This window comes from Dendrobates tinctorius, unplaced genomic scaffold (genome assembly GCF_039654945.1).
Source record: "Dendrobates tinctorius isolate UK_male_01 unplaced genomic scaffold, ASM3965494v1 ptg000086l, whole genome shotgun sequence".
Classification (NCBI taxonomy): Eukaryota; Metazoa; Chordata; class Amphibia; order Anura; family Dendrobatidae; genus Dendrobates; species Dendrobates tinctorius.
Window position 1 is genome coordinate 8,590,761 of NW_027361754.1, and position 276,495 is coordinate 8,867,255.

A 276,495-nucleotide genomic window follows, 5' to 3' on the forward strand; every position below is an offset into this window, starting at 1 on the left:
CGGCCCCCATCCGGGAGCGATATCGGCAAATACCACCGCAGCTATACCAGGAAGTGAAAACTCTGTTAGCCCAAATGCTCCGGAAGGGGGTCATACGAGAAAGTCAAAGCACTTGGGCAGCCCCTATTGTCCTGGTTCGGAAAAATGATGGCACTCTGCGTTTTTGCGTGGATATCGGAAGTTGAACGCCTGCACCATCAAGGATTCGTATCCAATGCCCCGCATAGAAGAGTCTCTGTCCACCCTGGGGAACGCGACGTACTTTTCAACCCTTGACCTGGCCAGTGGGTACTGGCAAGTGCCAATGTCAGAGGAAGACAGGGCCAAGACGGCATTCATCCTTCCCATGGGACTGTTCAAGTTCAATCGGATGCCGTTTGAGCTGGCCAACGCCCCAGGAACTTTCCAGCGGTTGATGGAGCGGTGCCTAGGAGACCTCAACTTTGAAGTCACGTTGATATACCTGGACGATATTATCATCTATTCTGCCACGTTCGAGGACCACCTGAAGCGGTTGGTGCAGGTGCTCGGCCGGCTGCAGAAGTACGGGTTAAAGGTAAAGCCCCAGGAATGCCACCTGTTCAGAACCCAAATCGAGTACCTGGGGCATACCATCTAGGCAGAGAGCGTCCGACCATCCCTGGAAAAGGTCGCTGCATCCAGGGGTTGCCTACCCCCGAGACGGTGAAGGACGTGCGGGCCTTCTTGGGGTTGGCCGGCTATTACCGTCGGTTCGTGAAGAATTTTGCACGCCGCGCTCGAGCCCTGCAAGACCTGCTGAAGGGGGCTCCCGCCAGGGCGAATGGACGGGAGATCCAGTGGCAGCAACCGCAAGAGGATGCGTTTCAAGATCTCAAGGCTACTCTTTCGGACGCCCTAGTATTTGCATATGCGGATTTCTCGCAACCGTTCATCCTGCATACCGACGGGAGCCTCCAGGGACTAGGAGCTGTGTTGTCACAGGTGCAGGACGGCCGGGCGAAAGTGATCGCCTTTGGTAGCCGGTCGCTGCACGACTCAGAACGCAACCCGAACAATTACAGCTCCTTTAAGCTCAAGCTCCTCGCGGTAGTGTGGGCAATGACGGAGCGGTTCGCAGAGTACCTGGCGGGCTCTGAGGTAGTATTGTGGACCGATAACAACACGTTAGCCCATTTGGAGAATGCCAAACTGGGGGCCCTCGAGCAGCGGTGGGTGGCTCGGATGGCCAAATTCAATTATAAGATCATCTACAAACGAGGAGCTGAAAACGTGCACGCTGACGCGCTCTCCAGAATCCGACACACCACCTCAGGGAGAAGACGAGACGACGAATTAGAGGCAGACGAGACGCCATTCGCCCTATTCACCGCCGCGCTTACATTCCACAAGCAAGAATCGCCTCATCCGGGACTCCTAGGAGGGATGCTGGAACAGCCCCGCGACAACTGGATCCAGCAGCAACAAGAAGATACAGAAATTGGACTCCTGCGCCGATAGGTGGCCACCGGTAAATTGCCCACGGGCTCACAAAGACAGACTTTGACCCAAGATATGTTGCTAATGTTGCGCCAGTGGGAAAAACTAGCCATCAAAAAGGGACTTTTATATCGAAAAGCCATGTCACGAACCACGTCAGCTACGATACGGCAGGTGATCGTGCCCGGAGCCCATCTCGACCAACTGGCCCGGGAAGCCCATGAAAGAGGGGCTCATTTTGGGGCTCAAAAGACTTTACAATGGTTGCAGCAGATAGTGTACCTCCCACGCTTGCACGCTGCTGTAGACGAAGTTTGTCGAACCTGCCGCCCGTGCGAGCTCGCTAAACCCCCCGTGCAACGAGCCCCGATGCAAACTATTGTAACATCAGCCCTTCTGGAGCTTCTTATGGTGGACTATCTGACCATAGGTCCTGCCTACCAGGGATATGAACTTTGTCTCGTTATGGTGGACCATTTCACTAAGTTCGCCGTGGTCACCCCCACCCGAGACCAAACAGCGGAGTCGGCCGCCTATGCGATTTGTAAGAACTTTATTCAAGTGTACGGCTGTCCACAATGAATACATTCGGACCAAGGGGTGGGCTTCCTAGGAAAAGTCATGGAAGAGCTACACCATCTTTACGGTATCGATAAATCGCGGATTACGCCATACCACCCGCAGGGAAACGGAGCCTGCGAATGATTCAATCATACGCTAATCCAAATGCTGCGCACCCTGGAGAGCGACCGCAAGGCCCGCTGGCCTGAATATGTCCCCGAGCTGGTGTGGGTATATAACAATCGGGTGCATCAAGTGACTGATTACACCCCTACTCATTGCTGTTCGGACGGGAAGGCAAAGGAATTACGGAGGTGGAATTGAACCCGGAAGAACCCCAACCCTGGACCGGGGTATCCTCGTGGGTCCGAAACCACCGGCATCGGCTGCAGACCCTCCAATGTGTCGTCCATACAAAGCTCCAGGATCTAGAACACCAGGGGGAGCACTGCCCCCACCCATTGACTTTCAGACTGGGGATCGTGTACTCGTTCTTGATCAACGCCCCCAAAACAAGTTAGAACCACGGTGAGAGGTGAACCCGTAACGAGTGTTGCGCCGAATAAGCCCCGACAGGCCTGTGTACAAAATACAATCTGAAGGAAACAACGCGCCTCTCACTCGGGTTGTGCACTGTAACATGTTACGACCTTGTACGTCTACCGATCCCCCGTGGCTCGAACCGATCCTCCAGGTCCCCGACCCCCTGCCCCCGGTCTGGGACCTGGATGACGAAGAGGACTTCCCCGTCATATCTGCGGGTCGCCCTAGTAGTGGCACTACAGTAGATCCGGGCATCCCACCAGAACCAACTATTCGACCACCCTCCACCACCCCAGAAGACTCCACTACACCCGAGCTTCGACGCTCCGAGCGGTCAATAGCTGGCAAACCCCCTGAACGTTACGAACAGGACCAGTTCGTATGGCGACAAGGACTGTCGTCCCAAAAAACTAACCTGAATCTACAAAAACCCTCGCCCGAGGACTGGCGAGCATACAGGGCGGGGGAGTGTGGGAGGAACGGCCCCCGTCGAGTGTCCGGCTGGAACCAAGGGAGCCGTCACCCCCCGGGGGGCAGAATTCGGGGACGGACTATTGTGACAGACAGATGGGCTGGGGGAGGGACCAGTATAAAGGAGGCGGGGAATTCCCGGGACGATGAGTCAGCAGACCGGGGACAGAGATAGCAGGAGACCGTGGGAGCGGCTGAAAGCGAGAACGACTCACCAGTGTCAGGGAGGATGCTCACCGAGGACCCCAGAAGGACATTACCGAGGCGATCATCCGAGACTTGCTGTCCCGCTCCAGCCTGCGGCTACTGCGGCCCCAGTTCAGCCCGCGGCTGCGGCCTACCCGCGGTCACCCGCGGCCGCTGCCATCTCGCTCCAACCCGCGGTTGCGACCTGTTCCCCGCCACCCGCAGCCACCCTGTTCCCACTAGTGGCCGTGGCCAGTACAGTGCCGTCGGCGGCCACCACTGTCCCACTCCGGTCCGCAGCAGGGGTCGGGCCTCCGCTGACCACGGACTCCCCGTCGCAGCCGTTAGCTGCGCAGGTGACCTGTCATTCGCCACCACACATCGCTGCCGCTTGCCCCAGGCCAGGGGCTGCGGCCCAACCGTCCAAGGACTCCGCCGGAGCCTGTGGGGCTCCAGTGTCATCAGCACGCCGGAGTGCGCAAAGACTTCGTCATTGCCTCAGCAACTGGGCCCAGCAACTACTACGCCGAAAGACCACCAACCTGAACGGCGAGGGACGTCTGGACGGCTAAATTGACTTTATAATTAAGGACCCGTAGTCGGCCAGACCGCGGCCCTATAGTGACCGGCTGTTGCCGGAAGTAGTCGTGTTCTACCCGTTTGTGTGTGCTTGTATAGAACCCCTGCGAGGGCAACCCGTGTTACCCCTTTTGTTGATCAGGCCGGGAATGAGGAAAGTTCCCTCTAGTCTTATAAACGTTATTATAGAAAGCACCAAATTGTCTCGCGACTCGTCACTGCATTCTGCGTACCTGCAAACACCACATTGGCAAGAAAAGCAGCAGAATGGGATGTACCACCGACAGATAATGGAAGTGGCTGACATGGAGAAATCCTACCAATGGCAGGAGAAAGCTGGACTCCGAGATAGCACAGAGGCACTAATCATAGCGGCACAAGAACAAGCACTAAATACAAGACCCACAGAAGCAGGAATCTACCACACAAGACAAGACCCAAGGTGCAGACTATACAAAGAAACCTCAGATACAGTCCAACACATAGTGGCAGGATGCAAAATACAAGCAGGAACAGCATATACCGAACGTCACAACCAAGTAGCGGGAATTGTATACTGGAACATCTGTGCAGCATATGGGCTAAGTCGCCCTAAGTCCAGGTAGGAGACCCCAGAGAAAGTGGTGGAAAATGAAATGGCTAAAATCCTGTGGGACTTCAAGATCCAGACAGATAAGCAGGTGTTGGCTAACCAACCAGACATTGTGATAGTAGATGAGGATCAGAAGACAGCAATGATAATATAAGTGGCAGAGCCAAGTGACAGCAACGTCAGAAAAAATATATATATATAAATTTTCATTACAGGGGATGAGCACTTATTGATACAATTTAATGTTTACAGCTCCATTTTCCTATGTGTTTCCATGGCTACAGACAATAAATTCTGTGGTTGGTCTCATCCTCATCTACAGATGAGACTTACACATAACTGCAGCCTCAGACTGTAACTGTTTTTTTTTGTAGTTTGTAACTGTGGTAACACATAGATCTGTGCAGGAGCTGTGTACACATAATTATAGGTTTTTCATCAAGCTGGCTTCCTTTTTATAAATTTACATGCAGTGGAGCAAAAATATACACACCCCTTCTAACAGTGTGCAGATACTGACATCTTGGTAGTAATAGCAGCTGCTGGTGTGGAAACGTTACTGGTGGAATTACCAGTACGTGGGGGTCCGCTGCGTTGGTGGGGGCAGGAGCGTGCGGTTGCACTGGGGGGATTTCTTGGTAATAGACTGAGTGTGATTGGAAAGCGAGTGTATGGCGTGGAGTCATTTCTAAGCCTCAGACTTCCTGTTTTTCTTGTACAACAGTCTCCCCGATGCCGGAGATGCACTGTAGGTGGATGTGTAAGAACTCCGCCAACAGCAACAGAATGGAGTCCACGTTCACAAACGTCAAAATATAATCTGAACACCCCCTGTTCAAGGTGTAGTCACAGGCGTCAATGAGTCAAAAACGTTTTTTACTTTTAAGAAAAGTTTAATTTCTAATTTTTGGGATTTGTTACATAAATATTACAAAAAGTTACAAAACTTTTAGTTTTATTTATTATAGTTTCAAATAATTGACACATGATACCAATCAGAGACGATGGCAGGAACTGGATGTAAAGGAGCCGGGAAAAGGTCTTGGGGTAAGGGCTGTTTGTCCACTACCCTCCACTATCCACTGCTGATTTAAAGGGATGCAGCACAAAAAAAGGACTGGAGATTTGTTAGCCAATCAGGTGTCAGCAGGTGGGGACCTCTATAGAATTGGGAATCCGCTATTTCAAAGCTCCTTCTGCCTTAACGGAATACTCCGGCAAAACTCATACATTGTATAATAGGGAAGAGTATGACCTGGGGATTCAATACCACTAATGAGAGATTGCATCACGCTCGGCCCCTCAGACCCTGCAGGGGGCAGGACACAGTGTACCGATGCTGCCCGCAGTGATCCCACAGGATGTGCATGTACGTTGCAGATAAAGGAACAGTCAGAGGTGCCGGCCTGGTGCACGAGATAGTATTATTGGAACTCTAGGATGATGCAGAGAGGGCGACTATCAGGACTGCTCTTCCTGGAACTTAATATGTTCAGCAATAGCCTTAAAGGGGTTGTCAAGAATCAGCAAAAATGGGCCAATGAGCGGAAAGGCCAAACAATAAAAAAAAGAAGCAATGCTTGCCCCGCCGTTCCAGCGCTGAGTCAGTGCTATGATGACATAAAGCGACATGTAAGGCTGTAGGTATTAAATGTAATCATTGGTCATCACAAGCCAGAGCCGGCTGTGTCCAGTGAATCGGTGGTCGTCACAAGCCAGCGCCGGCTGTGTCCAGTGAATCGGTGGTCGTCACAAGCCACCGCCGGCTGTGTCCCAGTGAATCGGTGGTTGTCACAAGCCAGGGCCGGCTGTGTCCAGTGAATCGGTGGTTGTCACAAGCCAGCGCCGGCTGTGTCCAGTGAATCGGTGGTCGTCACAAGCCAGCGCCGGCTGTGTCCAGTGAATCGGTGGTCGTCACAAGCCACCGCCGGCTGTGTCCCAGTGAATCGGTGGTTGTCACAAGCCAGGGCCGGCTGTGTCCAGTGAATCGGTGGTTGTCACAAGCCAGCGCCGGCTGTGTCCAGTGAATCGGTGGTCGTCACAAGCCAGCGCCGGCTGTGTCCAGTGAATCGGTGGTCGTCACAAGCCACCGCCGGCTGTGTCCCAGTGAATCGGTGGTCGTCACAAGCCAGGGCCGGCTGTGTCCAGTGAATCGGTGGTTGTCACAAGCCAGCGCCGGCTGTGTCCAGTGAATCGGTGGTCGTCACAAGCCAGCGCCGGCTGTGTCCAGTGAATCGGTGGTCGTCACAAGCCAGGGCCGGCTGTGTCCAGTGAATCGGTGGTTGTCACAAGCCAGGGCCGGCTGTGTCCAGTAAATCGGTGGTCGGCACAAGCCAGCGCCGGCTGTGTCCAGTGAATAGGTGGTCGGCACAAGCCAGCGCCGGCTGTGTCCAGAGCATGTGCAGTGCACGAATGCAGCAGGAACTAGTGCACCGCGCTTCTCTGCACATGTGCTGGATGCCTTGCTGTTACATCCCATCAGCGTGCAAACAGAGGCAAGGAACAAAACTCACTGGTTTTGCTTGCAACAGACGGGAAGGGGGTGCTGCCTTTTTTGGATATCTGCAACATTATTATTTAGCTTCTCTTGAGTGAAATTAAACTTTCTTTTTCAGGCCGGGGTCAGACTTGCGAGAAACTCGCAGGAGTCTCACACGTCAATACCCGGCACTCGGATCGGAGCTGCATAGAAAGGCAGGCAGCTGAACGCTCCGATCCGCGTGCCAGTGGCAGTGCCGGGTATTGACGTGCGAGACTCGTCCGAGTTTCTCGCAAGTCTGACCCCGGCCTTAGACAGAGTACCGCCGTATTGTACCTCCATTAAATGGGGTTATCCTTTATTCTGTATGATCGCTGGGATGTCAGACATTCAGGACCCACACTAATCCTGAGACTAGTGAAGCCCCCATGTGAATGTTGCGCCAGTGAACATGCTGCTATGATAATGCTATACACTGACTGTTCCCATACATTTATCGCTGCTCCCTGGTTCTGTAACACAAGAAGCAAAAAAATCAACCTCCAATTTGGCCGAAATATGACATCCGTGGCTTGGGGTGGTGCAGAGTGGGCTGTAGTAGTCCGAGGGTCTTTTATGTGTGCAAGCCGTATGCATCAGTCTTAAGGGGTCCTATCATTTGCTGATGGAGCACAGCCTTACTTCCTATGGAAGGGGGCGCGTTGTGTGTACAGCGCCCTATTACAGTCAGATAAGTGTATAGGAGAACTGCTGACTACAAACCTCTCACGTCATTCCCTGGAAATCTATTAGAGGGGTCGGGTCTCAACGTCGCTGATGGTTAAAAGTGCAAAGTACTTGTAAAAATAGGAAAGTTTGTAACTTACCTCTTATTAGAAATCCTCTCCTTTCTAATGTACAAAGGGATTTTTAATTTTATTGTTTAACGGTGTTGTCAACATTACCAGCCACCTCTAGCAGCAGTGGCCGAGCACGCACAGTGCTTACAAGCTCTTTTTAATAGGCGCTAATTTAAAACTGGAGGATGCACGCCATCTGCCAGCTTCATTGTTCTTGTACTTCTCTATTGCTATTGCGGCATAGGAAAGCGCAAGGTTCGGTCCAGCATTGCAATTTTCGAATCTTCAGGCGTGCACCGCTGCTGGCAAACAGGAAGCTGAGAGGCATGGGAGCGGTGCGCTCCTGAAGATGAAGCGAGAGAACATCCCTTTAAATTAACGTTCCATAGAATACATTGTAGCTGTCATGTAACAGGCTGAAGCTCACTGAGCATTGTCAGGACACCGTATCCACATCCTTGTTCTATTCAATGACAGCACGCAGACATCTTAAAAAAAGATTTTATCACAAGACAGTTACAGGACACAGGAAACTTCCCTGCCTATCGGATTTGCTGATAAAACTGCCAGGTGCAGAGATTACTGAAGGTGGCATTATTACAAATGCTTTTCGCACTTCTGTCACGTGGCGTCACCTGTGTGTGAAAGAGGTCTCAAACATCTACACATAATGTGAGCAATGAGTAACTTGCTGACACTGCCGGTAAAAGAGGCGAATCTCAGAGAAAATTCCTCCCTGTCGCTATGTGCAACAACAAAACCACAAGAAAGAACTACAAAGCAGAAGTCATCTACACGAGCTACGTGGAAGTGAACCGCCATGTAGTGTGTGCTGCAGCTCCGCACTCACCCTCAAGAATCATGCCAGCCTGGACCGGGGGAGGGGGGCATTAATAGATTAGTTTATTTTACTCAAGGTGTTCCAGAGCATTTATGAGATGGAGATGATTGCACTGAAGCTTGCAGAATAGCGAGTGCAGCTCTGGAGTATAATACAGGATGTAACTCAGGATCAGTAATGTAATGTATGTACACAGTGACTGCACCAGCAGAATAGTGAGTGCAGCTCTGGGGTATAATACAGGCTGTAACTCAGGATCCGTAATGTAATGTATGTACACAGTGACTGCACCAGCAGAATAGTGAGTGCAGCTCTGGGGTATAATACAGGATGTAACTCAGGACCAGTAATGTAATGTATGTACACGGTGACTGCACCAGCAGAATAGTGAGTGCAGCTCTGGAGTATAATACAGGATGCAACTCAGGATCAGTAATGTAATGTGTACATAGTGAGTGCAGCTCTGGAGTATAATACTGGATCAGTAATGTACATTATGTATATGTTGTTTCCCTCTATGTAGGATAATTGTATATGACATATCCTGCACTGTCACATTCTCTCCTGGCCGTGGGCCGCTCTGTCATACACACATTACACATTATACGTGTTTCATGTTTCCCATTGTGACCAATCTCAGGTTTCTCCAGATCTGGAACAATCTGGGCAGCAGTGTTAACGATATCAGAGGCCATGATGGCATGATGATACACAGTGCGTCCAGACAACTCTAGTAAGAAACAGAAGGAAGGACCCAATCATCTGGCAACGACTATGGCCATGAAATAGGATTTGTCCTCCCGCCATGGTGGGACCTTCACAGAGCAGCTCTATCAGTAATAGGACGGCTGATGCTGATCAGCTGGAATGAGTTTTGTTGTTCACTTCACAGTAATAATTACACTTAGGAGTAACCATTAATCCTGAAAGTGAAAGTCTCTCAGACACAAGTAATCAAGTGGTGAGATGATGACGGCCAGGAAATAGCCAGAACCGATAAAAACAATCTACAGAAAAATATACAACTTCTCATACATGGCAGGATCCCGAGATGATCACGTGTCTATCACCACTTGTCCTTCCTAGGTCTATTCCTGGTAGATATTTACCACTATATGCCAGAAATCAATTTAGGAACAAATCAAGTCAGACATGTCTCTCCAACCAAGTATCACCAAGCTACGATTTGCCTACTGTGGACACATCATACAAAGAAAGCGATCACTGGAGAAGGACATCATGGACAGAAGAATAGACGGGACAAGACGAAGAGGAAGGCCAGCAATCTGATGGCTTGATACAATCACAATAACAGCGGAGAAGACCCTGGTGACCGATCTAGGCTGCACAAGATCAATCTTCCTACAGAGCGTTCATCCATCAAGTTGCTATACCTCAAGAACAAGCCGAAGGACATTAAAAAATAAATCACTAAAATACATAGAACACCCTACAAGACTGACTGTTTACTGGGAAAACCGTACAAGAACTGCCATATACGCGGTACACCCTACAAAACCCTCCATATACCCAGAACACCCTACAAGACCTGCCGTATACCCGGAACAGCCTACAAAACCCCCCATATACCCGGAACACCCTATAAGACCTGCTGTATACTCGGAACACCCTAAAAGACCTTCTGTATACTAATAACACCCCTCAAGATCTGCCGTATACCCGGAACACCACACAAGACCTGCTGTATACTGGGAAAATCTTACAAAACCTACCATATATCTGGAACACCCCCAAAACCCTGCTGTATAACAAGATCATGCCACAAGACCTGCTGTATACTGGGGACACCCCACAAGACCCACTGTATATCGGGAGCACCCCATAAGACCCGCTGTATGCTGGGAACACCCCCCAAACCTGCTGTATACTGGAAACACCCTACAAAACCTACCACATACCTGGAACACACCAAAAACCCTGCTGTATACCAAGATCACGCTGTCATGCCGCTCTCACCGCACTCCCCCGGAGCCGGGACACAGCGCCCAACGTCATCACTTCCGGTTTCGCGGCCGGTTTGGGGGTCCCATCAGGTGCACCTCTCGTGCTTGATTCTATGGCTGCACACTCGGCTCCAGGGCTCACCCCACTGTCCTGACTGCGGTTGCACCATCTCTGACGTCTCTATGGTCCTGGAGGATCTGACCCGGAAGTCCCAGCACACATGCCCTATATCAGGCTGCCTCTTCCTCTAGGCAGCGCCTGATTATTGTTCTGTTTTCCTTGCTAGACCTGCTTGGCCGCTCTCTGTACTCAGGTCCCCTTCCCTGTGCTCTGGCGTGCTACTTAGCACATGCTCTGCTTTTGCCTTGTGCTCTGGCGTGCTTCCATGCACGCGTTCTGCTTTGCCTTGTACCCAGGCGTGCTTCCCCGCTCTGCTTTGCCATGTACCCAGGCATGTTTCCCAGCACGCGCTCTGCTTTGCCTTGTACCCAGGCGTGCTTCCCTGCACACCCTCTGTTTTGCCTCATACCTGGCCATGCTTCTCAGTGCACACTATACGCACTCCTGTACCCAGCGTGCCCCCATGTACATGCCCTGCACTACCCAGTACCCTGCGGGCCCCGTGTCCATGCTTTACACACTCCTGTATTCTGCGTGTTCCCGTTTTCTCCTTGCTGACATGGTCTCGCGCGTCTTCTGTGAGCCGGCCACCTGGTTACAGCAGTCGTGGTAATTTACACCCCTGGGTCTGCCCCTGACGCTCCCTGTATAGGGGGTGGTCCTCACTAGGTCAGCTCGCCCAGGGTGGGTTGGTATCACGACCCAGAGGGTCCACTCCAGGAGTCGTCACAGTATAATCAGGCCATGGACCCCGCTGGTACCACGGCCACTGCCCAAAAGTAACTGGGGTTTCTACGAGAGAATCAGACTAGGATTATGTCCTTTTTTAAATCTATGGAGTCCCGCTTGTCGGCCTTACAGTCATCTGATGCTAGGAATGCCTCCCAGTTGGCCAGTCTCCAACAAGAGCTCACTCAGCAACTTGACACCCAGGCCGACATTCTCAATTATATGGCGTCAGTAGATAACCGACTCCCTTCCCTACAATCTGTTGCCTCCGTTTCTGCCCAAGCCTCAGTCTCGCACCCGCCGCCCCTCTTAGGCAAACCACCGCAGTATAGTGGTGACCCTAAGTTGTGTCGGGGGGTTTTGAATCAATGCCGACTGCATTTTGAGCTCCTGCCGCAGCAATATCCCACCGATCGTGCTAAGGTGGCCTTTATTGTTTCCCACTTAGAGTGGAAGGGGTTAGCGTGGGTGAAGCCTCTCTGGCAGCGTGATGATCCACTCGTCTCTCAGCTATACACCTTTTTGGACACCTTCCGCAAGGTGTTCGACGAGCCGGGTCATCTGGCTTCTACCACCGAGTCCCTCTTCAACCTCCATCAGGGTACTCTATCATTTGGTGAGGCCTGTCAAGGCGGAATAAAGACGAACTGGCGGGTCGGGATACCCTTACCTCTTTGGAGGACTTAATCTCTCTTGCGACACGCATTGATTTTCGCTTCCATGAGCGTATCGGTGAGGCACCCAGAGAGAGAGGACCTCCTCGTCTACTTGCAGTCCTCCCCACTTGCGATCTGTGTTTCTTCTGCGGGCCCTATATCTGAGCCTATGCAGGTGGACCAATTCAAGATGGCTGAATGGCGTTGTAAGGAGAGGCTTGCACAAGGACTCTGCTTTTACTGTGGGAGTGCTTCTCATCTCCTTCGCTCCTGTCCCCAGAGGCCTGGAAACTCCTCCGCCTAGGACTGGTAGAAGTGGCCTCCCTAGGTGTATGTGGTTCCTCTCCCCGTTGACCGTGTCTGTCTTGCTGAATTTTGGTTCCAAACGTTATTCTGAGGAGGCTTATGTGGATTCAGGCGCGGCAGGGAACTTTATCAGGCTCGAGGCAGTTAAAAAATATCGGATTCCTGTCAGGTCCCTGGAGACTCCTCGGCTGATAGCTTCGGTCGACAGTAAGCCCTCGCAGGAGACCGTTACCCAGGTCACCAAAGAAGTGGGGCTGCAGATTGGAGCCCTTCATCGAGAGAAGATCTCCTTCCACGTCCTGTCGACTTTGTCTCACACGCTTCTTCTTGGTCTACTGGCGATCTGGTGATGTACTCCGTTGGGGACCAACTTGTCAGAAGAAGTGCCTGCTGCATATTCATCCGATGGGTTCTGCCTGTCAGTCCTCGGCACCTACAGGTCTGTCGTCGGCTTACCGGTCTTTCGCAGATGTCTTCGACAAGAAGGAGGCCGAGAGTCTGCCTCCACGTCGACCATACGACTGTCCGATTGACCTTGTTCCTGGTTCTACCCCATCCAGGAGCAGAATATACCAGCTATCTCCTGCCGAAACCCAAGCTATGTCGGAATATATCCAGGAGAATCTAGCTAGAGGTTTCATCCATAAGTCTTTCTCGCCCGCAGGAGCAGGGTTTTTCTTTGTCAAAAAGAAGGATGGCTCCCTCCGTCCCTGCATAGACTATAGAGGTCTGAACAACATCACAGTCAAAAACAAGTATCCGCTGCCACTGATCCCGGAGCTCTTTGACCGGCTAAGAGGAGCAAGAATTTCCACCAAGCTGGAACTTCCTGGGGCCTACAACTTGATCCGTATTTGTTCAGGTGACAAGTGGAAGACCACCTTTAAAACCCGAGACGGTCACTACAAATACTTGGTCATGCCCTTCGGCCTCTGCAACGCTCCAGCGGTATTGCAGGAGTTCTTGAACAACGTTTTCCGGGATATGCTGTACTCCTGCATGGTGGTCTACCTGGATGATATCCTCGTGTTTTCTCCAGATCTGTCTGCCCACAGAAAGAACGTGCGCCAAGTACTCCTGCGTTTGAGGGAGAACCGCCTTTACTCCAAGTTTGAAAAATGTGTCTTCGAACAAACGTCCTTACCGTTCTTAGGGAGCATTATCTTGGACACTGGTCTACGCACGGATCCGGCAAAAGTATCTGCCGTTCTCGATTGGCCACGGCCCCATGGGGTGAAGGCAATCCATCGCTTCCTTGGCTTTGCAAATTACTATCGGCAGTTCGTCCCACATTTCTCCTCATTGGTTTGGCCTATCTCATCTCTTATCCGCAAAGGAGCTAACCCTAATGCTTGGTCTGCTGAGGCAGATGACGCTTTTCTATCCCTGAAGCAAGCTTTCATCCAGCTCCTGTGCTTCATCGTCCAGAGGTTAGTAAACCTTTCGCTCTCGAGGTAGATGCATCCTCTACCGGGGTTGGCGCAGTCCTTTTGCAGAAGTCTTTTTCAGGACGTCTAGTCACCTGCGGCTTCTTTTCTAAAGTATTCTCTCCATCTGAGCGAAATTACTCCATTGGTGACAAAGAGTTATTGGCCATTAAGTTGGCCTTGGAGGAAAGGAGATACTTACTAGAAGGTACCATACATCCGATCAAGATCTTCACGGACTATAAGAACCTGGCGTACATTCAGTCTGCACAAAGGCTCAATCCCTGGCAAGCCAGGTAGTCATTGTTCTTTGCCCGTTTTGACTTTGAACTTAATTTCCGGCCAGGCGATAAAAACATTAAAGCTGATGCTTTATCTAGGTCTTTCCAGTCAACCGATACTGAAGAAGTACCTTCACATATCATCAATCCCACCAAGATAATTACCGTGGCTCCTGTCAACTTGACTTCCTTACCCCCCGGGGAAGAACCTTTGTGGCAGAGAGCAATCGAAAACGAGTCTTATGTTGGGGACATTCATCCAAAATTGCCGGCCACTTTGGAGTCAAGAAGACTCTCTCCCTGTTATCCCGCTACTACTGGTGACCATCTCTTTCCCAGGACGTCAAAGACTTTGTGGTCTCTTGTCCATCCTGCGCCAAGAACAAGGTATCCAGACAACCACCCTCCGGCCTCCTGCTTCCTCTTCCAGTACCTTCGGCTCCATGGCAGCACATAGCCATGGATTTTATTACCGATCTGCCTCGTTCCTCTGGTTGTACTGTGATCCTGGTGGTTATGGATCAATTCTCGAAAATGGCCCATTTTGTTCCTCTCCCTGGACTACCCTCTACTCCCGAATTGGTGAAGATTTTCATCTCTCACATTTTTAGAATTCATGGCTTCCCTCTGAACATCGTGTCAGACAGAAGAGTTCAATTCACCTCCCGGTTCTGGAGAGCTCTTTGTGGGCTTATGAAAGTGACACAGGACTTTTCCTCTGCCTACCATCCCCAAACCAACAGGCAGGTGGAATGAACGAATCAGATCCTTACATCTTACCTCCGTCACTTTTCGAATGCTCATAAGAACGACTGGGTCAGTTTACTTCCATGGGCAGAGTTTGCATATAATAACCACACCAGCAAATCTTCCTCCAAGTCTCCCTTCTTCATCGTTTTTGGACAACATCCCAGTGTGCCTTTACCGGTACCTTTTGTCTCGGGAGTGCCTGCGGTTGACTCTCTGTCCGTGGAGTTCTCCAGGGTCTGGCAGGAGACGAAATCCGCCCTTGTAAAAGCATGAGACAGGATGAAACAACATGCAGATAAAAGGCGCCTGGACTCTCTTCCTTACCTCCCTGGTGACAAGGTGGGGCTTTCCTCCAAATATATTCACCTTAAGATACCATCATACAAACTAGGTTCCCGATACATTGGTCCTTTTGTGGTCCTCAGGCGTATTAATGACATTGCATAAAAGTTGAAGTTACCCGCCTCGCTCCGCATTCCCAATTCCTTCCATGTGTCCCTTCTCAAACCCTTGGTGCTCAACCGGTTTCATCCTTCTCCGGGCCACACACCCCAGCCTGTTGGCGTAGGGGATGAATTTGAGGTGAATGATATCCTGGCCATGAAGAAGGTAAGAGGGAAAACACTCTTCTTAATTGATTGGAAGGTCTTTGGCCCTGAAGAAAGGTCTTGGGAACCCCGTGAAAGTATCCAAGCACCCCAGATTTTGTCTAAGTTTCTTTCCAGCCTTAGAAAGAGGGGGCGTAAAGAGGGGGGTACTGTCGTGCCGCTCTCACTGCACTCTCCCAGAGCCGGGACACAGCGCCCGACGTCATCACTTCCGGTGTCGCGGCTGGTCCACAAGACCTGCTGTATATCGGGGACACCCCACAAGACCCGCTGTATACCGGGAGCACCCCACAAGCCCAGCTATATATCGGAAGCACCCCACAAGACCTGTTGTATACTGGGAACACCCTGCAAGACCCTACAAGCTGTGGATGGTTGAGATTGTGAATTTTTAGCTTCACTTTAATCCACAGAGGTATCTAGCAGTAAGGTTATTCACCATCCCCTTCACATCTGCGCACAAGCCAGTGCATAAAAAAACAGAATATACATGTGAGTTTGTGGTTCAGTTACTTAGAAATGAGGCTCCGGGAAAATGGTGCAGGACGTGGCATTAGGAGACCCTCCTGGTCTAGACCCATCTATTCCAAGGACGGTGCAACGGAGGAGCCCTCTACCTCCAGCCCCCTCTGCTTGGGTTTCCTGTGGTTAGAGTATTTTTGCTCTGCCGACAGCCTCTACAAGAAGCTAAAAAGTTTCTCTGAAAACACTTCTACAAAACAAAACTCATTTCCTCTTTCCGAAATAGCAAACCAAAAAGTGAACCACTTGTAGATAAAGAGTGAAGGCACGATCCTGTGATGTTGCTGACACGCATCATCTGCTCCACCAGCAGAGTAAGGATGTACCTTTACTAGGACTTGGAAGCTATGGATTTTGAGTGTCGGGATCCAAAAATAAAATAAAGAAACTGATCATCAGGATTAGCCATGATGCCTGGAGCATCGCAATTCTCCTTGTAGCTAAGAAGAGTCTTCCGAAGGCAGCTCTTTCTCCCCTCTCACAGCATGAATCTAAGCGTACAGCTACACAGTTGTGTTCATACATAATCTAAAAGACCATGGCCACATGTATGAAAACGCTACATTTTTTTTTGCAGGTATCAGTGCCAAACTGTATAAAAGCAATCTGTTTTGATTATTGTATTTTTTGTTGCTTTTTCCACTTTATTTTACGCTCTTTTGTTGCAACTTTTTTTAATAGAATTTTTTGTGCTGAAACGCTGGGATTCTAGACTTCAAAATGAAATTTATTTTACATACATTTTTTTTTCAGGATCCTCATAGAAGCTTAGAGAGACAAAAAACGAAGCAGCAGCTACAGGGAGAAAATGAACTTATTTCCTCCCTGCGGCCGCTCACTTCCAGCTATACCAGGCTCAGATGCCGGTTTAGAGAAGCCACTGTGCCTGTGTAATCCATGAATGCGGTCTATGAAAGCCAAGGAAAATCCCTTTAAGTCAAATATTAAAATTCTTGTGTCTCAGATAAGAAACAAGGATGTAATCTTATTGCACAAACGGCGCCACCCTTGTCTACAGTCCGGGTATGTAATTGCAGCTTGGCTCCATTTGGTGATTCCAGATGCAGCCTCCGGACACATGTGGAGTCGCTTTTGTAGCCTTAGGGGGTGAAGAGTCCATATTTGTTGTCTTTAACTCTTTGTTCATATTTTTCTCCAGCTACAGCCGTAAGACTCTCAAGCCTCACATTGAATTTCAGTTTTCATGTCGTGAGACTTGTGGATAAACTTTTCGGTCTGGAATGTGAAAATTGCACAATAAGTTTTGTTGCAGAAATCAACATTTTCCAGACACTCATTGACTAGTCGAGAGTTTTACTTGATGGATTGATGGGTAAAGGTCAGTCTGGACGGAATATATAATGCAATGCTGGCCAAGCGCCATAAATCCCGAGAAATCTAGGAAGTAAAAGGGAAAGTCTGACATCTGCTCTCCCATGTCACAACGAACGGCCGCTGATAAGAGACATGTCATATAACATTAGATGGCACGAAACTATGGATCTCGGAAAGACAAAGCCGAATGTCCCACTGAGGTATATGGACAGCAGAAAGGGGCATGCCAACCCAGGACCCCAATAATTACCAGACATTACAAGGACCACTGCATGGCCCCCATGTAATACTGTAATATTGCTGGGAGAAGAGAAACTACATTTATAAAGGTCTTTTCTACGAGAGACAAACCCTTTACATAAAGTATATGTTATGTTTGTGCCCCCATGAACAGTGCCATACACAGAGCCAGAGTGCTCCCATAGAAAGAATCAGAAAGCCCCTTAAAGGGATCTTCCAATTTCTGGCATTCAAAACTGAGATGGAAAGATTGGAAACTTCCAAAAAGTGAATGGGGCAGGTGGAAACAGCCAAAATGGGGACAGTGATGATGATAATGACAGTGCCAGTTCCACGCATAAACAGTGCACAACAATGTATCCTCAAAGTAGCTTTATAGACCATAATCTGTAAAGTGCCTACTGTGCCTCCACCAAACAGGGAGCGAAAGGACCATTTCTAGGCTGAGTTTACACATTGCAGCACAGTGTGCCCATGATGTGTGGGTTTTTTTGTTGCAGTTTCCAGAATTGCAGCAAATTTTTGGAAAGATGCAGCAAACAAGGGCACCATGGCTGCAGTGCTTTACCACAGCCACAATAACAAAGATGACAGATATACATTGATCAGCCATAACATTAATGCCACCTGAAGGAGTCGCTCAGGTTCTTACATTTGTCCATTCTTCCTGCTACCAACAAATCAACTTCTAGAACTGCCCGGTCCATTGCTTATAATCATAGGCGGATTATAATGAGGGCAATCTGGGCGACCGCCCATAATCTCTCCTGGAGCTCCGCTGCCGATGATACAGAATACAGCTGTAGAGGAGCGCCGGCCGCCTCTGCTATGACGTGCATCAGCCGGAGCGCACCATGCATGTACACACTCAGTGTCGGACTGGGGAGCCAAGGGCCCACCAGTAACATTGACTTTGGGGGCCCACTTTTCACCTGCATAAAAATATTATACTACCCCTGTTTAGAAATTTAACTATATCTCTATATAATAATAAACTGGGTAGTTTGGTTAATGAATGATGAGATGCTGTTTTTTTTCTGTACAGAGTGAATCAAGTGAATTATGTCAAGTACTATCCATATAGTGGGGTTGGGGGCCCAGATCTGCGCAGGGGCCCACCGGGGGATTGGCCTGTTACGCTATGGACCATTCGGAGCCTGTACACACTGGCAACAAGCAGAAGAGGAGCCTCAGGGACCGGAGCAGAGTGCCAGGGGTATGGGAGCAAGGTGAGTCTGTGTTGTTTTATTTTATTTATTAATATGTAATATGAGATGTGTGCCTATATATCTGGGCTATGTGAAGACTCGTAGTGCATATAGGAGGCTATGTGGAGGGTTCATACTGAGAGCTATATGGGGGCTGATACTACAGCTCTGGCAAAAATTAAGAGAAAACTTCCAAATGTTCAGTTTGCCTGATTTTTCTCTTTATAGGTATATTTTTGAGTAAAATGTAAATTGTTCTTTTAGTCTACAAACTTCTGACAACTTGTCTCCGAATTTCCAAGCAATAAATTTTGTTTGTTTTTCTGAAAAGGAGAAATGGTCAGAATAAAAAAAAATAAAAAAGCAGTGCTTTTAGACCTCAAATAATGCAAAGAAAACGTTGATAATCATTTATAAACAACAACACTAATGTTTTAACTCAGGAAAAGTTCTGAAATCAATATTTTGTGAAATAACCATGATTTTTAAAAACAGCTTTCATGCGTCTTGGCATGCTTTCCACCAGTCTTTCACACTGCTCCTGGTGCAAAAATTTAAGCATTTCTTCTTTTTTTGATGGCTTGTGACTATCCATGATCCTCGTGATTACATTCCAGAGGATTTCAATGGGGTTCAGGTCTGGAGAATGGGCTGCCCATGACAGGGTTTTGATGTGGTAGTCTCTTAATTTTTGCCAGAGCTGTATATATAGGAGGCTATATGGGGTGCATACTGGACAGTATACAGGGGGCTGTGTGGGCTTATACTATATATAGGAGGCTACATGGGAGATCGTACTTTATATATGGAGCGATGTGCGGGCTTATATTTTATATAGGGAGCCATGTGAAGGCTCATACTGTATATAGGAGGCTATATGGGGGGGCTCATACTTTACATAGGGAACTATGTGAAGGCTCATATTGTATATAGGAGGCTATATGGTGGTTTATACTGTATTCAGGGAGCTATGTGCAGGCTTATACTGTACATAGGGGGCTACATGGAGGCTCATACGTTATATAAGGAGCTATATGAAGACTCATACTGTATATATGTATATAGGAGGCTATATGAGGTGCAAACTGTGTATAGAAGGCTATATGGTGGTTCATACTGTATCTAGGGAGCTATGTGCGGGCTCATACTGTATATAGGAGGATATATGGGGCGCATACTTTATATAGGGAGCTATGTGCAGGCTCATACTACAGTATATATAGGGAGCTATGTGCAGGCTCATACTGTATATAGGAGGCTATGTGGGGGTTCATACTGTATATGGGGACTGTGTGGGGGCTCATACTGTATACAGGGGCTGTGTGGGGGCTCATACTGTATACAGGGGCTGTGTGGGGGCTTATATGGTATGAAGGGGCTATGTGGGGGCATATTGCCTGGGTCTGTGAGCTGTTGTCCATATTGCAGTACAGTTTATCAGTTTATGGTCTCCTTTTCTTGTCATGATTGTCCTGTGTTTATTTTTCTGGTCAGATTGTTGAAACATATTGATTTTATATATATACACAGTACATATGCCACTCAGCCCACTAGTATCTATATTGTATTTATATTTGTCCATTACATATTATCTGGTCAGCTATAGAGGAGGATGCCTGGTCAGTCAGAGTAGTGGTCGGGCTTATAGGGGCAGTCGCTGAGGAGCGCCGGCGCCATACCGATACAACTTAGGGCACCAACCTCCGCTGTCAGGAAGGGAATTGAAATGTGAAGGCCAAAACTAGTCCCTGTCTCCCCTCATTTCTGCTCTTTTTATATTTGAATCACTGTTTTTCTGTGCAATGCGTGAATTTATGTCTTTATATATTGGCTTTTTAAACTAACTAAAACAGAGAAATTTTTAAGGTTTTTTTTGTTATAGTTTACATGTAGAGTGGGTACGGAAAGTATTCAGACCCTTTTCAATTTTTCACTCTTTGTTTCATTTGCAACCATTTGGTAAATTCAAAAAAGTTCATTTTTTTCTCATTAATGTACACTCTGCACCCCAGCTTGTCTGAAAAAAAAATAACAGAAATGTAGAAATTTTAGCAAATTATTAAAAAAGAAAAACTGAAATATTACACGGTCATAAGTATTCAGACTCTTTGCTCTTTATTGAGTAGAAGCACCCTTTTGAGTTAGTACAGCCATGAGTCTTCTTGGGAATGATGCAACAAGTTTTTCACAACTGGATTTGGGGATCCTCTGCCATTCTTCCTTACAGATCCTCTCCAGTTCTGTCAGGTTGGATGGTGAACGTTGATGGACAACGATTTTCAGGTCTCTCCAGAGATGCTCAATTGGGTTTTGGGCAGGGCTCTGGCTGGGCCAGTCAAGAATGGTCACAGAGTCACAGAGTTGTTCTGAAGCCACTCCTTTGTTATTTTAGCTGTGTGCTTAGGGTCATTGTTTTGTTGGAAGGTGAACCTTCGGCCAACTCTGAGGTCCAGAGCATTCTGGAAGAGGTTTTCATCCAGGATATCTCTGTACTTGGCCTCATTCATGTTTCCTTCAATTGCAACCAGTTGTCCTGTCCCTGCAGCTGAAAAACACCCCCATAGCATGATGCTGCCGCCACGTTTCACTGTTGGGATTGTATTGGGCAGGTGTGGCGCCCCTGAGGCTCAGTCGCCACAGAGGTACTGCACCTTCTCCTAAGGTGTGGTGCCCCACCATCCAGGTAAGTTGGAGGCTCCTGACCACGCTGCAACACTAGCACCCCACACAATAGAGTAGTTCAGCAAAACCACATTGCGGCTCCTTGCTTAGAGAGAGGCAGAGCACCTTTGGTGGTTCCCTGCTTAAAACACTAGACGTGCTGGGAGGTGGGTGGAGTTCAGTATATATATATAAGAGCGGGACAGTTCCAGGATTGAGGTTCAGTTGAGTTCAGAGGTGGAGTAGGAGAGAGGAAGCCACTCGGGAGGAGTGGGGATCCCTGGAAGAGGGATGGAGGAAGGAGTGCTGCAGCTGCCTCAGTGATCTGAGCCAGCTGGCACGGGAAAGGAAAGAAGGAGAAGGACATTGAACTGAAGCCTGAGCTTCCATAGAAGGGAAAAGACAATTACGGAACGTAGGAGTAAAAGGGAACACAGAGGGCGTGGGTTAGAGGAAGAACCCTGCCTAGAAGTTCTAAGCGCAAGGCCCGGGCCCGGTCCCCGAGGTTGTATGGACACTAATGGTTCTGCAGCAGACACCGGTGGAGTAGTGGGCTGTAAATGCACTACTCCCATCTAAGACTTGAGGGCACAACAGCAACACGGATAGAGAGCCGGGACTAGGAGTAGAGAGTCCCCGAAGCAGGCTACAGCTGTCTGCCGTGCAAGTAGAGTTCTTGGGAACATCTGTCAGGAGGAACTCCAGTGTAACACAGTACTAGGAGATCTTCACACTTAAAGGCGCTATAGAGGAGACGTTCAGAAAAGGCACATAAGTTGGCGGAGTGTGGAAGGGAGCATTCCATCTTGCCTGGAGGTTGACTGAGTCCCTGACCCGGAGGACACGGCACAGAAGCGGGCACTACAGACTGTGAGTAAAGCTTTGGAACTACATGCCCTGGTGTCCTCCATTCCTTCCTGCGTCCGTCCGCCTGGCACTGCTACATCCCCTGCGCCAAACACTACAACATCTAGGTGTCTCCATATCTACACTGCCCTGGGACAACAGCCCTGCCTGTGCAGGGCTATAACATCATTGCTGCACTACCCCATCAGTCCCAGTGGATCTGCATGCAGCGTCGGCTTAACACCTCCCTTGCCGAGCACCACAGGTGGCGTCACAAACTAATCATTTAACTACATTTCACCATTCACTTCCTTCTTTTACTTGGGCGTCCAGGGCCACTGTGACACATCCCACTGATACCGGCCCGGTACCGAGTACCCCGCAGTCCTGGGAGGGCAACCCACAGGTGATGAGCAGTGCCTGGTTTTCTACACACATATCGCTTAGAACTATCACCAAAAAGTTCTATCTTCATCTCAGACCAGAGAAACTTATTTCTCATAGTCTGGGAGTCCTTCATGTGTTTTTTAGAAAACTCTATGCGGGCTTTCATATGTTTTGTATTGAGGAGAGGCTTCCGTCGGGCCACTCTGCCATAAAGGCCCAACTGGTGGATGGCTGCAATGATAGTTGACTTTGTGGAACTTTCTCCCAACTTCCTACCGCATCTCTGGAGCTCAGCCACAGTAATTTGGGGTTGGTCTTTACCTCTCTTGTAAGAGTAAGAGCAGGAACGTGGGATGCAGTGATGGGATGCAGTCAGAGCAAGGGTTAACAGGTTTATTTAAAGGGGAATATACTCCACGCAGGGAATGAGGGATTGTAGGATGATAAGGAATGGGGCAGAACTTGGAGAGTGGCAGGGTAGGTCATGGACGAACAAAATTTCAGTAATAAAGAGGTGAAACATCAATCTGTAGTCTTTTTGGGTGCAGCGCCTCAGGGTTCCAACGGTGGCACAAACAGCGGCATGTGACGTCTCGGTGAGGTCTGTAACAGCTGGGGATCCAATGTTGACATGGACCACAGCGGCGCGGGACGTTTTCTGGGAGGCAGGAAGATTTCCTATGCTCAAACATATCTAGCACGGTACTGAGTCTAGTGTGGGGAACCGCAGGAACGGGACTTCGCTCCGCGGTGTACACAAGTCCTTGGTAGCAAAGCTCTGTCCTAGCCGTCTGTCTCTCTCTCTCTGTGCATCACACTCACAGTGCAGTCTCTGCCTTCCCTAAGGTCACCTCCTATCGTGGAGGGTAGCAGGGAGCTGACAGTCGGTCGTCCACAAAAGGTGGACCTGTATGCAGGGGTCTGTCAAGTATGCGGTCGCTCTTGTGCAGAGTGTGTGCGGTACTCACTATCACGCCAGGTACGGCATTCGGCTTAGCTCTGCTCTGCTGGCACGGCTTCACTCTGCTGGCATGGCTCCACTTTGCAGGTGACGGCGTCTCCTTCTACTGCCCATGGCCACACCGCTACTTTCTGGTGAGGGAAGCAGAGCGCACTGTTCTCTGCTCTGCACGCTGCTCTCTGAGCTGTCCCCCGCACTGCTCTGCGCCGGGCCAGACTGACCTTTTTGGCGCGCTTTATCCCCCTGCTGCTGCGCGCACTTTCCTGGCTCTCCTCGGTCAGCAGGAAGCCCCGTCTCACTTCTCCTTCCCTCCTGCAGCTGGGGAAGGTTCGCCTCTCTCAGGCTTCCCCCCAGAAACAAAGGATGCAACCCTTCTAGCTCCGGTCCCGGCAAGCAGGTACCCGCGGTCCGGTCTATCTCCTTACACTCTCACCAAGGCTCTTCTCCCACGATTGCTCAGTCTGGCTGGATGGCCAGGTCTAGTAAGACTTTTGGTGGTCCCAAACTTCTTCCATTTAAGGCATGGAGGCCACTGTGCTCTTAGGAAGCTTGAGTACTGCAGAAATTATTTTGTAACCTTGGCCAGATGTGTGCCTTACCACAATTCTGTCTCTGAGCTCCTTGGCCAGTTCCTTTGACCTTAGGATTCTCATTTGGTCTGACATGCACTGTGAGCTATGAGGTCTTATATAGACAGGTGTGTGCCTTTACAAAACAAGTCCTATCAGTTTAATTAAACACAGCTGGACTCCAATGAAGGAGTAGAACCATCTCAAGGAGGATCACAAGGAAATGGAAAGCATGTGACTTAAATATGAGTGTCTGAGCAAAGGGTCTGAATACTTATGACCATGTGATATTTCAGTTTTTCTTTTTTAATAAATTTGCAAAAATTTCCACATTTCTGGCTTTTTTCAGTCAAGATGGGGTGCAGAGTGTACATTAATGAGAAAAAAAGAACTTTTTTCAATTTATCAAATGGATGCAATGAAACAAGAGTGAAAAATGTAAAGGGGTCTGAATACTTTCCGTACCCACTGTACAGCTCTGGCAAAAATTAAAGAGACCACCACATCAAATCCCTGTCATGGGCAGCCCATTCTCTAGACCTGAACACCATTTAAAACCTCTGGAATGTAATCAAGAGGATGATGGATAGTAACAAGACATCAAACAAAGAAGAACTGCTTACATTTTTGCACCAGAAGCAGTGAGAAAGACTGGTAGCAAGCATGACAAGACACATGAAAGCTGTTTTTAAAAATCATGGTTATTCCACAAAATATTGATTTCTGAACTCTTCCTGAGCTAAAACATTAGTATTGTTGTTTCTAAATGATTATGAACTTGTTTTCTTTGCATTATTTGAGTTTTTTTTTATTTTGACCATTTCTCCTTTTCAGAAAAAAAAACAACAAAAATGTTTGGAAATTCGGAGACAAGTTGTCAGAAGTTTATAGACTAAAAGAACAATTTACATTTTACTCAAAAATATACCTATAAAGAGAAAAATCAGACAAACTAAACATTTGGAAGTGGTCTATTAATTTTTGCCAGAGCTCTATAGGGGATGTCGGCATACTTAATTTTGCTCAATATTAAGTCATACAATTACGGTAATATAAAAACATATACAGTATATTATTAATATTTTAATATTAATATTGAGTGGAATTAATTTCAGCCTTTTGGTTCGGCCTCTACAACAGTCATGGTCTGTCGTGTGGCCCCTCGGGAAAATTATTCTCCCACCCCTGCTCTCTTTTGTATAGCGCTATGTTATGTATAGTGCCGTACATAAGGAAAAAAATTGTGATGTGCACTTAGCACCACTATCTCTGTCGTTGTGCACCAGAGCACCTGTGTGTCACTCACATGACCGATCACGTGATATATCGTCTTCTAAAGTGCCCGAGGTCCCGGTTATTCTTACCATCCCTGCTTCTAATACTCCCCTGACAGGCACCATTGTCACCAGACAATCAATGTTATGACTTAACCTGTCAGTGGTGGTCGGTGGATATAGCCAGCGTTTTCCTCTCCTCCCCGTGGTCAGGCCTACTTCTTTCCTCCATGTTTGACTGCCAACGCTTCTATAGATAATAGTTTTTACATCTACTTAAAATAGACTCAGTGAAGAGGGCAGAAATCTGAAAACGTATAAACTTATGTTCCAAGTCCGCGCCTCCTGACAAGTAGTGCTGGGTACTAAGAAAAATATGGCATAAAGTTGTTATATTCAGTGGTGTCATAATGGTCAATAGGAAGAAAACCCCAGGAGCCCAATAACAATAGTAATAAAACCAGAGATAAGTGTGGACATTAAGCGACTACGGAGCAGGTGACAAAACAAGGACAGGTGTTCCGCCAAATCTTCCGGAAATAGGACAGGTAATAAAGGGCAGTGGACAGGTGCGCCGAGCCACCACAGCCTGATCCATGCAAGGTCATTGACGGCTACCCTCCTGTATATCCTGTGCCCGGCTCTGTCACTGATTAACACGTCCTATCTTCCACCAACTCCGCTCTGCAGGATTTTATTATTAATATTACCTACTGATAAGGAGCTGGTGTGAAGATTAATAAGATCGAGCTTTATTCATCGCCATTGGCTCCACTGGAGCTTCACATCTAATTTCCCTGCCAGAAACATTCATAGGAGGATGACTGTAAATTGCGATACAAAAGATCATCAGATTCTTCCATCTAATAAATATGGCACAATTCATGGGCGGACATACCGCCGGTTCAACCGGTGCAGCTGCATCGGGGCCCAGAGGCTCCAGGGGGCCCGTGCAGGGATGCCAATGCATACCTCCCAACCATCACGGGCGGGAGCTTATTTTTCCCGCACTGCACTGAGCCGCATGCCCCCCCATGCACCAACCCCATCCTCTCCCTCCCAGAGAGACCCACTGGCCACCGCAGCCCCTCACTGATAAATCCCAGCAATGACGTCGCTGGGCTGTTCTGTGCGCACAGGACCTGTGATGAGGTTACAGGAGGGGAGGAGTCAGGGTTCACATGACTAGGGGCCTCGGTGTATGCAGGACACTGTTGTGCTGGTTGTCCTGCTGGATGGGGTAAGTTTATGTGTGGGTCAGGAGGGGTTTACAGGGTGGATGTAGCAGTGCTGCATTTGTACAGGGTGTACGGAGCGGAGCTGTGTGTGTCCAAGGTGGACGGAGCAGAGCCGTGTGTGTACAAGGTGTACGGAGTGGAGCCGCACATGTACGAGGTGTACAGAGTGGAGCCGTGTGTGTTTGGGGTGGGCGGAGCGGAGCCGTGTGTGTACGAGGTGTACGGAGCGGAGCCGCGTGTGTATGGAGTGTGCGGAGCAGAGCCATGTGTACAGGGTGTACGGAGCGGAGCTGCGTGTGTACGAGGTGAGCGGAGCCACGTGTGTACGAGGTGTTCGGAGCGAAGCCACGTGTGTATGAGGTGTACGGAGAGGAGCCACGTGTGTATGAGGTGTACAGAGCGGAGCCGTATGTGTACGAGGTGTACAGAGCAGAGCCGCGTGTGTACGAGGTGTACAGAGCGGAGCCGTGTGTGTACGAGGTGTACAGAGCGGAGCCGTGTGTGTACGGAGTGGAGCCACGTGTGTATGAGGTGTACGGAGCGGAGCCATGTGTGTACAGAGCAGAGAGGTGTACGGAGCGGAGCCGTGGGTGTACGAGGTGTGTATGAGGCATTCAAAGTGGAACTGTGTGTGTATGAGGTGTGCGGAGCCATGCGTGTACAAGGTGTATGGTGGGGAGCATTCATACCTCCCAACCATCCTGGATCTCCACCCGGGGTTTACAGGGTGGATGTAGCAGAGCCGCGTATGTACAGGGTGGACGGAGCAGAGCCGTATGTGTACAAGGTGTACGGAGCGGAGCCGCAAGTGTATGAGGTGTACAAAGCGGAGCCGCGTGTGTATGGGGTGTGCGGAGCAGAGCCGTGTGTACGAGGTGTATGGAGCGGAGCTGCGTGTGTATGGGGTGTGCGGAGCAGAGCCATGTGTGCAAGGTGTACAGAGCGGAGCCGCGTGTGTACGAGGTATACGGAGCGGAGCCACATGTGTATGAGGTGTACGGAGCGGAGCCGCATGTGTATGAGGTGTACAAAGCGGAGCCGCATGTGTATGAGGTGTACAAAGCGGAGCCACATGTGTATAAGGTGTACGGAGCGGAGCCGTGTGTACAGAGCGGAGAGATGTACGAATCAGAGAGGTGTACGGAGCGGAGCTGCGTGTGTACGAGGTGTATGGAGTGGAGCCATGTGTGTACTGAGTGGAGCCGTGTGTGTGCGAGGTGTACGGAGCAGAGCCACATGTGTATGAGGTGCACGGAGCAGAGCCACATGTGTATAAGGTGTACGGAGCGGAGCCGTGTGTACAGAGCGGAGAGATGTGCGAAGCAGAGAGGTGTACGGAGCGGAGCCGCGTGTGTACGAGGTGTATGGAGTGAAGCCATGTGTGTACTGAGTAGAGCCGTGTGTGTGCGAGGTGTACGGAGCGGAGCCATGTGTGCTAGGCATGCAAAGCGGAACCGTGTGTATATGAGGTGTGCGGAGCCATGTGTGACGGAACCATGGAGAAACTTCAGGGAATGCTTCAGATCCATCATCATGTCCTCCTCCGACAGCGTGGACAGTGGGATCACCTTGGACTCGGGGATGTCGGCCATGTGAGTGGATGATGATATGTCCTGCACCGAGAGGCTCAGGTGGGCACTACAATGGGAGCCGGGCTGCTATAGTATCTTTATAGACTCTTTCTTTCTCTCTCTGTTTTCTTTCTTTCTCTCTGTTCTTTCTCTGTTCTTTCTTTCTCTCTATAATCTTTCTTTTTTTCTTTCTCTCTCTCTGTTCTTTCTTTCCTCTCTTTCTATCTCTCTTCTTTCTTTCTGTGTTCTTTATTTCCCCTCTTCCTTTCTCTCTCTCTCTGTTCTTTCTTTTGCTCTCTTTCTTTCTTTTTCCCCCTCTTTCTTTCTCTCTCCCTCTGTTCTTTCCTTCCCTTCTTTCTTTTTTTCTCTCTCTGTTCTTTTTTTCTGTCCCCTCTTTCTTTCTCTCTCTGTTTCTTTCTATCTCTCTTCTTTCTTTCCCCTTTCTTTCTTTATCTGTTATTTCTTTCCCCTCTTTCTCTTTCTTTCTTTCTTTCTTTCTCTCTCTGTTCTTTCTTTCTCTTTCTTTCTTTCTCTCTGTTCTTTCTTTCCCCTCTTTCTTTTTTTCTTTCTGTTCTTTTTTTTCTGTCTCCTCTTTCTTTCTCTCTCTGTTCTTTCTTTCTCACTCTCTCTCTGTTTCTTTCTTTCTCTCATATATCTGTTCTTTCTTTCCCCTTTCTTTCTTTCTCTGTTCTTTCTTTCCGCTCTTTCTTTCTCTATCGCTCTTCTTTCTTTCTTTCCCCTTTCTTTCCCCTCTTTCTTTCTCTCTCCATCTCTGTTCTTTTTTCTATCCCCTCTTTCTTTCTCTCTCTGTTCTTTCTTTCTTTCTCTGTTTCTTTTTCTCTCGCTCTCTGTTCTTTCCTTCTTTCTCTCTCCTTTCTTTCTCTCTGTTCTTTTTTTCTTTTCCTCAGTACCAGTCAGTGTGCCCACAATACCAGCCACTTTGCCCATAATGCCAGCCACTGTGCCCTCAGTACCAGTCAGTGTGATCAGCAGTGCTAAATGGGTGTGGTTGGGGCATGGACATAGGTGTGACTAGTTGTGAAATGGGTGTGGTTGGGGGCGTGGCTGCACCAGTGCTTCCTGTCTCTGACACAGAGAGTAACGCCGCTGGATGACGTCATCATTCAGCGGCCAGCTAGCCGCTATGCCAGAGCGAGAAAGCGCGGGCACCGGTGATGCTGCGGACAGGTGAGAGGTGCTGTGTGTGTATATATGTATGTGTATGTGTGTGTATGTATGTGTGTATGTGTGTGTGTAGGTGGAGGAGAAGGCAATGATGGGGTGATGGGGAGAAGGCCATGATGGGGTGATGGGGGGAAGGCCATGATGGGGTGGTAAGGAAGAAGGCAATGATGGAGGTGGTGGAAAGGGCAATAATGGGGTGGTGGGGGAAAAAGAAATGATGATGTGGGTGGTGGGGAAGAATGCAAAGATGGTGGTGATGGAAAGGGCAATAATGGGGGTGGTGGAGGAGGAGGAAATGATGAAGGTGGTGGAATGGGCAATGATGGAAGTGGTGGAGGAGAAAGCAAAGATAGTGGTGGGGAGAAGAAAATGATGGAGGTGGTGAAGAGGGCAATGATGGGGTGGGGGAGAGGACAATTATGGGATGCGGGGAGGAGGACAATGAGGGGTGTGGGGGATTGGGATGGGAGGAAGGGGAACTTATAATGGCCTTAGGACCAGGGGGAGGTGGAGGAAGACATTATCGCTTATTATGTCTAACACAGTCCCTTAGTATATAGTGTACTCACTATGTCTAACAGTCCCTTAGTATATAGTGTACTCACTTACTATGTCTAACACAGTCCCTTAGTAGATAGTGTACGTACTTATTATGTATAACACAGTCCCTTAGCATATAGTGTACGTACTTATTATGTATAACACAGTCCCTTAGCATATAGTATACGTACTTATTATGTATAACACAGTCCCTTAGCATATAGTGTACTCACTAATTCTGTATAACACCATCCTTAGTTATAGTTTCCTCTTTTATTATGTATAACACCATCTCTTATTACGTACCATCCTCTCTAGTTATATATGGTGCCGTCCCTTATTATATAGCTTCCTCTGCTGTTATGTATAGTGCTGTCTCTTACATAGTGTATTCTTGTTAAATTGTTATTCACAGCGCCCTCTTTTATTACATGGTCCCCTCTCTTTTTAGATATAAAAAGACTGCTGAACGAGGAGCCGGTGACCAGACTACCAGTCCATCAGCTCCTCCATTAGCTTGCTCCATCAGCCATCATTGCATTATACAGCTAAGGCCTCTTTCACACTTCAGTTTTTTACAATCAGTCACAATCCGCCAGGTTTTGAAAAAAACGGATCCTGAATTTTCTTTTCTTCTATATATATGTAGCTTTGTCGCCATAAAAGGAAGGGGGCCCAGACACATTTCTTGCACAGGGGCCCCAAGCTATCAGTGTCCGCCCCTGGCACAATTAGATTCTTCTTCCCATTCACTCCCATATACAGGGTCTAAATATGGTCCAGTTTGTCTAGTCCTTCCCGGGCCCATATACCAGCTTAGTGCCCAGCAGTTGGAGAGGGCAGCAAACACCAGGGATGGCACTCAAAATGTTATCAACTGGTTTGCAGGGTAGCCTCCACTATAAGCCACAGTGCCACCCCCAGTATGGGCGGCAGAGCTCCCTAAGTGTCATCAATTGTGCCCCTTCATTGTAAGCTACCATGCCCATACCATAGCAGCCATAGTGCCCACTCTAGTATCAGTTACAGTGCCCTCATGGGTGTCAGACGCAGGGTAGCCTCCACTATAAGCCAGAGTGCCACCCCCAGTATCAGCAGCAGAGCCCCGCTGTGTCATCCATCATAACCCTTTATTGAAAGCTGCCATGCCCATACAATAGCAGTCACAGTGCGCCCTCTAGCATCAATTACAGTGCCCTCATGGGTGTCAGACACAGGGTTGCCTGCACTATAAGTCACGGTGCCACCCCCAGTGTAAGCGGCAGAGCCCCCTAAGTGTCATATATAGTGCCTCTTCATTGTAAGCTACCATGCCCATACCATACCAGTCATACTGCCCCCTCTAGTTCTGTACTACCACCAGGTAAATGAGGTGGAAAAAGACTCGGTAGAAGGGAAATTCTGCCAGTCCTGGCCTCTATTGCTCTGTACCAGGCTCCTGGTGGGCACTACTAAACATTCGCAGGTTGCAGCTGGTGCGTTCCTGATAACCCTAATAACCCACTGGTGATGAACACGTTTATGTCAAGGGAACCTGTCACCTGAAAAACGCTATTAACCCACAGGCTAATATCGTTATGAACCTGTCCAGCTCCCGCACTTAGAGCCCCGCTGCTAGGAGGAAATCACCTTTATTAACACTGGCAGTGTTCGGGTGGGTTCCAGTCATAGGGACGGCACCAACGCGGGTTTAGTATAGAGGGCAGCTGCTGTAACTGCTCCTCCGGCACTGACTGACAGCCGACTCTATTGCTGAACTCTAATGCTGACCCGCTGTCAGTCAGTGCCGGGGGGTGTCAGCCGCACTCTCCTTGCAGGGAGCAGTGATTGCCCCAGCGCCACCTCTGCCCCCGCGACTGGAACCCGAATACTGCCAGGGGGAATAAAGTTTATTTCCTCCCAGTTCACGCCATTAACCTGACTGGTATCATGGAATGCGGCCCTTTACTCTGATACCCGTCTATTAGTTGAAACAAATGTAATACATGTATGTATTATATATAAATAGTGGAGCGATCACTTCTTTTAGCCAATTCATGGCTTTTCAAGCCTTAAGTCGCAGCAAAATATACAGGTTGTTTTCACATTGCTGTACATTATGTTGTCTCTTTTTGAAGTTTTTAGAGCTTTTTCAGGCAGAGTCCACCTGAAAAATATGTAGTCTGCACAGACCCTTAGAGTGTTCGACTGCGGGATCAGACTACACATGGGTCATTTGTAGTCTGTTACTATGGAGACACATAGATCTGCATTGGAGTAGTACAAAACTGGGTGAATATTGAAGGTGAAGGTGAATATTGCCAGGGGTTGTCCACTTGTGGGAACAATTTGCTTTTTAATCTAAATCCATGTAATTGCGGCTAAAATTATTGCAACTGGGCTTTTAAGAAGTTTGCTCCGTTTGCCTTGTATGACCTCAGCTTGCAGCAGAATGAGGGAATTGAGAGTCCATCGGTGAGCTGTTCTGACAGTCTTCCTGGAGAGTTTGTAACTTTTATCTGTATTTTTCTGATCTCCTCTCAGCAGATCACATTAAATATTAATATGCCAGAAAACAAAGAGGCTGGAAGAGCCAAACGGTGCAAAATCTTTAATGCATCCCAATTACAAAAATTATTTTTAGCACTAGGAATCGTCATATAAGTAAAAAATATCCCCAAAGTTGGACGACACCTTTAAACATAACTGGATGGAGCAGTTCTTTGTTGTCTGCAAAGAATAGTGGGACCCCGGATCAGCGGCCCTGGCAGAAGGGCTTTTATTAGGTGACTAATTGAGCTTTCATTTTTGTCAACTTTCTTCTTCTCTTATGAAACCTCTTTAAGATCCCTGTTTGTTGTCAGCGCATGGAAAGTGGCAGAAAACTGCGCAGACCTTGTCCTGTTCAAACAGCTGCGTTTAGTTATACTGTATGAGTGCAAGTAAAAGATATCAGTGGGGTCAGGCCAGGACAGGAGGGCGACTGGTGCTGCAGCTGCAGGGTTTATGGAGGTGCCCGGCCTGGCACGATGGGGCGCATTAGTAAAGCGGCAGCACAGGGCGATGGGATAAGACACGCTGCATCTTTTAGCAACATTTATGCAACTCCTAAGAGCAAAAATTACACTTTTTATGCATTGTGTTAAATCATAGTAAACTGTAACCAACTCTACATGGGTATGTTTGCCATTCACTGACGGCAAGCAGAGATATTGACAATATTAATAAATGTAAAAACGAATATTACAAAGTGGCTGGAGTTTTCATATATAAATGCTGTCGCTTCATTTAGTGGCCGTCCCTGTAGAGAGGAGATCAGGATCCTGAGTGGAGGAACCATTGTGGTCAGTCATTATGCAGAAACCAGAAGTGTCGGAGTGCCACCACAATCTATTACTGGACGTGACCAGGAACTGAGGACCCCTCTACGAAGAGCCGCTGAATTTGAAGGTTTCACTGGGAGATGCCGCAGCTAAAATCGGAAGCAATTTCTCATGTCCACTGCTCTGCTTCCCTGATTCTCACTGCTGATCATCTCTAACTGCTGATGTCTTGTATTCCCCATGTGACCGCTGCAGCCAATCACTGGCCAATACTGGAGCCAATGCAGATTTTATTTAGAGGGATGCTCTGGCGCAACTTACTTCTGTATCGGGACTCAGGAGATGAGCGCCGCTGATTGTGTCCCTTCTAAAGATGCCTCCCAGGCCGGCGGGTACCATGCTTGCCTCCGGGCTGCCAACTGTCACCTATAGGTAAAAGTCAACGGGTAGACAGTCGCACTCAAAATTGAATGTCACTTGCATCAGAGTCATTAAAGGAATTATTATGATTTTTATTAATTTTTTTTTTTTAAATAAATCAAGAAAAGTGAAAAAACACCGCAAACAGAGATCAGATTCCAAACATCCCTGCCGCTCTCTTGCCACAGCCCTTACTTTGGGACTCTGAAAAATTGTCCTCTTTCCATATACCTTGACACTCCTATTGAGTATGGTTTGAGAAAGACCTAGGTATAGGTCGAAACGTAACCGTGTAATACTCATGTTTGGAATCTGATCTCTGTTTGCGGTGTTTTTTCACTTTTCTTGATTTATTGAAAGAAAAAAAACATTAAATAATAAAAATCATAATAATTCCTTTAATGACTCTGATGCAAGTGACATTCATTTTTGAGTCCGACTGTCTACCCGTTGACTTCTACCTGTGGTATATCCACGTTCAGTCAGCACCTCCTCCTACAGCACGAGTGCGCGTCTTTATTTTTTCTAACTGTCACCTATATTCAGAAGTGAATGGGAAATCCCTTTAAGCCTGTCCCAATGTAGCACATACCGGTACATAGAATCATAGAATCATAGAATCATAGAATCGTAGAGTTGGAAGGGACCTCCTGGGCCATCTGGTCCAACCCCCTGCTCAAAGCAGGATTCGCTAAATCATCCCAGTCAGATGTCTGTCCAGCCTCTGTTTGAAGACTTCCATTGAAGGAGAACTCACCACTTCTCGTGGCAGCCTGTTCCACTCATTGATCACTCTAACTGTCAAAAAGTTTTTTCTAATATCTAATCTGTGTCTCTTCCCATTCAGTTTCATCCCATTGCTTCTAGTCTTTCCTTGTGCAAATGAGAATAAAGTTGATCCTTCTACAATGTGACAGCCCTTTAGATATTTGTAGACAGCTATTAAGTCTCCTCTCAGTCTTCTCTTTTGCAAACTAAACATTCCCAAATCCTGCAACCTTTCCTCATAAGACAGGGTTTGCAGACCGGTCACCATTCTGGTCGCTCTTTTCTGAACTTGCTCCAGTTTGTTGATGTCTTTTTTAAAATGTGGTGCCCAAAACTGGACACAATATTCCAGATGAGGTCTGACCAAAGAGGAGTAGAGGGAAATAATGACTTCACGTGATCTAGACTGTATGCTTCTGTTAATACATCCTAGAATTGCATTTGCCTTTTTTGCTGCTGCATCACACTGTTGACTCATATTCAGTCTGTGATCTATTAGTATACCCAAGTCTTTTTCACATGTGCTGTCACTTAGCCCTATTCCTCCCATTCTATATATGCTTTTTTCATTTTTATTGCCCAGATGTAGTACTTTGCATTTCTCCCTGTTAAAAACCATTCTGTTAGTTGCTGCCCACTTCTCCAGTTTATTTAAATCTTTTTGAATCCTCTCTCTCTCTTCTCTAGTATTAGCTATCCCTCCTAGCTTTGTGTCATCAGCAAATTTAATCAGTTTACCCTCAATTCCTTCATCTAAATCGTTGATAAAGATGTTGAACAATACAGGGCCCAGGACAGAGCCCTGTGGTACCCCACTTGAGACATTCTTCCAACTGGATGTGCAGCCATTTACGACCACTCTTTGGGTCCGATCACTAAGCCAGTTATGAATCCACCTAACAGTTGCCTTGTCCATTCCATACTTAGTCATTTTTTCAATAAGGATTGTATGAGAGACTTTGTCAAATGCTTTGCTGAAGTCAAGATATACTATATCTACAGCATTTCCTTGATCCACCCAATCAGTGATACCGTCATAGAAGGAAATTAAGTTAGTCTGACATGACTTATTAGTTAGAAACCCATGCTGACTCTGTTTAATCACTTCATTCTTATCCAGGTATTGACATACATGTTGTTTAATAATTTGTTCAAAGATCTTTCCTGGTATAGAAGTCAGACTCACCGGCCTATAGTTGCCTGGGTCCACCTTCTTCCCCTTTTTGAAGATAGGAACAACATTTGCTCTTCTCCAGTCTTCTGGCACTTCTCCTGTTCTCCAAGAATTTTCAAAGATTATGGAGAGGGGTTCAAAAATTTCTTCTGCTATCTCCTTCAGTACTCTGGGGTGTAATTCATCTGGACCTGGAGACTTGAATTCATTTAGGTTAGCTAAGTGTTTCCTCACTATCTTTCTGTTTATAGATATCCTGGATTCTTCTATTCCCTTAATAGGACAGTGAATAACAGTTGATGTTGCATTTCCTTTCTGAGAGAAAACAGATGCAAAATAGGAATTTAAAAGTTCAGCCTTCTCAACATCCTGTCTTACCATTTCATCATTTTCATCCTGTAAAAATCCTATAGCATCTTTGACTTTTCTTTTACTTTTGACATATCCCCAAAATCCTTTATTATTGCTTTTGACATCTCTTGCAAGCCTCAGTTCATTTTCAGCTTTAGCTAATCTGATTTGTGCCCTGCAGGTTCTGCAGACAGCATTATATTCTTCTTTAGATATGCCTCCCTCTTTCCATTTTATAAACATTTTTTTCTTCCTTTTTAGCATGTGCTTAAGTTCTGTGTTCATCCATCCTGGTTTCCTTAAATGCTTCCTATTCTTCCCTCTTTTCGGAATTGTTAACAACTGTGCTTTGAGAATTTCATTTTTCAAGATTTCCCATCCTTCCTGGACATTTTTGTCTTTAAGGATATCCAGCCATTGGATCCCTCCAATTCTCTTTCTGAATCCCTTAAAATCTGCCTTTCTGAAATCTAACCTTGACGTCTGAGTCTTCACAGGTCTTCCACCTCTAGTAATCCAAAATTCTAAAATATCCTAGGTCCAGTGCAGGTGTATGGAGGCGGCAGGTGCTAGCTGTGCTATACAGCCCTCGCCTGCCTCTGCCAGCCGTGACCAGATGGACGCTGCTGTTTACCCTTGCTAATTCTGTAGCACAATCATATCTGCAGCCATTGCGCCCCCTATGTGATGTGATTGGGGGCAATTTGTTGTACTATTGGAATACTGTGGTATATAGAACAAGTGTTCAAACAATCATAGATTCGAGTCAAAAAGAGAAAAAAAAGGTAATACAAATATTATAAACAATATAAGGGACAATTATAAAGATTTTCCAGTTCAAAAATATTTGAAATTTGAAAAAACCCCATAAATATTTGGTTTCGTTACTATCTGCTCTAGGATTACTAGAAAATATACATTTAACCCTTACAGTAAACACCAAGAAGAGAAAAAGAAGCACCGGCATTCCAGCTGTATGGTACAGAGTGTCAGCTACAGTCATGCCGTGTAATGACGCCACAGATCCTGCAGTCACACAGCTGAGAGTTCGGCACAATACAGGATATTCCATCACAGCACACGGCAGACATGGAGGCTTTAGGACACAGCAGAGAAAAGTGAGCACACAGACACGCCCAGTACGTCACTAATCCCCGCCTCTTCCTATGATCAGTGTATCTGATAGGTTGGGAAAGGATAGCCCCGCCCCTGGTGAGGCTCTGTCACCTCTGATGGGAAATGCTCGGCAGTTGGAGCCCGGCCTGTACCGGGAAAACAGCGGGATTATCGGCGGCTCTGGGAGCGTGGAGGGCGGCACAGCGTGGTGTACACGCCCGGCCCGGTGACATCATCATCATCATCTCCAGGAACAGCCGGAGATAACGGGTTAATGCCGGGGGGATACGGGGAGAAGATCGGAGGGGAGCGCGGCACCGGAGCCTGGGAAGAGGCAGGTGAGACCGCGCCGCGCATCCTCCGCCGCCACCGCCAGTCACACGGTGCCCCCCGCCGCCGTCCGCACTGCCCCAGTCACCACCCAGTCTGCACCCGCGCTCCTGTCTGCGGGCATCACCCGTCACTCCTCACCCTGCCCACCCTGTGCCAGGCATCACCCGTCACTCCTCACCCTGCCCACCCTGTGCCTGGCATCACCCGTCACACTGCCCACCCTGTGCCTGGCATCACCCGTCACACTGCCCACCCTGTGCCTGGCATCACCCGTCACACTGCCCACCCTGTGCCTGGCATCACCCGTCACACTGCCCACCCTGTGCCTGGCATCACCCGTCACACTGCCCACCCTGTGCCTGGCATCACCCGTCACACTGCCCACCCTGTGCCTGGCATCACCCGTCACACTGCCCACCCTGTGCCTGGCATCACCCGTCACACTGCCCACCCTGTGCCTGGCATCACCCGTCACACTGCCCACCCTGTGCCTGGCATCACCCGTCACACTGCCCACCCTGTGCCTGGCATCACCCGTCACACTGCCCACCCTGTGCCTGGCATCACCCGTCACACTGCCCACCCTGTGCCTGGCATCACCCGTCACACTGCCCACCCTGTGCCTGGCATCACCCGTCACACTGCCCACCCTGTGCCTGGCATCACCCGTCACACTGCCCACCCTGTGCCTGGCATCACCCGTCACACTGCCCACCCTGTGCCTGGCATCACCCGTCACACTGCCCACCCTGTGCCTGGCATCACCCGTCACACTGCCCACCCTGTGCCTGGCATCACCCGTCACACTGCCCACCCTGTGCCTGGCATCACCCGTCACACTGCCCACCCTGTGCCTGGCATCACCCGTCACACTGCCCACCCTGTGCCTGGCATCACCCGTCACTCCTCACCCTGCCCACCCTGTGCCTGGCATCACCCGTCACCCTGCCCACCCTGTGCCTGGCATCACCCGTCACCCTGCCCACCCTGTGCCTGGCATCACCCGTCACCCTGCCCACCCTGTGCCTGGCATCACCCGTCACCCTGCCCACCCTGTGCCTGGCATCACCCGTCACACTGCCCACCCTGTGCCTGGCATCACCCGTCACACTGCCCACCCTGTGCCTGGCATCACCCGTCACACTGCCCACCCTGTGCCTGGCATCACCCGTCACACTGCCCACCCTGTGCCTGGCATCACCCGTCACACTGCCCACCCTGTGCCTGGCATCACCCGTCACACTGCCCACCCTGTGCCTGGCATCACCCGTCACACTGCCCACCCTGTGCCTGGCATCACCCGTCACACTGCCCACCCTGTGCCTGGCATCACCCGTCACACTGCCCACCCTGTGCCTGGCATCACCCGTCACACTGCCCACCCTGTGCCTGGCATCACCCGTCACACTGCCCACCCTGTGCCTGGCATCACCCGTCACACTGCCCACCCTGTGCCTGGCATCACCCGTCACACTGCCCACCCTGTGCCTGGCATCACCCGTCACACTGCCCACCCTGTGCCTGGCATCACCCGTCACTCCTCACCCTGCCCACCCTGTGCCTGGCATCACCCGTCACCCTGCCCACCCTGTGCCTGGCATCACCCGTCACCCTGCCCACCCTGTGCCTGGCATCACCCGTCACCCTGGCCACCCTGTGCCTGGCATCACCCGTCACACTGGCCACCCTGTGCCTGGCATCACCCGTCACACTGGCCACCCTGTGCCTGGCATCACCCGTCACACTGGCCACCCTGTGCCTGGCATCACCCGTCACACTGGCCACCCTGTGCCTGGCATCACCCGTCACACTGGCCACCCTGTGCCTGGCATCACCCGTCACACTGGCCACCCTGTGCCTGGCATCACCCGTCACACTGGCCACCCTGTGCCTGGCATCACCCGTCACACTGGCCACCCTGTGCCTGGCATCACCCGTCACACTGCCCACCCTGTGCCAGGCATCACCCGTCACTCCTCACCCTGCCCACCCTGTGCCAGGCATCACCCGTCACTCCTCACCCTGCCCACCCTGTGCCTGGCATCACCCGTCACTCCTCACCCTGTGCCTGGCATCACGCGTCACCCTGCCCACCCTGTGCCTGGCATCACGCGTCACCCTGCCCACCCTGTGCCTGGCATCACGCGTCACCCTGCCCACCCTGTGCCTGGCATCACGCGTCACCCTGCCCACCCTGTGCCTGGCATCACGCGTCACCCTGCCCACCCTGTGCCTGGCATCACGCGTCACCCTGCCCACCCTGTGCCTGGCATCACGCGTCACCCTGCCCACCCTGTGCCTGGCATCACGCGTCACCCTGCCCACCCTGTGCCTGGCATCACGCGTCACCCTGTGCCTGGCATCACGCGTCACCCTGTGCCTGGCATCACGCGTCACCCTGTGCCTGGCATCACGCGTCACCCTGCCCACCCTGTGCCTGGCATCACGCGTCACCCTGCCCACCCTGTGCCTGGCATCACGCGTCACCCTGCCCACCCTGTGCCTGGCATCACGCGTCACCCTGCCCACCCTGTGCCTGGCATCACGCGTCACCCCTCACCCTGCCCACCCTGTGCCAGGCATCACCCGTCACCCCTCACCCTGCCCACCCTGTGCCAGGCATCACCCGTCACTCCTCACCCTGCCCACCCTGTGCCTGGCATCACGCGTCACCCTGCCCACCCTGTGCCTGGCATCACGCGTCACCCTGCCCACCCTGTGCCTGGCATCACGCGTCACCCTGCCCACCCTGTGCCTGGCATCACGCGTCACCCTGCCCACCCTGTGCCTGGCATCACGCGTCACCCTGCCCACCCTGTGCCTGGCATCACGCGTCACCCTGCCCACCCTGTGCCTGGCATCACCCGTCACTCCTCACCCTGCCCACCCTGTGCCTGGCATCACCCGTCGTACTGCCCACCCACCCTGTGCCTAGCATCACCCGTCACTCATTACCCTGCCCACCCTGTGCCTGGCATCACCCATCATAATAACTAGTGCTTCACATCACTTGCCGTCACCCTGTGCCTGGCATCACACATCATACTGCCCACCCTGTGCCTGGCATCATACTGCTCACCCACCCTGTGCCTGGCATCACCCGTCACTCATTACCCTGCCCACCCTGTGCCTGGCATCACCTGTCGTACTGCCCACCCTGTGCCTGGCATCACCCATCATAATAACCAGTGCTTCGCATCACTTGCCGTCACCCTGTGCCTGGCATCACCCGTCATACTGCCCACCCTGTGCCTGGCATCAATTGCACTGGACAGTTTCAGCCTGGCATCACCCATCACATTGCTCCCCTTCTGCCCGGCGTCACCCTCTGCCTGTCATTGCGCACCATGCTGATCACTCTTTGGCTGTGATCACCCTACACTGTTCCACATACTTCCTGGCATCACCCCTAACTCTAGGCACTGGCAACTCTGTGCCACCCATTGCACTGCTCCCCTTCTGCTTGACGTCTCCCATCACGATGTGCACTCTTGGCCTGGCATTACCCACCTTGCTTACCACTCTTAGACCAGATTCACCCCCACACTGCTCACCCCTTTCCTTATCCCTGTCACCCTACATGTTGCCTGCTTTCAAGACTGTTATGCCACCCACTAGCCTCTCGCCCTTCTGCCAGGCATCAGTCACCACTCACTAATGGGAACTACCTGCTGGCAATAGCCTGGTGCCTGGCATCCTTGGTAATCGCCTCCTATTCTCCTCTTGGCATGTTACAGCCTCACTGACTGGAAATCACCATGCATCTTGTCTGTCACTGTAAACATTGGTCAGCTGGGTGTAATCCTGCCAGTGGTGGTAAATGGCTGGTGGAGCTGTAGTACCCTGCTGGCACAGCCTGGCGCCTGATCTGCCACTTAAACATACTGTTCTCACATTAGCACCCCACGGACTGGCATCGATTTCAGCTTAGTCTATTATCCTGCTTTCCCAGTAACTGGCATTAACCTGACTGCCTGCTCGGCCTCTAATCACCACATCTGTCTGCCTAATCAGTGGCGCAGGCTGGCATGAATCACCCTTCATTGACTGGCGTCTTGATCTTCTGTGCTGCCTGACCATTTAGTCCCTCCTAAATTACAGAGCAATTATGTTCTCTGCCTGGCACTGATTAATGGTCTCCATTCTCTCCTAGTATACACATCACCCCCAGCTCTGCCTGGCATCCTGGTACCTGCATGTCTATCTGATATGGTGCCCTGCCAACCATGTAAAGATTTACCTCCTTGCATGCGATCTTTGCCGTATGCTTTATTTTTCAGGCACTTCTTAAAGGGGACCCTGATTGTTAAGGGTCTACTATCTGTTCGGCTTTGTCCCAGTGGCACTGGGTCGCTACTTGGCATTTAGTTGTCTGTGAGAAACGTGGTCACTTTGATCAGATATGACCGTTTCATCGCTGCGGGCACAGATTGTCGTCACTGGATTGCTGTCAGTGAATGGTGACTTTCTTGTTCACAGCTGAAGGTTTGTTACATTGTATCCATTCTGTATAATTTCCTGCTTCAGCATCACAGATCTGTTCAGTCTGGACAGTTTGCTACAATGTATCAGTGCAGGATAATGGGTCCAGACCTCACTAAGGATGCATGCTGGATGCAATTGTAACACACTGATCTTTAAGGGCAGGATATGTGGTTTATTTCTTTTTTATTTTGTTGGCTGTAAACAGAAATGTTTCCGTTCATTGAGAGCAAGCAGAGAACTGAAGCGCACTCTTCATTACAATTCTTCTATGCTGGTGACGCTTTCTTTGCATAGACTTGAGGGGCCCTTTGCCCATCTACCTTTTTTGTCTTGTTTCTTATCTGCTTGCATGACTGTCACCTTGGCACAGATCATGATTGGCATTTACTGAAAATGTATAGAAGTCACAAATCTGAAGCCATTTGTTTCTATGTAGGTAGGCTGTGCTGCCCATCGTCACCCGGAGACGTGTTGATCTCTAGCTGCACTGATATGTTGGGTTCAGGGCACTGGTATCAGTAGTTGCCAGTGGTGCCCATGTATACACTGGTTTAGATTGTCAGCATTTCAGGACAGTCTCCGTCTGTGTCCAGTATTAACCATAAGGCCGGGGTCACACTAGAGAGAAATACGGACGAGTAAGAGGCGCTAAAACCACGCATTACACACGGACCAATGATTCTCTATGGGGCAGCTCCCATCAGCCGTATATTTCTCAGCAGTATTTTACAGGCCGAGACAATCGCAGAATGCTGCGATTGTCAGCGTATTACGGCCAAAATATGCCAATGCAAGTCTATGGGGGCAAGAAAAATACGGATTACACTGACCACACGTGTGACTTGCGAGAAATACGCACCTGTGTCCTTTAACAGAAGCCGGCAATTCAGTGCGCGATACAGTAAAATCATCACACACGATGGTGGCCCGATTCTAACGCATCGGGTATTCCAGAATATGGCCAGCGGGAGACCGACGTTCCAAAGATGGTCCGGGACGATCCACCACGATCGGCGATCTCACAGCGGGGGCCTGGTCGCTGCTGCGTGTCACACTGAGGCTAAGTACCCACGTTAGGTACCAAAAAATCCCCTGTTGATGGGAAACGAGTGATAGCACAACTCAGAAAACAGTATATATCAACAAAATGCCCTATCTCAACTATTAAGTGAAAAATGGGGACCAAGAGAGTTTTAGCAAAAAAAGTTAAATTTTATTACATGATAATTAAAAACAGCAACAGAGCATCAATGCTAAAGCAGGCAGTGGTAGACATAGATACTCAATGATATGTAGAGTAAAAAAATCAAAGTAGATAAAATAATAATAGAGAGCCTTGCTCCCTCAAAATATTCAATGATAAGTCACATCCATTTAATACAAATATGCTCTAGAGTGCTACATTGATCAACCTGCCGTATTCATGTAGTAAAGATAATAGAAAATATTTCTCTTGCCAAAAGATTTCTTTTATTATATTCACTGAAATACTAGTTCTCAGTTAAGGCAAAACGCAGAACCAATACTGCATAATGTACATTGCACCGTAAACAGTTTTCACCGCACGGAGAATCGATTTCAAAATGCTGCGCCAATCACATAGGCTTGCATAAGGTGGCAAGAGTTAAAAATAAATACAGGTGATTGCCACAGCATATGCTGGCGAGAATTATCCCACTGTAATATCCAAAAAGCAAGAGCAAAACTAATAGTTGCTAAGCAGAGTAAAATGCATATTAATGCAAGTTAAACTGAAAGCAATTTAAGAGTAAAGTACAAGTAATGGCCTCAGCATATACTGATGGGAATTAGCCCGTTAGGATGACCAAACTGAAGCAAGAGCAAACTATTATCTACTAGGCAGAGTAAGAAGCATATTGATGCAAGTTAGACCAAATAATGATTGTAGAGTAAAGTAACGTAACACTTACATTAAAGTGACTATATGCTGCCGCTGCCTGCCGCCTCTACGTGCGTTACGCCTTGGCTTCCTCAGGAGGCGTAATTCACAAAAGCCCCGGAATTAGTATATATAGGGTCACTAAGCAATAAACCACGTCCCGCATCAGGTGTAATCCTGATTTAACACATGCGCAATGCCAGACCACAAGACTCCCCATTCAAAAGTCTGAAGGTGAGTGACGCATGCGCTGATGTCTCCCGACTCAGTAAATCAGAGATTCTCCTTCCACGCGCGTAGAGGCGGCAGGCAGCATATAGTCACTTTAATGTAAGTGTTACGTTACTTTACTCTACAATCATTATTTGGTCTAACTTGCATCAATATGCTTCTTACTCTGCCTAGTAGATAATAGTTTGCTCTTGCTTCAGTTTGGTCATCCTAACTGGCTAATTCCCGCCAGTATATGCTGAGGCCATTACTTGTACTTTACTCTTAAATTGCTTTCAGTTTAACTTGCATTAATATGCATTTTACTCTGCTTAGCAACTATTAGTTTTGCTCTTGCTTTTTTGGATATTACAGTGGGATAATTCTCGCCAGCATATGCTGTGGCAATCACCTGTATTTATTTTTAACTCTTGCCACCTTATGCAAGCCTATGTGATTGGCGCAGCATTTTGAAATCGATTCTCCGTGCGGTGAAAACTGTTTACGGTGCAATGTACATTATGCGGTATTGGTTCTGCGTTTTGCCTTAACTGAGAACTAGTATTTCAGTGAATATAATAAAAGAAATCTTTTGGCAAGAGAAATATTTTCTATTATCTTTACTACATGAATACGGCAGGTTGATCAATGTAGCACTCTAGAGCATATTTGTATTAAATGGATGTGACTTATCATTTAATATTTTGAGGGAGCAAGGCTCTCTATTATTTTATCTACTTTGATTTTTTTACTCTAGATGTCATTGAGTATCTATGTCTACCACTGCCTGCTTTAGCATTGATGCTCTGTTGCTGTTTTTAATTATCATGTAATAAAATTTAACTTTTTTTGCTAAAACTCTCTTGGTCCCTATTTTTCACTTAATAGTTGAGATGGCATTTTGTTGATAAGTACCCACGTTGCAGAAATGCTGCGGAAATTTCCCCAGCATTTCCGCAACTCCCGCCGCGGGAAAAACACATGCGAATTCATATGCAGTTTCCTGCGGAAAACATGCGGAATTCAAGCGCATTCCAAGCGATTTGAAGCATCGCTTGGAATGTGATTGACAGGTTGGTCACACTTGTCAAGCATAGTGTTTGACAATTGTGATCAACTTTTTACTATTGATGCTACCTATGCAGCATCAATAGTAAAAGAATGTAAAAAATTTAAAAAAAAAAAGGTTATTCTCACCTTCCGACGGCCCCCGATCTCCTCTCCACACTCCCGGCATCTTACGGTCCCAGTAATGCTTAGCGCAAAGGACCGGAGATGACGTCACTCTCGCGAGAGCGCGGCGTCATCAACGGTTCCTTCGCGCAAAACATTACTGGGACCGGAAGATGCCGGGCGCTTGGTGAGAGGAGGGAAGAGTCCAGGGGCCATCGGAAGGTGAGTATATCGCTATTTTTTACAGGATTATGGTACCCAGGGCCTGGAGGAGAGTCCTCTCCTCCGGACCCTGGGTACCCATCCGCACATTGAGCGCTGTGCCAGTCATCTCCCGGCTGCGTCGCCGCTGACCTCCGTGCGACAGGAGATGACCCGCAGCAACCGTCGGGAGATGAGCGACTGACAGTAGCGGTGGCGTGCGTCGTTCAAATGCCGCGCCAATTCGCACCCATACTGCGCCTGTCGCTGATTGGTCACGCCTGTCCGGCCACGACCAATCAGCGACGCGGGATTTCCGTTACAGACAGACATAATTAGACAATTATATAGTAGGGGTTTTTTTTCCCCATAGAGTTGTACATAGCAGAATAGCCGCTAAATCATTGCCGGGGTTAATTCATTGCAAACAAATGCATGGGCTCCCATGGCAAATTCTCAACCAAAGAGGGAAAGCCAGTGAGTGAGGGCAGATATTAATAGCCTCGAGAGGGACCATTGTTTTTACCCTGTATTAACCCTAGACTAGTAAACGGTTCAAAGCACACAGACATTAATTAAAAATTCTTTTAATGAAATAAAGACACCAAGTTTTTGACCAAATGCACTCCTCTGCTAATCCATAAACCATGGTCCTGTAAAAAAAAAAAATATATATATATATATACTTTGCCCCAAATTTTACGCACAAACCCTAATCTAATTATTAGTGAGGGACATACAGTAAAAAATTTCATTTATTTTTTTTATATGTAAACCATGTGTCATTTCATGTCGGGTTGGGGAATGATTTTACAGAAGCCGTCAATTGATTTAGCGGCTATTCTGCAATGTAGAACTCTATGAAATATAAATATGTATTCTGTGTGTCTATATCTAGTCTTTCGTTTGGGTTTTAACCTGTCATAGGGCTCCATTATATGTCCATTTTGCAAGCCGGCGAGAAAATCTCGCCATACGGATGTTTACATGCGCAAAAAACGGAGCCATACCTTGACAACGGATGATATACGGATCACTGTTCAGGGAATATTTCTGCGTGTTACGACCGTAAAATACGGTCTGTATTTTTATACGTTGTGTCTGACTCCAGCCTAAGGGCTATGTTCACACATATTTTTGCTATGGTTTTTTATGTCAAGTTTAAGCTGCATACAAAAAGCAGGTTTTGCAGTTTTTTTTTACTTTTTTCACTGCATTTTTGTCAGAATCCATTTGTCTCTTGTGCATGCTGCATATAAAACAAAAATCTGATTCAACGTCATCAGGTTTTGGCACCAAAAACGCTGAAAGAAGTAACATGCTGCATTTTGCAAAAACGTAGATCTTTGACAAGTCAGACAAAAAAGTGCCTGAGATTAATAAAATTCCATTGTCCAGGTGTCCACGATCTGGAAGTAACAACGCTTTGGACGCAACACATGTTCGTTGCTACAGGTGAATCAGCATGTGTTCACCAAGTTAGATGCATTCTAATGGTGAAATTGACATGCTGAGGTCTGGAAAGATGCGCCGCGTGTTTGTCTCCGCGGGCGTCTCTGGACGTGGGATTTCTTGAAATCCCATCCACTATGCTGTAACATCTGGCATATGTATGCAGCGCCAAACCCGCAGCAACTCTGGATCGTGGGCACATTCCCATAGAATTTCACATTTTTTTTCACAAGATGGGTATTTACTGGGGTTTTCCACCTTTTTAACCTAAAAGTACCGTATGTTACGGAGTTTACACTGTTTTGTTTCTTACAGATTTTATTTCCTCCCTTTCAACTCTGATGTGGTCTGAGGTCATCAATCATCTGAAAGGAGCTCAGGAAAAGATCTGAGAGTTACCAACTCTCCAGTTAGAGTAAGCTTTCTGACTATTCTCAGTTAACTCCTTCAGCAGCCAGCAGTAGACGGAGGTGGACACTCCTTTACATAACAGTCCATTGGTCCTTCTGGGCCATTCAGGTTTGAATGCGGTCCTGAACAGTCGGTCGGGCGACCTTGTGATTTTTGGTTGGAATTTCATGAATCTGGTTTTCTGTCTGCTCGGATCACTGGTGGGGGGGGGGGCTTCCTCCATACTTCGGGTCAGGTCTGTGGCTGGGCTCACCCTGCAGTCCCTCATACCCGCCACCTAATCCCAATACTTGCGAATGTTATACGGACTAAAGGATCCAGTCTGTTATTTTACTCTGCCGATTTTTCATTTTGTGACACTGCAGGAAGATATCCCCCAAATATATGGTAATATTAAAGGGATTGGCTGCGCTGAAATGGCCTAATCTGGTGTCATGGTAGACCCTAACCCCCTCAATTCTCAACCCAGCACATGTGCGATGACACAGCCATCGCATCCATGGGCTGCAGGGTTTGTTACAGTGTGTCGGGGCTCCCTGTGCACCTGTGTGAGCCGCTCGAGGGTAGGAACAGGTTTGTGCGTCTCACCTGTTTAGTGCACAGTACACATTTTTAGTAAAACCTTATCTTACAGGTATCTTTCTTTTACTTCCCAACCAAGATCAATTTCTCGATGGCAGTGAATGGAAACGTTGTTTACCTCCAAAGGCTGAAATTTTGTAAAGACCCAGTTCTGCTCACAGCTGATGCTTTGTTGCACTGTATCCAGCAGCACAAATCTGTTACAATGTGTCCATGCAGGTAAGATGTAGTGTAGGTCCAGGCTGCTCATTGAGGGTTGTTTACACTGGACACAATGTAACAAACTCGGCTGTATAAAAATGAAGCTTAGATTTGTACAGTGCATGCTCTGGGTATTTTGGAGCAAACCAAAATGTTTCCGTACACTGATAGACAGCAGAGATGTTGAAACTGATTTGATTGAAACAGAAAGCGGCAGAAATTATTACTTTTTTTTATATTAATTGGGCACTAAATAAGCTTCTCAACAGATGAAATAATAAATGATGGTTTAATCTCTCTCATCATCATGAACTGTTGTGACTTCCAGTTCAGGCCACTCTGGTATACTGGTTTGTTCTTGGGTCACCCGACCAATGAAATCAATGATTGACTGCAGCGGTCAGGTGACGAATGCACAGTCAATGATGTCCCATTCCAATTTATAGTCAATGAACAAGGGTCAGGACATCATCCCCTTACAGTCCCCTTTAAGGTCTCGCGTTTTTAAACTTTCAGACTTGTCTGGAATTTTCTACAATGTAGCCTGCCTTCTTCCCCTGATGCGTATAATGGCGCCATGTTCATAAAATGTGTTGGCTAGTTTTTTTAACTTTGGGAAGATGCGGCATGAATTCTCTCCTTGCATCAATGAAGCGTTTTCACCAGTTTTGCACCATGACAGGTGTGCACTATTGTATGGTATTAATCTTATTTTCATTCTATTAATTTCATCTTGTATTAGAATTTTTTTAATTGTAAAATTTTATTTTGGTAGCTATGAGGGAATACGTCCAGTTTCATGTACCTGGTAGTGATATACTCTGCTCTTTACGTGGATGTTAACCACTGAGTTCTCTGATAGTAGAAATACTTCCCTCTTTACTGACCGTAGAATCGGGAAGAAAATGTATGCAGCGTGTGGATGAGCGGTGAACACGTTCAGAGTCGGCAAGCGAAAATTCCTGCCCATTTCAACAAAAGCCGCTTAACAACCCTGGAGGGCTCAGGAATGGCTGCCATTTTTATATGATTGAATACAATACTATGCGGGGGTCGCTACTTTCCGAAAACCATCCTGCACATGTCCATGGAGTGTGTTTGTTACTGCAACAGTGGTACATTGAAATCCATGAGGCTGAGCTGCCATACCATGCACATCCTGCAGACAGGGGTGGCGCTATTCTTGAAATCTAGAAACCATTTTGGACAACTTCATGTAATTTGCAGTATTTTTGGCTATTTGCATACAGTGGCAGACGCAGTCATGATAAAGGTAGATTTCCTTAGCTGCTGCCGTGAGTGGGGAGACGGGATACAACGATAATATAGGTGTAAGTACCGCTCCATTTATTTCACGTTCACAGGCTGAAGTGTACGCAAAATCCATATATCATGTATCTGCTTATAAAGAGGCCGGTGGGACGTGTAGAACCCACAATGGCTGCTGATAACGTTACAACTTTGGTTTCTGTTCAGATTGTTCCGCATCTGGAGAAACCAGAGATTGGTCACAATGGGAAACATGAAACACGACAATGGGAAACCCCCCCCCCCGGGTGTAATGTGTGTATGACAGAGCGGCCCACGGCTAGGAGAGAACCTGACACTGCAGAAAGGGGCTAGGTAAAAAATACATTATATTATTGACCCACAATTACATCCTGTATTATACCCCAGAGCTGCACTCACTATTCTGCTGGTGCAGTCACTGTGTACATACATTACTGATCCTGAGTTATATCCTGTATTATACTCCAGAGCTGCACTCACTATTCTGCTGGTGGAGTCACTGTGTACATACCCGTATATATTCGTGTATAATCTGAGATTTTCAGCCCATTCTTTTGGGCTGAAAGTCCCCCTCTCAGCTTATACGCGAGTCGTATAGCCAGGGGGTCGGCAGGGGGAGCGGGGGTGTCACATCATACTGACACCCCCCCCCCCCCCCCCCTTCCCGGCGTGGTCTCTGCAGCCCTCCTGCTTGTTCCACGGTCTCCCTTCCTTCCTACAGCGGTCACATAGTACCACTCATTAAAGTCATGCATATGCACATATTTATGACTTTAATGAGCGATACCTATTGACTGCTGAAGGAAGGAAGGGAGACCGTGGGAGAACGGGGCTGCAGAGACGCGCCAGGGGAACGTAAGTATATGCTATATTCACCTGTCCCGGTTCCAACGCTGCTCGCCGCTGTCTGCCCGCCGGGTCCCTCTGTCAGTGACGATCAGACAGCAGAGGGCGCGATGATGTAGTTAGTGCGCGTCCTCTGTCTGAACAGTCACTGACGGAGGGACCCGGCGAGCAGCGGTAGAACCGAGACAGGTGAATATCTCAGGTCCCGAGCCAGCGGCGACACTGTCCTCCAGAGTGTGCCGGGGTCTCCGCCTGCTCAGCACACCATCACCTGGCCCCCAGGGACAGGAGGTGAGTGTGTCTTAATAAATATATAATTTTTTTTTTTTTTTTTTTTTAATACCTGCAGTAGCTGCAGCAGCAATATATGGGGGCATAATCTATGGGGCATCTTATGGGGGTATATTCAATGAAGCATCTTATGGGGGCAGCATATAGGGGCATATTCAATGGAGCATCTTATGGGGGCATATTCAATGGAGCATCTTATGGAGGCAGCATATGGAAGCATATTCAATGGAGCATCTTATGGGGGCAGCATATAGGGGCATATTGAATGGAGCATCTTATGGGGGCAGCATATAGGGGCATATTCAATGGAGCATCTTATGGAGGCAGCATATGGAAGCATATTCAATGGAGCATCTTATGGGGGCAGCATATAGGGGCATATTCAATGGAGCATCTTATGGGGCAGCATATGGGGCATATTCAATGGAGCATCTTGTGGGGGCATATTCAATGGAGCATTTTATGGGGGCAGCATATGGGGGCATATTGTGTGGAGCATCATATGGTGCATAATCTATGGAACGTCTTATGGGGCCATAACCGTTATAGAGCGGCATATTATTCTATGGAGCATCTTATGGGGGCATTATTGACCTTTGTGCAGCATTATATGGGGTGTATTTTGTATTGAGCATCTTATAGGGCTATCATGAACTGTATGGAGCATTATATGGGGCTCCTGATTCAATATGTATATTCAAAAACATTTACCCTATTGACGTCTCAATTAATTTTACTTTTATTGGTATCTATTTTTATTTTTGAAATTTACCAGTAGCTACTGCATTTTCCACCCTAGGCTTATACGCGAGTCAATAATTTTTCTCAATTTTTTGTGGCAAAATTAAGCGGGTCGGCTTATACACGAGTATATACGGTACATTACTGATCCTGAGGTACATCCTGTATTATACTCCAGAGCTGCACTCACTATTCTGCTGGTGCAGTGACTGTGTACATATATTACATTACTGATCCTGAGGTACATCCTGTATTATACTCCAGAACTGCACTCACTATTCTGCTGGTGCAGTCCCTGTGTACATACATTACTGATCCTGAGTTACATCCTGTATTATACTCCAGAACTGCACTCACTATTCTGCTGGTGCAGTGACTGTGTACATTCATTACATTACAGATCCTGAGTTACATCCTGTATTATCCTCCAGAGCTGCAGTCACTATTCTGCTGGTGCAGTCACTGTGTACATACATTACTGATCCTGAGTTACCTCCTGTATTATACTCCAGAGCTGCACTCACTATTCTGCTGGTGCAGTCACTGTGTACATACATTACTGATCCTGAGTTACCTCCTGTATTATACTCCGGAGCTGCACTCACTATTCCGCTGGTGCAGTCACCGTGTACATATGTTACATTACTGATCCAGAGTTACATCCTGTATTATACTCCAGAGCTGCATTCGCTGTGTATATACATTGCATTACTGATCCTGAGTTACCTCCTGTATTATACTCCGGAGCTGCACTCACTATTCTGCTGGTGCAGTCACTGTGTACATACATTACATTACTGATCCTGAGTTATATCCTGTATTATCCTCCAGAGCTGCACTCACTTCTCCTGTAGTCTTCAGGTTTTTTTCTCTTATATTAAAAAAAAAAAAAAAAAAAATGTCCCTAGCATTTTAATCCCAAGGGACGAAGGTATTTGTGATTAAAGGGGGAGCTTTCCCTTGCAATCCAAGGTTGGAGTTTCTGTCAGGGATTCCGTCACATTTATTTGACAGGAAAATAGCACTACACATAAGGTTTTGTGGGGTGACCCATCAGTTGGTGATTGAGGTACCCTGCATCCGGTGATGTCCATATTCCATGGACCTGGTACAGCGCTGGGCCTTTCACACAATAACCTTTGGCGCCATACTGTCTGGTTGCTACGGGACGTATCTTTCGATACTCGTAGATTATCTGAAAATGGCTGCCTCGTCTACTCCTCCCTCATTAACCCCTCATAGCTGTGTCCCACGGTACTGATCTCACAGGGGCGGGGCTCGAGCGCTGACGCGGACTCCATCACTGTTGTGTGACGTCAGATTTTGTTTCCTTCCTCCCCAGTTCCCATATACTTGTATTCCGTTTCTGAGAAGTGAATTTCTTCCTCCTTTCGCTGTAGGATGAGATTTATTTTGCTTTTACATTTTTACTTCTCCTTTTATGCTTTCTTTTGTCACAGTTACGGCCTTGTGCAGCGTAATTCAACTTTTAACAATATTTCACGGGTGAAATATAATCATGAACATTGGAGCGATTTTTAAAAATCCTTTGATTCGCCATTTTCCTATCGGCTTTGAGTTATTTCAGGCCTCGCGCCCTCCAATTCACTTACATCACTGCTGACAGAATTCTGCTGGTTGCCCTTGGAAGCTGACAGATTTAACCCCGCCCAGCTGTCGGGCATGTGATCGATGCGCTAAACTGTCGTTTCTGCTCCCACAATGCACTGCTCTGACAATCTGCAGCGCTGGAAATTGAGCTTCAGTTATTATTGGAGATGAAAATATCTTTTTCTGAGAATCCGTATAAGAACAGAAAAATAGAAACCGAGGAGCTGCAGAGTTACATGGAGACGCAGCCTCGTAATGACTACGGGGAAGAAGGTGGCCATATTGGTTGTCACACTGCTTTCCCAGAAATGGGTAAAACTAAAATGGTCAGCCATATTGGTTGCTTATGGTTTTGCTGTTTGTTTAGTGTCCCTTTAAGAGCGATGCTCTGCAGCTTCCCAGTTAGGTAACTGATCTCGCATTCCTCTTCGTGTTCATAAACCGCCTGACAATAAGCTGAGGAAGACAATGGCTGAACAGCCCCGCGCCTGTGCGCACACTCGCATCCCCCGGTAGCTCTCTCTCTGCCTCCCGCCATTAGTAAAAATACTGTCTGTAGCGGATGCCGCTGACTCTCGGGGAGCGTCCAATGCTTCTTAAAAGCGCGGTGCGTCACCACGTGCTCAGTGCGGTGCAACAGCGTCATCTCGGGAACCTAATGGAGCCATCGCTGATACTGAGGCACAAAGTACCTCTTACCTCACCGTCGTATTTAGGTTTTTTTAAAAAAATATTTGTGAAATTTAAGGTTCTTGTCACCGCTCCATGTTCAGGGACCACCAGAATAAATAATCAGGCGTGAGGGTGGGGGTGAGAGAAATTTGGTGTTTATGGTTATTAGTATAAATTCATGTGTTGGTGAGCGTCGTCGTATTATGGCGCCATATTGAACCATCACTAGGCCTCAACTCTGAGAAACCAGTCCCATAGCAACCAATCACAGCTCAGTTTTCATTGTCCCTGAGCATGTTAAGAAATGAAAGCTGAGCTCTGATTGGTTGCTAATCTGCTGTTTACCTGCAAACTCTTGCAGTTTTTATGATGTCCTCACACCCCCACGGTTTTCGGCTGCCGCGTCGTAGCTGCGATGTCTAGCCTTACGCTGAACCATTATTTGGCGTTCGGGACGTGTGCTGACTTGTCCGCCATTAAGAGTCCATTTCTAATAGAATTGCTGCGGTTTTGATGGCGGAGTAGGCTGTAGGTCACATCGTGGTCGCCCTGTGACTCCTACATGAGACCCGACGACCCCACCCTTCGATTGGTTCAGTTGTAACGAAGCTTCAGCTGTAATAAGTATAGGGTCAGGAAAGCGTTTTCTGCTTCTGGATGGAAACAAGAAGGTTTTTACTCACTGACAGCAAGCAGGATATCGATACGCTTATATAAGCACATTGGTAGGAATCAGACATGGTGTCCGGCGTGTTTGATAGAATGTCCTTCTGGGGAATGAGACAATTTGGCGTCCTTGTAGTCATTCCACTTTTCAGACTGTGCCACAAACCCCCAGTTAAAGGGATGGTAAATGGGCATATGCGTTCAGAGGCCGGAAGTGAAATGCTGGCACAGAGGGGGCAGTTATTACCTGCCGAATATTCCCAAAAAATGATACTCTGAATAATACCAATATCTATAATGGGGATAATGTGTAAAGCCGCTCTCGATACGAACGTATCCAGCGTCAGATGTTGCATCAGTCTTGACCTGAGTGCTTCTTTATCGGATATAATTATAACTGTATACACATATTTGAGGGAGAAATAACCCAAACTGCTTCTTGTGACGTTTGGGGGGGAATTTATAGATTTTCTAGCCCTTCTGCTTTGGACAGATTAAAGGCGGCGTCACCCAGCTGTGAAAGCCAAAATCCACTTACTCACACGGGATAGTGTCCTGGTATCTCTATTACGCTCATGGACCAGGTGGCTCAGGATGAACACGGTTATCTGCCCCATGTAAATAGTCAGTCTCAGCAACAACTCCACTAATGGAAAGCCGTTCAGCCTTCTACATCCTATTTACATTTCTTCTTCTTTTTTTTTTTTCTCTCTCCAAGATCTCTGCCTGCTGTCAGTGAATATTCCATCGCTACTGTCAGCGGCCGCACTCTGCACAGAATTGATGAATCTCACCGTTCCATTGACTTTGCAAGGAATTAAAAACAGAACCAGAAGGCTATGGATCAGCAACAAGTATCACCTGAATTTTTTTGAAGGGATGCTTAGTGGATTGTTACTTGTGGCTGTCTGCACATGCTGGGAGTTGTAGTTCCACAGCTTTTGGACTAGAAATGGTTAGTGGATGTGTGATCTGATGCTTTAGTCACCCTGGGGTGATTGCACATGGGCACTAGCTCACAGGAGAGCCCTGCGTAGAGCGTCCGCAGCGCCTTTGTGTTTTACTGAGGTGGAATCCGCTTTCATTTTAGATATTTTTATACGTTTTGGTGATATAAAACCATGTATGATCCCGTCGGGGGGCCTGTGTAAGGGGATCTTCTGTCTGTACGCTGCTCGCTGTCAGCGTCTTCATGGCGTGAATCTGGATTCTTACGTAATTGCAGATAAAGGGATGCAGTGCGCACGCGGCTTCTCCCCCGAGTTGGAGGAAAATTCTGCAGATTTCAGGCATACATCTGATTTGTGAGTCAGAGGAGCAGCGAGGAAGTGGCCGGCACTGACGTCAGCGGCCGGCTATTGGGAATTATCTAGTCCTAGACACACTGTAGTAAGTCAGCTGTAATGTGGCGTCTGATAATCCGGAACTTCTGCTAATCTGGCACCTCACTGTGGTACTTGTGATTACATTGGATTTTTCCTTTCTCTTTTTATAAACTGAGTGTTTAGAATTGGAAGCAGAAGTGATTGTCAATCCACATCACCAACTGTGGTGCATATGAAAGTGACGACAGCGAGACACCCCAAAAAAGGGAAAGGGTGACGGACCATGCCTCTCTCCTTCTCATTCCTGACTTATTCCTCTCTAGTTGTGTTTGTGTCCTTGTCACTACTGGTATCAGTGACCCATTCATCCAGTCCAGACGTGGAGTGGCTTTACGGTGCCGCACACATTACTGAGTGGTAAATGTCACACAAAGTGGATTCGCCTGTATGTATTCTTTATCCTTTTTGATTTTTGGGGGATCCAGGATTCAGCCCTCATTGGTTGAGGACTTTGGTTTCCATTGACAACGAAATTTACAATTTAATTTTAGCACACATTTTCAACTTGAGTCTTTCATCCATCTAGATCTGACACATGAGCCCTTCATTGTTTTGAGCAGTATGTTTTCCTTTGATTGTCTGACATCCTTCACTAAATTTCTTAAGCTGCTGTGGCGGTCATATTAAATGTAATTTCTCCTGATTATTCGGTCATTCTCTTCATGCTTATCTTCTACTGGTAGCAGTCATACTATATGCTCAATATGGCGGTGTAATAATTTTCTCATTCTTCCCATTCATTGTTTTTAAGACCTGAAATATCACATACCTGGATGATGGTGGTTATGGGGGACCAGACTTTCTCGGGTAGCTCCGGCCTCCTCAGACAGGTCTGACCGCTCGGATTATCAGCTTGAGATGGTTTGTGGTATCCGGCGATGGTCTGCGTCATCATTGGGATGTTTGTGCAGCTTCTTAAAGTAAAAAATGGCAGTGTCTGCCACAATAACATAACACTACCCAGCTTTCCCAGGCTCTGGAACGGCACCTCTGCCCGTATACATGCTCATGGCTATAGGTGGCCTTGGGTGGGCCGCACAGGCGAGGTGTTATTGGGCCGGTTCTGTATGTGATGTGCCCACTGTAGAATCACTGGTGATTTCTCTCTCCGCAGGGCCGGTGGGGCGGTAGCCACAGGGTAGGATGCCGCCTGGAGTTTACTGCCCGGTGGACTTCTGGGCCAAAGAGGAGAAGCAGAGCATTTTGGTGGATTTCCTCCTACCGTCTGGCATTTACCTCAACTTTCCTGTGCCATGCAGTGCCAGCCTTGGAAATATCAAGAAGGTGAGGACTACTACTCCCATCTGCACACATTTTTGCTTTTTAATTGCAAATGAATCAGGCGTGGTGTGTGAGCCATTTCTAGTGAGAGATAAGCGGCTACAGGATGGATTTGACCCCACTTATCTCTGGTGTCCAGTCTCATGTTTGAAATGATACAAAAAGGCATCATAATGGTGCAATCTGACCTCTATTGTGGTCCTTTTTTGTATTAGTTTTTTTTTTTTTTACCCTTTTTGCTCATTTGTGGCAGTTACTATGGCAACGGGCGCAGCAGGAACCCCTGTTTCACACCCTTGGTTCGCCTTCGTCTTATGTCTTCACCTGCATCAATCAGACAGCCGAGCAACAGGAGCTGGAGGATGAGCAGCGGCGCCTGTGTGACATCCAGCCCTTCCTGCCAGTCCTGAGGCTCGTGGCCCGGGAGGGCGATCGGGCCGAGAAGTTACTGAATTCCCAAATAAGCCTGCTGATTGGCAAAGGTAAGAGGGCGAGGTGGGATTGTGGACAGGACGCTACAATATTTAAGGCTCTTCTCGTACAGCTGTGTATGTTCACTGTAATCCACCCTCCAGGTCTTCATGAATTCGACTCTCTAAATGATCCAGAAGTCAATGATTTCCGCAGCAAAATGCGCCTGCTCTGTGAGGAAACCGCTGTGCGGCGGCAGCACATGAACTGGGACATCTGGATGGAGTCCAACTTTCCTCTTCAGCTGGAGCATTCCTCCAAAGTGTTTGCGAAGACTCAGAGCAGCAAGACCCTGATGATCAACGTCAAGTTCGAGGGTAGCGAGGTAAGAAGCACGGGATGAGCCACAACTGTGACGGGACGCCCGGGGTCTGGTTCAGACGCCCTGTCCTATTCATGTGCAGTACCTAGAGCGGGCACTATCATACAAGGGCAATAGGTAAACTGTGAAGAAGTGGCCTCTAAATTGCGCTGTTGAGTCGGAAGCTCTGGAGTCTGACCCATCTGATCAAAAACTAATGGCCAGTTCTGAATGTTTAACCCCTTCCCAGAATGCAATCGTACATCCTAGCAAGGCTGTGTCTGTACAGCTGGTACGTACTTCTAATGACTTCATTGCTGTTTAACCATTGAAATGCTGCTGTCAATCTCTGGTGACAACTGGCACTATCCCGGTAGGGCATCTATTGGTATCCAACAGCACAATCACGAGCTACTGACGAGTAGCAATGGCAGTCGGAGAACTGCTAAAGTCCCCCTGTTACTGCCCTCCTAGTACTCTGATAAAGCCACAGGACGGACTGGAAAGGAAGTAATAATTTTTACTGCTTTTCATTGCAATATTGAAGTGCCGTAATATACAGGACAAGCAAATGATCGCAGGGGCAAGACCTCTAAGTGGACTACAAAATATAATAAAAAGTATTAAAAACACATACGCTCACGCTTCGTTTTTATGTTTTGTTTTTAAGCCACTAAGATAATGAGGAAACAATCCAAGTATAGTATCGTCATAATCACCCGGAAATTGAGAATTATTTTACCGCACAATGACCTCAGCTGAAAAAACAAAACCCACAAAAAACAATGGCAGAAAGCGCAAAAGTGAAAATGGCTGCATCATTATTGGTTAAATAATGGAAAGGCAACTTGTCAGCAGATCCCTGTTCCTCTCTACGCAAATAGGGTTGGTGGTGGCTGTAGGGGGCTGCACACGAGAGTCTGTCCCCTCAATCCCTGCACCTTTTACAATGTCTTTTTCTGAAACGCCACTGCCCCAGCTAATTGCAGTTGGAGTCTGGCGATATTTCATTCTGCTCTTATTTGGGGCATCATGAACGAATAAGCGGATCAAGATACAGAGATATGATATGATGTGCTGTGTGTCAGTGTCCTGTAATATGTTTTCAGGGACCCCTTTAATTGTAGCCATTGTATTTTTCAGGAAAGCTTCACAATACAAGTGTCTCCTCGGGACTTTCCTCTCTCCATTATCCGTGTGGCTCTAAGGAAAAAGTCCAACGTGTCCGGTCAGCAGTGCCCGGGGCGCCCGGAGGATTACATCCTGCAGGTCAATGGCATTCTGGACTACATCTATGGAAACTACCCGCTGTGCCAGTTCAAAGTAAGACCACGAGTCTGCCTGAAGCGTCACCATTTTGCAACATTGTATCATGAAAAGTTCTGCAATTTTCTAATAGTTTTTCAAGATCTCTGCTTGTTGTGAGTGATCGGAAACCCTCCTATATACATCCAGACAGGAAATGTTGTCCTTTTGCGCACACAAGAAGATGGTTGCTTCCCTTGATATAAGACCACAGTCTTGTCACTGAGTTATCATGCTCCAAATGTAAACTGGAAAGTTTCTGTTCACTGTTGGCAAGCAGAGATACGGGAAAGTGTATTAAAAATTTAGAACAATATTTTCTGTGCCCATTTGAGAGTTGATTCAATCTTGTTACCACCACCAATGGTTTCCCGTGTTCCAGCACATCAGTTACTGCCTGCAGTCCATCTCCACCGCTCACCTCACCCTTGTCCCCATCTCCTCCACGTTACCGGACCAGCAGGGATGCACTATCATGGGCTCCAAACTACGGCACAAACCGCCGCCGCTACCAACAAAAAAGGTGGGACGTCAGCGACGAGGAGTGAGGAGAATAAATAACAAGAGTTCAAACTTTTTGCCTTCATCTTCCTTCCCAGCCGCATCAGTGCTCACTATGGAAACTGGAGAGGCCATTCGTTTTCGAGCTCCTACATGGATGTAACGTCAACGCCGACGACGGGTTAAAAGTGAGAAGACAAAAATAATAATGTGCATATCTTGTTTAATGAGCTGCTTATTCACATATCTGCACCACTGCAAACTTGGACATGGGAAATGACAATAATACCACCATGTTACAATTTACAGAAAGAATCACTCTACACTTAATTTGCTGATCCTGAGTTACATCCTGTATTATACCCGAGAGCTGCACTCACTATTCTGCTGGTGCAGTCCCTGTGTACATACATTACTGATCCTGAGTTACATCCTGTATTATACTCCAGAGCTGCACTCACTATTCTGCTGGTGCAGTCACTGTGTACATACATTACATTACTGATCCTGAGTTACATCCTGTATTATACTCCAGAGCTGCACTCACCATTCTGCTGGTGGAGTCACTGTGTACATACATTACATTACTGATCCTGAGTTACATCCTGTATTATACTCCAGAGCTGCGCTCACTATTCTGCTGGTGCAGTCACCATGTACATACATTACATTACTGATCCTGAGTTACATCCTGTATTATACCCGAGAGCTGCACTCACTATTCTGCTGGTGGAGTCACTGTGTACATATATTACTGATCCTGAGTTACATCCTGTATTATACTCCAGAGCTGCACTCACTATTCTGCTGGTGCAGTTGCTGTGTACATTACATTACTGATCCTGAGTTACATCCTGTATTATACCCCAGAGCTGCACTCACTATTCTGCTGGTGCAGTTGCTGTGTACATACATTACTAATCCTGTACTAATACTAAGTTATATCCTGTGTTATACTCCAGAGCTGCACTCTTTCCTTTCGCCGTGTCTTGTTATATGGTGGCCACTCCAGGTTCTGAGCTCCCGTGTTTTCTCGCAGCTGCTGGTCCAGTGCGGCCTCTATCACGGCAATGAGCTCCTGTGTAAGACTGTGGCCAGTAGTGAAGTCAACGCCTCCTCAGATCCTCAATGGTTTCAGCCTCTAGAGTTTGACATCAACATTTGTGACCTTCCCCGCATGACCCGTCTGAGTCTCGCCCTATATGCTGTTGACAAGTCCAAAAAGGCCAAGTCCACCAAAAAGAAGTCTAAGAAAACGGTGAGAGTCGTAGTACTCTGCCGGTTGTTCCGTTCTTGTGCTCCTTATACCTGCAATGCCCACGTGTCTTTGTTGCCCGCAGGACTACCCCATTGCGTGGGTGAACACCATGCTGTTCGACTACAAGGACATGCTGAAAAATGGTGACTACTCTCTCTGCATGTGGTCATCCTTTCCAGGTAATCCCGCTCACTCATCGCAGTAGATACCTGATCGCTCATCATCTGTGGATGATGAATGTGTAGTTTTTCATCATGTCTGTGTATCGCTGATTATAGATTATAAGATGGATTGGCTGTGATATCATAGCCACCAAAGAAACCAATGTCTGGATCTGCCGTCTTTTTAGAAGACATTCTTAAAGGGGTTGTCCATCTTGGATGGTCCCGTAGAAAGGTTCCCTGGGGATAAGTTGATCTCTGAGCGTTTTTGTCTATTCAGACCCCTACGATCAGCCTTGATCTATGGAGGAATTCTGTTGTGTATCTCCTGCTTCTCCGCAGGAGAAACTGGGAATTAGTGTGTTTTTACCCCTTAATGAGTCCACCACTGCTATAAAATGTAATGACATAACTCCAGATTTCCTACTAATATTTGTGTCCGGATCTCGTCTCTCCCGGTGTTTTCTGCTTTGTGCCATAGATGAAAAGGGAGAACTGCTAAACCCAATGGGAACTGTTCAGTGTAACCCGAATACAGAAAGTGCTGCTACCCTAAAGATCAGCTTTATTAATATGTCCGATTATCCCATGTACTACCCCTCTATTGAGAAAGTAAGTGGTGCAGTCAATGAGATAATTTTCTTGCTCGTTATCCATCCTAACACTTCTGTCTTTTCCATTTTGCCTTTAGGTACTTGAGCTGGGCAGACTAGGAGAAGTGTGTAACGCCACAGCCGATGAGGTAATGGGCATGTGTGCCACGGGCCGTCACTGAAGGGCGTTGGGGGATAAGTAGTCTCAGTAACCAACACTATTCTAGGGCACCCTGTATTTTCATAGTGGGTTACATAGAATATTAAACTGTGAAAATTCACTGTATAAAACCAATTATGTATTTTATTGTATTACACACTCAGAGTAAAATTACATTTTCATTGTTTGCAGCAATCACTAGGGGGAGCACACTTCCTTTGGTATTTATTTCTGTTGTAAATGTGTGTAAATCTTTATGTAGTGAGCTCCCCCTAGTGGTGGCTGTATAAATCTGTATATAGTGAGCTCCCTCTAGTGGTGACTGTATAAATCTGTATGTAGTGAGCTCCCTCTAGTGATGGCTGTATAAATCTGTGTGTAGAGAGCTCCCTCTAGTGGTGGCTGTATAAACCTGTATGTAGTGAGCTCCCTCAAGTGGTGGCTGTATAAACCTGTATGTAGTGAGCTCCCTCTAGGCGTAGCTGTATGAATCTGTATGTAGTGAGCTCCCTCTCGTGGTGGCTACTGGCAGTCACATTATCGTTGTTTAGCACCGGGATTATAATTGGCAGCTTGGCCTTGTATCAATGCAGCAGGGCAATATCCACTATATGGATCTATTCATTAATCTCCCCATTTTTTGTGTATGCACTGAGGATAAATCTCTATGGGGGAGGGGAGCTTTCAACTTTGCCTGATCTCAAAACAGGGAAATTTGGTAAAAACTCAGCAGTGAAAGCAATAGCGATAACTACAAGACTCTACATCGTACCAAACTGCATTTTCTATTGAACTACTTTATTACTCCTGAGGGGTGTCTAGTTTTGGTCTTGTGCTGTGTTTTTCCAATGGGGCTGTATTCATCCCCTGTGATTGCTGACTGCTGGCAGAGCCCATTATAGCGGTTGCAGCCACCGAGTGCTCGCACCGTGTGTTGTGGTTTTGTGTCCTTGCAGTCCATGTGACTGGACCCCCCACATGGGCGCCGTCTCAGCGCCGAAGATCTGGGACGCTGTTAAGAGATGATAAACAGCAGGTGTCTCATCTTGTCCTTTACAGCGTCAGCAGCTCCTGGAGATAGTGGACCGGAAAGGCCAAGCCGAGCTGTATGAGCACGAAAAGGAGCTCGTGTGGAAACTGCGTCATGAGATTAAAGCGCGCTACCCGGAGGCCCTCACCAAACTGCTGCTCACCACCAAGTGGAGCAAACACGAGGATGTAGCACAGGTGCAGACAGCAGCATCTGGTCCTGTAATGTGCCCCTTTATAATCCTATGGGATATATCCCGTGTAATAATGTCTCCTCGTGTCTTTACTAGATGGTGTATCTGCTGCAGACTTGGTCGGATCTGCCAGTCCTCACTGCCCTGGAGTTATTAGATTTCAACTTCCCTGATAGACACGTGGGATCGTTCACTATCAGCTGCCTAAAAAAGTTAACGTGAGTACTGATCCTATGTGGTGCGACAGACCCTACAGGGTACTGACGGAGTCTGTGCACTGGGAATGGAGTTGTCAGACATCGCCCATGTAATAGCCAGTGGGCTCCAAAGTGGCAGTCTGATAAACTCCCTTCCTCATTAGTTTTGCTGGTAAGAGCATTTCCCCCAGTGTTCCTCTGTATGCAGGGGTCCCAGTGACACTTTGTAGAATGTCGTTGATCTTGGAAATAAACCAGGACAAGATGAGGTGGGGTCCATGCCACCTACAATAGTAACGCTGCGCTCTCCCTTCTTTTGCGCAGGAATGAGGAGCTTTGTCAGTATCTCCTTCAGCTGGTGCAAGTCCTTAAATATGAATCCTACCTGGACTGTGAGCTGACGACGTTCCTCCTGGAGAGGGCGCTGATCAACCGCAAGATTGGACACTTCTTATTCTGGCACCTTAGGTAAGTGATGTAGACACAATGTCTGCGGACCCCTGGGGTTATTCTGACCATGACTCGCTGGCAATGAACCGTCCGTATTTTTTTTTGCAGATCAGAGATGCATGTCCCAGCAGTGGCCTTGAGGTTTGGCCTCATCCTTGAAGCTTACTGCAGGGGCAGCAACTATCACATGAAGGTCCTGATGAAGCAGGTACGGTTCTGGATTTGTATCTATATTTTGCAGAGACCCAGTGATCTGCCATCAGTGTTCCTGAATGTAAAATAGCATTTATATGACCCAAAACCGACGAGTGCAGAGAATAATCCTCCTCGGAAGTTGTAGTCACAGGAAAGAAAACTGTGGCTAGGGTAATGTCTGGGAAGGAGGACATGGAGATATTGCTCCAGACACCAAGATGGCCGCCATTACCCCAGTGCAGTAACTCGTGTAGCCATTGAGCGTCAATAGTATCCAAGATTCAGATAAAAGTTTTATCTTTGTAGTCAGGGTATGTCCACACACTTATTTGCTTTTATGCAGTTTTTAGAGCAGATTCCATGCCAAAATCCACAGCAAAGACTGCTTGCAACAAGCTTTCCATGAGACCATACGTCTATAGCGCACGTCGTCCTTTTCTGTACAATCAACGAGTCAGTAAAACCGTAATGTCAATTCTTTGGTGCATTTTCTGCACATCAACCAGTTTTTTAAGTGGAAACAAGACCAAAGCCCCCACCCTGTTGCTCCACTTTTTTGCCTCAGTTTTTGATGAGTTTTTCAATTTTATAAAATGGCGATACAAGTAAAGCTGCATCAAAAAAGCACATGGGGAGAAAATATTATAAAATTAGATGATGATACACCTTCGTTTTCAAAAAACTGATGTAAAAAACCCTGTTTGTGAACATGGCCTTAGTTGAATCTGGTCTCTGATGCTTGGTCTTCCTCTTGCTGCAGGGAGAGGCTCTGTCCAAGCTGAAAGGTCTCAATGACTTTGTGAGGTCCAGCGTCCAGAAGACCAACAAGGCCCAGGCCAAAGAAGCCATGCACATGTGTATGAGGCAGGACACCTACCTGGAGCCACTGTCCCATCTCTATTCACCGCTGGACCCAAACCTCATCCTCACAGATGTGTGGTGAGTCCACTGCAGGCAGGATGTGTAGGGGGAGGCTATAGGTGGAGGGGACACCCCTGACCCCCCGTGTCCCACTCTTTACCAGTGTGGAGCTCTGCACTTTCATGGAATCCAAGATGAAACCTCTTTGGATTGTGTACAACAACGACATGCGGGGCGGGAGCCGCGTTGGCATCATCTTTAAGAATGGAGATGGTAAGATCTGGTGTCACAAGTGATGTCGTTCTACAGAGGATTTATTGTGGGTAGAAAATTCTCCAGAACAAATGTCGCTTTCTGCAGATCTGCGGCAGGATATGCTGACCCTACAGATGATCAAACTAATGGATATTCTGTGGAAGAAGGAAGGACTGGACCTGCGGTGAGTTCAAGGAGCCGTACTGGTCACCGGAGGCCATGCATAAGAACTTCTATGTAGCCACACAACTTGGTAATGGTGGTTTTAGTGGGGAGCCACCATCATGTCTGACAGTCACGTGTCACAATCTAACGCTATGGCCAATCATTAGGCTGTGGCGTGTTGTGTTGCAATGTGACATCACATGTAACAATGACCTGTGACTGATTTGCAAATGTTTCCAAATGGGTTGGCTTTACCCATGCGACTGCTACTTGCATGCGTCTTTTTTTTTTTTCAAATTTTTTTTTTTGTAAATTGCAATGCAGCACCGCTGTCTGACTGTGGTTATACATGTAGACCCCTACCATGAGCTGTATGCAGATTACCGTCATTGACTCTTGTATATGGAGTTATATCGCTTGGTAGATGAACAAGGGTGCCACCTTGTGGACAGTATTAGAGGTTACAGCTCTGCATACCATTACTAATCCTTGGCTCTGCACAGGGTCACCCCTTACGGCTGCTTATCGACAGGAGACAAGACTGGTCTTATTGAAGTGGTCATGCAGTCGGACACCATTGCCAACATTCAACGGAATAAAAGTAACATGGCAGCCACTGCGGCTTTCAATAAGGATGCCCTGCTAAACTGGTTAAAGAGCAAGAATCCTGGGTGAGTGTCAGACACATGGTAGTCACCAGTCATGCTGCTATGCGCGAGTGACCTAGCAGAATCCCTGACCTATCATTCCCCGCTCTCTCGTCTGATAGTGACGCTCTGGACCGAGCCATTGAGGAGTTCACTCTGTCCTGTGCTGGCTACTGTGTAGCAACGTATGTTCTGGGCATTGGGGACCGTCACAGCGACAACATCATGATACGAGAAACTGGGCAGGTAATGACGATCCACACTGCACCCGTCCACTGATGCTGTGCATCGATTACTGAGTGACAGCCTGAAATTCATTTTTAATATTCCAGCTATTCCACATTGACTTTGGTCACTTCCTTGGTAACTTTAAAACCAAATTTGGCTTTAACCGTGAACGCGTTCCCTTTATCCTGACGTACGATTTCGTGCATGTTATCCAACAAGGGAAAACTAACAACAGTGAAAAGTTTGAGAGGTGAGAATATCCCGTGTCGTCATTGTGGCGGCATATACATGTCCGCTGCTCAGAAATGAGACTGCAAGCAAGAAGACGCTGGGCTCTGCTACATCCGGCGACTCTTGGGGAGGGAGGGGCAGAAATCCAATGGTAGCTTATAACTCTCCATCATCTGGTCATGCAGGTTCCGGGATTACTGTGAAAAAGCGTACACCATCCTCCGATGCCATGGCGCTCTCTTCCTGAACTTGTTTGCACTGATGAAAGCGGCGGGCTTGCCTGAACTTACCTGCTCTAAGGACATCCAGTATCTTAAGGTACATATACAAAAAGCTGTGGGCACAAGAATGACAAAAAAAACCCCTCCATTCTTTACACTGCAGGCTACATGATATTCCTTTTTATTACATTATCACAGCCGGCATTTCTTATTCTCTACAGGGCTCTTTAGCGCTTGGGAAGAGCGACGACGAAGCACTGAAGCAGTTTCGGGTGAAGTTTAACGAGGCGCTGCGAGAAAGCTGGAAGACCAAAGTGAACTGGTTCGCTCACACAGTGTCCAAAGACAACAGACAGTGATGGAAAGGGACACAATTTCTTGGATTTTGATACAATATTTGGATCCTAAAGGCACAAGAGAGCGTTCCTCCATAGCGGACTCCACAATCTCGTCATACGTTCCTCTCCGAATCTACAAACTTTTGGGATTAATCACTGCAACATCTGTTATGTTCCTTATTGGACGTCATCAGGTTCTTGGCGTCGGCTGTGCCAATGCTGAATTCTCCGGGGAAGATTGCACCCTCCGCAGGATCGAGCTGCCTTGGCATGTGTTATAATCCATCTCTACGGCACACTGCTTCCGTCAGCATGAGGCTACTGTAAGACTCTCATTGTCTTGTGTCCGGTCAGTGACGAACGAAGGTTCATTACATCTTTCGCCGTACAGATCCCGGAGCTTTGAGAACTGGTTTGTGTAAGTCTCTTTTCATACAAAGCTGATTGCACTGAGATTGCGCTAAAGCAGGATCTGCATCCTGTGGCTCTACAGCTCCCAGTGTGTGCAAATCATGCTGGGAGTTGTAGTTAAGCAGCTGGAGAGCTCTAGGTTCAATAGCGCTGGTCTATGGAGACTTCCGGCCATACGTGGTAGACCTTGCACTGATGTCATGTTGTCATATAGACTACCTGTAGTTCTCAGCTTTTTAAATGGCCCTGACCAGAAGCGGCTCGTATTGAAGCATTGGTTGCAATAAACAACTTCCCTTGTAATTATGTTAATAAATGTGTACGTTGTACGTGTTTGGAAAGAGACAGGCGTCCTGAGTGGTAAGGCTCGGTTGTCTTATTTTTACTTTATAGAGGTGACCACCAATGTTGCACAAATTCAGATTTTCTGAAAATCTGCTGCCTCTAAAAATCTTTTTGCATAGAGTCTTCAGAAGTCATATGGTGCACAAATCTGCAGGAAATCCAGAATGTGGCCTAATAACCGTAGCTGTCACTGCAGACTTTTGCACCATTTTCACACAGATTTCCATAGAGGTATTTATGGCTAAAGTTTCTGCTGACTGATCCAATGTGGAAAGTCCCTGTTGTAAAAAAAAAAAAAAGAAAAAAACAGAAGCTGCTGGGTTCCCACGTTGCACAATTGCAGCAGTAAAATCTGCATTTTATATTCCTGGTGTGGTGTGAGGTTTTTTTTTTTTTTTTCCCCCCCACATAGTGTTCCATTAGATACTTAAAAACAAAACCAAGAGCATCAAGATTTAGAACCAGAAATTTATTGTAGCTTATAGACTGTTCAAACTGACCTATCACCAATATACAAATCTGAAAAGTTATATTCATTGCGCCTACATACTGCATCGGCACGCTTAGGACACTGTAGCGGTTGCGTTACATGTCGCAGTTTTGTTTTTTTTTTGTTTTTTCATTTTTAAAGTCTAAATACAGCAGCTATGGTGATATTAAATGTATGGACAGAGCTACACGACATAAACACAAGACAAAGGCGGGGGGGAGAAGGGTCCCCGGGTTATTCCAGAGCTTGCAGTTATGTTTGTCACGTTATCACAGAAGTCATTAAACAATCCCCCATATCTTACGTAAAAATCTAAGAATTTACATTTATGGTAACCAGAAAAAAAAAGACTAAACCGGCTCGGTGGTCTGCAGCTGTCTGTCCTGTAAGATGAGACCCCGGGCCCTGCTGAGCACCTGTAGTGTAAATTTGAGGGAGCACTAACTTACCATAATCCATAGGCCATCCCCTAACCTTACATATCTCGGACCTAATAACAGCTTACGTGTAACACCAATCCAATAAGAGACTTTTTCCACTTACCTGGCACAAAAGACACCTTACTGAATCCAATCCTAGGGAACAGAACGAGTTGCTGCTGTCCCCAACCCTCCATTTGAACTTTATCCATTGTCAGAGGGGGCCACAAACTTAAAGTGACTGTAATAAAGCCGAATCTGCCATCGTGCACAGACCCTGAAGGTGAGAAGGAGCTGGACGGTCCCACTTTATACCTTGCTGCAAGGAATTTTAGGTCCCAATGTCCCCACCACCAAAAAGCTTAAATGGCTGTGAAAAATGTCCCCAATTTCTTCAAAGGGGATACCTCTTATGAGTCACTTTAAATGTAGTGTCCCTTTAAGTAAAACTTTAAAGAACCAGTTTAATCTAAGACGTACCATATATAATCATCCCTAGAGCTGAGCTCTTTGATAGAGGCTCAGCCCTCCAACCTGTTGTTTTAGCCTCCTATCCCCAAATGGGTCGTACATAGTAATTCCTTATAAACCATCTTGCCTACTTCATAAAAGCAGCACTTTTTTTCCCTCTCTTCTCACATAAAAACGTACAGAACTTTGCTTTTCCTCCAGAAACTAAAGTCACATGTAAACAATATCCTTGTGTCCCACTAACAACCTGTGGGTCTCGCTAATGACAGAAGAATAAATCTCCACCATTGGGAAGTTACAATTATACATAAGTGGATTGTTGAGCCTGACCTGCAGAAAAGAGAACCTGGTATTTAAAGCATGGGAATGAACGAGCTGAGATCTGGTGTGCTACAAGCAGTTGTGGCCGTGCCCCCGAGAGTGGCACCTTATTTACGACTGGTTACAGCCCTGTGCTTCTATTTTGGGGAGTTGTAGAGACCAAGCCAGAAAGACACAGCACTCGGGAGGGAGCGTTACTCAAGCTGACCTCCACCATCCGGCTGCAGACCTCTGAAAGCCACGGAAAGAAAAAAAGTTCACCTCACTGAGGTTGCGCAAGACTGGCACAGGTGCCACCCTGCATTCCAGAAATCCAAACCCCTTTACACTAGCAACATGGACATAATTACATTGATTCCAACATATTTACAAAGAAAATATTAAAAAGTTAGTCTTGGGTTCACCCCCTTTTACTGCCTGCTGGAGCCATTTTGCATTACCACCCAGATGCAAAAGCTGCTGGCTCCTCAGTCAGGAAAAGGGATCCCAGTGCCGCTATGTGACATGCAGTAAATTCAGGATGGGGAAAAAAAAACAGATAAAATCACCAGTTCCTGTGTCTCACAACAGAAATCTGGAATGGAGGATGAAGTCCAGTGATGCCTTGTCCCTCCTGTCAGTGAGCGACGAAGAGAAGGAGAGTGCAGGATGGACCAACACTGAACATGACCCCAGCCACTGGGAGGGTAGAAGAGGGCACCAGCTATCTGCATGTGCCATGGCCTTGTGCCAGTTGGGTTCAGTGCCTGGAAAGACTTTTTACACCATGTGCCTGCAGAATGATGAGTGAGAGCTGTGGTGGTGGGTGGTGATGGCAGCTCAGATCAATAGGTCAGAGTGGAGTCATCCCACTCCAGCTGCTGCTGCCGGTTGACATTCTGCTGGTCCTCCTCATGCTCGCCCTCCTCTTCCTCACTGCTCTCAGATTCAGCACTGGTTATGTCGTCATCCTCCCCATCTTCGCTGTCCTCCTCTTCCTCCTCCTCTTCTTCCTCCTCGCTGCTGTGCTGGTCCTCATAGGTCTGGATCAGGAACAATGAAATACAAAATTCAGTCCATATACAGCGTGCTATACACACACATCAATAGGAAGAGCAAATGGGTTGTTCACCGCTGACTGGGAAAGAATGACTGATGGTGGTTCTACTGATGAAGTTGTATTCTGTGAAATGTGTTGACTAATAACCCACATACTACTGTATTGGAGTCTTCCATTCTTTCACAGCAGCACAGGACTACCAATTGCTTTTCCTTTTTAGGAATTTCTCTCGCTGGGGTCTGCTGCAGCCTAAAGCGCCATCAGTGGTTGTGTGCACACAACCCGACCAGGCGAGCACAATTTGTGTATTTCTGTTAAAGCGCAGAATAGGGTGTTATCTGGGTAGCGGTATGGTCTCCTTCCAGTTTTTTCCTTCGAGCGGGTGGGTGTGTGTATATGTACAGTACAGACCAAAAGTTTGGACACACCTTCTCATTCAAAGAGTTTTCTTTATTTTCATGATTATGAAAATTGTAGATTCATTCTGAAGGCATCAAAACTATGAATTAACACACGTGGAATTATATAATTAAGAAAAAAGTGTGAACCAACTGAAAATGTCATATTTTAGGTTCTTCAAAGTAGCTACTTTTTGCTTTGATTACTGCTTTGCACTTTTGGCATTCTCTTGAAGAGCTTCAAGAGGTAGTCACCGGAAATGGTTTTCACTTCACAGGTGTGCCCTGTCAGGTTTAATAAGTGGGATTTCTTGCCTTATAAATGGGGTTGGGACCATCAGTTGTGTTGTGCAGAAGTCTTGTGGATACACAGCTGATAGTCCTACCGAATAGACTGTTAGCTGCTGTTTTCTTGCCATAATACAAATTCTAAGTAAAGAAAAACGAGTGGCCATCATTACTTTAAGAAATGAAGGTCAGTCAGTCCGAAAAATTGGGAAAACTTTGAAAGTGTCCCCAAGTGCAGTAGCAAAAACCATCAAGTGCTACAAAGAAACTGGCTCACATGAAGACCGCCCCAGGAAAGGAGTCACCTCTGCTGCGGAGGAGAAGTTCATCCGAGTCACCAGCCTCAGAAATCGCAGGTTAACAGCAGCTCAGATTAGAGACCAGGTCAATGCCACACAGAGTTCTAGCAGCAGACACATCTCTACAACTGTTAAGAGGAGAATTTGTGCAGCAGGCCTTCATGGTAAAATAGCTGGTAAAAAAAACACTGCTAAGGACAGGCAACAAGCAGAAGAGACTTGTTTGGGCTAAAGAAAACAAGGAATGGACATTAGACCAGTGGAAATCTGTGCTTTGGTCTGATGAGTCCAAATTTGAGATCTTTGGTTCCAACCACCGTGTCTTTGTGCGACGCAGAAAAGGTGAACGGATGGACTCTACATGCCTGGTTCCCACCGTGAAGCATGGAGGAGGAGGCGAGATGGTGTGGGGGTGCTTTGCTGGTGGCACTGTCGGGGATTTATTCAAAATTGTAGGCATACTGAACCAGCATGGCTATCACAGCATCTTGCAGCGGCATGCTATTCCATCCGGTTTGCGTTTATTTTTCAACAGGACAATGACGCCAAACACACCTCCAGGCTGTGTAAGGGCTATTTGACCAAGAAGGAGAGTGATGGGGTGCTACGCCAGATGACCTGGCCTCCACAGTCACCAGACCTGAATCCAATCGAGATGTTTTGGGGTGAGCTGGACCGCAGAGTGAAGGCAAAAGGGCCAACAAGTGCTAAGCATCTCTGGGAACTCCTTCAAGACTGTTGGAAGACCATTTACGGTGACTACCTCTTGAAGCTCATCAAGAGTGTGCAAAGCAGTAATCAAAGCAAAAGGTGGCTACTTTGAAGAACCTAGAATATAAGACTTATTTTTAGTTGTTTCACACTTTTTTGTTAATTATATAATTCCACATGTGTTAATTCATAGTTTTGATGCCTTCAGAGTGAATCTACAATTTTCATAGTCATGAAAATAAAGAAAATTCTTTGAATGAGAAGGTGTGTCCAGAACTTTGTCTGTACTGTGTGTGTGTGTGTGTGTATATATATATATATATATATATATATAATTATATTTTATAGAGAGATCTCTATCACACACACATTGTTTGAAATTAAAGTCTTTGCAACTCTGTTAAAAACTTGGCATTGTATCATGTTAAAAAAAAAATCGTACCAAAAAGCACTTTTTCCATCTTTAATGTCACCCATAATCTGTACAAATCCATTAAAGGGTCCCTGTCGCCACTTTTTTGGCCCACCAGCTAAAAATATCAGTTAATTGTGTCAGCTATGCCTTCCACAACTAGTTCTGAAACCCCCTGACTCCCCATGTAAAACCCCCTGACTCGTAAAAACCATTATTTGTCCCACGCTGTATGGTAATCTGTTAGGTCCGGTATGATGGGTGTTGCCTCTGTTCCCTCACTCCTCCTCGGCTTGCTGTACGCATTCATCGCCGTGAATATCGGAGATCGCGTAGAGATTTTGTGAGTGCGCATTGAAATGGTATCTCGCTCGTGCGCAGCATGCTTTGTCCAACTAAGAGCAAAGCCAAAAATCAGTAGTAGTAGAGAAAAAAATAAAGGTTTTTATGGGTGATACATGAGTCAGGGGGTTACATCACTATTTAGGGAATGCATGGCTGACACTGAATAAAATATTTTTAGCTGGTAGGACAGAAAAGTGCTGACAGGTTCCCTTTAACCCCTTTGTGACCCAGACAATTTTTACAATTCTGACCACTGTCACTTTGAGGTAATAACTCTGGAACGCTTCAACGGATCCCGCTGATTCTGAGAATGTTTTCTCGAGACATACTGTGCTTTATGATAGCAGTAAAATTTCTTCAATATGACTTGAGTTTAAAAACAAAAAACGGAAATTTGAAAATATATCAGTCTTTTTGATCTCGTGTTCCACTTTTTGTTCAGCAGTATGATGATAAAGCATTGTTTTTTTGCCTTTTTTTAATGGTGTTTACTAAAGGGGGTAACTAGTGGGATAGTTTTATAGGGCGGGTCATTACGGACGTGACAATACCAAATATGTGTACTTTTTAAGGTTTTTTTTATTTACATAAATATTTTACTAATAAATAAATTTAATTTTTTTTCTTTATTTGGGGATTTTTAAAAAATTTTTTTTACACTTTCTTTAACTTTATTACATTGTCCCAGTATGGGACATTGCTGATCTGACACTGTGCTGTTATATAGTAATCTGACAGGCAGTGTAGGAGGCTTGGAGGCTCCTCACTGCCACCTCACTGAAGGACCCGGAAGGACCCCTCAGCCATCTTGGAGCCAGGGGCCTCCATGGAGACCACTGAAACAACCCAATCGCATTGCGTTGTTCAGGTGGGAGTGCGCACGGAGCCCCCTCCCTGCGCGATTGTGGGCGTTGCTGCGGGGTGTCAGCTGTCTCATACAGCTGACACGCACACCCGATCACCGCGGCGCTCAGCGTTCCGCCATACTAGTACTGCTCTGGACGGAAATGCAGTTCCCGCAGAGCAGTACTAGTACGGCTTAAGTCGGGAAGGGGTTAAATATCCTGAATGTGCACCCATGTATTGCTTGAAAAAGGTTCTCACTCTTGAATGGAAACATCGCTATGATGGGCTATTAACCCCTTAACGTCCAATGACTGACACAGTCCGTCATGGCTGGGTGTCAGTTCCCACACCAGGACGGGCTGTGTCCATCTTGCATTTAAACTATCACTCTGTGTAAACATGCAGTGACAGTTCAGTGCCGACAGCTGTCTGTGACATGCCGGCAGTCCCTGCACCCAGATCGCTGTGATCGGTCAGTCAATCTGACTGACCGATATCAGCATGATGGCACAGGAGATGCTGAAATATCAGCACTTCCTGCCCGGTTAGTGCAGGAGCTTAGCTAGTGGCTGAGCATCTGCACAAACAGTCAGAAGCGACGTCCGTGCTGCCCCTAGCTGTTAACCCCCTGATTGCTGTAATCAAGCTCAATCGCAGTGTTCAGAAGGGAGGCAGAGGGACGGGAGCTCCCTCTGCTTTCAGATTGGCGGCGTCGCGGGGCCCAATTGACCCCCAGGTCATCAAGCTATGGAAAGCCTCTGAGACCATGCTCACAGCATGGTGTCAGAAGCTTTCACCATAGGTATAATGCACTGCCATGCTAGTGCACTGCAATGCATTATACATGCAAGTAAAGTGAAAGTCTCAAAGGGACTAGGTAAAAAAAAAAAAAAGAAAACTTTAAACAAAAAGTAAAAAAATCCACAAATTCATTTTTTTTTTACATAAAAATGTGTAACAAAAAACACGTTTGGTATCGCCGCGTCCATAAAAATCCGATCTATAAAAGTGTCACCCTAGTTAACCCCTTCAGTGAACACCGTAAAAAAACAAACAAAAAAAAAGTAGCAAATTATGCTTTATCATCATACCATTTGGAAAAAGTGGAATAAAACGCCATCAAAAACACGAATGTGAATAAAAATAGTATCACTGAAAGTGACATCTTGTCCCGCAAAAAAACAAGCCGCCATACAACTCCATCAGCGGAAAAATAAAAAAGTTATAGCTCTCAGAATAAAGCAATGCTAAAATAATTATTTTTTCTATAAAAGTTTTGGTGTAAAAATGCCAAAACATAAAAAGATATAAATGAGGTATCGCTGTAATCATAGTAACCTGATGAATAAAACTGCCTTATCAATTTTATCTGATGCGGAATGGAGGGGGGGAAAAAATCCTGAATTGCTGATTTTTGTTCATTGTGTCTCCCAACAATTGGAATAGAAAGCGATCAAAAAATGGCATGTGCCCAAAAATGGAACCAATAAAAACATCAACTTGTCCCACAAAAAACAAGCCCTGACATTATTCTGTTGGCCGAAATATGGAAAAATTATAGCTCTCAAAATATGGTGATGAAAAAACTTCTTCTTGCAAAAAAAAAAAAAAAGTCTTAGTGTGTGACAGCTGCCAAACATAAAAAAAATATAAATCTGGTATCGCGGTAATCGCACCAACCTGAAGGATAAAGTCACCTAATCACTTATACTGCACGAGGAACGGCTTAAAAAAATAAAACCAATTCTTCACCTGCTGTGGATTTGTTCATTCTGCCTCCCAAAGATCACAGTAAAGCTGGAGTCACACATAGCGACTTACCAGCGATCACGACAACGATATCAACGCGTCAGGATCGCTAGTATGTCGCTATGTGATCGCTGGTGAGCTGTCAAACAGACAGCTTCACCAGCGATGCCGAGCGCCCGGCATCGCTGTGTTTCTTAGCGCTGATGCCATATCCCTGTAAAAAAATAGAATTAAAATAAAAAATATTGTTATTCTCACCTTCCGACGTCCCGCGCAGCCATCCTGCCTCTCTCCATGCTCCGGTCCCAGTAATCCTTTGCGAGAATGACCGCGAGAATGTCACGGTCTCGCGGCAGCGCGACGTCTCCCGGTCATTCGTGCAAAGGATCACTGGGACCGGGAGCATGGAGAGAGGTGGGATGGCTGCGCGGGACGTCGGAAGGTGAGAATAACAATATTTTTTTTTTTTTTTACAGCTGATCACTGGTCTCCCGCCTGTCACACACAGCGATGCGTGCTGGCCAGCTTGAGACCAGCGACGAAAAATATGTCCAGAGGTTTCTTGCAGCGATCAGCGATACCGGCAGGGGGGGGCGGTCGCTGATCGCTGTCACACACAGCGATCTCGCTGGTGAGATCGCTGTTGTGTCACAAAAGTTGTGACTAAGCAGCGATTTCGCTAGCGAGATTGCTATGTGTGACTCCCGCTTAAGGCTAGGCACTTATTTATCCTGCGCTCTACGCTGAGCGCTTGCATCAGGGTTGCCATGTAAATCTCAAATACGTGATTCAGAGAACCGCCGATGGAAGATTCCCTATAATGAGGCAGATGGATGTACTGTGAACGCCATAGGACCCGTGATCCGGAAATACAAGGCTGGAGGGCACCACTGCACGGGATCACCAGTTACATGCTATAAATTGTGAAACTGAACAAAGGAGAAAAGGCGCATGTACATATCAGGGATCACCAGATAGTAATATCAAAAATACTTTATTGAAACACCAACACACTAAGAGAATATTAAAAACATCTAAGGCTAGTTTCACACTAGCGTTTATGAGCGCAGCGACGGCCTGCGCACGGCCGCCGCTAAGCCCCGCCCCCTGCCACACCCCGCCGGTAGCTCCGCCCACCGGCGCACGACGCTGCATGCGCCCTGCGTCCCCTATCTTTATCACAGGGGGCGCAGGCCGTGCGCAGTATGCGTTTGGCGGCGCATGCGCCTTTTTGACGGTGCGCCAACGCAACCAAACTGCAGCAGGTTGCGTTTGGCGCAGGTCAGCGCACCGTCAAAAGGACGCATGCGCCGCCAAACGCATACTGCGCACGGCCTGCGCCCCCTGTGATAAAGATAGGGGACGCAGGGCGCATGCAGCGTCATGCGCCGGTGGGCGGAGCTACCGGCAGGGGGCAGGGCTTAGCGGCGGCCGTGCGCAGGCCGTCGCTGCGCTCATAAACGCTAGTGTGAAACTAGCCTAAAACTGCAAAAATGCAATCAGGACAATTCATAAACCCATAATAGGATTAAACCCCTGCCAAAACCCACATAGACAGTGTATTAAACAAATGGACATATATAAAGATAACGCTATGCAAACAATCAAGCTGAAAATTCAAAAACACACTGCCTGCAAAAAATCATGAACTGCAGAGACTGTATTACAAAAGAACCAGGGTAAGCTTTTCTGCTTGGAGAGTAATATAATACAACCCCAAAATGAGGGGGAGCAGAGAATAGCATACAACCTGAACCGGGTATACAGAGAGGCCTGCGTAGGGCTAGGTCCACATGAAATGCCAATGCAGTATAAGATAGAAGTTGTGTGCGTGTTTTTCGGTGTGCATAAAAAGGAGATTTTTGTGTACTCACCGTAAAATCTCTTTCTCTTAGCCTTTAATTGGGGGACACAGAACCGTGGGTGTTATGCTGCTGTCCACTAGGAGGCGACACTATGCATAATCTGAAAAAGATTAACTTTGTCTCCTCCTCTGCAGTATACACCCCTGGACGGCGTCAGCCTTCTCCAGTTTTGTGCAAAAGCATTAGGAGGAAAATACCAGAAACATAACCATGCCTGTAAGAAGGCTACTATAAACGAGCTCAAACAACAATATGAGAACCCAACCGTAACAACGGCCCGCAAGGGCAACAGGGTGGGAGCTGTGTCCCCCAATTAAAGGCTAAGAGAAAGAGATTTTACGGTGAGTACACAAAAATCTCCTTTACTCTGTCGCCTTATTGGGGGACACAGAACCGTGGGACGTCCCAAAGCAGTCCCTGGGCGGGAAGCAGTGGACGAATATTGTGCTGACAGTCCCCTAGACTTGGGGTACTGCCGCCTGCAGGACCCGTCTACCCAGGCTCGCATCCGCTGATGACTGGGTATGCACTCGGTAGTGTTTTGTAACTGTGTGCAGGCTAGTCCAAGTGGCCGCCTTACACACTTGATGTGCCGAGGCCTGATGCCGAATGGCCCAAGAGGCCCCTTCCGCCCGCATAGAGTGTGCCGTGATACCGGCCGGAAGAGGAGAATTGTTGAGGCGGTAAGCCTCTTGAATGGTGGACTTGATCCACCTAGCAAGGGTGGCTTTGGAAGCCGGTAGGCCCTTGCGAACGCCTTCTGGAAGAAGGAAAAGTGAATCAGACTTCCGGAAAGGAGCAGTCCTAGACACGTAAACACGCAATGCCCTGACAAGGTCAAGCGTATGCAGAGCCTTCTCCACCCTATGAACGGGAGCCGGGCAAAGGGACGGTAGTGAGATTTCCTCATTGAGGTGGAAGCTGGACACAACCTTCGGAAGGAAGGATGGGACTGTACGTAGAACCACCTTGTCCTGATGAAAAACCAGGAAGGGTAGTCTGCAGGAAAGAGCTGAAAGGTCAGACACCCTGCGTAGCGAGGTGATCGCCACCAGGAAAACCACTTTCTGTGATAGAAAGCGGAGTGAGACCTCCTTAAGGGGTTCAAAAGGAGGTGACTGTAGTGCTGTCAAGACCAGGTTGAGGTCCCACGTCTCCAACTGACGTTTGTAGGGGGGAACCAATCGGGAAACCCCTTGGAGAAAAGTCTTCACTTGCGGCTTGTTAGCAATACGCCTCTGAAAGAGCACTGAAAGCGCTGACACCTGGCTCTTCAGCGAGCCCAGGGATAGCCCGGCGTCCAGGCCTGACTGAAGGAAACCGAGGACCCTTGGAAGAGAATAGGGGAGTGGGATCTGCCCACAAGATTCGCACCATGTGAAGAAAACCTTCCAGGTACGATAGTAAATCCTGGCTGAAGTTGGCTTTCGAGCCCTGATCATGGTTTTAACGACTTCCGGTGAAAAACCTGCTTGGGTCAAAACCCAGGTCTCAATGGCCACGCCGTCAAATTGAGAGCTCCTGAGTTCTGGTGGAAGAACGGGCCTTGTGACAGAAGGTCGGGACGTGTGGGGAGACGCCAGGCAGCGTCTGCTGTGAGTTGCACGACGTCGGCGTACCATGTACGCCTGGGCCAGTCTGGAGCGATCAGGATGGTGGGAACTCCCTCTTGCTTGATCTTCCTCAGGACTCTGGAGATCAGGGGAAGAGGTGGCAAAATGTACAGAAGCTGGAACTGGGTCCAGTCCTGAACCAGGGCATCTGCTCCGAGCGACCGCGGATCGCGCGTCCTGACCATGAAATTGGGAACCTTGGCATTGAGATGGGATGCCATTAGATCCACGTCCGGGGTGCCCCAACGATGACAGATCTGACAGAAAACTTCGGGATGGAGAGACCACTCCCCCGAGTCCATTCCTTGTCGGCTGAGATAGTCGGCTTCCCAGTTGTCCACACCCAGAATGTGGACCGCAGAGAGTACCGACCTCGCATTCTCCGCCCATTGTAGGATACGTGTTACTTCGGTCATCGCCTGGATGCTGCGGGTGCCGCCTTGATGGTTCACATATGCCACTGCCGTGGCATTGTCCGACTGTACTCTGATATGAGAGTCTGCTAGCAAGTGATGGAAGGCTTTCAACGCCAGGAAGATGGCCCGGATTTCCAGGATGTTGATGGGCATGGTCGCTTCCATTGGTGACCACCTGCCTTGCGCTCTGTGATGCAGGTGCACCGCGCCCCAACCTATAAGGCTTGCGTCGGTGGTCAAAACCTTCCATTGACCGGAGAGAAAGGATTTTCCCCTTGCAAGCGAGGTTGGCTCGAGCCACCAGTGCAGGGACCTCCTGGTTTTTGCTGATAACCGGAATTCCCTGTCGAGGGAGAACGGATTCCTGTCCCAGGACTTGAGGATGGCCAGTTGAAGGGGTCTGAGGTGAAACTGGGCAAACGGTACCACCTCCATTGCTGCTGCCATCCTGCCAAGTACTCTCATGGCATACCGGAGAGATCTGGGGGACTTGCGGAGGAGTGTGTGAACTCCCAGACGGAGAGCCAGTGCCTTGTCTCTGGGGAGAATCACCAGACCCTTGGAGGTGTCGAATAACATCCCAAGGAAGGTCAGAGACTGACTCGGGGTAGTCGAGGACTTCTGTAAATTGACTATCCACCCCAGGCGCCTCAGAGTGTCGATCGTGATCGAGACGTTGACCTCGCAGTCCTTGAGGGTGGGGGCCTTGATGAGAAGGTCGTCCAGGTATGGAACGACTACTATGCCTCTGGAGTGCAGAACGTCCATGGTAGCTGCCATGACCTTTGTAAATGTTCTGGGAGCCGTGGCGAGACCGAACGGGAGGGCCACAAACTGGTAATGGTCTTGGTCGATTGCGAATCTGAGGAACCTCTGATGGGCGGTAGCAATCGGTATATGCAGGTATGCGTCCTGTATGTCTATGGAGGCGAGATATTCTCCTTTTTCCTTGGACGCAACGATTGACCGGAGGGATTCCATGCGAAAGTGACGAACTTGAACATACTTGTTGAGTTGCTTGAGGTCTAGTATGGGTCGGACGCTGCCTCCTTTCTTGGGCACCACGAACAGGTTGGAGTAGAACCCTCGGAAGCGCTCTTCTGCTGGGACCGGCACTATGACTCCTGCTTGCCGGAGGGAAGAAACCGCTTGAAGGAAGGCCTGAGCTTTGAGCGGGGATTTTGGAGGGACAGAGGGAAAAAACCTGTGCGGTGGGCTGGTAGTAAACTCGATTTTGTATCCTGAAGACACTATTTCCTTGACCCACTTGCCGTCTGTAATAGGCAGCCAGACCTGCTGAAGGAGTAGCAGTCGTCCGCCTACAAGTGGGGTGTCTTCCGGAGGGCATGAGTCAAGATGAGGGAAAAGTCTGAGGTTTTCCTCCTTTAGATTTCGCTTGGCTTGCCTTTGACTGCCAGTTCCTGTCCGGCCTCTGTGCCGCACGTGTGTTGTCCCTGCGGGGGGAACGACTACGGTTTTGTACTGGGCGTGAGACGGACCAGCCTGAAGAATTCCGAAAGGATCGGAAACAAGATTGATTACGTCTTTTAAACGTGCGTTTTGGTCTTAATTGAGGGAGGGAAGTACTTTTGCCCCCGGTAGCATTGGATATCATTGTATCCGGCTTTTCACCGAAAAGACGGCCACTGAAGTACGGGAGATTTGTTAGGGACTTTTTTGAGGCCGCATCCGCTTTCCATTCTCTTAGCCAGAGAATACGCCGGATTGTGATGGTGTTTGATGCTATTGCCGCTACCCCTCTTGCAGAGTCCAACGCTGCATGGACCATGTAATCTGCCACCACTGCAATTTGCACCGCCTGGTCCGCCAGCTGAGGATTTGAGGCTTAAAGGCCCTTTTGCAAGAGATCAGCCCAGGCCATGATGGCCTTGGCTGCCCAAACTGAAGCAAATGCGGGAGCCAGAGAGGCACCTGCCGCTTCAAAGATTGAACGAGCCATGCGTTCAACCTGCCTGTCTGCTGTGTCCTTGAGGGTTGAACTGTCCGGCAGCGAGAGAAGCGTTTGTGCTGCTAGTCTAGAGACTGGAGGGTCCACTTCAGGCGGATCTGTCCAATCCTTGGTGTCTTTCTGTGGGAAGGGGTACTTTGCTTCCAAATACTTGCGATTGGCAATTTTTTTCTCAGGCTGCGAAAAATGCTTAGAAAGGATTTTTTGAAATTCCGGGTGATTAGGGAAGACCTTCGATGGTTTCTGAACACTTTCAAAGGAAATCTTGTGTTCTGGTGCATCCGGGGTTGGATCTGAAATGTCCAGCACCCGAAGGATGGAAGAGACGATATCTTCAACTATCGCAGTATTGCTAGGGGGACAAGGGAGCAGAGCGGTCTCTGTTTCGTTATCTGAGTTGGAGTCACATATGCCCTCTGAGTCTTGCGCATCGCTAAGGAGCTCCCTAGCGGGTGAACTAGAGCGGAGGTTTTCCCTGGTCTGGGATTGTGGAGATCCGCATTGTCTTTCCCTATCAGGGGACGGCCTCGGTGACCTGGAGCCACTGTGTCTCTCCCTGGAGGGGGAAGGCCTATTGCTATGTGAGGACGCAGATGAACGCGACCTGTGGGTCCGCTTACGCCTCGAACTGTCGGAAGCGACCTGCACGTGAGACCGGACGTCCCTTTGCTGGGTAACGTTCATCCGAGACATGACCCTGCAGAGCCTGCAGTAATGTGGAGGTCAGGTTATCTATAGACTGTGTCATAGACTGCGACATCTGAGTTGCCCATTCCGGCGCAGTAGCGGTCGCCGAAGCGTTGGTAGGGACTTCTTGGGGTTCTGCTCCGGTTTTTTGGGTACAGTCCCAGCAGTGCGGATACGTGCTGCCGCTGGGGAGAGTGACCTTGCAGGCTGTGCAGACTGCATAAAAGCAGTCTTGCCTGGTTCTTTTCTTTGAGCCCGACATAGTACCTAGGCTGATTAATAGAGGCCCTACAGGGGTATCTACGCAGAGGAAAAAGGAGTAGGAGAGCGCTATATGGTATAGGAATTCACAGATGAGTACCATGGACCCAGCTGTGATCTTACCCCACCGGTGCTCCCCTTAGAGTCTCCGGGGGGGCATAGGACGTGGGGCTTATCAGCGCTGGACCTATGCTGCCTTCCTCCAGGTGCAGCAAGATGACCACCGGATTCTGAGGTGGAGAGGGAAGGGGGCGGAGAGCTGGAAAAGGGCGCGCTGGGCCATGTAAAAGCGCGCCCTTCCTGCCTCGATCCGCCCCTTCTATGACACTGCAGTGTCATTTTCGTCATCCGGGGGGCGGGCCGGGGAAAAGGCGGCGGCTTCGGCTAGGCTGAAGCCGCGGTCTAAATTAGAGGCCTGATGCCCAGGAGGGCACCAGAGCGGCGCGGTAGTCCGGGAGGGGGTCGGATTTGCACCGGACCCCCCCCCCCCCCGGAATGGGCGACTGGCTAGCGGTGGGGGCAGCAGGGCTAGCGGTTCCCGTGTGGGGGGTCCCTGGAGCGCCATGGAGCCACTGCTGCTGCAGAGGCAGGGGCGCAGAAAGCCCTGTCTCTGCTGTGCCACGTCTGCCTGCACCCTACCCCCGGCCCCAGCAGGATCCCACAGCTGGTCTGGGGTCCCTGGTGCAGAATGCTGTCTGTACTCCGACCCTACCTGCGGCGTCTCAACCTAATGCCCCCTGCGGGGGATTAGGGAGGGTGCGTCTGTCACCGTCAGGGGGTCTTCATCCTTGCCTCAACCTCAACCCAGACCCTGAAGGGGGTTGGGGAAGGAGGGGGGTCTCAACTTCGGACCAGTACCCGAGGGACTGGGGAAGGAGCGACATGGGGGAACCGCCATCTCCACTTCAACTGGGCACCCCTAAAAAGGGGGCCAAGGAAGGAGCCATGCCGGGAGTCTCGCTGGAGACCCACTTTTCTTCATCTGTTCCGACGAAAGGAAAAAAAAAAAAAAGAAAAAAGGTGTGCCTCCTTGCGACACTAAGCAAAAACTGGAGAAGGCTGACGCCGTCCAGGGGTGTATACTGCAGAGGAGGAGACAAAGTTAATCTTTTTCAGATTATGCATAGTGTCGCCTCCTAGTGGACAGCAGCATAACACCCACGGTTCTGTGTCCCCCAATAAGGCGACAGAGTAAACGCAGTCCAGCATAGTTTTGTGCACCTCTGAAAGGAAGGACGACGCTGAACAGAGGCCAGATGGAGTCCAGAGTAACTGCTGCCTCATTATAGTGAATGGATCCCTCAAGGGTTTCATCTGTCACGTAGCTTGGAGATTTTGATGGAAACCCCAAAGTATGTGCTTCAGCTCAATCCACAAAAAAAGTCTACACTCAGGTCTGTCATCTGTCAACAGAAATATAGAAGGCTTCCACATTACTGGTAGCACAAAGGCTCTGGAAAAACTGAAAAAAATTCAGCAAATTCTGCGCTCCCAAATGCCCCCCTCTCTTCTGAGCACCAGTGTGCATAAATCACCTTTAGCATGCATATTTGGCAGGGGTATAATTTCCAAAATGGGGTCACTTGGGGGGATTCTGCTTTCTAGCACATAGTTTGCGGACTCCATATAGAGAGCCCCTATTTGAAAATCTGCGCTCCACGAGGCAAATAGGGCTCCATCCCTACTGAGACTCTCCCTATAGCTAATCAGTACTGTACACCCACATATGGTGTATTTCTATATTCAGCAGAAATTGTGGGACACATTTTGGTGCCAATTTTACCCATTTCTTGTGTGAAAATATTAAATCTGGGGCTACAACAAAATTTTTGTGGTAAAAATGTAATTATTTTTTCTTTACTGCCTAATGGTATAAAATTCTGTGACACACCCTTGGTATCAATATGATCATTGCACCCCTAAATTAATTAATTGAGAGGTGTAGTTTGTAAAATGGGGTCACTTATGGGGCATTCTACTTTTCTGGCACTTCATCAGGGGCTCTCCCAGTGGGTCATGGCACCCTCAAACCATAATAGTAAAATCTGCACTATAATATGGTGCTCCTTCCCTTTTGAGCTTTGCACTGTGCCTCAAAAGTAGTTTTCACCCACACATCTAGATAAGTTCCTTGAGGGGTCTAGTTTCCAAAAGAGTATCACTTGTGGGGGGTTTCCACTGTTTAGGCACATCAGGGGCCCTCCAAAAGTGACATGGAGTACGCTCTTGATTCCAGCCAATTTTGTGTTCAAAAAGTCAAACCTTTCTCCTTCCCTTCCGGGTCCTGCTGTGCGCTCAAACAGTGGGCTTCCTTCACACATGGGGTACTAGCGAACTCACATGGGGTATTGGCACACTCAGGAGAAATTGCACAACAATTTATGGGGTCCATTTTCTCCTGCTACCTTTGTTAAAATAAAAAATTTGGTACTAAAAGATGATTTTTGAGGAAACAATTGGATTTTCAATTTTCATGGCTCTGTTATAAACTTCTGTGAAGCACCTGGGGCTTCAAGGTGCTCACCATGCATCTAAATACATTCCGTGAGGGGTCTAGTTTCTAAAATGTTGTCACTTGTGGGTTTTTTTCACTGTTTAGGCACATCAGGGGATCTCCAAACGCAACATTGGCGTCCGATCTCAATTCCAGCCAATTTTGCGTTGAAAAAGTCAGACGGCGCTCCTTCCCTTCCGAGCTCTGCCATGCGCTCAAATAGTGGTTTACCCCCACATATGGTGTTTTGGCGTACTCAGGACAAAGTGCACAACAACTCTCGATTAAAGCCAATTTTACGTTCAAAACCTCAAATGGTGCTCCTTCCCTTACGAGCCCTGCAGTGTGCCTAAAGAGTGGCCTTCCTCCACACTTGGGGTATCGATGTACTCAGGAGAAATTGTTCAACAAATATTGTGGTTCGTTTTCTCCTGATATCATTGACAAAAAAAACTTGTAACCGAATGAAAATTTTTGTGAAAAAAAAGTTAAATGTTCATTTTTTCCTTCCACATTGCTTCAATACTTGTGAAGCACCTGAAGGGTTAATAAACTTTTTGAATGTGGTTTTGAACAACTTGAGGGGTGCAATTTTTAGAATGGTGTCACTTTTGGGTATTTTCTGTCATCTAGGCCCCAAAAGTGACTTCAAATGTGAGGTGGTCCCTAAAAAAAAAAAGGTTTGGTAAATGTTGTTGAAAAAAATGAGAAATCGCTGGTCAACGTTCAACCCTTATAATTTCCTAACAAAAAAAAATTGTTTCAAAAATTGTGATGATGTAAAGTAGACATGTGGGAAATGTTATTTATTAACTACTTTGTGTGACATGTCTCTGATTTAGGGGCATAAAAATTAAAAGTTTGAAAATTGTGACATTTTCAAAATTTTTACCAAATGTACAGTTTTTTTTCACAAATAAGCACAAGAAATTTTGAAGAAATGTTACCACTGTCATAACATACAATATGGTACGAAAAAACAGTCTCAGAATCAGCGGGATCCGTTAAAGCGTTCCAGAGTTATAACCTCATAAAGTGACAGTGGTCAGATTTCAAAATTAAGGCCTGGTCATTAAAATACAAAGTGGCTTGGTCCTTGAGGGGTTAAACAGAAGCTCCCTTTTTTCACTTTTAATGGTGCGCTGCCTCCAAATTTTGTAATCTCTACAAATACACACACATACCTCTGTATGCACATGCAAAAATGAGCATAAATATAAAAAACAATCACACAGACGTATATCTATATGTACACTCACATTGGAAGGCTTACTTTGCAGAATTTTTTCACTACCTGTGTAACACTTTTGCACTGGTCTATAGTATATACACATACTCACTATATATACAGAGGGCACCCCCACATGTAGCATCAGGACTTACCTCCATGGGGTTCACCGTGATAGTAAGAGCAGAGTCATCCCAGTCCATTTCGTTTTCTTTGCCCCCCTCTTGGTCACGTATGGTGCGCTGATGAGCAGCACGAATGCGAAACACTCCGAGAATGATCATGAAGACCAAGAAACTGACACAGACAACTATAACGATGGTAGCCGCACTGGGAACCACTGAGGAGGAAGCAACACGTCACATTAACACCATCATAACACCGCTGTGTATCAGTGAGCAGTAGGGGGCGCCATCATTACAGCGCTGTGTGTAATGTATCAGTGAGACATATAGGGCGCCATCATTACACCTCTGTGTGTAATGTATCAGGGAGCAGAAGAGGGTGCCATCATTACACTGCTGTGTACAGTGTATCAGTGAGCAGCAGAGGGTGCCGTCATTACACCTTTGTATGTAATGTATCAGTGAGCAGTAGAGGGCACCATCATTACACTGCTGTGTGTAATGTATCAGTGAGCAGTAGAGGGTGCCATTATTACACTGCTGTATACAATGTATCACTAGGGGGTAGTATAAGGCTGTGATTTTACCAGTTCTCTAACAGAGGAGGCTAGGCATTTGTCAGCTGATGTTATTGACCATAGACATCCAGCGTATGACAGATACTCTGATACTACATACCTGATGCGGCGTGTGTGCTGGCTGGATTGTGTCCCAACAGATCGGGAGACTGATGCCGGGACGGGACAAACAGAGCCTCAGATATAATATGATTTGGGGCCTCTGGGGGGCTCGCAGTATGGATTACATTCACCTATAACAAGAAACAATGCAGGACAGGAGAGACTTAGGCTAAGTGCACACGTACCGGAACTCTCGCGGAAATTACTGCGAGAATTCCGGAATTCCAGTCCGCGGGAAAATCGCATTTTAAATTTCCGCGATTTTCCCGCGGAAAAACTAGCATTTTGCAAGCGTATTTAGCTTCCAAAATGCTAGCGTTTTCCAAGCGATCTGTAGCATCGCTTGGAGAACTGATTGACAGGTTGGTCACACTCGTCAAACATAGTGTTTGACGAGTGTGACCAACTTTTTACTACTGAGGCCGCCTATGCAGCATCAGTATTTAAAAGATAGAATGTAAAAAAAAATAGTGTTATTCTCACCCTCCGACGTCCCGCGCATCCGTTCCCAGTAATCCTTTGCGAAAATGCCCGCGATGACGTCAGTTCTCGCGGGATCGCGACGTCTCGCGGTAATTCGCAATGACGTCGCGCGAATGACCGCGAGACTTCACGATCCCGCGAGAAGGGACGTCATCGCGAGCATTTTCGCAAAGGACTACTGGGAACGAGAGCGTGAAGAGAAGCGGGAAGGCTGCGCGGGACGCCGGAGGGTGAGAATAACATTTTTTATTTTTAAATTCTATTTTTTACAGGGATATGGTACCCAAAGCCCGGAGGACAGTCTCCTCTCCTCCGGACCGTGGGTACCATCCGCAAATGTTCTGCTTACTTTCCGCATGGTGTGCACAGCCACATGCGGGAAATAAGCGGAACAATGCATTCCTATGGGTGCGGGATCGCCGCGATTCCGCAAATTAATGAGCATGCTGCGGTTTTTACCGCGAAGCGATTCCGCCGCGGTAAAAACCGCAGCATTAGCACAGCATTGCGGAATCCCATAGGAATGCATGGGATGCTTATTTTTTGCGTTTTCGCGGCAAAATCGCGCGGTTAAAACCGCCGCGGAAACGCGAAAAAAACGCCACGTGTGAACTCAGCCTTAATCAGAATCCGAAGCTGCTGGCCGCCCAGACCTACTGCAGTCATTGCTTCCTCTCTTCCTCACCTCCACCTGGAATTCGTTGCTGCTGTAGCGTCCGTTCAGCTCAGAACAGATCACCTTGAACTTTCGGTCAAACACGGAGACTGTGTTCCAGTTCCTGTAGCGGATCAGATGCAGAACCTCCTCATAATTTGCCATCGTATCCACACCTGCAATACATGAGAATTCTTTTCTTCCTGAGTTTGGCCATACTTGGATTTCCTGCCTCTTAGTGTTTTTGCTCTCTGGCAGTTACCGTGTAGCGCGCACTGACATCATTACATAACATGGCACGTTTCCCAGCCATGACTGACCCCCGGGAGCAGAGCGGCGTCTATTCCTGCATCCTCCCAGATACAGTCCACACTCCGCTGGAAACTACAAGACCCATGCACCAGACCTTACAGCCATGATCTCGTGCTGAGTCATCTTGCTCCGATTTTTGCTATTTTTTTTTCATACCTTTTCCATTTTTATAATGTATTTTTCAGTACAGAAATGCCGGATTCTGCACTGTCAAATGCAATTACATTTTTTATAGATCCTCATAGAATCCTATAGAGAAAATATGCTATAAAAAAATAAAAACAAAAAACAAACACAGCAGGCAGGACTTTTCCTGACATCACATACACTTTGATTGGACTGTTCAGTGAAGATTTTCTGCACAAAAATTAAAAAAAAAAAAAAAAAATGCAGCGCTTATGCTACGTGGGAACACGGCCTACAAAGAGCCCTAGACAACGAACATCCCGGCTAATAAGTAGCAGCTGAGAGACAAGCACAGCAGTGCAGAGGATGGGCCGACCTGTGATAACGATGCCTTGGTTGGAGGAGCTCATCTCCAGGCCCTTCTGCTGCAGGTGGGTAAGGTCCAGCTGGAGACTTTCCTGCTCGGGGTTCAGGGCCTCCCCCACCACGCTGATTTCACAGGTGTCCAAGTTGTGCATGATTTCCTCTGACACCAGAGATTCCTGGACTGTTGGGGAGAAAATGACAAATAGGACATTCTTAACAACTCAATGCATAGCTTAAAGAAAACTTTAGGTGCAAAGGATGTTCCCAGGCTTTAGTTTCACTGTTGCCTCTTGCTCAGATTTAGCATCGAGCTCATGGACAACTGTTCTGGAGCTCTCTCAGTCTTCCAGTCCATGATCTGAATCTGAGCACCACAGATGGTCCCCACATACCACCTATCATACAGTCACAAACCTGTGGGGTCCTCGTCTCCTTCCCCCTCGGCCTCTACCTCGCGTGTGATGGTGCTGATGATACGCAGCTCAGGGAACAGGGTCACCCCTTCTGTGCCCTCAAACTCAGAGGCAGAACGGGCAAAGTGGTCGATGCCGCTGACACTGATTTTGGGCTCCTCGGGCTGTAGTACCATGACGTAGCCGTCCACGTCTGGAATTCTGATACAGGTCTCTTCGTTAAAGCATCTGCGGCACAAGTGCAAAGCGGTGGTGAGAGAAGGCGACATTAATCTACATATTGTAAATCCTACACATCCCCGGGGCCCGACCCCATATGTATAATGACAGAATATAGGAAATCCTGTGTCATCTCACATCCTAGTGAAGAACGAAGTAGGAGACCCCCATGATGGGAAACAAGGAAAAAAATAATGTGGCAGCTGCAGCAATGTGACCCCACACTTCAAGATCTGGATGTGGCAGTGCACCCCCCAGGGGCTGTAGGACCACGTACTTCACTGTAGTTGTGATCTTAAGACGTCTGATACCGGGGGTGGGGAACTGGCGGGTATTCAGGTAGGAGATGCGCTGCATTGCTTGGTCAAAGCGATCAATGTCATCTCCTTCGACGGTTAAAGTGGAGACCTGCAAAAGTCAATTCAGAAGATTACAACGTGGTGATGCACACAGTGACTGCACCAGCAGAATAGTGAGCGCAGCTCTGGAGTATAATACAGGTGAGGTAGATTTTTAATTATTAGTACAGAATTTGAATGCTATCACTTTTAGTCTTTGCCCGTCTGGACTCACCTTAATCCCTTTATCAACTCCATCAGCGGGTGGGGACTCCAGTCCCTCCTTGCAGGTATACAAGCAGTCAATGACCTTCTTGCTTTCTAGCTTTCCAGAACGAATCATCAACCCTGCGAGGTTTCCACGGAAGAACTGGGTCATGTGCTGCTCCCCACCTTGACATAAAAAAGTAGAGAGCAGTTCAGTATCTCTGCTATTTGGGTTTACTGTTCTCCTTCAAAAGATGTTACAGCGCCACATGCAGGTTAGTACCGTCCAGTCGTGGTGCAAACCTGGCTGCATCCAGGGACCACGAGTGGGAGAGGACATGCAGATGACCCTGGAGGTGACCGGTGGAAGTGGAGATAGAAAAAGCATGGTATAAGTTGGCGCCTAAATTGAGGGAGTCAAGAACTATTCTCCTGTACTAAAAGTGGCATCAGGAGTGCAGAAGAGCCCGATGCTGCGATCACACTGTGAAGACAAGGGCACTATGACTTCTTGTTGCTCCCCGACACTTCCGCCTCAGAGCATCAGTAATGCTTGTATTGGATTTAGCCTTTACATGTACACGATGGTGCACCGTCTGACGATGCATCTGAAGTGTAGCTAAAATTACATATAAGGGAATGTTGGCCCTTGGTACCACAAGTCCCAGGCAGCCTTACAGCTGGATGACCATTGGTTGCTTTGCCTTTGTACTATGCTCCTCATTGTGTCCCTGCATTGGGCATATTTCATGTATGTGGGACTGATTATGTCTCTACAGACTAGCATTCCTCTCATTTCTCCCTCCGGCATTACACATACAGAATGGACTATGTTAGGCTGAGTTCACACGTGGCGGTTTTTTCGCGTTTCCGCGGCGGTTTTAACCGCGAAAAATAAGAATCCCATGCATTCCTATGGGATTCCGCAATGCTGTGCTTATGCTGCGGTTTTTACCTCGGCGGAATCGCTTTGCGGTAAAAAACGCAGCATGCTCATTAATTCTGCACCAATAGGAATTCATTGTTCTGCATGTGGCTGTGCACACCATGCGAAAAGTAAGCAGAACATTTGCGGATTGTAACCACGGTCCGGAGGAGAGGAGACTGTCCTCTGGGCTTTGGGTACCATATCCCTGTAAAAAATAGAATTTAAAATAAAAAATATTGTTATTCTCACCTTACCACGTCCCGCGCAGCCTTCCCGCCTCTCTCCACGCTCCCGGTCCCAGTAAGCCTTTGCAAGCGATGACGTCCGTTCTCACGGGATCGCGAAGTCTCGCGGTCATTCGCGCGACGTCGTCGCGAATGACCGCGAGACGTCGCGATCCAGCGAGAACAGACGTCATCGCGGTAATTGTCGCAAAGGATTACTGGGACCGGGAGCGTGGAAGGAGGCGAGAAGGCTGCACGGGACGTCGGAAGGTGACAATAACTATATTTTTTTATTATTATTATTCTTTACATTCTATCTTTTACTATTGATGCCGAATAGGCGGCCTCAATAGTAAAAAGTTGGTCACACTCGTGAAACACTATGTTTGACGAGCTTGACCAACCTGTCAATCAGTTCTCCAAGCGATGCTCCAGATCGCTTGGAAAACGCTAGCAATTCTGCAAGCTAATTACGCTTGTAAAATGCTAGTTTTTCCGCGGGAAATCGCGGGAATTTAAAATGCGATTTTCCTGCGGAATGGAATTCCGGAATTATTGCGGTAATTTCCGCGAGAGTTCCGCTACGTGTGAACCCAGCCTTAGAATTGCTCCCGAGTTACACAAAGGGAAAGATTAAAAAAACTAAATAAATAAAAGCCTGAAAACAGAATCCGGACAGAAGTAAACCCCGAAAATAAAGCGAGAAATGAGTTTTGCTTTTCATGCGGGGTGTGAATGAGGTGAAATGTCTGTGCGGTGGAGGAGGATGGGGATGAACTGCAGCCACCTGCATCGCTCTCTGGCATTGGCTCACTGACATTTCCACTTTCTGAATACTCTGCAGAGAAGAGGGGACAAACAAGGGAAGTGACCACAGGGTTAAGGACATTGTAACACCGACATCAGGTTATGATAATAAATGCACTGTGATAAGAGAGGACGCGCAGCTGAGGGAGCGCCGGCTGCGGCCCGTGCTCAGGTCTAGATAAATGGTGACCTCTGCAACACAATCCAGCAGAATACACACACGCAGAAGCCACGACAGACACATGGCCTGATGTGCATGGTAATGACGCTATGAATAGCTCAACTACTGGCATCCAAGTGTCCAGCAACACACTAAAGAGGTCTGTCTGCCACACATACCAGATCCGTCTCTGTGCCCCCCCCCAGTTAGATTACAGGGGGCACAGCACCTCATCGCCATCACTTCAATCCACTCATCAGTGAAGGTGCTGAATATCGGAACCGCACAAATTAATGGCTGATCCTAATAATAGTCTGTGTCTTCTCTTCCTGAGATCCCCTTTAAGTGACCCCTGACTTTTAACTACTGCAATTTTCTTATGTACTTTGTCTTTCAGTTCATCAACATTTACTCTGCTTGCTGTCATTGAATGGGAACATACTTGACTTTTCAGATGCTGAAAACCCATCCTGATGTCCTGCTCATACAGCTGCAAGGCTGATTGAATAAGCTCAGGCACACATGCCGGGCAGCGAGGGCAGGACGATTTCGGGGCAGGATTGCAGCAGTCGAATGTAAACTATCATTTCTCCACTCAAAGAAAGAAAGAATACAAATCAGAGTATATCGCAGCGTAGCATGTAGTGAATGTCAGTGGATATCGACATGAGAGATCTGTAACGCATAGTTACGTAGGACTGACCCTAACACCCTGTATAAGGTCAGTAGTCTCCAGCCAGTCCTTCTCCAGCACGATGCTGGAAGTTGTAGTTTCACAGCAGTTGGTAGTCACTGCTGGTCTACAGTTGTGGCCAAAAGTATTGACACCCCTGCAATTCTGTCAGATAATACTGTTTCTTCCTGAAAATGATTGCAAACACATTCTTTGGTATTATTATCTTCATTTAATTTGTCTTAAATGGAAAAAACACAAAAAGAATTGTCCTAAAGCCAAATTGGATATAATTCCACACCAAACATAAAACAAAGGGTGGACAAAAGTATTGGCACTGTTCGAAAAATCATGTGATGCTTCTCTAACTTGTGTAATTAACAGCACCTGTAACTTACCTGTGGCACCTAACAGGTGTTGGCAATAACTAAATAACACTTGCAGCCAGTTGACATGGATTAAAGTTGACTCAACCTCTGTCCTGTGTGTACCACTTTGAGCATGGAGAAAAGAAAGAAGACCAAAGAACTGTCTGAGGACTTGAGAAACCAAATTGTGAGGAAGCATGAGCAATCTCCAGGCTACAAGTCCATCTCCAAAGACCTGAATGTTCCTGTGTCTACCGTGCGCAGTGTCATCAAAAGGTTAAAGCCCATGGCACTGTGGCTAACCTCCCTAGATGTGGCTGGAAAAGAAAAATTGACAAGAGATTTCAACGCAAGATTGTGCGGATGTTGGATAAAGAACCTCGACTAACATCCAAACAAGTTCAAGCTGCCCTGCAGTCCGAGGGTACAATAGTGTCAACTCGTACTATCCGTCGACATCTGAATGAAAAGGGACTGTATGGTAGGAGACCCAGGAAGACCCCATTTCTTACCCCGAGACATAAAAAAGCCAGGCTGGAGTTTGCCAAAACTTACCTGAAAAAGCCTAAAACGTTTTGGAAGAATGTTCTCTGGTCAGATGACACAAAAGTAGGGCTTTTTGGGCAAAGGCATCAACATAGAGTTTACAGGAGAAAAAAAGAGGCATTCAAAGAAAAGAAAACGGTCCCTACAGTCAAACATGGTGGAGGTTCCCTGATGTTTTGGGGTTGCTTTGCTGCCTCTGGCACTGGACTGCTTGACCGTGTGCATGGCATTATGAAGTCTGAAGACTACCAACAAATTTTGCAGCATAATGTACGGCCCAGTGTGAGAAAGCTGGGTCTCCCTCAGAGGTCATGGGTCTTCTCTTCCAGCAGGACAATGACCCAAAACACACTTCAAAAAGCACTAGAAAATGGTTTGAGAGAAAGCACTGGAGACTTCTAAGGTGGCCAGCAATGAGTCCAGACCTGAATCCCATAGAACCCCTGTGGAGAGATCTAAAAATGGCAGTTTGGAGAAGGCACCCTTCTAATATCAGGGACCTGGAGCAGTTTGCCAAAGAAGAATGGTCTAAAATTCCAGCAGAGCATTGTAAGAAACTCATTGATGGTTACCGGAAGCGGTTGGTCGCGGTTATGTTGGCTAAAGGTTGTGCAACCAAGTATTAGGCTGAGGGTGCCAATACTTTTGTCTGGCCCATTTTTGGAGTTTTGTGTGAAATGATCAATGTTTTGCTTTTTGCTTCATTCTCTTTTGTGTTTTTTCATTTAAGACAGATTAAATGAAGATAATAATACCAAAGAATTTGTGTTTGCAATCATTTTCAGGAATAAACTGAGTATTATCTGACAGAATTGCAGGGGTGTCAATACTTTTGGCCACAACTGTATATAATATTCCTTAATCTTTCAGTTACCAACACGGAGATCAATAGAAGAGAAAAATGTGTAAAGCACAAGACCGCCTGATGGTCCCACACATCACGTCACTGATCAGTCTATGAGGAGCCTAAGGCCGGGGTCACACTAACCGACGCAAAATACGGTCAGTATTTTACATGCGTAATACGGATGAATGACCCCTAAACAGTGCTCCGTATGTCATCCGTAATCAAGGTGTGGTTGCGTATTTTGGGCATGTGAGCATCCGTATGTAATCCGTATGGCGAGATTTTCTCGTCACCTTGGAAAATGGACATATAATAGAGCCCTATGACAGGTTTTATAACAGAAAGCAAAGAATAGATATAGACTCATAGAATGCATATATATATATATATATATATATATATATTCTATGTGTCTATATCTATTCTTTCTTTCTTTATTAAACCTGTCAGTGTGAGCTTACTGTATAGCGCACTGAATTACCAGCTTTGCTAAAAGACACCAGGTGCGTATTTCTCGCAAGTCACACGTGTGGTCCGTGTGTAATCCGTATTTTTTGCGCACCCATAGACTTGCATTGGCGTACTACGGGCGTAGTACTCTGACAATCGTAGCATGCTGCGATTGGCACGGAGCGTAGAATACGGATGAGAAATATACGGCTGGTGCGAGGGACCCCATAGAGAATCATTTGTCCGTGTCTAATGCGTGCTTTTTGCGCCTCTCACTCTCCCGTATCCCTCGCCAGTGTGACTCCGGCCTTACAGACATACTCAGCCCTACAGATTACAGACTGGACTGTTACCTTGCCAGCATGCGCCCACCACCAGCTGAGTGTCCAGTTTAGTGGGATGTAGCGGGTAATCCTCCGTCACGGTGGAAGGATCGTATGAAACACCATCGACATAGAGCGTGACTGTGGGTAAGTCAATGGTCAGGACATAGTGATGCCATTCCTTGTCACAGGCCTGGGGACACAAAAACATGAGAGCGTCATTCATTTCTTATGAATTTCAAGTCGTCTATGAGGGACATAAAAAAAAAAAAAAATCACAAACCACAACATTCCCACATGAAGCGCTGATGACGAGGTGCCATTTACAGTAGATGAGAAGATGGGAAGCAAATGCAACCTCTATGTCAGGGAAAGTCTGGCTATCGTCAGTACTGTCACTGAGGTTATGTGAATGGTGTAAAGGCAATGTCCAGGCACAGGAGAAAATTCTGCAGTCAGGCTGCTGAAATGTGACAGTGTGCAACTTTGTGGTCGCTGCCGAATTGTCTCTCCTGGCCGCTCTCAATACAAAAGATTGTTGGCAGCAGGCCGCAAGTGTGAAAATCACATACATGTCATCATGTGATTGCCCACTCGTACCGTACCAGGGAATCCTGACACTGTCACTATTCAGCACAGTGAATGCAGACTTTTCTTCTGAGACCGGACGAGCGCTTTAATTACCAACTTCACACTTTTTATGTCTCTAAATTTCTTCAGCCATAACTAACTTTTTTTTTTTTGGGGGGGTGGGTGGGGGAGGTTAATTTGTTTTGGGTGTGCATGCAAATTACTGTGATGTATATAGATAGATAGATAGATAGATAGATATAGATCTAGAGAGAAAAACGTGTAGCCTTTTTTCATTATCATTAATTTTTAATAACACATTTTTATTTTTTTATTCTATTTCTGCACCAGCATAGAAGAGGGTTCTTCACGGTAAGAGCAGTGAGGCTCTGGAATTCTCTTCCTGAGGAAGTGGTGATGGCCAACTCACTGAATGAATTTAAGAAAGGAATGGATGCTTTTCTTGTGAGTAACAGTATAGAAGGTTACGAATAACAGAATATTATAGGTAGATGGTTGACCCAGCTAAGGCCTCTTTCACACTTCAGTTTTTTGCATCAGTCAAAATCCGCCAAAAGGACAGATGCAGGATCCGTTTTAGAACTGATGACAACGGATGCCACCCATCCGTTTTTTTGACGGATCCGCAAAATGAAGAATGAGAGAGAGAGAGAGAGAATTTTTTTTTTGTCCGGCACCCAGAAAGAATTTTGGGTTAAATGAGTGTCTGGAGGATCCGCCAGAAAAAAAAACGTTGCAAGCTCCGTTTTGAAATCTTAGAGGATGGTGACGGACAGCAACTTTTGGCGGATCCTCAAAAAAAACGGATGCAACGGACAGCAATTCGTCACAATCCGCCATTAATGAAAGTCAATGGAGAAAAAAAACGGATCCTCAAAAGAAAATTGAGGATCCGTTTTTTTCAAAACCTGGCGGATTGTGACTGATTGGAAAAAACTGAAGTGTGAAAGAGGCCTTAGGGGAAGGAATTTTTTTCCCTATGGAGAAAATTGGCTTCTACTCTGTGGGTTTTTTGCCTTCCCCAGGATCAACAATGCAGAACAGCTGCACTAAAAACAGGCCGAACTAGATGGACATAAGGTCTTCCTTCAGCCTTCAAAACTATGTTACTATATATTCATTATACTATTTACCATTGTTATGTCTTGGGTCACTAAAAAAAAAGCTTAGAGTATATGAAGAAGAAAAGCTTTGACCCACAAGGTTAACTACACAGGGTCACCTAAACCTGATCGGAGGATGGGGGGGGATACTTTAATCTCTCTTAATTGAGGCAATCAAAGTTTGTTTTACGGTCTTCTACCATTACAGCTCCGGCTGCCTGGGAATTAATCAGCCAAGCACTGGCTCTAGCGCTACACAGGTCACTTATGCAGGACTTTCCCTACTTCACCATGGTCCCATGGTTTTTGCGATGCTTTAGAACTGGGACTCTATCAACGGCTGCTGTGAAAAGGTCCATTGGCTGCCGTTATCAAAGCCAAATATTGAGTAAAATATGATCAGTCAGATGTCAATCTTCAATGCAGGAAAAACAGAACAGTATGAGAATGTCTTCAGAGAACCAAAAACTAAAGTGACCTCCATGCCCGCTGATGACATTCACACCATTGGTACAGGTACAGCGGGCACCAGGAGGGCAGAACGGCCTGGTATCTGGTTACACTGAAGACATGAAGTCGAGAACGGTACAAGTTGATCCTACTAGGAAGCGGCATAAGGTCACATTGGCATCTGACTGCAGCCCCCTGGGGCAGATAGTGTAACAACCACTAGCATCGAAGGGCTTCAGTAGTGAAAATATCAGAAGCAGGTGGCGAGATGCAACGTACTGCCATTCTAGGAATGGGGGAACGGGGGGAGCAAGACAGACTTCACCTCCTGCAAATTGTTTTATGTCGTCATCCACTAATTGGAGCTGAGAATTTTTTTTAATTTTAGGCAAAATGAGAATCCTGCCTTTTGGTTACTTACTCTTTAGTTTTCAAGTGAATGTAACCTCCTATGATATCTGTAGTTGCAGCCCGGCCGTGGGAGGGTTTGCACCGGTCAGACCACGTGTCAGTCTGTGATTGAGCATCTCTGCAGGGGCCTGCAGCCTCTCTAAATATTGACAAAGAGCCTCTTGAGGTACACTAAATTCCTGATATTTCCCCTCGGAGCTGTGCTCTGCAATGTGACAGCGAGGCTCGTCTGCAAGTGTTTATTGGAAATCATGTTTGCTGTGCAGTAACAAGCGACCCGCGCTGCCTACCGCAATCTGCTGCAGAAGCAGCCACACCCGAGGGGAAGATGCACAACGCTAAGTCAGGACAGAGACCGGTTTTGTAGTTATTTTTCATTCTTCTGTCTGAAATTTCAGAAAATCACAAATTTAAAGAAGAAAACCAAACAGCAGTCAGAATTCACTCAGGAACTGCTTCTGTGGAAATTCTATGGTATAAGAGCTGCAGGAGCGATCTGAGGACGGCCTAGTTGCTGCAGTCTGCAGCCCTTCCTTCACAAATTAGACATTTCCGGCTGTCCTGGAGATTCCCCCCTCAGCTAATAGAAGTAATTTTAGCTATTAACATCATCTTCAGGGACTGGTCTTGGATCGATCCAATAATACATTGCATCTTGTGCGTCTACACTAGTGAATGTGTCCTTAGGCCGCATGTTACCCACCTCGCACACGTGGCGGCATCCACATCGCTCCCATCTGGAGGATCTGTGCGGCGCATTACAAGACATAACAAAAGCCCCGTACCTGGTTTAACTTCCAGTGAAACTCTGCGGGTTTGTACAATTTCTCCTCTGTGGGTTCTTGTCGGAACAGGAAACCCAGCTTGCAGTTGTGAACATAGAGAGAGTAATGGTGTCGATTCATATCTAGGCAGGAAGCAGAAGACAAATGGCAAAAGATCAGTGAACAGCGAGGAGCGAGTCCGTGACCGGTCCCAAATCCTGCAAAACCATACCGCACATCAGGTGAGAGCGTCATTGTGCACGTTGGGTTTATTCACAGGTATATTTTAATAAAAAATATGAAGGGATCTTATAAATGGAATAAAAATCCAATTTGCTCCCCTCATGCAACAACCAAAATGGTGATTAGTCAGTTTCTAATACTACTAATAAACAGTAGGAGCGAGAAGCGAATGATACCGGATGATGATCAGAACGTGGCGAGCATCGTATATGTGTACAGTTTATGGTCATGAAGGATCATTACTACGATCGCACACCCACGCACAGCCTACATTACTGTCGGCAGCACGTTCCCTGCTTACACGATGGGATGTGCTGCTTGACTTTTCTGTCCACATGAAGGATGCAATCTGCTGATAAATGACAAATTGTTTGTGGCTAGTCACGGGGCACGTTTACAGGGGCGATGATCGGGAATGAGCGCTCCTGTGAATAGGCCTTAAATCACCTGACAGAGGAAAACAGGATGTTTGGTTGCTTACCGTAAAATCTGTTTCTAGGAGCCTTCATTGGGGGACTTAGGAAACCATGGGTGTAGGCTGCCACTAGGAGGCTAACACTATGGAGAAAAGAGCTCCTCCTCTGCAGTATACACCCCACTGACCGACACTAGGATAATCAGTTAGTGAGAAAGCAATAGGAGAAGCAACATGTAAAAGAGAAAGAAACCACAGAAACCTAAACTGTAACAATGTAATACAATAAACAGAGCTGTTAAACATGGGAGGGTGCTGTGTCCCCCAACAAAGGCTCAGAGAAACAGATTTAATGGTAAGCAACCAAAAATCCGGCTTTCTCTATCGCTTCACTGGGTACACAGGAAACCACGGGACGTCCCAAAGCAGTACTCAAGGGGAGGGAACAGCAGTCATCTCCAATCAGGTCGGAGAACTCACCACCGCCGCCTGCAAAGTCTTTGTACCTAAGCCGCCATCCGCCGAAGCGTAGGCATAGACTGAAAAATTTTGCGAACATGTGGAGGATCGATTATAGTCCTGCAGAGGTGTAGGGCATAGGTCCTATGTGTACCGCCAGGACGCATCCACTGCCGGGGTAGAGTGTGCCTTAAACTCAGAAGAAGGCGTTCTGCTATGACCCAGTAAACCTACAATTGCCATCCGGATCAAGCGCTCATTCGCTGACCTGGAGGCTGGAAGGTCTTTAAACGCACGAGCCCATGTCTCGAAAAAGGGGGGGGGCGGCCTTAGCTGGATAGACACACATCAACACATCACTCTGACCAGGTAAGATGATGAGAGAGCGATACCGAGGATGAGTCCGAGCCAGACGAAAGGAAGGGAATCAAGAATGATGGACAGAGCCATGATGAGAATGTCGGCGAGGTAAGGGAAGGGATGAGCACTGAAACTGTGATCCACAGAATGTGCAAAACTGCTGCCACAGTCTCTGCGAGACTCTGGGAGTGGTGGAGAGCCCGAAAAGAAGGCGATAAAATGGACATGGATAAAGGCTTCCATGGAACAAAAAACTCCTGTGGTTCCCAGGAAGCAATTACTGAACAAAAAGACTCCATCTTGAAAAGACAAAAACTCCTACATTCAGCAATCTTAGATCCACGAATCACGCTGAGGAAAATCCACCAGGACTGTTCCTGGGGGATCTACTCCTCGCGTCACGGAAACGCCCGGAGGAGGATTTAAAGGAAACCTTTTTCCTAACCTGGTAAGCCTGTGACTTCTCTTGGTGGGAGAACTCCTCTGTTGAAAGGAAACGTTGAAAGTGCCGAAACTCCTGTGACAAAGGATAACGACAGGTTTGGCCTGAGGAAGGAGAGAGCTCGTCCCTCCGGTGGCCTCCTTAATAATTTGGTCTAACTTGGAACCAAACAGACGGGAACCCTGGAAAGGCAAGTTGGTAAGGGACTTTATCAAGTAATATACACTCACTGGCCACTTTATTAGGTACACCTGTCCAACTGTGTGTTAAGACTTAATTTCTAATCAGCCAATCACATGGCGGCAACTCAGTGCATTTAGGCATGTAGACATGGTCAAGACAATCTCCTGCAGTTCAAACCGAGCATCAGTATGGGGAAGAAAGGTGATTTGAGTGCCTTTGAACGTGGCATGATTGTTGGTGCCAGAAGGGCTGGTCTGAGAATTTCAGAAACTGCTGATCTACTGGGATTTTCACGCACAACCATCTCTAGGGTTTACAGAGAATGGTCCGAAAAAGAAAAAAAATCCAGTGAGCGGCAGTTCTGTGGCCGGAAATGCCATGTTGATGCCAGAGGTCAGAGGAGAATGGGCAGACTGGTTCGAGCTGATAGAAAGGCAACAGTGACTCAAATTGCCACCCGTTACAACCAAGGTAGGCAGAAGAGCATCTCTGAACGCACAGTGCGTCGAACTTTGAGGCAGATGGGCTACAGCAGCAGAAGACCACACTGGGTACCACTCCTCTCAGCTAAGAACAGGAAACTGAGGCTACAATTTGCACAAGCTCATCGAAATTGGACAGTAGAAGATTGGAAAAACATTGCCTGGTCTGATGAGTCTCGATTTCTGCTGCGACATTCGGATGGTAGGGTCAGAATTTGGCGTAAACAACATGAAAGCATGGATCCATCCTGCCTTGTATCAACGGTTCAGGCTGGTGGTGGTGGTGTCATGGTGTGGGGAATTTTTTCTGGGCACTCTTTGGGCCCCTTGGTACCAATTGAGCATCGTTGCAACGCCACAGCCTACCTGAGTATTGTTGCTGACCATGTCCATCCCTTTATGACCACAATGTACCCAACATCTGATGGCTACTTTCAGCAGGATAATGCGCCATGTCATAAAGCTCGAATCATCTCAGATTGGTTTCTTGAACATGACAATGAGTTTACTGTACTCAAATGGCCTCCTCAGTCACCAGATCTCAATCCAATAGAGCATCTTTGGGATGTGGTGGAACGGGTGATTCGCATCAGGGATGTGCAGCCGACAAATCTGCGCCAACTGTGTGATGCCATCATGTCAATATGGTCCAAAATCTCTGAGGAATGCTTCCAGCACCTTGTTGAATCTCTGCCACGAAGAATTGAGGCAGTTCTGAAGGCAAAAGGGGGTCCAACCCCTTACTAGCATGGTGTACCTAATAAAGTGGCCAGTGAGTGTATATATATATTGAGGAACAGCACCTGAATTGGATGCTGTTCCTTTTCTTTTCTGAGTTAATTTTTGTCCAGTTGGGTCTATGGACTTGGAGCGGGCATCCTGATGTTTTTCTGATGTGCTGTCGACTATTGTTGTTCTTTTGAGGATATGTCCGCCTGCCACGCCTTAAGCTAAATGGTCCTTCGGATGGCCACGATATTCCTGAACGCCTGATCAGCACATGCAGCGGCGTCCATGGAGGCAGATACCATGTACTTCCCTGCAAGAGTGATTTAGTCCGCGAGGTCGGCCAATTTCTCCGTTCAGGCTCCAGAAAGAATGTCTTGACGGAGAAGCTTAGCCCATGCGCCTATAGTCTTTGCCACCCAGGTGGAGGTAAAGGCAAGGCATAATGTAGCGGCGACCACTTCAAAGGCTGACCTTGCCAAGGACTCGATGAGTCTGTCGTTGGTATACTTGAGGGATGCTCCATCTGGGAGAGTAGGGACCGTATTGGTGAAAAGTTTGGAAACGGGAGGATCCACAGTCGGAGAAATGGTCCAGTTCTCAGTGAGTTCAGGAGAGAAGCGATATAGGATACCGAGGCGCTTCCCTCTTTGGAAGCGGCTGGTCGGGTTGTCCAGTTACTTGGAAAGTAGATCCTCAAATTCTGTATGAGTGGCAAAGACCTTTGTAGCTGATCTCAACCATCTAAACGAAACCGCCTTTTATGCTGGCTCCGTAGCGGTATCCTTAATGTTAAAGGTCAGTTTGACTGCCATGATGAGGCTCTGGACCATGTCTCTCCTATTCAAGGTGAGAATCCAGGTCCGGGTAACCCTCAGACAGCACATCCGAAACCTCCACAGCTGACTCTGGGGAAGAGGAATGAGATAAAAATGTCCGCCGGTGGAGGCCAGGGGGAGAAAGCCACCGGAAAATGGCGGCCACAGAGAGCGGGTGGAGGGCTGGCAGTGCCGCGAAAAGGCACGCAGATGCCGAGATGCAGAGAGAGAGAGGGAGGGGCGTGGGCTGAAAAGTCCGCTCACTGAGACTGGATGGAGAGGCGGAGCTAACCGCCAGAGCAAGAGACAGAGAAACCCTCTCAATGGAGCCGGAAAGAGTGAGCGGAGCTAACCGCAGAAGCCAGGAAGAGATGTGTCATCAATGGATGGGAGAAAAGCCCTCCTGAAGACACTAAGGAGAAGGAGGCAGAGCCAAACGCCGGGACTAGGCCGCGCTGAAGCGGGTGCCTAAATAAGTAGCAAAGGCCCGGAAATAGCCTTTCCGAGCTATGAAATACAGCAAAAGGTACCCAGTAGACAGGGAAGCGAAGATTCAGTACTGAGGACAGTGTCATTTATCACACAGTCAGGTAACCGCCAGAATAAAGGCGGAAACAGGCCCTATATAGAGAAGAAAACCCTGAATTAAAATTTTGGGAAGAGAGGTAGGGGGAGGTAAGACTCATCCATCCTCTTCTGTTGTTTTCCTCCATCTTCCTCTATGTCTTCTTATCTTCATCTTTCTTTAGCCCCTTCTTTCTTCATTACTCAAATCTTCTCCTCCGACACCTCTGGACCAGAATCTTGCAGAAAGTGGGAGAGATAAAGAGAGATGTACCTCTCCATCTGACGCATTCCAAGAATCTGAGTATGTGGGACGTACATGACTCCTTAAACCGAGAGGCTCTGGTGGGCGAGTGGGTAGGAGAAGGGTGCCAGGACCAAAAACGGATCACCTAAACACTCTTTTGTGTTAGGAACCGGGGTCCTGGCGACTAGACATATGAGGATACGGAGAGGCAGTACATGCTGTACTCATAGTCTCTACGTGGGAGTACATTTGTGATCATTCACTCTATATCCCTCCAGAGGTAAAGGAGAAGATCCATCTGATAAAGAAGAGACGTTACTGGAAAACAACGAAATCCGAGGTAGATATGGGTCTAGTGAAAGACCCATGTCCACCATCTACTGACAGTAAGCTAAACTGATTATCCTAGTGCCGGTCGGTGGGGTGTACACTGGGGAGGAGCTAACTATTTTCTGCATAGTGTTAGCCTCCTAATGGCAGCAGCATACACCCATGGTTTCCTGTGTCCCCCAATGAAGCGATAGAGAAACACTAATTTCCCTTTTATCTATAAAACCCATTTTGCAGCAGTTTTACGGCCACTTCTTGTGCACTAAATATCAACCTGCAAATCTATGAATTCAGCTGTGGAATATGATACATTGGATAATTCAGGATTAGATCGTTATTACTATGTAATTATGGAATTATGAAGTGGTTGGGAGAAAAATATATGTCAGCTCCTTGATAAAACTTATTTGCCTCATTAGCCACCTGTCAATCACCTTTCAGGAGTTAGAGGGAATTTATTCTAAATCCTTGGCAAAACAAAAAAAATACTTACCTAGGATCGAGTCTCATGCATCAGATATCCCACAGAGACACAAGCAGAGCTCGGTTTACTTATTTTTAGTAAAAAAAAAAAAATTTAAAGTCTATTAATGGAGGGCAGGGATCGCATGGGGTCACATTTCACTTCCCACAGACAACAGGGCTCTGTGCTCCTCCATTAATGTGCAGTCAGATCAATGCCTCCTCTGTGCAGCAGCTCAGGTGGACGCAGAAATGAAGCCATATCCAGCCTTCTGCTCTTCTTCCCGGCACTGCAGATAATAAGTATAAGCAGCTTTCTATCTGTCCACTGACCACGTACGCTGCTACATGTATAAAAATCGGTGACGCAGGAGTCACAGTACTTATTAGTGAAAGAAGCAGCGTTTTGCTATGCACTATGTCTATGTACATGGTGTAATTAGGGGAGGGGGGGGTCGTTTTGCAAACATAAGAACAGGTCAATAAGGCGGCTTGCTGGCAGATATAATGTCACCTAGATAATTGCTGCATTGCAGTTTCCAGGCCTCTGATGCTCACAACTCGTCATGGAAACAGAAATCAATCCATGCTATATGGCATATCAATAAGCAGGAGCCGGGATGGATCTTCAAATACATCACTACAATACGAGGTTACCACGAGCAGCCAAGGTGCTGTGGAACTACAAGTCTCAGACAGTTACAAATGGCAGAGACTGACGAATGAATACACTTTCTGCATATGTTCCTGAGATCTGCACCTAATGTAGAGTGACGTCCCTGATTAATGACATCGTATACAGGGGGATCCAGTACCTGTCTTGTCAGAATTACACAGGATCGTCTCCTTGTCGCGTCCTCCTGGTCCGTGCCTCATCCACACTGATATAACAAACGGCTCCTTCAGGTCGGCAGTAACAATCCCATCGGGAACCTTGACGGCTTGTGTGCCATTGAACTCAAACATCAGATCACTGTCATGGCCGTTATCGGTGGACAGCCCCACGGTCCAGTTGGCAGCGTTACTGGGGGGAGGCAGCAGCTCGGCGGTGCTGGATGAAGCACCTAGAATGAAAATAATAATTAGTAAATGGCAATTAATAATGTCACATCTAAATTTTATTAAGGCTATGTACCCACGTGGCGATTCTCAAGCAGAATATTCCTGAGCAGAATTGCACACCCTGCTCCTGGGAAAACGCATGCGGTTTTTGACGCGGTTTTTTAAGCGTTTGTCAAGCATTTTTGCATGCGTATTCCTAAGCGTTTTTGCCCATACAATTGATGGTATGCGGAATTGCGGGCGATTCCGCAAAATTAATGAACATGCTGCATTTTTTACCGTTAAGCGATTCCGCAGCGGTAAAAAAACACACCATTGGCACAACATGTGCATTTTCTATTAGGAACGCTTGGAATGCTTTTTTAAGCGTTTCCGCGGCAGAATTGCGCATTTAAAAATGCTGCGGAAACGCTTAAACGCTACGTGGGCACACAGCCTAAATGTGATACTTTTCATGGGGTCCTAAACTAAAAAAAAAATATGCAAGTTACTCTTCAATAAAAACCGGCCGATGTCATGAACTAATGGGAATTCTGGTCAGAGGGTTTGATAACGCCATAATCACATCGCATCTGCTGGTACATGGGAGCATGCACATTTTATGGACCAGAATTGTGCATACAAGGGCAGACCCTGCACTGTCTGCGATGTGGTCGAGAGCACGGAGAGACATACAGACCCAGTCACATCTTCAATTTGCAGACGGGACTGGAACGATCGTTACAACATCCATCTGAACCCAGGCACACCCTGCTACCCTAAAATCATAACACAATGGCTTCTGGCTCTTACCGCACAGCCTGTGAATAGACTTCTCCGAATAGGTATCTCGGTCGCACCCCTTGCCGATGTGACTGGTTTCCAGTTGTACTGTGGCCTGAATGGATGTGATGGGCTCATCACATGTCTCCAGATGCATACCAGGGAACAGCGCCAAGGACCCAGTGCCGGGCTCGTACTCTATCCGCTTACTCCAACCTGCAACAGAACCAGAGAAACTGCTAACAGTACTGACCCTCATGTCCTCCAATTTTGCAGTATGTCGGTGCAGCAATGTTACAATTTCTCAGATTGTGCAAACATAAGAAGAACCACAAGTACAAGCCATGCCTTCCAGGAAATCACCCACCTTGCAAACTTGCTTTACATGTTGGTTTAATGTTGATCTTGACCAGGATGTCCTCGCTCGCCCGCTTCTTCCCGCAGTCATAGGCGGTGACCGTGAGCTTATACTGACGTTCTTTTCCATAATTCAGCTTCTCTGTGTTCTTGATGTAACCTGCGGTAAAATAGATTATGTTTTATAGTGATTGCATCATCTAACACCGGACATCAGACCAAGGGAAAAATAAAAGTCTTATACATCTGAGTAGACTGATGGCTTTTGCCTTACAACAAGTTGATTGGTTTTGGAATCACCTCATTGCAGGCATCTTTTTACATGCCTGCATTACATTTGTCGCCTTGTGCCTTGTTTTTTGGCTACTCACATCAATTTTGTTTGTCAGATTATCAAACTTTTATGACAAGTTCAATACAAACTGATTAAACAAAAAAATTCTGCATCAAGGTTTCCGACTGGTACATTGTAAGGAAGATGTGACAACTTTATGTGGGTGTTCGTGGTTCCTGTCCTCAACAAACCTATCACAGAAGTATGACAATGGCCGGTGGCCTTGTTTCTACCCAAATTCAACACCGGTTCCTATGGATGTGTTTACACTGGCTGTCTGACACATGGTAATTAAATGACCGCCGACAAGCTACATGAAAGCGATCATATAATAGCATGTTTCCACAGGCTGACCATGTGCACTGAACATTCGATGGTACGACTGTTCTGTGCACACAAAATAACATTGTTTTCAGCAGCGCGTACTGTTTACATAGGACGACATGCTACAGAGAACGATGCAGAATATTTCACCAGAGCATTTTGTTTATTCATCGGAGACTGGCAGCCTGTGTAGACTAGCAGATTATTGAGAAAGTAGTATTTCTGGGAGCTCGTTCCCATTTATCATAAAGGTCCATTAGCTGCTACTGAACTTATGGCAGAGAAAGGACAAAGGGTGTGTGCACACGATGCGGATTCCGCTGCGGATCCGCAGCAGTTTTTGCTGTGGTGTACAGTACCTTTATTTTCAATGGAAAATATAAACTGCAGTTCACATGCTGCGGATTTTTCCGCAGTTTTCAATCCGCAGCATGTCCCTTCTTTGTTCGGAATCCGTAGCGGTTTCACACCTGCTCCATTGTACGGGTGTCAAACCGCAGGCTAATCCGCAGATAAAACGCATTTACCTGCGGATTTTGCAAAATCCGAGCGGAAAAATCCGCAGCAGAATCCGCAACGAGTGCACACACCCAAAGAGACCTGGCAGACGTGAAAACTGGAGCTTGGGATCGGGCACTTACCATCTTTATCCACAGTGAAGGGTACATCAGGTGTGACAATTTCATAGCTGCAGATCTGGCTGAACTGAGGGGAGCAGTCGGCATCCACAGCCTCCACCTTCAGGATATTGTCGTATTTCTTTCCCTCGATGACTGTGGCCTTGTAGGATTTCTCCTTAAACACTGGTGCGTACTCGTTCACGTCATTCACTTGGATGTGCACGGTTGCCCTGCAGCGAGGTAATAACATTATTGCCATGAGATCAGCAGGACGCCTAATTACTGGAAAACAGCCTCTGATGAACGGGTCCCGCTGGTTCCCTCTGACAAAAAATCCCACTGCTGAGATTGTACAACCAGGCGCTGAAAATATTAATAATCTTTTGTAAGTAGGGAAATGCAACATGTAAACCACAGTAAAAGATTTGTACAAGCAGGAGGGACAAAATACTGCACACTGATGCCCGTCTGTTACTATAGGGAGTGACAAGATAACGTGCACACTGGCGCTGATTCCTGAAGGGGTACAGCGAGCCAGCCACTAAATATGAAAATGCCAATACTACCAATGGTATATCAGAATTTGTAGGGACCATATGCCCATGATGATCGCTCGTCAGGTCTTCATCACTTCAGATGGAGCAAGAAAACTGGGCCGTGCCAAACACATAACTAAAATCTAAGGAGTGACTATTGGGGTGGTACATAAAAGAAGTATATGCATTTTGTTGGCACTTAAAGATGCCCGTTATTCAATGAACAGACGTGTCAGTGAGGCAGAGCACAGACAGCAAGTGAAGTGAGCAGAGCCGCATAGTAAATTATGTGCATAAATCACGTTACATGATTCAGAAAACGACCTTTTAAACATTAACGACACGCAACAGGTTTTATAGCAGCTGCTGAAATATCAGCATCACGTCTTCCATTAATTATCTATGGCCACTTTATTTTACAGTAAGGGATGGGGCCGTGGTGATGACCCTTCCACAGATAGAAACAGAAATATCTGCAGGCGAATGTCAGACTCCTACCCTGCTGGTCACTGCAGTGATGGGGACCACCATGGGAGGGACACCCTCTAAGCTCGCAGGCAGGCAGCCAGCTGACATGGGCTAGCAGTGGTCCATCCTCATAAGGTCACTCTGACTGACTCAATATGTTCATTACAGACGAATATATACAGCTCTGGCAAAAATTAAGAGACCACTTTCAAATGTTCAGTTTGTCTGATTTTTCTCTTTATAGGTTTATTTTTGAGTGAAATCTGAATTGTTCTTTTAGTCTATAAACTTCTGACAACATTTCTCCGAATTTCCAAGCAATAAATTTTGTTTTTTTTTCCTGACAAAGAAAAGTTGTCAAAATTAAAAAAAAACCAAAAAACAACAACAACACTGCTTTCAGACCTCAAATAATGCAAAGAAAACAAGTTCATAATCGTTTAGGAACAACAATACTAATGTCATAACTGAGGAAGAGTTCTGAAATCAATATTTTGTGGTATAACCATGATTTTTAATAACAGCTTTTATGCATCTTGGAATACTTGACACAAGTCTGTCACACTACTTCTGGCGCAAAAATGTAAACAGTTCTTCTTTGTTTGATGGCTTGTGACTATCCATCATCCTCTTGATTACATTCCAGAGGTTTTCAATGGGGTTCAGGTCTGGAGAATGGGCTGCCCATGACAGAGTTTTGATGTGGTAGTCTCTTAATTTTTGCCAGAGCTGTATATATAGGAGGCTATATGGGGTGCATACTGGACAGTATACAGGGGGCTGTGTGGGCTTATACTATATATAGGAGGCTACATGGGAGATCGTACTTTATATATGGAGCGATGTGCGGGCTTATATTTTGGGCTGCCCATGACAGGGTTGTGGCGTGATAGTCTCTTAATTTTTTCCAGAGATATACTGTGTGTGTTTGTGTGTATATATATATATATATATATATATATATATATATATATATATATATATACACACACACACACACACACACACAGTACAGACCAAAAGTTTGTACACACCTTCTCATTCAAAGAGTTTTCTTTATTTTCATGACTATGAAAATTGTAGATTCACTCTGAAGGCATCAAAACTATGAATTAACACATGTGGAATTATATAATTAACAAAAAAGTGTGAAACAACTGAAAATAAGTCTTATATTCTAGGTTCTTCAAAGTAGCCACCTTTTGCTTTGATTACTGCTTTGCACACTCTTGGCATTCTCTTGATGAGCATCAAGAGGTAGTCACCGGAAATGGTTTTCACTTCACAGGTGTGCCCTGTCAGGTTTAATAAGTGGGATTTCTTGCCTTATAAATGGGGCTGGGACCATCAGTTGTTTTGCGCAGAAGTCTGGTGGATACACAGCTGATAGTCCTACTGAATAGACTGTTATAATTTGTATTATGGCAAGAAAATAGCAGCTAAGTAAAGAAAAACGAGTGGCCATCATTACTTTAAGAAATAAAGGTCAGCCAGTCCGAAAAATTAGGAAAACTTTGAAAGTGTCCCCAAGTGCAGTGGCAAAAACCATCAAGCGCTACAAAGAACCTGGCTCACATGAGGACCGCCCCAGGAAAGGAAGACCAAGAGTCACATCTGCTGCGGAGGATAAGTTCATCCGAGTCACCAGCCTCAGAAATCACAGGTTAACAGCAGCTCAGATTAGAGACCAGGTCAATGCCACACAGAGTTCTAGCAGCTGACTCATCTCTACAACAACTGTTAAGAGGAGACTTTGTGCAGCAGGCCTTCATGGTAAAATAGCTGCTAGGAAACCACTGCTAAGGACAGGCAACAAGCAGAAGAGACTTGTTTGGGCTAAAGAACACAAGGAATGGACATTAGACCAGTGGAAATCTGTGCTTTGGTCTGATGCGTCCAAATTTGAGATCTTTGGTTCCAACCACCGTGTCTTTGTGCAACATAGAAAAAGTGAACGGATGGACTCTACATGCCTGGTTCCTACTGTGAAGCATGGAGGAGGAGGTGTGATGGTGTGGGGGTGCTTTGCTGGTTTATTCAAAACTGAAGGCATACTGAACCAGCATGGCTACCACAGCATCTTGCAGCGGCATGCTATTCCATCCGGTTTGCGTTTAGTTGGACCATCATTTATTTTTCGACAGGACAATGATCCCAAACACACCTCCAGGCTGTGTAAGGGCTATTTGACTAAGGAGGAGAGTGATGGGGTGCTACGCCAGATGACCTGGCCTCCACAGTCACCAGACCTGAACCCAATCGAGATGGTTTGGGGTGAGCTGGACCGCAGAGTGAAGGCAAAAGGGTCAACAAGTGCTAAGCATCTCTGGGAACTCCTTCAAGACTGTTGGAAGACCATTTCCGGTGACTACCTCTTGAAGCTCATCAAGAGAATGCCAAGAGTGTGCAAAGCAGTAATCAAAGCAAAAGGTGGCTACTTTGAATAACCTAGAATATAAGACATATTTTCAGTTGTTTCACACTTTTTTGTTAACCCCTTCGTGACCGGGCCAATTTTTTAAATTCTGACCAATGTCACTTTATGTGGTCATAACTCTGGAATTCAACAAATCCCAGTGATTTTGATACTGTTTTTTCGTGGCACATTATTATGGTAATAGTAAATTTAGATTGATATATTTTGTATTTATTTATAAAAATATCAGAAACTTGACAAAAACGTAAAAAAAATTGCAGTTTTCAAACTTTGAATGATTATCCCTTTAATCCAGATAGTCATACCACAGAAAAACATGAATAAATAACATTTCCCACATGTCTGCTTTACATCAGCACCATTTTTAAAACTGTCATTTATTTTGTTAGCCTTTTAGGAGGTTTAAAAACGTAGCAGTAATTTTTCATTTTTTCAAGGAAATTTACAAAATTTATTTTTTTGAGGGACCTATCCAGGTTTGAAGTGACTTTAGGGGTCCTATATATTGGAAAACCCCAAAAGTGATACCATTTTATAAACAGCACCCCCTGACATATTGAAAACTGCTGTCAGGTAGTTTATTAACCCTTCAGGTGATTTTCAGGAATTAATGCAAAGTGGTATAGCCGGAATGAAAAAGTGTTTGTTTACCACCTAAATGTCGCTAACTTCTGAACTGACCGCTATATCCGGGAGACTCTAAGGCCGCTATTTGGCCATGAACTGCTATGGCAAACATCAGGATCACAGAATCATGATCTCAGTGTATCAATTAGATTAAAATGCAAGCCCCCACAATCTTTTAACCATTTATTTGATGTAGTCACTTTTGACAGCAGCAACTAAGGGGTTAAACAGATATGGACGGTGCCAACACAGATCATTTGTGATACAGCAAGTTGTCAGATATAGTGGACAGTCAACAGCTGCTGGATTGTCTCCTTTATGGGGATGATATTCTCTTATATCTCAGGTCAGTATATATACATATTGGCGGCCTTGAAGGGGTTAATTATATAATTCCACATGTGTTAATTCATAGTTTTGATGCCTTCAGAGTGAATCCACAATTTTCATAGTCATGAAAATAAAGAAAACTCTTTGAATGAGGTGTGTCCAAACTTTTGGCCTGTACAATATATATGTGTGCATATATATATATATATATATATATATATATATATATATATATATATATATATATATATATATATATATATATATATATATATATAACACACATACACATTGTTTGAAATAAATAAGTCTTTGCAAAATTTCTGCTTCCTTCCCAGAAAACGAGCGTTTTATTTCCGCGGGTTTTTTTTTGCTAAAAAAAACATGCGTTTTTTTCTGTGCGTCTTCTGACAGATAGGAAATAGCTAAAAATGCGGACTTTTCTGCAAAATTAATGAGCATGCTGCGTTTGCGTAATTTATGTATGTATATATACTTACTAATTCATAGGGGTCTTTCAGCAAGATGCACAGTTTCTGGGCAGCAGATATAATGACCCAGAGTCTTTTCTTAGGCTATGTTCACATGCATTGTTTTGTTTTTTTTTGCAAATAAGGAGCTGCATTATACAATACCAGCAAAAGCGGAGATATCAGAAATCTCCTGCAAACGCTTGATTTATATTTTCCTGACTGAATTTGAGATTGCAGTGTTTTATAAATCTGCAGCATTAATTCGGTCAGCATTTCTGGAGCATTTTTTCACTCATAGAAAGCAATGAGAAAATGAAAAAATGCTGCAAAAAAATAACAGACTTTGCTGCAACTTTAGTGAATAAAACTAACTTAATTAAACATGTACTGTAGAGACTGCACACATGTAATCCGCAGCTGAAGAACACTGGAAATCGGGGCGGTCTCGCAGCGTTGCAGGTGGTTCCCGTCCGGCGGGTGCCCTTGTCCTAGATCCGGTGCTTGGCCTATGCAGTGGGGTGGGGCTCCGATGCGTTTGGCTGTTCTCGACGCATTTCATCACACAACCAGATGATTCAGCGGTGACATGGTGCCATAGCCCTAGGGACACTTGACCCCTTGTTCTACCCAACTCTCCTGATGATTCGTGACATGATGGGGCGCGTCAGGAGTGGCAAACTCGCCCCCAACCAGGTTCTAGAAATTAAATAATTTCTGTATACAAAACATAAACGAAGAAAAAGTGGCCATAGACCTCAAAGAGTTTTTCCAAATTAATAATGCCACAGCATCTATTCCAATGATCTGGAAGTCTATGAAGGCTTATCTGAAAGGGATATTTATTAGAGAAATGACTATGAGCAAAATGAAGAAAGTGTTACTATCTCGTTACAGCAGCGCAAAGGGATTCGTCCCATATTTATAAGCTTCGCTCTCAAAATGGGGATTGGGCGGAGTCTATGGGAGAGATTCTGGAGGTTCTGCTTTCATTTTATGATACACTATACTCTTCAAAGGTTAGACCTCCGGAAGAAGAAATTTTCAATTTCTTAGAAATGGCCAGGTTGCCCACACTGTCTGAAGATGAGAGGAGGGCTCTGGATGGTCCCCTGTCACTGGAGGAACTAGAAAATGCTTTATCTTCTATGCCGGGTGGTAAGGCTCCAGGCGTAGATGGCCTCCCTGCAGAGGTGTTTAAATGTTTTAACAAGGCATTACTCCTAAATTTGTTGCAGCTATAAAACCACTCTCTTCCTGCAAGTTCATTAACACCATCTATGACCGAGGCAATTATTACAATTAGGCAAAGATCCTCAGCTTCCAGAGTCATACAGACCTATTTCTCTATTGATGGCAGATATCAAAATATTGGCTAAAATATTAGCTAATGGGTTGTCAGGAATTATGTCTAAAGTTATACATCCGGACCAAACTGGCTTTATGGCCAACAAATCCACAGCAATTAATTTGCACAACCTCTTTTTGAATATGCTGCTCCCAGCGGATAACATTGGGCATAGAGTGGTGCTGTCGTTAGACACAGCAAAGGCCTTCGATAGCATAGAGTGTAGCTTTCTCTGGGAGGTGCTGAAGAAAATGGGGTTCGGACACACGTTTATATCATTGGTGCAGTTGCTATACTCCTCCCCTACAGCAAAAATCAAAGCAAACGGTGAACGGTCTCAAAGCTTCAGATTATATAGACGCACAAGACATTATTGTTTGCCATTGCAATAGAACCCTTAGCGGCAGTAGTGAGGAATTCTTCTGAAGTTAGAGGATTTCAATATGGGAATATAGAAGAGAAGATCACATTATATGCGGAGGACATTCTGCTATTTCTGGGAGACTTTGGTAGATCCTCTCTGAATAGTGTAATGGATACAGTTGTGCCCAAAAGTTTACATACCCCAGCAGGGATTTCACTTTTTTGGCCTTTTTTCAGAGAATATGAATGATAACACCAACACTTTTTCTCCACTCATGGTTAGTGGTTGGGAGAAGCCATTTATTGTCAAACTACTGTGTTTTCTCTTTTTAAATTATGACAACCCAAAACATCCAAATGACCCTGATCATAAGTTTACATACCCCATTTCTTAATACCGTGTATTGCCCCCTCTAACATCAATGACAGCTTGAAGTCTTTTGTGGTAGTTGTGGATGAGGTTCTTTATTTTCTCAGATGGTAAAGCTGCCCACTCTTCTTGGCAAAAAGCCTCCAGTTACTGTCTAGCATGAACTGCGCTCTTGAGACCTCCCCAAAGTGGTTCAATGATATTGAGGTCAGGAGACTGAGGTGGATACTCCAAAAACTTCACTTTGTTTTGCTGTAGCTAATAACAGGTCGACTTGTGTTTTGGATCGTTGGAACGTCCAAGTAAGTCCATTGCGCAGCTTCCGGGCTGATGATTGCAAATTTACCTCCAGTATTTGCTGACAACGTACTGCATTTATATTTCCTTCAACTTTGACCAAGTTTCCTTTGTCTTTGTAGCTCACACATGCTCAAAACATCAGAGATCTACCTCTGTGCTTTACAGTAGGAATGGTGTTCCTTTCATCACAGGCCTTGTTGACCTCTCTCCAAATGTAACGTCTATGGTTGTGGCCAAAAAGTTCAATTTTGGTCTCATTACTCCAAAATGCCTTGTAACAGAAGTTTTGAGGCTTGTCTCTGTGCTGTTTTGCATATTGTAGGCGTCATACTTTGTGGCATTTGCACAGTAATGGCTTTCTTCTGGCGACTCGACCATGCCGCCCATTTTACTTCAAGTGCCTCCTTATTTTGTATCTTGAAACAGCCACACCGCTAATTTTCAGAGAGCCCAGTATTTCAGCTGATGATGTTATATGTGGGTTTTTCTTTGCATCTCGAACAATTTTCCTGGCATTTGTGGACAAAATTTTTGTTGATCTACCTGACCGTGGTTTTGTTTTTGCAGAGCCCTTTATATTCCATTTGTTAATCACAGTTTGAACGCTGCTAACTGGCATTATCAATTCCTTGGATATCTTTTTGTATTCCTTTCCTGTTTTATACATTTCAACTACCATTTCCTGTAGATCCGTTGACAATTCTTTTGCTTTCCCCATGACCCACAATCCAGAAATGTCAGTGGCTGGCTGAAAGGTGCAAGAGTCTGTCTGGATCTTAGAAACTCACTCAGCTTTTATGCGCACACACTCTGATTACAGGCAAACATGTCACAGGTGAGGATGTTACCTTTAATAGCCATTTAAACCCATTTGTCTCAACTTCTGTGCATGTTATCAGGCCAAAATCACCAGGGTATGTAAACTTTTGATCAGGATCATTTGGATGTTTTGGGTTGTCATTATGATTTAAAAAGAGAAAACACGGGGGGCGTGGCCTAGCGTGGATGTGAGTGGACGCTAGGTAGAAGAGCTCCGCCGTCAGATCTATGAATTATCCTTAAACAGGTCGTTTTGGCACTGACCTGGACATATCTATTGGCACAGTGAGTGCCCAAGAGTCGGGAGGAGACGCCGTGAGTGCAGAGGAGCGCCGAGATGGGGAGGAGGAGGCAGAAAGATATCGGGGAGGACGGCAGCGTGACTGCACAAGATGGCGCCGGGAAAGTGGAGGAGGCGCGGAGACAGACTGATAGCTTTGATAAACGGTCACGGATCCTCCAGAAGTTGCAGCGCTTTGCAAGAGAGGAGGGGGACACTGAAGAAGGTATAGTGCTGGAAGGAGAGGGAGTGAGCGGTGAAACCGCGGGAGAGGCCGATAGCAGGAGAAGAAAGGGAGGGGGAAATCGCTGGCCCTGAGTGTGTGTCTGAGGAGGAAGACAGTGGAGCTGATGATGAGACTCCTGAGAGAGAGCCAACCTTGAAAGATGTCTTCATGGTGGTGTCGTTCTGCAAGAGGACACTGACTAAGTTGAATAGCCGGGTTGATAAGATTAAAGAAGAAATCACTGGCATTAAAGAGGCACTGAACAAGGCAGATACCAGGATGGGTGCTGTGGAAGAGAGAGTGAGCAGCACTGAGGACTCTGTAAACAAAATGCAGAGGACTCAATCCCAGCATGCTCAAAAGATATCAGCAGTGCATTTGAAGCAGGATGATTTGGAAAATAGATCAAGGAGGAACAATCTCAGATTTGTGGGTTTTCCGGAAAAGGTAGAGGGCAGCGACCCCACCGACTTTATTGAGCAATGGATCTTATCCAAAATCGGCAGAGACACGCTTTCCAGAGTTTTTGCGGTGGAGAGAGCACACCGTGTCCCCCTACGGCCCCTCCCACCGGGTAGCGCTCCTCGTACTATGCTGGCCAGGATGCTGAATTGTAGAGACAGAGAGACTATCCTCCGGGAAGCCAGGAAGTTGCAGGATCTTATGTTTAATGGAAGTCGTATTGAAATATATCCGGACTATTCAGCAGAGGTCCAGAAAATGCGGATGAAATTCGGCGAGGTCAAGAGAGAAATGAGAGCGCTGGGAGTGAAGTACTCTATGATGTATCCTGCTAAACTAAGAGTAGCAGCGTTGGGGTCTGTCCAGTTTTTTCCGTCCCCAGAAGAAGCAGTCAAATGGATGGAGAACAATCATTCTAAGTTGGGAGTAGTGAGAGACGGTGAAGGATGAAGTAGAGACTCTCGGATATATTTCCCTTCCTTTCTTTTTTTGGATGTTGTGCTCCGAGACACCTGGTTTTTCAAAAACTTTTTTGGGGGCGTTGATCCCCGGGTGGTTTTTTGATGACTATTGCAAGATCCTTGTTAGAAAATGTTATGCGGCCTGATTGGTAATGATAATTGTTTTTGTTTTCTGATGGTGGGAGTGTAGGACGCCAAACAAGGGAGACTCAGTGGCTTTATATGGGTGTGAAGCAATTGGGTGCTGGCTGTATTCTCTCTCGTTGGAAGGAGAGAATCAGCTAGATTGGGTTGGAGGGGAGGGGGGGGGAGGGGAGGGGGACAGGGGTGGGTTGGTTACGGGGGAGTTCGCATACTGCAATATAATATAGTGACCACAGAAGTCCGGTTATCTTTTAATTTTTTAGGACATAATGAGTGGTGATGTTAAAATTCTAAGTTGGAACGTACGGGGAATGTTAGATCCCAATAAAAGAGCGGCAGTTATGGCAGAAATTAGAAAGCATAACCCAGATATCGCATGTATATTAGAAACTCATTTGATTAAAGGAAAGGAAAATTGGTTAGAGAAAAAGTGGGTCACTCGGGCCTATCACTCTATGTATTCGGCTTACGCAAGGGGCGTATCTGTACTAATACATTCTCACACTCATTATGAAGAAATTGACTCTTATATAGATAAGGACGGTCAGTTTGTTTCTCTGCATTGTCGAATTTCTGGAATATGCATAATTGTGGTGGCCCTCTATATTCCACCCCCATATTCGAAAAAGAAACTACAGGAGATTTTTGAGTGGATTGGGGGGAGAGGGGATTGCCCAGTGCTAATATTAGGGGACGTCAATAATGTTCTGAATGAGTATTGGGACCGGGCGGGCAGTGAGGGAAATTGCCCTAGGAAAGATAGGATGACTCCATTTGGGACATATGTTAGTGAAATGGATATGATAGACCTATGGAGAGTACGCAATGAGGGGAAGAAATGCTTTTCGTGTTATTCGACTTCGTATCATACTCTATCACGCATAGATTTGGCACTGGGTAATAGGGGCATGGACAGATTGGTTGGAACAGTGGAATATTTGCAGAGACTTATCTCCGATCACAGGGCAGTTGAGGTTAGTCTGAGATTGGGAGTGGGGAAAAGGAGGAGAGTAGGAGGGACGATTCATCCGGAATGGCTCAAATGCTTAAACATGGGAACTATTAGGAATGATATTGCTGAGTTCTTTCAGTTAAACGAAGGCACTGCAGATCCACTCATGGTATGGGATGCTATGAAAGCTTATCTGCGGGGTTTATTCATACGAGATATCTCGAGGCAGAAGACACGAACAAGGCAGGTAAACCAAGAGGCTGCTGAGAGACTCAGCAGGGCAGAGGAAGAGATGATAGTTAGTCCCAATGCCGACACCCAGAAAGCATTAAAAGAAGCACAAGAAGAAGTAAATAAGTTATATTTACAAGGGATAGATAAGAAAAGGGCATTCCAAAAGGCACTGTTCTATGATGAGGGGGAAAAGGTGGGACACTTATTATCAGTGATTACTGCTGCGCAGAAAAAACCATCACAAATATACAAAATTGTCACTAAAGATGGGGCAGTTCATAGGGATACCATCAGGATATTGGAATGTTTTAAGGAATATTATGTAGAATTGTATACCTCGGAATTGAGGGCCTCGGACTTGGAGTTGGATAAATACGTACAAGGGATAGAGTTACCTAGGTTAAATGATTCTGATAAACAAAATTTGGAAGCATTATTCACTGTAGAAGAGGTAGAGAAGGCTATCCTATCATTATCAAATGACAGGTCACCTGGATCTGACGGGATACCGGGAGAAGTGTATAAAGATTTAATAGAAATTGTAGCGCCTAAGTTTAAGCATGTACTTGAGGTGGCAGCGGAGAAGGGGGTATTGCCAAGCTCTATGAGGGAGGCTGTAATCGTGGTGATTCCTAAAGAAGGGAAAGATGCCTCATCCGTAGAATCCTATAGACCAATCTCGTTATTGACATCAGATGTTAAAATACTAGCCAAAATGTTGGCGATAAGAATGTCTAGAGTTGTCCCAAAATTAATACATCCAGACCAATCAGGGTTCCTGCAAAACAGATCTACCGCTATTAACCTGCGAAGACTGTTTTTAAATATTCAAATCCCAGCAGATAATAGGGGGGAAAGGGTCGTGGCCTCACTGGACGCACGGAAAGCCTTTGACAGGGTAGAGTGGAAGTATTTATGGGCAGTATTGAATTGTATGGGATTTGGGCACAGATTTATTTCTTGGGTTAAGTTATTGTATGTGGACCCGAAAGGATATATTAGGATTAATGGGGAGACTTCGGGGGCATTTGGGTTGTTCAGAGGAACTCGTCAGGGTTGTCCATTGTCACTGTTATTGTTTGCTGTGGCGATGGAACCGTTAGCGATTAAAATTCGCAATTCTAAAGAAATACAAGGCTTTAGATATGGGGAGCTGGAGGAAAAGATCGCCTTTTACGCGGACGATATACTCCTGTTTTTAAAAGACGGTGGAGAGACACTGACTGCGGTCATGGACCTTATAGGGGAATTTGGTTTCTTTTCCGGATTGAGAATTAATTGGGACAAGTCATGTATCATGGGGATTGATGGAGAGTTGAGATGTCGAGCTGCAGGGGAGGCGGTTGGTCATTTGAAAGTAGTTAAGGAGTTTAAATACCTCGGAATATGGGTATCTATGCCTGTATCTAGATATCTCGAACTAAACTTCGACCCATTACTAGTTAAATTCAAAGTTAAAATGACAGCATGGTGTAAGTTAGTACTATCAATAGTGGGGAGGATGAATCTAATTAAAATGATAATGATGCCTCAGTTGATGTATGTCCTCCATAATGCCCCGGTTTGGATTCCAAAGAAAAAATTCTATAAAGTTAATACCATTTTTAGAGAACTGATCTGGGGGAAAAAACAAGCAAAAATTAAATTGGAAATACTGCAAAGGGGAAGGATGAGGGAGGGTTGTCGGCGCCAAATCCATGGATATACTTTGTAGCAACGCAGGGGCAGCACTTTAGGGGCTGGCGAGAGGAGGGGAACTTGAGTGTTATGGGGGAAATTTTGGTCCAACTGACCAACAAGAGAACATTGGTACAAAGTTTGGAAGCAGGAAGTTTTGGGAGACTTGGGAAGGACGTGCCCACATTCGGACTTATGCACAAGATATGGCAGCATATCAAACTTCTTAGATGAGTTGAGGAACTGACGATATACACACCTATTTGGGATAATGTGAATCTATCGGAACTATATAAACTGAAGGACTTTATCGATTGGGAGAGGAGAGGTTTGCAATATGTGTGGCAATTATTGGAGGGGTCTGAGATCAAGCCTTTCTCTGTTCTTAAAGAAGAGTTTGGACTCTCATGTAGTGGGGAATTTCGATATTATGGCCTTAGGCATGCATTTCAAGCACAGAAACAGACAATGAATATGACGGTACAGAGGGATGTGGTGCTGGATTATGTGTGTGCACCCGGGGGTACTAGAGGTGCTATCTCTACCATTTATAAAGACCTATTATACTCTTACTCGGCTGGGTTTCCTCTAACAGTAAAATCTAAATGGGAGAGAGAAGTGGGGGACATGGTAGATGAGACATGGGAGACCATCTTAGAGTATATACCTAAACTTTCTTTGAGTGAGCCGGGTAGGATATCTCAACTATATATCATTCATAGAACTTATACGACCCCAGAACTTATGAGGAAAATGGGCTGGAGGGACAACGCGGAGTGTCCAAGATGCGGGTACGAACCTGCGGGACTGCTTCATATGCTCTGGTCCTGTCCAGGACTTTTGTCATACTGGGAAGAGGTTATTGGGCTTGTTGAGAAGATATACCGATGTGATATAGGAAGAGATCCAATTACGTGTGTGTTGGGATATGTGGAGGAGGTGTCGGTGGGAAATGCCTATAAGTCCATCATAGCAAAACTCTTATATACTGCCCGCAAGCTGATCGCACAAAAATGGATTGATGTTGTACCCCCAACGATTGGGGAGTTTGTCACTCGTGTGAATAATGTAATCCGATTGGAAGAGAGAATTTATAGAAAACGACATAAAGAGGCACAATTTGAAAAACTCTGGGCCATGTGGTTACAGTCGAGACAATCACATTGAGAAAGTCTGTATTGCAGTTGGGAAGGGGGGGGAGGGAGGAGGGAGGAGGTTGGTTCTGTTTTTTATTTTCTTCTTTTTGACGGGGAAGAAATTGAATGTCGTGTTCCTTTTTTTTTCTCTGTATGCAATGGAGATGATTTGAAAGCTTTGCTTAAATGTAATTATAACGACATTTGAATATAATAAAAAATCTTTGGTTTAAAAAAAAAAAAAAAAGAAAACACAGTAGTTTGACAATAAATGGCTGCACCAACCCCTAACCATAAGTGGAAAAAAGTTTTGGTGTTATCATTCATATTCTCTGAAAAAGGCCAAGAAAGCAAAAATTCTGCCGGGGTATGTAAACTTTTGAGCACAACTGTATACTTAAACAGTTTGGGCAGTTGTCAGGTCTGACTATTAACGAGGATAAATCTGCACTATTCCCCTTAGATGCCCCGGTAGACCGTTCAGACATTCAGCATACCCAAATAGAGGTGGTTTCCCAGTTCAAATACTTGGGGTTGGTAATATTGTCCCCTCTTAATAGATTATGAAAAACAGAATCTACTGCCTCTTCCAGACAAAATTAAGTGCAAAATAACAGCATGGTGTAAACTCCAACTCTCTGTGGTGGGCAGGTTAAATCTTATTAAGATGGTGTTGATGCCTCAGATTTTATATATTCTACATAATGCTTCAATTTGGCTCCTGCCATCTAGATTCCATAAGATAAACACGCTTTTCAGAGATTTGGTCTAGCGTAAAGGGCAGTCTAGAATAAGACTACAAACTTTGTAGAGACCAAAAGACGACACTGGCCTGGCACTGCCCAATGCATGATTATATTTTCTGGCGGCTCAATGCCAACATATGAAGTGATGGAAATAAAGTGTTATGGGCATTGGTTTGCAAAATTATTCAAAATACTGTGGGAAAGGGGCCCCTTGTGGATAGTTTAGAGCAGGGGTGGGGAACCACAGGCCCCAGGGCCATTTACGGCCCTCGATGACCTTTTATACGGCCCCCGGGCAGATTCTCAGGGACCACAATGTTTTGGCAGGGAGTTGTATTTTGATTGCCACCAGCTCTGAAGGGCATGCAATGAACGATTACGTCCTGAAACCAGTGCCAGAGTCAGGATCTACTTTGTGGGCAGAGTTTGTACGGCCCCCGAAGGATGTTATAAATATCCAAATGGCCCTTGGCAGAAAAAAGATTCCCCACCCCTGGTTTACAGGCAGGCAAGTTTGGGGGTCTCTCAGTATACCCTACATTGGACTTAATTTCCAAGGTTTGGCTTAAAATCAAATAAGAAAGGTCCAACACTTATCAATGTACACACCTATTTGGAGTAATGACTTAAGGAACTGTCACACTAAGCGATATCGCTATAACTTGTGACGTTATAGCGATATTGCTAGCGACATCGCTGTGTCTGATACTTACCTACGACCGGCTCCCCCGCTGGTTATCGCTGATCGCGCGAGAACGTCCTGGACCGCTTCTCGTTGTCAGCTTCCTGCGGCGCTTCCTGTGGAGCGACGAGCGTGGAGCCGGGCGGGAGGACGCAGGATCGCCTAGTGTGACAGGTAAGTAGCAACCCCCGTCCCCAGTGATGTCGCTGGTGAGATCTGCCTGTGTGGCAGCTCACTAGCGACCACTTAGCGATGTACCAGCAATCCTGACCGCGTCATATCGCTGGTCGGGATCGCTGGTACATCGCTAAGTGTGACAGTACCTTAACTCTCAGAATTTGCCAAACTAACTGAGTTCAGGAACTGGAAGAGTAGGGGTATACAGTACGTTGACCAGGTGGTTGGCAATGAGGGGCTTAAATCCTTTGTCTGCAAAAAGAGTTTGATCAACTGATAGTTGCTTCTTTCAATACTTTCAACTCAAACATGCCTACAAAGCCCAATATAAAGTGAAAGATGTTAAAACTCAGAGATGTGGTATTGGACACTAATTGCTTAGAGGACATCACAAAGTGGGTAATATCTAGTGTTTATGGTGACTTTCTCTTTGTCTTCCTTAAGACAGTCCCTCTGTTGGTTAGAAATGGGAGACCGAGATTGGTTCTATCACAGATGATAAGTGGGCTTCAGTGCTGGAATACATACCCAATCTATTGCTTAGTGAACCTAAACCTGAAATAATGTTCAAAATGGGTCTTGGAAATTATTCTAGATGCCCGAGGTGTGCCCAACAGGAAGCAAGAATATTACACATGTTATGGTCATGCCCGCATCTGCACTCCATATTGGAGAGCAGTTTTAGGCCATATAGAGTCATCCTCTGGGTGCGTGGTGATTAGTAATCTTCTCACTTGCATACTGGGATATGTAGATGAATTGTGTACTGCTGACACTGGGAAACTTGTCATAGCTCATTTACTATACATGGCTCGAAAACTCATTGCTAAAAACAGGATTTCAGCAACTCCACCGACAGACAGAGTTTATTAATCAAGTTGAGTCCCTCATATCATTGGAAAAAGGGGTATACCTCAAAAGAGATAGAAGTAAATATGATAAATTATGGGGTCCTGGCATGGAGGTAACCAGTGATCAGCCTCGATAGGATCTTGTTAGATGTGCATCTTGTGCTATGGATTCACTACACATTGCGTTTACAAATGCAAATCATCTGTGTGCCTTTCGACTTGGCTGGTCTTGACCGGCTTGATTTATTTTGTTTTGTATGGTCGTATATCTATGATGTGGTATGATATGGTATTCTGAATAACAAATGTTGGGGGGGAGGGATTAACACTTTTGGTTGAGATTTTTTTTTTGTGTATGTGTCACTGTTATAAAATTAATAAAAATCTACTTGATTTAAAAAAAAAAAAAAAAAAAAAAAAAAACGTTGCAAAAACGGCATTTTTTGGCTACAGAAAAAAAGACGATGCAAAAACACTGCAAGTTAACATAGCCTTAAAAAAGGTTCCCGGTGGCAGGAGACACCCTGACAGAAGACACCAGGGGATGCTGCAAATGCTTAAAGGTTTTCAATTTTGTTTTGCTTTTTTACTAAAGTTACCAGGGGAAGCCACCTGTCTGACCGAACATGATGACATCTCCTCTACCAAAGACCTGGTTAATAAAGTCACTGACTGGCTGCAGGGTCAGGACATCATCACGTCTGGTGTGATCAAAATCATTGTAGTGGCAGCCCTAGAGCAGAGGAGGTCGGATCCCGGTGGCATGTATGGCTTCCAACTGGTAGCTTTAAAAACAGAGACTTTTTAGAAACCAGGAACTGTTATATGCAAAAATGAGTACTTGATCTTCTCTTGATTTTTCTATTATTTTTGTTTTTCTGCCCTTCTTACTTGTGCGATTTTTTTGCATTCGAGCCGTCTGGTCCTTTGCCGCAGTCGTAAGCTTGAATGGTGAAGGTGTAGTCCTTCTGCAATTCGCAGTCCAGCTTCTCGGTGGAGCGAATCACACCCTCACCAGTGGATTTGTCCACCACCATGGCCTCGAATGGCACATCCTGGTCGTGAATCTTAAATCCGCAGATCTCTCCTGGAAACACCACAAGCAAATATAAAAAGACAGGGGGGGAGAATAAATAAAAAATTAGAAGCTGAAACTAGCCCACACTTAGCCCTTCCGCTGCTGTGTTTCCCTAAAAATTGGGTAACTGAGCAGAAAAAGGGTTAACATCGTGCACTATGTGGGGTAGATATATCAACACAGGATATAGAGACATAACCAAAAAGAATAAATAAAATATGACAATTTGGCAGCCAGGGGGGTGTGAGGGTCTGTGGACAAGGCAGAAGCACTGTGCTTTAATAGATAGGGTGAAGTCCGGGTATTGTTGTTAACAGAAGCAGGTGCCTGCCTTTCAAGCAAGTTCAGTATCTGGCATCCATTCATGCAGGAATACAAAGAGAGAAAAAATAAAAAAGAGAGATACGTATGTAGACAGGCATTTCACAGGAGTACTTGAGATTTGCACTAAAAAAAGAGGAGAAAAAAAAAAGAAAAAGAGAAACAGAAAATAAAATAAACGGCATGCAGCCGAGGCGGCTGGTGGGCGCACGCCGGGGGGGTTAGGGCTCTGCCAGGCAATTGGACAGAACGTTTTAAAGCAGAGCAGTATAAGAGATGAGGAAGCTTCAGCTACAGCTCCACTGATCCATGGCAAGTCTATCACCAAGAAAATTGGTTTCTTGGGCCCGGATAAAAAAAATAAAATACAAGACAGCAAGTCATAAGATGAAGTCTTCCTGTGCAATGAACCTGGCTAAAATTAGGGAATCAAATGCAAAAAAACTCATGGGAGAAAACAGAAATATTCGTAGCTCAGACATCCATTTCAAGAGGCCGGCCGAGGAATAAGACGGTTTATAAACTGCTGCCTATATAGGACGTATATCACTTGGTTCTACGCAGATCCTCAGACTCCTTGTCTCCAGTTTCATCGTCAAGTTTATGGAAATGTTTAACTCGGGCGGCTACGCAAGGCCTCTGTGCTACTTCAGTCGTCTTATAAAGTGGCAGAAGAGCTACGTGCGCCATCAAGCACGTGCTGTGGTGGTACTACAAGTCTCAGCATAGAACGGCAAGTCTTGTAGCCCTGCAACAGCTGAAGTGAGTGGTCATATGTGATGATGAGACCATGGAGCTGCTCCTTCCCATCCCATATCTTCCAGTATGAGCTCCCAGTATACAGGAGGTGCTGAATGCCCAGTGTGAAGTGAATACGACGTGTGCAGGGGGATTATACTGGATGGACTCCATATGGTCCTGATACTGGTTCCGTATGGGTGTGACAACAGGGGATTGGCTCCGTGTGGTCCCGATACTGGTACCGTATGGATGTGGGTATGGGGACGGGCTCTGTGTAGTTGCATTACTGGTACATATGGATGTGGAAATAGGGAAAGGGCTACGTGTGGTCCTGATACTGTACAATATGGATGTGGATACAAGGGATGGGCTCCGTGTGGTCTCATTACTGGTAAGTATGGATGTGGAAAGGGGGGATGGGCTCCATGTGGTTCTGATACTGGTACCATAGGATGTGGAAAAGGGGGTTGGGCTCCGTGTGATGCTAATACTCTACAATATGGATGTGGAAACGGGGGATGGGCTCCGTGTGGTCCTGATACTGTACAATATGGATGTGGATGTGAGGGATGGGCTCCGTGTGGTCTCATTACCGGTACGTATGGATGTGGAAAGGGGGGGATGGGCTCCGTGTGATCCTGATACTGTACAATATGGATGTGGAAATGGGGGATGGGTTCTATGTGGTCCAAATACTGTACAATATGGATGTGGAAACGGGGGATGGGCTCCGTGTGGTCCTGATACTGTACAATAAGGATGTGGATGCGAGGGATGGGCTCCGTGTGGTCTCACTACTGGTAAGTATGGATGTGGAAAGGGGGGATGGGCTCCATGTGGTTCTGATACTGGTACCATAGGATGTGGAAAAGGGGGTTGGGCTCCGTGTGATCCTAATACTCTACAATATGGATGTGGAAACGGGGGATGGGCTCCGTGAGGTCCTGATACTGTACAATATGGATGTGGATGTGAGGGATGGGCTCCGTGTGGTCTCATTACCGGTACGTATGGATGTGGAAAGGGGGGGGATGGGCTCCGTGTGATCCTGATACTGTACAATATAGATGTGTAAATGGGGGATGGGTTCTATGTGGTCCTGATACTGTACAATATGGATGTGGATGTGAGGGATGGGCTCCGTGTGGTCTCATTACCGGTACGTATGGATGTGGAAAGGGGGATGGGCTCCATGTGGTCCTGATACTGGTACGATATGGATGTGGAAACGGGGGATGGGCTCCGTGTGATCCTGATACTGTACAATATGGATGTGGAAATGGGGGATGGGTTCTATGTGGTCCAGATACTGTACAATATGGATGTGGAAACGGAGGATGGGCTCCGTGTGGTCCTGATACTGTACAATATGGATGTGGATACGAGGGATGGGCTCTGTGTGGTCTCATTACTGGTACCGTATGGATGTGGAAAGTGGGGTTGGGCTCCGTGTGGTCTTGATACTGGTACCATATGGATGTGTAAACGGGGGATGGGCATTGTGTGATCTTGATGCTGTACAATATGGATGTGGAAACAAGGGAGGGGCTCTGTGTGGTCTAATTACTGGTACCGTATGGATGTGGAAAGTGGGGATGGGCTTCGTGTGGGCCTGATACTGGTACCATATGGATGTGAAAACGGGGGATGGGCTCCGTGTGATCCTAATACTGTACAATATGGATGTGGAAGCGGGGGATGGGTTCCATGTGGTCCAGATACTGTACAATATGGATGTGGAAACGGGGGGTGTGGTCCTGATACTATACAATATGGATGTGGATACGAGGAATGGGCCCCTTGCAGTCTCATTACTGGTACCGCATTGATGTGGAAAGTCGGGATAGGCTCCGTGTGATACTGATACTGGTACCATATGGATGTGGAAACGGGGTATGGGCTCCGTGTGATCCTGATACTGTGAAACATGGATGTGGAAATGAGGGATGGGCTCCGTGTGGTCTCATTACTGGTACCGTATGGATGTGGAAAGGGGGGATGGGCTCTGTATCGTCCTGATACTGTACAATATCGATGTGGAAACAAGGAATGGGCTCCGTGTGGTCTCATTACTGGTACCGTATGGATGTGTAAACGGGGGATGGGCTCTGTATCGTCCTGATACTGTACAATATGGATGTGGATACAAGGGATGGGCCCCGTGTGGTTTAATTACTGGTACCGTATGGATGTGGAGAGTGGGGATGGGCTCCGAGTGGTCCTGATACTGGTACCATATGGATGTGGAAAAGGGGGATGGGCTCCATGTGATCCTGACACTGTACAATATGGATGTGGAAACGGTGATGGGTTCCATGTGGTCCAGATACTGCACAATATGGATGTGGAAATGGGGGATGGGCTCCGTGTGGTCCTGATACTGTACAATATGGAAGTGGAAACAGGGGATGGGCCCCATGTGTGATCACGACACCGTATGAATGTGGATATGGGGGATGGGTTCTGTGTGGCCCTGATGATACTGTATAATATGGCTGTGGCTATGGGGGATGAGCTCCTTGTGGTCCTGATGGGGGTCCAGAAGAGACAGAAATAAAGGGCTTGATCATTGTGGGGTCCTGGTACCAGTGTTGTGCTGATATTCGTACTAATGACTGTATGAAGGACATAAAACCACTACAGTGGATAACACTAAAAAACATCTCACTTCCAGAATTTTCCATTTTCCTTTCCTGAAATGGATGTCTGACGGCTCAATATTTCTAACCAATGGGGGTTACATAGCAATTCATTTTGATATCAAAATATAAACTTAACAAAAAAAAGTAACAAATAAGAGAAACAATAAAAAACAGAAGATCGTAAAAAGGGATCAGAGTATCTTCTGTTTAACCCCTTCAGAGCCAGTACTCAATAGCAATAGCCACATTGCAAAATTGAATGGCCCTGAAGGAGTCAAGTGCTGATTCCCCATTTTCAGAACCAAAAAGTTAGTGGGTTAATAAGTCATAAGAGGATAGAAAGAACCCGTTATCACCTTCTTTGGTGACTGTCACCTCAAAACTCTCTAAAGGGAAAAAAGATAAACCTGTGTCAGTAATTGGGGAGAGAAGGAACGGTCAGAGAAACACACAATTTGCAGCCAGTATACCTGCCGTGTCCTCTGCTGCTAAACAAAAGCTGAACGGGAGGAAGAACAAGTAACACAAAATCGCATGTACACAACGTGCACCGCAAAGTAACGTTCCTGCCATTCAGAGTGGGAGGAAGCATCACATGCTATGGCAGAAAGGTTTAAAGTGCCCCTGTCACCTAGAAAGTCACTTTATGGGCAAAGCCAAACAGTTCCGAGAAGTTTTATGGGAGGTCAGAAGAGCCCACTGACATTGGATGAGACTGGGCTAAAAGGACAAGCCATTTTCTACTGGACAGGAAAATGGGCTCAGATTCTGATACAGAGCTCCAAATCCCCAGCTGCACATCACACACCCATAACATTAAATTCTGGTAGATGTACTAATAATTACATATATCTATATGTCTTCAGGGAGCACTCCGCAGTGGGCAGGTAGCACTCAATCCCCTCATACTAGCATTTCAGAAGGGAGGGGGGTTAATACATATAGTTTGCAGGATACCAGTGGTGACAAGTGAACTTTAGAAATCAAACAAAAAATGAAAATGAAAAGCAATTATTGTTATAAATACAATAAAAAGCAATTCTACCACAAAGCCAATAAGAAAAGCAAAGGGCGACATATTTCATTGGCATCAGGTCGGAGCTCAGCATCACATAGACTAGTATAGAACATTCTGTGAGAGGCAGCACATTGTCTTCACATAGACCAGTATAGAACATTCTGTGAGAGGCAGCACATTGGCTTCACACAGACCAGTATAGAACATTCTGTGAGAGGCAGCACTTTGGCTTCACAAAGACCAGTATAGAACATTCTGTGACAGGCAGCACATTGGCTTCACATAGACCAGTATAGAACATTCTGTGAGAGGCAGCACTTTGGCTTCACATAGACCAGTATAGAACATTCTGTGAGAGGCAGCACATTGGCTTCACACAGACCAGTATAGAACATTCTGTGAGAGGCAGCACGTTGGCTTCACACGGACCAGTATAGAACATTCTGTGAGAGGCAGCACGTTGGCTTCACATAGACCAGTATAGAACATTCTGTGACAGGCAGCACATTGGCTTCACATAGACCGGTATAGAACATTCTGTGACAGGCAGCACATTGGCTCCACATAGACTAGTTTAGAACATTCTGTGACAGCGCACTGGCTTCACATAGAGCAGTATAGACCATTATAGAACATTCTGTGAGAGGCAGCATATTAGCTTCACATAGACCAGTTTAGAACATTCTGTGACAGCGCATTGGCTTCACATAGACCAGCATAGAACATTCTGTGAGAGGCAGCACATTGGCTTCACATAGACCAGTTTAGAACATTCTGTGACCGCACATTGGATTCACATAGACCATTATAGACCAGCATAGAACATTCTGTGACAGCACATTGGCTTCACATAGATCAGCATAGACCATTCTGAGAGATGTAGCACATTGGCTTCACATAGACAAGTTTAGAACTTTCTGTGACCGCATATTGGATTCACATAGACCATTATAGACCAGCATAGAACATTCTGTGACAACGCATTGGCTTCTCATAGACCAGTATAGAACATTCTGTGACAGGCAGCACATTGGCTTCACATAGACCAGTTTAGAACACTGGCTTCACATAGAGACCTAAATGAACATTGTGGTTGTATTACCAAGGGTCGTCTTATTTCGTCTTATTTTGCTTTAATTATTGTATTGTTAACGTCGTTACTTATGACTTGTGTTTTGAAACTGTTAAACTGTAAAGCCCTGCGGAATATGTTGGCGCTATATAAATAAAGATTATTATTATTATTATTCCTTTTTCTTCTTTTCATGGGCTGTGGTGACAGAGCGTTCAAGTGTACCAGTGGACAGAGGTGCAGCAATTTGTCCAATTAACATCCAGGTCTACAGAACAAATAAGACGTTTCAGAAGGCAGACGGTGACTCGGCACCTCCTGCAATCATGCAAGCAAGCAGGACCCTTGCATTGGTAATCAACTAGGTTCTTTATGTGGAAGCTTGATTTTGAGTCAATATGAAAGGAGGAAAGTGCTGACCACCAATTTTAACACTGCCCTCCCAAGTAAACCATTGTTTATTTTAAACACAGAAAAAAAGCATCAACTGTGCTTGACTTACCCTTCCCCGGGTCCCGCATGGAGATCTATGGAAAGCAAGTCAAGCACAGTTAGTTTACGTGTTTGTTTTTTTAAAACCCGGGAAACCCCTTTAAGTCTTCAATATACAATACTTTAGATAGCAGTTGGACATATAGTATGACCACCATCTCTCCCTGCCCACAGGGCGCTCTTTCTGCCGAGCACTCTTATTTTCACTATGAGAGACTCCTCTGACAGCGGCTTATCTTGCCGAGAATAAAAAGGATCAGCATTCTCAAATAGGACATACCATACACTTCTGTCCCCAAACATCATCGGGGACATACACAATCGAATATCTTTGATATCAGTGGGTTCAACCGACATTAGTCTAATGGGTACAGGGACCTTAAAGCTGCAATGATGGCATCTGAAAATATTACAAGTCGATCAATACTGATTAACGGTCTTTTATAGAGGCCAATGCAAATGGTGTGGGAGTCGAATGGTCATTAACACATCTTTTGCAGCAAATAAGGTGCAATTGGCTTGAAGCACAGTCACCGTCAATCAGAGCCTGGCTGTACGGTGTGTATTTTAATGTCCGGTATTTCATAGAGAACATACTTTGAAAATCCGGCTGGGACTATTGGGAGGGACCCCACTATTCCAATGTGGCCCCCCGGTGGCTTCTCCATAAGAGTTGATTGACAGGTCTTTCCCATGTGTGTACATAGCCAGAGACTAGTCAGATCTTTCCCTATAGTCCATAGGTGGCTTCTCAGTACACCAAATAGTATCCAAATTATAGATAGATAATATAAAACAATACTTTTAATAAAAATGTATAAATTATACACATATAACAAAATATATAATTACAACCCCAACAACATAAGGTTTGTATTTGTGGGGGGAGGAGGAAACAGGAGGAGAAAAATCGCCCTAGTATATTACTATTGTCTCCCTACCTAACAGCGGAGTTTGGCACCCTCAATCCTGCGTAGTGGCCACAGCTATCCCTCCCTCTCCCTAAATGACCCTGTAGAAAATTTAGGGTGCAAAAAAGACTTAGCTGTAAGGTACCATATGTTAATAATCAGGTAAATATGGTACCCTGCTTCTGATATACCATATGGCACGTGTAATATATCAGAGCCGGAGGCTAGTAAGCCTCAGAGGCGTTTTATGTACATTGGTAGCCCAACTGTATATTCCTTTTGCACATAACCCCAGATACAATCACTTTAGGATTCAAATACTAGGGTGATTTTTCTCCTCCTCCCCACCCATAAAGACAGACCCTCTGTTGTTGGGGTTTTGATTAAATATTGTGCTATATGTGTATACTTTTACATGTATATCAAGTTACGTTTTATATGATCCATCTATAATTTGGGTACTATTCGGTGATCTAATTCTGTTTTTGTTTTTTTTTTGTACCATGGTAATTTATTTGCTATACGGTGATGTATTGGCTTCTCAGTACACGAACAGGTTCTGATCCATGGTGCCCGTGCTTCTAGCAGCATTAATTTAATGACAGGTTCCCTTAAAGGGTTTTCTGGGCTTTTCACATAATCTCAGTGCATATCGGGGCTGCAGAATACTGACAATAAGTAATTTACCTTCTGTGGCCAGTTTGCAGGGTTTCCAAGATATGATCTCTTGCTTCTAAGAAAAACATCCGGGGGGGGTGTTCTGGCATTGAAATGAGAACTGGTCGTTTCCTCCTACTCTACTAAAAACCTGCCCTCTATAGCAACAACTCCACCCTCCATTGCAACAGGCCCTCCCCGACCACATGAACAAGCCTATCCCTCTTCACACAGTAACAAATCCTCCCCCTCTAGCAGCCTCAGTGCAGAGAGCAGACCACCCAGCTGTTCTTCCCCCTATTCACACGCTGAACAGTGATCTATGCAAAGTGAAACTAGTGAGGAGGAAACGACCAGTTCTCATTTCAATGCCAGAACACACCCCCCCTGGACGTTTTTCTTACAAGAAAGAGCTGATATCTAGCAAACGCTGCAGACTGGCCACAGAAGGTAAATTACTTATTGTCAGCATTCTGCAGCCCAGATATGCACTGAGATTATGTGAAAAGCCCGGACAACCCCTTTAAAGGTCAGTAATGGATTTTCCTGGTGCTGAGCAGAACATGAAGTAGTAAAATAAGAGGATGTCAGTCAGCAGCCATTTTTTCTATCTGGCCCACTCTACCATCCACATTCATAAGCACAGGGCTACCAGGTGGTATACACAATAGTCATTTATACAGGTATAGAAACTCAGCCGAGCCTTCTGTTTGATTAAGTGTTTGTTTCATCTGAGCAGCAGCCGGTTGTACAGGACAAGACACGTAGCAATGATGTTAATGGGTCCCACCAAAATACCTCTCTGGCTTTATTCTGAGGACGATAGAGTGGAGATGAAATGTTTACCACATTACTAATACATCGCGGCCTCTTGGTATAGAGAACAGAGATATTTCACCACCGGTCACCTCGATCTCCATGTATGTGCAGTTAACTGCATTTGGCAACTGTCTGCTATTAAAAAAAATAAATTGCTGTCTTGAGCAATTAATGTCTGCGGGCAACGCCAGTCTGAGAAAACATTATTAGAAGTGACAGCCGGGCTTACAGGAGCACTCAGACGGAAACGACTCTTGCATGACCATCTCGTGACAATCTCCTCCGAGGTCTATGGAAGCTATACAAAGACCACGGGAACTTGCTGTAGGAGAAGATATTATGACACCATATTTAAAGGGGCCTGACGAGGCAGTTGCTAAGCAGCAATGGTCGCTTTACTCTATCTTGCCAATTATGTGCACCGAAAAAAGGTGAATCTGCACAAAAGAAAGCATGTCTATGGGTATATGAATATAAATTATTCCATTGACACATTCCCCCGTCGTGCGGCCTTTCGTTGGGTACATCTGATGGGCTTTACATGAGCTTCCCGACCAGATGTTCTAGATCACGCACAGAGATCTCCATCCATTGTGGCACAGGGACATTGGCGTGAAAAAGACAAGACAAGGCTTCCTACTAACAAGCAGGCAACTCTGAGACCGGGCCTTGTATGGAGACGTCACAATCTGCTGGTGGGTTTTAATCTGCTCCCAAGAGACCCCAGAAAAGGAACAAGGCCGGTGGGCACATGCATCAGCCCTATCAAGAGCACAGCTCCGAACAAGGGGGTAGACACGGAGTAGTCACCTCATTGTGAGGATAATATGTGGGGGTGAACAGCAATTATTGCCGAGTAAATAAAAGCCAGACAAGTGGGTGGGTGGGGGTCTTAACAGTCCCTCCGAGTCATAAAGGTTAACAAGACAAGTACATACTTGCCTTCTAATTATTAACCCTTAAGCCCCAATTATCCACTAAATGGAGGGTAAGAAAGTGGTTATATAATAAGGGAATAATGAGAAGAGGACTGTAACAGAGAGATCAAGACATGATTCACACCAGAATTGATCCAGAGAAGTTGGATTCAAAGACGTACAATGTGGCCATCTTTACTAAGTACCGCATATCTGAAACAGCACCAAACCCTGACCCCAGAAGTGACTACATCACCTATTTTATTAGCATCTTACTTCCAGATGAAGCCTATGGCTATGTTCACATGTTGAGTTTTTGCCGCGTTTTTCACTGCAGGCAAAACCTGCTCTCTTAGCAGTAAAGAAGCTGCTTACAAAATGCAAGTTTTGCTGCGTTTTTATTGTCTCTAGTGAATGCTGATAAAGTTTAGTGCCCCCTCCCCCCAAAACACACGATGCAACTTCCTTAGGTTTTTGCACCAAAACCACAGCAAAACCTGATAAGTGCGTTTTTTTTGCACTTACTCATTGGTTTCTATGGGTGAAAAATGATGCCAAAATGCTGAGAAGGGCTATGTTCACATGTTGTATTTTTACTGCATTTTTTCAGCAGACAAAACCTGCTCTCTTGCCAGTAAAGAAGTATACAAAACGCAGCTTCTGCTGCCTTTTTGTTATCTCCTATGCATGTTGATAAAGTTTAGTGGCCCAAAAAATATCACGATTTAATTTACTGAGGTTTTTTGCACCATAGAACTGCGGTGTGTTTGTGTGTGTGTTTTACTGGAACTGTAAAACGCAGCTTAAAATTTGCATACAAAAGCAGCAAAAACGCAAATATGAACATGACCTTCAGGTACAGGTTTAGGCAGTAGCGTAACTACAAAGTTATGGGCCCGCTGCGAACTTTCAAATGGCCCCCCCCCTGCCAAAATACATGCACATCTCCGCTCCGTACACCTCGTACACACGCGGATCCTCTCCGTACACCCCTTACCGACGCGGCTCCGCTCCGGACCCACGCGGCTCCGCTCCGAACACCTCGTACACACGCGGCTCCACTCCATACACCTCGTACACACGCGGCTCCTCTCTGTACACCTCGTACACACACAGCTCCGCTCCGTACACACAGCTCCGCTCTGCACACCCCATACACACACCGCTCCGCTCCGTACACCTTGTACACACACGGCTCCGCTCTGCACATCCCATACACACACGGCTCCTCTCCGTACACCTCGTACACACACGGCTCCTCTCTGTACACCTCGTACACACACAGCTCCGCTCCGTACACCCCGCACACACAGCTCCGCTCTGCACACCCCATACACACACAGCTCCACTCCGTACACCTCGTACACACACGGCTCCGCTCTGCACATCCCATACACACACGGCTCTGCTCCGTACACCTCGTACCCACACGGCTCCACACACCTCGTACACAGACGGCTCCGATCCGTACACCTCATACACACAGCTCCGCTCTGCACACCCCATACACACACGACTCCGCTCCGTACACCTCGTACACACACGGCTCTGCTCCGTACACCTCGTACCCACACGGCTCCACACACCTCGTACACACACGGCTCCGATCCGTACACCTCATACACACACAGCTCCGCTCTGCACACCCCATACACACACAGCTCCACTCCGTACACCTCATACACACACATCTTCGCTCCGTACACCTCGTACACACACAGCTCTGATACATCCACCCTGTAAACCCCCCGACCCCACAAAGAAACTTTACCTCATCCAGCATCATGACAACCAGCACAGCAGAGTCCTGCAGACAACTACGCTCATGATCATGTGACCCCTGACTCCTCTCACAGGTCCTGTGTGCACAGAAAAGGACTTCATTGCAGGCTGTGGGGGGCTGGCTGCGGTGGGTCTATATGGGAGGGTGAGGATGGGGTGCATGGGGGAGGTGGCGGCTCAGTGCGGGGTGCGGGGTGCGGGGGGGGGGGGGGGGGGGGGGTCAAAAACAGGACTATCCTGTGAGAATCGGCACAGTTGGGACATATCACAGTTTGACCTGCCGGGCTCCTGACTCTCCTCGGGCCCAGTCGCAGTGGCGACCTCTGTGACAGTGGTAGTTACGCCCCTGGGTTTAGGAGAGCTACTCCATGCTGTAATTCCAAACATGCATGAGGATTGCTGCACCCAGTACAGAGGATCTGCAAAATTGCTTATTCGTGTAATATTGGATTTCAGCGGGGTGAGGCAGGTAGCAGATTCATACCTTGCACCAAACTAATATTCTGACTAACTGAACATACACACAAGAATCCTAAATTTTGGGGAACATTGGTGCCTGATGAACAATGCATGCAAAATCTGCAAGACGTGGGTGAAAAATAAAAGAACAATCTGCTGGGAAAATTGGGTCCTGTAATATGGAAGATCAGATGGAATCCGGACAGATGCAGACATCCTCATGGAGCAGCCGTCAAATGCTGCTTTGTTTCTTCACTGTCTATTTTAGGAAAGATGGGGCTACCTGGCGTTTTCCTCGATTCACAATGCAATACTAAATTACACATTTGTAATCTTATCTCTCATTGCAAATTAATCTTCTCAACAAGTCCAAACTCATTGATAAATTATTTCCATTAGGCGCCTTCTCTCTCTCCTATGTGGTCAAACATCATCTACAATGATGGTCAAACATTCAAGGAGTCTTTAGAAAAAAAGAAAGAAAAAAGAATTGAAAAGGAAACAAACATGAAGCGTAGAAATATAGACACCTAGATTGTAACTTTGGGGCAATTGAGGATTGAAACTGGAAAAAAGAGGCAAACTATAAAAAGATGCAGCGTTAATAAAGTATTGAGTTTATTCCCGGCGCTGGATTTTCACTCGTTGCTCACAACACCAACAAAGAGCATAATAATGTAAAGGAGGCGATGGAGGGATGAGGCGTTGGTCCCGGGTGGGATTCGGGAGCCTTTGATTTTCCGATCACATGTTCCAGCCTGCAGTAAGACAGGCAATAATGTGGCCTCATTGAAATTCCAGCCACGGATTTTCTTCTGCTCCCAGCAACTTCTCAAAGTCCTTTTCCTCCTTCACTTCAAGGAGTCGTCTTTCATTCCTTTTAAAAGGTTTAAAACTGAATCACCTATGAGCATGAGGGAGAGTTGGCAGAATCCGTAAGAAAGGAAAAAAAAAAAAAAGAAACGACACATGTATAACCAGAGTGCGAGACCTCGGCGCGGGCATTTCTGTACTGCACTCAGTTACACGCGTCATGGTAAATCTATGTGACCCCGACATGACATCAGGGTTTCGCTACGGGAAACTGAGCCACAAGCTTCATTCCTCACATGTCAAAAAAAAATAAAAATGGCTATTAAAGGGTTATAAAAAAAAAAAGTGATTCCCAGTCCATAGTGGCTGATGGACCCCCAGCGATCCAGAATTTGGGGCTGGAATAAAATTCCATGAGTTCGGTTTATTGCTGGAAAACCACATAAATCCTCAGGATTAATCCCCTCACCCCTGACATGTAAGTTTGTGAAGCAGCCCAATACCAGACCATAACGCTAGAACAACGGTGGAGATAACTAGAATTGCAGCCCTGGGTGTGACGATGGAAACATGTTCAGGGGGCCCAAAATATTTGGTGTGATGGTAACATAATATTGCAGCTTTATATAATCGTGCCACCCAGCACTAAAATAAACCGTCTCAGGTTACCCATCTGTCTGATGGGAATGTCAATGTATGTGTTTAGCAGTAAATTAAGACACAAAACAAAAAAACCTGCTCCCTGTTTAGCTGCCATTTTCACAAAGCCACTGCAAAACTATGATATGTGACCTACACAAATCAACATATCTCCGCAGTGCAGAAACAGGAAAGCAATGAGAAAATCTAGGGCAGCAGAAAAGGAAAGACAAAATAATCTGCAAGTGCAGCATGAAGACGGGAGGTGCGCTTCACACCCACTGTATTTCTTCTGGTGGTTACATATTCTTAAAGGAATTCTCCCCTTATTAGATGTAGGGAGTGACGATCTGCAGATTACGTGACCCCCTGCATTGGCTGTAATCTAATGGGAAACCTGTCAGTTAAGTGTTCAATTTTCCCGCAGCGCCACCTCAAGGAAAACACAGTATTACACAGTGTCCAATAAAGTCAAAGAGATGTCTGCGTAATGCAGGACAGCACAGGTCCTCCGGAGTGAGGGATGATCTTTATAACAGGTAACGAGAACCACCCATTAATGTAGACACCTCTGACAGTTCCCTTAGGACTCCATCACCTGGCAGAGATGTACGCAACGACCCTGCACTCTGCAGCAACACAGCCACAGACAATCTCATGACGGGAGAAATTCTCCTCTATAAGTGGTATCGCTGTTAGACCCTGTTCACATTACAACTTATGCTTGGACTGTTGATATACCATTGACATATGCCACTCGGTGAAATAAGTTGGCCATTACAGGGGAGTTTTAGAACAAGCTATCATCTATCCTCAAAATAAACAAGTCCAGGACAGGCGACTGCAGAAAAGCAGCTGTATACACAATGTGAAAACAGTCCCAAACAACATGTTCAGCAGCAGCCCAGAGCCTGGTGTGGCGTAACCTGTTCTCCATTCCCACACACTAGCCTAAATCTTCAGGCAAGCGACGAACCCAGGCCAAAGACGTGCCCATTATGGTGAAAGGCTGCTAAGCAGATTAACATGTCTGTGCAACTGGATCCAGCACAGAAACATTTCAGCCGTGGTTAATGGGCTTCTCGCAATTTACACACAACACAAAACACCTACTGGAGAAGGCCTCGGCTATTTGTTCTCCGGGGAAGGGACAGCACAAGGCCATATTGTTTACTAGGGTGACATGAAAGGCCCTGCTGATTCAACGCTTTGGGAATGTGGTCTCTGCCAGCGTCACACATTTCTATGGGGCAGAAATTCACACTGGGTGACTGTTAGCAGGAATCTCAAGCCAGAGGACAGTGATGGCGATGAAGTGTTTATCTATCACATCTAAATAAAGCTTTTTCTTTTTTATGCACACATCTAATATTCACTATGACAGGAGAGCTCAGAAGGCCTGTCCGGCAGACAAAGAGATGTTGCCGTTTCATGAAAATTATCATTAAATCTGTGGATACAGGGGGGCATGTCCGGATGCCGGCGTGAGCGGTTGTGCGGCTGCAGAGCTCCTGCCGGGTACACTCGCACAGTGGCTGAAGCAACCTGCACCAACGCTTCTCTTCAATCACACCCAACCCAACACCCCCCCCCCCCACCCGCGGCAGAGCTGCTGCCGGGTACACTTGCAGAGTGGCTGAAGCAACCTGCACCAGCGCTTCGCTTCAAACACCCCCCAATGGGTCCCTGGAGAACTGGGAACCGAGAACGGGGAGCCATCTTGCCTCGTGGAGGAAGCGGTTCAAAAGCGTGTTGGGGTCGCGGCTTACGATACCCTGGGGGATGGAGACAGATGCCCCAGAGATGCGCTCTCCTGCTGTATCAACACAGGTGCTGGTCTCCCCTGGCCAACACGCTGCTGACATTGGCAGTTTACAGCAAGCAGTGGAGGGAGGCCATTTCCCCCCATCTACTGGTCAGGCTCAGGCTACAGAGTCCGCACTGCAGATAACCCACACAGTGTTCCCTATGGAGAATGAAAAAAGTGGTTTGGTACTGTGTTAGCCAGTAGAAAAAAAATATATAAAGTGCTCTCAGTGAGAGAAACAAAATAGGAATCTTGTGGGTATGATACCTTTTAATGGCTAACAAATAATAGTGACGTCCCTTCATCAGGCTGATATGACAAAATATCTGAAGAAACCTTATTCATATACAGTTTAAAGCACAACATTTCAATAAACAAACAATGAGGGTAGGCCATATCAGAGTGAGAAGAGTCCCAGAATCAAATAATCAGGAGAACGTTAAGCTAATTCGACAATAAATCTTCACCTCCATCTTGGGCGACCCAATCTCCACTCCCCCTAAATTTGATCGGGCCAACCTTACAGCCTAAGGGATCTACACCTTTTCCAAGAGACACTATTAGCTGACACATTACATGATTTTGAAATTAAAGAGAGGATTATGATGAAGTTCAGGTCCTTAAAGGAGATTATGTTCCAAGACACTGCCATTCAATTATTCCCGTACTTGTCTCATATAACTTTGCAAAAGAGGAGACTCCTCCGGCCTTTGCTGATCATCCTGAAAGACCTCAAAATTCCCTATAGGTAGGGGTTCCCATTTGCTTTAACTGACCGGAGAGGGGGTCTCGGCGACTCTACGCTCCACGGAAGATCTTCCATCCTTTTGCGAGAAATTAGAACTCCAAGTCCCCTAGATTCCAGATTGGGATATCCCTACCCCTGCAGGTCCACCTCCAGCTCCGGTTTGGACCCAGAAAAGAAGGTAGGAACTTCTGAGTGGCAGAGGAGGAAAGGGGGGAGCATCAGGTCTTCACTGATTTTTTGGACAGAACTTTTTATAACGTTTTCCACTTTTTTCCTTTCTAAATACTTGGCTTCGAAAAGCTGTTTAAGTTCCTTTAAAAGTATTAGCCGGTGCAGGCTCATCCCTATATTATTTTATAAAGGTCTAATAGCCATACTTCTTTTTGTTCCCTTTAGGCGGGTATCCTGCAAATTACTAATGATGAGTGCCTGGGGGAGCCCTGGTTTGTTCTATGACAGGGGATAGTTTTGTTGTTTTCTCCTTGTGTGGTTTAGGCATCGGGTTGCATCTCCCTGAGAATCTTTTCTGAGGCTGCAGTGCTCCTGTTGATATTAACCTTGTGGGTCTGATATTGACCTTGTGGGTCTGATATTTTCCACAAGGTCAGCCACAGGCCAGGCTTCCTATTCCTGGGAAATATGGTGCTTTATTTTCTAATGTTATGTTTTTTCCTCTTTGTTGTCCTTGTCTTTCCCCTTAACTATTGTTTCCACCCCTTACATTCACCCGTCTGCAACCACCGTATCTACAGAGGCAGAATACTCTGGAGGAGAGGGTCCATTACTGTATCCCGAGGGAGGTGGGAATGGTATTAGCTTCTGGAGTATAATATTTTGGGTTTGCTTTCAACTCCTTCCCTGTGTCTTACTCTGCTTTCACCAATAATGAGAGGGGGAGTGGCCATCTTAATTTCATCAGGCTGTCCCTTACAAGTGAACAAATCACACATCGATCCTGGGGGTAGATATGTCATTTTGGAGGCTTCTTTGAGGGGCAGGCCCATCATTCTATGTAATTTATATGCTCCAAATTCAGGTCAGATCAAATTTCTGAGAAAGATTTTTTTCCTTGATTCAAAAACTTCTGCCAGCAGCTTTGCTGGTGGGTGGCAATTTTAGGCTATGTGCACACGTTGCGGAATTCCCACGGAAATTTCCATGGCAATTCCGCAACTCCCTGATGCGGGAAATACGCGCATTTCCCGCGATAAACTAGCGTTTTGAAAACGTAATTAGCTTGCAGAATACTAGCGTTTTCCAAGCGATCTGTAACATCTGTAACATACCTTGGAAAACTGATTGACAGGTTGGTCACACTCGTCAAACATAGTGTCTGACAAGTGTGACCAACTTTTTACTATTGAGGCTGCCTATGCAGCATCAGTAGTAAAAAGATATAAAGCTAAAAATAATTTTAAAAAAAAAAGTGATTTTCTCACCTTCCGGCGTCCCACGCAGCGTCCCCAGGCCTCAGCAATGCTCCCGGCATCTTCCGGTCCCAGTGATGCCTTATGACAATGACCTTTGATGACGTAGCATCTCGCGAGACAGCTACGTCATCTCGGGTCATTGTAGCAAGGCATCCCTGGGACCGGAAGATGCCTGGAGCAGAGATGAGGCCTGGGAACGCTGCGGGGGACGCCGGAAGGTGAGAATATTATTTTTTAATTTTAATTCTATTTTTTTACAGACTCTTGGTACCATCCGCACATTTTCCGCTTACTTTGCGCATGGTGGCCGTAGTCACATGCGGAAAGCAAGCGGAACAATGCTTTCCTATGTGTGCGGAATTCCCGTGATTCCGCACTAAGAATGAGCCCGCTGCGTATTTTTCCGCGATGCGATTTTGCCGCGGAAAAATATGCAGCATTAGCACAGCATGTGCAGAATGCCATTGAATACAATGGGTTGCTTATTTTATGCGTTTTCGCGGCGAAAAAATGCGGCAAAAACGCATAAAATCCGTGGGAATTCCGGACGTGCACACAGCCTTAATATCCCTTTCTCGGAACAGTTTGCTAGACTCTCTAAAAAATAATAAAACTCCATCACAAAACCTGATTACACTGGCGAGAGACTTTAGAAAATTAATTAGGACTAACTCCATCCTAGAGACCGGACCTTTTCCTTCCATTCTCACCCTCGCCACACCCATTCTAGAATTGATATTTTTTGCAAATATTCCGATCATTAGGATGATGGCGAAGGCGGAGATGGGTCACATTACCTGGATTGACCATGCCCCGGTGGTGTTAGATCTTAAATCCACTCAGAAATTTTTCAGGGCGTGCCACTGGCGGTTGAAAGAGTTTTTAAAAAGGGATCCAACAATTCGGAAGACTATTGAACCATCTCTATTGAACCATCTCACTGATTTCTTCCACCTGAATGAGGGCTCGGTTTCTTGCCCTTCAGTCCTGTGGGAAGCTGATAAGCCCACCATGAGGGGGTACTGTATTAACCCCTTAACCCCCAAGGGTGGTTTGCACATTCATGACCGGGCCAATTTTTACAATTCTGACCACTGTCCCTTTATGAGGTCATAACTCTGGAACGCTTCCATGGATCCCGGAGATTCTGACATTGTTTTCTTGTGACATATTGTACTTCATGATAGTGGTAAAATTTCATTCATATAACTTGCGTTTATTTGTGAAAAAAGTGGAAATTTGGCGAAAATTTTGAAAATTTCGCAATTTTCCAACTTTTTATGCCCTTAAATCACAGAGATATGGCACACAAAAAGCTTAATAAGTAACATTTCCCACACGTTTACATTACATCAGCACAATTTTGGAACCAAAAAATTTTTTTGTTAGGAAGTTATAAGGGTTAAAAGTTGATTTCTCATTTTTGCAACACCATTTTATTTTTACAGACCACATCACATTTGAAGTCAGTTTGAGGGGTCTATATGATAGAAAATACTCAAAAGTGACACCATTCTAAAAACTTAAGGTGCTCAAAACCACATTCAAGAAGTTTATTAACCCTTCAGGTGCTTCACAGGAATTTTTTGAATATTTAAAAAAAAAAAAAAAAATGAACATTTAACTTTTTTTCACAAAAAAAATACTTCAGGTTCAATTTGTTTTGTTTTACCAAGGGTAACAGGAGAAATTGGACTGCAAAAGTTATTGTGCAATTTGTCCTGAGTACGCTGATACCTGATATGTGGGGGGGAACCACTGTTTCGGCGTATGGCAGAGCTCAGAAGGGAAGGAGCGCCGTTTGACTTTTTCAATGCAAAATTGGCTGGAATTCAGATCGGACGCCATGTCACGTTTGGCGAGGCCCTGATGTACCTAAACAGTGGAAACTCCCCACAAGTGACCCCATTTTGGAAACTAGACCCCCCCAAGGAACTTATCTAGATATGTGGTGAGAACTTTGAACCCACAAGAGCTTCACAGAAGTTTATAACGTACAGTGGTACAATTAAAAAATCATATTTTTTCCACAAAAATGATCTTTTCACCCAGGGCTGTGGAGTCGGTAAGCCAAACCTGCGACTCCGACTCCTCAATTTCCCTTACACCGACTCCGACTCCAACTCCGACTCCACGACTCTGACTCCCACCCATATTGCTTATATTTAAGTGAAAAATTTATTGTAGTACAATGTGAACCTCAGACATTTAATCATTTTTATGATCCAATAATCAAGATATTTAGATAGAACAGAATATATATTGGTGTACTACCTGGTTTTCATTCTTTTTGGTACAGATACGATATGGATAGACAGATATGGATAAATGGATAGATAGAGCAGATTTCTAATCTGCTTTTGCTATTGAAAACATTATCTATGAGCTCAAAAACCTTTCAGGTGATGCAGTTTTTTAAAAAGATGATCAGCTTTTGCAGCTGAAAAACGTATCCTCAAAAAACACAGGAAAAACGCTGTGTGTGAATGTAGCCTTAGATCAGGAATATAACAGCCATTTATAGGACATTTCATAACTTTCCCAAACTCCTATGAAAAAATATTCAGCACATCCTGCATTGAATTACTGTACCCAATTTATTATATATTTTAGGAGTCGGAGTCGGTCCATTTTATACCGACTCCAACTCCACCAAAATGACCACCGACTCCGACTCCACGACTCCGACTCCACAGCCCTGTTTTCACCCCAAATTTTTTTTTTTCCCAAGGGTAACAGCACCCTAAAAGTTATTGTGCAATTTGTCTTGAGTAAGCTGATACCCCATATGTGAGTGTAAACGACTATTTGGGCGCATGGCAGAGCTCAGAAGGGAAGCAGCGCAATTTGACTTTTTTTGCAGGGCTGTGGAGTCGGAGTCGGTGCTCATTTTGGTGGAGTCGGAGTTGGAGTCGGTATAAAATGGACCGACTCCTAAAATATATAATAAATTGGGTACAGTAGTTCAATGCAGAATGTGCTGAATATTTTTTCATAGGAATTTGGGAAAGTTATGAAATGTCCTATAAATGACTGTTCTATTCCTGATCTAAGGCTACATTCACACACAGCGTTTTTCCTGCGTTTTTTGAGTATACATTTTTCAGTTGCAAAAGCAGATCAGCTTTTTAAAAAACAGCATCACCTGAAAGGTTTTTGAGCTCAATATTTTCAATAGCAAAAGCAGATTAGAAATCTGCTCTATCTGTATATCCATTTATCCATATCTGTCTATCCATATCATATCTGTACCAAAAAGAATGAAAGCCGGATAGCACACAGACTAACACTACCTTTTTTTAGCACCAGTCAGGTACACCTCATAGCTGCCCAAAAGGACGCCCAGGACAGGCATTGCTCGTCTTCAGTAGCACATCAACATCAATTGATAGTTGGAATAAGTAGACTGCATTCAGCACCACATCTTCTTAAGGTGCAGGCTTTATTTTCAAGTGTAGGGGTATGCAGTATGAGGTTCTGCAGCAGCTGAGGTGTGCAGTATGAAATTCTGCAGAACAGTATGAGGTTCTGCCCCCCCTAGGTTTGATCCTGGCTACGCCCATAGTGTGCATGTAGCCTGAGGATCTAGGCTTTATCTTAGCCGAGATAAGTCATAGAGTGTGTTTGTGTATGTGTGTGTGTGTATATATATATATATATTACACACACATACAGTATATATATATATATATATATATATATATATAGTACAGACCAAAAGTTTGGACACACCTTCTCAATCAAAGCGTTTTCTTTATTTTCATGACTATGAAAATTGTAGATTCACTCTGAAGGCATCAAAACTATGCGTTAACACATGTGGAATTATAGAATTAACAAAAAGTGTGAAACAACTGAAAATAATGTATGTCTTATATTCTAGGTTCTTCAAAGTCGCCACCTTTTGCTTTGATTTCTGCTTTGCACACTCTTGGCATTCTCTTGATGAGCTTCAAGAGGTAGTCACCGGAAATGGTTTTCACTTCACAGGTGTGCCCTGTCAGGTTTAATAAGTGGGATTTCTTGCCTTATAAATGAGGTTGGGACCATCAGTTGTGTTGTGCAGAAGTCTGGTGGATAAACAGGTGATAGTCCTACTGAATAGACTGTTAGAATTTGTATTATGGCAAGAAAAAAGCAGCTGAATAAAGAAAAACGAGTGGCCATCATTACTTTAAGAAATGAAGGTCAGTCAGTCCGAAAAATTGGGAAAACTTTGAAAGTGTCCTCAAGTGCAGTGGCAAAAAACATCAAGCGCTACAAAGAAACTGGCTCACATGAGGACCGCCCCAGGAAAGGAAGATCAAGAGTCACCTCTGCTGCGGAGAAGTTCATCTGAGTAACCAGCCTCAGAAATCGCAGGTTAACAGCAGCTCAGATTAGAGACCAGGTCAATGCCACACAGAGTTCTAGCAGCAGACACATCTCTACAACAACTGTTAAGAGGAGACTTTGTGCAGCAGGCCTTCATGGTAAAATAGCTGCTAGGAAACCACTGCTAAAGGACAGGCAACAAGCAGAAGAGACTTGTTTGGGCTAAAGAACACAAGGAATGGACATTAGACCAGTGGAAATCTGTGCTTTGGTCTGATGAGTCCAAATTTGAGATCTTTGGTTCCAACCACCATGTCTTTGTGCGACGCAGAAAAGGTGAACGGATGGACTCTACATGCCTGGTTCCCACCGTGAAGCATGGAGGAGGAGGTGTGATGGTGTGGGGGTGCTTTGCTGGTGACACTGTTCGGGATTTATTCAAAATTGAAGGCATACTGAACCAGCATGGCTACCACATCATCTTGCAGCGGCAAGCTATTCCATCCGGTTTGTGTTTAGTTGGACCATCATTTATTTTTCAACAGGACAATGACCTCAAACACACCTCCAGGCTGTGTAAGGGCTATTTGACCAAGAATGAGAGTGATGGGGTGCTACGCCAGATGACCTGGCCTCCACAGACACCAGACCTGAACCCAATCGAGATGGTTTGGGGTGAGCTGGACTGCAGAGTGAAGGCAAAAGGGCCAACAAGTGCTAAGCATCTCTGGGAACTCCTTCAAGACTGTTGGAAGACCAATTACAGTGACTACCTCTTGAAGCTCATGAAGAGAATGCCAAGAGTGTGCAAAGCAGTAATCAAAGCAAAAGGTGGCTACTTTGAAGAACCTAGAATATAAGACATATTTTCAGTTGTTTCACACTTTTTTGTTAATTATATAATTCCACATGTGTTAATTCATTGTTTTGATGCCTTCAGAGTGAATCTACAATTTTCATAGTCATGAAAATAAAGAAAACTCTTTGAATGAGAAGGTGTGTCCAAACTTTGGTCTGTACCGTATGTATGTAATCGATATTATACAGTGTATTACATATTTACAATTACAGTTTTTGTGTTCTAAAGTTGTATTCCAATAAATAGATATTATGTTCTATCTAAATATCATCTCTCTTCTTGCTCCCTCTTCGACCGCTTACAATCTGGCTTCCGGTCACACCACTCCACTGAAACTGACCTTACTAAGGTCACCAATGACCTCTTAACTGCCAAGAGCAAGCGACACTACTCTGTCCTCCTCCTCCTGGACCTGTCGGCTGCCTTTGACACAGTGGACCATTCCCTATTATTACAGACCCTCTCATCCCTCGGCATCACAGACTTGGCCCTCTCCTGGATCTCATCATACCTAACAGACCGGACATTCAGCGTCTCCCACTCACACACCACCTCCTCACCTCGCCCCCTATCTGTCGGAGTCCCACAAGGTTCAGTCCTAGGGCCCCTGCTGTTCTCTATTTACACCTTTGGCCTGGGACAGCTCATAGAATCTCATGGCTTTCAGTATCATCTTTATGCTGATGACACACAGATCTACATCTCTGGACCAGATATCACCTCCCTACTAACCAGAATCCCTCAATGTCTGTCCACTATTTCATCCTTCTTCTCCACTAGATATCTGAAACTCAACATGGACAAAACAGAATTCATCATCTTTCCCCCATCTCACGTGACCCCCCCTACGAACCTATCAATTACAGTAAATGACTGCCCACTCTCCCCAGTCCCACAAGCTCGCTGCCTCGGAGTAATCCTTGATGCTGATCTCTCCTTCAAACCACATATCCAAACCCTTTCCACTTCCTGCCGACTTCAACTCAAAAATATTTCACGCATCCGTTCATTCCTCACCCAAGAATCTGCAAAAACCCTAGTCCATGCCCTCATCATCTCTCGCCTTGACTACTGCAACCTCATGCTCTGCGGCCTCCCCTCAAACACTCTCGCACCCCTCCAATCTATTCTAAACTCTGCTGCCCGACTAATCCACCTGTCCCCCCGCTATTCCCCAGCTTCTCCCCTCTGTCAATCCCTTCACTGGCTCCCAATTGCCCAGAGACTCCATTACAAAACCCTAACCATGACATACAAAGCCATCCACAACTTGTCTCCTCCATACATCTGTGACCTCGTCTCCCGGTACTTTCCTGCACGCAACCTCCGATCCTCACAAGATCTCCTTCTCTACTCCCCTCTTATCTCCTCTTCCCACAATCGCATACAAGATTTCTCTCGCGCATCACCCCTACTCTGGAACTCTCTACCACAACATATCAGACTCTCACCTACCATCGAAACCTTCAAAAAGAGCCTGAAGACCCACCTCTTCCGACAAGCCTATAACCTGCAGTAACCACCGATCGACCAAACCGCTGCACGACCAGCTCTACCCTCGCCTACTGTATTATCACCCATCCCTTGAAGATTGTGAGCCCTCGCGGGCAGGGTCCTCTCTCCTCCTGTACCAGTTATGACTTGTATTGTTTAAGATTATTGTACTTGTTTTTATGTATACCCCCCTCACATGTAAAGCGCCATGGAATAAATGGCGCTATAACAATAAATAATAATAATAATAATATCTTGATTATTGGATCACAGAAATGATTAAATGTCTGATGTTCACATTGTACTACAATAAATTTTTCACTTGAATATAAGCAATATATGTGGGAGTCGGAGTCGTGGAGTCGGAGTAAGGGAAATTGAGGAGTCGGAGTCAGAGTCACAGGTTTGGCTTACCGACTCCACAGCCCTGCTTTTTTGGCTGGAATTGAGATCGGACACCATGTCGCATTTGGAAAGCCCCTGATGTACCTAAACAGTGGAATCCCCCCACAAGTGACCCCATTTTGGAAACTAGACCCCCTAAGGAATTTGTGCCGAGTACACTGATACCCCATATGTGGGAGAAAACTACTGTATAGGCACACGTCAGGGCTCGGAAGGGAAGTAGTGAGGTTTTGGAATGCAGACTTTGATGGAATGGTCTGCGGGTGTCATGTTGCCTTGGGAGAGCCCCTAATGTACCTAAACAGTGGAAACCCCCCACAAATGACACCATTTTGGAAACTAGACCCCCTAAGGAACTTATCTAGATGTGTGGTGAGCACTTTGAACCCCCAAGGGCTTCACACAAGTTTATAATGCCCGGGCGTGAAAATAAAAAAATCGTAGTTTTCCACAAACATGATCATTTAGTCCCCAATTTTTTTATTTTCCCAAGGGTACCAGGAGAAATTGGACCCCAAAAGTTGTTGTCCAATTTGTCCTGAGTACGCTGATACCTCATATGTGGGAGAAAACTACTGTATGGGCACACGTCGGGGCTCGGAAGGGAAGTAGTGATGTTTTGGAATGCAGACTTTGATGGAATGGTCTGCGGGTGTCATGTGCGTTTGGAGAGCCTCTGATGTGCCTAAACTATTGAAACTCCCCACAAGTGACCCCATTTTGGAAACTAGACCCCCCCACGGAACTTATCTAGATGTGTGGTGAGCACTTTGAACCCCCAAGTGCTTCACAGAAGTTTATAACGCCCAAGCGTGAAAATAAAAAAAATCATATTTTTTTCCACAAAAATTATGTTTTTGCCCCCAATTGTTTATTTTCCTAAGGGCAACAGGAGAAATAGGACCCCAAAAGTTGTTTTGCAATTTGTCCTGAGTAGGCTGATACCCCATATGTGGGGGTAAAACACTGTTTGGGCGCATGGCAGAGCTTGGAAGGGAAGGAGCACCATTTGACTTATTCAACGCAGAATTGGCTGGAATTGAGATCAGACGCCATGTTGCGTTTGGAGAGCACCTGATGTGCCCAAACAGTGGAAACCCCCAATTTTAACTCCAACCCTAACCCCAATACACCCCTAACCTTAATCTCAGCCCTAGCCCTAACCCTAATGGGAAAATGGAAGTAAATACATTTTTTTAATTTTATTATTTTTCCCTAACTAAGGGGGTGATGGAGGGGGGGGGGGGTTGATTTACTATTTATGGCGGTTTTTATATATTTGGCAGCTTTCACACACTAAAAGACGCTAAAAATAGTTTTTGCATCACCACATATTGAGAGCTATACCGTATTTTTCCGACCATAAGACGCACTTTTTTCCCCCAAAATTTTTGGGGGAAGTGGGGGGTGCGTCTTATGGTCGCAATACACGGTACTAACCTGGTGGCTGGTGGCAGCGGGCGGGGCTCTGCGGTGCGGTGGTGGCAGCGGGCGGAGGCCCCCGCACTTCCCTTGCTGGCGGCCGCCATGTTGCGGTGGCCTCCAGGAGCATGGACGCCGGGAAGATGGCCGCCGGTCCGGGGATGGCGCATGCGCAGCTTCAGATCTCGTCCCGAGATCTCGGGGAACGAGATCTCGTTGCCGAGATTTGAATCTCGTCCCCTGAGATCTCGGGACGAGACCTGATCCCACGCATGCGCCGTCCCTGGACCGGCGGCCATCTTTCCGGCGTCCATGCTCCCGGAGGCCACCGCAACATGGCGGCAGCCAGCAAGGGAAGTGCGGGGGCCTCCGGGCTGCAAAGAAATGCCGGCGGAGCCGCCGCCGCTGCCCCGGAGCACAGCCCGCTGCCACCACCGCAGAGCCCACCTGCCCCAGCCCCAGCACTGCTGCCCCAGCCCCAACACTGCTGCCCCTGCCCCAACACTGCTGCCCCTGCCCCAACACTGCTGCCCCTGCCTCAGCACAGCTGCCCCTGCCCCAGCGCAGCTGCCCCTGCCCCAGCACTGCTGCCCCTGCCTCAGCACAGCTGCCCCAGCCTCAGCACAGCTGCCCCTACCCCAGCGCAGCTGCCCCAGCACAACCAACCTGCCCCAGCACAGAGCCGCCACCGCATGAGCCTGGACCACTGAATGACCCCTGTGACTACTTCTCCACCTGTGCCGGATCCCTTCCCAGGTAAGCTGAATTTGGACTGTAAGACGGAACCCCATTTGACACATTTTTTTTCTTCCCTATTTTCCTACTGAAAATTGGGGTGCGTCTTATGGTCCGGTGCGTCTTATAGTCCGAAAAATACGGTAATTTGAAAGCTGTAGATAAGCCCCTGATGGCGGTGGCCGCAGCTTACAGCGCTAAAATGGGGTGACAGATTCTCTTTAATCTATCCTCTTCTTACGGGAATTTATATAGCTCTAATTTCCCGCCACTTCTGAATGACCTAAAGAAGTTGAAGAATAAATGGAAACCGCTTTCACTTTCACTGATTGGTCGTATTATTTCCCTTAAGATGTCCCTCCTTCCTCCTTTATTTTTTGAGACCTTGCCGGTTAGGTTAGGGTGCCCATATGTGAACTTAAGTCTCTCCAGACTGCCATGATGAGGTTCATTTGGTGTGATAGATGTCATCAAATCTCTAAGCGTCTCCTCGTCTCTCACAGGGAGGTCTGTCGGTCCCTGATATTATTAAATACTACCTGATATTATTAAAGGCTACTAACCTTTGAAGACCTTGTGGGCTTCGTTTTGGGCATTTAATAAGTTGACAGAAATAGAGAAATTGTGGTTGGCACCAATTCATCCAAATTCTCTACTATGGTTAAAAAGGACCATAGTAACCCCGGAGCCTATTCGGTTCACGAGGGAGATCTGGCTCTCCTGTATGAGGAAGTTTGGTTTAGCCCCCCTAATTCGCCTATGATTCATTCATATTTCAACCCTTTGCAAGTCTGGAACCCTTCCTAGTCTGGAACATTCAATGGCCCATCCTTGGTCCTCTGCGGGTTTATTTAGGTTTGTGGATTTGGTCGATAGAGACACGCTGGAGTTTCTTACATTTGATGATGCAAAGTCCAAGTTTCCTATTACTAATAAAGAATTCTATCAGTACTTACAGATTAAACACTTTGCCTTTTCTCTCTTTGGTTCTTCATGTGTCTCCCTACTGACTGACTTTGAGAAGATTTGTAGGAGAGGGTCGTCGACCAAAGGTTTAATATCAGAAATATATAAAATTCTATGTTCTCCTCAAGAGGGCCGACAATTAAAACATTCCTAAAAGTGCAAATGGAAGTCTATTCTGGGAAAGGAGATCTCACACCACAGCTGGCATACTATCTGAGAAAAAGCGACTAAGTCCTCTATTTGCACTCTTTACATGGAAAATCAGTATACTAATGTTCTGGTATCACACTCCTGACCTCCTTCACAGACTAAATCCCTCGATACCAAACGTGTTTTGGCGATGTGGCTCTGATGTGGGCACGCTGTATCATATCTTCTGGTCGTGTCCTGGGATTACGGGTTTCTGGAGGGAGGTGAGATTCTTGATCTCTAAGGCTGTGTGCACACGCTGCGGATTTTGCTGCGGTTCCGCAGCGGTTTTGGCTGCTGCGGACCCGCAGCAGTTTCTGCTGCGGTGTACAGTACCATGATTCCCTATGGGAATCAAAAACCGCAATGCAGAGAGTGCGGAATTTTCCGCGCGGATTATTTGCGGTTTTCAATCTGCAGAAAGAATTGACATGTCAATTCTTTCTGCGGATTCTGCTGCGGTTTGCCATCTCCTCCATTGAGATGAAAAACCGCAGAGCAATCCGCAGGTCTTTTGACCTGCGGTTTCACCTGCGGATTTTACAAAATCCGCGCGGATGAATCCGCACCTAATCCGCTGCGTGTGCACACAGCCTAAGGTTCTTTATGCTGAAGTGGGGCTGGATCCGACTATATACCTGTTAAATTACTCCTAAAGGGATGGGAAAAATGTCAGCTAAAATGTTACTACACATTCTCACAGCGGCTAGGTGTCTCATCGCTCTTAACTGGAAGCAGATCTCCCCGCCCTCACACCTGCACTTATTATATAGAGTTAACGACATTCGAAGGATGGAATATTTGACGGCGATTCTGAACGCGAGAGTGGAAAGTTTTGAGTCAGTTTGGGCTCCATGGTACTACTTTTGGGCTCAGAGAATTGAATAGCTCTTTCCTCAAACACTTGGTCCCCCTCTTCTCGGAATTCATGCTCTACCCTTCCCTTCTCTCCCTTGTGGGGTGTGTCCTGTCTTTTTGTCTTGACATGTTTATGACAATCAGTTTGAGCTTTTATTATATCATTGTTGGATTTTTGCTGAATCAATATAATTCTTTTAATTTATTTTGTTTTGAAATGTAATCGTTTGTCCGGATTGCTTGTTCATTTGTCAAAAATTTATAAAACTTTAATAGAATTAACAGTTTAAAAAAAAAATAAAAATCTGTGGATACATTTCTTCAGTCATTCATTTATTTGTTGAGGTCAAATGCTGACTAAGTTTCTCATCCACTGAGAACATTGAGAGAAGCAGAAAAGCCACCAGTCGGTACAAGACCAGCAGCAGACAAAGTGTATACTTACAAGACGACTGCTAGAGCTGGCAACAGAGAAGAATCCTGACAGTGTGCACACTGCCCAGTCATTCTCACTGTGGCTGATCATACAACTTTGTTTCCTTTAATGCCTGGACAACCCCTTTAAGCAAAGGCTTTGAATATCAAGGTCCCTGAAATCCCCTTTAATCATTTTATAAAAGAATATTATAAAACCTTATGTTCAATTCCTCACCATTTTCAGGAACTCTGTTTGCTGTCAAAGCATGGAAACATTTCTAACATATATGACGAGCACTGCATCCCTCTCACCAGTATAAAGGGATCATTAATTGTACACCAAAACATAAATTACAATTTTTAATAGCCGCATTAATTGAAAAAAAAAAAATTAAAAAGTGACCCTTTAACGTTACACACGGACAGTAAGAAAAGGGGCAACATAGTAGTGATCAATCCAAAAACAGTTATTGGTTGAGACCCGTGGACAATACTACAATATACCACAAGCCGCTATAACAGGTCTTGTAGGAATAAAGTGATCGAATAAGATTAGGTGAACAATTTGCTGTCAAACGGAGTGGAACAATCGAGAAACTGCTTCCTCGCTAATTCGTGTGGTGCTGTCTGGCAGGGAGGCCTCTCACACCCAGGGGCTAGGAATCCAGTGAAGCAGAACGCTCAGTGAGCGCTTGATAGGGAAGGGGCACAAAGACCAAGGAGATGATGTGTGTGGACGGTATGTCAGGCCAAACGCCAAAGCCCATCATCGCCAGTTAGCAGAGTACTGCATCAAACTTTCCCCTGGTCGTACACAGGGTCATGTACTGCACATCCCCCCTGACACATTACACAACAGCAACGCACATCCGAAATCCGCAATTACAGAGGAAAAAGCCTTCTAGTGAAGATCGGCCATGAATCGAGGACACTCGATGGATATGGCAACTGAATGCAAAACCAAGAACAACTTCCCTTCCAGGACGGAAGTCGCAATTGTGGGAAGGTTATGAGAAACAGAGCTCGTACCTGCGTAACGTAGCGGAGCGTCTTTGTCTAGCGCTATTAGAGGAGGGTCCAGCAAAACTGCATTGTCATTTTCAGTTACTATCCCGTGGTACGTAGTTTCAATCCAGGGCTTGTGTTTATTCACTGAAAAGAAAAAAGAGAGGAAAAACACAATGAGAAATCAAGACACTAAGTGAAAAGTCCGGTCATTGTATAATAAAACTCTGTAACTTTCTAATATACTTTGTTTATGAATTCCTCAGTTTTCAATATCTTTGCTTGATGTCAGAATTTTTTTACATGTAAAGGGTTTGACCAAGTTAATAAAGTCATCAGCTATCCTTAAGCCCCCCCAAATACCTTAGAGTGCTATCTCGGCCAAGTTGCCCACATATAGAAGTGCTCGTCTCTGCCTACCACACCTGTGTTCTCTTGGAGAGAGCCCCTGGCAATGCCAACTTACAAAATTGGACATGTCGGATCTTTATCTACCCATACAGTCATCTGGCTGGGCCCCCATGCACATTAGATATCGGCGGGTTCGGCTGGCGGTCTCATGAGGACCCCAACCGAATGGAGCAGAGGTCAAGGATGCACACCACTGTGCTCCATATCTATGGTAATCCCGTATACAAGCAATGGAGGAGGTACGCATCCTCAACATCCTCTCCATTCAGGCAGGGCAACGCAGAGACTCATTGTCAAAATTGTTGGAGGTCTCAGGGGTAAAGGGGGTTTTACACATAGCGATATCGCTAGCGATATCACTAAAGCATCACCGATTTGGTGACGCAGCAGCGATATCGCTATGTGATACTTACCTCCGACCGGCTCCCCCGCTGTCTGTCGTTGATCGCGCAGGTCCATTTCTCGTCGGGTGCTTCCTGTTGGCGCCGACGAGCGACGCGTGGACGCGGACGTCAGGATCGCCTCGTCTGAAAGGTAAGTAACGACTGCTGTATCGCTGCTGCATCGCTCTGAGATCTGTCTGTTTGGCAGCTCACTAGCGACCATTTAGCGATGCACCATTGATCTTGACCGGGTCGTATCGTTGTCGGGATCGCTGGTGCATCGCTAAATGTAAAGGGGCCTTAAGACCCCTGGAAATTATTAAGTTATTAGTGGACCAGCTTGTCACAACTTTATAATATATTTCCCCTCCAAGACAAGGAGCAGGATTTGGTCTAGGGGCTTTACAGCCTTTTCAGGAAGACAATTTTTCCATTCACTAAAAGCAAACAGAGATCTTGAAAACTCTGCGGAATAGAAGCGATTGATAGTTTGTCCCCATAAATGAGCTTCAATCAACTATATACAATGTGCTTGCCATCACGATCACACGGGTCAACAAAACCGAATGTGGACACAATGACCATTTAGAAAACTGTTCTGCCGCCAAACAGCGGGCTTGTTCTCGACAGCACTTTGTTTGGTCAGATCGATATGCTGCCAACAACAGTATTATTTTTATGCTGCTGTAAACAGTCCAATCAGTTGGTGTACAATTATTTTGTTAGCTCCTTGCCTGATTGGCGGTATTTTTACACGAGCCAATTATCAGAAAAAAGTTTCCTTATAAAATCGCTGGATTGTCGATCATCTCATGTAAATGGGCCGTTATATATGTGTTCTCGTTGATTAGCGCCCATTATGGGCAGAAATCTATCAAATGTAAATGCAGCTTAAGGCCGGGATCACACTACCCTGTGTGATGCGAGAAACTCGCACAAGTCTCTCACATCAACACCCGGCGCAGCCACAGCTCCGGTCCTGTGTGCCGGCGGCAGCGCGGGGTGTTGATGCGAGAGACTTGTGCGAGTTTCTCGCATCACACACGGTAGTGTGATCCTGGCCTAAATAAAATAATCTGAGGACAAGTGAAAAGATCCTAATTAACCAGGAATACAGAGATTACTAAACCCTTCTGTAACGCAACATCTAGAGCGGCGCAATCCCAAGGACAATTCTATGGAAGCCTTTATCTGCAATAATGAAATTGTAAGGGGTTCTGCAATTTGTACAATTGCAGCAAACAGACCTATTAGATGATAACCTGTCTGCTGCATCACCCGCTCCATGCCCATTGATTGCTCATAAGGCTTCCACCCAGAGCTTATTGCTGGACTGCAAATAATCCTGAGAGCTGAGGTGTAAGGCTAAGTGCATACGTAGCAGAAAATTTCTGCTTGAAAACCTGACTCTCTTCCCAGAAAACCGCGCGCTTTTTTCTGTGCGTTTTCCGCGCGGTTTTACCGCAATTTTTGCGCGGTTTTTATGCGTTTTTTTCCGCGCGTTTTCTAAACGCATGGAAATAATCAGAAACACGGAAAAATCCGCGAAATTAATGAGCATGTTGCGTTTTTTTTTCCGCGATGCGGTTCTTTCGCAGTAAAAAAACGCATCAATGTGCACAAAAAGTGGAAAATGTATAGAAATGAATGGGAAGCTTATTTTTCGAGTTTTTCCCGTGGATTTTTTGGCAAATCCGCTGGGAAAATACGCGAAAAAAACGCTGCGTGTGAACACAGCCTAAATGTGCACAATGGGCGGTGAAGAGTCTTCATGCACAGACATGATACTTACATGTGAGGTGGATTTTTACTGCTATTGCAAATCTGCAAAGTGTAATTGGGTAATATAAATGAGACCAGGGACACATGGACGTCAAAAATTGAGGCTGAAGGCTATGTTTACACATGTCTCAGCAGCTGCACGAGGACAAACACACACACACCCATCCACAACCCCACACTATGTAAGCAAGGTATTCAACCAGCTTGGTGGTAACACTCCAGAAAACCATATAGTTATCATTAATCATGCAAAGAAAAAAAGATAGATGGCACTCACCGTCTTAAAAATTCCAATACTTCATTAGGACATCTTAAAATTGCAGCGGTAGGAGAGTATTCAGTGGATACTGTGTCAGGACGACTGCCGTTTCGCGCAAATGGGAAGTGACGAGGCTCTATCGGACATCCAGGCGGAAGAATCAGTGACTTGACTTTAGGAATGTGATACCAGTGTGCCCTACGATGAAATTCTGGTAATAATTGCTCTGCTCTTTTCTTAGAAAGTATACCTTTCTCCACCTGAGTCCTCAAACATGTGCGTAATTCACTTTTAAATTTATTTGTAGGGTCACCACGCAAAACTGCATAGGTATGACGGTCAGACAATTGTCGAAAAGCTTCTTGGACATAATACTCATGACTTAACAATACAGTATTGCCACCTTTATCTGCTCTGCGGATCACCACATCATCGCATCCTCTGATGGTTTTAATAGCTTTATGCCCCATCTGAAGGAGGTGACGACCATAGGTCTTTACTACGAAGGGAAGCAGAAAGAATTCTGCGAACACGAGCCCAGGGTCCAGGTGGTTTTTAATTATAAGGTAGATATGGCTGTATTTTTGTAATTCATTTGTTATGTTCATCCAATTTTTTATTGAGTGTGAATTTTAAATGTTTTTTGTAATAATTTTTTGTGTTCATTTGATCTAAAACAGGGGCTTATTGTAGGCAGTGGGGCGGCCCTTTGCATTCCTTTGTATAAGAGCCTTGTCACTTCCCATTTGCCCAGGGACCAGTAGAAGCGCACATTTGCGCGAAACGGACGTCATCCTGACACAGTATCCACTGAAAACTCTCCTGCCGCTGCAATTTTAAGATGTCCTAATAAAGTATTGGAATTTTTAAGCCGGTGGGTGCCATCTATCTTTTTTTCTTATGTGTGTACTGCAAAGACTATGGACTCTTTTTGTATGTGCACCCGGTCTATTTGAGATAGGTGTCTTTATAGTAGCCACGCTTGTATGGTGCCTGTTTCTACAGAGTAAACAGGGGCTGTGACACATTGCATTTTCCTTTTTGTGTGGATTTTATCATCAATCATGCTAATGGCCACCCGGCTTTGAAGATGCTGTGGGATTAGTGACAAAATCATTTGGCTAATTAAGAATCTAATTGGAAAGTTCACCCACGATGCATTGGAGTGGTTCCATTTACATGTGATGATCCAACGTGTGAACATACCCTAAGGCTAAGTTCCCAAGATAAGTATTTGGTGCGTTTTTTGATGTTGCAGATTTTTTGCACCAGGTACCTACATGAGATTCCTTGCATATTTTCATTGTATTTTTCTAAAGTTTTTTTGTACGTCAAGTTTTAAATTAAACCACTTTGTTTTGGAAACGTCCCATTAGCTTCGCTTTGATAAAACCTTATTAAGTCAACTGCGGATTACATGTGTTCTTACTGCATTTCCTCTGCGGAAATTAAATAAAAATGCATGTGTATTTCTTATATGTGGATTTTCTGCATCTCATTCAAATCTATGGGGAAAATCCACATATAAAGCATATATTTAACGCAAGAGGAATTGATATGTTGCAGAGTCCAAAAAGTTGTTTGCAAATGGACAGGGTGTGTCATTCCAGAAATCAGCATAAGTCTCAATAGCTTTCTTCTCACCTCAGGACATATCAGATGATCACTTTTTCAGATTTTCCTGTTACTAGCCTTAAGGCCCCGTCACACATAGCGAGATCGTTAGCGAGATCGCTAAAATGTTGCAGGTTTTGTGACGCAACAGCGACCTCGCCAGCAATCTCGCTACGTGTGACACATAGCGGCGACCGGCCCCCCCGCTGGATATCGCTGATCGTGCTCGAATGTTCTAGGCCCTTTTTTGATCGTTGGCGTCCCGCTGGCCAGCATGCATCGCTGTGTTTAGACGCCGACAAGCGACCTCGTTGGCGACTCAGAACTCAGGGACGCAGGCGTGAGTCGTCAGAATAGCTGCTGTGTGACAAGGTCCCAACGACCGCCGAGGTCATTTTACAGATCGCCGTATCGTTGCTGCGTCGTTGGGTCATTCCATATCAAGTGATCCAAAAATGAATATTTTTTTACCTGATGTCTTTAGATTTTTTTTATTTTTTTGCTTTTATGAAGTATAACTTTAGTTAATTCCAAATTAAAAGTTTTGAATTTTTTTCACCAGTGCCGATTATATTCACAGGTCACATAACCAGTTATGTCATCCATTGCCAATCTTGTGCCGCCTTCTACCACTTCATGCACTTCACTGTCTTTGCTGAATGAAAAATCCTTGTTTTTATTTCTGTTTCACTACATGGAATGACAGTGTGGTATTGCTGAGTCCCTTTGATGCGTTCTGCTTCCTGTAACCCAGTGATCCCCAACTTTTTTTGCACCAGGGAGCGGCTTCAAGCAAGACCATTCTTCCATGGCACGGCAGGGCGAGGATGGAGGTGGGGCAGGGGGCTGGGCTTTTGTCAAATGGGGGCGGGGCTATGGACGGAGTTGTAGTATGTATATGTATGTTCCCACACATATAATCCCCCATGTATAGTATGATGGTCCCACACATATAATACCATCATGTATAGTATGATGGCTCAACAAAGTACTGATTGAGATATATATATATAGATATACACATACATACACTGTATATGCTCGATTATAAGCCGACCAGAGTATAAGCCGAGGTACCTAATTTTGCCACGCAAAACTGGGTAAGCTTATTGATTCGAGTATAAGCCAGATATGCATTGTCCCCTCCTTCCTATCCCGGTATGTATGGTTCCCCCGTCCTGTCCAGCTCTGTGTGGCTCCCACCCTTGTTTGCATGGCTGCTCCCACTCTCCCATCCTGTATACATGGTTATGCTCCCACTCTCCTGTGTGGTGCGGTCACGTGGTACCGCTCATTAAGATCATGAAGATGGACGCCACGCCTATGGCATCCATATTCATGACCTTAATGAGCAGTACTACAAGACAGCTCAGCACAGGATGAAGCTGCCACGCTGGGACAGGGATGCATAGACGGAAGGTGAGTATCGATGACTTCTGGAAGCCGGCGGCTGCAGCTGTCACTACAGTGCTACAGCCGCCGGCTCCCCGTGTGTCCAGCATTTGAGCCTGGCTCCGCGGACCGGCAAAAGAAGTGCAACGGCCCGGTCCTGGGCCGCAGACAGGTGGTTGGGGACCCCTGCTGTAACCGATGCTTTAACAAACTCTCCTCCTTTTTGTAGTCCTGGTTTGTAAGCATACTGAGTGTGTACCACTACAACCAGCCAGGACACAATTATTTGGTCGCAGGTCAGCAAATTTTGAAAATCCTATTTTGGCAGAAGTGGAATTTTTTTCTTTAAAAAGTTCATAGGTTTCTTTCAAATTGGTAAGAATCAGCCTCTTCTGGACTGGAGTTTTCTTACCGTTCACTTTTATAGACACACAATCACTTCTGCTGTGGGTGGATTTAAATTTATCTTTAAGCTGCAGAATGATCTCTGAATCAGTGTCATTTTTTCCTTCACCTTCTACTGTTTCACCTGCCAGCTCAAGGGTCAATTGTTTTGTAACTTTTTCTAATTTTTTTTGGCAATAACCTGGATAGTGGATTCTTTTTTTTGCAATGGGTGATTCTTCAATGTTAGAAAGTGATTCATTCAAATACTCTATTGCTAAATCAGGATTGATAAAATCCTCTGTGTTGGAATTCACAGGTTCTTTGAAATTTTCTGCCTGCTGAGCATTTTTCTCTTTTGCAAGTTGCTTTCTACAACTGTCACAAATTTTCATGCCTGCATTGATTGATGGATTTATATGAAACATCCAATCTTGTACCGGCCTAAGGGTACGTGCACACGCTGCGGAATCCGCTGCGGATTAATCCGCACGGATTTTGCAAAAACCGCAGATAATCCGCAGGTCCAAAGACCTGCGGATTATTTGCGGTTTTGCCTGCGGTTTGGTCCTGCGGATTCACTATCTCCACAATGGTGGAGATAGGAACCCGCAGCGGTTTCCGCAGAAAGAATTGACATGCAATTCTTTCTGCGGATTCAAAACCGCAGCAAATCCGCGCGTTTTTTTCCGCAGCGTCGGCACAGCGCTTTTTTTTTCCCATTCAAATGAATGGTACTGTACACCGCAGCTAAAACTGCTGCGTGTCCGCAGCGGCCAGTGCACACAGCCTAAGATTTTTTCTTGTTGTGTGTCCAGTTTTTTTCAAAAGGATTGCAATAGCATATATTATAAAATGCTGTTCTTTGAGAAGTAGCAGCCATTGCGGTGTGAGAAAAATACAGTTAATATTATGTAAGGAAGATGGGTAATAAAAATAAAGATTTACAGTACACTTGAGATATAACTGTGTTACTATAAAGTGAGTATTAGGGCTAATGCACACACACAGCTTTTTCTTTCTGCAGATAAACGCTGCTGTTTTGGCACATTTTTCTACCGAGTTTTCACTATATCTGCATTAGTCTTTTTAAACGCTAGTGAAAACGATGGCAGCTTTTTATATAAATAGTGATAAAGGCGTTTATTGCAGATCAAAAAGTAGTGCAAACAGTGATTTACTCACTCTGTGTTTTAAAAAACACTGCATGTGTTTAACCCCATTGAAATCAATGGGGGGGGGGGGCATTTTTCTGAACGATGATCACTCAGAATAGCGCTGTGTATGTATTAACCCTTAATAAGAAAAGCATTAAACTATTAATATTAGTTTACTCAAACTTTAAACACACTCACCAATATTGTAGCAAACAGACTCCCTTGATGCCGTAGAGACTATTGTTTGTTCAAGAGTGAACATGTCAGGACATGAAAGCTCTGCCTTACTTTCTGACTCTGCGGTGGGCAGATACTCCACACGACTGACAGAGCTGCTGGCCTGTCATTTGCTCTGCATTCACTGTCTACCCCTGTTCATTCTCAGGTTGAGCCCTAACAAAGCTTTCTCCTCTGTCCTCTCCTGCTTCCAAGGCCTGTTTCACACTTCAGTCTTTTCTGTCAGTCAAAATCCGCCAAAATAGCGGAAACCGGATCCGCAGGCGGACTGACAGAAACGGGGGACAGCGGATCGGCGGATGTACGGATCCGCTGATGGTCAAAATTTAAAGGAACCACGGAGAGAGAGAGAATTTTCTTCCAGCAGCCAGACAAGATTCAGGGTTAAAAAGGGAAAATGCGGATCCGCAGGGCAAAAAAACGTTACAGGCTCCGTTCGACGATCTCAGGGGACAGCAAAAATTTGGCAGAACCGCAAAAAAACGGATCCAACGGATGGCCATCCGTCAAGATCCACCGGTAATGCAACTCAATGGGGAAAAAAACAGATCCGCCAAGCAAAATGGCAGATCCGTTTTTTTTGCAAAAGGCGGATTTTGCCTGATGGTGACAAACGGATGTGTGAAACAGGCCTAAGCTGTAACATAATAAAAAATACAGTAATATCTAAAAATCATGGATTATTTTGTAAATATAGACCCCACACTTCTAGACCACAAGCCGAACAGATCTGAATTCCAGATTTCGGAATTGACACTGTATAGTTTAATTTCTTAAAATATGATCCCATCATGATCCTAACTTGAATTTTGGTACAGATGTGGCTAGGAGCATAGCAGGTACATGTGCAGTTTTTGAAATTTCTAAATTAAACTTTTTTCAGAAATGCGTTTTAAACTTTTGCATTTGCATTCGCACGGGTAAAATATTAACAAAGATACTCTTGTGACATATCTGGTCAAAGCCCGTACAGTTCTGGGTAGACTGGCGTTTATTTTGTTTGTATATCTTTTTTCTAGCCTGAGTTATGAGAAGAAATGTTAAGGCAGGCAACACCGAAATTCGCACTTTTTCTGAACTTTGAAAATCAATAAAAAATAAAAAAAAAAATCTAGAATTTTTTTTTCCTTCACATTTTGCATTCTCTGACACACTATTACCAAATAACAAAATCTCAAAAGCATTAAAAATATAGAGGTAAAAATCATTGGTTCACTTGACATGGAATGACCCGAGTAGATCTGCCTGTTTGACAGCTTACTAGCGACCATGTAGCGACGTACCAGCGATCCTTACCAGGTCGTATCATTGTCGGGATCGCTGGAGCGTCGCTATGTGTAACAGTACCCATACAGTACCCTGTTGAACGGTTGTGGGATCCTTTTTAGATATCAAACGGTAATTACCTATTTACATTCCTTCATTACAGATGAGCGGATCGGACTGATAGACAACTGCACTTTCCTTGAGGCTACAATTACAAAGCAGAGGATTGACGAGAGACACGGTCAGTTGTCCTATTGTCTGCAGTCTCTGTACACTGTAGCCTGGGGGCAGGAATACCTGTCCACCTCACCTTTAGGCTGTGTGCACACGATGCAGATTTGTAGCGGATCCGCAGCGGATTTTACCGCGCAGAAACGTTGCATTTCTGCATTGTGATGTACAGTAGCCTTAAAATCAATCTAAAAAAAAAAAAAACGCTGTGCAGACGCTGCGGATTTTTCCGCGCGGTTTTCCCGCGGTACAAAATCCGCAGCATGTTACTTCTTTTGTGCGGTTTTCCATCTCCCCTGTCACCAAATCCACAGGAGGAAAACCGCACGAAAAATGGAAGAAATCCGCAGGAAAAATGCAGGTCATTTGACCTGCGGATTTCTTCCATTCTGCGCGGAAAAATCCGTAGGGCCAAAAAGTACGTCTGCACTCACCCTTAGGCTATGTGGACACGGTGCGGATCCTCCCGCGGATTTTTCTGCGCGGATTTTACTAAATCCGCAGGTCAAATGACCTGCATTTTTCTTGCGGATTTAGTGCATTTTTTGTGCTGTTTCACTGCTATTTTTGTGCGGTTTTCCACTGCAGTTTTCCACCTGCGGATTTTTAGAATGGAGCAGGTGGAAAACTGCAGCAAAACCGCACAAAAGTGACATGCTGCTTTTTTTTTCCGCACAAAATCCGCAGCATGTGCACAGCGTTTTTTTTTTTTTTTTACATAGGCTATAATGGTACTGTAATCACCTGCAGTTCTGCTGCAGATCAGCAGGGGCAAATCCGCTGCGGATCCGCAGTAGAATCCGCACCGTGTGCACAGACCCTAAATCGCACTTATACAAACATGACAGTCATTAGCACTTGGATACCTCTACATTGTGAATGCCTGCTAGCAAAGAGGCTGAAAAATCCATGTAGATTTTTGTGTCAGATCATTCCATCAGATAAATGGCCAAGACAATAAGAACTTCCAAAGACATTAATTAGAAAAGATTAGATGCTACCTGCAAAGATAATTACTAACATGTTGCCAAGTCTTGTGTGATATCACAAACTACTGATCATAAATGATCCAGTGCATTCATGGTGACACGTTCCCATGGTTTGTTGTGACACGATTGGTGCAGGAACTCCCAGATCTCTATGATCGCTTCGTCGATCACACAATGAAGCCGCGGGATCCTGCTTCGTACTAAGTATCTGCAGAAACGTTAATCCAACATCTCCACAGAATACTTGTTTTTCTCCTCTCTCAAGAACTTTGTAATCTTACCCAATATTAGTTTTGTGATGTTGATTATAGCATCGGGTAAACTCCTATAATTAGATACTTGTACTGTGATAAACACAGGTGCATATTTCCGCCTCTCACCCATCAAGCGCCTGCCTTCAGCTTTCCACCAAACAATAACACCAGCAGAAACAGTGTTTCCCCAGCACGACAAACACGACGACAACTGCTTACACACTGTCTGCTATTCCTATACAAATGGCCTCAATTCTCTTGTGGAGCGACATGACCACCGTATAAAGCGACCTGATAACAAATAACCAGCAAATACAAAGCTGAAGATAAGGGCACAAACACCAGGAGGCTGCTGAGGAGACATAAACCTGTGTGTGAGGGCTCCACAGGCACACAGCAAACACACAGATGACTGGGACCACAACACGGACCGCTGGGACAATATCACAGGAGATACCGTAAATCCTAAAATAAAAAACCTTTCTTGTCACTATGATGGAGAAAAGCTTCAGCAACAACCCTTCTGCTCCCTCGGTTCTCCCAGTGTGAACTCAAACACAAACTTTGGCATTCTTGGCGCAATCATGTCGGCAGCTCTGTGCACTCATCTGCATCGCAAATAGGTGCAAGAACAGACTGTCATTAAAACAAGTCGTATCTTGGCCTGAATATGTTCCCTAGCGCTGACTACATACTACAGAACTAAAATAATTGGAAGGACCCTGGTCCAGTGGCCGCCAGACAGGAGCCCTGCAAACCACCTCCTAACTGCCGCCATCCTCTGTGTCTCTTCAGATTCTGGCAAGGAGCAATGTCATGCGTGTCACACAGTAACATTAAGGTTGCAATGTGTCTACAAATCAGAATAAGAGCCAGGGAAGCCGGAAATTATGAGGTTGTACGCAGGGCTCCCATCCAACAGCCACAGATTACTGACAAGGCCGTCACAAGTTATTTGCTCATATCTACTACATACCATAAACTGGTTGGCCCAACTTTATTACTAAATCTGAGCTCCTGAAGAGGTCAAAGAACAAGCTCAATTCCGAGAAAATGGGGACAGACACAAGTAGAAAATTAATGTAGGAAGCCCATGAAGTCATGTGGAAATTATTGGCGCCATATAAGAGTAAAATAAAAAAAAATGTCATTTAACAGATGTTAAGATGATCGGCCATGCTACATATCCTGCAGTAAATCCTGTGAACATTCTTGGATATTTAGAAAAGCACAGAAGGAGACATCCAAGGTAAAGCATGCTGGAGGAACCACCAGACACCTGGACTCAGAGCCGGAACTGAAGGCAGCCATTGTGCTGTGATATTCTCAGCAATCAATGCCTGAACACGTTTGTAAAGCTGCATTGTCTCCTAATCTGTACCTGAACTGCAACAGCAAAGATAAAGATCATATTTCTATGACTCAACACCTTAGGGCCAGGAGATTGTCTTACTTCTGCTCTATAGGCATAACTACTCAGCATTTCATACTACTACTACATACTATGAAATGAGGGCTTTTTTAGTTGTGTGTATTATTACAGATCATTGTTGAAGTTGTATGTTTTGAATAAAAAACTGGACTGTTACTCAGATTGGATTCCATTTTTGGTGGTAAATATTACAGACATGTAATCCACAGTGATCAAACTTGGAACGGCCAGGACTAGAGACTAATGAATGTCTTCACCTGCACAAATGATGAGATAATAAGCATTCCGACGTCCAATCTCAGATCTAAATTAATATTTAGGGTATGTGCCCACGATCAGGAATTGGCAGCGTTTTGGACACATCGCATGTCCTCTGCGTCCAAAGTGCTGCTGGCTTTTGAACGCAGGTGAATCCGCATGTGTTAATTGAACTGTGCAGATTCACCGCGTGCAATACATTGTAAGGGTGAGATATATCTTACGGAGGCTTGCATCTCCGCAAGATAAATAGACATGCTGCGGTCTGGAAAGGCGCGACGCATGTCTGCCTCCACGGGTGTCTCTGGACGCATAGTGAGCATGGGATTTCTTGAAATCCCATCCACTATGTTGTAACATCTGGACACTGTGGGCTGAATGCTGTAGAAGTACGCAGCGTCCAATCCACAGCGTTTACTGATCATCTGCACATACCCTTAGACTGCAATGTATGGACTTACCGGCTCGTCATCAGGCCCGAGATTCACAGCTGCATAGAAATATATGAAGCTGTCACGCTCGGGTCAGGAGACCAGCCGGTAAGTCCATGCACTGCAGTCCAATCGTGGACTGACTTATACAGACATGTGAATGTACCCTTAGGCCGGGGTCACACTGGCGAGGAATACGGCCGAGTGAGAGGCGCTAAAAGCACGCATTAGACACGGACCAATGATTCTCTATGGGGTCCCTCGCACCAGCCGTATAATTCTCGTCCGTATTCTACGGTCCGTGCCAATCGCAGCATGCTGCGATTGTCAGCGTACTACGGCCGTAATACGCCAATGCAAGTCTATGGGTGCGCAAAAAATACGGATTACACACGGACCACACGTGACTTGCGAGAAATACGCACCAGGTGTCTTTTAGCAAAGCCGGCAATTCAGTGCGCTATACAGTAAACTCACACTGACAGGTTTAATAAAGAAATGAAAGAATAGATATATACACATAGAATACACATATATATATATATGCATTCTATGTGTCTATATCTATTCTTTGGTTTCTGTTAGAAGCCCTGTCATAGGGCTCCATTATACGTCCATTTTGCAAGCCTGCGAGAAAATCTCGCCATACGGATGCCATACGGATTACATACAGATGCAGACATGCGCAAAATACGCGACCACACCTTGCTTACGGATGACATACGGAGCACTGTTTAGGGGTCATTCATCCGTATTACGCTTGTAAACTACGGACCGTATTTTGCGTTGGTTAGTGTGACCCCGGCCTTACTCTTAAGTATTATCCGAGGTACACCAGCTGTCCGCAGGTTAATGCAGGTTTTAGGAATCTGTCAATAAGACTACAGTCCCAATAATTGACAATTGGTGCACAATCTTCTTTCGGCCACATAAAAGCAAATTTCAGACTTGGTTAATTGATTTAACCATGCATCCTTATGGAAATTGAGGGAGGGAGCTACTCTGCTAAACGCCACCTATACACATAACAGGAAAGTCAGCCAAACTCACTGATTTCAGCTGGACTGGCCAAACATCTGATATGTACAGTTGTGGCCAAAAGTATTGACACCCCTGCAATTCTGTCAGATAATACTCAGTTTCTTCCTGAAAATGATTGCAAACACAAATTCTTTGGTATTATTATCTTCATTTAATTTGTCTTAAATGAAAAAAACACAAAAGAGAATGAAGCAAAAAGCAAAACATTGATCATTTCACACAAAACTCCAAAAATGGGCCAGACAAAAGTATTGGCACCCTCAGCCTAATACTTGGTTGCACAACCTTTAGCCAAAATAACTGCGACCAACCACTTCCGGTAACCATCAATGAGTTTCTTACAATGCTCTGCTGGAATTTTAGACCATTCTTCTTTGGCAAACTGCTCCAGGTTCCTGATATTTGAAGGGTGCCTTCTCCAAACTGCCATTTTTAGATCTCTCCACAGGTGTTCTATGGGATTCAGGTCTGGACTCATTGCTGGCCACCTTAGAAGTCTCCAGTGCTTTCTCTCAAACCATTTTCTAGTGCTTTCTGAAGTGTGTTTTGGGTCATTGTCCTGCTGGAAGACCCATGACCTCTGAGGGAGACCCAGCTTTCTCACACTGGGCCATACATTATGCTGCAAAATTTGTTGGTAGTCTTCAGACTTCATAATGCCATGCACACGATCAAGCAGTCCAGTGCCAGAGGCAGCAAAGCAACCCCAAAACATCAGGGAACCTCCACCATGTTTGACTGTAGGGACCGTGTTCTTTTCTTTGAATGCCTCTTTTTCTCCTGTAAACTCTATGTTGATGCCTTTGCCCAAAAAGCTCTACTTTTATCTCATCTGACCAGAGAACATTCTTCCAAAACGTTTTAGGCTTTTTCAGGTAAGTTTTGGCAAACTCCATCCTGGCTTTTTTATGTCTCGGGGTAAGAAGTGGGGTCTTCCTGGGTCTCCTACCATACAGTCCCTTTTCATTCAGATGCCGACGGATAGTACGGGTTGACACTGTTGTACCCTCAGACTGCAGGGCAGCTTGAACTTGTTTGGATGTTAGTCGAGGTTCTTTATCCAACATCCGCACAATCTTGCGTTGAAATCTCTTGTCAATTTTTCTTTTCCGTCCACATCTAGGGAGATTAGCCACAGTGCCATGGGCTTTAAACTTCTTGATGACACTGCGCACGGTAGACACAGGAACATTCAGGTCTTTGGAGATGGACTTGTAGCCTTGAGATTGCTCATGCTTCCTCACAATTTGGTTTCTCAAGTCCTCAGACAGTTCTTTGGTCTTCTTTCTTTTCTCCATGCTCAATGTGGTACACACAAGGACACAGGACAGAGGTTGAGTCAACTTTAATCCATGTCAACTGGCTGCAAGTGTGATTTAGTTATTGCCAACACCTGTTAGGTGCCACAGGTAAGTTACAGGTGCTGTTAATTACACAAATTAGAGAAGCATCACATGATTTTTCGAACAGTGCCAATACTTTTGTCCACCCTCTTTTTTATGTTTGGTGTGGAATTATATCCAATTTGACCTTAGGACAATTCTTTTTGTGTTTTTTCATTTAAGACAAATTAAATGAAGATAATAATACCAAAGAATTTGTGTTTGCAATCATTTTCAGGAAGAAACTGAGTATTATCTGACAGAATTGCAGGGGTGTCAATACTTTTGGCCACAACTGCATGGTGGCCTCAGCAGCCACTCCAAACAGAGGAAACTGGGATAGATAATTGAAATGTCAATGCCCTGTCCTTTAGTTTTCAGGTAAGATAAGTCACTGGGAGCACAAACTGGCAGCAGCTTTCTCCCCTCTGTCAATTGGATGCACATGAACGCTCAGTGGAGATGAGTGTTCATGTGTTTGGGGGGGGGGGGGGGGTAAAATCTACCAGTGAAGCTTCCACTGTGTATTTACTCGGGAAATAATACTCGGGCCAATGAGAGGAGCACTGAACTTCCAAGACCATGTTAAAGAATTCTATCCAATTCTCAGGTACTCCCACCAAAAAAAGACATAATGCAAAAGATGTCAAGGAAGGGAGCACTGTCCAAAATCCATGGCTAACTTTCAGAATCGAAGGGCAAAAGGATTACTCTCGTACAGGTGCCCACCATAGCACACAATGTTTTGGTACCAGCGAAAGCATCGATGTTAACAAGCTTCAATAAACTTATCCCCAAGCAGCCCAGACATGAGGCATGTCCTAACCCTACCCAACCAAATTAAGAAAGTGGTTCAACATATTGTATGTGTAATACTGGTGGCCCCATATCATATCTCACTCCCCATCCACCTCCAGAGAAAGTTCCACACCACGGCTACCTGCATTGATCAATGTGATCAGTATTTGCACCATTTAGAAAGTCAGGTAGCATCCAGCACAGACTTTCCATCAGTCAACGGCAGAGAGAAGCTTTTCATTCTTTTTCCAGCCTTATAATGTTGGTTACAAATAAAGAATAACCATCTAAAAGAGTAAAGGGCCTGTTACACATAGAGATATCGCTAGCAATATCGCTAAAGCGTCACCGATTTTGTGACGCAGCAGCGATATTGCTAGTGATCTCGCTACATGTGACACTCAACTGCGACCGCTCCCCCGGTGGTTATCGGTGATCGCGCGAGATCGGCCTGGTCCATTTCTCATCGTCTGCTTCCTGCTGGCGCCGACGAGCGAGCCATGGACGCAGGCGGAAGATGGTCACCCTGGCCGCGTCTGACAGGTAAGTATCGACCGCCGACAGCTGCTGCATCGCTGGTGAGATCTGCCTGTGTGGCAACTCACTAGCGACCATTTAGCGATGCACCAGCGATCCTAACCGGGTCGTATCGTGGTCGGGATCACTGGTGCATCACTAAATGTATCAGAGGCTTAAGACTACTTTCCTTTGATAAAAATAAGAAAAGAGGTTAAAAAAAAGTGATACTTGAAATTCAAGTGGGGATAATTGATGCTTTAAAATATAGAAGAAATTTATATCATTTAGGTTTTAGAAAGCCACAGTGGGAAAAGCGGCGGCTCCACGCCAGCCTGTAAGGTCATAACCGATGTGCAATTAGGGTGGAAAATCAGCGGAAGATAAAATCAGATGACTGAAGGAAATCAATCATTAAGCTGCTTAATGACACCCTCCAAGGCAATGACCCTCCAGATTACACCACAGAATTAAAGGTGGCTTTGTTTTCTCCACCAAGTTTATCCATCTCCTCCAAACAATAATGCTATCAAGTCATAGAGGAGACAACTCTGTCATTTGCCAGCTTCTTATCAACTGAAATTTGGCTCAGTCCCCATAATGGATCTCAACATCAATAGAAGTGCTCCCATCATCCACTGAAGAAAACAAAACTGCAAGAAGATTCTCCTGCGATTTACATTCTCTCCATTATTTGTATATCACCTGCATAGTCTGCATTGTTGTACAGAGAAGATCACAGACTAGTAACATCACATGTATCCACAACACTGGAAGTCTTCTCCTTTATGTACGAACACCTGGCGCTCCAGACAGACTCCCAGCACCAGTAATTGTCAGCTATAAATTTGTGTTATTTGGGTTGTAAAACTGCTGTAATCTTAAGAGAAGGATCCTGAATCCCGAGCTCCTGTTATTTATAGGGCGCGCAAAGAATATAAGTAGTAACCGCAAATCAAATAATGTGTCTGCCGGAGGTCCATGAATTATGCAGCAGCTCAGAGACTGCAGTAAGTAAACTTGACTCGTCCACTGCAGTATGGAGCCGGGAAGCCAGAGGAAGGAAAGGCGCAGCGCTGGAGTTTACTGGGTCAATACACCACAACCAGACTCCTCCACAGTTTAATGCTGGCTGCACTGGAGATGGAGTCTTGCCAATTTGCATAAAACTCTCCAAGGACAGATCACTACGGCAGGTAATAAAGTGAAATGTTGTGTATTTTATGTAGTGGGAGCAGAGGGAGGACAAGCATTCACAAGGACGGTCATCAACAGGCGCTAAAAACCGGATCCACTGCACAGACATAAAAATGTACATGTAATAAGGGAGAGAAAAAAAAGCAAAAAGGAAAATCAGGCCAATCATCAGCCATTTCCATGATGGAAGCTGACTAATAAATACCTAACAATCAGGAATCATAGTGGACACTGGACATTTTTCCCTGCATTTATTAGGTGCACAGTAAAAAAAAAAATTGTCACCATTTATACCAGACTTTTAATGTAAGGGTGCATTTACAACAGCCAATTATGGTGAACGAGTGTTCCTAAATGGGATGCCAATCACCCGACGATCCAGCTAAATGCTCATTTGTCAACCAAAATGAATTTTATGCTAATCATCATTCTCGGCAGCACATTGGTCTATGTAAACTAGACAAGCGCAGCAGAGAAAATTATGTTCTATGCGCAAAGAACACTCGGCTTGGCTAAACAGGTTACTGCTGATCAATTTCTTCATATATGACGCCTTGCACTAGGCAGAATATTAACTAAGCTTGCCCAGTTTTTACAGTGTACACTCCTGTCATATCATTAGGATACTAATGCCAGCACCGAGCAGCAGGATGACAGGCGAGAGGATTATGGGCTCGTTGAGGATTATACCAACATATCAGACTTTTACCAAATTTTTCCTTCCGAGCTATGACTTCATACATGATTTCTTTGATGTCAATCTTCACATGATGCAGCTAAAACTTGGCGCTCATACATAGAGATATCTTAGGATTACATAACGCCCCCAAGTTACACAGTGCTGTAATAACTCCCACTAAACTCTGTCTGGTCTCAGTAATATGCCCTTTATTCCCATATGTCTTCACCTTCATACACAGGTACGTGGAGATGTTACAGGGCGGATACTTACTAAATCCAACATGAAAAATGAATGGTGGCATCTGCCATCAGACACAGCGTTTTGCTCTATGCTCCGCAGTTTGTGCAGGCTTTGTGCTCTGGTGGGCCTGGAGCCTTACAAGATGTACAAATCATGTTACCCCATTAGACGCTGTGCCCAGCAGTAAATGAGAACTAAAGTACTGCAAGTCAGAAATAAAACACAAGCTATGGGAAAGTGATTTCTGAAATAACTGGAGGAGCAGTTATAATACTAAATCCCAGGAACGAACGTGGCACAGACGACTACACGAGAGTGCAGCAGTAGTTGTGACAATGAAGCTTTATGATCATCAGCTTTCTGCCTCCTTTATACTGTTAGACATTGTATAATAACGCACTTTCATCACGGAACCGTCACAGTAATACCGGGGCTGAATGCGCAAGTGATGGAGCCGCAGACACATCAGTTAATGGCCTGGCACCGGGATTTCTGACATAACCGCAGAACCGGCATGTAGCGAGCGTTTCATTAGGCAATACTGTACACGCTGCCATGACGGGCGGCCGGAGCGCTTCACTCCTCACTCTACACATAATGGGGTGTTTCTTTTTGTTCTTTGTCTCCAGTAGAGTTGCTTTTCCTGAAAAAGTAAATAATGAGGAGAGGAAAGCAGTTTCTAAAACTTAAAGGGAGACTAAGGGCAGAGTCACACTGGCGTATTTCTCCTGTGATAATCGCACCGCACTGAATGGCCGGCACCTCTCCTGACCTGAGCATGACAGCATGATGGATTACTATGCCTATGTCAAGCCCAGGTCAGGAGAGCCGACAGCCAGTGTGAGTTTTACAATGCGATTCTTGGATGAGAAATATGGCAGTGTGACCCCAGCCTAAAACATAAAACCTGGCTTATCAGTTTTTGCTGTGCAGGTGAATGTAAAGTATTCACTGACAGAAACCAGATATAGCGGACCACCAAGTGTTGTAAAATATTGGGGGAAGGTGGTCACACGCAATACATAAAGGTCAGCCAAATTCACTGACAGGGGGATAGGTTGACCATTTAGTGTGCATTTGATGTCTGGCAGATATTTGTTCAGGCTATAATGTGGAAAAAATGGGGGTAAAGCATGCAAAATTCAGCATACCCAAGCCTTTATATTTTAAGGGTATATTTCACCAGGCTTTCACACTTCTCTCAGATTACGTGGTAATGTAAAGACAAAGACCCTGATTCCAGCGATGTGTCATTTTCTATGCTGCTTGCTGTAGTTTTGATAAAAGCACAGTTTTATCAGCAGGAGATCATCATTGCAGGGCTCTTTTTTTTTTTTTTGCTTTGATTATACAGCACTATCATATTCTGCAGCGTTTTACATACATTATCATCACTGTCCACAGTGGGGCTCACAATCTAAATTCCCTATCAGTATGTCTTTAGAATGTGGAAGGAAACCCACGCAAACTCCTTGCAAATATTGAACCCAGGACCCTAGCGCTGCAAAGCAATAGTGCTAACCACTGAGCCACCGTGGTGCCATGTAGCCAAGCATGCACATGAGTTCTGTATAACCCCTCCCCCCAACACTGATTGGCCACTTTCTGTGTGCACTCTGCATAGGCAAAAAGCTGCCAATCAGTTGCATGGGCGGGGTCATACAGAGCTCCGCATTTAGAGAACTGCAAGATCTGAAGCAGATAAACCAGTGATTTTATCAAAATGACCAGGATTTCTGCCCCTAAATTATACTACTCTTAGGCTAGGTTCACACTGCGTTAGGGGCATCTGTTTAACGGATCCGTTAAACGGATTCTCTAACGCAGATTTAATTTTTTACATCGTTTTTGCCCATAGCGCTAACAGATGGTAGCAGATCGTTACCATGCACTACCATGCGTTAGCCATTCAGGTCTATGCACAGCGAACGCGTCCGGTCGCTGTGCGCTTGACCCGACGCACCCGAAAACGCGGTAGACCGTGTTCGAGGGTGCGTCATAAAGTGCATCATCACTAATGCATGCCGATTTTGGCATGTGTTAGGATGCATTACTCTTAATTGCGGCCAATGGGTGCGTTAACGCATCTGTTACATAGCATTAGTGCAGCTATGTAACGGATGCGATCAACACATGGCCCCTAACGCAATGTGAACTACCCCTTAGATGGAAGAGCAAAAAGTAGTGACAGATTCCCTTTAAGGCCAGGGTCACACTTGCGAGAAACTCACGCGAGTCTCACGTCTCAATACCCGGCACTGCCGCCGACACTCGGGACCGGAGCGCTCAGCTGCATAGAAATACATGAAGCCGCACACTCCGATCCCAAGCGCCGGCGGCAGTGCCGGGTATTGAGACGAGAAACACGTGTGAGTTTCTCACAAGTGTGACCCCGGCCATAGGGAGATGTTGGGATGCCTGGCAGCATTATATTCCCCTTTCTCCTTTGGGAAAACATGGCACTATTATTGCAAAAACAAAAATGATAACTGTAATCTGACTGCCGATAGCCTTGGGAAAAACTTCCACATTCTGTCTGCGTTCACATTTAGTTCTGTGACCAGGAATGGATTAGGCCTGTTAATTATGCTGCTTTTTACCTGACGTGGCTACAAAGTTCTGCATATAAGGGAAAAAAAATTGCCTCCTATTGAGGCTTATATCTGCTGGGGTTTCAGAAGAGAAGATGCTTATCAGGGAGAAATTGAAATATGTTCAGAACACAAGAACTTCTGAGTGTTTTCTGCCCAACTGTGCAAACAGCGTTCTGCCAAAGTAAGAAAAAAAATGGATCTTTCAGATACAACATCAAAAAAAAAAAAAAAAAAAAAGGATAGAACACAAAAAAGGCTAAAGAAATGAAAAGTTCGTGCAGCTGCTTGACGGCCGGGCTTCTGAGCAGGCAGTGGAGAAACAGATGCACATACTTTATATTTCAAGTTATGTATTTATTTTTTTACCTTTTAATTTGATTTATTTTATTTGTTTTATACTGGCATCAGGCTGATTTTAATAGGGTCAATTAGTTACCCTTATACCATGATGTGGATGCGTTTTAATGCACCCACATTTCAGACCACAAGCTTTCGATTGTATTGAGCGCCAAGAGAGCGGCACATCCCAATCATCTGACTGGCTCCATTACAAATTTCAACATTTCTTCCCTACTTTATCTTAACTAGGGTTATTCCGCTGTCTTCAGGAGTACACCTCTCCGCTACCTCCCAGCTTGTTTGTCGAGGGGCAGTGGGTTCCTGAGGATTGTAAGGTCGGACCAGCAACATTTGAGTAGTGTTGTCCTCAACTGTGTGTTCTCCAATGTTGCAACCAGAGGAGAGCAAGGGAATGGTAGCTGGATCCATAGCAAAGAGCTTGCCTGGGAAACCTGTCACTGCTGACAGACTGCAGAAGTGGCCAGTAACCAGGTCAATGAGATGTAAAATATAGAATTTCAAAATCTGTCCACTCGAGAATACCGAAAGTTTTCATAAAAAGGTAAATTGAAAAAGTTGTTTTTTTTTTATACAAGCGCTTTGCAAGTCTTCCCATTTAAGATGAGACAACCCCTTTAAGACCAATAATATATAGCTCTGGCAAAAATTAAGAGACCACTGCAGAGTTTTATAAAAATCAGCTTCTCTATATGTCTGACAGCCATTCCATTCAAGTGTCAGTTAAATTCCAACCAGAGTACACCTCATTCTACTTAATGTGCTTCTGATTAGGTGATCACCTGAACCAAATCTTATTTAAGGAAGGAAAGTATAAAAACCCTGCTGTGGTGTTCACAATCCTGTTGCAATAGGACAAGTTGGATGGCAAAACAAGTGCTAGTAATATCCCAAAAGTAATAGGAATGAAAAAATAACTTTTAACCATGCCAAAGGAGTTGAAAAGAAAAGTCTTGAGTGAGGAAAAGAAGGGCTCAATTCTGGCTTTACTAGTAGAGAGATACAGCGAGCGTCATGTTGCCTCCATCCTTAAAATTTCGAAGATGGCAGTCCATTACAACAAGGTCAAGCAGCAGGCATTGGGAACAACAAAGCTACAGACCAGCAGAGGGCGAAAACGACTTTCCACTGACCGGGATGACCATCATCTTATTAGAATGTCACTCAGCAACCGCAGAATGACATCAAGTGACCTGCAGAAGGAATGGCAACTGAGGTGAAGTGAACGGCAAGAACAGTTTGTAACAGGCTCCTAGAGGCAGGGCTCAAGTCATGTAAAGCTAGAAAAAAGTCTTTCATCAATGAGAAGTAAAGGAGAGCCAGGCTGAAGTTTGCCGAAGACCATAAAGGATTGGACCATAGAGGACTGGAGTATGGTAATCTTCTCTGATGAGTCTAATTTTCAGCTTTGCCCAAGACCTGGTCGTCTAATGGTTAGACGAAGACCTGGAGAGGTGTACAAGCCACAGCGTCTAGCACCCACTGTGAAATTTGGTGGAGGATCGGTGATGATGTGGGGATGCTTCAGCAAGGCTGGAATTGGGCAGGTTAATCTTTGTGAAGGACGTATGAATCAATCCGCATACAAGGTTATCCTGGAAAAACAGTTGAATCCTTCTGCTCAGGCAATGTTCCCCAACTCTGAGGACTGTTTTTTCCAGCAGGACAATGCGCCATGCCACACAGCTAGGTCAATCAATGTGTGGATGAAGGACCACCACATCAAATCCCTGTCATGGCCAGCCCAATCTCCAGACCTGAACCTCATTGAAAACCTCTGGAATGTAATCAAGATGGATAGTCACAAGCCATCAAACAAAGAAGAACTGCTTAAATTTTTGTACCAGGAGTGGCAAAAGATCACCCAAAAGCAGTGTGAAAGACTGGTGGAAAGAATGCCAATACGCATGAAAGCTGTCATTAAAAATCATGGCTATTCCACAAAATACTGCTTTCTGAACTCTTCCTGAGTTAAAACATTAGTATTGTTGTTTCTAAGTGATTATGAACTTGTTTTCTTAGCATTATTTGAGGTCTGCAAGCACTGCATTTTTTTGTTCTTTTGACTATTTCTTATTTTCTGAAAATAAATACAAAATTTAGTGCTTGGAAATTCAAAGACATGTTGTCAGTAGTTTATAGAATAAAAGAACAATTTACATTTTACTCATAAATATATTTATAAAGAGAAAAACCAGACAAACTGAAAATTTTGCAGTGGTCTCTTAATTTTTGCCACAGCTGTAAAACTAAATGTGACTGGATGGATCTTGCTTACTTAATTATACATTAACATCAGTCTAATAAATCATTGAGAAAACATGGCAGTGTCGTATCCAAACACAGACAATGCTGGTGGTCTCCAACACCCAGTTAGCACAGGTGCTTGAAGAATCACTGTGAAGTTAGAAGACCACTTCATTTTATTGCTCTCGCAGGAAAAGGCTTTCTAGATCTTCCAAACAAGATGGGTGCATGATAAGTATTAGGCCGGTTTGATACGTGCAGATTAAATGGTATAGTAGTGTGACAGATCGCACAGGGGAAGGGGTGTGTCACCTTCACTCACCTCTGGGGAGGGGAGAGAAGGACCCATCAGGGATTGGCTCTCTCACGCCACCACTTGCCCCAGGTCAGTCATGGTACTGCATCGAGGCAAATAGTCGCTGGAAAGGCTTCCCTTGTAGGTACGAGTTATTAAGGCACTCCCAGTGAGGGGGGATATACATCACCAGTCCAGGCTGAAGATATATATATAAACCTCCCGGCCGCCCCTGTCAGAGTTCCTCACTAACACAGTACGGTTGCTGCCACCAGTTCCTCATTTGATATAAGCCCCGTCCGACAGCAGGCTTATGTCAGGTTAGAAACCAACCCGGGGGGTAGCATATAATATAACCAACTGAGCATGTGGACGTTGAGATTCATGAATCAAGATAAAAGAGCAGCCCAAGATTAATTTTATATTTAAAGGGAATCTGTCACCCCTTTTTTCGACTATGAGCTGCCGGCACCAGCATCAGGGGCTTATCTACAGCATTCTGTAATGCTGTAGATAAGCCCCCCGATGTAACCTGAAAGATAAGAAAAAGAGTTAGATTATACTCACCCGGGGATCCGATCCGGTCCGGTCCGATGGGGATTCAGTCCTGTCCGATGGGTGTCGCCGTCCGGTCTGGCGCCTCCCATCTTCTAACGGTGAAGTCCTCTTCTTTGCTGCCTGTCGTAGTTCTGGCGCACTGCTCTCCCTATTGAGGGCAGAACAAAGTCCTGCAGTGCGCAGGCGCCGGGAGAGGTCGAGCGCCTGCGCACTGCAGTATTCTGCTCCACCCTCAACAGGGCAGAGCAGTGCGCCTGCGCCAGAGCCACGACAGGCAGCAAAGAAGAAGACGTCACCGTTAGAAAATGAGAGGCGCCGGACCGCAACACCCATCTGACCAAGACCGGACCGCCCCCCCGTGAGTATAATAAAACTCCTTTTACTTCTCTTTCAGGTTACAACGGGGGCTTATCTACAGCATTACAGAATCCTGTAGATAAGCCCTGATGTTGGTGCCGGCAGCTCATAGTCGAAAAAAGGGGCGACAGATTCCCTTTAATCGCCGAAAAGGTGCACTAGAAATATACAGGCATATACAGTATATATATATACACAGAACAATACATACAAGTATACAGTCAAGAGTGTAGTACAAGGGTAGGGTACAGATAGGTTACAATTACCGTGTTGTGTAGCATGTGATCACAGGGAGGCGCTGATAGATCACAGGTCCAAATCTTAGTTACGTGATTCCCCTGGCCGTGTCAGCTAGCGGTCCTCCTGCCAGTAGAAAAATCTAAGTCCAAAGTGAGGGGCTGCCTAATATCTCCTAGGCTGCTCCCTCCGACACTCTGCGCCCACCCCTGGGCTGGGTCACCTCCCTCCTCCCATATCTGAGAGTATGATTTTCCAGGTGGAATTGTGGCTGGCCCATAACTTTTCACTCGAAGGTCCAAATAAGACCACAGCTGCGCCACTGGAGTCCACTGGATTTTATCTGTCCAAGGAGACCAAATACGGCTACTGAATTTAATTCCTAGTAGCTATGCTTTATAACTCTATAATGCAGGGTTCAGGAGGTGGCTCAATGGTATGGGTGTGTGAGGAAAGGAATGCTGATTCAGATTATGTGCTCAGCTAGGTTCAGAGACATTGCATTCTTTTATTATAGGTAATTTTCTAGATTCCATATCTCAGAGCCTTGCGCTGGTTAGCCTGGGATCTGTTGTGCCAGGATGGCAGCCCGAGTCAAACAAAGGAAGCCAGTTGGCTTGTAGCTGCACAAGAGTTCACACCCCTGTGCTAATTGCTGGACACGGGATCTATGTCCCCCCCAGGAGAGAGCTTCAAATTAGAATTAACAAAAAAAAAAAAGAATAGTCTTGTGGAATTCCAAGGGCGGGGAGCAGAGTTTGGGATCACGCATTCTGGGCCACAGCATCTGGTAGAGAATTCCATCCGATAGGAAAATGATATCAAGTAGATATCATTTTCCCATATCTCACAAGTAGCAGTTTTGATGCAACTATAATGTTCCCCATGGGGAGAAAGGTCAAATACAACATTGCAGATATTGCAAAATTTCCAACACAGCTGAAATTTCTGCAAAATCATTAACATGTTTTTGTCCCATAAGACACAATAAAAAGTCATATTGAGATATTGATGCATATCTGGATTGTAAAGAAAGTGCTGCAGAATATGTTGCCACTACAGGACTAAAACAAATATTATTATTGTTATTATTATTACTACTATGATCCAGCCCTACAATGCCAATAATGTCTGTAAGGCGCTGTGTAATTAATGGTGTTTTATAAATTGGTAATATAAATAAAGCAAAGTGTTCCCGGGATCCGGAAAACTGCACAACGGCACTGAACATCTTGAACTTGGAGTAATCATTTTTCTTTCAGGTTTTGGCATACCATACCAGAGGAATGTTGGTCAGCTCCTCCACAGACGCTGCCTAACTTCACTTGCGCTCCAGGGCATTCATTTTTGCAAAGCACTTAAGGACTGGTAGACAACAGAACTATTGGACAGAGGGTATACAATCTTTTTCAAGAGATTTTCTTGGAGTGGCATCGGACTGGTAGCTACACCATCTATCAAAATGACGCAGAATCTTGCACAAAACAGGAAATATTTATTATTTTACCATTCACATTCCCTATAAGACCTACCGCATATGCTCGTGTATAAGCCAAGATTTTCAGCACATTTTTTTTGTGCTGAAAATGCCCCCCCCCCCCGGGCTTATACACGAGTAATTTTGCAGAAAGCAGGAGGGGGAGCAGCAGGAGACGGCGGCTGTGACATCATACTCACCCCCCTTGTCCATTGCTGAACGACCCTGCGTCTCCGTTGATCCGGCTTACTGCAGCTCTTCCTGTGTTAAGCTGTCACGTTGTACCGCTCATTAAGGGAATGAACATGCAAGCGTCTCCACTCCCATAGGTGTGGAGCGCATATTCATTACCTTAATGAGCAGTACCACGTGACCGCTCAGCACAGGAGGCGCTGCAGGAAGCCGGGACAACTGAGACGCAGGGACGTTCAGCGATGGCACGAGGAGGGCGAGTGTGACAGGGGAGGACGGGGGAGCGCAGAGGAGTTTGGGGTAGCACAGAGCAGGACGGGGGAGCACGGAGGACGGGTGGGCACGGACGACGGGGGAGCAAAGAGGAGGATGGGGGAGCACAGAGCAGCACGGGGGAGCACAGAGAAGCACGGAGAAGGATGGGGAAGCCTTGGAGAACGGGGGAGCAGAGAGAAGGACGGAGCAGGACGAGGGAACATGGAGCAGGACGAGGGAACATGGAGCAGGACGGGGGAGCACAGAGGAGGACGGGGGAGCAAGGAGAAGGACGGGGGAGCAGAGAGGAGGACGGGGGAGCAGAGAGGAGGACTGAAAAGGATGGAGTAGGATGGGGGAGCAGAGAGGACGGAGCAGGACGGGGGAGCACAAAGCAGGACGGAGGAGCATGGAGGAGGACAGGGGAGCACGGAGGATGGGGGAGCACAGAGGAGGTGGGGGAGAACGGGGAAGCACGGAGCAGAACAGGGGAGCACAGAGCAGAACAGGGGAGCAGAGGAGCACGGGGGAGCACGGAAGAGGACAGGGGAGCACGGAAGAGGACGGGGGAGCACAGAGGGGGATGGGGAAGCACAGGGAAGCACGGAGGAGGATGGAGGAAGACGGGGGAGCACGGAGCAGGATGGACGGACGGATGGAAGACGGGGGAGCACAGCCATACATAGAAGGATGGGACTGGGGGGAGCCACACAGAGCAAGACAGGGATGAGGGGACAATGCATGCCCGGCTTATACTCGAGTCAATAAGCTTACCCAGTTTTCCTTGGAAAAATTAGGTGCTTCGGTTTATACTCAGGTCGGGTTATACTCGAGTATATACGGTAGTACATGGCAAGGACTCTTCTTATTTTTATCTGTAGCTGAGCAAAGATTTTGAAGTTTAACGAATAGAGAATTTCCACGTGATTTAATAATAATAATAATTTTATTGCTATAGCGCCAACAAATTCCGCAGTACTTTACATTTTAGAAGGGACTTGTACAGACAATAAAAAACATTACAGCATAACAATAATCACATAAATCAACAGATACCAAGAGGAACAATCTTATGTCTATGGAGTCTGGCTGACAACACAGGGAACCGAAGACCCACCAGGGTGCATTTTCATACATCGAATGTCTAGTGGCCTTACTAGTTTGACATGCCATGAAACATTTCTGAAAATTTTCTATTATCTGTTGGTATCTGAGGCTTTTTGGTGAACAATATCCTTTGTTCTCAAGGGAGATCAGCGTCGCCCGAGGTGTCAGGCAGCAGCTTATTTCGCTCCACATGCACGCTCAGCAGTCTGCCAAGTATATGGACCTGATGGTACTAATACTGCTGGTCAAAAAATATCTAGGGTGCGTGACCACGTATAAATCAATAAATAAAAAAGCAAATTCTGATATCTACCACTTTTTCATTGTAAAACAGTTTATTTAAAAGAATGGACTCTAGCAAATAAAGTGGTTTTGCAATTCTTTCAGAGGTCGGCGGCTGCTACATCCTACAAAATGAGTCATGAATGACACAGTCACATTCACATCTCTTAGGTGATAAATCACACTTCTATATACTGCAAATGCCACAATATCTCAACAGTCAGCGCAGATTTAACTGCACAATGGGATTTATTTAACCTTCAGTCACAATTTTGATACACACTGGCCACAGCTTTTACAGCATTGATTTCAATGGGAAGACCTCAGCACTGAGAATCATTCCTACCTGCCGAATCTCTGGAGGAGAGGAAACATTACATGACTTACAGCAGGTAGAGACTGAAGGGGTAGGCTTCTTTTGGTATTTTGATGCTTGACTCCTCAGACCCAGTGCCCTCACTACCTAGACGGCCAGCGATCAGCTGTGAGCTGTATGGGAACCTGACAGCAAGTGATCAAATTTCTTGCAGCGTCCCCCCACAAGAGAAACAAAAAATTGTAAGCAATTGGTTGCCCATGTAAGGCCCCTTTCACACATCAGTTTTCTTGCCATCAGTCACAATCTGCTGGCTAGCGGATCCGGCAAAAAAAACTGATCCGTTGCATAATTTTTGCCATCCGTTTCTTACGTTTTTCGACGGATCCGTTTTTTAAAAGTCAGCAATTCAGTGCGCTGTACAAATCACACTGACATGTTAGAATCGAAAGAATATATATATATATATATATATATATATATATATATATATATATATATATTAGCTGAAGAGCCCGTCGCTGTCCGGGCATAGTATCTAATATGTATGGCGAGCAGCGCCGGGCATAGTAACTAACTGTGGTTAGTTATAACAAATTATAATTATCCTCCATCCCATAGTCCCGTGCCCATATACCCATCATACATATCCACCATCCCATAGGCCCGTGCCCATATACCCATCATACATATCCTCCATCCCATAGGCCCATGCCCATATACCCATCATACATATTCGCCATCCCATAATCGAGTGCCCATATACCCATCACACATCCTTCATCTCATAGTCCCATACCCACATACCCGTCATACATATCCTCCATCCCATAGTCCAGTGCCCATATACCCATCACACATCCTCCATCCCATAGTCCCGTGCCCATATACCCGTCATACATATCCACCATCCCATAGTCCCGTGCCCATATACCCATCATACATATTCTCCATCCCATAGTCCCGTGCCCATATACCCGTCATTGAGACACACACATATGCAGTATATATATATATATATATATATATATATATATATACACATACAGTGCCTACAAGTAGTATTCAACCCCCTGCAGATTTTTCAGGTTTGATAAGATGCAAATAAGTTAGAGCCTTCAAACTTCACACAAGAGCAGGATTTATTAACAGATGCATAAATCTTACAAACCAAAAAGTTATGTTGCTCAGTTAAATTTTAATAAATTTTAAACATACAAGTGTGGGTCAATTATTATTCAACCCCTAGGTTTAATATTTTGTGGAATAACCCTTGTTTGCAATTACAGCTAATAATCGTCTTTTATAAGACCTGATCAGGCCGGCACAGGTCTCTGGAGTTATCTTGGCCCACTCCTCCATGCAGATCTTCTCCAACAGGGCCGATAAAGTACGCGTGCGCAGGAGCCGAGGGAGAAGCAAGGAGGAGGACATCATCGTATGAAGATGGGAGGCGCCGGACGGGACCGAACGCCGGGGTGAGAATAATCTAACTGTTTTTTCTTATCTTTCAGGTTTCATCGGGGGCTTATCTACAGCATTACAGAATGCTATAGATAAGCCCCTGATGGCGGTGGCTGCAGCTGATAGGCCAAAAATGGGGTCCCCTTTAAATTCCGCAACAATATAGCGGATTGCGGCAAATCTGTGCGGCAGGAGATGACCCGCGGCAACCTGCGGATTTTGCAAAATCCGCGCAGATCAATCCGCAGCAGATTCCGCAGCGTGTGCACACACCCTTACTATGGTTTTTCTATTGTGTGGCCTGCTATTACATTGTGCACACATCAGGTGCACTGCTCGTATGCAATTAAATGTTTGTGGCTCACTTGTTGTTAACATGATTGATGTGCTCATGGCGCTGAGACACCTGTTTGGCTGTGTGCACACGCTGCGGATTTTGCTGCGGTTCCGCAGCGGTTTTGGCCGCTGCAGACCCGCAGCAGTTTTTGCTGCGGTGTACAGTACAATGATTCCCTATGGGAATCAAAAAACGCAGTGCAGACGGTGCGGAATTTTCCGCGCGGATTATCTGCGGTTTTCAATCCGCAGAAAGAATTGACATGTCAATTCTTTCTGCGGATTCTCCTGCGGTTTGCCATCTCCTCCATTGAGGAGATGAAAAACCGCAGGGCAAAACCGCAGAGCAATCCGCAGGTAAAACCGCAGGTCTTTTGACCTGCGGTTTCACCTGCGGATTGTACAAAATCCGCGCGGATGAATCCGCACCTTTTCCGCAGCGTGTGCACACAGCCTTTGTCTCTTCTTTTTTATTGTGTACTACTATTTTTTGTACTAATAAAATTCATCTTATTCATGTTCGCCTATCTCTTCCGTTTTTTCCGATTGTAACTATCAATAAAGCTGTGACAAAGCCAAATGCCAGGAGCTATCAAAAACCGCTTTATTTAAACCATGACATACCAAAAAGAGACAAAAAAAACGCAGCATCAAAAATGTATAAAAACACACACAAAGACACACTGAAAAAAGCTATTTATCTGAAATGCTACAGAAAATCTGCAACATCATAAAATTAACAAATACTACTATTGCGAATTTAGCCTACCATGTTACTGAAAAATGATCAATAATTTCCAAGGCAAAAAAAATAAATAAATAATAATAATCCAAAAATTGGAAAAAAAAACAACAACATATTCCTCCTGTACATAGACCTATGCGTATAAACTGATCTAATGTTCTCCCAGAACCATTCCTTGCCATTTGTGTCCACTCCTGGGCTATCTGGAAAGCAGAGATGAGGCGATTCAGGCAGGTGGAATAAGATAATGTGGCCTAAACCCTTCTAAAAATCAGTGTCTAGATGCCAAATATAAAGGACTACTGAAACCAAAGCATTCAGTGCAAAAGGAATGGCCGGACTGAAATAGCTCTCATTTAGCTGGGAGTCTTTTAAACAAGCAATCAATCTCAGAGAGAGAAATCCAGTGAACCGGATCACTTACAGCGGCACAATGATGGGGGGCACAGATATATTCACGGACTAGCACTGGTTGGAAGGTGGCGAGCTCTGGAGCAGAGTGGTACCATGCCAGGCCTGCAATCTTCTCATAACCTCAGCACAATAAATTCCATACTGGATACCAATGAATGCGTTACTTGTTCCTCAACAATCCCTGCAGGTCTTTCCATTTTCTGCTTGGACCTGAACATTATGAGAACATAACCGCTTTGCAATCATGCGCTAATGTTAATCAGCAGATGGTGCAGCATATACAGCACGACCAAGAACCATTTACACTGTATACAGCACAACAGGGTGCCATTAGATTGTAATCCCAAGAATAGGTATAAGGGTAGCGTGTGGGACCGATTATCACCATGTAACAGTCATAATCATCCGATCATTAACATTTTTCAACAGTGACTGTTTTTTGTTTTGTTTCTACCCAAACAAAATATCCCTGTTTGTAAGACAAGACAGAACAAATCCTTAGAGACAAGTCAGAAATTTGGTACGGCCCCCCGAAAAGCTGTGCTCACATCACACAGATAAAAATTTAATGTGCGCGTGTAAGTGAGATCTGCCCCATTCTCAGTTCAGGATAACTGACAACAGAAGCATCTGGCAGCCATTTATCCCTCGCTCCACATTCACACCAAAATCAAATTCACACAGAATCCATATACATTAAAGTACTATGGGGCTGTTCACATACTCTTGTTTTATTTGCAAAAAAAAGAAGCGACACGGGTCCGTGTTCAATCCACGTTATGGATCAGTCACCTATATTAAGTCTATAGGTCTGTGAAAAATCATGGACAGGACACAGACGGACGGCCATCTGTTTGCTGTCAGCTTTTAGCTTTGTAATAGGTAAAAGATTTTCAATTATTTTGGATTTTTTTGCTGATTTTGGACAGACAATCGTACTGTTCTCCAGTAGCCAGCACTCCCGTGTATGGGAGTCGGACAAGATTGTTGCCAGGCGAATGATCGGCCGACATCCATCTAATGTGTATGGGGGTCTTGAGACCTCTATGGACATTGAATAAAAGTCGTCCTGCTTGTAGACCATCTAAAGTGAATGGGGGTAAAGTTGGAGTTCAATTGCCAGATGCTTTTGCTCGGAGAGAAGATAATTTGGTAGTGGCTCTCATTTAGTTATACATCTGCACTTTTTCCCAAAATCCCCTTAGATTAACATCACTAACTGAGCATCCAGTCTATTACTGCTATAAACTACCATTACAGTAAGAAATAATAAAGTCGACCTAAGTGCAGACACTTTCCCCTATTAACGTTTCCACACTTTCCAAGCCTCATCTGGTAGAAACCAGCTAAACAGCGAGGAGCACTAAGTATGTTAAGCATAATTAGAAAGCATTGTGCTAAAGGGATCTAGCACGTCGTCACAAGACTCGCACTATTATGGGACGCCAGCAAAGCACGCTCCAAAAATAAAGCACATTTCCCGCAGTATTGTCTTACTAGGACTCAATATATTTATACACCCATCTGCTGAACGCTACATATCTGTCCAATATAGCAACCGGCAGCTATCAGTGATGTCAATCCTGCTGGCACAGAGGAGAGGACTTTGAGGGTTAACTGAAACTCATCGCCATTAACCAAAACATGGTGTACATCTAATACTGGCAATGAGGCGTTTGGGCAAAGGAAAAGTCCATGCAAATAAATTACAGAGCGTCACCTGTCAGGAGGTTCCTGGAATTAAAGCATACATGCAAATATTTGGGGCATTGTTACAATGTTTTATATACAAAGTGATTTCACCTGAAAGAAAACATTTCCCATCACAGCAAAGAGATGGAGCGCAATACGGAGCAGAGGGGGATGACACGGGCCCGGTCTTATATAATGAGGTTTCTATTGTCACTGTGTGACTGTGTGTGGTCTCCACTGATATCCATCGTACAGAGATCTGCAATGCGCATACCCCCGGACCCCTATCTGGGTGCAGGATCCTAAATGAATGGGAGTGTGAGGAGCGCTGCTCCCCAGGGAGGAGATTAATGAATCCCTGCACAACACAGATGAAGTCCTGCAGAGGGCACAATACCACGTAGCCTGCAGGTACCCTGGCAAGACTGAACTTTGCTAAGGGCAAGACAGGCAGCGATCAGTGCACGCAAGGAGCTTCTCTCATTGTCCTAATGCCCCCATTAATCGGAGAAGCTGCTCCCTGACATAGCGATGGCAGCCAGCATCTCTGCGTCTATGGCAATACGATAATCAAACATTTAACATCAGTCGAAAACGCCTCAGGTTTATTTTTTGGTCTCTGGGGGAGAAGTCTGACACCCCTCCCCATTACAAAATAATAGAAAGGCTTTCAGAGAGAAAGGAGAATTCAGTCCAGAAATCGACAGTCTCCTACTCAATTATCCTGTAGACCAGGGTTCCCCAACAGATCATGTTTTCAGGATTTCCTTTGTATTGCAGAGGTGAAGCAATTATCACCTGAGGAATACTAAGGAAATCCTGAAAACATGATGTTGGTGGGCCTTGAGGACTGGGGTTGGGGAACGCTGCTGTAGACTGTAAGCCCGCAGGGGCCAGGCCCTCTGCACCCGTCTGTCATTGGTAGTTTGTTCCCTGTAATATATATTTGTATTTTGTAGGTAACTCTCCTCATGTACAGCCCCGGGAGAATGGAGGATCAATGGTGATAGAAAAATAAATGCTAATAATAAATGGCTATATAGCTGGAGATAGCTCCTCAGGGCCCATTATAAGCCTGGGGGCCACTAGTGTGCAAGCAAACGGCTGTCAGTGTCACCCCGGCATGGAAATGGTGAAAGTGGAGCCGAAAGTAAACGTGGCAGCTGATCGCAACTGTCACTAAGGGCATAGATATTAGATGGATAGATGGAAGGATAGATGACAGAAGAAATAGAAGAGCTAGATGGATAAATAGAAAGATGGCTAGATAATCGATAGAAAGATGGATAGAAGGATGGATAGATAATAGAGAAATACTAGATCAGGAGATGGCCATTCCATGCAGACATCCGGACATTACATAGAAGGATATGATACAGATCTAACACACATGAGGATACATTAGAGGTGATAGATAATTCCTCAGGGCTGACGTCTCCATAGTAACCGTCTCCTGCTGCGGTGACCTCCGCCCTATGACCCCTCACCTCCTCGGAATCCTCCATACCCCATCCCCCTCACCTCGGGCCGCCAGTGCAGCACACACCAGCCCGGTGACGAGCAGCAGGCAGGCCGGCGAGCACCGCCACATCCCCGGCATCATCTTCTCGGCCCTCCTCCCTCACTCCGGGAGCTAATAACAACCAGACGTCCCTCCTCCGGTGCTAGTGCTCCGATAATCCGGGAGGGCGAGCCCTGCGCTCCGCGTGTTCCGTGCACCCCTCCTCCGCTGAGGTCCGGTACCCGGTGCGGAGTTAAGATGGCGGATGCTGCTGAGAAGACGTCTCTGTGTCTGCGGGCACCGCGGGACCAGCCACGCCCTCCTGCCACACCTACCAATCACTGCACCGTTTGCGTTCCAGGTTCTTGGAGACACGCCCATGTCAGGAGCTTTCCGCAGCTGCTATTGGCTGCCTGTGAAACGCAGGCTTTTCCCGCCCATGATGGGCTGAGGTGTTGTACAAATAGCAGAACCGCCCCTTGCCTGAGGGGATGAGATGGGGCAGGTTCAGTGATGGGCGGTGGAGGGCACTGCCTGCATCCTCAGAGATGCTCTGCACCAGGGCACACCCTGTACCCAGCAACCTTTACCTCAGGATACATCATGTCACCTGTCTTGTCAGAAGAAGCCCTCATATTATATCGAATCGTGCTATCACATTCTGATACAGCAGCCTTCACCTCATGTAAACTGCCTGCTCTCTGTAATTCTTGACTTAACTAATGCCCCCATAATACCAGCCTGTGCCCCCCCAAATGTATTTAGTGCCCTCATAACACCATCCAGTGCCCCCAATATATACAGTATAGTGCCCCATAATACCAGCCAGTGCCCTCAATATATACAGTGCCCTCATAACACCAGCTAGTGCCCCAATATATACAGTATAGTGCCCCCATAATACCAGCCATTGCCCCAATATATACAGTGCCCTCATAACACCATCCAGTGCCCCCAATATATACAGTATAGTGCCCCATAATACCAGCCAGTGCCCTCAATATATACAGTGCCCTCATAACACCAGCTAGTGCCCCAATATATACAGTATAGTGCCCCCATAATGCCAGCCATTGCCCCAATATATACAGTGCCCTCATAACACCATCCAGTGCCCCCAATATATACAGTATAGTGCCCCATAATACCAGCCAGTGCCCTCAATATATACAGTGCCCTCATAACACCAGCTAGTGCCCCAATATATACAGTATAGTGCCCCCATAATGCCAGCCATTGCCCCAATATATACAGTGCCCTCATAACACCATCCAGTGCCCCCAATATATACAGTATAGTGCCCCATAATACCAGCCAGTGCCCTCAATATATACAGTGCCCTCATAACACCAGCTAGTGCCCCAATATATACAGTATAGTGCCCCCATAATACCAGCCATTGCCCCAATATATACAGTCATGGCCAAAAGTATTGACACCCCTGCAATTCTGTCAGATAATACTCAGTTTCTTCCTGAAAATGATTGCAAACACAAATTCTTTAGTATTATTATCTTCATTTAATTTGTCTTAAATGAAAAAACACAAAAAGAATTGTCCTAAAGCCAAATTGGATATAATTCCACACCAAACATAACAAAGAGGGTGGACAAAAGTATTGGCACTGTTCGAAAAATCATGTGATGCTTCTTTAGTTTGTGTAATTAACAGCACCTATAACTTACCTGTGGCACCTAACAGGTGTTGGCAATAACTAAATCACACTTGCAGCCAGTTGACATGGATTAAAGTTGACTCAGCCTCTGTCCTGTGTCCTTGTGTGTACCACATTGAGCATGGAGAAAAGAAAGAAGACCAAAGAACTGTCTGAGGACTTGAGAAACCAAATTGTGAGGAAGCATGAGCAATCTCAAGGCTACAAGTCCATCTCCAAAGACCTTAATGTTCCTGTGTCTACCGTGCGCAGTGTCATCAAGAAGTTTAAAGCCCATGGCACTGTGGCTAACCTCCCTAGATATGGCCGGAAAAGAAAAATTGACAAGAGATTTCAATGCAAGATTGTTCGGATGTTGGATAAAGAACCTCCACTAACATCCAAACAAGTTCAAGCTGCCCTGCAGTCCAAGGGTACAACGGTGTCAACCCGTACTATCCGTTCGCATCTGAATGAAAAGGGACTGTATGGTAGGAGACCCAGGAAGACTCCACTTCTTACCCCGAGACATAAAAAAGCCAGGCTGGAGTTTGCCAAAACTTACCTGAAGAAGCCTAAAACATTTTGGAAGAATGTTCTCCGGTCAGATGAGACAAAAGTAGAGCTTTTAGGGCAAAAGCATCAACATAGAGTTTACAGGAGAAAAAAGAGGCATTCAAAGAAAAGTACATGGTCCCTACAGTCAAACATGGCGGAGGTTCCCTGATGTTTTGGGGTTGCTTTGCTGCCTCTGGCACTGGACTGCTTGACCGTGTGCATGGCATAATGAAGTCAGAAGACTACCAACAAATTTTGCAGCATAATTTAGGGCCCAGTGTGAGAAAGCTGGGTCTACCTCAGAGGTCATGGGTCTTCCAGCAGGACAATAACCTAAAACACACTTCAAAAAGCACTAGAAAATGGTTTGAGAGAAAGCACTGGAGACTTCTAAGGTGGCCAGCAATGAGTCCAGACCTGAATCCCATAGAACACCTGTGGAGAGATCTAAAATGGCAGTTTGGAGAAGGCACCCTTCAAATATCAGGAACCTGGAGTAGTTTGCCAAATAAGAATGGTCAAAAATTCCAGCAGAGCATTATAAGAAACTCATTGATGGTTACCGGAAGCGGTTGGTCGCAGTTATTTTGGCTAAAGGTTGTGCAACCAAGTATTAGGCTGAGGGTGCCAATACTTTTGTCCGGCCCATTTTTGGAGTTTTGTGTGAAATGATCAATGTTTTGCTTTTTGCTTCATTCTCTTTTGCGTTTTTTCATTTAAGACAAATTAAATGAAGATAATAATACCAAAGAATTTGTGTTTGCAATCATTTTCAGGAAGAAACTGAATATTATCTGACAGAATTGCAGGGGTGTCAATACTTTTGGCCATGACTGTACAGTGCCCTCATAACACCATCCAGTGCCCCCAATATATACAGTATAGTGCCCCATAATACCAGCCAGTGCCCTCAATATATACAGTGCCCTCATAACACCAGCTAGTGCCCCAATATATACAGTATAGTGCCCCCACAATACCATCCAGTGCCCTCAATATATATAGTGCCCTCATAACACCAGCCAGTTCCCCAATATATACCAAGTGCCCTCATAACACCAGCCTGTGCCCAAAATGTACAGTGCCCCATAACACCAGCCTGTGCCCCCAATATATATAGTGACCCATAGTACCAGCCAGTGCCCCAATATATACAGTATAGTGCCCCATAATACCAGCCAGTGCCCCCAATATATACAGTGCCCTCAGAACACCAGCCAATGCCCCAATATATATAGTGCCCCATAACACCAGCCTGTGCCCAAAATATATACAGTGCCCCATAACACCAGCCTGTGCCCCCAATATATATAGTGCCCCATAACACCAGCCAGTGCCCCCAATATATTCACTGCCCCCATAACACCAGCCTGTGACCCCTAATATATACAGTGCCCCATTACACCAGCCTGTGCCCCCAACATATATAGTGCCCCATAACACCAGCCAGTGCCCCAATATATACAGTGCCCTCATAACACCAGCCTGTGCCCAAAATATATATAGTGCCACATAACACCAGCCTGAGCCCCCAATATATATAGTGCCCCATAACACCAGCCTGTGACCCCCAATATACATAGTGCTCCATAACACCAGCCTGAGCCCCCCGATATACACAGTGCCCCATAACACCAGCCTGTGCCCCCAATACATACAGTGCCCTCATGACACCAGCCAGTGCCCCCAATATATATAGTGCCCATAACACTAGCCAGTGCCCCAATATATACAATGCCCCATAACATCAGCCAGTGCCCCCAATATATAAAGTGCCCCATAATATGAGCATGTGACCCAAATATATACAGCGCCCTATAATACTAGCATGTGCCCCTCAAACATACAGTGCCCCATAACACCAGCTTGTGCCCCCAATATATACAGTCCCCCATAATGCCAGCATGTTCTCAATATATACAGTGCCCCCATAATACTAGCATTTGCCCCAATATATACAGTGCCCCCATAATTTCAGCATGTGCCCCTCAATATATACAGTGCCCCATAATACCAGCATGTGCCCCAATATATACAGTGCCCTCAAAACATCAGCCTGTGCCACCTAATATATACAGTGACCCATAATAAACCACAGTGCCCCATAACAACAGCCTGTGCCCCCATAACTCCAGCCAGTGCCCCAATATATTCAGTACTCCATAATACCAACCTGTGACCCATTATATTTGTACACCACAATAAACCACAATAAACCACAATCCCCCTCAAATATATGCAGTGCCTCCATAATACCCACCAGTGCCTTCCAATATATACATTGCCCCCATAATAACATGCTGCCCCTATAGTACCAGCCTATACCCAATACCAGAATGCCATTAATAATGAAAGTGACCCCTGACAGCCAGTACCCTATAGCAGAACTACAATACCCTCAAAAATACCATTCACAGTCGCCCCCATAATACCACAGCGCTCAGAAGTGTTTGCCAAGAGTACTAATAGCTGATGGAGGTATAATTGTGACATTGTCATCTACAAAGGTGGCCAACACCCCAGTTAGCCCGGTCAAAAATAAAATCGAGAGTCACAAATGTTGTTGGTATTTTAGTAGAAAATTTCTTTAACCCCTTAACAACCGCCGATACGCCTTTTAACGACAGTAGTTAAGGGTACTTAAACCACAGCGCCGTGAATGTGCAAAAAGTGTATAGCGCCCCCCAGAGTCGTAATTTCTCTGGTGTCTAGGCTGTCGGGGGTAGCCGAGACCCCAGAGAACATGATTGGGGTTGGTTTTCACCGACCCCGGTGTTGCGATCGCCGTTATTAGCTGTATAATGGCGACTGCAAAAGATGAAAAAGGACGATGTGCCATTTAATTTCTCTCTCCTCTGAGGTGATCGCAACTCAGAGGAGAGAGAAATAGGTTCCCCAATCCCCCCCGGTACCTCCCAATGTCCCTGGGTCTCCTGGCTTTCCCCCGCAGCCACCGGCTTCTTCTTCCGGTAAGAAAAAGGCGGGCGCATGTGCAGTGCACCCGCCGAGATTTGCCGGCCGGCACCCATAGGAATATTTTTCCTATTGGTTCATTGTGGTTACTTTGATAGCCCCTATCACAGTGATCAAAATAAAAAAAAATAGTAAATAAATCCCCCTTTATCACCCCCTTAGTTAGGCAAAAATAATGAAATAAGAAAATATGTTTATTTTAATTTTCCCATTAGGGTTAGAATTAGGCTAAAGTGAGTTAGGCTAAAGTTAGAGCTAGGGTTGGACTTATTGTTAGGATTGGAATTAGGGTTAGGATTAGAATTAGGGTTGGGATTAAGGTTAGGGTTGGGATTAGGGTTAGGATTAGGGTTAGGGTCGAGATTAGGGATGGGGTGTATTAAGGTTAGGTTTGTGGTTAGGGTTATGGTTATGGTTGGGATTGGGATTATGGTTAGGGTTGGGAATAGGGTTAGGGGTGTGTTGTGGTTAGGGTTATGGATAGGGTTGGGATTAGGGTTAAGGGTGTGCTGAGGTTAGGTTTGTGGTTAGGGTTATGGTTAGGGATGGGATTAGGGTTTTGTTGGGGTTAGGGTTGGAGTTAGAATTGAGGGGTTTCCACTGTTTAGGCACATCAGGGGGTCTCCAAACGTGACATGGCACCACCATTGATTCCAGCCAATTTTGCGATCAAAAAGTCAAACGGTGCTTCTTTCCTTCCAAGCCCCAACGTGTGCCCAAACAGTGGTTTACCCCAACAAATGGGGCATCAGCGTACTCAGGACAAATTGCACAACAACTTTGGGCATCTAATTTCTCCTGTTACCCTTGGGAAAATAAAAAATTAGGGGCTAAAAAATAATTTTTGTGGAAAAAAATGATTTTTTTATTTTCACAGCTCTGAGTTATAAACTTCTGTGAAGCACTTAGGGGTTCAAAGTGCTCACCACACATCTAGATAAGCTCCTTGGGGGGGTCTAGTTTCCAAAATGGGGTCACTTGTGGGGGATTTCTACTGTTTAGGCACATCAAGGGCTTTGCAAATGCAACATGACGCCCGCAGACCATTCCATCAAAGTCTGCATTCCAAAATGGTGCTCCTTCCCTTCCTAGCGCTGCCATGTGCCTAAACAGTGGTTCCCCCTCACATATGGGGTACCAGCACACTCAGGACAAATTGCACAACAACTTTTGTGGTCCAATTTCTCCTGTTACCCTTGTGAAAGTAAAAATTTGGGGGTGAAAACATAATTTTTGTGAAAAAAATATGATTTTTTATTTTCACGGCTCTAAGTTACAAACTTCTGTGAAGCACTTGGGGGTTCAAAGTGATTACCACACATCTAGATAAGCTCCTTGGGGAGGTATAGTTTCCAAAGTGGGGTCACTTGTGGGGGGTTTCTACTGTTTAGGCACATCAGGGGCTCTCCAAACGCAACATGGCGTCCGATCTCAATTCCAGCAAATTCTGCATTGAAAAGGTCAAACGGTGCTCCTTCCCTTCCAATCTCTGCCGTGCGCCCAAAACAGTGGTTTACCCCCACATATGGGGTATTGGCGTATTCAGGTAAACTTGCACAACAAATTTTGTGGTTCATTTTCTCTTTTTACACTTGTGAAAATAAAAAGAAATTGGTTCTGAAGTAAAATGTTTGTAAAAAAAAGTTAAATGTTAATTTTTTCCTTCCACATTGCTTCAGTTCCTGTGAAGCACGTAAAGGGTTAATAAACTTCTTGAATGTGGTTTTGAGCACCTTGAGGGGTGCAGTTTTTAGAATGTGTCACTTTTGGGTATTTTCTGTCATGTACACCCCTCAAAGTGACTTTAAATGTGATGTGGTCCCTAAAAAATGGTTTTGTAAATTTTGTTGTAAAAATCAGAAATCGCTGGTCAACTCTTAACTCTTATAACTTCCTAACAAAAAAAAATTTGTTTCCAAAATTGTGCTGATGTAAAGTAGACATGTGGGAAATGTTATTTATTAAGTATTTTGTGTGACATATCTCTCTCTCAGGGCATAAAAATTAAAAGTTTGAAAATTGCAAAATCATATCAAGTCATATCGAATAAATTTTACCACTAACATGAAGTACAATATGTCACGAAAAACATCCTCAGAATCAACGTGATCCGTTAAAGTGTTCCAGAGTTATAGCCTCATAAAGTGACAGTGGTCAGAATTATAAAAATTGGCCTGGTCATTAAGCTGCAAATTGGCTCTGTCACTAAGGGGTTAACATAGTTATTGCTAAATCCAGACTCATCTGCATTACTGTCTAATTCTAAGAGGTTCTGCAGCAGCTGTGTATTGCTTTAATATTTAATCTGAGCTGTTTTCTAGGAATAGTAATAATAATAATAATAATAAATGTTATTTCTATAGCGCCGACATATTCCGCAGCACTTTACATTTCAGAGGGACATGTTCAGACAATATACATTACAGCATAACAATAATCACATAGATCATAACAGATACCAAGAGGAATGCGGGCCCTGCTCGCAAGCTTACAATCTATGAGGAAAAAAGGGGAGACACGAAAGGTGGGTGGTAACAATTGCCCTGATTGTATGGACCAGCCATAATGCTAAGTGTGTAACAGTACAGATGCAGAGGGCTAATGGATGCATAAAGCATGTGGGAACATGATGCGGGGAACCTGGCTATGGTAAAAAACTTCTGGCTGTGCCACATAGGGATAGATTAGGTTAATGTGTTGAGGCGGTAGGCCAGTCTGAATAAATGCGTTTTCAGGGCACGCTTAAAATTGTGGGGATTGGAGACTAATCGTATTGAACTGGGAAGTGCATTCCAAAGAATTGGCGCAACACGTGTATAGTCTTGAAGACGGGAGTGGGAGGTTCTGACTATTGAGGTTGCTAACCTCAGGTCATCAGCAGAATGGAGGGCGCGAGTAGGATGGTATACTGAAACAAGGGAGGAGATGTAGGGTGGTGATGAGCAATGAAGAGCTTTGTGGGTGAGGGTAATAAGTTTGTACTGGATTCTGGAGTGGATGGGTAGCCAGTGTAATGACTCGCACAAGGTAGAGGCATCAGAATATTCATGTCAGAGACGATGTCCATCTAAAAATAAATAATGGACAGAAGGAACTAATATTAACATTATAGTCTAAAGATCCACGGTTCCTGGCATCATGGCCTGGCACAGAAAATATCTTAAAGGGGATGTCCTGTAATGGGCAATAATCACCAGCTCAGAGGAGAGACGGTGCACAAAGCTTTTCTCTTTTAAAAAAAAAAATATAAAAACATTAAAAAATCCTGCTTCAAATATGCCCCAAAATGCATCAAATAAAATGGAAAATGCAGCAAAAACCACAATAGTAAAAGAAAATTGTTATTGCGTATTTTGGTGCCGACACCTGTAGAAAACGTAGATAAAAAGGGCAGGAAAAAAACAAACTTAACACTACATGCGAACTCAGCCCTAAAGTTCCACTGTCCATTATAAAATACTAACACTGCATCTTTACTTCCCGGGCCATCGGCCGACACCGATCCTTGGAAGTTAGCGCTGTGTATCTCAGCCATTATGAGATACTGTTATATCATGTGACGGACTATTTAAGACTACAGCTGATCAGCGCCTTCTGATTGGTTGCAGTGTTGTCACATGAAATCAGATTATCACGTGACCACAAATGGACACAAGCCAACGTCAGAGAAATTGAACCTGTGGGAGGTAAGTGTGCAGTTTTATTATTTAATGATGGACAGTGCCATCCAGTAATAGACAACCCCTTAAATTAAACATTCTGCAATATTTAATAAACTTTCTGAATCAATTCCTTGCAGCTTTCAAGATCTCTGCCAGCTGCCTGTAAATACAAACGTTCATAATTGATAAAAATCGGTTGTAGTCATGTGGTAATGTTTCCTGGGAGTAAACAATGGCTGACAGCAAGCAGAGATTTTTAAGAAAAAAAGCATATTGGAGACTTGTGTAATAATTTTATGTAACGGGGAGCACTAAAATATCCCTTTAAGGCTGCGGTCACATTATCAGTATTTGGTCAGTATTTTACATCAGCAGCGTCAGACTGGGGTGTCTGGGGCCCACAGGAGGAATTGACTCTAGTGGCCCACCCTACAGCTATGTGCAAATGCCGGTTAGCCTTTATCCCGTTATAATGGAGCATCGACTTTAAAATACAGGCGGCTCCTGCACATCTACTGTGCGTCTCCATAACTGGGATGTCGCTCTTTGGTTAAAATACACTAATCCATGGGCTCCACAGGAATGGTGATAACTTATTGTGCGTTTGGCTTCGACCATTGGAAACCGCACTGATCGAAAGAATGGGGAAGTTTTATCCCCGACAGGATACTTTTATCCCCATTTTAAAACAGAGTGGCAGGTGGGATGTCTGACTGTAGCTCCATTCATTCTCTTTGGGGATTCCCGAAAAAAAATAAGAGCAGCGCTCACAGCCACTGAGGGAATGAATGGATCAGTGGTCAAGTCGCACACGCTGCTCAAGTCTAATGGAGATAAAAGCTCCACATTCTGCCTATCGGTTCAGGTCCCAGCAGTCGGACCCCACCAATCAATAAGTTATCAATTATCCTGTGGAGAGCTGATTACTTGGTTTCATCGTAGAGCCCCTGTAAGTGCATCTTGTTCCAAGTGTTTAATCACTAATGGAAATAAAAAATCTTCTTCTAATTAATATCAGAGAGAACAACTCACCAGCATATTCAGCACTATTCCCTATACCAAGACCAATAATACTGCACACAAGGGAGAACTACCGCCATTCTGTGACCAGACCACATATTACCACTGCATAGTGACTGAATAATACCACATACAAGGGAAAAATACCGCCACAACATGAATACTGTAGACCACATATTACCAGCATATAGAGGCCAAATAATTCCACATAGGAGAGAGACATACCACCACACCATAGAATCATTGAATGGTAGCGTTGGATGGGACCTCCTGGGTCATCTGGTCCAACCCCCTGCTCAAAGCAGGATTCACTAAATCATCCCAGACAGATGTCTGTCCAGCCTCTGTTTGAAGACTTCCATGGAAGGAGAACTCGCAACCTCTCGTGGCAGCCTGTTCCACTCATTGATCACCCTGTCAAAAAAAAAATTTCTAATATCTAATCTGTGTCTCCTTCCATTCAGATTCATCCCATTCCTTCTAGTCTTTCATTGTGCAAATGAGAATAAAGATGATCCTTCTACAATGTGACAGCCCTTGAGATATTTGTAGACAGCTATTAAGTGTCCTCTCAATCTTCACCATGACTGGACTACATAATACCACCACATAGTGACCGAACAATACCACATACAAGGTCAAATATCGGCACACCATGACTGGACTACATATCACCGCCACACAGTGACAGAATAATACCACATACGATACAAGGACGAAATACAGCCACACAATGAACAGACCACATATTACCAGCATATAGCAACCAAATAATACCACATACAAGGAAGAGATACTGCTACACCATGGCCAGACCACATAGTGACCGAATAATACCATATACAGGGATAAATACTGCCACACCATGACCAGACCACATATTATGACATAGTGACAGGACATTACAATACTGTCATTAACAAAAAAACACAATACTAGCAACACTGTTATTACCACCGTTTACATTATGCACAGGAACTCTGTGTATAGTTTACAGTGTGTAGTGTAAGTGTACAGATAATAGAGGGGCTCACCAATGACATTAGACACAGGAGCTCTCTATATAGCATATAGTGTAAGTATACATGTAACACTTACCAATGATGTCTGTATTTCAAGTCCTTCATCTTCACTTTTCTTCTTCTGGCAAGACTGCCATCAGTTCTTATAGCCAGGACTCATCTCTGCAGAAAATAACACACAGTTATCAATAGCTGATCGCTTCTAGAGCACATTCCCTGACTTATACACTATGCCAGATGAAGGAAAAAAGCGACATAGTGGCGCTATGCACAGTAACAGGACACTCCTTTTGTTCCCCCCCATAGAAAACAGTATTCTAAAAAGTAAATTATATTACAGCAGTAATTATCGCTAATTGGTCCCTACAGTAATTATGTCAGTCCACTTGCCACCATAAACTAATAATGTAAGTTCCTCTTTTGGCATTGTGGCGTGGCTAAGGGTTGTATAGTCGATGGGAGATATGTGTCTCAGAGATGGCTTTTCTCTGTAATGTAAGCCCAAAGTGTTTCTTTAGTACACATAAGCCCTAATGGATATCATTATACTTCTAATGTATTGCAAGGACCTGTGGTGAGGTCACAATCACATGACTAGTCTGCTGCTGGGTTCGTGCGTGTGGCTATACCTTTATAATGTAGACTACTGAAACACAGAGCTGTGTGCGGGGAGGGATAAGCCTTCTGTGTGTGCTGAGGCTCCAGGACTGAGCTTGAAGTAATGGACACTAGTGATTTCTTTTGCCTGAGCTAAAGGCTATTTCTTTTGTTATGTGCTACTTTATGGGTTAGGAAGCAATAAACCCTATGAACTTTAAGAGGAACGTGCCTCCTGATGGACTCCCGTTGCACCTGAGCGAGTATAATCCCTACAATTGGTGCTAGAAGTGCGGGCAGCGTTCCCAGCAGAGCCATGAGACTGTGATTGCATGTCCTGGGTCAAGTTTGCAGCAAGCGAGCAAGCATTGCCTGGAAAAATGGAGGACCTGCTGAAACACCTGGTCCAGTCACAGCAACAGGAGACCAACAGGCTGTTGTTACAGCAGATCCAGCAGAGCCAGCAGGAGCAACGGCAGAAGATGCAGCTTCTGGCAACCACCATCCAGGGCAGGACGAGCACCCCAACCCCAGGTCTGGCTGATGACACCCACGTCAGAAAGGCGGTAAGACGCGCATTGCAGAAAATGACCCCTGAGGATGATGCTGAGGCCTTCCTGACGGTATTTGAGAGGGTGGCTGAGAGGGAAAAAGGGAAAAAGTTCAGCCAGACCAGTGGGCAGAGGTACTGGCACCATACCTGACCTGACGGGGGAGCCCCAGAAGGCGTACAATGATTTCACTTTGCAAGATGCCAAGGAGTATCCCAAACTAAAAGCCGAGATTCTCGCACGTTTGGGGGTGACAATGACTGTCAGGGCACAGTGAGTTCTCCACTGGGCCTATCACTGGGACAAACCACCTCGCCCCCAAATGTTCGACCTGTTGCACCTGGTCCAGAAATTGCTGCAGCCATAGTCTTCTACTCCTGCACAGATGGTAGGGCGAGTGGTGATGGATCGGTTTGTGCATTCCCTGCCGAGATCCCTACAGACTTGGGTTGCCCAGGGTGATCCCCAGAATGCCGATGAACTGGTCGGACTGGTCGAGAGATACCAGGGGATGGAGGGCTCCTTGGGGAAGCAGCCCATTCCGTATTGGGGGTTCCAGCAGTGGGCGGAGTACCAAAAAGGGGTGGGGCGTCCAAGAGGTCAAAAGGGGTGGGGGAGGCGGTACCCAAGGTCCCCACAGTTGATATTATTTGCTGGAAGTGCCACGGGCCAGGACATATAGATGCCCGTTGTCCCCAGACCACCGAGCAGATGGACTGCAGCATGGGGCGCCGTAGTTCATACTATGCATATCCAGCCTGCAGTGTGAACTCTCCACCTAACGAGGGGCCACAAGCGTGTCCCATGAAGGTGAACGGTCGAGCAGTAATGGCGCTGCTAGACTCCGGGAGCTTGGTGACCCTTGTACGGGCCACTTTTCCTCTCAACCTACTCCGGGGTAAAAAGGTCGGCGTTCAGTGCATACATGGCGATGCAAAAGACTACCCTATGGCCAGGGTGAACATTGAAACGGTGCATGGCACCGAGTCCCATGAATGTTGAGAGGTTTAACAAGACACTGAAGAGCATGCTAAAAAAAGCCATAGAGAAAGACGGTAGAGACTGGGATTGTCTCGTACCGTATCTGCTGTTTTCTATTCGTGAAGTTCCCCAGGCCTCCAAGGGGTTCTCGCCCTTCAAGCTTCTGTACGGCCGACATCCGCGAGGTCTCCTACATATCACGCCCCACAGAAACGTCATTGAGCATGTGGCACTGATGCAGCAGAGGATTGCGAAGGTGATGCCCATTGTTAAGGAACATCTCCGCCAGGCACATGAGGCTCAGGCCAGGGTCTACAACTGGTCAGCAAGAGTGAGGCAGTTCAATCCGGGAGACCGAGTTCTTGTGTTAATTCCGACGGAGGAGAGTAAGTTTTTTGCCAATTGGCAAGGGCCGTACGAGGTGGTGGAGAAGCTTGGTGAGGTAAATTATAAAATTCACCAACCCGGAAGATGGAAACCATACCAGGTTTACCATGTCAACCTCATCAAGCCATGGCAAGAAAGAGAGCCAGCGGTAATGCCGTGCTTGCTGGGCAACCTAGAAGGTGAGGTTGGAGCGGTTACCATAGCGGAGACGCTATCGAAGGCCCAGAAACAGCAGTGCCAGGAATTACTCCAGAAAAACAGGGACCTGTTTTCAGAGTTGCCGGGGTGCACGAAGTTCTGACCGAGCCACATGTGCGGGTGAACGTGAAGTCTTATCGAATTCCTGAGGCCCGTCGAGACGTAATCGCCAAGGAGGTGCAGCGTATGTTGAAGCTCGGGGTCATTGAGGAATCCAAGAGCGACTGGTCGAGCCCGATTGTCCTGGTCGCAAAACCTGATGGTGAATAGAGGTTCTGCAATGACTACCGGAAGCTGAATGAGGTCTCCAAGTTTGACGCATTTCTCATGCCACGCGTTGATGAGCTCATTGAGAGACTTGGACCTGCCAGGTACATAACCAACTTGGATTTGACAAAGGGATATTGGCAGATCCCCATGGCACAGGAGGCCAAGGAGAAGACTGCATTTTCTACACCAGACGGGAGCTTCCAGTATGTCCGGATGCTGTTTGGCCTGCAGGAAGCTCCGGCGACCTTCCAGAGGGCTATAGCTAGAATCCTTGTGCCTCATAAGCTATACGCTGCCGCGTACCTGGATGATATCGTCATCTTTACCCCGGACTGGGAGAGTCACCTGGAAAAGGTCCAAGCAGTATTTGAGGCTCTAAGGGAGGCGGGGTTTACAGTAAACCCAAAGAAGTGTGCCTTGGGTAAAGAAAAAGCCAAGTACCTCGGATATGTAGTGGGGCGTGACGAGATCAAATCCCAAATCAATAGAGTGGAGTCAATTCAAACATGGCCGAGACCTTGGTCCAAAAAGCAAGTTAGAGCCTTCCTGGGGATCGTGGGATATTACAGAAGGTTCATCCCAAACTTCGCCACGATGGCTGCGCCTCTAACTGATCTGCTTAAGGGGACAAAATCTGTAATGGTCAGATGGTGCGAAGAGGCAGCATCAGCCTTCCAAGAAATGAAAGCGGCTCTATGTAAGCAACCCGTTCTGGTGACCCAAGACTTTAAAAAAGAGTTCATCCTTCAGACAGACGCCTCAGATGTCGGGGTATGAGCAGTCCTCTCCCAGGAGATGCATGGGGAGGAGCATCCTGTCCTCTACCTGAGTAGGAAGCTATCTTCATGCGAAAAGAATTACTCAGTCGTAGAGAAGGAATGTTTGACCATAAAGTGGGCAGTGGATACATTACGGTACTATCTGGTGGGACGTAAGTTTATATTAATATCCGACCATGCCCCACCAGATGGATGAGGGAAACAAAGGGTAAAAATGCTAGGGTCACCCGCTGGTTCTTAGCCCTGCAAGACTTCAGCTTCCATGTAAAACATAGGGCCAGGAAGCTACATGGTAATGCCGATGCCCTCTCAAGAATCCCTTGTCTAGTAGGGGAAAGTGCCAAGCCCCACGGGTTTAGGCAGAGGGGGGACGTATGTGGCGTGGCTAAGGGTTGTATAGTCGATGGGAAGTATGTGTCTCAGAGATGGCTTGTCTCTGTAATGTAAGCCCAGAGTGTTTCTTTAGTACACATAAGCCCTAATGGATATCACTATACTTCTAATGTATTGCAAGGACCTGTGGTGAGGTCACAATCACGTGACTAGTCAGCTGCTGGGTTCGTCGGTGTGGCTATACCTTTATAATGTAGACTACTGAAACACAGAGCTGTATGTGGGGAGGGATAAGCCTCCTGTGTGCGCTGAGGCTCCAGGACTGAGCCTGAAGTAATGGACACTTGTGATTTCTTTCGCCTTAGCTAAAGGCTATTTCTTTTGGTATGTGCTACTTTATGGGTTATGAAGCAATAAACCCTATGGACTTTAAGAGGAACGTGCCTCCTGATTGACTCCCGTTGCACCTGAGCGAGTATAATCCCTACAGCATCTATACAATAATTAAGTCACTCAGCCTGGTCCCTTTAATTAATGATGTCCCTCCATCTTGGGCCCCTATGTTCCCCTATCTTGGACCTTTAGGTCCCTGGTTCTGGTTCCCACATCCCTGATGCTGACCCCCATGTCCCTGGTCGTGGCCCCATGTCCTTTGTGCTGGCCACATGTCCCTTTTGCTGGCCCCATGTCCCTTTTGCTGGCCCCATGTCCCTGCTCCTGGCCCCATGTCCCCGCTCCTGGCCCCATGTCCCCGGTCCTGGCCCCATGCCACATATCTCCCATTGTCCCTGGTCCTGGACCCATGCGCTTAGCCTCTTGGCCCTGGTCCCATGTGTTGGTCCCATGTCCCTGGTCTCATATCCCCCTTTCCAAGTTCCATGTCATGCCACATCCACAGAAGAAAAAAAAATATTCTTCTTACCTGCACACACTCCGGATGCAACGTGGTCTTCTCTTCCTTCAGATCTGACGCGGTTGTGATAAAATGGCTGCCGACCTATTAGAGACGGCGGCTGACTTCAGGTCGCCCATCGAGGTCACTGTCATGCTCCTCCTGCGACAGGCGTACTGACGTCAGTCACCAGCTTCTGATAGGTCGACGGCCATGTTAACTATTGTGGTGCAGACTTTCTGCACTGCAATACATTTCAACTGCTGGGAGACCTACCAAGGACCTGGTCCCACCGGAGAATTGTCCGGTGTCCCGATGCTTCTGTCCAGCCCTGTATCAATATTTGTAAGCCAAAATCAGGAGTGCAATAATCATAGAAAAAGTACTGTATAATAGAAACATGTGCACCACTTCTACATCTTTGATCCATTCCTGGTTTTGGCTTACAAATACTGATGTAAAATATTGACCGAATACTGAATGTGTGTCCGTAGCCTAACGAGAAACAAACTTTTTTTTAGCATTATTGGGATTTTGTTCCTTAAAGGGGCATACACTGTAGACATTTATTGTAGAGTTGGATTGCTAAAAATGATTATTACACACTACACTAAAACTGTATCTGCTATAAATATGTCTGGATGACAATCAGTATAATATAAATTCTTGCCCTACACAGTCATAAGCTAATAGTACGCATAAATGTAACACATTAAGGCTTTTTTCCCTGGAGTCTCATCACAAGAACAAGCATCTAAACCGTCTCGGAGTCCTGTATGAAATAAGGGATTAGATACAGTAAGATTTATCCACTGTCGCAGCACAAGTATGCGGACCCTTCATTCATTTAATTCAGTAGCTATGAGGCTATATCTTAGGCTGTGTGCACACGGTGGGGATTCTGCTGCGTTTCCGCAGCGGTTTTGCCCCTGCGGAAACGCAGCAGTTCCGCTGACAAAGTACAGTACAATGAACCCTATGGGGTTTCAAAAACGCTGTGCGCACGGTGCGTTTTTTTCCGCGCGGTTTTGCTGCGGTTTACAAACCGCAGCATGTCAATTGTTTGGGCATTTTCCGCAGCGGTTTCACACCTTTACCATAGTAGAGGTGTGAAACCGCAGGGCAAAACCGCAGGATAATCCGCAGGTAAACCGCAGGTCACTTGACCTGCGGTTTTACCTGCGGATCCGCGCAGAAAAAAACGCAGATGATTCTGCAGCGTGTGCACATAGCCTAATTCTGGGAAGGCTGAGTGACCAATATCTCAACATTACAGCATCTACGGTGGTGACGGCACCTAACTATTCTAGGCAGTACGTTGGCATTTGTTTAAGAGCAGGGCAAATATCACAACTACCCATGTGTTGCTTATATAGTGCCATTAATTCTCAGCACTTTACAGATATCATCATCGCTGTCCTCATTGGGGCTCACAATCTATATTCACTACTGTATAAGAGAGAACATATAAACTCCTTGCAAATGTCATCCTTGGTGGGATATGAATCCAGGACCCCAATTTTGCAAATCTACAGTGCTAACCATTGAGCCACCATAACACAGTGGTGGAAACAGACAAAAGTGGACTCCTGTTGAAGAACAGTGTCTGGGCCCTTTGCAGTCCAATAGCTCATTATCATGCACAATTCCATCTGCTTTGGAGGTGGTAGTGGCCCCCTGACCTCTTGGGCCCCTATACAGTTGCATAGGTTGTACCAATGGTATGACCACCCCGGCTTTAATCCTTTAATAAACTACTTTTTAATCTAAAGCTGCCATTACACTTTAAAGGGACGTTCCATTTTGCTAGAACTTGTCATCACTTTGTATTCGATGGGGGTTAAACTTCACGGAGAAAGAAGCGGACTCAGTGCTGGTGTAGGCTCCACTGTTTTTCTCCGTTGCAGGGTGCTCCCAGCCACCCAACTGTCCTGGAGATATCAGCCCATCCTGCTTACTCACCTGCACAGCTGTAAGACCAACACTGTACAAAGCTAAAAAAAAATGAAAGGTGCACAGTGTTACACCAGCGTCATATCCACTTCATTCTCACCATCCCAGAAGATAGATCATCACCAATCATAAAAAGGATGGGTAAACCCAGGAAGATAGCTCTGGACAAAATGCTCATCCAGCCAACAGCAGCTGTTCCTCCTAACTCTCCCATAAGGCTGGGTTCACATTGCGTCATGGCAGACCGTCTAATGGATTGCGTTGCAACGCGGCATTAACGCGATGTAACGCATCCGTTAACGTTGCCATAGACTGCCATAATGTTGCACAACGCTAACACATATCATAATCGGCATACGTTAGCGATGTGCCGTCATGCTGTGACAGACCCTCGGACGCGATCTGCAGCGTTCGAGGGTCTGTCACTGCTAGCGCAGATGGAGCATCTGAGCTAGCGCGATCGCATAACGAGATAAAAAAAGGCAGTTGCGCTAGCGCAGTCCGTTTAAAGCATGCATTGATTGAACGGACTGCCCTAACGCAATGTGAACCTGGCCTAAGCGTGCGCACAGTGAGGCGTCCACCACAGTCAGGCGTGCACATAGACAAGCGAGTTTACTTCATAGGGGAGAGAGAAGTAACCCTGCTAGGCACATAGGTAGCATCTTATCTCCTAAAATCCAATAAGCCCAATCCCTCTTTTCCACAACATCTTCTGTCTATATACATATTAGATAATTGACCAATTCCCCCAAAATCTGCAAGATTTATCAACTTTTATACAGTTAAAGTCTCCCGAGCCCTCTATTCTACATCATTCAGTTCATAAATCAGGATGTACAGTATTCTGTAATTTATGGTTTAGTAAATATAAATAAAATGTAAGTAGCAAAACATCTTGGTGTGGTCACTACATCTTCATCATCCTCCTTGTGCATGAGGAATTTGCTACTCCGCCATGAGTAATGCGGCGTGCACCTGTGCGCCCTGTTTTCACGCAGATACCTCTCATATATTTAACAACAATGTAAAACCTCATAGGAACAATTTACCAAAACAGTGATAATGAACTTGATTCATAAGGGCGGCCTTCAATTCTGTCATCACTGAAACCATCATTTACAAACTTCATTTATCATGGACACGGTTTTTAACGTGATTGTCCACCTTTGGAGACTATTTTTATTCTTACTTCAAAACAACGTATTTTTGTGTCAAAAATAATAATTTCTGAAACTGAGTTTGAATAAAAATGTTGCACAATTTACCTTCTGTACTCTCTGTGTTAGAGCAGACGCAGATGAGTGTATTTTCAGTCCGAGTTCAATTTCACAAAACATTGGATCACAACCGCACCAATGTTAGACTATGGGGTAGTGCATATGTCCGATTTTTTTTACCTTGAACAGGGACTGTCCAAGTAAAACTCGCTGCATTCCCAAGTTTGATCTGATATTCAGATTCCACTCGGCCATGCAATTCAACAAGTGCGTGGAAATCATCGGACTCAGTCCGAATTCCATGCAGTCACAGAATGGAGAAAATGGATACCGTATATATTTTTTTTCCATCTTCTCCTCAGTCAAGGGAATCAGATCACACTATGATCATGATCATTAGAGAGTCATTTGCATAATTGATCCAATTTTTTGGGATGACAAAAAATATGCTTTTCTGCCCCTGCCCTGTTACTGTCGATTAATTGCTGAAGAATGAGTTAACTGAAAATCTGTCAGCAAGCTGCAGTGTAAAGCATGGATGAGTGAAAGCAGTTCTATTAAAGACTGAGATTAATATTACCCATAATTTGTGAGATGAACCTAATATTTTATACCTTTTAAAGATGTTGTCAGTTATCCTGTGGATAGGTGATAACTTGCTTTCTCCTGACAAACCCTATAAAGGGATTCATTGTTGCTATTTCTTTGTTCTAACTGGACATGATGGGAGTAGTACTTTTGCAATGGCTGAAGAGCTGGGGATTGGAGACCACCTTCCGAGGGCATAAATCTCAGGAAGTTGTTGCACACGTCAATATTTTGACTTGTCTATCATCATCCTGTTGAAAGCAAATTATCCATTGTGTCAGTATTGTATGTGACAATACTCCGCTCTAGTCACATCCAAAGCTGGAAACAGAAGACTGTTTGGTGCTGCTGCTTAGAATTTGGATCTTGTTACCTACAAGGTGAGATAGCAAACAATACACAGTTTGTTGCAAAGCAGAACTCCTTCTTCAGCTTTGAATGTGAATAGAGCATAAGACATACATATGTCATCTCACATATTATGTAATGTGAACTCAGCACACAATAAGTAGATTTATGTATGATGTCCATGGGGTGTTTTCTATTAGAGCAAGGATTAGAAACATTCCAAAAACAGCGCCACACTGATCATAGGTTGTGTCTGGTATTGCAGTCCAGCTTAAAAAGTTTGTGCAGAATCAGAAAAAAAACAGCGCCACACCTGTCAACAGGATGTTTGTGGTATGACAGCTCAGCTATATAAAACTGTAATACCAGACACAATCCATGGCCAGGTGTGGCGCTGTTTTTGGGTTCCCTAAGGCTGGTTTCACATTTGCGTTAAAACAACGCTGCGCCCTGCGCCGTTAAGCCCCGCAGCATGTTGCATTTCGGCGCGCACGGCGCACCGTCAAAAGTGCGCAGCACGCTACTTTCACACTGGCAGCGCACGATCTGCGCACCCTATGCTAAAGATAGGGTGCGCCGATCGCATGCGTGCAAATGCGAAAGTAGGCGGTGATCCCGGATGGGGCGGGCAGGGAGCCGGCTCGGGGCGGGGCTTAACGGCGCAGGGCGCAGCGTTGTTTTAACGCAAATGTGAAACCAGCCTTACAACCCCTTTTCAGTTCACATCCTCTCTGCGTTGCTCCATTCATTTCTTTGTTAAAGAAAAGTTTGATGCAAATACCATTTGGAGATATTCACAGCGCGTCGTGAGCCGCTAACATATTCACATAAATTAAAATAATGTCTGCATTGTAATGAGATTTTTTTTCAGAACAACTTGAACTTGTCACTTCAAGAGCAGAAACATCTTAGTCTTTGTAATAAAAAAAAACTTCACAGACCAAACCTGATTCTCCCAAAGCAAAAGACGGAATATTAATATCAGGGACGTGGGGAGTAAATGAAAACACGTCTTCCTGGGTCGGACGTGTCTCATACAGCAAACCACATTACATAGCCGGACTACCCTGCTGTTCCTGGAAACCGTCAGCTGTTGATGGCCAGAGGATTGTGCCTTTATTTTAATAGCAATTATGATTCTTGCAAAGCTTAATCTTTAAAGGGTTTTCCTCTCTCATAAAGTGATGCCATATCGCTAGGATATGTTCTCTATTTATGATCGGTGGAGGTCTATTCTTTGCGATCCTCACCAGTTCTGAGAATTAAGAGGACCCAGCACTGTTTTAATGTTGCAGACTCTTCATTGTTTGTCCCCAGCCAGCACAGTGGCAGTAGGTGCTACTGTGCAATGAAAGTGCGGTGACCCGATTGTTCCCAGGGATTGGACCACAAGCGATCATAAAGCAATGGCATATCCTACCGATATGGCATCGCTTTCTGTGAAATGAGGAAAACCCCTTCAAGTACACATGAATGCAATATAAGGTGGTGTAGGTACGTGTGCCGACTGGGGGGGTAGTCCCTTTTTCGACGTAGACAGACTGGAGACAGAAACCAATGCACGTTCAACAAGTCCTCTTTATTGGTCATCCTCCCAACAACCACAGCAGCACGACAGCTTCCGTACACACAGGCCCGGATACCTTTCACCTTCTTCTCTTCCTAAATTGACGTCCCTCGCGGTTCTAACGCTGTGGCTGCCCTAGGCCTACCACCACAGCGCTTCGCCTGTCCAAGTCCGTCCATCTGGTACCCCCGGGCTTCCTCTGTCCTGTGGCTCTCCTGTCAGGGCCACCCCCCTGACCTTCTCTCCTTCCAGTCTCTCCCGGAGTTCTTCCTCTTTCAGTCTCTTCCTCCTTCAGTCTCCTCCTCTGCTGAACTCCTCCTCCTGGACTGGCTTCCTTCTGGAACTTTCTCTGCTTTTTTATTCCCCTCCCTGGGAATTCCCCTCTGAAGTCCCCCTAACTCTGCCCACCATGACTACGCAGTTTCCTCGCCTTAAGCTGCTGTTAAGCCCTTTTCTCACTGCTCTCTGCCTCCATCTTGTGGCCAAACCTTAGTACTGCACCGTCTCCTTTTCCTTCTCCTTGGTCTCCCCTTAGTGGTCAAAACCCAGTACTTCACCATCTGTCACTACTGTATTTCTAGCCGTCTCACCACAAGTATATACCAGTTCATGTCAAGTATATTTGCTGCACATCTTACATTCACTTTCCTGCTTCAGACAGGTCCATAGGTCAGTCCACTTCCCTACAGTGGTCCTCCGCCTAAGGCTACGTTCCCAAGATGAGTTTTTGGTGATTTTTTTTACCCTGTCTATTTTCCAAAAATACATGTAACCTGTTTGACTTAATGGGTGCAGAAAATCTGCAACATCAAAAACTCACCAAAAAGCTCATCATGGCAATATAGCCTAAGGGCTCGCTCACACTTGCGAATAAATTGGACGAAAGCAATCCGATAAAAAATCAGATTGTGTTCAGACCAGTGTTATTCTATGATTGTGTGCTCAACTGCGTTTTTTTTCAGCTCCGATTGGATCAAGATTGGACTGAAAAAAGACAGCAGCATGTTGCGATTGCATTCGAAATTCAGATCGCAATCACCCATACAAGTCTATGGGTGCATGTGAAACATCACACTGCACTCGGAAATCAACCAAGTGCAATTCGATTCCTGTTGATGCCGGCAACAGAGGAGATGGAGAAATTACTTTCTATGTCTCCTCCGCAGCTGTGCTCCGATCCTGTAATGGAAGAGGATCGAAGCACAGTAGCATGACACTCGGATCACGCTCACAGCAGAGCAGGAGCAGAGGGTGATATCAAATCTGATGCCATACGCTAATGTGACTCCGGCCTTAGGGCCCCATCACACATAGCGATGCATCAGCAATCCCGACAACGATATGACCTTTTCAGGATCGCTGGTGTGTCGCTACATGATCGCTGGTGAGCTGCCAAATAGGCAGCTTCACCAGCGATCAGCACCAGCGACACGTGGGTAACAAGAGACGCACGTCGCTTAGTTACCCACTGTGTACCTTAGTTACCAGCGCGCTGGTGCAGGGAGCTGGTAACCAAGGTACACATCAGGTTTCTAAGCGGCGCCAGCTCGCTGATCGCTGGTCTCCCGCCTGTCACACGCAGCGATGGTTGGTGGCCAGCAGGAGACCAGCGATCAAAAAAATGTTCTGGCCATTCCAGGACGATCAGCGATACTCGGCAGGGGGGCCAGTCGCTGGTGTCACACACAGCGATCTCGCTGGTGAAATCGCTGTTGCGTCACCAAACTTGTGACTCAGCAGCGATCTCACTAGCGAGATCGCTGTGTGTGACGGGGGCTTTAGTCTTCCAATCTGGAATACTTAGCTTGTCCTCCATTGATTTTGAGCATAATTCTTTAATAAAATTGACACCAGCATCCCAATTAATACGTGGTAGTACTGATAAGATGGACAGAAGTTATGCAGAGTGGGCGACGTCATTAATGCACCCTGCAGCTGAGCTCATGAACGCACATGATTGCCATATAGATGTGCATTGTTTGCATTGGCCATCATGGATTAATCCCCAGGGCTGCACCAGTCGTATACGTGAACGATCATGGACCGATAGAAGCAGCAGGAAATCTATCCCTGCTCTGATCATAATGTTAGATTCTCATCAGATTTGACCATTGGTCTGCAGATACTGTAATTATCTCGTTTGTATGGCCAACCTAAACCAATCAGGATTGGGAGAAGAGCCAGGTTGGTGCAGTAAAGGCCACCGATATTAAAAAAAAAAATAAAAGAGAGAGAATAAGGCCAAAAGATTAATTGTATTGTCTTGCTTGAGTCATCCTTGAGTATTATTTAATACAGCCTGATCTTGGTAATTTCTCTCAGTTGCTGTGATCTGCTCCTCCCTTGCAGATGGCTAGATAGATCCCCTGATGCTGTGTGCCTGGTGGGGAAGGATTTTTGTTTTCCATCATTTGTGACTCTGTTAAAACTTGCCACAGTCCTTGGATTTCTCTGTTATTTCTGTCACGGTCACGCGCGGCTGGACACAGCGCCCTCAGCAGGGCAGATTTAGATGACATGCGTGACCCTGGATACACCACCTCCAGTGGGGCGAATTTAAATAATAAGACGTGCAGCTGGATACGCCGCCTCCAACAGGCGAATTTAGGTAATGCACGTAACACGTAAATCTGGAAACCCCGCCTCCAGTAAGGCGAATTTAAACAAGGGAAACCTGTGTAACAATAACAATGGTGGCCCTGCGATAGGGAACGGGGAAGTGGAGACCTCCTGAACTCCCCTGAGTCAGTGTCTCTACACTCCTAACGTTCCCTAGGCCGGTTCCGCACCGGGCGCCGATCTGGATACCTGATATCCCTAGCTCGCCCTGCACCTAAACCCTCACTAGGGAATTGGTCGGTGCGGAGACTAATCCCACCACTGCACTAAACACACATAAGGAAAAATGACAAAACAGGGGAAAATCACTTAGCTTTGCTCTGCTGCTTACGCTCCCAGCAACAGAGCCCGCCACCTGCGTGCATCTTTTCCTCCAACCGGATCCATCGCCATAGTGCAGCCTTGGAGCAAACAGAGTCCACCACCTATGTGCAGCTGTCCAGAAACAGAGTCCAGCAAATGAGTCCAGCTTCTGCCAAAAATTCCAGCATGCTTGAGTCCAGCTCTCAGCAACCAAGTCCAGCACCGTGAGTGCAGTTCTACACCGCAACTGCCACTCCACCAAGCCATGCAGGCACTCCTTGCTGACACCATCGCTGCGACTCCACCACGCCATGCCAGCACTCCTTGCAGACACCATCGCTGACTCCACCAATCCACTCTAGGACTCTCTCTGAGCTGCCTGTGACTCTCCTTTAGCTCCATCCTTCACCCAGGCTTGCTTGTAACTGAAGACCTATCACCAACAGTGATTGATACACCTGACACTTTTATAGAGCATTCACACCTGTTACTTAATCACGTGCACAAACTAAGGTAAACTAAGTGCAATGACCCTAATGGCCACCGGGGATAAAAACCACAACTGAAATCACCACAGTGCAATGACCCTAATGGCCACTGGGGGCAAAAAAACACCTTTGGCACACAGTCAAAGGAAAAAAGTTACCTTGTGCATTTAAAACTGTCAGATCCAACCTGGATCATGACAATTTCTTCTGAAGCTGCTGGAGATTTCTGAACAGCTAATGGAAACGTCACTAGGAAGATTAATTGCGAAGACATCAAGAGCAAGAGGTACAAGACTACAGGATGTCTATAGGATAATATATGCACCAATAAAGGATGGTTGTGATGGTGTGATATGCTACATGGATATCATTTTGTGTATATTGCTATTTCACTGATTTGCATAGTGTTAATCTTGATGCCTTGTATGTCTGCAGCCTGACTTTCATCTATGACTCTTGATGACCCCCTGTAGTGTGGTAATCCCCCAGGCACCTTTTGTCAAGTCTGGGAGGCCTGAAAACCGGCCCCCAACCTGTTTTGACTCCCTGGACATAATGAGGGGGGCTGGGGAGGATAGGGGCTGGGCAAGTCAGTTGCTGTGTGCAGAGCATGGTGTGAAGACAGGACTTCTGAGAGAAAGAAGAATATATGGAACATGTTATCACTGTCTGCTGGATTTTGGACTCTCATCTCTCTGGACATGTTATACTGTTACTGAACTGCATTCAGATTCTGGACTATATATCCTTTGTGGGGTGGACTGAATATGGACCTTTCATATTTTTGCCTAAATAAATGTCTTGGAATTGTTCACTCTCCTCTTGCTCTGTTGATTGTGTGATACCAGAGAAGGACCCCGTGACAGTTATCATCATCATCAATGGAGAAATTGCAAAGAGCTAGTAAAAACAGGAACTTTGTATTTTTTTTACGTCCTTCAGCTTGAGCCATGGCGACTTGATGGATGAACGCTCTGTAGGAAAATCGATCTTGTGCAAGCTAAGACAGGTCCACTAGGGTCTATTCCACCATTATCATGATAGTATCAAGCCATCGGGTTGCTTGTCTTCCTCTTTGCCTCATTCCTTCTATTATTCTGACCATGATGTCCTTCTCCAGTGATTGCTCTCTTCTTATGATATGTCCATATTAGGCAAGTCATAGCTTGGTGATCCTTGCTTCCAATGATATGCCTGGCTTGATTTTGTTCCAAATCTGGCATAGGTGGTTTCTTCATTGGAGACTGCCCTTCCCGTGGTTGTTCCTTCCCGGGGAAAGACCTGGCTAGTCATTGCTTGCGTTGAGAAACATGTGATGGTGTCTCCGCGCAGTGGCTTAGCAACTGTTTGTGGCGCCCGGGGCAGTCGAAAAATTTGCCGCCCCTTCGGTCGTTGATAATTCGGAAGCATCCGAAGAGCCCACACTACACTCAAAGATCTAATTTTTAGTCTGCTACTAACTCTGCTATTATTTCTAAATTTCTAGACTTTCAACTTCTTGCAGTTCTCTATATATATGTATGTATTAGCTTGATGATGCTGGATGAAGACCTAATGGCTTTTTTTAATAATAATTTTTAATAATGTGACAGAAAAAAAAACAGAAAGTACAAATTATTTTGGCGGACAGGGGGCGGACACTGACAGCTTGGGGTCCCTGTGCAAGAAATGTGTCCGGGCCCCCCTCCTTTTATGGCGTCAAAGCTACGTGTGTGTGTATATATATATATAGATAGATAGATTATTGATATTATATAGCCACACACACACATACAGGTATATATTACATAGTCTCCTTTATTATGTATATTGCTGTCCCATACACAGTGCCTTCTCTTGTTATGTACAGTTCCGTCCCTTACATATTGAATTATATAGAGCCCTGTTTTTTATTACATACCGTCCTGTCTTGTTAGCTGTATAATGCAATGATGGCTGATGGAGCATGGGAAAGCTTCCTTTCTAATGGAGGAGCTGATGGACTGGTCGTCTGGTCACCGGCTCCTCGATCAGCAGTCATTTTATATCTAACAAGAGAGGGGACCATGTAATAAAAGAGGGCGCTGTGAATAACAAAAATAACAAAAATACACTATGTAAGAGACAGCACTGTACATAACAGCAGAGGAAGCTATATAATAAGGGACGGCACCATATATAACTAGAGAGGATGGTAGGTAATAAGGGGCGGTGTTATACATAATAAAAGAGGAAACTATGTAACTAAGGATGGTGTTATACAGAATTAGTGAGTACACTATATACTAAGGGACTGTGTTAGACATAATAAACGATAATGTCTTCCTCCACCTCCCCCTGTTCCTAAGGCCATTATAAGTCCCCCTTCCTCCCATCCCAATCCCCCACACCCCTCATTGTCCTCCTCCCCTCGCATCCCATTATTGTCCTCTCCCCCACCTCCATCATTTTCTTCTCCACCACTATCTTTGCTTTCTCCCCCACCACTCCCATCATTGCCCATTCCACCACCTCCATCATTTCCTCCTCCTCCACCACCCCAATTTATTGCCCTTTCCACCACCACTATCATTGCATTCTCACCCACCACCCCATCATTGCCCTCTCGACCATCACCCCATCATTGTCTTCTCCCCATCACTGCCTTCTCCATCACCCCATCACTGTGCCTTCTCCCCATCACACCCATCATTGCCTGCTCCATCACCCCATCACTCCCATCATTGTCTGCTCCATCACCCCATCATTGCCTGCTCCATCACCCCCATCATTGCCTGCTCCATCACCCCATCACTGCCTTCTCCATCACCCCATCACTGCCTGCTCCATCACCCCATCACTCCCATCATTGTCTGCTCCATCACCCCATCACTGCCTGCTCCATCACTCCCATAATTGTCTGCTCCATCACCCCCATCATTGCCTGCTCCATCACCCCCATCACTCCCCTCATTGCCTGCTCCATCACCCCATCATTGCCTGCTCCATCACCCCCATCATTGCCTGCTCCATCACCCTATCACTGCCTTCTCCATCACCCCATCACTGCCTGCTCCATCACCCCCATCACTCCCCTCATTGCCTGCTCCATCACCCCATCATTGCCTGCTGTATCACCCCCATCATTGCCTGCTCCATCACCCCCATCACTCCCCTCATTGCCTGCTTCATCACCCCATCATTGCCTGCTCCATCACCCTATCACTGCCTTCTCCATCACCCCATCACTGCCTGCTCCATCACCCCCATCACTCCCCTCATTGCCTGCTCCATCACCCCATCACTGCCTGCTCCATCACCCCATCATTGTCTGCTCCATCACCCCATAATTGCCTGCTCCATCACCCCATCATTGTCTGCTCCATCACTCCCCTCATTGCCTGCTCCATCACCCCATCATTGCCTGCTCCATCACCCCATCATTGCCTGCTCCATCACCCCATCATTGCCTGCTCCATCACCCCCATCATTGCCTGCTCCATCACCCTATCATTGCCTGCTCCATCACTGCCTGCTCCATCACCCCATCATTGCCTGCTCCATCACCCCATCATTGCCTGCTCCATCACCCCATCATTGTCTGCTCCATCACCCCATCATTGCCTTCTAGACCATCACTCCCATCATTGCCTGCTCCATCATACACACAGACACACACACACACAGACATACATACATACATACACACAAGACACCACCTCTCTCCTCTCACCTGTCCGCAGCATCGTCCGCGCTTCCTCCCTCACACAGCAGCGGCCGCTGAATGATGACGTCATTCAGCGGCGCTCCTCTGTGTGAAACAGGAAGCGCGGCCTCCGGGCAGGAAGCAGGACGGACCCTTGCAGCTCCGCTCCTGCTATTCACTCTTGCAGGCAGCGGAGCTGCCGTGATCGCATCGCTCCCTGCCCGCCGCTGCACTGCACTGCAGGGTGGAATTGCTGCTGCCGCGCCGCCCCCACACACATGCCGCCTGGGGCGGACCGCCCCCCCCGCCCCCCCCACGCTACGCCAGTGTCTCCGCGGCTTGTGTTTTGCATGATTTTGTTCCAAGACTGAATTGAGAGTCCTCAGTGGTTGACACCTTTTAATTTCAGTTAGCCATTAAAAGGTATCAACCACTGAGGACTCTCAATTCTGAATATTCTTCAATCTACTGGCTAACACGGTACAAAGATATACATCTTTCCTGTTCCAAGACTGATTTGTTTGCTCTTTTTGCCATCCATGGTATCGATAACTTCTTTCTACAGCTTAACATTTCAAGGGCGTTGATTCTTCTCCTGTCTTGTTTCTTTATTGTCCAGTTTATTGGTAATTTACTTAAATTAAAGATCTAGGGATTTTTAAATCTATTACTTACCCTTCATTTCCTAGATATCTGCCACCACTGCAGTCTATCGGAAGTTCTCGGTTTCCCAGGAAAGAAGCACAGCACATAGAAGCTCTTTCCAATAGCGCTTGTAAGCACTGCTCGTAGGCTAGTTTCACATTTGCGGACGGAGGAGCTGCGGAGGGCTGCAAACATACTCCGTGAAGCTTCGCCCATGGCCGCACCTCCTCCGGTCAGCTCCGCCTACGGCCGCATACTTCTACATGTGGCCTGCGTACCCTATCTTTAACATTGGGTATGCAGGCCGTGCGGAAGTATGCGGATGCCTCCGCATGCGTCGTTTTGACAATGCGGCACCCGCATAAAATTCCAACATGATGCGTTTAACGCAGGTCGCCGCATCGACGCATGCGAAGGTATCCGCATTCAGCGGCACGGCCTGCGTACCCAATGCTAAAGATAGAGTACGCAGGCCGCATGCAGAAGTATTCGGCCGTAGGCGGAGCTGACCGGAGGATGTGCGGCCATGGGCATGGGCAGAGCTTCACGGAGGACATCCGCAGACGTCCACAGATCCTCCAAACACAAATGTGAAGCCAGCCTTAAACTGGCTGGGTAGCAGGAGCACATTGCGCTCCTCTGATGCTGCAGAGGCAAAGCTGAATTTGCTTAAAGTATGGGAGAAAGCACAGTTCTGAGCAGCGGTGCAACGATGTCCAAAAGTCCAAACTGTCAATCAACAATCAAACAATCAGGAAGCTGAGAGTTAGGGTACCGTTACACCTAGCGACTCACCAGCGATCCCGACCAGTGATATGACGCGGTCAGGATCACTGGTGCATCGCTAGGTGGTCGCTAGTGAGCTGCCACACAGGCAGATCTCACTAGCGACATCGCTGGGGACGGGGATCGCTACTTACCTGTCAGACGCGGCGATCCTGCGTCCTCCCGCCCGGCTCCACGCGTCGCTCGTCGGCGCCACAGGAAGCGCAGCAGGAAGTGACCGACGAGGAATGATCCAGTAACTTCTCGCACGATCAGCGATAACCAGCGGGGGAGCCGGTCGGAGGTAAGTATCACATGCAGCGATATCGCTAGCAATATCGCTGCAACGTCACAAAATCGGTGACTTTACAGCGATATTGCTAGCGATATCGCAGTGTGTAACGGGGGCTTTAGGCGAGCGATGTGCTCCTGAAGAATGAACATGAGAAAATGCCTTTATTTCAATCTAAAGTGTCATGACAGAGAAAGATAACAGAAATATGGAGGTCATCTATAAACGTGTAGGGAGGTGGCAGGAACCCCCGTCTGCTCTCCTCTCTCCTATGTGCACTGTCCTGCTTATGATGTGTGCATTTACTGTACTGTTTAGGTGTAGTGTAATAACGTAATGTATGTTATGTATTCTTATGCTGTATTTGCAATGTGTGTACCTGCAATGTACCGCCATATGTTTTACCTGTTTACTATGTACTGTATTGTGTATTGTGGGGAGTTCCCCTTTAATTACTACTGTTAAGCTAGGGACAGTTAGGGGTTAAGTTGGGGGCTGGGCCAGCAGCAGGAAGGGGGAGGAAGCTGCTGCTCCTGGTGAGAAGCTTGGCACATTAGCCCTGAGCAGATGTTTAGCAGCAACCGGGGCATTGCCAGACTCCCAGAGGGGAGAAATTCTACTGCCCTGGGCTCAAGAGGACTCCAGTGGACTCAAAAGGACTAAAAAGGACTTAAGGACCGCAACACGGGCCCCAGGACCTCGAAAGGGAAGGGCTCCAGCTGAAGGGACTATAAGTGTCCAGATCCCAGCAAATGGGTTACTGCGTAATTTCGGCTACTACGGCTGTTGTGGGTACGGCCGTGAATAATGTCAGGGAGAGAGCAGGAATCCAGTGTTGTACTCTTTTCTTCCTCATCAACGTTTTTTAAAAGTTATTCCCTGTTGGACCGCAGCCGTGTTCTTGGACTTTACTTGCCCGGAGTACAGTGGCCGGTGGGAGGAAAGGTAACCGTGGGAAGAAGCTGTGTCAGTCATGTCTATTTACAGCTCTGGCAAAAAGTAAGAGACCACTGTAAAATTTTCAGTTTGTCTGATTTTTCTCTTTATAGGTATATTTTTGAGCAAAATGTAAATTGCTCTTTTATTCTATAAACTATTGACAACATGTCTTTGAATTTTCAAGCACTAAATTTTGTATTTATTTGTAAGAAAATGAGAAATGGTCAAAAGAACAAAAAAATCCAGTGCTTGCAGACCTCAAATACAGTAATGCTAAGAAAACAAGTTCATAATCATTTAGACACAACAATACTAATGTTTTAACTCAGGAAGAGTTCAGAAATCAATATTTTGTGGAATAACCATGATTATTAATCACAGCTTTCATGCGTCTTGGCATGCTCTCCACCAGTCTTTCACACTGATTTGGGTGACCTTATACCACTCCTGGTACAAAAATTTAAGCAGTTCTTTGATGGCTTGTGACTATCCAGCTTCCTATTGATTACATTCCAGAGGTTTTCAGTGGGGTTCAGGTCTGGAGATTGGGCTAGCCATGACAGGGATTTGATGTGGTGGTCCTTCATCCACACATGTTGACCTAGCTGTGTGGCATGTTGCATTGTCCTGCGGGAAAAACCAGTCCTCAGTGTTGGGGAACATTGCCTGAGCAGAAGGAATCAACTGTTTTTCCAGGATAACCTTGTTTGCGGCTTGATTCATACGTCCATCGCAAAGATTAACCTGCCCAATTCCAGCCTTGCTGAAGCATCTCCAGATCATCACCGATCCTCCACTAAATTTCACAGTGGGTGCAAGACACTGTGCCTTGTACACCTCTCCAGGTCTCCGTCTAACCATTAGACGGCTAGGTGTTGGGCAAAGTCCTCTATGGTCCAATCCTTAATGGTCTTTGGCAAACCTCAGCCTTGCTCTCCTTTGTTTCTCATTGATGAAAGTTTTTTTTCTAGCTTTACATGACTTGAGCCCTGCCTCTAGGAGCCTGTTATGAACTGTTCTTACCGTGCACTTTATCTCAGCTGCCATTTGCCACTCCTTTTGTAGGTGACTTGATGTCATCCTGCGGCGGTTGCTGAATGACATTATAATAATATAATATATAATAATAATATATATTATATTATAATATATAATAATATATAATAAGATGACGGTCATCCCAGTCAGTGGAGAGTGGTTCTCGCCCTCTGCCAGTCTGTAGCTGTAACAACCCTGCCGCCATCACTGCATGGCCTCCCATCCCCCACACACCAACTTGCTCACTGCTCCAGGTCATACTGTGAGTTCTGTTTGCTGCCGGCTCCATGCTGTGTGCCTCTTGCTTCCTGCCTGCTCTCTGCATGCTTCCTGGCTGTGTGCATGGGGGGGCGGCGCTGGCACTCTCTGGTTCTTATGGAATCAGTGTGCACCTGCCTAATGTGCTCCTGGCCAATCACCAAGAGGCCTCTAGTATTTAGGGCAGCTCCACCCAGTGGAAGCTGCCTGAGCAACACCTTCACTCAGTTAGTGTCTTGCTACTGAGTTGCCAGGTCCTGTCCTGTGTTTTGCCTTCTCTGTAGGCTTGACTCCTAGTCCTGTATCTGTGCCTGTCTGCTCTGCCCTCCAGGAGGCAGAATATCCTGGTCTCAGTGTGTTTGTTTTACTCTTGTCTTGTACCTGCCATGCCGTCCTCCAGGAGGCAGAATATCCTGGTCCCTGTGCTATTGCTCTTTGCCTTGTCTCATACCTGTCATCTCTGCCCACCAGGAGGCAGCATATCCTGGTCCCTGTGTCTTTGGTCCTGTACCTTGTCTTGTACCGTTACCTTGTCTGAACTCAGTCCTACCTCTGTTTCTCGGTCTCCTTGTCTGTGCTCCTTTCCCTGCCGTGTCTTTCCTTGTGCCCTCTTTATCAGCCTGTGCGTTGCACTCTTGCGGTTCTGCCTGTGCTCTGCACTCTTGTGACTCTGCCTGTGCTCCGCACTCCTGCGGTTCTGCCTGTTCTCTGCACTCCAGCTGCTCTGCCTGTGCTCCGCTTCTGCTGCTGCAGAACCTCTTGTTGCAAACTGCAGTCTTGCGGTTCTCCTCCAGTGTGAACAGGTCCAAACCTGTTCCCTCATACCTGTCCATATTTCCATCCTTCCTGCATCAGTTCCTACACCTCCTGTGTGAACAGGACCCTACCTATTCCATACACCATTCCTTCCTGCGCATGTCCCTGTGCCTTTCGAGTTAGTCCCCACCCCTGTGTCTCAGCTGTGCCTGCCTGCCTGTGTCTCAACTGTGCCCGCCTGCCTGTGTCTCAGCCGTGCCCGCCTGTGTCTCAGCCGTGCTCATCTGCCAGTCGTGTCTGCCACCCGCACTTGTCCTAGTGATCCGTCTCCCCGAGTGGGATCAGCAGCCACAGCCAGACACCACTCTGGAGCGGCACTTGGCAGCTACCTGCCGCACGAGCCTGATCTCACCTTCAGAGGCTCCAGTGAACACCAAGGTAGCTGTCCTAGTCTCGCCCCTTCCAGGGTAGTCTGGTTTGTGTCACTGTGGGGCCACAATTTCCTTGCTCACGCCCACCAGTCAGGGCGTGAGCGTGACAGTAGTTTTGTTGTTCCCAACGTCTGCTGCTTGACCTTGTTGTAATGGACTGCCATCTTAGAAATTTTAAGGATGGAGGCAACATGACACTCACTGTATCCCTCTGCTAGTAAAGCCAGAATTGAGCCTTCTTTTCCGCACTCAAGACTTTTCTTTTCAACTCCTTTGTCATGGTTAAAAGTTATTTTTTCATTCCTATTACTTTTGGGACATTATTAGCACTTGTTTTGCCATCAAGCTTGTCCTATTGCAAGAGCATTGTGAACACCACAGCAGGGTTTTTCATGCCACTTCTAACCCATGGCCCCTGCTGGAAGAGATAAAACATCCTGAAGTTTTTTTTCTTTGCTAAACAATAGCACAGTGAAACAAAGCCGTGGTTCCTCTTCTTCCACCTGTAAGTGCCGAGTCTACAAATGACTGGTAACGAGGGGGAGCTTATAATTAGTTGTTTGCACTAATTGGTAATGCCATATAAACAGTGCAGCTCGCACAGCGGGTGGGGGGGTGTCGCTTTTAGGCCCTCGTCTCTTTGTTCCTCTGTCATATTGATCGCACTGCCGAGACTTTGGCAATTATTACAATTATAGTAATGAAGGCAGTCGTTTCATCCTGATTTAGTTGTAGCAATTCCGGGGGCCTCCTGGGATCACAATTGCTGTGTTATAGAAATATTCCTCTGCGGGTGAGCAGAACCTCAGTGACAGCCGGCTCTTCAGAGATCCATAAACATCATCAATCTGGCATCCTGTAATGCAGAATATATGAGTTATTCACAGAACTGAATGATAATCCAGAATCTAAGAAGTCCAAATGTAGAAGATGGAGCAGAAAGGATCAATTTTAAGTGTATATAATATATTTAATGACATACGGTATATGTACAACAGCCCTCACTGCTCTCTACTTAGTCACAGTTACACACAGCCTGATTATTGGCATTAACACAATTACAGGATTACTACATTTCATTAATCACGGTACACTAGAAATGAGAGTCCTCTCCAAACAAGATTGCAAAGTTGAAAAATAAGATATATATGGCGACATGGAGAAAACCACATCTTCGCATTGCGTCATCCTATCTAATGATTGCCAATGGGACAACCCAACATCAAAAGTGTTGGATTTTTAATTGCATGGAGCATGCAACAATTGCCCCATAAACTTCAAGTGTAAGTTGTGTGCAGCTGTAACTCGCATGTAACATCTGTCAACAGCAACTAAGGCCTCTTTCACACATCAGTTTTTCGCCATCAGGCGCGATCCGGCTATTTTTACGAAAACCGGATCCGGCGAAATGCAATGTTGGATCCGGTTTTTCCCCATTGACTTACATTAGCGCCGGATTGCACCGGATGGTCATGCGTTTTGTCCGGTTTAGGCCGGATCCGGCAATGTGTCGCAATCCGGCATCTGGAAAAAACGGCAACTGTAACGTTTTTTGTCTACGGCAAAAAAGCCGGACCCGCTGGATCCGGCGCGTCCGGCTTTTTCACACAATGAAAGTCTATGAACGTCTCAATGTGCCGGATCCGGCCAAAGCTGGATCCGGTGGCCGGATCCGTTTTTTTTTGGTCTGAGCATGCTCAGTAGCCCTGCCCACAGCAAACATATATAAAACCATGACAGTGGGACCCTCAGCCACAGCCAACATGCCACCCAAGAGAGTCGACAGCCGCAGGAGAAGGCAGGAGACCACTGCACCACCAGCACCACCACCCCAAATGGAGCGAAGGGACCATGGTGACCATGCGGAGGGGAGTCCACCAGCAGATGACATACGGTAATTATCAAATCCCCCATTCCTCAAAAATAGGGCCATGGAATATCAAGATATTCAGTGGCCCTTTGTTTCTCTTTATTCACCAGGAGAAGACGCCGTATAGATGCAGCAGCACCGGCAGCAGCACCAGCAGCAACAGCAGCAGCAGCAGCATCAGGAGTGGAGACTGGCCAGCAGGAGGACACCACATCTTCTTCTGGGAGCCCTCCCTCACATCATCAGCGTTTGACGGTAAGTTTTTATTTAAAAAATCCATCATCTCTGGAATATATGTCTATTCATTGGCTTTTATTTCAAAACAGGAATCACAAGCTGAAGAGTAGCTCCCAGAAGAAGAAGGAAGGGGTGGACAGATACCTGGAGTGGGCTCGCAATTGGTAAGTTTCCTGCATCGAACGCAGAAACACAACATCACACTACATACAACACATAGAAAACAATGTAGCGCAGATATCACACAGCAAACACATATGCCTACATCCAACCACATAATTCTTTTGCTTTTCTTTTCTAGTCTTCCCAATCTGGTGCTCGGCCAAGAGGTCCTCACAGTGCCTCCCAGGGTCGTCGGCGACAGCGACGCTGCGGTCACCAGCGTGTAAGTATAATATTTTTGCTTTGTTTTTTTTTAACTTTTTATTTGATTACTTGTGGTGGCTAATTATTTTATTTTTCTCTTTTTCTTTAACAGCCTTCACAGCGTGCTCCCGACTCTGACGGTGAGGATGGAGGGATTGATGTGGACCACCTCATCGATCTTGTTAGAGAAAGGGAGCCGCTTTGGAATATGGCTGACCGCCGGCATGCTGATCTAATTGTGACCCGACGGCTCTGGGAGGAAATCTGTTCGCTCCTTGTGGACCGCTGGGAGGACCTTGCAGCTCGGGCCCAGATTCAAGAGCGTAAGTATATACAGTTCCCGTTGCTTGATGTCAAGCAGTGTTTCCCGAACTCCGGTCCTCGTGGTACCCACGGGTCATGTTTTCAGGATTTCCTTTTGTGCAACACTATTGGAATCCTGAAAACATGACCCGTTGGGAACCACGAGGACTGGAGTTTGTTAAACACTGATGTTGTATACTAACCACTTTGTGCTTTCTCGTTTCAGGGGAGAGAATTGTGAAGCGGTGGCGGTCTGTGAGGGATCGTTTCAAGGAGTTCAATAAAGAGATGCGGGCCCCGAGTGGATCTGGAGGACACAGGAGCAAGTACAAGTACGCATGAGCCCTGTCGTTCCTCCGGGCAACAATGGTCACCAGAAGGTAAATATTACACACCCCATGTCCAAAAGTGATGTTTACATGTCTAATTTTTTTTTCAGCCAGGGCCAATGGCATGTCAGTATATTAATTGTGTTTTTTTCTCTCTGTTCCACAGCACGGTGACCAGCACTCGGGAGCCTGCACGGTTGGACCCTTCTGAAGCGATCCCTGAGGAGACCGACACCGAGGGACACTTCGACCGCCCTGGTACATCTGCACCTTCCCGGCCTTCCCACACATTCGACCCATCTGTCCCATCCACCAGTACAGGAGCATCGTGGCCGCCTACATTACATGAAGCTGCTGGTGGGGAGATCGCTTTCCCTTTACCCCACCCTTCTGCTCCAGCCACCTCTAGTACACCTGCGGGTACTGGGCGGCAGCGGCAGAGGGGTCAGGAAAAGAGCTATGCCCCAGAGTTCTTGCATCTGAATGCATCTTTCCAGAACTGTCTCAAAGTCTTGTCCGAGCAAATGTCCACAGGCTTTCAGCAGCTCAACTCCGGCAGTCTGGAGTTGAAGACACTTCTGCAAACAAATCTGTTGTGGAGCGCATGGCAACACTATCTCCTACCCAGCAGATGCATGTAATGCATTCGTGCCACGGTGCTCTACAGCAGGTTACCTCCCAACCTCCACCTCCCACCACTGTAGTTCCTCCACCTGCACCCCCTCCATCCACTGTCCATACTCCCCCTCCAATTCAATACCAGCCACCTCCCCAGTACCAGCCACCTCCCCAGTACCAGCCACCACCTCAGTACCAGCCATCTCCTCAGTACCAGCCACCTCCCCAGTACCAGCAAACTCCCCAGTACCAGCAACCTCCCCACTTCCAGCAGCCTGCCCCGTACCAAACTACTTCCCAGTACCAAACTCATTCCCCCTACCACTTCGCAACCACATCATCTGCTACTCCATTCCCTGCCCAACCCTCCTCTCCACCACCCACCACCTGTTCTGCCACACACATGTCCACCCATTCTCTTGCTTTTCCACCCCTTCACCTCTAACTGTTCCTTCCCCACCACGAACCCAGTCCTCTCTCCACACTCCCAGTGTCGAAGTGTCCCGCAGCCCCTCCAGCAGTATTTCCACCCCACACTACACTCATTTATAAATGTGTGTATTTAAATAAAAAAGAGAAACATTTTTAACAATTAAAACAGTTTATTAAAAAAAAAATTTTTTTCAATAAAAGTTAAAGTATTGGTTTACACTGGTTGTCTGTCTTTTATTTCTGCGGCGAACTATGGTATAAAAAAAAGGTTAAGTACAGGGTATACAAAAGGTAAAATGTATACAAAACCAGGTACATTACTGTGGGTAAAAGGTAAATAAATTTTGGCCACAGTTGTGTTCCTGGTTGTGTTTTAGAGAAAGTAATTCACCTTTTACCAATAGTTGTGTATCTTGTTGGGGATTTCCTAACAATGTACACAACTTTTGGTAAAAGGTGAAAGACTTTGCCTAAAACACAACCAGGTACACAACTGTGGTCAAGGTAAAAATAGCTAAACCACTACAAGACAGACGACAAGATAGCCAACTTTGTTTGTAAAAGGTATATACTGTTGGTACAGAAGGTACACAACTTTGGTTAAGGGCAGAAATTTATCAAATTCTGTCATCCTGCCAGTCTATTCTGCCTTGAGGTGACATAAAGTATCCTGCAAATATGTCCCTCATTCGTGACACCGTCACAGAACTTCTATTGGTAATGTTCTGGTAATCTTGCAAGGTGGTTTCTTCAGCGGTGTCCTCAATGGAAATGGGTTCCTTGCACATAACAAAATTGTGGAGTACCACGCAAGCTTTGATCACCTCGTCCACAGTTTCTGTCTTGAGGTTGATCGCAGTCAATAGGACACGCCATTTGGCTGTCAGAATACCAAAGGAGCATTCCACCATTCTTCTTGCTCTTGTTAGCCGGTAATTAAAAATGCGTTTTGTTCTTGTCATTCCTCTGCTACAGTAGGGTTTCAAAAGGTGTTCTGACAGCTGGAATTCTTCATCCCCTACACAGACAAAAGGCATAGGTGGACCAGATGTTTGCGGCAGCGGTCTAGGGGATGGGAACTGGAAGGTGTTTCCATACAGTTTACGCCCCATGGCAGACAGTTTGAAAACTTGAGAGTCATTGGAGCGGCCATAGGCCCCAATATCAACAGCAATAAATTTGTATTCCGCGTTAGCGATGGCCATGAGGACAATGGAGAAATATTTCTTGTAATTGAAATATTCCGATCCCGATCCGGCTGGCTTTACAATGCGGATATGTTTCCCGTCCACAGCGCCCAAGCAGTTCGGAAACTGACATATCTGTTGAAACTTTTCAGAAATTTCAATCCACCTCTCTGTTGTGGGCTCTGGTAAAAACTCTTCAACTAAGGAGTCCCACAGTGCACGGCATGTGTGCTTCACTATTCCAGATATGGTGGAAATCCCGAGTCTGTACTGGAAATGCAGTGACGAAAGGGATTCTCCAGTTGCAAGAAATCTGTGGGGAATTAAAAAACAATAAATTAGTTAAAAATCACAGCATTACATACCAAAACTCAGCTATAACACTTGGAGATACAAACTACCACCAACAAGATTGCAGTGAAAGTGTGCTCTGATGCGAGCATATCCAATAAATGGGGTTTACCTTAAAGTCACCATCAGACGCTCTGCGGGTGAAACGGAGAAGCAGCAATAGGTGTCCGCTTTTCTTATGAGGTGTGCAATGCGCTCCACCAAGTAATCAAAATTCTCCATTTTCATCCGAACATATCCAAAAAATTTCTCCGGGTTTCGTCTAAGGTCCATGCAGAGTGTAGAATAGACCCCACGCGTCATTCTCTTGGCTGTGATGGGGTGGATCCACAAACGGCGTCGCTGATGCCTGATGCGCTGCTGTCTTGCTCTCTCCTTCTCCAGAACAATCACCCTCAAACGGTTCGCCTCCGCTGTAAAATCCACCAAATTCTTAAAAATATTTGCAATCACAACATCCATCTTCGCCAGTCACTTGCTCTTCTCTCCAACATGCAGTTTCTCCTCTACAACCTGTCAAAGATGGGCTGTAGGAACACGGTATATATAGATTTCAGCAGCCAATCCCGTTTCGAAGCCCCCAAGGGGCGTTTTAAAAAACCGGATCCGGCGGAAAACGGATGGAAAAATGGATGAAACTGATGAGACGGATCCGGTTTATGGTCTGACAACCAAGATGGATCCGGCAGAAAACCGGATCCGTCACATCCGGTTTTACATAACGTTTGCCGGATCCGGTGCTCCGGCGCGATGCCGGATCGCACCTGACGGAGAAAAACTGATGTGTGAAAGTAGCCTAACAGTACATACAGCATCCATCAACAGAAGCCACTAGTGAATACAGCATTCATCAACAGCTAATAGTGGATGCGGTATCCATCAACAGCAAGTTTAATTGCAAATCACAAGCAACTTTGCACCCATAGATTTCATTGTAAGTTGTTTGTAACTGCATTTTGCATCCATCAACAGCAGCTAATAGTGCATGCAGCACCCATCAACAGAAGCTAATAGTGCATGCAGCACCCATCAACAGCAGCTAATAGTGCAGGCAGCATTCATCAACAGAAGCTAATAGTGCATGCAGCATTCATCAACAGAAGCTAATAGTGCATGCAGCACCCATCAACAGCAGCTAATAGTGCAGGCAGCATTCACCAACAGCAGCTAATAGTGCAGGCAGCATTCATCAACAGAAGCTAATAGTGCATGCAGCATTCATCAACAGCAGCTAATAGTGCATGCAGCACCCATCAACAGCAGCTAATAGTGCATGCAGCACCCATCAACAGCAGCTAATAGTGCAGGCAGCATTCACCAACAGCAGCTAATAGTGCATGCAGCATTCATCAACAGCAGCTAATAGTGCATGCAGCACCCATCAACAGCAGCTAATAGTGCAGGCAGCATTCACCAACAGCAGCTAATAGTGCAGGCAGCATTCATCAACAGCAGCTAATAGTGCAGGCAGCATTCTCCAACAGCAGCTAATAGTGCATGCAGCATTCATCAACAGAAGCTAATAGTGCATGCAGCACCCATCAACAGCAGCTAATAGTGCAGGCAGCATTCACCAACAGCAGCTAATAGTGCATGCAGCATTCACCAACAGCAGCTAATAGTGCAGGCAGCATTCTCCAACAGCAGCTAATAGTGCATGCAGCATTCATGAACAGAAGCTAATAGTGCATGCAGCACCCATCAACAGCAGCTAATAGTGCAGGCAGCATTCACCAACAGCAGCTAATAGTGCATGCAGCATTCACCAACAGCAGCTAATAGTGCAGGCAGCATTCTCCAACAGCAGCTAATAGTGCATGCAGCATTCATGAACAGAAGCTAATAGTGCATGCAGCACCCATCAACAGCAGCTAATAGTGCAGGCAGCATTCTCCAACAGCAGCTAATAGTGCATGCAGCATTCATCAACAGCAGCTAATAGTGCAGGCAGCATTCTCCAACAGCAGCTAATAGTGCATGCAGCATTCATGAACAGAAGCTAATAGTGCATGCAGCACCCATCAACAGCAGCTAATAGTGCAGGCAGCATTCACCAACAGCAGCTAATAGTGCATGCAGCATTCATCAACAGCAGCTAATAGTGCAGGCAGCATTCTCCAACAGCAGCTAATAGTGCATGCAGCACCCATCAACAGCAGCTAATAGTGCAGGCAGCATTCATCAACAGCAGCTAATAGTGCAGGCAGCATTCTCCAACAGCAGCTAATAGTGCATGCAGCACCCATCAACAGCAGCTAATAGTGCATGCAGCATTCATCAACAGCAGCTAATAGTGCAGGCAGCATTCACCAACAGCAGCTAATAGTGCAGGCAGCATTCACCAACAGCAGCTAATAGTGCATGCAGCATTCATCAACAGAAGCTAATAGTGCATGCAGCATTCATCAACAGCAGCTAATAGTGCATGCAGCACCCATCAACAGCAGCTAATAGTGCATGCAGCACCCATCAACAGCAGCTAATAGTGCAGGCAGCATTCACCAACAGCAGCTAATAGTGCATGCAGCATTCATCAACAGAAGCTAATAGTGCATGCAACATTCATCAACAGCAGCTAATAGTGCATGCAGCATTCATCAACAGAAGCTAATAGTGCATGCAACACCCATCAACAGCAGCTAATAGTGCAGGCAGCATTCACCAACAGCAGCTAATAGTGCATGCAGCATTCATCAACAGAAGCTAATAGTGCATGCAGCATTCATCAACAGCAGCTAATAGTGCATGCAGCATTCATCAACAGCAGCTAATAGTGCATGCAGCATTCATCAACAGCAGCTGAGCTAATAGTGCATGCAGCATTCATCAACAGAAGCTAATAGTGCAGGCAGCATTCACCAACAGCAGCTAATAGTGCATGCAGCATTCATCAACAGCAGCTAATAGTGCATGCAGCATTCATCAACAGCAGCTGAGCTAATAGTGCATGCAGCATTCATCAACAGCAGCTGAGCTAATAGTGCATGCAGCAACTGTCAACAACTAATAGTGCATGGAGTATCCATCAACAGCAAGTTTAATTGTAAGTCACAAGCAACTTTTCCCCAATAGACTTCATTGGGGAAAGCTGCGACTCAAGGAGAAGTCATTATTATGGGGGACTTCAACTACCCTGAAATACATTGGGGAACCGAAACCTGCAGTTCCAGCAAAGGTAATAGGTTTTTGACAACTATGAGAGACAATTACCTTTCACAACTGGTTCAGGGCCCAACAAGAGGGGGGGCACTGCTAGACCTAATATTAACCAACAGGCCAGACCGCATATCAAATGTAAGGGTTGGGGGTCACTTAGGTAATAGTGATCACAAATTAATACGTTTTCATGTATCCTTTAATAAGATGTGTAGTAGAGGGGTTACAAGGACACTAAACTTCAGGAAAGCAAATTTCCAACGGATGAGAGATGATCTTGGTGCAATTAACTGGGACGATATCCTGAGACATAAAAATACACAAAGAAAATGGGAGACGTTTATTAGCATCCTGAATAGGACCTGTGCACAATATATACTGTATGGGAATAAATAAACATGCGAGAAATAGGAGGAAACCACTATAGCTAAATAGAGCTGTAGGGGGCACAATAAGGGACAAAAAGAAAGCATTTAGAGAATTAAAGCAAGTAGGTAGTGATGAGGCATTAACTAAATACAGAAGATTAAATAAATTCTGTAAAAAGCAAATCAAGACAGCAAAGATTGAGACAGAAAGACTCATTGCCAGAGAAAGTAAAAATAATCCCAAAATATTCTTTAACTACATAAATAGTAAGAAACTAAAAAATGATAGTGTTGGTCCCCTTAAAAATAGTCTGGGTGAAATGGTGGATGGGGATGAGGAAAAAGCCAATATGCTAAATGACTTTTTTTCAACAGTAACATAGTAACATAGTAATTAAGGTTGAAGGGAGACTTTAAGTCCATCTAGTTCAACCCATATCCTATCCTAACTTGCCCTAACATGTTGATCCAGAGGAAGGCAAAAAAAACCCATGTGGCAAACAGTAAGCTTCACATTGGGGAAAAAAATTCCTTCCCGACTCCACATACGGCAATCAGACTAGCTCCCTGGATCAACGCAACACTAAGGAAACTAGTGTATATACCCTGTAATATTATACTTTTCAAGAAAGGCATCCAGTCCCCTCTTAAATTTTAGTAGGGAATCACTCATTACAACATCATATGGCAGAGAGTTCCATAGTCTCACTGCTCGTACAGTAAAGAATCCGCGTCTGTGATTATGCTTAAACCTTCTTTCCTCCAGACGTAGAGGATGCCCCCTTGTCCCCGTCACAGGTCTAAGAGTAAAAAGATCATTAGAAAGGTCTTGGTATTGTCCCCGCATATATTTATACATTGTAATAAGATCACCCCTAAGCCTTCGATTCTCCAAACTAAATAACCCCAAGTGTAATAACCTGTCTTGGTATTGCAGACCCCCCAGTTCCCTAATAACCTTGGTCCCTGTTCTCTGCACCTGCTCCAGTTCAGCTATGTCTTTCTTATACACCGGAGACCAGAACTGTACACAGTATTCTAAGTGTGGTCGCACTAGTGACTTATATAGAGGTAAAATTATGTTCTCCTCATGAGCATCTATGCCTCTTTTAATGCATCCCATTATTTTATTTGCCTTTGCAGCAGCTGCCTGACACTGGCCACTAAATGTGAGTTTGTCGTCCACCCATACACCCAGGTCTTTTTCAGTGACTGTTTTGCCCAGTGTTTTACAATTAAGCACATAATTATACATCTTGTTCATTCTACCCAAGTGCATGACCTTACATTTATCCCCATTAAAGCTCATTTGCCATTTATCAGCCAAGCTTCTAGTTTACATAAATCCTCCTGTAATATAAAATTGTCCTCCTCTGTATTGATTACCCTGCAGAGTTTAGTGTTATCTGCAAATATTGAAATTCTACTCTCTATGCCCCTTACAAGGTCATTAATAAATATGTTAAAAAGAAGCGGGCCCAAAACTGACCCCTGTGGTACCCCACTGCTAACTGTGACCCAGTCCGAGTGTGCTCCATTAATAACCACCCTTTGTTTCCTATCCCTGAGCCAGCTCTTAACCCACCTACACATATTTTCCCCTATCCCCATTGTTCTCATTTTATGTATCAACCTTTTGTGTGGCACCGTATCAAAAGCTTTTGAAAAGTCCATGTACACCACGTCCACTGCATTCCCTTGGCCCAGTCCGGAACTTACCTCTTCATAAAAGCTTATCAGATTAGTCTGACAGGAACGGTCCCTTGTAAACCCATGTTGATATTGGGTCATAAGGTTATTCTTCTCCAGATACTCCAGTATAGTATCTCTTAGAAAACCCTCCAGGATTTTACCCACAGTTGAAGTTAAACTCACTGGCCTATAATTTCCAAGTTCAGTTTTTGTCCCCTTTTTGAATATTGGCACCACATTTGCTATACGCCAGTCCTGTGGTACAGACCCTGTTATTATGGAATCTTTAAAGATTAAAAATAATGGTCTATCTATGACTGTGCTTAATTCCTGCAGTATTCGGGGTTGTATCCCATCCGGGCCCGGGGATTTGTCAATTTTAGTGATTTTTAGATGCCGCCGTACTTCCTGCTGGGTTAAGCAGGTGACATTTAATGGACAATTTTTATCCCTGATCATGTTATCTGTCATGGGATTTTCTTGTGTAAACACTGTCGAAAAAAAGTCATTTAGCATATTGGCTTTTTCCTCATCCTCCTCCACCATTTCACCCAGACTATTTTTAAGGGGGCCAACATTATCATTTTTTAGCTTCTTACTATTTATGTAGCTAAAGAATATTTTGGGATTATTTTTACTTTCTCTGGCAATGAGTCTCTCTGTCTCAATCTTTGCTATTTTGATTTGCTTTTTACAGAATTTATTTAATCTTCTGTATTTAGTTAATGCCTCATCACTACCTACTTGCTTTAATTCTTTAAATGCTTTATTTTTATCTCTTATTGCACCCCTTACAGCTCTATTTAGCCATAGTGGTTTCCTCCTATTTCTAGCATGTTTATTCCCATACGGTATATATTGTGCACAGGTCCTATTCAGAATGCTAATAAACGTCTCCCATTTTCTTTGTGTATTTTTATGTCTCAGGATATCGTCCCAGTTAATTGCACCAAGATCATCTCTCATCTGTTGGAAATTTGCTTTCCTGAAGTTTAGTGTCCTTGTAACCCCTCTACTACACATTTTATTTATTTACACAAGAAAATCCCATGACGGATAACATGATCAGGGATAAAAATTCTCCATTAAATTCTCCATTAAATGTCACCTGCTTAACCCAGCAGGAAGTACGTCGGCGTCTAAAAATCACAGAGAAGAGCGACCAAGGTTATTAGGGAGAACTGGGGGGTCTGCAATACCAAGACAGGTTATTACACTTAGGGCAGAGACACACTGGCGAATTTTTTCGTACGAGAATCGGATAAAACTTGCCCTGGCTGGCACCTCTCCTGACCTGAACTTGACAGCTGCATAGTAATCCATCACGCTGTCATGCTCAGGTCAGGAGAGGTGCCGGCCAGGGCAAGTTTTACCATCCGATTCTCGGACGAAAAATTTGCCAGTGTGTCTCTGCCCTTAGGGTTATTTACTTTGGAAAATCTAAGGCTTAGGGGTGATCTTATTACAGTGTATAAATATATGAGGGGACAAGGGGGCATCCTCTACGTCTGGAGGAAAGAATGCTGTAGATAAGCCCCTGATGGCGGTGCCGGCAGCTGTTACTTGAAAAATGGGGTGACAGTTTCCCTTTGAATAGTGCATGCAGCATCCACCAACAGCAGCCAATAATGCATGCCGCAAGTGTCAACAGCTAATAGTGCATGCAGCATCCATCATCAGCTAATAGTGCATGCATCACCCATCATCAGCTAATAGTGCATGCAATATCATCATCAGCAGCTAACAGTGCATACATAATCCATCAACAGCAGCAAATAGTCAATGCAGCATCCATCAACAGCAGCTAATAGTGCACGCAGCATACATCAGCCGCTAATAGTGCATGCAGCATCCATCAACAACAGCTAGTGCATGCAGCATCCATCATCAGCTAATAGTGCATGCATCACCCATCATCAGCTAATAGTGCATGCAATATCATCAGCAGCAGCTAACAGTGCATACATAATCCATCAACAGCAGCTAATAGTCAATGCAGCATCCATCAACAGCAGCTAATAGTGCACGCAGCATACATCAGCCGCTAATAGTGCATGCAGCATCCATCAACAGCAGCTAATAGTACATGCAGCATAAATCATCAGTGGTTAATAGTGCATGTAGCATACATCATCAACTAATAGTGCATGCATCATCATGTAATACTGCATGCAGCATACATCAGCAGCTAATATTGCATGCAGCATCCATCATCAGCAGATAATAGTGCATGCAGCATACATAATCAGCAGCTAATAGTACATGCATCAATGCAGCATACATCCCCAGCAGCTAATAGTGCATGCAACATTCATTATCAGCAGTTAGGCTGTGTTCACACGTTGCATTTTTTTTCCTGCGTTTTTACCAAATAAAACGCTTAAAAGAAGCTTCCCATTCATTTTAATGAATTCCGCACTTTCTGTGCATATTGCTGCATTTTTTTCCGCAAAAAAAACGCATTGTGGAAAAAACGCATGCTCATTAATTTTGTGGAAAATTCCGCATTTCTAGCTATTTTCTATGTGACTGGGACCGCTCCGGAAAAAAAAACGCATCAAAAACTCGCAGAAAAACGCGCGTTTTCTGGGAAGGAGTCAGGTTTTCAAGCAGAAATTTTCTGCAGACGTGTGCACATAGCCTTAATACTGCATGCAACAGCCATTATCAGCAGTTAATAGTGCATGCAGCATCAATCAACAGCAGCTAATAGTACATGCAGCACTCATCATCATCAGCTAGCAGTGCATGCAGCATATATCATCAGCTAATAGTTCATGCAGCATCCATCATAATCAGCTAATAGTGCATGCAACATCCATTATCAGCATTTAATAGTGCATGCAGCATCAGTCAACAGCAACTAATACAGTAGTGCATGCAGCACACATCATCAGCTTATAGTGCATGCAGCATCCATCAACTAATAGTACATGCAGCATATATTATCAGCAGTTAATAGTGCATGCAGCATCAATCAACAGCAGCTAATAGTACATGCAGCACACATCATCAGCTAACAGTGCATGCAGCATACATCATCAGCTAATAGTTCATGCAACATCCATTATCAGCAGTTATTAGTGCATGCAGCACCAATAAACAGCAACTAATACAGTAGTGCATGCAGCACACTTCATCAGCTAATAGTGCATGCAACATACATCTTCAGCTAATAGTGCATGCAGCATCCATCATCAACTAATAGTACATGCAGCATATATTATCAGCAGTTACTAGTGCATGCAGCATCAATCAACAGCAGCTAATAGTACATGCAGCACACATCATAATCAGCTAACAGTGCATGCAGCATACATCATCAGATAATAGTTCATGCAGCATCCATCATCATCAGCTAATAGTGCATGCAACATCCATTATCAGCAGTTAATAGTGCATGCAGCATCAATAAACAGCAATGAATACAGTAGTGCATGCAGCACACATCATCAGCTAATAGTGCATGCAGCATACATCATCAACCAATAGTACATGCAGCATATATTATCAGCAGTTACTAGTGCATGCATCAATCAACAGCAGCTAATAGTATTGGCGAGAGAGAGAGAGAGAGAGAACACTATGGGGTTAAAAGACAACGTGCCCGGGCATGCGCAGTGCTGAAAACCGTTCCGGCGCTCTGAAAAAACGTTACAGGGAACATTTTTTGCACACGCCGGACGGCGCATTTTTCCCGTTTCCAGCAGAAACCTGACACGCCGCATGGCCATCCGGCACGATGCGGCGATAATGACAGTCAATGAGGAAACAACCAGATCCGGTGCCATCCGGTTTTTTACATTTTCGCCGCATCGTGCCGGATTCCAGAAAACGGATGTGTGAAAGTAGCCTAAGCCAAATCCAGGAGTGGGTAATAAATACAGAAGTGGTGGCGTGTTTCTATTATACCTTTCCTCTGATTGTTCCATTTCTGATTTTGGATTACAAATATTAATGTAAAATACTGACCGAATACTGATCGTGTGAACGTGGCCTAACATGAACAGTATCCAAGGAAATAAGGTTATAATTGGAAATTGCTCCATATTCAGTGATAGATTTGGCAGCGTGATCACACTTATTGAGCACATTCTGGATTTTCGAGATGTTACTGCACAAGGATGTTTCAGTTTCAGCTTTTCAAGCTCAGTTGGGTCCTGGGATCCTGCTGTTTCAGTAATTGAATGGAAGGTTGAAGAAACATTAATGGTTTGATTTCCTTTTCATTGTAAGAAGCCGCTCACAATATTTCTCCTTTTTGCAGTGAAGGTCAGAGGGATTTCAGTCTGTTCTGTTGCATTATTCATGTCCATGTTCTCCCAGTAAAAGATAAGAACTTAAAATACTTCAGCTCAAGTTCCAGAAATATTTTTCCTCCTGTTTAACACCAAGCGTCTTGCAATCTCTCCCTCGGCCTGTAGCCTTGAGATACGCCAGGCTATTTAAAGGTGCAATCAATAAGTTTTATGGACGGATACTAGAAATGCTGTCCTGTTTATCCTGTACATCCATGAAGATACCGGAACTGTCAAACTTGCTGGGAAAATAATTAAAATAGCAAAACTCTGTTGGCCACAATAGTGTAATGTTTTGGGTTTTTTTTCCCCTTAAATGTACGCATTTACGTGTAAAAAGCATTTTTGCAATTGGGTTTCATTAATCATTTTGTACCATTCGTTTTCTACATCGTCTATGTATCACTGTACATAGCAGACTGCAGAATGAGTTACCAGTGAACTATCAGTGAGCCCTGTCTGGTCTGTAACTCTTACCTCTTTTCCTGGGCCATCTTCTATGCTCATTGATGTGGTCATAAATCAGCTTAGAAAGGATGTGTTACAGACCAGAACAAACTCACTACAGCAGAATGAATTACCAGTGATGCTTTAGGATGCTTCACATTGCGTTTAGTACACGCTCGGTGGCCCCGTCTGGGCATACATCCAAACTCCCCATACAAAACAAGATTCGGAAACCCAGTAAGGCGTACACACTCGAAAATGATGAACAGCATCGGGTCCGTGGGCAGCAATAAATGCTTCCACCCAGAGGCGTAGCTAGGGTTTTGGTTCTGGGGGGGCGAAACTTCTGAGTGGGCCTCTAACTAGGTAACTATGATTACAACTGGGTGATGTTCCCTAATAGTGGATGTAGGAGAAATTGAGCAGATGACTGCTCTGTTACTGAAAATAATCTCTATACAAAGACCAACACTGATATTACCGCCATATGGCCAGTGGTAGGTCTCAGTCCTACAGAACATATAAGGCCTCTTTCACACATCAGGTTTTCGGCGTCAGGCGCGATCCGGCGCTTTTGACAGAAACCGGATCCGGCGAAATGCAATGCCGGATCCGGTTCCCCCCCCATTGACTTGCATTTGCGCCGGATCGCGCCGGATGGCCATGCGTTTCATCCGGTTTTCGCCGGATCCGGCAATGTGTCGCGATCCGGCGTCTGGAAAAAACGGCTACTGTAACGTTTTTTGTCTCCGGCGAAAAAGCCGGACACGCCGGATCCGGCGCGTCCGGCTTTTTCACACAATGAAAGCCTATGAGCGCCGCAATGCGCCGGATCCGGTTTTTTGGTCTGAGCATGCTCAGTAGCTCTGCCCACAAGACATATATAAAAGCAAGACAGTGGGACCCACAGCCACACCCAACATGCCACCCAAGAAAGCAACCAAGCGAAGCAGGAGAAGGCAGGAGACCACTGCAGCACCATCAGCACCACCACCACCCCAAATGGAGCAGCAAATAGAACATGCTGAGGAGGGGAGGCCAGCAGCAGATGAGAGACGGTAATTATCAAATCACCCATTCCTCCAAACTAGGGCTATTGAATATCAAGATATTCATTGGCCCTTTGTTTCTCTTTATTCAACAGCCGCCCAATAGATGCAGCAGCAGCAGCAGCAATGGCAGCAGCTGGAACACCACCCACAGGCATGGAGTGTGGCCACCAGGAAGACAGCACATCATCTTCTGGGAGCCCTCCCTCGCATCGTCAGCGTTTGACGGTAAGTTTTTATTTCCAAAATCCATCTTCTCTGTAATATATGTCTATTCATTGCCTTTTATTTCAAAACAGGAATCACAAGATGAAGAGGAGCTCCCAGAAGAAGAAGGAAGGGGTGGACAGACACCTGGAGTGGGCTCACAATTGGTAAGTTTTTTGCATCAAACGCAGAAACACAACATCACACTACACACAACACATAGAAAACAATGTTCTGCAGACCACACACAGCAAACAAATGCCTACATCCAAAGACATAACATTTTTTGTTTTCTTCTCTAGTCTTCCCAATCTGGTGCTCGGCCAAGAGGTCCTCGCAGTGCCTCCCAGGGTCGTCGGCGACAGCAACGCGGCGGTCACCAGCGTGTAAGTATAAATATTTTTGCTTTGTTTTTTTGCACTTTTTATTTCATTTCTTATGTGGAGGCTAATTATGTTATTTTTGTCTTTTTCTTTAACAGCCTTCACAGCGTGCTCCCGACTCTGACGGTGAGGATGGAGGACTCGATGTGGACCACCTCATCGATCTCGTCAGAGAAAGGGAGCCGCTCTGGAATATGGCTGACCGCCGCCACACTGACCTTATCGTTACCCGACGACTCTGGGAGGAAATCTGTTCGCTCCTTGTGGGCCGCTGGGAGGACCTCGATGTTCGGGCCCAGATTACAGAGCGTAAGTATATACAGTACCGGTTGCTTGATGTAAACCAGTGTTTCCCGAACTCCAGTCCTCGTGGTCCCCACGGATCATGTGTTCAGGATTTCTATTTACTATGGAAATCCTGAAAACATGACCCCTGGGGACCATGAGGACTGGAGTTTGGGAAACACTGATGTTGTATACTAACCACTCCTTTCTCGTTTCAGGGAACAGAATTGTGAATCGGTGGCGGTCTGTGAGGGATCGTTTCAAGAAGGAGTTCAATAAAGAGATGCGGGCCCCGAGTGGATCTGGAGGACGCAGGAGCAAGTACAAGTACGCAGAAGCCCTGTCGTTCCTCCGGGAAACAATGGTCACCAGAAGGTAAATATTACACACCACATGTGAAAAAAAATGTTAGATGTAAATTTTTTTTTCAGCCAGGGCCATACCATGTCAGTATTTTAATTGTTTTTTTTTTCTCTTTATTCCACAGCACGGTGAGCAGCACTCGGGAGCCTGCACGATTGGACCCTTCTGAGGCGATCCCTGAGGAGACCGGCACCGAGGGACACTTCGACCGCCCCGGTACATCTGCACCTTCCCAGCCTTCCCACACATTCGACCCATCTGTCCCATCCACCAGCACAGGAGCATCGTGGCCGCCTACATTACATGAAGCTGCTGGTGAGGAGATCGCTTTCCCTTTACCCCACCCTTCTGCCCCTGCCACCTCTAGTACACCTGCGGGTACTGGGCGGCAGCGGCAGAGGGGTCAGGAAAAGACTTATGCCCCAGAGTTCTTGCATCTGAATGCATCTTTCCAGAACTGTCTAAAAGTCTTGTCAGAGCAAATCTCCGCAGGCTATCAGCAGATCAACTCCAGCATTCTGGAGGTGAAGACACTTCTGCAAACCATGCATTCAGAAGCAAGATCTTCGCCAAACCACACCTTTTTCAGGTCTGTTGTGGAGCGCATGGAAACGCTCTCTCCTGCGCAGCAGATGCATGTAATGCATTCATGCCACGCTGCTCTCCAGCAAGTTACCTCCCAACCTCCTCCTCCCACCACAGTAGTTCCTCCACCTGCACCCCCTCCAGCCACTTTCCATCCTCCCCCTCCTATTACATCTACACCCCCTCCAGCCACTTTCCATCCTCCCCCTCCTATTACATCTACACCCCCTCCAGCCACTTTCCATCCTCCCCCTCCTATTACATACCATCCACCTCCAGCCACTTTCCATCCTCCCCCTCCTATTACATACCATCCACCTCCCCAGCACCATCCACCTCCCCAGCACCATCCACCTCCCCAGCACCATCCACCTCCCCAGCACCAGCAACCTCCCCAGCACCAGCAACCTCCCCAGTACCAGCAACCTCCACAGTACCTGCAAACTCCCCAGTACCAGCAACCTCCCCAGTACCAGACATCTCCCCACTTCCAGCAACCTGCCCCGTACCAGACATCTCCCCACTTCCAGCAACCTGCCCCGTACCAGACATCTCCCCACTTCCAGCAACCTGCCCCGTACCAAACTCCCTCCCCATACAACTTGCCATCAACATCATCTGCTCCTACAGTCCCTGCCCAACCCTCCACTCCACCACCCACCACCTCTTCTGCTTCCCACATGTCCACCCATTCTGTAGTTTTTTCCACACCTTCACCTCTAACTGTTCCTTCCCCACCACGATCCCAGTCCTCTCTCCACACTCCCAGTGTCGAAGTGTCCCGCAGCCCCTACAGCAGTATTTCCACCACACACTACACAGATTTATAATGTGTGTATTTAAATAAAAATGACCAGTTTTATGGTTTCAGTTTTATAGTTTCAAAGTTTTATTAAACAAGTTTATTAAAATTTTAAAAAAGTTTACTAAAAAAAACATTTTTCAATAAAAGTTAAATTATTTTACACTGGTTGTCTGTCATTTCTTTCTGCGGCGAAAAAGGTTAAATACAGGGTATTTAAAAGGTGAAATGGTATTCAAAACTAGGTATATAACTGTGGGTAAATTTTAGCTTTTTGCCACAGTTGTGTTCCTGGTTGTGTTTGAAGCAAAGTATTTCAAATAAAAAGTTGTGTTTATTGTTGGTGATTTCCTAACAATGTACACAACTTTTGTTAAAAGGTGAAATACTTTGCATAAAACACAACCAGGTACACACCTGTGGCCTAAAGCTAAAAATAGAGACCATGACAAGATAGCCAACTTTGGTTGGCAAAGGTATATACTGTTGGTACAGAAGGTACACAAGTTTGGTTGGGCACAAATCTTTCACACTCTGTCATCCTGCCAGTGTACTCTGCCTTGAGGTGACATAAAGTATAGTGCAAAATTGTCCCTCATTACTGAAACCGTCACAGAACTTCTAGTGGTAATGTCATGGTAATCTTGCAAGGTGGTTTCTTCAGAGGTGTCCTCAATGGAAATGGGTTCCTTGCAGATAACAAAATTGTGGAGTACCACGCACGCTTTGATCACCTCATCCACAGTTTCTGTCTTGAGGTTGATCGCAGTCAATAGGACCCGCCATTTGGCTGTCAGAATACCAAAGGTACATTCAACCATTCTTCTTGCTCTTGTGAGGCGGTAATTAAAAATGCGTTTTGGTCTTGTCAATCCTCTGCTAGAGTATGGTTTCAAAAGGTGTTCTGACAGCTGGAAGGCTTCATCCCCTACACAGACAAATGGCATAGGTGGACCAGATGTTTGCGGCAGCGGTCTAGGTGGTGGGAACTGGAAGGTGTTTCCATACAGTTTACGCCCCATGGCAGACAGTTTGAAAACTTGAGAGTCATTGGAGCGGCCATAGGCCCCAATATCAACCGCAATAAATTTGTATTCCGTGTCAGCGATGGCCATGAGGACAATTGAAAAATATTTCTTGTAATTGAAATATTCCGATCCCGATCCAGCTGGCTTTACAATGCGGATATGTTTCCCGTCCACAGCGCCCAAGCAGTTTGGAAACTGACATATCTGTTGAAACTTGTCAGCAATTTCAATCCACCTCTCTGTTGTGGGCTCTGGTAAAAACTCTTCAGCTAAGGAGTCCCACAGTGCACGGCATGTGTACTTCACAATTCCAGATATGGTGGAAATCCCGAGTCTGTACTGGAAATGCAGTGACGAAAGGGATTCTCCAGTTGCAAGAAATCTGTGGGGAATTAAAAAACAATAAATTAGTTTTAAATCACAGCATTACATACCAAAACTGACCTATAACACTTGGAGATACAAACTACCACCAACAAGATTGCAGTGAAAGTGTGCTCTGATGCGATCATATCCAATAAATGTGGCTTACCTTAAAGTCACCATCAGACGCTCTGCGGGTGAAACAGAGAAGCGGCAATAGGTGTCCGCTTTTCTTATGAGGTGTGCAATGCGCTCCACCAAGTAATCAAAATTCTCCATTTTCATCCTAACATATCCAAAAAATTTATCCGGGTTTCGTCGAAGGTCCATGCATAGTGTAGAATAGACCCCACGCGTCATTCTCTTGGCTGTGATGGGGTGGATCCACAAACGTCGTCTACGATGCCTGATGCGCTGCTGTCTCGCTCTCTCCTTCTCCAGAACAATCACCCTCAAACGATTTGCCTCCGCTGTAAAATCCGCCAAATTCTTCAAAATATTTCCAATGACAACATCCATCTTCGCCAGTAACTTGCTCTTCTCTCCAACCTGCACTTTCTCCTCTACAACCTGTCAAAGAAGGGCTGTAGGAACATGCTATATATAGTTTTCCAGTAGCCAATCCCGTTCGGAAGGCCACAAGGGTCAATTTTAAAAACCGGATCCGGCGTAATCCGTCGAAAAACGGATAGAAAAACGGATGAACCGGATGAGACGGATCCGGTTTTGTCTGTCAAGAAAAAGACGGATCCGGCAGAAAACCGGATCCGTCACATCCGGTTTTACGAAACATTTGCCGGATCCGGCGTTCCGGCACGACGCCGGATCGCGCCTGACGCCGAAAACCTGATGTGTGAAAGTAGCCTAAGAGATTAAAGCACAGTTATAGATGACTTACAGAGGATGGTCTTTCTGATGGAATCGTTCACTTTTCCCGTCTTTTCCATCTGTCCCATATCGACATGACGACTTCTTCCAGCCAGGACTCGGTTGCAGAGATTACAACAAAGACACATTTCACTTCTCACATTCCAGCCCCCTCACCATCTATCCCCAACCTGCACAAACGCCTCATCCTGCTGATACCCCAATACTGAGCCGCTGCTGCCGTATGTGTCCCTATTACTGCACCTGCTGTGGGGTTCTGTGTGCCCTCTAAATTCTAAAGCAACCCTCTAGAAAAGACCTGGGCAAAGTGCAATCACATCCGGCACTCTGGCTGTCTCAGTCTGGCCCGCGGACCGAGTCAGCCGTGGGGCTGGAAATCAGAGGTCCACGGGCCGCACGGTGCCTGCCCGCTTGCTGTTTCCATGTGCGGCTCTGCACTGCACCGCTGACTCCTTTGGTGGAGGAGGGGCCTCTGGCCACTTCCTCCACAAATCAGCGTGTGAAACAACTGACGCGATGACGTCACTTCATCGCTTCAGCTGTGTACTGCGGAGAGTCCACGCACCGGAGGCAGGGAGAGAAGCAGAGCGCTGGGGAATGGGCTCATGCAGTGTATATAGGGAGGCTGTGTGGGCCTTATGCAGTATATAGGGAGGCTGAGTGGGGCTCATGCCGTATATGGGGGAGGCTGTGTGGGGCTCATGCCGCATATAAGGGGATGTTGGGTGGCTCATGGGATATACAGAAGGGGCTGAGCTCGGGTTCAAACGATGTATAGGGCGATGTCAGCATACTTAATTCTGCTCATTATTAAGTGATACAATTAATATTAATAAAATTATCAATAATATAATTATTATAATATATAAATATTAATATTGAGCAGAATTAATTTCGGCCTATTGGTTCAGCCCTCCACAACAGTCACGGTCTCTCATGTGGCCCCTCAGGAAAATGAATTGCCCACCCCTACTCTAGAATATAGTAATGCCAGGTGCAAGTGCCCTAGAAAACAGTACCCACATTTTGCCCCCTAGAAACCTAGAACGTAATAATGCTCTGTGTGCCCTTTTGACAGACACAGTAACCTGTGTTCCCCTATAACAATAAATACCCACTTTACATTTAATAATGTCCCAAGTCTCCCCCCTGCATAGCTCCCCTATATACAGTATAATGAGCCCTCGCTGTATAGTACCACCCACACAGTATACTGACCTCTTAGTAGCCCCCAAATTGTTTAATTGCTCCAACACTGTATGATGGCCCCATCCCCATAATCTCAACTGCATGATGGCCCCATAGATAGCCTCCATATAGTATAGTGCACACCCCATAGGCATCCATATAGTATAATGAACTCCTCATAAGTCTCTATAGTATAATGCACCCTCCATATGCAGTCTCTATATAGTATAATGCATTCCCCATGGGCAGACTCTGTTTAGTATAATGCACCCCCCATAGGCAGACTCTATATAGTATAAAAAAAATATATAGTATACGTACTTGCGCTATGATTCAGTTATAACAAGACATTACTGATAAATTTATTGGAAAAATACCTTGTAATGGTTTGTTGAAGAATATTCCGATATTAGATGAAGGAAGATGTGACTTCTAATAAGAATCTGTTATGACAAGCTAAAAAATTAAAAAAGAGGAAAATAATTTAAGAGCTATAAATAAACGCACTCAGTAAAAAATGGAAAAAAAGAGAAATTATTTCCTATGCATAGAGTGCAGTAGTAATAATATCATAGAATGGCACTTAGCAATATGTGCCCAGTTTGGTAATAAGATAGCACAAATTAATCCCCAAGTCTGGTGGAGTACTAATGAATCGTATCGTGCCCAAGTAACGTGAAGATGGGCTTCTGAACAAAGGTGTCTGGCGCTATATAATTATATTAACGCCGCTTTGTAAAGTGCTATAAGTGCTAGAAAAACATAGCGATATGGGCAGGTGGAGTCCGGTACCTGTGTAAAAGATGCACCTAAGGCCGGTTTCACATTAGCGCTTTTTCAGCGCACGCACGGCCGGGGGTAGCTCCGCCCCCGAGCCGGCTCTCTGCCCGGCGTGCCCGCCCCTTGCTTGTAGCGCCGCCTACTAGCGGACAGCGGCGCCTGCGATCGGCGCACCCTATCTTTAGCATAGGGTGCGCAGATCGTGCGCAGGCCGTGCGCTAGTTGCGCTTTGACCTGCGCTGCGCACTTTTGACGGTGCGCCGTGCGCGCCAAAATCAAACTTTTCGGATTTTGGCGCGCACGGCGCACCGTCAAAAGTGCGCAGCGCAGGTCAAAGCGCAACTAGCGCACGGCCTGCGCACGATCTGCGCACCCTATGCTAAAGATAGGGTGCGCCGATCGCAGGCGCGCTGTCCGCTAGTAGGCGGCGCTACAAGCAAGGGGCGGGCACGCCGGGCAGAGAGCCGGCTCGGGGGCGGAGCTACCCCCGGCCGTGCGTGCGCTGAAAAAGCGCTAATGTGAAACCGGCCTTATTCCAATCAGTGGGTAGATTGTTCAAATTAGCTTTCTAGATGGGCGGTCAGTCCTGGAGCATTGTCTCGGCCGGAGACAAGCTCTCTGGGTAGGCTGTATTCTTATTGTGTGCCTTTACAATCCTTACTGGTGCTCTGGATTTTTGGTAGCACACACTATCATATAATGTGTTTATATTGTTTGCCCCAATTATGATTGATGTCACTATCTTTACTGTATTTCCTCCATGGTCTGTCTTCGTGACCTTGGTTTATTATTTTTTTTTTATTTTTTTTTAATTTTCTTCTCCTGATTCTTTATGCTGTGACCTTAGTGCGCATACCTGCGCTCACCCGTTGCTCAGATATGGGTTTGGGCGTCTGCCCGCCTCAGGTTATACACGGGGTTAATTTTCCTCTGTGTTTTCCCTGACGCGTGACGCCTGCCCCATTTCCTGGAGGACTGAGGTGTTGCACTGAGTATGCGCCGCTATTATGGTCTGATTACATCTTTATCATTCATTGAGCTCTGACACTTTTTGTCAACGCAATACACTGCGCAGGCGTCTAGGGTAACGATGCTATCTAGTTTTTCACATGAGTGCGGTTTTGTCCCGCTTTTTTTTTTTTTTTTTTTGTGACCATACTATTGATCACTTCCTGGTTTGAGTGAGCTGCACTGCGCATGCTCTGTCCGCTGCCTTTGGTTGGTAGACCTGCCCCATGTGACCGCTTTCAAGTGGGAGGTCTTTCTGCATAAAAACATGGTGGTTCACCTCAGTCAACACTCCCTTGATAAAGCGCCTGTGGCGGGCGCGAAACGTACGTCGGGGGTCGTTGCATGGGCCTTCACCTCCTCTGCTCCCCGGTAAGCAGCCTGCCTTTACTTGTTTCCACACTTCGGTCATTTGGACCGCTGGGCGGGTCGTCTCCCGGGTTCTCTCTGGCACAATTGCGCAGTTTTGATATGCTGATACATATGTTATTAACTATTTAAGAATCCTTTCACATGTCATTGATTCATTTATGTTCAGTGTCCATTGGACTTGCACATTGACCCCTCTGGATGGTTTTTTTTTTTTTTTTTGGCGCTCTAGACATGTACAACTATGTACAATACACATTTAATTGAGTATGCCATATTTGACTATCTTTTACCATTAGACATATGTCTGTTATGTGCAATGCCCATGGGCTGACTGAACGTTGTGCCATGTAGATTTCGAGCACTGGTATCATTTTATTTACCCTGTCCTTGTCTGTCCTGATTGTTGTATCATTGGGGCTTATCCCCCCTATTTTAGTCAACTTGTATACTTGTCAGCACTTGATGTGAGTACTAATAAAATTTATACTTTTGCATATATTTTGGATCCGTTACTCTGTTTTCTCCTTTTTAAGATTAGCATATGGAGTGGTAATCCATGCACAAGGCGTTTTTGGACCATTGTCACCGCCTTGTCTCGTTCTCTGATACTGGGCATTATCATATATGTATTCCCCATAGGCAGACTCTTTTTAGTATAATGCACCCCCATAGGCAGACTCTATTTAGTATAATGCACCCCCCGTAGGCAGATTCTATAGTATAATGCAGCCCCCATAGGCAGACTCCCATAGGCAGACTCTATACTATATTGCACCCCCACACACACCGGCAGAATCTATAGCATAATGCACTCCCCCCACACAAAAGCAGATTCTATAGTATAATGCAGCACCCCCGCTCACACACACAGGCAGATTCTCTAGTATACTGCACTCCCCATATGGAGACTATAGTATATTGCACCCCCCAACACACAGACTCTATAGTATAATGCACCCCCCCTCCAGACACACACACAGCAGACTCTATAGTATAATGCACACACACTGTAGACTCAATAGTACAATGCACCCCCCCACAAACACACACAGCTGACTCTTGGTATACTGCACTCTCCCCTCCCCACAGTCAGACTATAGTGTAATGCACCCCATAAAAACACTAAAAACAACTCACTTCTCTTTCTCCTGGTTACTCCGCTGCTCTGAGCGCCTGCACATCTCTGGACCTTGCCCGCCGCCAGTGTCTGCGTCAGTGACGTCAGACGAGGAGCAGAGATTGATGGGAGAGGGAGTGTAGCACTCCCTCTCTCATCAATGCGGTCAGCTGTATTGGCATTCAGCTGATACAGTTGAACCTGCGATGATGGGCGGGGGGCCCACTGTTGGCACTGGACCCCCCTGCCTGCTCAGGGGCTCCATAGCAACCGGGTGGCAGAACAGGGTGATCGGGTCTCCCTGCTCTGCCACAGAGTGTAACTGTATCGGCACACTGTGGACTCTCATACAGTTACAGCAGCTTAGCTCGAGGTGGACCCCCTCAGAGCCCGGGGCCAATCAGAGGAGTGCATGTGACCGGGGGCGCATGGCAATGATGTCATGCTCCCTGTCGCACAGTGAAGTCAGCTGCTGGCTTTACAAGAGGATGCCGTGGGGCAGGGGAGTATTTTTTTTTTTTTTAAATCAGTCACCATACTACAGTACTACATAAAGGACTATGGTCTGTGCATTATACTACATGGGTAATTATGGGCAGGGCCAGCGTTAGGGGCAGGCAGACCAGGCAGCTGCTCAGGGCCCCCGCTCCCCCAGGGGCCCCCAGCTAGCGGCACATCACGCAGTCGCTTTGGGGCCCCTGTGAGGCAGGGGGGCCCGGCTGCCCCCCAGTGCCGACTCCCCCCGCCGCCGCATTGAAGGAGGCAATGATGGAGGAGAGAGCATCAGCTCTCACGCTCCCTCTCCCATCATTCCCAGCTCTGCCTCTGAGACAGCGGGTGCGCGATGACATAATTGCGCACTCACTGTGTGCCAGGCAGAGCAGGAGCCAAGAGCAGCGCGGGCACGAGGAGAAGGTGAGGAGTGTGTTTTTTTTTAATCAGTGTGAGTACTGGACTGTGGGGACATTCTATATACTATGCAGGGCTGAATACGATGGTGGGCTATATACCATGCTGGGCTGTATACCATGGTGGGCTGTATACCATGGTTGGCTGTATACAATGCTGGGCTGTATACCTGTAACGTCCGTCTGTTGCGAGTCTGAGCTGCAAGTAAGACAGCATCCCGAGAAACCCCTAGACCCTTTACCCCCATACAGGGATCTGGAATTACAGCAGAGCCCAAGAGGTAGCTGCCTATGAGAGCAGCGGACCGGAGCAGGACCGTCATCAGGAAGGGACTAAAAAATGGGACCGAAAGCGTAGTCAGGAGTCAAAGTCAAAACCGGGCGAGCAGCAGAGGTACAAAATTGGCAGGCTGTAGGAGGGTTAAAAATCCAGGCTAAGGTCAGAGTCAAAATAGTAATTAAACACTAGATACCGAAAGTGTAGTCAGGAGGCAAAGTCAAAACCGGGCTAGCAGCAGAGGTACAAAATCGGCAGGCTGTAGAAGGGTCAAAAATCCAAGATAAGGTCAGTCAAATTAGTAACTAAACACTAGATCACTGGGGAAACCAAGACTATATCTGTCGGCCTGCAGGACAGGCTCCAAAGTATTTGAAGGACACAGCTACCTCTCATTGGCTCACAGCCTGATGACCTAATCTGGACCGCCCCCAGAACCAGGCCAGATGGCGATGCACGACTGGCACCAACCACTTCACCTCTGACATAAGAGCGAAGCCTGTGCCCAACAGACACCTGCGCATGGATCCCTTCTCTGTCACCAACATCACCCACAGGAGAACCACGGCAATGCCCAATAACAGAAGCATGCGTCAAAGGAGCGGGACCATATGAGGATATAGCCCTCCTATCACCGGCACCACCAGTCGAAGGAGTCCGGCGCCTCCCAGCGGCCGAGGCAGGAGCAGCAGCTACCGAGTCCAACGGCGACGTGACAGTAGCCCTCCTATCACCGGCACCACCAGTCGAAGGAGTCCGGCGCATCCCAGCAGCCGAGGCAGGAGCACCAGCCACCGAGTCCAACGGAGACGTGACAATAGCCCTCCTATCACCGGCACCACCAGTCGAAGGAGTCCGGCGCCTCCCAGCGGCCGAGGCAGGAGCACCAGCCACCGAGTCCAACGGCGACGTGACAGTACCCCCCCTCTAAGAGGGTCCTCCGGACCCTCAAAACCCAGTTTGTTGGGATGAAGGAGATGAAACTTCCTGATCAAACCCTTGACCGTAGCCCTTCCAATGCACCAGATACTGCACGGATCCTTTCACTAAGCGGGAATCAAGGATTCTTTGGACTTCGTATCCCATAGCACCTCCGACCAAAACCGGAGGAGGAGGGCACTGGACAGGACGAATCAGAGAGCAGTACAACTTGAGAAGGGACTTATGGAATACATTGGGCAGTTTAAATGATTGAGGGAGCTTCAGACGAAAGACTACTGGGTCAATCACCTCAATAATTTCAGACGTACCAATAAACCTGGAACCTAGTTTGGCAAACGGCACTTTGAGCTTAATATTCTTTGTAGAAAGCCAAACATTGTCCCCAACTCCCAGGTCCGGGCCCTTGGAGCGCCGTCTATTAGCAGAAGAAGCTTGTCTAGTCTGAGCACCTTTCAAGTTTACGTTGACTTCCGACCTACTTTTTAACTGATCTATGGACCTTTCTACCCCAGGGGAAGCTAACATCTTAGAAGAAAACGAACCTGTCAGAAACACAGCACTACACTCGCTCACTGAGCCAGTGTGCGTGTCCTGAGTACAGAAACAGTGCTAAAAGATACCTGTGGAGCAGGGCAGCAGAGGTGACAATGCGTGCTTCAAGCTATGGGTGTCAGGAGCCTGTCAGCGCCGGAAAGTAAAGATGCACAGGACCTGCAGATGCTGAAGTTAGCAAGCTGGCACAGGACCTAGGTCATGTGACTGCAAGGGGGCGGGGCTTAGCGTCCTGCTTTCAGAGATGACAGGACACCATACAACAACTCAGAGTCAGGCAAAACGGAGGTCACACACAGTCCGGGCGAACGAGGCACAGGAGGGACAAACAGACGGGTGGTCAGCCAAAGGTCATACACAAGAGGGCGACGTGGTACCAAGGGGTCAGGCAGAGAGAAGTCGGATCACAAGCAGAGAGTCATACACAAGAGGTAGCGCAGTACAAGAAGGACAGGCAGATCTCGAAACAGGGACATAACCAGATCAAAAAACCAAACAAGCAAGCAAGATATCAGGCACAAGGCACACGTACGCACGCACAAGGTCAACTAACTCAGCCGAGGGCAGGAGTATAACTGACACTGGGCCTAGGTCCAGTGAGCATTAAATAGCCACCCTCTGCCGGAGAGAGGCGGAACAATTAACCCCCAGTCTGATCAGGACGGGCCAAAGCGAAACCCAGTCCTGGATCATGACAGAATCAAAGCACGGGTGCAGCCCATGATTACAGTAGAAAGGGGTAGTCTTGATGGACTCCTGGTACTGATTATTCATGGCAAACGCTGCTAGCAGCAGGTGTTCCACCCAATCCAGTAGCGTAGCTAACGGGGGGGCAGAGGGGGCGGTGGCCCCGGGCCCCGTGCTCTGAGGGGACCCACCCGGAGCTACGCTACTGTAACTGTATCTGCGGCAGAGCAGGGAGAATCGATCATCTCCCTGCTCTGCCGCTATGTTCTCTTCTCTGCCAAAGGGCCTGTGATGAGGTCACAGGAGGGGAGGAGTCGAGGTCACATGATCAGGGGCCTCAGTGTATGCAGGACTTTGCCGTGCTGGTTGTCCTGGTGCTGGATGAGGCAAGTTTATGTGTGGGGTCAGGAGGGGTTTACAGGGTGAATGTAGCAGAGCCGTGTGTGTACGAGGTGTACGGAGCGGAGCCGCGTGTGTACGAGGTGAACGGAGCGGAGCAGCGTGTAAAAGGTTACGGAGCAGAGCCGCGTGTGTACGGAGCGGAGACGCGTGTGTACGAAGTGTACGGAGCCAGGTGTGTATGAGGTGTACAGAGCGGAGCCGCGTGTGTACGAGGTGTGTGGAGCGGAGCCGTGTGTGTACGAGGTGTACAGAGCGGAACCGCGTGTGTACGAGGTGTATGGAGCAAAGCCGCATATGTACAAGGTTTACGGAGTGGAGCCATGTGTGTACAAGGTGTACAGAGCGTGGCTGCGCATGTACAAGGTGTACGGAGCAGAGCCGCATGTGTATGAGGTTTACGGAGTGAAGCCATGTGTGTACTGAGTGGAGCCGTGTGTGCGCGTGAGGTGTACGGAGCGGAGCCGCAGAGGCGTATCTAGGCTTTCTAGCACCCGGGGCAAGAATTCGGTTCGGCACCCCCCCCTCCAAATCCCCCCACACATTAACCCAATCCCCACTCATTAACCCCCATCACCACTCAAAATCCCCCCACACATTAAATAACCCCCATCCCCACTCCAAATACCCCCACACACATTAACCCCCATCCCCACTCATTAACCCCCACACACATTACCCCTTATCCCCACTCATTAACGCCCCCACACATTAACCCCCATCCCCATTCATTAACCCCCACACACATTAACCCCATCCCCACTAATTAACGCCTCCACACATTAACCCCCATCCCCACTCATTAACCCCCCACTCATTAATGCCCCCACACATTAACCCTTATCCCCACTCATTAATCCCCATCCCCATTCATTAACCCCCCCTCTTTCTCTCTATTTTCTTTCTATTTTATTTCCCTGTTATTTCTTTCCTCTCTTTCTCTGTTCTTTCTTTCTCTACAATGTAGCCCCCTTCATATGGTATAATACAGCCCCCCCCAAAGAATATAATGTAGCCCCTTCAGAATATAATGCAGCCACCCTCATAGGGTATCATGCTGCCCCCCTTATGGGGTATCATGCTTCCCTCCCTTATATGGGGTATCATGCTGCCCCCTTATACAGGGTATCATGCTGCCCCCCTCATGCGGGGTATCATACTACCCCCCTCATACGGGGTATCATGCTGCCCCCTCCTCATACGGGGCATCATACTACCCCCCTCATACGGGGTATCATGCTGCCCCCCATCATACGGGGTATCATGCTGCCCCCCCCCCATACAGGGTATCATAATCATGCAACCAGGACTCACTATATAAATTTAAAAAAAAAACTATACTCACCTCTCCTCCTCGCTCCCACGCTGATTTCGGCGGCGGCTTTGCTCTGATGTCAGGAGCTGGGCTGCAGTCAGACCGGCACACAGCGGGGACACGATGAAGTGACATCATCGCGCACCCGCTGTGTGTCAGAGGAAGAGGGTAATGATGGGGTATCATGCTGCCCCCTTATACAGGATATCATGCTGCCCCCCTCATGCGGGGTATCATACTACCCCCCTCATACAGGGTATCATACTACCCCCCTCATACGGGGTATCATGCTGCTCCCCATCACACGGGGTATCATGCTGCCCCCTCCTCATACGGGGTATATCATGCTGCCCCATCATACGGGTATCATGCTGCCGCCCCCCCCATACAGGGTATCATAATTATGCAACCAGGACTCACTATATAAATAAAAAAAAAACTATACTCACCTCTCCTCCTCGCTCCCACGCTGATTTCGGCGGCGGCTTTGCTCTGATGTCAGGAGCTCGGCTGCAGTCAGACCGGCACACAGTGGGGACACGATGAAGTGACATCATCGCGCACCCGCTGTGTGTCAGAGGAAGAGGGTAATGATGGGAGAGGGAGCGTCATGTGATGCTCTCTCTTCCATTATTGCAGTGCACACTGTGGGGTCGCGCTGACGTCACAATAATGGAATATACAGTGGGGAAAAAAGTATTTAGTCAGTCAGCAATAGTGCAAGTTCCACCACTTAAAAAGATGAGAGGCGTCTGTAATTTACATCATAGGTAGACCTCAACTATGGGAGACAAACTGAGAAAAAAAAATCCAGAAAATCACATTGTCTGTTTTGTTTTGTCTTTTGACCTGCGGTTTCACCTGCGGATTTTACAAAATCCGCGCGGATGAATCCGCACCTAATCCGCAGCGTGTGCACACAGCCTTAAAGACCATAACTGAGATGCTGCAATGCCCTACAATAGGCCTTTCTGATACCTTCCTAACCGTGGAGGTTGGCACCCTAGGAATCCCGATTTTTTTGGCTCCCCCACTCAGCGAAGGCTGTCCCTCACTGCCCTGCTGGTCCCTAATATCACTGGCAGGAAAACAATAAAAAGATAGTGCAGAGATGAATAGTAAAAATGTCCTGCGGCTATTGCAGACAATCCCAGATACAATAGAAAACGAAAAATTACCACATCATGACATTAAGGTCCACCGCAATTTCATACCCTAACCATAGAGCAAATAGGTACATAAAGTGGCCACTTATCATTTGTGGAATACCCCAACGCGTTTCCCCGCAACAGCGGTTCATCAGGAGGCAAAGCTGATAAAAACGGTGTCCATCATGTCAGATATCAGGATGGATGGCCTGATACCTGACATGATGGACACCGTTTTTATCAGCTTTGCCTCCTGATGAACCGCTGTTGCGGGGAAACGCGTTGGGGTATTCCACAAATGATAAGTGGCCACTTTATGTACCTATTTGCTCTGTGGTTAGGGTATGAAATTGCGGTGGACCTTTTTTTTTTATCATAAAGGTTTTTATTGAGTTTTTAGAAAAAATACAAACTTCTCATACAAAAACATCAAGAACAGGAGCAATGAGTAGCAAGAGGTGGAATTATCTCGAGCCATTATTAGAATATCAATCTGGGACATTAAATACCCCTTCCAACAACAACTTGAACATAGAAGCGGGGAGAAGGCATTCTTAGGCACAATCAATTTATTTATGGTGTAGGTGTCTGTATCTGGGGGAGGGCCGTTGCATAAAGGGAAGTGGCCCACGGATGCCATTGTTTAAGTCTCACCGTTCTCTTCTCTAGATTGGGGGTCAAGTTGGTTTCGTATAGCCAGTGTAGGTTGGTCCTCTCAATTAGTTCTGTTCTTGTAGGGGGGCTCACCGACCTCCACTTGTATGCCACACATTACCTGCCGGCTATGAGAATGTGAGAAATGATATTTTTTAAAAGATCCGGGATCCCATCTAGGCCAATGTGTAGCACCGCTAAGGTTGGGTTTGGGGAAAGACGGAGACTAGTAACCTCATGGATTAGATTGAACACCTCCTGCCAGAAGTTAGATAACTTAGGGCAAAACCACCACATATGACACAAGGTGCCCCTGTGGTTGCATCCCCTCCAGCACAAAGGTGACATATGTGGGGAAAAAGAAGCCAGTTTAGTAGGGGAGTTGTACCACCGCAGATGAACCTTTTTTAATTGCTCTATGTGATTGAGACATGAAGAGAATTTGTGGATCCATTTTGAGGCCGCGAACCATTCTTGCGACGGAAGCTGAGAGGCTAGATCTTTTTCCCATTTGAGCATATACGGCAATTGTTTGTCCGGAGTTTAGCAGGTTATGGATGTATGAAAGGCCTTTGATTTTGCTATTTTGAAAGAATTTTTTAATTGCAGCGTGGTCAGCTGTTGTGGGAACCGGTAGGTGAGGAGCGGACTGAAGGAAGTGACGTATTTGAAAAAACTGGAATAAACTGTGTCGGGGGAGGTTAAATTTAACACACATTTCTGAGTACGGGAGTAGGACGCCTTCTCTATAGAGATCTGCTAGGGTAATTGGACCTCCACGTGTCCAGGCGGCAAGATTCAAATTCGGAATGAAGGCTTCCAGCGATCTAAGGGGAAGGCTGGGACCTAGAGCCTGTGACACTGGCTTGCTCCATAAGGACCAAGCTTTCTTTAGAGCTGCTGTGGTGGGTAGAAGATCGCCGGGGGGTGAAGGGGTTAGGAGCAGGGAGTCTATGAATTGTTTAGGGGAGTGGGCCTGTGCCCAGGTGTACTCAATCTGTAACCATCTCAAGTCTGAATCATTCTTCCACCAATCTCGAGCCGGTTCCAGGATAGCAGCTCTGTGATATGTTAGAATATTAGGAATACCCATTCCTCCACCACTGAACGGGGCATGCATACATCTCAGGGCTATTCTAGGTTTTTTCCCAGCCCATATAAATTTACTCATTAGCGAATGAATTTTGGTGAGAATTCATTGCGGAATTGTTAGGGGCAGGCACCGAAGTAAGTAGATAATTTTTGGGAGACAGATCATTTTAAAAGTCTGCATTCTCGCCACCCAAGAGAGCGGGAGAAGAGAAAGGCGAGTAAGTTCTTTATCCAATGAGGTGTGCAGGGTCAGCAGATTTTTCCGGATCACGGAGTGTAGCGGGGCCAGTATAATACCCAGGTAGGGGATTCCCTCGTCTTCCCATTTGAAAGGGTAAAGATGAGAAAGAGTGGCTCTGGTAGAGGCTGGCAAGAAGAGCGGTAAAAATTAATGACTTGGTAATATTAAGCTTGTAATACGAGACTTGAGCGAAGGAGGACAGGATCTCCATTACGTGTTGTAGGGACACCTCTACATTAGTGCAAGATAAAATCACGTCATCTGCATATAGACTGACCACATGATTTATACTCCCCACTCGAATCCCCGAGATCCGAGGGCATTCACGGATAGTCTGCGCCAGAGGCTCTATAGCAAGGGCATAGATGATAGGGGAGAGCGGACACCCCTGGCGTGTCCCATTGGTTAATTCAAAACTCCGAGATATAAATCCGGATGCCAGAACTTTGGCGTTAGGGTTAGAGTACAGCGCCATTATGGCATTAAGTATGGGGCCTTTGAAACCAAACTTGGCCAGAACAGATTTCAGATATCCCCAGTGCACCCTGTCGAACGCCTTCTCTGCGTCCAGGGACAGGAATACACTGGGGATTTTCCTCCCCTCAGCCACCGCAATCAGATCCAGCATACGTCTCGTCCCATCTTTCGCCTGCCTCCCCGCCACAAACCCCACTTGATCCGGGGAAATCAGTGATGGAAGAACTTTATGTATTCTAGCTGAGATTATTTTGGCGTACAATTTTAAGTCGCAGTTTAGGAGGGATATTGGCCTGAAGTTTCCCGGTGAAATAGGGGGTTTTCCTGGTTTTGGCAGGGTAGTTATAATGGCCTCTAGATTATTTGGTGAAATATCTGCTGTGGCTCGCCAAGAGGAGAAAAGTCTCAGGAGGAAAGGAGACAGGGTTTCAGTGAATTGCCTATAATAGGAGTTAGTGAGGCCGTCTGGGCCTGGAGCTGAATTTCTTTTGGCTGTGGTCACCGCCTGGCGAACCTCTTCCAGAGAAAAAGGGGAATTTAGTTGCTCCAGCTGTACTGCAGATAACCGAGGAAGATTAATATTGTTTAAGAAGGAATTAATTGCCGTTTGGGTAGGCTTTGGGGCAGTGGGGTCATTTTTAAGGTTGTAGAGAGACTGGTAAAAGTCAGCGAATGCGTTGGCTATTTCCGTTGGGTTGCGTATTGTGGCATTAGAACCCGTCACGAGGTATTGAATTTTATTTTGCATTTCTCGTTTTTTAACCCTCCTGGCTAGTAAGGCACCCGCCCTGTCACCCATCACATAGTACCGCTGTTTGAGGGATCTTAAGTTTTTCTCATAGTCTGCCATCAACACCTGGCGGAGCTGTGTTCTTAGTTTCCTGAGTTCGTCAGATGTCGACAAGTTTGGGGCAGATTTATTGTGGGCTTCCAAAAGTACTATGTGGGACAGTAGAGCTTTGTAAGTTGCCTGACGCCTCCTTTTCTCCCTAGTGGCAATTTTGATGAATGACCCCCTAATATAGGCCTTGTGTGCAGACCAAAGCGTTTCCTCTGTCACCTCCTTGTTATCATTAAAGTTAAAAAACTCTGCGAGGTCGGCCTGCAACTCCTCAGAGATTTGTCTACAGGCTAGGAGGGAGTCATTCATGCGCCACCGGGTAAAAACAGGCACGCGGTTTTGCTCCTGAACTGTCAGGTATATGGGGGCGTGGTCCGACCAAGCTATAAGTCCAATTTTTGAATCTGAGCAATCCATAATAAGCGAGCTATCAACCAGAAAGTAGTCCAATCTGCTGTAAGAGGTGAACCGAGGCGAGAAGAATGTGTAGTCCCTCTCATTTGCATGTTGGTATCTCCATATATCATGGAGATGCCTTTCTGAAATTATTGTGCTCATCTCCTTCCTCTTTACAGCAGTATTGGAGCAATCCAGAGTGCTGGACATTACATGTTAAAATCCCCGCAGATTATTTGCTTACCCTCTTTAACGGATGAAAGCTTGGAAAGAAACCTCCGCAAAAAGCTGATCTGACCAGAGTTGGGGGCATAAACGGTTGCAATAGTATACTTAGATCCATTTATGGAGCAATTAATAATGGCGTATCTACCGTCAGGGTCTAAATGTTGTGAATGTAGTGTGAACGCAACAGTATTTTTTACACAAATTAATACTCCAGCCTTTTTTTTTTTTCCACAAGCCAGCAGTATGAAAGGAAATTTAGCATTATTTAACCTGTGCGAGTCCCCTTGGAGGAGATGAGACTCCTGACCACATATTACATCACATTTGGATTTAACCACTTCCCGCCAAAACATGGATCTCTTGGCTGGCGAGTTCAGACCCCTAACATTTATAGACATACAGTTCAGTACCATTGTACATGAAAAAAAAGTCTCTTGCCTAGAGCTGCAGGGGGAAAAGGAAGGTCAGGCAGGAAAGAGAAAACACTAACAATATTGACATCACTAACATTACTGATGTAGGGAGCATCAGTCCACAAAGAAAAAAGCCCAAAAAAGGGGCCTGCGGTATGGTGGAAATTTACCGCCATGGGGGTTCAGGGTCCTGGTTGAACAGAACCAGCGGACCTTAAAAGTAGCAACTAAGTCTCAGCCGCGACTCAAACATATCACATAACTCACACGACGGACCAATCTTCATTCACTTTATCCTGTTGGGATGATCCTGTAGCTCTTGGAGATCTGGCCGGGAGATTTGCCAAGTTCCATGAGGATAGGAGCTTTGCCAACTGCTGTGGGGAATGGCAGGCGTGGGTATTTCCTGCTCGGAAAAGCAGGATCTTTACAGGGAAACCCCATCTATAGGATATAGCTTCATCCCTGAGAACTTTGGTATAAGGAGCAAATTCCCTCCTTTTTGCCAGGGTTCCTGCAGACAGATCTGGAAAAATGGACAGGTGCCGGAATTGCTCAGACAGAGGGGGTCTCTTTCTCAGGGCTTGCAGCAGGGCTTCTTTGGTCTTGTAAAAGTGCAGGCGAGCTAAAGTGTCCCGAGGGACATCAGCACTGAGGGATTTAGGCTTAGGGACTATGTGTATTCTGTCCACCAGGAAATCAGTTGCAGTCAGGTCTGGGAGCAGCTCCTGCAGCAAGGAGCCCAGAAAACTCTGCAGCCCCTTGTCTGGTATGGCCTCTGGAATTCCTCTGATTCTTATATTATTTCGGCGGGACCTGTCCTCTAAATCCAAGACCTTGGTATGGAGCTTTTGCACTTGTTCCTCCAGTGCTGCATTGGCATCAATGAGGCTATTGTGTGACTTTGTCAGCTCCCCCATTTTAGATTCAATATGTGCTGTACGGCTGCCTATGGCAGTGATATCTCCCCTCAGCTCAGCCACCATATCTTTCCAATCCTGCTGCAGTGATGAGCGGAGGGCACTGAGCAGTTTCTGCATTGTACCTTTGGTAAGCGGTATATCTGCAGCGTCTGTGTCCAAGTCTGGGCCTGCTGTGGATCCCCTCCTGGATGAGCGTGAGGAAGCTGTGGAGGAGGATGCTGCCGCCATTTTCCCTCGCCCCGTGCTGGAGAAGAAGTCTGTAACTTTCGCCGGGGACGGCTTCTTCTGGGATTTTCCCCTTGGCATGCTACGATCCTGGATACCTCCGCAGCACTCCCCCCCCCCCCCCCCCGTGTGCAGAGAGATTGGTGCCGCTGGCGAGCCGCAATGAGCCGATTAGGAGTCGAAGTGGCTGGAGCTCAGCAGCTAAGTGACCGGTGCCATTAGCAAGCAGGCCACGCCCCATTGCGGTGGACCTTAATGTCATGATGTGGTAATTTTTTGTTTCCTATTGTATCTGGGATTGTCTGCAATAGCCGCAGGGCATTTTTACTATTCATCTCTGCACTATCTTTTTATTGTTTTCCTGCCTGTGATATTAGGGACCGGCAGGGCAGTGAGGAACAGCCTTCGCTGAGTGGGGGCGCCAAAAAATCGGGATTCCTAGGGTGCCAACCTCCACGGTTAGGAAGGTATCAGAAAGGCCTATTGTAGGGCATTGCAGCATCTCAGTTGTGGTCTTTTAATGTGGCATTTGCCATGGTTTCACTGGGAAATTGGTGTTTTAATACATAATAAATGAGTTTTTATAGGGATTACATGTTCACTCTGTATATTATTAATTCCTACAATATTTGAGTGTATAAACAGAGTCAAAATAGTAACTAAACACTAGATCACTGGGGAAACCAAGACTATATCTGGGGGCCTGCAGGACAGGCTCCAAAGTATTTGAAGGACATGGCTACCTCTCATAGGTTCACAGCCTAATGACCTAATCTGGACCGCACCCAGAACCAGGCCAGATGGCGATGCACGACTGTCACCAACCACTTCACCTCTGACAGAAGAGCGAAGCCTGCGCCCTCCAGACGCCTGCGCAGGGACCCCTTCTCTGTCACCAACATCACCCACAGGGGAAACACAGCGATGCCTAATGGCATAGGCATGCGACAAAGGAGCGGGACCATATGAGGATATAGCCCTCCTATCACTGGCACCACCAGTTGAAGGAGTCCGGCGCCGCCCAGCGGCCGGGGCAGGAGCACCAGCCACCGAGTCCAACGGCGACATGACAGTAGCCCTCCTATCACCAGCACCACCAGTCGAAGGAGTCCGGCATCTCCCAGCGGCCGAGGCAGGAGCATCAGCCACCGAGTCCAACGGCGACGTGACAATACCATGGTGGGCTGTTTACCATGCTGGGCTGTATACCATGCTGGGCTGTGCTATATATACCATGGTGGTGCTGTGCTATATACCATGGTGGGCTGTGCTATATACCGTGTGGTGCTGTGCTAGATACCATGTGGGGCTGTGTTATATACTATGCGGCTGTGTTATATACCATGGGGGTACATTTTACATTATATTATATGGAGGAGGCTGTGTTATATAATATTAGGGGGCTACATTATATTCTATGGGGAGGTGGGCTGTATTATATTCTATTTGGGGCTACATTATATTCTATGGGGGGCTGTATTATATTCTATGGGGGGTGATTGCATCATACTTTATGAGGGGGCTACATTATACTATATGAGGAGGCTACATTGTATTCTATGGGGGTTTGCATTATATTCTATGGGGGCTAGATTATATTGTATGGGGGCTTCATTATACTATCAGGGGACTACATTATATTCTATGGGGCTGCATTATACTAGATGAGGAGGGCTACATTGTATTCTATGGAGGGGCTACATTATACTATATAAGGGGCTGCATTATATCCTATTAAGGGGTTGCCATATATTCTGTGGAGGGGCTGCATTATATTATATGGGGGGGCTGCATTATATTCTATGGGGGGGTTACATTATATTCTGTGGAGTGGCTGCATTATACTCTGGGGTAGCTGCATTATTCTCTAAGGGGTGGCTGCATTATACTATAAGAGAAGGGCTGCATTATATTCTATGGGGGGTTACATTATATTGTATGGGGGCTGCATTATACTCTGTGGTGTGACTGCATTATGCTCTATGGGGTAGCTGCATTATACTATATGTGGGCTGCATTATACTGTATCGAGGACTATGGGGAATAAATTATATGAAGAACTATGGGGTGCATTATACTATGGGAAGTGAATTGTACCACATGGATGACTATGGCGGTGCATTATACTATATGGAGAACTATGAGGAGTGTATTATACTATATGGAAGACTGAGCAGTGTATTTTAATATATGGAGGGCTATGAGGAGTGTATTATACTATATGGAGGACTATGGGGAGTGTATTATACCATATGGAGGACTGAAGAGTGTATTACACTATATGGAGGACTATGGGGCAGATTATATTATATGGAGGACTATGGGGTGTAAACTGTAGATGTGCTGCTGATAACATGATACTGTATGGTGATCTGTTAGTGATCCATTAGTGATCGTTCTGTCCCCATCATTCTTTCTCAGACGGTGGAAAGAGGCCGGGAAGCAAGTGTTGAATGACTTCAATATTGTCGATCACACTCATTTAGCGGGCTTAACTCAGCGCATGTAAATGCAACCGAAATGCTTCTGTGTGATGTGCAATATGTTAGCATTTGGGGCCCCATTTTAAACTTTGTTTAGGGCCCCACATTGTCTAAAACCAGCCCTGACTATGAGTTGTGCATTATAGTACATGGGTGACTGTGTTATGTGCATTATACTATATGGATGATTATGGGCTGTGCATTATATTACATGGGTGACAATGGACTGTGCATTATACTGTATGGAGGACTATGAGCTGTGCTTTATACTATGTGGATGACTATGGGCTGTGTATTATACTATATGGATGACAATGGATTGTGCATTACACTATATGGGTGTCTATGGGCTGTGCATTATACTATATAGATGACAATGGACTGTGCATTATACTGTATGGAGGACTATGGGCTGTGCATTATACTGTATGGATGACTGGGCTGTGCATTATATTATATGGATGACTATGGGCTGTGCATTATATTATATGGATGACTATGGGCTGTGCATTATATTATATGGATGACTATGGGATGTGTAGTATACTACATGGGTGACTATTGGCTGTGCATTATACTATATGGATGATTATAGACTGTGCACATGCAGTCCTCGGGCAAACATCCAGATGAAGTGAATTGTGGCTCACAGACCCATTGGGTACGTGCTGACGGCCAATCTGAGTCAGCTGCCGAATTCACAAGAGGATGGAGCGCAGTTGGAGAGTGAAGAGAAGGTATTTACTTATGATATGGGGCCCCAAGACTTCTATATATGCACCCAGGGGCCAGGATGAGGGATATATATAATTTATTCAGGATGAGGGGGCGCGGTACAAATCTTGGAGCGTGGCCCGTCAGACTCTGGTTATGCCACTGGGCAGAATACAGTGCTCTCTGACCACTTATTCGGTGCCGCGAACAAGGTTTCCACGTAGCCCCAAGAGGTGCACAGGGCTCCTGTCTCTTGTCATAGACGACTGATGTGGCCGCTGAACCAGGGTCTTGTGCATCTCTGCTATTAAGAAACCATCTCCCAGTGGGACTGTACACGTCAATGTTTGGGTAATTTTTATTTGACCTCCTCAATGCTCATTTCTTTTTATTTTTAGGGGCTGATTTATAAATCCAGGGATCAGAGGATCCAGAATGAGAATCTGTGGGTTTGACTGAGCTAATGGAAGGTCCCAGGTCCGGACGAGTAATGAATCACATCCTGCACACGTCACAGTTCTTCTCTATATATGAGTCACTATATACACAGGCCAGGGCGTCACTTTCCAGCCGCTGAGGGATTGGGCTAGGGATGGGTTAGACATGAGCTCAGAAATGGGAATTTAGAACATATATTTTTTCATGACCCTGCATAGAGGAAGAGACTAAATGAAAACGGCCTGCTAACGGTTTACTATAATAAACCTTCAATCCATCTGTAAGGGTTTTCGATATTGGTCGTCAATATGACATTGGTGGGGGTCTGACAACTGACACTTCCACAATTTGCTGTACAGTCAGGAGTCTTGAGCGATACCTTCCGATATCGGGAAATATCAGATCGGTTTGGATCGGACCGATACCCAAAAAGTATCGGATATCGTCGATTCCGATACCGGAAACCAATGCAAGTCAATGGGACAGAAATATCGGAATTAAATAAACCATTTCTTTCCTTGTAGGTTAATTCTACACGAAGGAAAACAACTAAGAATAATGAAGAATGTATTGGGGGAGGTGGAGGAGACATTAAAAGCATAGAGGTTTAGCCCAATCAAATGGAATAGCAGGAATTAATTTTTTTTAAGACGTTCGGAGTTACAAAGATATTGACAATGTTAACCTTTTTTATATTTTGTCAGATATGTATGTTTCACTACTTCCATGCTCTTCACCTTCTTTTTTACTTCTCCCACACTTTCTCCTTCATGATCCTCAGCAGGAGCAGCATCTTTTTCATCAACTTCTTCTTCACCTTATTCATCTTCTTCTTCGTCACCTTCTTCCTATTATTCTTTTTTTTACATTCTTCATATTCTTCTTATTCAACTATTATTCTTCTTCATATTCTACTTCTTCATCTTCTTCCTATTCTTCTTTTTCATCATATTCTTATTTGTGACAGGCATTCCTGTAGTTGTTATCTATAAAAGTTTGAAGATTACACCTTCCATTCTGCCTGTCACAAAAGATTTACAACAGGATTTGTCCGCGTACAGTTTGGCCTGCAGCAGCAGCCATTTCCTGGGGCACCACAAGGAGGAGCGGACTCATCCCCATACACTGCTTAGTCTTCTTCTGCTTATAATTTAGATAATATCTTTTGCTCTGATTTTTAGTCTTATGCTTAATGTTCTTCTGCTTTTTGTTCTTCTGCTTTTTGTTCTTCTGCTTCTTGGTCTTCTGCTTCTTGGTCTTCTGTCTCTTGTTGTTCTGTTTCTTGGTGGTTGTCTTCATGTTCTTTGTCCTCTTGGTCATCTTCTTCAGGGTCATCTTTTTGGTCTTCTTTGGGGTGGTCTTCAGGGTCATCTTCTTCAGGGTCGTCGTCTTTGGGGTCATCGTCTTCTTCGGGATGGTCTTCAGGGTCGTCGTCTTCAGGGTCATCGTCTTCAGGGTCGTCGTCTTCTTCGGGGTGGTCTTCCGGGTCGTCGTCAGGGAGATCCAGAGTGATTACCAAAAACCATTTCAAAAAGCTTGAACTTGGAAATGTAGCAGAAGGTACAAGAAGGCTGAGGAACTGCTGAGAACCAGCTGACGGTACTGGAACCCGGATGGGTAGCAGAAGGAACAAGAGCCAATGGCACTACCGAGGACCAGCTGATGGTACTGGAACCCGGTTACTAAGCAGGAGGTATCTGTGCTAGAAAGCACTACCAAGGAGCAGCAGACGTTGCTGGAACTCGGATACCGAAAAGGAGGCACCTAAGCCAAAGGCACTGCCGAGAACCAGCTGACGGTGCTGCAACCCGGATGGGTAGCAGAAGCTACAAGAGCCAATGGAACTACCGAGGACCAGCTGACGGTGCTGGAACCCGGAGGAGCAGCAGAAGGAACAAGAGCCAATGGCGCTACCGAGGACCAGCTGATGTTACTGGAACCCGGTTACTAAGCAGGAGGTACCTGTGTCAGATAGCACTACCAAGGACCAGCAGACGTTGCTGGAACTTGGATACCGAGAAGGAGGCACTTAAGCAAAAGGCACTGCTGAGAGCCAGCTGACGGTGCTGGAACCCGGATGGGTAGCAGAAGGTATCCATGAAAAACAAAGTTGCAAGGCCGCGAGCCGGCCGCAGTTACCGAAACCCACAGTCCTACAGGGGGTGCTTGTCCTATTCGCACTATGGAACTAGCCTTTATTGCCAGATCCCGCAGCCCACTAGGAAGCACCTAAACTGCAGGCACCATAGAGTCGGCTAACCTGACCGCAACACGACAGGACAACGTATTGGTGGAAAAGTGACTTTGACACTACCTGGAAACAGCCGGCATGCTGGAACCAGGCTGGGCAGGAGGGAGTACCCGTGCCAAAGACACTGCCGAGAACCAGCTGACGTGGTGGAACCTGGATGGGTAGCAGAAGCTACAAGAGCCAATGTAACTACTGAGGACCAGCTGATGGTGCTGGAACCCGGAGGGGCAGCAGAAGGAACAAGAGCCAATGGCACTACCGAGGACCAGCTGATGGTACTGGAACCCGGTTACTAAGCAGGAGGTACCTGTGCCAGAAAGCACTACCAAGGACCAGCAGATGATGCTGTAACTCGGATACCGAGAAGGTGGCACCTAAGCCAAAGGCACTTCCGAGAACCAGCTGACGGTGCTGGAACCCGGATGGGTAGCAGATGCTACCCATGAAAAACAAAGTTGCAAGGCCGCGAGCCGGCCGCAGTTACTTAAACCCACAATCCTACAGGGGGTGCTTGTCCTATTGGCACTACGGAACCAGCCTTTATTGCCAGATCCCGCAGCCCACATAGGAAGCACCTAAACTGCAAGCACCATAGAGTCAGCTAACCCGACCGCAACACGACAGGACAACGTATTGGTGGCAAAGTGACGTTGACACTACCCGGAAACAGCCGGCGTGCTGGAACCAGGCTGGGCAAGAGGGAGTACCCGTGCCAAAGACACTGCCGAGAACCAGCTGATGGTGCTGGAACCCGGATGGGTAGCAGAAGCTACAAGAGCCAATGGAACTACCGAGGACCAGCTGATGTTGCTGGAACCCGGAGGGGCAGCAGAAGGAACAAGAGCCAATGGCACTACCGAGGACCAGCTGATGGTACTGGAACCCGGTTACTAAGTAGGAGGTACCTGTGCCGGAAAGCACTACCAAGGACCAGCAGACGTTGCTGGAACTCGGATACCGAGAAGGAGGCACCTAAGCCAAAGGCACTGCCGAGAACCAGCTGACGGTACTGGAACCCGGATGGGTAGCAGAAGCTACAAGAGTCAATGGAACTACCGAGGACCAGCTGACGGTGCTGGAACCCGAAGGGGCAGCAGAAGGAACAAGAGCCAATGGCACTACCGAGGACCAGCTGATGCTACTGGAACCCGGTTACTAAGCAGGAGGTACCTGTGCCAGATAGCACTACCAAGGACCAGCAGACGTTGCTGAAACTCGGATACCGAGAAGGTGGCACCTAAGCCAAAGGCACTGCCGAGAGCCAACTGACGGTACTGGAACCCGGATGGGTAGCAGAAGGCACCCATGAAAAACAAAGTTGCAAGGCCGTGAGCCGGCCACAGTTACCGAAACCCACAGTCCTACAGGGGGTGCTTGTCCTATTGGCACTACGGAACCAGCCTTTATTGCCAGATCCCGCAGCCCACATAGAAAGCACCTAAACTACAGGCACCATAGAGTCGGCTAACCAGACCACAACACGACTGGACAACGTATTGGTTTCAAAGTGACATTGACACTACCCGGAAACAGCCGGCGTGCTGAAACCAGGCTGGGCAGGAGGGAGTACCCATGCCAAAGACACTGCCGGAACCAGCTGGCGGTGCTGGAACCCAGGGTAAATACTACAAACAGAGTGGAGACAGAGGCCTAATTGGAGCAAGTTTAAAATCTGTAGTTGTGTGAGTGTGGACAGAGCAGGAGAAATTGCTGGACACACAGCTGGGGATCAGCTGACATTACTGAACCCCAATAACACAGGAGCATATGTTGACTGTGCAGACGGCACTTCTGAGCTGCAACTGGCGTTGTTGGAGCCCAGGGTCAATAGTACAAACAGAGTGGAGGCAGAGGCCTATTTGGAGCAAGTTTAAAATCTGTAGTTGTGTGAGTGTGGACAGAGCAGGAGAAATTGCCGGACACACAACTGGGGATCAGCTGACATTACTGCTGAACCCCAATAACACAGGAGCATATGCTGACTGTGCAGACGGCACTTCTGAGCAGCAACTGGCGGTGTTGGAGCCCAGGGTTAATACTACAAACATAGTGGAGCCAGAGGCCTAATTGGATCAAGATTAATATCTGTTGTAGACTACTACTGATTTTAAACTTGCGCCAATTAGGCCTCTGGCTCTACTCTGTTTCTAGTATTTACCCTTGGCTCCAACACCGCCAGTTGCTGCTCAGAAGTGCTGTCTGCACAGTCAACACTTGCTCCTAGTGGGAATGTGGACAGAGCAGGAGAAATTGCCGGACACACAGCCGGGGATCAGCTGACGTTACTGAACCCCATTAACACAGGAGCAAATGTTGATTGTGCAGATGGCTCTTCTGAGCAGCAACTGGCGGTGTTGGATCCCAGGGTAAATACTAGAGACAGAGTGGAGCCAGAGGCCTAATTGGAGCAAGTTTAAAATCAGCAGTAGTGTGAATGTGGACAGAGCAGGAGACATTGCCGGACACACAGCAGGGGAGCCGCTGACGTTACTGTACCCCACTAACACAGGAGCTAGTGTTTTTCTCTGTGCAGATGGTACTTCTGAGCAGCAACTGGCGGTGTTGGTGCCCAGGGTCAATCAGGGTGTAGGCTGAGGCCTAATTGGAGCAAGTTTAATATCTGATGTTATGTGAAGGGAGCAGGAGATATTGCCGGACACATAGCAGGGGAGCAGCTGGCGTTACTGAACCCCACTATCACAGGAGCTAGTGTTTTTCTCTGCGCAGATGGCACTTCTGAGCAACAACTGGCGGTGTTGGAGCCCAGGGTCAATCAGGGTGTAGGCTGAGGCCTAATTGGAGCAAGTTTAATATCTGATGTTGTGTGAATGTGGAGGGAGCAGGAGATATTGCCAGACACACACAAACAAGAAGCATTCAGCTCACCCCTCTTCACTCCTGATCACACCTCCGACGCACGGAAACATCCTGACCCGGGTGTATAGTGCATGAACAACATAAAGAAGGATTTTTCCAGCGTCTCCAGGAGATAAAATAATAATTGCTTTATTGAGAATATAAAATCGAATTCCATGATTAAGCCCTCTTAGGGTGAAACGCGTAGGAAATTGCTCCCCTCCATACGCCTCTTTATGTCGTTTTTACCTGATGGTATGAAGATTTTATATTCTTAATAAAGCAATTATTATTTTATCTCCTGGAGACGCTGGAAAAATCCTTCTTTATGTTGTGCATATTGCCAGACACACAGCAGCGGAGCAGCTGGCGTTACTGAACCCCACTAACACAGGAGCTAGTGTTTTTCTCTGTGCAGACGGCACTTCTGAGCAGCAACTGGCAGTGTTGGAGCCTAGGGTCAATCAGTTCAGGTGGTAGAAACACGAACACAACAGGAGATCTGGATACTGTTGCCAACCAATTATTTAATCTGGAAGAGGACTGGCAAATTCCAGTGAGATCCAGGCCTTGTTCATTTTCAGAAAAGTAAGCCGGTCAACGGAGGATAGTCGCATGCGATGGTCTGTTAGTACACCACCTGCGGCACTAAAGACGCGTTCCGATAATACACTAGCAGCAGGGCAAGCCAGCACCTCCAATGCATACTGGCTAAGCTCTGGCCATGTATCCAGCTTAGAGACCCAAAACTTGAAGGGGGAAGAGCCGTCTGGGAGTACACTGAGAGGGCAAGACATGTAGTCTGTCACCATCTGATGGAAACGTTGCCTCCTGCTGACTGGAGCTGTCTGTGCTAGTGTAGACATTTGTGGCGGGGACACAAAACTTTGCCACATTTGGACCATACTGGTCTTGCCTTGTGCTGAGGCGCTGTTTCTGCTCCCTCTTTGTGCAGAGCTTCCTCCACTGCCTCGACGCACAGAGCTGCTTTGTAAAGCACTAGCAGCACTGCTCTCGGGTGGAATGGAGAACATGATGGAATGCACCAGTATGTCTTGGTACTCCCGCATTTTACGCTCCCGGTTCAACTGTGTTATGAGGCTTTGTAAGTTGTCCCGGTAGCGAGGATCTAGGAGGGTGTACACCCAATAATCAGCCGTGTTGAGAATGTGGGTGATGCGGCGGTCGTTTCTCAGGCACTGCAGCATGAAATCAACCATGTGCTGCAGACTCCCAACTGTCCAAGAAACGCTGTCCCCTGCTTGAGGCGTCATCTCTGCCTTCTCTGCATCACCCCACCCTCGCTCTACATACTGACTACTAGAGCAGTGTGTACCTCCCTCCTCTGGAGGGATGTCTTCCTCCTCCATTGACTCCTCCTCATCCTCCTCACAAAGTGTCCCCTGCCTAGGCTTTTGTGAGGAACCACGTTGTGCAGACTGTCCAGAAGCAGATGGCATTTGTGACTCCTCATCCTCCACCTCTTCCACAACCTCCTCCCTTAGTGCTTGCAGTGTTTTTTCAAGCAGGCAGATAAGGGGGACAGTCATGCTGACTAATGCATCATCTGCACTCGCCATCCGCGTGGAATCATCGAAGGCACGCAAAACGTGGCAGATGTCCTTCATAGAGGCCCACTCAGTGGTGGTGAAGTGTGAACGGCGCGCAGTGCGACTTGTTTGCGCCTGATGCAGCTGGTACTCCATTACTGCTGCCTGCTGCTCACACAACCGCTCCAACATATGTAATGTTGAATTCCACCTGGTGGGTAAGTCACATATGATGCGATGTTCCGGAAGGCGGAATCGGCGCTGCAATGCGCGATCTTGCCATGTTGGAACGCCGCAAGTGAGCGCACTCTATGCGGACCTTGTGCAGCAGTGCATCAAGATCCGGATAGTCCCTCAAAAAACTCTGCATGACCAAGTTGAGCACATGTGCCAGACATGGGATGTGAGGTTGCCTAGGCACAGAGCTGCCATCAGATTTCGGCCATTGTCACACACTACCAAGCCTGGCTGGAGATTCGCTGGCACAAACCACATATCGCTCTCCTGCTTGATGGCATTGCAGAGCTCCTGCGCTGTGTGGCTTCGATTCCCCAAAGAAATTAATTTCAGTACGGCCTGTTGATGTTTGGCCACGGCTGTGTTCATATCGGTCGTAACAGGTAAATGTTCACGGGTACATGTGGAGGTAGACCGTGACGGCTCCTGCAGCGCTGATTCAGAGGAACTGGAGTATGAGGAGGAGTCAATGTGTACAGACTGGATTCCTGCAATCCTTGGAGTTGGCAGAACATGGACCTTGCTACTGACGGCGTTTAGTAGCGCATGTTTAATTTTTCCCTCCACATGCTTTTGCAGGGCAGGGACGGCTTGCCTGCTGAAATAAAAGCGGCTGGGCACGTTGTATTGTGGGACTGCCAATGCCATGAAGTTACGGAAGGTGTCAGTCTCCACCAGCCTGAATGAGAGCATTTCAAGGGACAGTAGTTTTGCAATGCCAGCATTCAGAGCCTGTGCTCGGGGATGGTTTGCCGATTATGGCCGCCTTTTCTCCCATACCTGTGCTACCGATGGCTGTAGAGTGGCCTGGGAGTGTGAGGATGACAGGGAACGTGGTGCTGTGGGTGGAATTACACTGGGCCTCTGTACAACAGTGCCAGAGGTTCCTCCATGGCGATCCTGTGAGGAAGCCGAACCAGCTGTGTGTGAGATGGAGGAAGAGGCTACAACAAGAGCTGAAGAGGTGGTGCTGTAGGTTGGCCTACGTCTTCAGTGTGTCTTTGTAACTCTACCACGTGCTTGGTCCGCACGTTTCCACATATTTGTGGTATTGAGGTTGCTGACACTTTTCCCTCTTTTGACTTTCTGATTACACAGCTTGCATTTGACAAAGAAAATGTCATCTGCAACTGTGTCAAAAAAGGACCACGCACTGCAAGTCCTGGGAGCGCCCGTTTTGGGTTTTGGAAGAGGAATGCTCCTAATGGGTGTGAAGTGGAGGCTACAGGCAACCAAGTCTGCCCCCTCCCTCTCCCTCCTGTTTTGGCCGTTCGGGGAATCTCTTCCTCAGAGCTGCTCCCACCACCTTCCTGTTTCTCACGCCATGATGGGTCAAGGACCGCATCATCTACACTACCCTCTTCAAACACCTGCTTCTCCTGGGCAGCACAGTACGCACCAGAAAGTGGCACCTGAGTCTCATCATCAGATGCGTACTGAGGTGTGCTGACCATAGGCACTGTCCCACCCGCCTCTTCAGATTCAGAGACAAAGCTGTTGCGCATCACTGCATACTCCCTCTTCTTCACATTCTAGAATGCTGCTTGGCTGGCCCCCTCTTTCCAAGCCAAGAGATTCAGAGAACAGAAGTAGAGATGGCTCTTGTCCAGGGCTCTCTGACTGCCTGGGCAATTTGGCAGGTGGTGAAGAGACAGATGGTTGCTCTTCAGTGCTCTGGACTTGAGATGATGTGGAAGTCATTGAAGTCGATGCGTTAGCTGCCATCCATCTGATAACGGCTTCAATTTGTTCCTCCCGCAGCAGTGAGGTATGGCGAGCTCCTACAAAAGCTGCGCATAAACGACTGTTCCCTGGGAAAACTGGGGGCTGCTGAGTCACTGGTGCCCGCAGTAGGCACAGAATCCCCACGTCCTCTCCCTGCTGAAACTCCACGCCCACGACCATGTGCCTTACTCTCTCTGCCTTCTTCATCTTGGTAGACTGATAAAGATAGGCAGAAAAGTACTAAGGGCTTAGTGTGCTTATTCCTGAACAGATGCTAACAGGTATAAGAAACACTAATTTTATAAAGTGTGGACTACACTTCAATATGAGCTAAAGTGGCCTACACAACTGTAAAGTGGAGTTTTTGGTGAACTTTTTTTACGTGTTTTTTTTCACAAAAAAAAAAGGATGTGACCAAAGATGTAAATGCGATAGTATCACAAACTTTTTGTAGCTATTACAAAGCAGGAAGATAACCTACAATGCAATAGATGAGGCTACAAAAAATAGGCTAATACTAATCTGGCTGGGGCTGCAGGGCACAAGCCAGCAGAAAGGCTCCTCTATCTACGCCGATATAGTGTTTGCAACCAATCTAACTGGATACGGATGGAAGCACACTAACAGGAGAAATTCAGGAAAAATAAGCAGCACTACAGAAAAAAAGGACAATGTTTGAGGCAGTGACGCACGCTGAGCGGACTACAACCAGAGGTGGTGCAGAACACACTACAGCGTGAGCTGCACTCACACACAGAGACCTCACAGACAGCCGTGAACAGTGCAGAGAACTGTGCACTAGCACTGAAAGGCTGCAGAAAGGCTCCACTATCTACTCCTATATAGTGTTTGCAACCAATGTAGATGGATACAGATGGAAGCACACTAATAGGAGAAATCAGTAAAAATGAGCAGCAATAAAACAAAAAAAGGACTATGTATGAGGCAGTGACGCACGCTGAGCGGACTACAACCAGAGGTGGCTGCAGAACACTACAGCGTGAGCTGCACTCACACACACAGACCTTGCAGACAGCTGTGAACAGCGCTGCAAGGCAAAATAAAGCTACAGCGGTTGATAAAGTAGCCTGGGTAAAGCACTATATAGAAAATCGCTATCTCTAACTGTCCCTCAGAGTCTGAACAGCAGCCTGTCCCTAACTGAATTCACAGCAGAGTGAACCCAAAATGGCGGCAGCGGCTTTTATAGTGCATCATGACATCATTTAAGCAGCCAATCACAGCCATGCCATTCGTTAACATGCCTACATGCCTAACAGGATGTGCCCACACTTCTTAGGATTCCTCATTGGCTGAATCAAATCAAACTGGCTCATAGCATTATGGGAACTTCCGATTCCGGTATTCGATATGCAAAAAGTATCGGAACTCAGTATCGGAATTTCGATACCGCGAATATCGAACGATACCCGATATTTGCAGTATCGGCATGCTCGACACTAGTCAGGACACAACAGTGCCATACACACTGTAGTGGCCATCCTTGGTACTGCAGCTCAGAACACATTCATTTTAATAGGAGCTGAGCTGCAGCACCGAGAACGGCCACTACATTGGTGTATGGAGCTGATCTGCGGTGAAGATGGAATTGAATTACAGGCAGCAGTTGCAGCACTTGGGGCTGTCATAAATGTTAACAACGTCACCCCCATAGCTGCAAATCAGCAGGGCTGATGTATTATTAATTTCTGACCTCTGGCAGGGAATGTTTGTGTGGGCTGTTACAGTGTCCAGGCCAGAAGTGACCTCTCGTCATACTTCCACCAGTGGGCAGCTGCTTGTACCATTTGTGACATGAAGGCGGCACAGTCACATTTAGTCACAGCCATAGCCTGGTGCTGGGATTATTGCCATTCCCATAGGCCAGGGCCAGTACATGATGCTTTCCCAGGGATCGTGCGCCTCTCAGAAGCCTGATTTATGGGAATCAGGACTGACCCCCACCTGCTCTTTTCCCACAACAGTCACAATCTCTGCCTCTCATTCTCCCTCATTACACTTGTGGAATGCCCTTTGTCCTGGAGCTGCAGGATGGCAAGAGCTGCGACCCCAGACACACAGAGTGGCTGGAGTCAGACCTGATACCAGCCATCACATTCTGGAGCCGCTTCCTTATGACTAAGGCTGTGTGCCCCCGATGCGGATATATAGCGGACCCGCAGCGGATTTTTCCGCGCAGAAACGCTGCATATCCGCATTGTGATGTACAGTAGCCTTAAATTCAATGAAAAAAAAACCGTTGTGCAGACGCTGCGGATTTTTCCACGTGGTTTTCCTGCGGTACAAAATCCACAGCATGTTACTTCTTTTGTGCGGTTTTCCACCTCCCCTGTCTCCAAATCTGCAGGGGGGAATCCGCAGTGGGAAACCGCACAAAAACCACAGGAAAACCGCATTAAAAATGGAAGAAATCTGCAGGAAAAATACAGGTCATTTGACCTGCGGATTTCTTCCATTCTGCGCGGAAAAATCCGCAGGGCAAAAAAGTCCGTCTGCACTCAGCCTTAGAGAAACTAATAATTTGCTTTTATTTGCATTTGATAAAAAAAAATCATATATTTTGTTGCAAGTTTTCCCAAAAAACTTAACGTAGAAATAAACCCCTAGATGTTTTCCTCTTAACTCCGCTCCCATAGGACTCTGTGTTAAACCGTTACATGCCCTCTTGCTGCCGATCACGCAGTGAGAGCCTATGTGTGTCCCTGTGTACACTGGTAGCACATGTCTGGCTCGGGGTTTAAAGGGTTTTCCTGTTTTATGTAAATTAAGTTGTCTGTGATGAGACACCCCCTTTAATTTGAAGGCGAATCGTTGTAGGATTGGCACCTGAATCCTAGATGAAAAGCAAAATTTTAGCTGGAGCAAATGACTACTAGTGTGAAACTTGTCAGCACTTTCTACTCTGGCTTTTAGAGAAGGTCTCAAGAAGGAGACCCCTATATGCAAGCCACGTGTCTGAGGGGACAAGCCTTATAACCTGGTATACAGCAGGTCTTGTATGGTGTTGCCAATATTTGGTGGACATTGTGGGGTGCTCCTGGGATCTGGCAGGTCTTGAGGGGTGTTCCAGTATCCAGCAGGTTTTGTGGGGTGTTCCAGGTATACGAAGGGTTTTGTGAGTGAGTAAACTGAGGGTCTTTTGAGGTGTTCCCTGAATACGGCAAGTCTTCTGGGGGTGTTCCCAGTATACAGAGGGTCTTGTGAGGTATTCCCAGTAGGGCCTGTCACACTAAGTGATATCGCTAGCAATATCGCTATAACGTCACTGGTTTTTGTGACGTTATAGCGATATCGCTAGCGATATCGCTGTGTCTTATACTTACCTCCGACCGCTCCCCCGGTGGTTATCGCTGATCGCGCGAGAACATCCTGGACCCTTTCTCCTCGTCAGCTTCCTGCTGTGAAGAGCGACGCGTGGACGTGG

General features: G+C 46.2%; 2 protein-coding genes across 6 annotated transcripts; one reads left to right on the top strand and one right to left on the bottom strand.

Moving 5' to 3' along the window:
- Positions 1-37,150: 37,150 nt before the first annotated feature.
- PIK3CD (phosphatidylinositol-4,5-bisphosphate 3-kinase catalytic subunit delta) lies at positions 37,151-67,305 on the top strand. 2 transcript variants are annotated; one of them, XM_073584999.1, is made up of 23 exons: positions 37,151-37,393; positions 56,624-56,793; positions 57,044-57,272; positions 57,366-57,586; positions 58,706-58,885; positions 59,250-59,390; positions 59,467-59,556; positions 60,408-60,626; positions 60,709-60,805; positions 61,269-61,399; positions 61,479-61,529; positions 62,600-62,767; positions 62,860-62,981; positions 63,285-63,428; positions 63,519-63,618; positions 64,366-64,544; positions 64,630-64,739; positions 64,827-64,905; positions 65,390-65,557; positions 65,656-65,779; positions 65,866-66,011; positions 66,178-66,310; positions 66,435-67,305. In XM_073584999.1, the coding sequence occupies exons 2-23, from the start codon at positions 56,653-56,655 to the stop codon at positions 66,570-66,572; spliced, it is 3,111 nt and encodes a 1,036-aa protein (XP_073441100.1). In that variant the 5' UTR covers positions 37,151-37,393; positions 56,624-56,652; the 3' UTR covers positions 66,573-67,305. The 2 variants fall into 2 exon arrangements, with proteins under 2 accessions (XP_073441100.1, XP_073441099.1); XM_073584998.1 differs by having other exon boundaries at positions 37,152-37,397.
- A 452-nt stretch (positions 67,306-67,757) lies between these two features.
- On the bottom strand, positions 67,758-189,572 carry CLSTN1 (calsyntenin 1). 4 transcript variants are annotated; one of them, XM_073585000.1, is made up of 19 exons: positions 189,276-189,572; positions 154,518-154,640; positions 128,622-128,651; positions 124,375-124,570; positions 107,409-107,617; positions 106,120-106,269; positions 105,783-105,968; positions 104,744-104,992; positions 98,219-98,340; positions 94,909-95,071; positions 91,492-91,542; positions 89,581-89,738; positions 89,285-89,415; positions 88,790-89,016; positions 88,386-88,556; positions 87,602-87,747; positions 86,432-86,564; positions 85,784-85,968; positions 67,758-70,030 (listed from the first exon to the last, which is right to left on the bottom strand). In XM_073585000.1, the coding sequence occupies exons 1-19, from the start codon at positions 189,355-189,357 to the stop codon at positions 69,833-69,835; spliced, it is 2,910 nt and encodes a 969-aa protein (XP_073441101.1). In that variant the 5' UTR covers positions 189,358-189,572; the 3' UTR covers positions 67,758-69,832. The 4 variants fall into 4 exon arrangements, with proteins under 4 accessions (XP_073441101.1, XP_073441104.1, XP_073441102.1 ...); XM_073585003.1 differs by lacking the exon at positions 91,492-91,542; XM_073585001.1 differs by lacking the exon at positions 128,622-128,651 and having other exon boundaries at positions 189,276-189,571.
- Positions 189,573-276,495: the final 86,923 nt, after the last annotated feature.

What these genes read in the sequence shown, in the direction of transcription:
- PIK3CD (XM_073584999.1), top strand. Translation starts at nt 56,653, where the DNA reads ATGCCGCCTGGAGTTTACTGCCCGGTGGACTTCTGGGCCAAAGAGGAG. An exon ending in AGCTGCCTAAAAAAGTTAAC is followed by an intron (nt 62,982 to 63,284) that starts GTGAGTACTGAT and finishes TCTTTTGCGCAG; the next exon opens with GAATGAGGAGCTTTGTCAGT. An exon ending in TTAAAGAGCAAGAATCCTGG is followed by an intron (nt 65,558 to 65,655) that starts GTGAGTGTCAGA and finishes CTCGTCTGATAG; the next exon opens with TGACGCTCTGGACCGAGCCA.
- CLSTN1 (XM_073585000.1), bottom strand. Translation starts at nt 189,357, where the DNA reads ATGATGCCGGGGATGTGGCGGTGCTCGCCGGCCTGCCTGCTGCTCGTC. An exon ending in TTCACTGGAAGTTAAACCAG is followed by an intron (nt 95,072 to 98,218) that starts GTACGGGGCTTT and finishes TTGTGTCCCCAG; the next exon opens with GCCTGTGACAAGGAATGGCA. An exon ending in AATGCCAGAGAGCGATGCAG is followed by an intron (nt 89,739 to 91,491) that starts GTGGCTGCAGTT and finishes TTTTATGTCAAG; the next exon opens with GTGGGGAGCAGCACATGACC.